Consider the following 288,358-nt stretch of genomic DNA (forward strand, 5'->3'; position numbering starts at 1 on the left):
TCACCAACGCAACTAGTTAGCTGTAACTAATTACCTCGCTTGGTGAAAACGAATTACATTTGTACGGAAAATAATCTCTTGCAAATAAACACATAGTGAAAAGGCGTTATCTTACCACGAGATGAACTCCTTTCCCGCGATTTTTGTCGTTAAAATTGACTTCGATTCTGTTTCGCAGAAGACTAATGGGCGAGATTGGCAAATGGTCTTCGGCTTACAAGCAAACGAACGTGATCACCACCTGTCACGCGCCCCTGCATTTGTTGTGAAAGAGTTTTCTCCACGTAAAACGGATGACAGCAACAACAATGATTATGATTGGTTAGTTTTGTAACATCTATCCTGCTTCTTAATCTCTCGACCAATCAAACGCACGTTTTGTAAACAACAATGCCGAAAGGAAAAGCACGGGGCCTGTTTTTCAAATTATCGGCCTATAATTCGAGATATGTTTTTGAAATGTATAAATTGTTGTAGAAATATTAAATAATGTCCTAGGTATCGCGCAATAGATCTGTACTTTTAAATTTATTTTATAGAGTGAATTCGAGGCAGAGTAACAGGGGATGAGGCGAGCCTTGAATGAATTCGTAAAATCAGATTTCATCATGTGAGGAAACCAACCATACAAACGAAGTTGCACGAAATTACTAGAATTCTATAACTGAAAAATATCTTTACTGACAAAATAATGATCATTTTAATTACATTATAAATATTTTAATTATAAAGATTATGTGAATGAAGTCTTAGATCACCAGTTAAATTTGGGAACATAAATTAGTTTTCATTTGTCTCTAAGATTTTGGATTTGTTTCTCTCTCTCTCTTTTCTTTCTTTTTCCCTTCTTCTTCTTCTTCTTCTTTTTCTTCTTCTTCTTCTTCTTCTTCTTCTTCTTCTTCTTCTTCTTCTTCTTTTTACTATAGTTTGCAGTTATATATCTTGTAGATGAAAACTAATATATGGTAAATATGTCAGAGACATTTATTGAAGAGATCTACCATATGTGTAAAACCAAAAGGCCTGGAAGCATTTGCTCCATTTTTGCACTACAACACCAGAATATCATCCATCCTTGCACAAAGGTATGAGTGTATGGAAATGCTCTTGCACAACATTTGCCACACATTGATCTGGTACACACTGAGAACCACTATGTTATACTGCACTTTAAAGAGGGTCTGATTTCATTCCAAAATGACCAGCTCTTTTTGAGAGGTTATTAGAAAAATGAAGACACACAACACTAAACCAAACAAGAAATAAAAACGCATGCACACATGCACACACACACACACGGACACACACGCAAACATGCACACACACTACACAATACAGAAAAAAAAATACACAATACATATTACAATCTCAAGGTTCCCCATGCATTGTATCAGACAGGATAAAATTGTGGCTTGCATGTTTTAGCCAGCCACTCCAAACTGTAATGTAATGCAGACATTCCATTCTCACACTGTGTCAAAAATTAACTGACACCTGGATTTTATCATCCTGTATATCTTTTGGGGAGGGGGGGGGGTGGGGGGGCAAGAGGAAGGAAGACTAGCATAAAATCCAGACCACTTCAAGCTGATCAGTACCTCAAAGCGTTTGTCTAAATTCTGACCATCTTTGAAAACCAGACATAAGTTGTTAAGCTGACAACGAGCTTTATCGTGAGACTTTGAAGCTTATCTGCCTCTTAATCAAGCTTTAAATCACATCATGACATTTTAATATTCAGAGTTATGAGCCATAAACTCTGCTGCCAGCAGGACTGATTATTTTAAGGTTATTCAATTGTGTACTGTGTGGAATTTTTCAGTGCTTTGAAATGTCTATAAATTTTCAGAGAATCCTGTTTACTTTTTTTGAGTAAAGCTGGGTCAATCACTGAAAATTTGTGGCCTAATCATTTACACACAAGGCTTAAAGCCAGTTATCGCAATCTTTAATTCACAACACTCATGTCTCTGTCCTCAGATCTTATTTATCTGCAGTCAACGATGGAAAATTGATGGTGTAGAATTCTTTCCACTGGATACATTAATATTTGTTGGATGGTTCTCAAAATGTATCTAAAACCTTCTTCAGCTGTGACTGGTTTTGGTTTGTTGCGTATTGCAGAAGAAGCAAATTAAAAATAGACTACTGAATGGTAGACAGATCAAAAACAGAAGTTAAAAACGCCAAGACTGAGTCAACAGGGGGCGCTGTAACTATGGCTTTGGCAAGTGTTAATGCAGCTGTGTCTGCAAGCTGTGGAATTGTAAATTGTTCTTGGCTTGAGTGCAGTTGTGTAGTGGAATGTGTAGTGTCTTATGACACCTGGAAGAGAAGGCTTTCTGCTCCACAGACTGGAGACTGCTGCAGGCTGTGCTGGAACAAGCCAAACTGGGAATTGCATGCAAAGAACCTGTCATGGCTAAAGGTTAAATACAGAATGTTCATTTCACTCCTCTTAGCATCACACTTCAAAGATGTATCACATCTAAAAGAAGGTCATGTTTGGAAAGTTTTAAGAAGAAAAAAGAAACACATAGCTTTCACACTGGTCTAGATATGGCTCATTTTGCTCAGTGCCAGTCATTGTCAGTAGAGTCTTCAAGTATGACATTGGAACAGTCTACAAAACAGACACTTTTCCCATCACAGATAAATAAAATACCTTATTGCACATGGGACAAAAGTCGTGTTATGTTAGACCATCTGTCAGCCAGCTGGACAAACCCATTAAAACTGATCTCTTGCAGACGAAGCAACACGTTCACAACATCAAAAGAAAAAAACGACACATGTTGATCTGCACATGTATCAGATTGAGCAAATCATTTGGATGTGCAGACATTTGTTTTCCAGTGTAACATGAGGTCTAGATCATTGAGTACCCAATAATGTCATATATATCATATTTTAGACAAAGACAGGGATAGAGAGAAATTTCAGCAGCTCAGGCGTTGTTACATCATTCAGCATCATAACTTTTATTGTTTGTCAGTTTCTGCAGATCCCTTGACACCAGAGTTTGTTTACATTATCACTGTACAATAAAAAAAATTAAAAAATCATGCCTGAGGTTTGGAATGCCTGAGGTTAATATATTTTATACATATTAGTGCGTAAATAAACGTGAAATGATGAGAGGATGTGATATAAAATGATGTGTTTTGTATCCTTAATGGTGGAACAAGTCTCTTCTCTCTGTCAGATGCTTAGACACATTCCAAAAGTGCCTCAAAATTCATTTCTTTGAAATCTTTCTGTCCTCTTAACCACTTACTTCATTTTACTCGTCAATATTTAAGGTGTAAGAAGTAAAAATAATTAAATAAATAAACTATAAACTCAATAAAGCACTAAAACCATACAAGGTCTTTTGAGTGATTCTTGCCATCAACTCTGTGTACTGTGACATGTTGTTTTTAGCCTATTTGCAATGCTCTTTTGTAAGTCTCTTTGGACAAAATCATCTGCCAAATGACTAAAAGTAAATGTAAAAAGATATGTTTAATGGCCTGTTTGTCTTACAGTATCCACTGGCTTACATAAACCATGAATAAATAATAGTGCTACAAAACAACAACAACAACAACTACTACTACTACTACTACTGCTACCACTACTACTACTACTAATGATAATAATAATAATAATGATAACAACAACAGCAACAAAACCAACAACAACAACATATGTTTTGAGATCCTTAAAGTGAACTTCTGTAAGGGTTAGTGGGGCGGGGATGAGAGAGCCCTGACTGAGCTGTGTGTGATGCCAGTTCACTCTCCTCGATGCAAGTTTCATTCTGCTGTGTGTTCTCACTTACGGAGCTGGAATAGAAATATGCCCATGCACTGGCTGTACAAGATAAAGAGTCTTTGTTAAAAACTAAGCCTTAGGCTCATCTGAATTTAATAAGCCTCAGTTTTATATATGCATGCACACACACAGACACACACATGAACACACACACAGGTATATATACATACATCTTTACAACAGTGTCTGAGTTTCAAAACACAAATGAAATCATTATCTATTATTGATAGCATCAAAACTCTGCTGCAGTTTAATTAAACTTTTATTTTTTATCCTGCAGTGATAAACATGGTTAAACATGAGCACACATAACTGACACATATGACAAATGATTCGGTCACACTCTTTGGTAGGCCAGCTGATTGTGGCATACACCAGCTAACCAGGTCAAGGGCGTTAAAATCCTGACTGTCAAGCTGTCTGTGCCCTCAGGAGAGCTGTAAAAGTCTCCTTTGACCCCTAAGTGCCCTTTTACAGAGGGTTTGTCATGGCACATTTGTTTGGGGGAGGTCACAGAAGAAGACAGACATGCAGGAAAAATCCAGAACATCTGGGCCCTAGATTGTATTCAGACTCAAATCAACAGCTTCTAATACAACACCTTATGTTCTCCAGCATCCAGAGTAAATAAATGTGTGTATAGCATAAAAAACATTATAGTATATTATTATGGTCACCATTTGTTTTCAGTTCCAATAATTAGAAATTTACTGAAACTATAAAGCTTATCTCTTTTTCAGTGATGTTTTTGTATTAAAGTGTAATTATTGTCTAATCTAAATGACACTTCCAGTTACTGTACAATCTTGTATTCCTTCATCAACCTTTTTTTTTTTTTTTTTGGATAAACCTTTTGCTGTTTTGCCTCTTTGCTTTCTGGGCACATGCTGTACCATAGCTCCCTGAATGACCTTAAGGCAGACAAACTGAATCTCAGACAGCAGAGGGTTCAAAGAGCTTTGCAATGTGGGGAAACATCACTAAATTTTCTGCTTCTCATATAAACTGTGGCTATCCTATGAATTGATCTGTTGTCTCCCTTCTGACTGGTAAAACACACACACACACACACACACACACACACACACACACATATAGACACGATATGTTCTGGCGAGAGCTTGGTTTGGAATGCGGTGAGGGAGAGAAATGTGTGTTGCCTTGTAAAGCTATCTGGGTTTCTATGATTAATAGATCCAGAGATGCTGTCTGCTCTTCTGCATCCAGGAAAATCCTAAAGCCTTGGAGAAGCAGAGCTGAGGTGAAACAAGGTCACATTGTACTGGAAAAACAGTTTCCTTATTAAAAACAATGTGTGCATCAGTCTGGGTTAAACTCATAAAAGGTCACAAGCTAACAAAAGACTGCCATGAGAATGTCCCAGTTCAGATTAAAGTGATGGAACTTCATATGTTACTGTTGTTGACATTGTTTTTATACTGCTACATGAGAGAGTTCCAGAACAGCTTTTAAACTTTTTTTTTAACTTTATACCAATACCAAGTTCCTTATACAAGGGAAGATGCAAATCTTTAACCTGTCTTAGGGGGGCGTTGTTGGACAACAACGATAGAGAGAGACAAATGCAGAATTAATGGTACTGTCACGTCAACAACGCTCCAGTCCTGGACCTTTAAATCGGGCCACTTTATGGACATAAACATGTCATGACTTTTGGCTAAATGATGCGTGACGGATTGTATTTGTTCCCTGTGAAAATGCCATTGTGCAGCCTGGCACTGTGATTGGTGAGTCATTCTCTGAGAGGCCATACAACCTGATGATATTTGGTCTGGTTGACCTTAATGAGTCACCGCCACAGCTAATCACATCCTCTGGCAAAAACAACTGGACAACCTGGACAAGATGTTTATCAAATAACTAGAACAAGTGATTTCTTGTTCTAGTTAATTTCTTTCCAGTAATTTTGATCAACCACACACATACTGACCAAAAACAAGTGTAAACATAGTACATGCATGGATCAGTATTCTACATCAGATGTCACTGGATCAGAATGCACTGAAAACACATCAGATAATTTGTGTTCTGGCATGTTATTGCACAAAGGCACACACCCACATCCTCAAAACCCTTTGGTACTGTCTAACACAAGCAAACAGTACCCTTGAAGCCAACAAGCTAAACTGCTGACATGGCATTTGTTGACAAAGCACACTGCTAAGGTATTGCAGACAACCTCAGATCAAATGCCACTGTTATAGAATCAGCTCTTAATTGTTAATACTAACTGGTAATCACGTTACCTCCATCCTTTGATATTTTCACAACAGCTGAAGAACATGACAATACTTGCTGTGAAAAATGGGAGAGATATATTCATATTCATTTGTTCTCAGTTTGTGAAACTGACCCAGAAATCTTAAACAGCTTAATGCACTATTTAAGGCTTTGCTCAATGGAGGATATTCACATTTTTGTTGTTCATCAACCCTCAGTTACATTCTAATAATATGCTGCATGTATACTGAATGTGCACCAGAGTCCGTAGTGAAGCAAATCAGATGTTTAGCTGTTGGTCTAAACTTGATTTGTCAAAGCTATAGGGAGCGGGTTCAAAATCTAGAGCTCGGTCAAACCTGTCAGGCACGTAGCTTTTACTTTACCAAGACTGTAAGTCAAGCCACAGCTGTTTCGCAGAGAGAGTTTGTGCTACTCTGAGGGTTGTTGTTGGGTTTGTACTACACTGAAGGTTTTCTTTGAGTTTTGTGCTACACTGAAGGCTGTCTTTGGGTTTTGTGTGACACTGAAGGCTGTCTTTGAGTGTTGTGTGTGACACTGAAGGCTGTCTTTGGGTTTTGTGTGACACTGAAGGCTGTCTTTGAGTGTTGTTTGCTACACTGAAGGCTGTCTTTGGGTTTTGTACTACACTGAAGGCTGTCTTTGAGTGGACAAAGCTGTGTCCTCACTGTAGAAATGCAGATGATGGCCCTTTTTCATACAGTCACTGATTTGACCTGCAGCATAACACACTTTCACAAACCAACACAATTCTTTAGTAAGGCCACTCAGGTAATGTATTAAGTACTTTAATGCAGAACTTCGCACACTAAGGGATGAGTCTTGTGCGGTCCCATCAGATCTTCAAAGGAGAGCTGAAAGCCTGGCATATCACCTAGAGCTAATTCTGCGGTTGGGTGAAATCCTAAATACCAGCTTAAATACAGTCAGAGGCTTGCTTTTTAACGACATCTCTCTTCACAGACCAGTAGCAGAACTGTAGGAGGAAAAAAGAAATCTGTGAAAACCAGATGCCTCTCTGTGTCCGAACAGCTACATTTTAAACATACCGTTATACAAATTGTCTCAGAGAACTTTCCAGTGGCTAAGTATTCATGGGTATTAAAATTCAAATGTGTCTTACTTTTAAAAAGGTGTTTATCTGATAATGAAATGAGAGTATTAAAAACAAAAGTGAGAATGAATATCATGGCAATGAAGTAAGCTGAGTATTCAATGTGGATATGATTACATCACCAAACCGACCCAACACACATTACACTGGTCTCAGGCAAACATGAACTTTTCCTCAGAGCAAATGTAAGCAGTCACCTGTGTTTAAGTGCAATGATTTTAACAAACCCACATTCCTTCCGTCAGGGAGTGTAACATTGAACTGATGGAATGTCATTTGAAGACTCCTCAGAGTACAAGACCAAGTTACCTGTGTTTGAAGGGCTGTAACTCCTTGAAACCATACTGTTTGTCTGCAGTGTCAGATCTCTATTAAACAATGAAAAGAATCAGCACTAGTCCAGAGTTCACAGTCTGTGTTGTTTTTTTCGTTTTTGCTTTTGTTATTTGTTTTTTTTTTCCTGAATGAACACGCTGAACACTGAAGGTTTCCGGTAAAGGTTGAATTTGCGAAACAAAACACAAATTTGTTCCAACACTCACTAGCTGTGCTGAAATGGTGTGGAATTCTGCTGAAAGAGCAGCCTTCCAGAACTTTTTCCCACCGGTTAGGTGAGTCACTGACTCTAAAACGGCACACTGTACGTGACCTCCTAGCATGTGAGGTAATGTGTTAATTACACTCGTAACAATAGACTTTCCTACAATTAACAGCTTTCTCATTTACTAGTGTGCAAATCTGGCTACATCAAATAACATGCATTGATGTTTCCATGTGTTCTACTGAAACAGGAAGACATCATGTCATATGTGAAAATATGTGAAGAAAAATTACCCAGAGTCACTATGGGACAGTGAAGGCACATATGTACTAGTACTAGGCACACATGCACATGTACTAGTCCTCAGTGTAGTACACATAGGAGTTAGACCAGGAGAATAGTTTGTAACTGGTAGAACAGTTGAAAGACTGTATGGGTGCTTACACTGCAGCCCATCACAAAGGTCTTGAGTTTGAATCACAGCGTTCCTACAAACCAGCACAGGCATCGCTAGGAACGCAATTAGGCATATTCTGAAAGTCGGAGAAAAAAAAAATAAAACTCAAAAACTCCAGGAGTTTGTACTACAACATCTTTACTGCTGCCCAGTGTACAAGTTATTATTTGAGCTCTGTGCGTTTACTTCTGCTTCTCTTGTGTCCCTTTGTTTTCAACATGTTCGAGCAAGGCATGAATATAACTAAGAAACTGGAGAGAGCAGGTGTGTGTGCGCAATTACATACCCTACAGCCAACAGTGGCAAAGTAACAGATATACCACAATATTCATGTAAGAGACAATTGCCTTTTTTAAAGGGATCACTCAAAATGTCTTTAACCATGAACTCAAAGGCATACAAAGCACAGTATCTGTTTCCTGCTGCCTAAAAAAAGTTTTTTAAATACATTTTTTCCATTTCAATTTTGTCTGTTAATGCTCTTTGATTATCCTCTTTCCCACTGACAGTAACAATAAGCATCACATTTATACATGTATTTATATTTGTGTACCCAGCTATGGTTTGGTTCACTAAAACCTGTATCTGTAGGCATAGAGAAGATTTATTATACACAATCATAATGTACCCTGGAGTGTGTGTTCTGTATTTGTTAAAACGAGCACTTTATAAGCTTAGACACATTGAGATAGGATCATGTTACACAGATGATTTCCACAGAGAGGTTTTTATTTATTTATTTTTTAATACACTTACCTGCCTGTCAGAGGAATTTAGGGACACCTTGAGCTGATATTTTGAGGTGTATGAGCCAGCGAGGTCGTGGCAGTGAAAATATGGGCTGAGGCCAAGGTAAACGTGCACTCCCACTGTAAGTGCCAACATTTGCTCTGACACCTGAGCGTGTTGCAGCAGCCGTGCCCCATGGCCCTGCTTGTGTAAGTTCCATTATGCACTTGGCATCCACACACAGATACACACACACACACACACACCCACACCCAAACACACACGCTTTAAGCACCAGTTACTGTAAGTCAAAGCATGCCAACACAGATGGAGGAACTACATAAGTTTCCTCAGGCATTACTTGATCAGGGGTTTTTTTCACTCAAAGGGCTCAGACACTGTGCTGAGGGTGGGTGTCAGTAGTTACACATTCAAAAGTAATTCAGTGACTGTCTTCAGCAGTGCTCTGATTCATTTATATAACACAGCTTCAAATTATTTTCAAAATAGGGTTCCCTACCACAAGACTGTTGAGATAATTAAGTTTTCACCAGCTGAAAAATGAACAGATGTAAGATCTTTAATAACTGATCAGTGGTATCACGGTATTACCACATACATCTGTGCCTTGTCATTCCATCGCTATGTTTTTATTGTGAACCTAAAAGGGGAAAGTCCACAATACCGGCTATTGACATATGTTTGAAGCTCATTTCTCTACCCACTCTCTAACACATTCTGCACTGCATAAACTTTATAGATTAGGTTCATTAACATTTCACAAAACCATAACAAAAAAATTAAGATTTTAGTAATCTGTTTATTTTCTTGCACGATTTATTCATAAGATATAAGCTACTGAAAGATTCAGGTCACTGTAAATCCAGTAAACTGCTGACTGCATGATTATGTTATTATAACACAGATGTTAAAGAATTTAAAAGTAATCAGTGGGGAGGGGAACAAGTGAAATTAAAGGAAAACACCCTGTCATCATCTGGTTTTCCAGTCAGGCAGCGTTTCAGGCAGTGTCTCCATCCAACCTGTGTGGTATGAACAGTCCCGGCAATAGAAATCCTCAGCTGTGACAGGACCGTCTGGTTTCTGCCAGCTGGGCCCCGCTGCCCATGTGACATGTCTACGTTGATCAAGGGTGAGCCAAGATAACTCTTTCGTGAAAGCTGAGCGTGGACCTGTGATTGTTTGTAAAGACTGACGGAAAGCTCTTAAGGCTGGGACGATTTTAGTCCTTCCAGATAAGTCATTTGGGACCAGATGCAAGTGTTTTGTTTGCAGGCAGCTAGACTGGCTGGCTCAGAAACACTTGGTAGTGGAAAACTGGCCATTAGCTGTACTGGGATCCCCATCTACGTGGCTCTCTGCTCCCAGAGCCCTGCATAACAGTCAGCGAGGGAAGAACCTAGGCCACGCAGAGGGAGGAGTTTGGGAGTAAGACTTTAAAAAGAGGTTTACAAGCACTGAAGTGGATGTGTAATCCCATAAGCAGCACAGTATCTCTCTGACATATCTCATGTCAATTTGGTAAATACGTCAACCAAAAGCTAATGATAGAGTTAATATTATAATTGGAGATATATAGTTGTAGATACTGTTTTTAAGATTATCATTTGGATGTATTTGCTTTGATCTTCCTGTCCTATGGGAATATTATACTATGTTACAAGTATTTATGGTTCCAGTAAGATTTGCTCTGAAAGTCACTTTAGGATCAGTTCGTTACATAACGCAATAACTGTAGTTCACTTCGGCACATTGTATCAGTGAAGCAGTGTCTCCTTCCTGCATTTGTCATTGTCCTGATTGCACAACGGCAGGGGACAGGCATTTCAGAGGAACAAACAAGAACTCTAGACAGAATTTCTCAGCCTGCCTGCTTTGTCCTGTGTAAACCCATGGTTTATGCACAAGCAGAAGTTTATGAAACGTCCCTGTGTAAACAGTGTTCTCAGCAGGAGTCCAGTGAAGTGAAAATGAAGAATGTCCTGCCACTCAGCAGTGCTGGACTCCACTTACATCTACATCAATGTCAGTGACCTGACGTCCTCTCAACAAGCCCTGTGAAATCACAGCCCAAAGGCACTCCGGGCCATTCTCGCTTAATGCCTTAAACATATGCATTAGTGTATGGCTTGTGCAATACGAACAACATGACAAGTAACTGGCTGATGTAGTTGTGTTGTTGCAATAAATCAGTAAACATGTTATATATGCTGAAAGATCTAAATACTTTTACATGTGCTTACAGGATTCTGAAAACAAACCACCAGATTCCAATTGCGAGCGTTGTGTTTCCTGGAAAAAAAGTGCTGGATTAAACACATCCACATGTAACTTTCATCTACATCACTCTTTAAACATTCAACATATTGTCCTCCAGCATCTTCCTCATCACCCATGTTACCAACCATGCAGGAAAAACTAAGCCCTCTTTGCACATACAGAGACAAGACTGATATGTGTCTGTGCTTGTCTCTCTGTTAGAGACTCCAGAAAAGAGCAGATTAGGCAAGATCACTGGGTGACACTGCATACAGAATATTTTTGGTAGTACTGTGGTTGTCAAGGAGATTGACAGAATAATATTTATATGGTGTCCTTTGGTGTATAGAGTTTAGGTCATGGTTTCTGACTTGGAAAAAAAATGTTACGTTTGAGGGATGACCTGTCTACGAAATAAAAGAATACTTCAAAAATAGAACACACACCCTATTTTAATGTGTGAACATGACCTGAACTATATTTTCACAAAGCGTGTAAATCATAAATGACAAAATACCCGTTTAAGAACTTAATTTAATTCTCTTTCTGATGTTATTCAGAACATGGCTTATTAAATTTAAGATTGTGTAAACGTTCAAATGCAAAAATAACAAAACACAGCCATTGAAAATTACAAGAGGCCTCGTGAACGTTCTTATTCTGGGATCTGTGTTTCAGCTAATGGACTCCAAATTGGCTGCAGTCTCATAAGTTCATCCAAACACATGCTGTAAGATGTGAACGTGCCAGTGGCCCTTCCGTAATTAACTCCCCAAAGTTCATTTCGACTTGGGCACTTCTGTGCATGTGAAATATATTTGCCTTTTAAGCAGGAGCACACTGACTGGTCTGAGATGTTTTTCCTTCAGTGAATGAAAGGAATTCTATTGTTGCAGTGTGTTTTTTAGACAGTTTCTGTGTGCAGGTTTTTTTTGTTTTTATTTTTTACCTGCACTAGATTATTTTTATGGGACAAAAGCTGAAGATTGCAGATTAACAGAAATCCAGGAGGAGTTTTGTTGCTTCTGGGAGGCACCGGCATGTGGGCTAATGTGTGAAAAAAGTAAAGATAGAGAAAGACTGGGGGAGGGCCGTTGCAGTGTTAGCTGCTTTGTTTTACTCACCTTGTCAGTTTGAAGGACATTAAAAGCATTCCTTAGTGGACACTCAAAGGCTCCTCATTCATACCGCTTGACCTTTCTCCTTAATGGAGGCCCCACATGACCCCACGGCTTAAACAATATAAATATCTTTAGGAGATAAAGGATTTAAACTTGTAAGTGACACTGTAAACAGCACTATCTAAATATTTGCATCTCACCCCTTAATGCTTACTGTTTACAGGACGTTATTGCTTTATGCAGAGCAAGTTACGCAATCTAATCTGGACATCTGCTACCATTCTGTCCTGAGTGTGAACGATCAGATGGTCTGCTGTTGATTTACACGACAGTTTCAGACTTTTCACTTTGAAAAACAAGAAGATGGGTGCTGAAAATCTCCTAATACAGCTGATAGAGAAATGGTGATGAAATAACTGTTTAAACTGAGCTTAAAAAAATGATACATTGAAAATGTGTCAGGATGTTTCATTTAAAAGAATTCCCATAAAAAGTAACACACTCTACAGTGTCAGTTTTGAGCTCGATAATAAAAAGAGAGAATGACATCATCGTGGAAAACTTAGACTCCAGACCCGACCCTACGTGCCAGCCCATCCCGGCCCGGCCGGAGTGGGGAGCAGGTGTGGCTCCAGCCCAGGGGCAGGAGTATTTGTCATTCTGAAACCAGATGGACAGAAAGATTTAAGACAGCCTGGTGCATTTCAGGCCTCACAACATCACCTTTTACACACCTGAAAACAGCCTGAAGCAGAACAGCTACAGATCTCTGCTAATAAAAATATAAAGTCCTGAGCAAAACTGATGTTAGTGATGTTAAACACATGCTCTGAATAAACTCCAGAAAAGGCTCGCTGTGATCTTTCATTAAAAGCTTTTTGACTGATGGATTTTTGTCACAGTTTGATGAAATTCAGTGACTCTAGTATTAACACATAATAATAGAGATAATAATCTTTATTATCTTTGGTGTCTGTAACACATGACTACAGCTGTGCAGTTTTTCCTTGTTGTGTATTGTAGAAATGCTAGTAGCTGGACTGATGTCATTGGTCTGTGTGCAGGTGATCCAAGCACATCTGTAAGCTCAGTCTGATTCGACATGTCATGTAAAACTAAGATTTTTAATTACTAATTATTTTAATATGATTTTTTTTATTCTTACTGTATTTGTGTGCAGCAAACCATCTGGTCTCACCATTCCTTGCTTGTCTAGTCGCTCTTTACTTTCACTCTACACTATAAAAGATGCCTATGAAATTAACAGTGAAGTGCTGTAAAATCATGAAAGCAAAAAACTGTAAATAGAAAAACAGTGTTTAATTTACAGTGTACTACAGTAAAATACTGAACCAAACACAGCTGTTAATTTTAAAGTAAGAATATGTTAAAAGAATCATATTTATTTGTAGAATTTACAGATTACTGTAGTTTAAACAAAGAAAAACTGCAATACAAAAAATCGTACAATACAGTTACAATTACAACGTGACAGTGTTAAAATAATGTATTTTGTCAGGTTTTTTATACAGAAAGAAACCGTATCACATTTTACAAATTTATATGTTACACTTTACAGATAAGAGTATGTACAAATAGGCCCAGAGTAACATTATGAAGGGTTTAAATAATCAGGTGATGTGTCTGTTTAGGACTGAGTAGGCCTATATTTAACAATATATCAGTAGGCTAAAACTATAAGAGTAGTAGTTTAACCTGCATTGTGTAGGCAAACACAGTCCAACACCGGACTCAAACTCACTCCCCGACACCTGATGAAACATGCTAGTGACAGGAGCTTGCACCCATGGGTTTTAGCCTCCTTGCTAGCATGCCTGCCTCCCATGTCTTAAGTTGTGAGTTTGAGTCTGGTGCGGGACAGTGCTCAGGACTGACACACCTGATTCCACTGATCAATTAATCATCATCTGTGACAATAAAGAGTTAAAACAAAGAGGTGCAGGACAGGGGCCTTCAGAACTGAAGCTGAGAAGCACTGGTCTACACAATGCAGGGTACACCTGCACTTTCCTATTTAAAGGCTGTTGGATTTAACAGTTTAAACTGTAATTTTTAAACAAATTTTAACAGTTTTAAACTGTAAAATTTACAGGTTGTTCTGTAAAGTTGTTTACATTTTTACTGTATTTTTTACAGAATTATTCTGGCAACCACAACTGCCATTCTTTTCCGTAAAAACAACAGATTTTTTAACAGTGTAGTATTCAGACAGACACACAGACTAGGTGAAGAAGAGATCTGCTTTGTTCAGCTCATGTTAGTCCATGGTGGTGTTTCTATCACTTTCAGAAAATGTTAACTGCCCAGGTTAACCTATTCTGCAACACTCAGAAGCTCAAATAGCTGACCACAGAAGCTGTGTTACAGTAATTTAATGTGCCGGAAGATGCTGCACAATACTGTTTGAGTAAAAATTGTGATGAATTGTTTTTAATTGAATTAAACCTTGTCATATTTCAACAGTCCTCGTTGTAACCCCCATTTAATGTGCATCTCATCTGTCATTCCCTGCACACATACCTCTCGCCATGCAGATTTCAATCATTTCAGTACAGTTTCTTTTGTAATCGCATCTCTCTCTTCATTCCTGAAATGAACGAAGAGATCTTGTATAACTCAGGTGTAAGTTTTTTGTTCATTAAACTGTTTCCTTGGGCACACTTCCCACGGTGAAAACACAGACCCAGTGATTTACAACCAATAAAGGTCAAATGATATGGCTTTGGGAGATATGTTTTGCAGAGAAATGGTGTTCAGGTGTCTGATGGCCTGTAGTGAGATGAATGCACTGGTGCCCTCAGCTGTCGCTTGACAGACCTGATAATATCTCTACGTTCTTTGCCATATCTTTATCCTCTCACAGGGAGAAAATTACAGAATGGACCACAGTGCTTGCTGTTTGAAATGGATCTGTCCTGTTTGAATTCTTAAGAGTATTTCTCAAACAATAGTCATATTCATTTAGCAAATGTGGTAACAAATGTCAAATCCTAGACATAGAACACACAGAGCTCCAGGTTGCAGATTCCAAAGCGGCTCTGAGAGGACCAGTACATTTCTGTGTGGTGTGCACTTTACCCTCTCGCTGCTGTTCTGGTTCACACGCCACACATGGTCCTGTGGCTCTCAGTGGACTAAATGCTGAACGAACTGATGACCTACAAATGTGTGTGTGTGCGTGTGTGTGTGTGTGTGTGTTGGGGGGAGGGGAGGGGGGGTGTCTCACTGTCACAATGAGTAATGAAGAGGAAGAGAACTGATGTTCCTCTCTGGTAAAATCAGATGGACTATAACAGATACATTACATGTCCCAGTACAAAACAAGTATTCATTTTATCAGTAACGTTTCTTACAAAAAAACAATTAGTCACGACCAATGTTCAAACTCATGTGAGGCCAAAACAATTGAGCTCATGTTCTGTTTTTTGTATCACGTCATCACCACACATCGGAAGCTCTGTCACTAAAACCAGACAATATCTTTTTGTTCTCTACTGTGTCATGAGGGAACATCTCAAGTGGGATTAAAGTTCTCCAAAATTAATTGAAACGTGATATAGAAAACAAACACAAACAAAAAGATTTTGGAATCTTTCAATACATTTAAGCGAACTTTTTTGGTGTATACACACTGTGCGTTAAACTGACTTGTACTTCCCCCTCTAATGTGGCCCTGCTCTCTGCAGTCTGTCTGATGGTATGTTTGTTTAAGAGTCTGTTTCATGCGGTTAAGATGAGGAGAATTGCCACCAGCTGGATCTACAAGCTACAAAGGAAAATATTTTGTTTGATAAAACAACAAAAGCATAGTTTGATTTATTGTTGCTGTAGTTGCTGTCTGTATTTTAATTGAGGCGTTTTTCAGGTAAAAACTGATATAATTCATTAAGTGCAAGCATAAAGTTTAGTGCAAATGTAGTGGACTGGAAATCAATTGGAGTTAAGTTCATAGACAGCAAGATTAAAAAACAGACACCCCTCTATTTTTAGTTCATTTTTAATTTTGTTTTTCAAACTGTCTCTAAAATAGAGTAATATCCATCTCTATGAGTTTCAAGCTTATTATATGCTATTTAACATCAAGCCTGTAGATGGCGCAGTGCCAGCAGTGATAGGGAAGCCTTGGTACTGGCAAAGGTCAAAAGGCACGGCAATTAAAGCAAACGCCAGAACGATTTACATATTAATTTGTGTCCGATTTTCCGTCACTCTACCAGGTGGGTAAAACTGTTAAAATCTCATAAAACATATAACAAAATACATATTGGGTAACTCTTAACTTTGAGGAGTACGTAGAGACTGTTTTAGGAAAGTATTACGTGTGGTAAAATCATTATTTTTGGGGTTTTGGTTAAAGCTGATTTGCCGACGTTGCAAGCTAATGAGTCTGTAGATGAAGCTAACTCGTGTACATTTCGAAGCTACTACAGTAACATGGAAGTGCAACTAATGTGTTTTGTAAGTAAAAGGAGTTTATGTGAATGTCAAAGGTGTATTTAATGTTCTGGTTATGTACATAGTGTAAATCGATTAACTACACGGAGGGTGCGTTATTGTTCTCAGATGGGCGCCTCCATGACGTACAATATGCTGAATACAGACCATTGAAATGGTGGTCGTTGTTGTAGTTGTGTAGCGTTGAAACAGTCTTTGGTAGATGAGTTATACCTTTCTACTTGAATGTTAGCATTTACTATTCGTTAAGCCCTAATTTGTTGTCAGTTATTAGTGTAATGTTATATAACTGGTGATGAATAATCAAATTTAATGTTATTTTTGGTGATTGGAAGTAAACTTAGTGAACTTAAAAGGCCATTAATCCAGTGGATACTGGTTGTTAGTCATGGAAATTGTCGTTTATTATTTTCTTTATGCAGTAGGCATTTAACTGAAAATCTGTAAAAGAAATTATTTTGTTTAATTGAAAATGAATATATTTACCTGTACCTGTAAAGAAGGCAACTCAGATAGCAAGGCAACATTGAAAAAATATTGATTTTTCATCTGAATCTTCATTATGGTTGAAATTGAAATCTCAATGCTAAATTAATGTTGGATCACCATTACAATACCGATGAAACCCGACAGTATAGTAATGTTTATGACAGTGACGTTGGAATAACATTGATTTATAGTTATCATGATTATGAATGATTGAGCATCAATTTGTAGTTGACTAGGTAACAACAATGTTGAAAAGTCATCGATGTATAGTTGACCAATATGATCGAGAAGTCATCGAATTATAGTTGACAGGGAGACCATCTTGTGGAAGACCAGCGGCACTTCACACATCTCATTTGTGAATCCATATCAGGTAAGCATGCATTTATTTAACTAATGTTTGAATGAGCTGTACCAAATTGAATATTCGTAAACGTTTATAGCTTATTTACATTGTCTAACACTATATGCTGTCATACATTCGTGTATGTCACAACAGTCATTATTATAATTTAGACACCTTTAAATGTCATTGAAACGTTAGCATCTGTAGTCAGATTTAGACTCTACAGTTCACCCTACAGCTTCACAAACACCTACACTAAGCTAATTTAGTCCGTTAGCTAAACTTAGCTTACTGTAGGGTTTTTTTTTTATATATATTCGTGGTGGCTATAAATTACATTAAATATTTTAGATGTTTTACTGTCAAAATGTCAAGACTGAGAGATGCAGATATGTTAAATTAGCTCGCTAATGCAACTCATAACTTTTAAGTTAGCATTAGATGACGATAACGTTAGCTAGGAAGAGGGAGAGAGAGGCATGCATATATTTCGTAGACAACCTGAAATATGCAATAAGATAAAATACATGCTGTTTTCATGAATTACACTCCTCAATGCAGGATTATTTCTTCTGACGACAAAGTTAGCATTCTGCTCTTATGATAGTGAAATTATCCCATTAAGGTTACTGAGGGAGCTCGGATATTGTGTATACCAGTATAAAATGGTATCCAACACTTATATTATCAACACTATTGACTTATTTTGGTTATCGCACATTTTGTACAGTAACTGAAATTGATAACTTTATTTTTTTGTTTCTCTGTTTTAGACACCCTGACTCCAGACTGGGTGGGTGGGGCTGGACGCCAGACAGTGCAGAAGGGAATTCGCAAAGACTGAAATTAAAATAAACTTGTTTTTTTAACTGATGTAAAGATGTCTGTTGTCATTTACATACAGATGAAACCTATTGTTTAATAATACAGGCATAGTTTATTTTAATGAATGAAAAAGAGAGTAGCAGTAGATGTCTTTCTTATATGCACTTATTCTTATCTGTGAACAAATGAACAAAATGATTCACTGCACCCTTTACTGTCCATCTGGTTCAGCACAAATCATCTAACCAAAAAGAACACAGACAGACTTCCCAAGGCACTTTTTTCACTGTTCCATGTACTCAACTGTATACTCCTGGCACATATGAACCACTTCTCATCCTCCTCTGGATTTCCAAATAAGAATAAATAAATCAAGTTTATTTAGTCAAATCCATCTTATAGTCTAATGTAGTCTCTAAAACATTTGAACTGCCTTATGAGAATGGATTGTGAACTTTAGGAAACAGTGATATTTATAGTTATTCCAAAGCTTTGTTTACTAGAGTGGGCCTAACAGCTGAAACTGAGACCAGAGAGAGCAGTGAGGAGTGTAAGTGGTTGGTGTGGATTCAGCTTTCATTAGCTCAATGCAAACTCGCCCTGCTGTGTCAGGGCCTCCTCAGGGTTTCCCTCACTGCTGGCGCTTTCCACACATGAATGACCATGACAGTAAATCCAGTGTGCAGTAAAGATCCTGGAACACGGCGAATTCCAGTATACCAATTCTTGTCTGTGTGCAGAATATAAAACTAAAAATTCCCTATTATGCAAATAATAACTGCTTGACTTGCATTGACTGTCAGGTTCGAATGGAGAACTGGACCCAAAAGCAGATTTAGTTCAATTATTTAATGAATAATAATAATAATATAAGTTAATTTAGAGCCAAGTATCACTATTTATAGTCTCAAAGGGCTTTACATTTTTATAACAAAGTCAAATCAAAATGATATTATCCATTAGTTTAAAAAAATAAATGTGTCTTTAGTCTGGTTTTAAAGGTATGGAGAGAGTTTGCCTCTGTAGGTAAACCATTCCAGAGGAAGAGAGAGTGGTAGGAAAAGGCTCAGTTACCAGCGGACTTCTTTTTAACTCTTGGAACAACTAGTAGTCCAGAATCTTAATAGAATAGTCCAGAGCACGTGAGAGATATCTAGTCAGCGAGCTAGAATGAGATCTAAAGTGTTGCCACTGAAATGAGTTGGTTCATGGACATATTGGTTAAAGCCAAAAATGTCTATGATAGCTGTAAAAGCTTAATTAAGAAAATCAGAACTGTTATTGATGTGGATATTAAAGTCCCCCAGTATCAGGAAAAGATCTCACCCCACAAGGAACACAAAAATCTCCCGTCTTGCTGAGGAAAAGCAAAAACAGCAAAAAACAGCGCTCTAAATAGCTGTAGACCAAAAAACAAGGGAAAAATGCAAAAAATTACAAACCCGAAAACAGTCCAAAAGAAATCCAGGAGCAGGCAAACTATCTAAAATAACAGGCAGAAAATCACAATCCAATAACTGGCAGGGTTCAAACAGGCAAACAGGCAGAATACAAAAGCAGGTTAACAGTCTAGATGGACACAGTCAAGAGTCTGGGACAATCTGACAAACAGGGACCAGCAGAGGAAGACATAAATAGGCTGAATGATGCAAACAAAATGAGAGACAGGTGAATTCAGAAGGCGCGAAACAAACAATGGCAGGAAGTAGAACACAAGTGAGGGGCGGGATCAGAAGCACAAGGAAAACCAAAACGAGCAAAAGCACATAGTAAAACAAAACACAGAATGACCAGCAGGAGTCCACTGAGTGACTGAGTCCAAGCAGAGGTACTGACAGTACCACCCCCTCAACGGATGCCTCCAGGCGTCAAAGCAGGGTGATGATGATGCAGATGGTGGAAGTTGCGAATGAGAGTCTTGTCCAGGATGTGGGGGGGAACACAGGTTCGTTCCTCTGGCCCATACCCCTCCCAATCAACCAGAAACAGTGAAGGCAGGAGCCCCATTAATAAGACGGGGGAGGGGGGACACAGTGGGAGGAGAGAGAGGAATGCGGCAAACTGGCTTGATCCGGGAAATGTAGAAGGTGGGATGGACCCGCCGACGAGAGAGGGGCAGCTGCAGACAGACTACAGATGGGCTGAGGACCCGCTCAATGACACAGGGTCCAATGAAGCAAGGAGCCAGTTTACGGGAGTCCACTCTGGGGGCATCCTTAGTTGAGAGCCAAACCCTCTGTCCTCTCCTGTAGTGGGGCGCCTTGATCTTTCGTTGGTCTGCCAACCGCTTGACCTGGGCACCAGAACGCAACAGGGAGCTTCAATAATCAATACAAGGTCTCATCCTTCTTACGACCCATCCTTCTTACCCACAAAAAAGAATTCTGCGCCCGGCGGAGATGAAGAGGGATGGACTAGCCATGGGTGGCTGAGAACAATGGGAATGTGAGGAGAGTCAATAACTTAAAGTGCAGTCTCCTCTTTGTGATTGCCAGAACGCATCAAACTCACCGGAACTGTAAGATGCGTCACATTGGCAAAACAGCTCCCATTCAGAGTGGAGGCAGAGGAGTCTGCAGGGTGGAAATTGGAACTTCCCACTTGGTGGCCAGGGATGCGTCACTTAAAACTCTCCTCAGCACCAGAGTCAGTTGGAACAGATGTAGTGTGCTGACAGCCTCTCCACATCACAGTGGCTCTCAGAACAGTTCGGAGGGATGCGGAGACCTTTGAAGGAATTGCGCTCACCAGGACTACCGGTTTCACTGGTGAGCATTGTCTTTTGCTGGACAGGTTGAAACAAAGTAAACTTGATGACCACAGTAGAGACAAGCATGGGAATCCAACTTCCTCTCTCTCTCAGCTGGTGAAAGGCGGGTCCGATCGATCTGCATCGGCTTAGGTTGGGCTGGGGGCTGGCTTTAATCCCATGTTTGGAGTGAGGGGTAAAGGAATGGTCCCACGAGGTTGATCAGATCGCTGGGAATTGAATGAAATCTTCAATCTGCATAGCTGACTCAGCCAGGTGGCCACATCCACCAAGTCATCAAACGAATTGGGCAGTTCACGGGATATGAGCTCATCTTTTATGTCCTCAGAAAAGCCATTACAAAATGTCATGAAGAGCATCTAGATTCCAGCCTGTTGACGAGGCAAGGGTGCGGAATTCTATTGCAAAGTCAGAGACTGACCTGTGCCCTTGATGGAGGTACAGGATCTCACATGCAGCTTCTCTACCCTGCTTTGAGTAATTGAATAACTTTTTCATTTCGAAGGAAAATTGCAAAAAGTTGTCCTGAATCGTAACATTATTGGTCCACATGGCTGTTCCCCAGTCTTGAGCCCAGGGGGCGGCAGCAGACGAGGCTCCTGGCCAGGCAGAATGGGAGGTGCTGAAGACAATGAAGCACTCTGAGAAGGAGTCAGCTGGAATTGTTGCACCTTAGCAGTGAGGTCTGTCAAGTGGGCAGCAATCCCCTCCACACTCTTGGAGACAGTGTTGAGCTGTGTCTGGTGTCTTCCCGACATTGCTCCATGCACATCAAGGATACTCTTTAATTGATTAAAATCAGTTGGGTCCGTGATGGTCAGATTGTAATGTCAAGTTTGAATGGAGAACTGGAGCCAAAAGCAGATTTGGTTCAGTTATTTAATGAAGAAAAGATCTTACTCCACAAGTAACACAAAAATCTCCTGTCTTGCTGGGAAAAAGAAAAACGAAAAAAAAAAAACAGCACTCTAAATAGCTGTAGACCAAAAAACAAGGGAAAACAGCAGAGGTTTTGTAACAGTCCAAAAGAAATCCAGGAGCAGGCGAAGGCAAAGGCAAACTATCCAAGACAACAGGCAGAAAATCACAATCCAAAAACTGGCAGGGTTCAAACAGGCAGAATACAAAAGCAGGTTAACAGTCTAGATGGACACAGTCAAGAGGCTGGGACAATGACAAACAGGGGCTAGCAGAGTAAGACATAAATAGGCTGAGCGATTCAAACAAAATGAGAGACAGGTGAATTCAGAGGGCGCGAAACAAACAATGGCAGGAAGTAGTACACAAGAGAGGGGCGGGATCAGAAGCACAAGGAAAATCAAAATAAACAAAAGCACATGGTAAAACAAAACACAGAATGACCAGCAGGAGGCCGCAGAGTGACTGAGTCCAAGCAGAGGTACTGACATTGACAACACAGAATATGGATGCTTCTTCCATTTCTCCTCACAATCCCTGAAATAAACTTTTAAATTGAACATCACAGAAATTCATCTGTCATATAGCATCTGGGAAAATAATGTGCTATTCTACTGGCCACTCTTGTATGGATCCCCCGCATCTCCTTCGTCCCAGCTGTGTGTGCTCCTCCTGCCTGGGGGCTTAATGTCTGTGAAATCTGCTCCATTTCTTAGGAAGCCTCAATCATTCAAAAGAAAAAAAAATAGGATCTCTGCAGGAGGACAGGAAATCTTGCGCTGTCCAGCAGGAGAGATCTGTAACACCACTGAGGAGAGATCTGTAACGCCATGCAGGGAGAGGTAGTGTGGAACAGTTACCCACAATACATTGAAAGCCCATGAGCAAAACAATTCTGAGCTCAAAAGACTTCACATATATGGGGTGGTATAGTCCATGAACTATATTCCTTGCATGTTGATAGTTTTAGAGGTTTTGGAAGAAACTGTACTTTTATGTTAGGTTTAATGAATATTTTCAGTTAGTAACAGGTCACAAATCTACATAATGTTTATATCTTTTCTTCCATGTTTAACTTTTGACAATTTTTCAGATATTAGGTCATAATAGAAACATTCCTGGAATTCATGTGGTCTTGTATTGCTAGCATCAATTTTCCTCTCTGTTATGTTTAAGCAATTTTTTTCGTCAAAAATGTATAAAATAAAAGCCACATGATATGAGTCCACAGCAGGGTGAAATCAAGCACCCCTATATTCATAGGAATTTCACTCTGAGTATTCCCAGTCTCCGTTACTCAGTGTCAGAACTTTATGTAGTATGCCTGGTTTTCGGTAAAACCTCCAAGCTCTCCAACTTATAAAACTGACTGAGGAATAATAAAAGTTATCATTGTCTGGCTCTCTCACTGTGTGGAAAAATCAGATTCACTCTAAAGATAGACCACAACATTATTAGAGTTGAAGAGAAATCATATTTGTAATGCTACAGTAAATTCTGTAGCATTTACATGAAACTATTCTGCTGGACAAATTTTGCTGGACAAAATAAATTCTGTTACTTTATGCTCTCCTGTGTCCCACATTCGACGATTACTATACAACTTTGGACCAGACCCAAGATCAGCATTTAGGGGCAGTATGTTTACTGTTTGGTGGACTCATTTGTCTCTGTCATCCTGGGCTGAACGAGGAGCTGGAGGGAAGCTCAAATGTACAGGGCTCTTTATGTGGTTAATTTTTTTTACTGAAGTTCACCTACATTAACAGGTTGATTGGCTTTCAAGCTTTGGCTATGATTAACGAAGACTTGACAATTAGTCTCTGAAGTCAAGCAAGATCATAATAAGTGTGAGAATTTTTAAGAGTTGAAAATATTTGTTTAAAAAGTTCTGCCTGAACAAAAGTAGGTTAAGTACAGTAGATGCTATGTTCAGCATGAGTCAGTAATGCTTGTAAAATGCAAGGGTTTAGTAGCAACAGGTTGGAACCCAGTGAGGATGGCCTATTTAGTTACAGATTTATGACAGTAAAATATGTTATCCTCAGTTCACACTGGCAAATCAAAACGCTGTACACATCCAGTCATGCCCAATAGCAGTGCTGATATAACCTGAGAGGGAAAATCAATGACTTCGTTATTGACAATATGACAGGTTCACAACAGCAGCCTTACCTAATGTGAACTTAAAACATGAATATAGCATGAAATAGCTTGACAGCTCTGTTAGAAGCCCAGAGGATATCTACTAAATTCCTCCACCAATGCACCAGTGCAAATTACGCCTGTGCTGAGTTGTCTGTCTAAATGCAGAAGCATACTTTGGTAGGTATGCACAAAATGAATTGGTATTTATAGTATAAGCAAAATAAAATTTTATTTATTTATGGCAAAAAGTAGAAACAACTTTTAACTATGGTCTCAGTAACCAGTGATGTGTTGTGTCATGACTGAAATTTAACACAGTTAAGAGGAAGTTTGATGCAGTTTCACATTTGTCCTACTGAACATTCAGCTATAAGGAAGATTAATATTGCCTGCAAAAGTTCTCATTTATATATTCCATGAGACGCATAGAGGTTCTGTAAAATTATATGCAGAAACAATAGATCTCTCTGATAACACAGATTATACTGACCAGTGAAGAGGCCTCCAAATGTCCTGTGACCTTAGTATGGTGGAGGGAAAAATTACGCATTTGTTCCACAGTCTTTTAGTGACATGCCTGTCATGTGGAGAAACCATCTCTTTTAAAGCATGGAGGACATGTGTTTTTTAGAAAAACCATGTGTGGAGCTGTGCTCCGTAAGCCAGCTAAGTCCTATATTTCCTTTGTCAAAGTCACAGACTCTACAAAGCTCAAGTTATCGTGTGAAGAAAGATGCATTCTGTGATGTGAAATCTGAAGAAACTTGAAGGAATCAGCTATGACTGCAAAAGTGAATGCAGTAGTACAGAGAACATGGCAATATGTCATTTGTACTGTATCATTAATTGCAGTGGAGTGAAGAGAAACTCTCTAAGATCTAATATGTCAAATAATGGCAATCCACATATCCAGCTATATTAACATCAAAGATAGTTATCATTAGCATGAAAAATGATATGGAAGACAAGGCTTCTTCAAACTTTTTTCCCACCACCATTTTATATGTAAATGTCAAAAACTTTTAGCTGCATGTTTCAAGTTTTCTCTGTTCTTTGGTGAACAAATGACTACAACAGCACAATTCATAGGAAGAAAGTCATTGTTTTCTCAAACAGAATCAGATGGGGCTGTAATTCCTCAGAACAGATGCTTTCGAAATGATTGAACTTTATACTCATTCCTCAGTGCTCCATATTTAGATCATCTGGTGATCTGAGTTTTGCTCTGCAGACAAGCTGAAACTGTAACAGGATCAGCGAGCGGCCATCTGTTTACTCGCCTGAACAATAGCCACTGGTCTCTGCAATTACACAGAAGAAAAAAAATCAGAGTTCTCTGGAAAAGCAGGTTTGAAAACAACAATGCTCCACAGAAAAGTCTCATAGGATTTGTTCCTTCACTGACTCTGCAAGTTTCACACACTAAAACATCCATCCTCTGAAAAGACGTGAGAGCTCAAGGCTGTCTCAACAACTCTTCAAACCAATGGCTAAGGACTGCTGAGTATGACATAACATAGCATTAGTTATGTCCAGTGTTGGAAGTAAGACATTACAAAGTAACTCGTTACTGTAATTCCACTACTTTTGGCGGTAACGAGTAATGTAACTAATTACCTTTTCAAATTAAATAACACAGTTACAATTACTGAGATTTAAATAGGCTTGCTACTTGTTACTTTTGTCTTGTGTGAAAATATTAATGGACAATGGAAGACTATAACAGACAAATGCAACCTATTCCCCCAATTCCTGTTTATGATCTAACGTCATCCGATTTTAGGTGGTGCAATGAATGAGTGAATCAATCAATCAGCATTAGCCCACACAATAGCCAAAAGTTTGGGCAATGTGAGTTTGCTGTCCTGGAAGTATGGACATTATTTTTCCCTCCTTGAGATCAAGAACAAAAATATACTGGTGAGTTGTAGTCTATGTGTGAGAACTTTTATCCACATCAAAGCCATTAGTAATTCTAAACTTCTGAAGCACCTGGTAAAACAACAGGCTTCTACAAAGCTAATCGCAAAAGACCCCAGTGCTAGCGCCGCTGACAAGGAGCCACTCCATCCAAACAGCCAAGGCTTGATTTGCTTGGTATGAATTAATAACAGAATTGAAGCAAACATTTAGAAGCAACATTACCTACATTAACGTTACTTAACATCACATTACTTAAGTTACTTTCCCTAGTAACTAATTACTTTTATATGCAGTAATTGGTAAAGTAATTCAATTACTTTTGAAAGAAGTAACTAGTAACTGTAACTAATTACTCATTTTCAGTAACTTGCACAATACTTTTTATGTTTTAATTGTGATCTTTGGCACCATTCTCTCACACAGGTGTTGCTGGCATGTGATGTCCCTTTCAAAAACACCCATTAAAAACATTACAGTGCTCATTGCTTTTATTTGTTGTTTTGTCGAGCAAATGCCCTCATAACATACTACTCACGTTACTTTGTAAAATTATGAGCTTTGGTAACCTAGGTAACAGAGTTTTAGATGACAGCAAGAAAGCTATGAAACATATTTATGATGACTGAGAACACGGATTGAAAATAATTTCAAAGCAAATTCATTAGCAAGCGACACCTCTTTACCAAACGCTTGCTCAAAATGAACTACATTACTGCATGTTTTCTTTATGACAGTTGTACTTTTTCAAGAAAACCTGAGCCTGTGGAATAAGCAACATTTTACTGGTTACATTGGTAGACCCAGGTAATGACTTTTTTTTCTTACCTCCTCCACAGCTGTTTTATTTTGTTTTGTTATGTTTTGTTTTGATACTTTGTTAAAGGGTTTAGCATAATATAACCATACATATTCATGAACACTGCTCAGGTGCTGATACTGAAAACAAAAAAACCCCCAAAATAAAAACATGAGAACTTAATTAAGTCTTTTTTCACTGGGAAATCTTCAGCGCAGAAGTATCTTAAAAATATTTTAAAAGTAAATTACTGTTTATTCATTTCTGATCAGATTCTGATAGAGACTTTAAAGGCTTTTCATTACCAAGATCACAAGGCACTTGAGATTCTTCCTGAATGCTTCATGTACAGTTTTTTGATGTGATGCTAGCAGACAGACATTACGTAATAAGCAGGGAGACAGGGAGTTGGAAAAGCATCCCAGTCCTTTGTGGACTGTAATGAAAGAAGCATATCAGTCTTTTCATTTTACATGAGAGCTAGCCTAGATGAGCAAGTCTGAATTTTTCATGTATATCGCAATTTTTGTTCTGAATTTTCCTCTGATTTCCCACTGTGGAAAAGGGCCTTGCCAAAAGTTCAGACATTCTATTGTCTCTTCTTATGAACATGTCCTTGACAAAAAAAAAAAAAATTACTACACCTTGTTTGTCATCAATAATTCCACCACATGGGATTCTTTTTTTTTTTTTAACAATTATCTCTTTCTTTTAAGTAGCTCTGCCAACTTGAAGAAGGTGTCCGAATATAGTTGGAATTCCACTGTCTATTTGCGATTATTTACCTCAGCTAAGCAACAAGAAGTGATGAAAAGATTCCAAATATTCAGACATTAAAACAAGAGGAATAGACTGGGACAGAAACTACACAAGTGACTGTGAGCACAACCACTAACAGCACAGCCTCCTGTTTCAGAGGAGACAGACGGACTCCAGACTTTTAGGGCCTTAATTAAAATGGACATCAGCATAGATGTCATCCGTCATAAACCTTCTCTGTCCTCGGAAAGAAAATTTCCGAAAGAAGATTAAAAAAGATTTTAGTCATTTTTTTTTTACACAGTAACTTCATCTGAGCCTTAGAGAAATGGTAGAATAAATTAAACCTGCTCTAGCACATCATTCCCCATGCTCTCTCTGTGTCAATTCAAAAAGTAAAAAAAAAATGGAGAAAAAAAGCTTGACGTGACATGTGACTAAATACATATTTCATACTTATCTGTACAATATGTGATTATGTGAGTGTGGGTGTTTCTTATTCATGAGTACTGTATGTGAAATGTGTGCATGTGTGTGTGTGTGTGTGTGTGTGTGTGCGCATGAGTGTGCATGTGCGTGTGTGTGTGTGTGTGTGTGTGTGTGTGTGCATGCATGTGGTGTGTGTGTGTGCTTGTGAAAAAGCACCACTCTGACCTTGCCCTCCTGCCAGCCCTTCCCATGCTTGCTTGCCTGTCACAATGCGTGTCCCCCCCACCCCACAAACACACACACACCCTCCCCCCTACCAAATGACAACTACCTGCCCCTTGTTCCCATAAGAATATTCCAGTAATTAGTTCAGTCTACGAGCAGGCTGATGAGTCACATACAATTATATCATTCCAAAATCACTGTAGAGCTGCAGTTATGCACAGGAAACCTGGTGTCAGACTGCAGGTTATGTGGCTGTTACAGTGTTTAAAACATATCACTCTGCCTTTTCATGGACAATTACAGAGGTAGCACCTTTTTTAATTTCACAGAGAATGAGGTATGACCTGGTATGTAAATTTACTGTTCAAGTGACATGCTTTAAGGAGACTGTGTCTTGTTGAGGCATAGCTATTCAAGAACTGAGGTGTGATTTCTATAAATCAAACCATATGCACAGACTGTAATACTACCAATGGCTAATTGCTACCATGAACAATGGTTACTGGGAAACAAACAGCACATTGTATATACCATGTACAAAAAATAAAATTGAACAGATTTTTACTACAGTACACAACAAACAGAAAACAGATGAAAAAAGAAAACGATGATGTAGTCATACCCTGCAGTGGTTGCTTCGCAGTGTTAATTTTTTTATGTGGATAGACTCATACATTTCTGCAGCTATTAGGCTTGTCAGTATGTGTTTAACTGAAGATGCAGCCAGAACAATCAAACTTGAAAACCATGTCAATGGCTTACCATAAAGATTTATCTGTGGTGTATTACTCCTCACAAACAGTCAATCTATCCTCACACACACTGAAATGAGAATGATCTGTTGTGCTGGGTGGTACTTATTATAGAGATATAAGAAGAGAAAGACGAAGTCTGGGGAGAAACAGTCTATGCTCTGTACTTGTATTGGCTCAGAGGTGCTTAAGCAATGGCCATACTTTTGATTTTTCAGCCAATAATAGAAATTACTTTAAAAACTGTCTGAAAATCTGAGACTGCCTTTGCTCCTCATCAGACTAAAGTTGGTGACCATTTGCACTAAAACATCCTTTACACAGAGAATGAGGTAGAAACATAAGGCCAACACAGACACGCTGCCCCTTCACCCTCAGGCCAACACAGACACGCTGCCCCTTCATCCTCAGGCTAAGACAGACACACTGACCTTTCACCCTCAGGCCAACACAGACACGCTGCCCTTTCACTCTCAGTCTCAGACTCTGTTGTTTTCTGATATCTAGTTCATTATTATTTGTTTGTGTGTGCAGATTTGGAGTATGACATAATTGTCAGAGGAAAAAAAAAGACTGTGAGATATGTTTTATGTTAAGATGAAGACACAGGGATGAAGACAACACAGCATCAAAAGCCGACACACAAACAGACAGGAACACACAGGCTGTGGGAATAAACTGCACTAATGGTGGATATGGCGCCAAAGTCTGAATTTCACCAGGCACATTTGAGGGAAGGGCTTTAAGGAGATAATTGTGGTTATTTTCGAAAATGCAAACATATGTATATGTAAGTTTACTAGACTGTAAACAAACATGTTTTGTCTATCATAAATGAATTCCAGCTGCATAATAGCATAGATGACAAACCTTGACTTTATTTTATAGATTTTTTTGTGTGCCAACTCTGGCAGGTAACACAACTCACTATTGTTCAATGCGTTATGTATCTTCCTCACAGCATACCACACGGGAACAGTGTTTGCTCACAGTCAGTTGTATGACTTACAGTAGTCCTTGACTTCTCTGGTACTGTCCTTTAAAATTTATACTTGTCTTTATTAATTCATATATACATTTTGAATATTCAGAAAAAAAACATTCAGAAATGGATGTAAGAAAATGTGATATCTTGTTTCCACGTTGATGAAACCCAAACCACAGTTCTTTCCACTGTCGTAGAGGATACACCGAACCACAAAACAAAGAATGATTGCTGAGAGAGAGGATTTCACCATTAAGTGAGGGGTAATGACATGACAGTGAAAAACAGCCATTAGAGCTAACTGGAGTAATAAAACAGATAATGACAAAATGCCTGTGGGCACAGAAAGATGCCAGGACCGACATCCAAAACAGTTTCCATTTCTTTGAGAGACAAATAAAGTAAAGGAAGTGTTGCATCATGTTAACTCCTTAATTTAAAGACTGACTCGACGGACAGTCAGGAACTCCTCTACGAGACACGTTAAATCTGACGACGTTACTGATGCTAATTTTTGGTTTCTGCAGGCTCTTTGTGGTGCATTAGTTCAGGCTGGTTTCACAGTTATCCAGAGACAACTGTGACTTTTGGTGAGTTTGGCAGACGCTCTTTGGTTGGTGTCCATTGTCATCTAGACTCTGCTTGCCTGGTAAAATGGGTGAAGGCTTTTGACAAGTCCAAATTTGTCTGTAAAATGGCTTCATTTTAAGTACCTAACCCCCCTCTCCAGCCTCCTCCTGGCAGACAAACCATGCGTTATGACTTTTTTTAACTCCACCTGTAGGACATGCTGAGGACAGTGACTTGTCTGAGCTGGTGCAGTTCAGAAAGGCAAACTGAGGACTCAGAGTAGAGACCACCCACTGGGAACAGGCTCAGTACTGCTGTTTGGGCAAAAACAGGCTAAAGAAACAACAGACATGCACTCGTCTAGACTAATGTCTGTCAGAAAACAGGATGGTGGATATACAGTCAAATATCTTTGTTGAAATAACAGATTAAGTATCGACGCTGTTGAAGTTTTTGATTCAGTGATATTTACCAATGCTTACTCAGCATCATTATGACTGAAATTAAATTACCATGTGCAGATATCTGAGAACATTAGAAATGCGTTTCGGTTTGCTGATTGTAGCAGCAGTTATTTAAAAGCGTTGAAAAGACTCAATATCTGAAGTGTTAAAAGATATATTTCTGTCATTACATATTCATTATTCCTTTTAGAGCACTTACATGTGTCTTCATCTCCCTTTTCATTTTTCAATCTCAGCTATGTGTTACTTTTCACAGATTGGTATATAAGGTGACACAATAAGGACAATGGGCCTCATTCACCAACCGTTCTTAATAAGAAACTGGTTCTTAAGGCCCACTTACACAGTTTTCTGACATTCACCAATGTTACTTATTTAGGATTTGTTCTTAGTTAAGAACATAATCTATGCACACTCAAGAGCACACTTACACACATTTGAGTGCTGGCATGTTTGTGCAAAATAATTGTTCATTGCATTTTCTTCAATTCTGCAGTTGTATAATATTATAGAATTTAAATTACAATGATATTTCTATCATAAGATTTTTTAATAGTTATTTTCATTATTTTACGAAGCATTATGGTCTTTTAAAATAAATAAACACTACACTACACTAACACTTCATGTCACGCTCCAGAATGTAGTGCATATTTGTTCATACTTTTGTACAATGAACAAAAAGAGCAATATGAGAATTTAACAGTTTATGGGATAAGTGAGCAGTAGTTTTACATACACTGTTTATTGGTTATTCCATCTGAAACCAGACATGTTATAAAGCAGGTGTGAGAGAATCAGTCAGTTTTCCTTTTGCATATAATAACTATTAAAATACCTGGACAGAGCAGACGCAGCCATTGTAGCCATCGCTCCTGTCTGCTACTGTACACGCGTTGCATTGAACCATTAGTGGGAGCAGAAGTGATGGCTCAAGCTACTTGCTGGTTGTTAGAAAAGAACACAGAGGTACAAGAAATAAAGTCAGAACTGTGAGGGGGAATTGTGAGAAAAAAGGTCGGAATTCCAAGAATTAAAGTCGCAATTAAGCAAACTTTTTTTTTAATGTGGCTTAAACGGGTTTGCATAGATTTCCGTGTGAGCACACGACCCTGCAGTCTTATGCTCTTTTATGGGGATTGGCGGGGCGTTTACCAATGCTAATTATGAACAACTGGCACACGCTTTCAATTTACAAAGACAGTGGGATTCATTATTTTAAGAACAAAGATGCGAACAATTCTGCAGTTTAAGAACATGTCATGAATCTGACGTAGACTTTTTCTTAGGACCTTTCTCAAGAGCAAACTTAAGAAAAAACTTAGGAAGATATTGGTGAATGAGGCCCATTAATTTTACTAATGGTTTGTACATGACAAACAGCACTTTGCTTATATAGCAGTTTTCTCTTCTGTCTTTGTGTACAGTAACAAATCAGTCAGGAATCCATTTACCAAGTGTCAGTCAGTTTGTATTAAAAACCTCTTCTATTGGTTGGGGGAAAATAACCCAGATGCAGTTACAGGAATTCTCATGAATGTAGCAACTGCCAGGAACCTAATGTCTCTGAGTCTGTTCTCATGAAGCTTCCTTCAGATGTGTGCGAGTGATGGGATCAGTCCAACAGATTCACAAAAATAACATTATATAATCCTCTACAGAGCAAACAGTGATGGAGACGCTAACCATGCTTATCGGCTTTCTACTGATTTAAAACTCATGGCGGTTTTGAACATGGATCTGAGAAAAAAGATAGCAGACTAACGTCAAACTGGAATTTATGTCATGTAATACTTGCTGTCTAAAATGACATATTGCCATGGCAATTGGAATACCAGTGAGCATCATCAAAATGATAAAAAAAAAACCTCATCATCATGCCAAACTCATCCAAACTGTTTCTCTGCAAATAGGGTCTGTTGGTCTGAATCCAGGGCACAGCAGTGACTTTTAGATGACAGCCATTACTAACAGTTTAAAGAGCTGAAGTAAACAACACAAACCATTGGACAGAACCCAGGGTTTGTTCTGTGTGCCGGGATTTGTGATGTTCTTCAGTGGAGTTGACAGCTTTTTACTCTTTACTTCACTATTTTGCCTGAAAACACTTTTCTCTCTGTAGGACCTTGAAATGTCCAATCATTTGCATTTGTATTATATGTATTTTACCAAGATAATGAAGGTAATGGGTGTGTCTGTGAAACTTAGAGAAATAGAACATTATGTTCCATGCTTGGGCATAAAATCTGCTGTAATTACATGTTAGTGTGTTTTAGAAACATGCTCTGAACAAACAATCTAAGTGGTTCCTCAAAATTGTGGAAAAGCTATGCAAAGAACGTAATTAAAAGAAGAAAAGAAAAGAAAATACTCACACATGCAAAAACAAAACAAAATAAAAAAAAAAACAAAAACAAGCTGTCACTGGTGTGTGCAATCACAAGGGAAAAAAGAAAGAAAGAAAGAAAGAAAGAAAGAAAGAAAGAAAGAAAGAAAGAGGGGTTATTAAATCAAAACTACAGAACTACAAAATCCACGATGGGTCCCTGTTCTGCTGTTTTGGCTTTGCCTCAGTCAGCAGCTTTGTATTAAAATCTGGAATCCACTGAACTCAGACACAGCTGTAGCACACAGTATTAGATCTGTGATCATATGAATATCAGGTGCCAGTTCATTTTACATTCTATTCGCCATGCTCTCATCTCACTCAGCATTCAGACAGTACAAACACAAACACAGCAGCTTTTGGCACAGCAGCACCACATTATCATAAGTATCAGAACTTTGAACATTTTGTGCAAGAAACTGTCTATTCTGAAGAAAGAACTACATGGACTTGGAGGAAATTGCCACAAAAATAAAGTTGTAATTTTACGAGAAAAAAGTCATAATATTACAAGAATAAAGTCGTAATTTTTGGCTACGTGTTCTTTTAGAGGGGAAATATCAGAAGAGCAGCCTGCTGCCTGCGTTAAAATGAGGAACATGGAGCAGCTCGTGAAGTTATATTTTAGTATAAGTTTCACGAATAATGAAATACAGCAGCAGGCTGCTCCTCTGATCCTCTTCTACTCTTCTGAAAGTATGACTTTATTCTTGTAATATTACGACTTTACTCTCATAATATCACGACCTTTTTCTCGAAATCTCAGAATTTTTTTCCCCTCAATGTGGCCCTAATACCAACGTGGCCCCCCTAATGGTAATGAAGAACACTAGCTATTTGACATGTTTTTATTTCTTCTTCCCAAAAACAAATAATTTTTAAAATATTTGTACGAAATAAATATTTGTAAAAACCCACTATTTATGCTTTGCCAAATACAGTATTCGGATTCGGCTCCACCCTTAATATATATAAAGATAGACAGATATTTATGTATATATTCAGAGAAGGCTCGTCCATTGAGGGAAGGGAGGACTGTCCCCGATGACAAACTTCCCTTTGGGCAGGTCTAGCCAGAGGCTCTGGATTTAGCGCCTAACATCAGTGAACAGCGGAGCTGACTGTGCTGGTGAATACCCAATCAGAGTTTTGAGGGAGGGAGTTATCAATGATATCATGCAAGAACCTTGTCTTGTGTCATTAGTCATACAGCAAGGATAACAATTGTTGTGTAGTTGAGAAGTCTTCTCTGTTGGAAGCTAGCTTTGTTGGTCGCTAATAAAGCCACAATGGCAACAGAGGACATTGTCCATGTTTTATTAAATACACCATTTCACTCGTTGGACTACAGTGAGAAGGTTAGGGTAAAAGCAACAGGGGGACCAGTTCCAAAAAGCAAGATTACCAATCCAAATGGTGAGGTCGCTGTGTTCAACACCACATGGTTTGATAAATACCCATGGCTCACTGGTAGCCTAAAGAACACGTGTCTGTATTGCTGGCCTTACCTGCTAATGGGGAAATCGCAAACATGGTTTGTTCAAGGATTTACTGATATCAAGAATTTGGAGAGGGCAACGAAACCCCACAATAAATGTAAAGACAACATTGGAGCTGCAGTTAGATTGAAATTGCTGGGTAGGAAATTGGTCAAGGTGTGGATGAGGGTGTATGGTTGCAAACTGTGCAGCACAGTGCAAAAGTGTGTCGTAATAGAGATAATCAGTATACCAATCTGTTTTCAAATTCTAGCAATTTGGCTTTAAAACAACAGCATGCAGCAATTTACCACATTTTAGGTATATTTTTATTGGCAGCTAGTGTTGCTGTCATCTTCAAATTCATTTTTATAGTATATGGTCATGTTAATGACAGAACACAACTGACATTCCCACTAGCCGCCCGGGCTATGCACTATGTAGTTCTGTGGTCAGACCACCTCTTGAAAATGTAAGAACAGCTTTCATAGCACAACATTGCCCACTATATCCCAAAAAGACACCAGTTAGAATGCTAGCAAGCTTTTATCAGTGCTTATTGTGCTGTTGTTGTTTTTTGCATGTCTTTTAAGTAGTTAGCTCACTAGTTTTAGATCAAAACTCCTTACTGCTGCTTTAAATGAAGCTGGGTTTTACATTCCCGCATATGCCCTCACCAACACCCCACCACCACCACCACCAGACTTCACCAAGTGCACCTCCCTTCCTCCAGTACTTTTACAACCGCCAGCCACCACTGATATAGATATAGATAGATATATGTATGTGTGTGTGTGTGTGTGTGTGTGTGTGTGCCATAATAAAGGAAAGTTCTACGTAAATGCCTCCACACAGGTGTGTGTCTGAACTTACTGAAAAAGTTAACATCACATACTGCTGACGGTATAAAAACCCTGGGCTGGCCTAGTCATCCATGATTTGACTACAGTGACTAGGGGAGGAGATCTGCGTGATTCTGAAGAAGGGGTGATTGTTGGGGCATGTTTGGGATGTGTTTGACAGCAACTTCAGTGACAAAGACTAATGAACTTACAGACATTGAATGAGGAACAGAGGTTAACATGACATGACATTTTTAGAGAAAGACATCGTCAGCCTTGGTCAGAACAAACACATAGTCAGCTGCATTGTCTGCGCACAGTTTAAAACTCGAGGCAAAACAGAGAGGACATCAGATGATTCCACAGCTTAAAACTCGAGGCAAAACAGAGAAGGCATTAGACAATGAGAAGAATCAGAGAAATCAGATAATCACCCCAGAGCACTGAAGAGCAATTTTATCAGCAACATTCTGTCAAGAACATTAAAGGATGGTACTGTCTGGTCAGGTGACCCATAGTAAAGGGTAGCTCACTGGAGTAGCTCACTGGAGTGGTGTGTGTTTTGCTGGCATGGTTTAGGCCCACTCAACTCTTAAGAGGGCACAGATAAATAGAAATCTAAATCTAAAATCTGATAAAAACACCCTCATTCAGTCCTGTCCTCATGTGAGTGATCTCCCCCAGTATGACACTGGGCTTTCCAGGCTAAATGACACATGTACACACTGCCCAGCTGATCGTAAAACTGGTGTGAGAATAGTTTAAGAAATATTTTGGTAAATATTAATAAGATAATAAGATTGTTGCTTTTGGAATTTGTGTTTTATGATCAAGTGTAAATTGTGAAGGTGTTCTATCAAAATTTTAAATCAGAATTTGGGTGTTGACCAGTGGGACATGAACATTTACATAACAACACCTTCATATTATTCCATCAGGAGAAAGCTCCTGACCATTTGAGGAAATGAAACACACCTTGAGTTTTGTGGAAAAAAACTTCCTAATAAACAAAGACATTAGTGACATTATTTTTCCACAAGGATGGTGGATTAATTTAGGGGGAGGAGATCAAAGTGACTTAAAAAAAATCTGGTAGGTGGCAAGTAACGAAGTAAATCAATGTGCAATGATGAGTTGAATGGCCTGAAGATTTATTGAGAATTTCAGAAGGAAACACTAAAGGTGTGAAGAAAAAATCTAACAATGAGGAACAGTCAAATCAAGTTAAAGAAAGTTTATATATATATATATATATATATATATATATATATATATATATATATATATATATATATATAAAAATATTTGATTTTTTTAAAAGTAAAGTGAAAGAAATATGAAAGAGAAAGTCAAGAAGAAATTAGGCAGAGTTCATGTTTCTTATCAAAATGTTGCAAATAGATTTAATTTTTTTTTAAACTGAAAAAGCATATTCTCTCTGAACATGAGCACCAATAAATCTGATCCATGCAGAGGTAAGTCTTAACCCTTGAAACACTGCTATATAATTGCTGAACAAGGCAATGCATGGATCCACTTTTCAGAGGGGATGGGTAACACTCTTAGCTAGCATACTCATCCACAATCCATACAAATGTTTACAATATTTACATAAATGACTCACATTCTCTTTATCCACTTAATCAAATCAGTTAAAACAAATTATAATCATCAAGCAAAGCAACGAATTTTAATTGCAATTTTTTTTTAACCCATGTGGTTTTGATTGGATCCACAGCTGGTCCACAGCCCCATGATGACGAGTGGTTTTTTTCCTGAAGACGTGACAGCCTTGTGTCTGTAGTGCCACGTTTTGCTCGTTTAGCTCATTCTATCTTTTCATGCTGAATTTCCATGGTTCTGTTAGACAATTCACTGTCTTCTCCTGTATCCAGCTGTAAATGAAAACCAAAGGAGGAGTTTTCACATTATACATCATTTCAAGCTGTTGTGGCCTGTGTTTCAACAGCTCCATCAATACAGAATTTTATCATTAGTCAGTAAAGACAGATCTCATGACCCTGGCAAAAGAAAACAACAACAACAACAAAAAAAACCCCTTGTGCTTGTGTATACATGTTACTTTCCTGTGCTTGAAATGTAGTAAAAACAACTGTGTCCCTAACCCCAACCCAAATTCAAACTTTAACCATTAGTTTTTCCACTCATATAAGTATATTTGTTGCATTTTGAAAAACAAATTGTATCCAAGACCTTTTGCTGAAAATGAAAATTAAATAGGAGAAATGACAGCCTGCACTGAACATTCTGGAGCAGAAACGTACTTGTGTAAATTATTGGCAAATTCCCATAAAATTAATCAAAAAACTGCTTTTTCACCATGTCAGGATTTGATGACTGAGATATACCAAGACGAGGCTGAGATAAAGTTTAGGACCCTGATAATATCACATTTTTGTCCATGTCAGAGCAAAAAAAAAAAAAGACAGGAACAACAACAACAAAACAGGAATGTTTTTTTCTACCTGGGATTCTTCTGCCAGGTACTCGTCTTCCTCCTGTACACAAACAACAACATTAGTAAACAAAATATCAATCTTTAAGTCACTACCACATTGTAAAACTGTTTTCAGTGATGCTTAATCTTTAGCTGACCTTGAATCATTTTGGTAATTCTTTCAGAGTCTGAGTCAATAAACTGGGTGTTCCCCTCGATGGTGGAGATCTCTGAGTACTCTGGGCCTGAGAAAGAAAGGGAAAAAAGAAGATGTTTTAAGTCATGCGTCAGTACTGTGTGAAACTCATAAAATACAAAAAGGGGGAGTATTTCATGACACGCCTTGTGTGGCCAGCCAAAAAAGCAGAGATTAAGTCATAACATTGTTACCTAAGTCCACAGTGGAGGAGCCACTGCTAACTGAATACTGTGGACCTGTAAAGAGAAATAAATATAAAAAATAATCAACATAGTTACAAGTTACATTTAAAATTCCACTGAAACAATAAAATTAAATTAAAACAATATTAAAATAACAATTTGCTAATTACTAAAATTACTACTTAATGTACAATATTTCTGCATGAATCATTCTTAATATCTAAACATGTCTAAATATCTATTTTTATTACTGTGTTCATTATGTGTAGGGTGGGAAGTCATTATTGATACAGATAATTAATTTAAGACATGTCTGTATAGACTATTAATACAAGAATAAGAATCTGAGATTGTGAGAAACAGGCATTAGATATACCTGAGATTACTCTTGTGATTTTCGTGACCTGGGGGTCAGTTTCAATAACTCTGGTAACCTTTGTGATTTCCGGATCACCCTCAATAACCCTTGTGACCTTTGTGAATTTGGGTTGTCCTTGGATGACTCGAGTGATTTTGGTAACATCAGGGGCTATCAAAAATATACATGCACAGTAATACCGCTACAGACTGTAACAAATAGCAAGGTAAAAACTACATTTCGATGAATATTCATGAAACATTAAAAATAAGTAGCTTTGTTCATTATGAATAATTCATGATGTCATGCTGTTCTCTGTGTATTTTAACATTCTATATTCTAGGGTGTTTAAGTAGATGCACTTTAAAAACTTGTCTTTTTAAAATCTTGTCTAAATCTTGCAATGTGTATTTCAAAAAGGAGCACAGTGTTTTATCCAGTGTTGTGCAAGTTCACACTTCACAGGAGCTAGCTCAAGGTTCAGTTCACACAGATTAAATTTCAGATTAGTTCACAATTTTGAATTTTGAACAAGTTCACAGTCCCAGTTCATTTGTTCCATGAGCTGCTCTGAGCTTATCTTTTTCAGTAGAACCTCCTCCTACACATCCATCCCCAGCCTCCAATCATTGCCACTTCCCACTGGTTGTGCATACTTGTACGTTCATAAGTTGCACGTTCATTGTACTAGTGGAAGTGAAAAAGCAAATAAAGTAATAAATTCCTTTGTTTTCTCATGTGCATGCATATGTACACCAATGTGCTCAGTACTCACTACTCACCTACCAAAAACCATGCATAATACCCTTCAAACAAAAGCAACAACTAATTACACATATCCTGCCCACCTTGTAGGAACCTAAAAATTTGATGACGATGTGGCTGATGCTTAGACTTGTTTTTTCACACCCAGCAGGCACAATTTGCATAAAAATGTGTGATTTTTCCATCGGAATCTGTGCTGGCTTGTTCATAAAACTTCAAATAATCATATGAACTGGCTTCAGCAGTACTGCTAGCTGCGTTGTCTGAACTGCCACTTGCATTCGCCATTTTGCAAAAAAATGGTTAAGCTAGCCAGTGTTGTTTACAGTGCACCATGTGTGCATGCACTGTGATTTACAACACCCAAGGATTCAGAATCTTGCGCGAACCTGAATGACGCTCAAGTTCACCTTCTTAAGTTGCAAACAGATATGTTCACATTCACCGTTCACTGAAAAAATGAACACGTTCAATTAATGCGCTGTTTTAGTAGCTCATGCAGAACACTGGTTTTGTCTTGGTCAAAGTCTTGTAACCAAAAACATGAGAATGACCAGAGGGGTAATAAATATAGGTGTGGTGTTGTGGTGCTTATGTTGGAGACTGTGAGAAATTATTATCCATTTTAGGAAATGGACATGAGATAGTCATACCTTCTTCAATCACACGAGTAATGATCCGCTCTGAGAACAGAGAACAAAAAAATTACACACAAGTAAGATGACGACCAATAAAACCACATCTTTTTTTTTGTTTTCATTTTTCTCTTTTTCCTCTGATCTTCAATGACCAAGTTCTTCACTTGGCTAACAGTCACCTCAGGCTACTATACAGTCTCTCTGATACATTTGAGGCCAACCTCTCATTTTCCTACACTGTAATTCTATAGACCTCTATCCACAGGGTCTACCACAGAGCAGTGAGAAGAGAGAGGGAGTGACCCTGGATTATGGCCAATAATGGAGAAGTATGGCATAATTAAATCCCAAATGTAACATCATTTCTACAATGTACAACAGCAAAAAATTGTATATATAAAGGGGTAAGCACATTTAGAAGTCCATGAACATAGTTTACTCAGACAAACTTACTCATGAATGTTAGAGGGATTTCTTCATATCTGTATCCCGCCACATACTGTGAAAAGAATCCCAAAATCAGTGTAAATATACAGAGCGGAACCGCTGTTGCCTATACTCAGTGCAAGTTTTTTTTGGCGCTATGTTCTTAACTGGCTGATGTGCCTTCATGTTTTATCTTGCATGATCACACTCTAATTATAACTAAAGCCTTTGAAAGCGGCTTCCAAATGAATATCATCTGAATGTTGGCACCATTAGGTGTTGAAGAAAAAGTGTCTAAACATGATCAGCAGCCCCACTGTGGACAGGGGCCAGCTGCTGTGGTTAATGTGGCTTTGCTCGGGCATGTCCTGGGATGGTACCTTGATTTGAATGGATCTGATGAGCCTTCTAAGCACCGCCAGCAGATCCTGGCTTCCAACAGGCAGCTCTATACAAACAAACACAGCACTTCGTAAGCATTCAAAATTTGATAGTGAGTATTGGATTTTTGTATTGGAGTGAGTATTGGAGTATTGAAAATCCCATTGGGCAGCAAACCTTACCCTCAGGGTAGAGAAGCGTTCTGACAAAATGGATCACTCCATTAGAGGCCATGATGTCAGACTCAGGAACCTTAACAGTGTTGACCTGCATGCTCTGGTTAACCTGCACAGAAATGAGAAGAACAACGTATATATTCACCGTAGAGGGAGTGACGGAGGCACAGCTATTTCAGGTTCTCTCCTCCATGTAGGTAGAGGCATTAAGCTGAAATCATATCTCATGTGGCACCTAAGGCATTGAGAAGACAAATGGTCCTGGAGCAGTATGTTATTGGTCATAGTGAGGGCACCACAATTACTGTAAGGTTTTGGATTTATAATATAATATATTATACATAATATCCTGCTTCAGCCACAACCCCTGTCAAAGAAAACCACTATGTCTGGGTTATCACTGTACAGGTTTAACCTATCTGTGTATTCCATTTAAGAATTACCTGACAACTCAAGTCCCCGGAAGCACTGCTCTGAGAATACATGAATCATTTTTTCCCCCATCATGCTCCTCTGTCAATAAATATCTACCATCAGGTCTTACACTAAGTGATTTAATTCATGTTTGCCATCCTGCACTGTCAGAAGTCAGTATCTATCTTCTGATATTTCTTGTTTTGGAGCCAGTTATGCAGCTGCATCCTCCTTATTGAGTTTAAACTGACATTCACATGGTGGGTCTTAAAATGTGTTATGACATTTTCAATTTTGAAACATTAGAAAGATTCTGCACACTCAGATGTAAAACCTTCAGTTGGTCTTCTTTTGATATGTTGCTGTCGGTTCCCTCAACAACAAATTTACACGTGAATCATTTTCTGCAGTTTTTGAGTAAAAATTCCTTGAGCGTGAACACGTTCCTTGAACATGTCATGTTTGAGTGAAATGCACTGAAAGACTTGGTCTTTTATTCATTCATTCATATGTTACATTGAACACATGACATCAGTTGAAGATTCATGGATTCCCAAATGCTGGAGAGTATTTTTTTTTACCTCACATTACTTAAAGGCATTTGGTTTCCTCAGGCATTTCATTTAAAATGCCACTAATAATTTTTTACTGTCAAAACTTGGTTCTCAGGGAATTGGTTCTTCAGCTCTCCTGATAAAGTCCATGCTTACTTACGTATAGAACTCTGAGATTATTGCCCTGGAGAGTCTTCAGAAGGTTGGTGACTCCCGTTTCCAAGCCACCACCAATGAACACACCATTACTGAAGTGGTACAGGAGGATGGCACGGAGAGCATTAATGTCACCTGGTCAGAAAACACAGACAACCTGAGACCTGAGAAATCACGCATATTTCACAACATACTATTGAAGAGTTGATATAAATAAATGAAATCCTTGATGCCTCCGCATTCATTTTCCATAAAAGAGATGCATGAATATGTTGAAACAGTGTGAGCGGGTGAGGTTAGAATGTAGTGAGAGGACAGTATCTGAGACTCACTCTTCAGCAATGAAAGGTCTCTCTCACTGAGGCCTGCAAATGCGTCATTGGTGGGCGCGAAAAGGGTGAAGTCTCCTTCCTGTTTCAGTAGGTCAGTCAACCCTGCTGCCTCCATCAGTGACAAAAATATCCTGCATGCCACAGACGTATGGTGTCAGCTTTCCGTCATGACGCTCAACATCATGTTGATAACTCTTGACCAGGTTCCATTTGTATGGAATGGCATTATGCACATTTTGCATTGTCTAAATGGCACCATGATATGCGGCAATACATTAAACATGTTGGAGAGTCTCATAAGATCAGTCTAAATGCACAACAGCTGAATGTATTTTAAGCAAAACCATGTGACAGTTAAAATCAGGTAAGCGTGCCACAAAAGAGACATCAGTGTAGGAGAAACTTGTCTCACTCTACAGACACTTCTGCATTACTGTTCCTCTCTGGGTTTTTACCTGAAATTTCCATTTTCTGTGAGTAACTGGAACATGGTGGAATCTGCTGGTTTGATCAGCATTTTCAGAAGATGAAGGGCACCATTGCTGCCCTCCTTACTGCCTCTGACCAGACAGGCATTCTCAATGCAAACAGCCTGTAAACACAAAAGACCATTCATTTGGAAGAACTCTAACATGTCAGTACAGACCAGACAATTACATTGGGCATCCTTCTTTCTCTAGATTTCTCACAACAAAAACTTTTTAGGTTTTAATGACAGCGTATAACACACTTAAACATTTCAGTTACCTTATGGAATCAGGAATTAATTGACTTTATATGGACATGTTTCATACTGCCATTATGTGCAAAACAGAGTGGCATAGCTTTAATGTGACACTTTCAACTTTTGACCCCATACCAAGTGAGAACAACCATGTCATGGTCTAAGCTAGTGTTCCTCAGTTTTAGGTGATCTGTCCATCAGTCACATTTTTAGTCAGCTAACCTCTGGGCCTTAATGAGCTGGACTGGACGCTGGACTCACATGGGTCAGTACTCCACGACAGAGCAAATAAAACAGGAGTGAAGCATGCATGAAGAATGAGAGGAGTTCATGGCCAGCTGAAGGTTCAGAGGACTCACCGTGCGATAGATGAAAACCCTGAGGAGCTTTCCTCCAATAGTCTCCAGACGCTGGCCGTTGTACAGCTGACTCAGCACGATCTTCTCCTTCAGAATGTGGTTCTCCAAGATGAGTCTGAGGATGCTCTGGTCCATGGACATCACTTCCTCTGTCGTTCACACAAAGGCAAATAAATCATCTCTCCCCAGACACCTCACCTGCTAATAGCCCAATCAATATGCATAATCTATATGACGGTCTCCATTCTACTATGAGTCATATTCACACAGGCTCCTAAAGATACAGGGAATCATAACTGTTAATGATGTTATCGGTGTCATGTGGTGTCTTAACAATGCATTTTACATGGCAAGCACTGTAGTAACAGGCTGGGTTTAAACTTAATCCTTACAAGGTCTCCAAGATTTATTGAGAATATAGCTACCGACAAATAACTCATGCAATGCTGATATAATTCTCATTTTAGAATTCAGAAAGCAGGATGCTGAATTAAACTCAAAGTACAAAGTAAATTTAATTAAGATCAGCCCACTTGACTGACGAGAGCAATGTATAGCTAAAACATGTTGAAACTTGGCAGGTTTTTTGAAGAGAAAAGTTTGTGGAATGTCCGTTCCAGACAGAACCTTTAGTTATTGCAGCCTTGGGCACTGTACTTTTTCCTGCAATCCCAGTAAAAAAGGATGATTTATCCCATAAAACTGAGCTGATTAATGTGTTCCAGCTTCATTTGTCACAAATACACTACAAACACATGATAAGGCATTAACTTGTGGCAGCAACCTGTGCGGTCTGAAATGTGCACAGAGGGAGATATGACAGACACCCGGAGCTTTTACAGGACAAAATAAAAGCACTTTTCTCCCAAACTCTCAGTTCATCTACATTACATCTGTATATATCCCGCTAGTCAGTTACTCAGGCAGCTCGCAAATAAAACAGAACTATTTTCCATGGCCTAGCAGCAACTGAATCATATATTTCCACATTTACTGGACTGCACCAGTTTGGAGCTCTGGAATCTTGCCAAGTCAAAGGCTGTAGAGGGACAGAGTAAGTGAGCACAAATATATGAGCAAAACAGAGAGAGGGAGAGATAGGCAGAGAAATAAACACAGAATCAGAAAGAGGTAGAGAGAGAGTGTGAGAGACAAAGAAAGAGGAGACTAGTGAAAGGGAGTGGAAACAGAGTGAATAAGGCAGAGTTTTTTGCAGACTTTTGGGATGAAGATTTACTGACCAGTGAAAACTACATCATTAGGGGCAAGAAGTGTGTACTCCACACCAGCGCTCATTGCCTCAGCCAGGCCCAGTTCGGACACCATGTCTTTGAATGTAGCCTGGGATGGCCCAATCAGTTCCATCACCTGCTTAGCTGAGAGACAAAACACCACTCTCAGTATCTACAGAATCCATACTAAGGTACAATTCATCATCCAAATGACCAGAGTTACAACATACAGGAGTATTTGACAATATGGAATAACTAAAATAATTGTAAGCCTGGGGACATCAGTCAGTTTCACTTGGTTCTTTTTCTCTTCTTTTCAAACTACATTTCTTTGCTGTGGCATCTTGGTTTTTGTCTGTTTGTTTGTGTGTTTGTTTGTTTTGCGGAAAAGCTAGCATACCAGAGTCAGGCAGAAGCACTTGGTCAATGAGGTGGATGACACCGTTGGTGGTCACGATGTCTTTCCTCAACACCATCTTAATGCCATTCACAGTCAGGCTGTCTCCATCGCAGCCAATCTCGATGTTGTGGCCTTCTAGTGTTTCGTAGGATGCTCCGGACATGATGGCCTCAGAGCACTGCACAGAGTCCAGCAGGTGGTACTTCAGCAGGGCTAGAGGGACAAAAACACTATCAGTTCACTATAGAACATTTTAGTGTCCTGTCAGTCATTAGGTTTTTCATGCATGATGACATGATAATCTTATTTGGACCTGTTTGAGTGCCATATCCCACTTTTATTCATCATTGGTATTTCTGTTCTTGTTCCTATTCATTTCAGTCATAACTGGGTTACTGAGAAAGGGGCAGTGATAGTGGACCCTCAATGTTGTTTTTTTTCTTAGGCCTTGGTGATCCTGCTAAAATATACCAATGACCTGGAGAAATAAACCTTGGCCCAGCTGCAGCTAAATGAGTGTTCTTATGGTATCAGTTTTTTTTATTATGTTACCAAAAGGTACACTGAAGACACGGAACCAGGAGATCCACTGGATCCCAAGGACCATCCTATGAGTCTGCCATTGGATGTCACAAATGGCAAATATAAGATTGATATAGGATTATTAGAAGGGCTGTGACTGCACTCCTGCCAATTCTGATTGGACAGCAAACCATATGTCTGTTTCCTATCCCACTGCAGTTTGTATGGCAAGGGATACTCCAGCTGCTGGACTGCTTCAAAACTTTATGGATTTATGCAGGTGTGTTGGAGAGAGCATATTCAGGTTTAGCCAGCTGTGGCCTGGATTTACTTGAGGAAAAGACGTTGTATTTCGATGCTACTTTCCACAGTAATTAATTCAATGATATATTGGTTTTATCCACTAGCAACCAAAAGCAATGGAATCAAAACAAACAGGAGGACATTTGCCTTCTAAAATGGTTTGTGAATATTAGCAGGATCTAGCCAGTTTTAAAAATATGTTTAAAGTTACTTTTTTCTTAGTTTCAGTCATGCTAAGATAATGTTGAAGTGAATCATCACCAACTACTTGTATATTTCAAATATATGTAACATTTAGAAAGGAAGGTTATTTTAAACATGTTTTAATGTGAACCCTTGAGGATACAGGAGTCTACATGAGCTGAGAAGTAATGTGGATTATTAAGGAAACATGTGAAGTACAAGAGCATTTATCCAGTAATAAACTGCTGAGCTGTGGAAAATGATCAAATTTCCTTTCTCGTAGCTTCTAATGAAACTATATTTCAGTCTCGGTCTTCTGTCGACCCTTACTCCTGGTTTGTAGTTTCTGTACTTTTGCCAAAGTGCCAAAGAGTTCCAGATCTACATCTCAAACTATAGTAAGTCCATCTGTTTTGTATTGGTAAAGAGGCTCCTCTCTAGCTGTTCTCTATATAAGGCCAAGTTCGATTGACTCAAAAGAGCAAATATGGCATTGGGCAAGTTTTGTGCCCCCCCCCCCCCCTCCACCCACCCATTACAGATGAAAAAATTTCTCACTTTCTGTCTGGTCTGCCATCAATACAAGGTCTCAGTATCTCCCTTTGGCCCCATAACAGACTCTCATGCCAGCTTTACTTTCCCACTGTTTGGGAAAGGTGTACCATGAAGAGGTGATGGAGCTCCCAGCCTGACTTTTGGGTTTACCTTGGAGGACTGCCTTGTCATTCATAATTCTTTCCAGAACATCCCTGTCCAGCTTCTCAAAGGCTCTGTTGGTGGGGGCAAACAGAGTGTAGTGGCCTGGCTGCCCAAGCTTCTCCATTAGACCAGAGGCCAGAACAGCAGTCTGGAGCCACAACAGAGGAAAACATTAAGGCCAAAGGTAACGGGAGTAACGAAATACATAATTCTGTGTGGACATGTGTAGAGCTGAATATAGCAGAGGAAAGGAGAAGAGGAGAAGAGAGATGAGATGAACGAATAAAAGTACAGGTAAAATTGCAAAAGAGTAGAACCACATTCAAAAGACTGGTAAGATCCATTCCACACCAGTAATAAACTAAAAAAAAAAAAAGTAGTGGATGAGGAAGACTGATATTCAGCATACTTACACTGAGAGAGCTGAGCTCATCCTCGACTTCAATCACATCCTGAATGGTGTTGCCCACAGCAGTGATGACCCGGTCGATAACGTGCACAACACCATTGGTGGCTACCTGGTTACCGTGTATGATCCTGGCACAGTTGACTGTGACAATCTGTGTTAAAGCAGAGCAAAGCAAACTTAGCCAAAACAGCCCTGTCAAACTGGTTCATCTAATCACAAAATTCTGAGCCAAAAACTCTGGTGACATGTGGTTTTCCTTAACCCTATCTTGAGGGATTCTTGTAATGCTAAAAACTTTCTGCTCTTACCCCATTGGAGTAATGGTTGATGAGTAGCTCCAAATCATTGTACATTGATTTGATGGTCACTCCGTTCTTCAGGTCTTTGGTTAGGAGACGTCTGTTGGCCATATGGTAGTGCAGAGCATTGTACAACTCAATGTTAACATTGCTCACCAGTGCATTCCTCACCTCCTGTAAGCAGGAATCAGTAAAAACAACAAATTACCACTACATGAAAACAAACAAACAAACAAATACAATGCAAGGCCATTTCTTTGAATTGAGAGGGAGGAGACATGCAGTACCGGATCCAGGAGATCCCAGGCATCATTACTAGGGGCAAAAAAGGTATAAGATCCGGATCCTTCTATCTCTTCTCTCAGCTTCGACAAGGCAGAGTATTCCTGTGTTACCGTCGCCATGACCAGTCCAAGAGTACCATATACGTGGTCAATGGGAGCAACTAAATGAGAGACCACGCAGATGTTACCATGGTGACCCGCTTTGGTAAGCACTTGAATAACCTGTAGTAACCTTTTTGCCACCTAACGTATATTTGTATGCTGTGAGCATTGTAGCCGATTTATATTTATGTTAATGTTCATTTTAAACCTTACGTGGATCTGAGAAGTTATGTATTTGACCATTCATTCTGACAGATAACTCTCACTTTTATCTATTTTGAAATTTAAATAATAGTGACAAAGTCCCGACAATTGCTTGACAATAATTTTAGGCTTCTGTTGCTGGATGACATTATCCTTCAAACATTTTGTAAATGACAGAAAAGCTCCATTTTAAAGGCAACCACATGTGCTCTGTTGTTGTTGTTGTTGTTGTTGTTGTTGTTTTCTTTTCTTTTTTTTTACTGCGAGGTGCTAACCTGCAGGGCACCCACGCATGCCCTCCATCTTCATGTATCCAGGGCAACACTCATACAGGACAGTCCTGCATAGGAAGTACACAAACAAATGCAGCTTGAGTTAACTTGAAAGACTTACATTCACAAGATAACAAATAAACCACTGCTGTGGTGTAACAAAGCACATACATATCTGTACTGATCAACAGTCTGTAATAGTTCCAATCTAAAGCATCCTCACAGACACCATTGAAAGAAGCTCACTCAAGCATGCAACATATGGGATTCATTAACCATCAGACCAGTGCAAAGATTCCTTGTGGTCGAGAGGTTGAACCAAAGGCTTTTCCCCATGCACTTTGTTACCATGTTATTAGCACATTAAAAGTTGATCTTTGAAGCTAAACAATTACACCATGCCTGAGGTTTGGTTGGGTTCAGGAACACTGGGTTTTGGCTTTGACATAGTGCATTAAAAACAAATTTCCACCCAGTGAGAGATCCCGGTTAGGATGGGGAAATGCTCAACAGTACTGCCAGGAAACGCTGAGTCAGCAGTTTGCAGAAAGTGGCTGGTACTGTATTCTCTTGGTCCAAAACATCCAACTGAAATCACGACTGAATTAAAATTAATTGAAAAAGTAAATTAATGGTCAGTTAACTCAAATACTAACACACATAGTCTTTTGACAATCATATATCTATCAGGTTCATAAGGTCAAAACATAGCAGGATAAAAAAGGAAAAAAAAGGCATAATTTGACTGATACCAAAACAGTTAGCATCTGGTGAAACAGTAATATTCTTCAGCTTTAGCGCAAATACCAGTGCTATGAGAACATGAGGAAAATATTATGACCTTAAGTACCCAGAAATAATTCTTATATCCATTATGGCTGATACGTGACTGGTGCCAATAAAGTTCTCTGTCATAATATACACTTTCAGCTCAGACCACTGCAGTATAAACAATAACTCATACATTTAAATAAAACAAACCGTTTCCATTAAAAAAAAACAAAACAAAACAAAACAAAAAAAACAAGCTCATTAGCAGTAAAACTCCTGAGACTGCGCTTCATTTTAGCAAAGCTTTTTTGGAGTAAAGTTTAGATTGATCCCTCTCACCTTGACTTTACAGTTACATTTAGATTTAGAAACAAAAGAAATATAACACACACACACACACACACATGCACAACAGAAGAAGAAAGCTAATCAAATCAAATCTGATCCAAAGAGAATGGAGCCTTCCGGCAGTCTCCTGGAAGTGAATGAAAAAACAGAAACTGTAATCTGAAACAAGCCTTACAATGGACAGAGTGTGTGACTGAAGCAAATAGTAGGGGGGGCTTGGCTGAAGGCCTCTTTGGAGGTACAGGGTAGAGTGGAGTGTATGGGAAATTGGATGGAGATGGGGCTTAGTGGGCTGTAGACTTGGGAAACCACCACACCAGCAAGTGGTTCCATATGCTCCACAGCACAGTAGTTGGACCCCCGACTAGACGAGAAGGAACACAAATCAGAGCATCTGGACGGAGCCAGAGTGGCAGTGGGTTGCGTGGGAGGCAGTCTCAGCATAGGAAACTGGAGGAGGCTTCCATAACTATTAGCTTTAATACAGACAGGAGGAGCGGAACGAAGAGTTAAAAGGCTTGCTATGTTCATGCTACATCTACAGACAGACTGTACCCAATGGACCAAAACCTGGTCAGAGAGCTGTTTGGCAGGGCTATAAAGTATTGTGCAGACTGTGTGTATGTGTGTGTGTGTGTGTGTCTGTGTGTGTGCACACACGCATATTTATGCGTCTGTGTGTGTGTGTGTGTGTGTGTGTGTGTATGTGTGTAAAGTGAGGTTAGATGGTTAACCTAGGTGATGATGTCACCCCAGTCTTCAGATGCTGAGCTAGCAGGCAACATCTCAAACAATCTTTCCCACACATGGAGGAGAGCAAGGCTTTTCTGACTGACTCAGTGAGCTGATATTGTGTTGCCTGAACAAGTAGGATATAGCTCCCAGAATTTCCAATTCAACATGGTAATGGAATTTTGGGCTATTCTAGTTCATCCTCAGTAAATTGTAACACAATTCACTTCAGTTAACACCATGCTCTGTTAACCTAATTGGAACCCTTTATCCACTGCACACTGGTATGACCTTGGAAGTAACAATGGCATGTATCAGGACAGGTCTGAGACTTGACAGAGATGTCAGCTAAATAAATTTAACTTGGTCATGAAGCATAACAGCCTGTGAGAATTGGTTACAAGCACAAACAATAGAAAGTGCAGCTTTAAGTCTGTGTGCTCTCCCTCAGAGGAAAAAGGGTACATTTTTAAAGGCTATTTAATGCTTAGATCCCCCATCCCGGGCTCCACCACCACCTTGGATTATCAGCTGGGGCAAACTCTGTGCCTCCAACCTCTGGATGTTTTAGACTGCATTTCAACAAAGCTGTTTACATATCCAGTGTTAGACTTCATGTAACAACTGGGAATATCTTGTACAAAATGAGAAGCTCAAAACCACCCATAAACCACTTCTCTTTGTTTTGTCTTAAGCTTATAAGCTTAAGCAAAACTTCTATTATCCTTAGCTTTTGTTGCCTAAACTAAAGTCCAACAGACAAATTATGCACGAGGGCTGGCTAAACTCCGACTTTGGTTTTTAGATAGATTTTCATACTCCACTACCCTACAAGAAAGACTAAATCAAAAACAGACGTTTGTGAATACACGGCTCTGTAGCACAGTGGTTGGCAGGGTGCTCTCTGAGATGGGTGGCTGAGTTCACAGAATACCCCAGCACAGACTCCCCTTCAGCTTCCACGGGTTGAAAAGTGCAAGAGCAGCAGAAGTGACTAGCGCAGTACAGTCAGCGGGACCGCTGATAGGAGCATTAGGTCTGGCTTAGATCCACACTTTAAAATGAGGCGCCACTGTTAGACCAACGGTACTGAGGGATGGATCGCTCTGGTGTCCGCAGCATGCGAAACTCTCTTGAGCGATCTGCTTTGCACAAAACACACAAACTCCTCGACTGACCATAGAAAAAAGAAAATGGAAACCGAGTTGTACTCTTAAGATGAATCAAAGTTTGTGGTTCAGTATGATGGTTTCCAAAACCAAAAAAACTTTTTGGATTATTGGAGTTTTCTCTTTCCAGAAAGTCAGTAAATGTAATATGGAAGCTGAGACTGTTTCATGCTATGCTTTGTGTTTTATGGCTGCCGAAGCCTGCTCAGTATTGTCCTTGAGAAAGATTTTCCCGCCTAAACTTTTTTTTTTCCAAACTAGTTTTCTCTCCTAATAAGAAAGATGCAGTTAAAAAGTAGGCCTATAGACTGGAAGAAACCTGTCTGCAACTCAACTTAAATGCTCCAAGCCAGTTCTGCACTTTATGTTAATTGAAAATGACACAAATGATCTACTCCAATTTAGATAAGGCTCTGCACTGTACCCTACATTTTTCCTCTCAAACCACCATTGAAGAAACAGAGATATTAAGGCAATGCACGGTTTAAAAAAATAACATGCAAAGAAGGCAGCACAGTTGTCATATCCAGTGGAATATCTTTCTTTTTTTTTCCTCTCAGGTTAATGTGCCTTGAGTTGCACTGTGATCTACACGGTGCTGTAGATGCATTAATCCAAGAGGAAAAAAAAAAGTTGATGACATTCATGTTGCCATATTACTAAGCAATGGCAACTGGATGTGACATTTGCCATGCCTTTCACCTCTGACCACCCCTGAAAACATTCAGTTATCCAGATTTTTTCTAACCCCCAGGGTATTAGCTGGTCCCCAAAAAGTCATAAAAAATTTCACTTACGCTTTTTTTCCACAGATGGCGCCTTGGTACCAATTACGACAAGTGCTGAAGTATTTCTTCTTGGATCCCAAGACTTGCTGGAGAGCACACACATTAGGTCTGAGGGGGGAACAGTGTCATGAGTAAAATTGAATCAACCACAAAGGGAAAAGGCAAAGCATTCACACTCTCTGAATGTCATCGGAAAATCCTAATTGATATATATAGGGCACTAATGTGTAGTTTTTACAAACTTAATGCTTTTCTTGTTTTATTTCATTTCTGTAACTGACTTTTAAATAGCCTTTTAAACTGACATTTTTATGAATCATTCTGTATCATCATTAATTTATTACTATTTGTATTTATGCCAGTCATTAGAGAAGTGACACGATGAATGGAAATAAACAGAAATGTTGGAATGCAACACTGTTCTTAAAAACACATTTTATCTATGTATTAGCTTATGTTTTCTTTCTGGTCCTCTAAATAGACTTTTTATTCTTTTGAATTAAAAGTTACATTTTTTACATTGTAATTTACATGGGAGGGGAGGGGGGTGGAGGAACTGTCAAAAAGAAAAGCTTACAATATTTAACATTAATAGGGTTGGTAAATAGTTAACTAGTATTAGTAGAGTTAACTAGGTTTTCATCAACTGTTTAACTGTTTTAATTATTTTGGTATTAAATATGAATAAAATTGGTTGCAAATGAATTTTCCCTTACCCTTCTTTCTTTGCCCGGATTCGGCTGTGGGCCACTATTTTGTCGTAGGCAGATGCGTCTGCCCGGTCAAAAGCAGACAGCACAAACAGTGCAAAAGCAGCTGCAAACAGGAGCTTCATCCCTCTTTCCCCTTCTGCTCAGACCACAGATAGAGAAATGGGCTACGGGCGGAGGGGAGACAGCTTTTATACTACTCTCCCCATAGCAAGGAGACTGGCAAAACTGCAGCCAGATGTCTGGATCAGCCTGCCTTTGCCCAGACGAGTCTGCACACATAACCCAAGCTTTTTACACCCAAACATGTAATGGACCTTTGGCTGAGAGAGAGGTAACACAATATATGCCTTATATAGTATATTAGTATTAGTATTAGCACAATCGTGCTGATTATCTTTCACATGTTGTAGATATTGTAATCCCCAAACAAGTTCAAGTTCTGGGGTTTTGACTGATTACATCACTGTGTTGTTCAAATGATATCATTTTCTTTTCCAAAGAAAAGCCAAAGTCATGATTAACAGTTACTGTAAAGGAAAGTTTTTTAAGTTAAACCCCCCCCCTCCTTTTTTTTTGTTTTGTAACAGTGCTGCTGCTTTCCAGATATCCACACCGACACAAACACAAATCAACTGGGACTGGATGGATGGAAAGTCATCCAGATGCGAAAGTGTAGTTTGATGGATGGAAAGTCCTGCAGATGCTAAGGCATAACTGGCTGAATTTCATAGCCACGCAGGAGCACCTCTCCATGTGCACATACTATGACAGTCACACAGCTGTGAGAGAAGAGCTAGAATGGAACGCTGCTCCATCTTGTGGTGAAATTATGTTAGAGACTATGGACAGCTCTTCATATAGGTGTTGGATCTCCTCAACACAAATATACTCGACACACCACAAAACAATCCTGAATGACAAGCTAGTGGTGTGTGATTGAGACTGTAAACAAAAATAACCCTCCTTTACATGGGCTGGTAAATCAAATAAATCAGTAGCATGCACTGAAATATTGCGTGGACAGGAAATACATTTTAAAAAGATGTTATATGTAGTGATTTCGGCAGTGCCGATGACATTTTGAGTTATGTTTGTATGAGTTACAGAATAAAACTCAGTGTTATTGGTTGTCAGTTTCATGAAATGCCTACAGAGGCTGACCACTCTGTTTTTGTCTTGTGTTGGCATAATCCAAATTTCTGGGAACACATCACAGATCTGTAGATGGGGTGTCCTTAGCTACAGAACTACAGAGCGGCCTTCTTTACACCTGTTTCTTAATCCCTCAAAGCCATTTGGACTTGCAGTTCTTACTGTAAAAAAAAAGATGTTTTATAAAGCAGGGTTTTTCACGGTCAGTGTTTTATAAAGCAGGTGTTTTTTTAAGACAGCAGAACAAGCTTTTGGATCTTTTGCTGAGACATGTTGAATTTTTCAGCACTTTAACAATGCTTGAATGTCCACATGTTAGGTGTTCAAATATAAAACCTCAAATTCTTGTGAATGAAACACTATTTCTCAGTGAAGAATTAATGGGAATGGATTTGCACAAAGCATCATTAAAAAACAAACAAACAATAAATCTAAATCTAGAGAGGACATGACTTTTACAATGCCTTAAATTAGATGTGTTTTTTTCAATATCTTGATTTTAATGTTAATATTTGCATCCTACATCAAAAGTCTGATCACGGCCTCTTTTTAAAGACCACGTTAAACAATCATCTGACTGTTCATCATGGCCTCTTTTTAAACACCACATTAAACACTTATCTGACTGTACGTATCTAACCAAACTGTTTCATTTCAGCAACCCCTGTGGTGAGAGTTTAACTGCATCAGGTGCTTACAGGAAGTGTGTGACTCATTAAATGAGTGGCTTGAGAGCCTATGGACACACACACACACACACACACACGTATCTTTCCAGAGAAATGTCTGTGTACATAATTTGAGTAGGACTGGCAGTAACAAACACACATATGTGTGCACCTCTGCAGGGCTGGCTTGCCGCTGCTCTCTTTATGGCAGTAGAGCAGGAATGCAGAGTCATGGCTCCAATCTTATGGGCTGTGTTTGGGATGGAGGAGGAACAAGAAGACACTGCTAATAAATATAAATAGGAGATGAGTATTTCTTGCGTTCAAGCTGTGAAAGAAAAGAAAAACCTCTGTGTTGAGGGGGTTGTAGTAAGTAAATTAAAATTGTAAAGAAGACAATGTTTGTTTTCAGACTTGGGGGGAAATGGTATTTGAAGTGTGGATTGACCTTTTTTGAATATTCTCTGAAAACTAATATTTTATTTATCTCTCTGCTGTACTGATCAGAAATCTGACTGGATGAGTGCAAAAGTAAGTGTGATGTTAAGGGTCCCCTATGACATTAAGTTTACATGTCACTGACAGTAAAGCATGACGATTGGGAGATCATATGAACTGGCAGGGAATCATATGAACTGAACTTGACAATCTTTTAAGTCAATCTTTAAAGTACCTGAAACACACAGCTCAAATACAATCTCTCTGGTTCATGAAATCACACTAAGGTGTGGCCATGGATTAGATGACACAAAGAGGTAACATTCAGGCAGATGGCAGAAATTTGATCCCACTAATGCAGAAAGCTGAAAAACAGCCTGGAGAAAACACATGAACAGTGCAAATCCAACAGTGAATATTTTCCTTTTTGCATTACGGACTACATTTTGTATTCCACCTCTGAAAGTCAGATGGAAAAAAAAAAACTTGCTTAAAACTTAGTGATATGATTTGCAAAATGAACAAAGCATTCCATTTCTGTTCCTGAAGCACGAAGGCATCAATTCTCAATACGTCTCCTGATGACTGCAGTGGACTCGATGGTAAGTGACCTAGAGGTGAGTTTCATGTCAGATGCTGAATGTGGAATGTTGCTGGATACTGATAATTTCAGAAAATACTGAGGACATAAAGCAGAAGACTCCATTTAGACCATAACTAAATTCCATAACTTCAGTCTGAACCTGTGATTACATGTTATATGACTTTTTCAGTCCTGCCCACAGTTATAAGACACTTTCACATACATCATATGTAGTTGTTTTATGACACTGATAATGTCAAATGAGCTGGAAATGTGAATATGAGAGCAGAGAGGCCGGGGAGAAAAGAACTGAGAGGAAATACTGGACTGGCAGATCTGTCAGTGAGTTAAACACAGGAAACCATACACTTATCAAAATGGCCCACATGTGGACAGAGTCCAGCAGTCTGGATGCAGATGACCGCAAACGGCTCATAGCTCTGCACAGATGCCTGGCAGAATCATTCTACAGAAACTCACAAACCAGCTCCCAGCAGGGTCTATCTTGGGTTATAAGAGCCGCTGTTTGATCAGATGAATGTCCACCAAAATGCAAAATAACAAAAAGAGATTTCATACCCATGTAATCAGCATCTACATGTGAAATTTAACATGTATTATGAATGTAATTGTTTAATTAAGAATTTGTCATATCTGTCAGTATTAGCAGTTCATCTCTGTGTAGAGGTTTAATGAGTCTCTGTGAAACTGCCAAGGTGCGATGGTAAAGGACAGGATATAACAAGCATTACTCATATAACAAGCATGTTATATGAGTAAGCTCAAATTTCACATTTTACAAAGACCAACTTATGTAGGGAAAAAGTAATATATGAATGGTTTGAACCAATGGTTTAATCAGTGAGCCTCCCAGATGTGGACGCAACATCATTTAAGGGAAAAAAGTGGAACTTCTGTAGAGTCCTCTTCAGGGTGACATGAGGCAACCAAGGCATCATATGTGAACTACATATGATACCACATCACTACATAAATACAGAAACAGCAGCTTTGTATTCTATATTGATCCAATACCACTGGAAGGCAAGTATTGGCAGTTTGAACAGATAACTACATTCCTGTGAACCCAGCAATTAATTATGGGACAAGAACTTGCCACTCAGCGTTGCTATGGAGATAGAGGGAATAATTAAATCTCACCAGTGTTTGCAAGTAATGCTGGTTTGTGATCAGTTTTAGTTCACTCTCTTATGATTGATTGGTTTTTCATTGACATTAATAATCAGCTAAACAACGAATAAAGTCAATCAAACCAAACCAAACTATGTCAATCAATCAATCAATCAATCAATCAAGTACTTCAAAGTCAAGCCAAGTTTCCAAACTTTTGGATTAACTTATCAAGACATTTGCTTGTTTATTGGCCTCAGTTGTATTCAAACTGGGGGTGAATGCTTCAAACTGGCCAAAATCCTCTGTATTTTCATAAGGTAAATTGGTTCAAGAGACTAGTGCACACATCTTGCACAATAACACACAGCAGTGTCACTCAGAAAAAGCTGCTACTAAACTAAAGTTCGAGGCGAATTTCTACAGCCTAAGCTAAAATTTCACATACTTGCAAATGGCACTCGCTCTAAGGGAGACAGCAACATGGTCGTGACAACACCAACACACTGTGAGATTAGATCAGAAAATCAAATGTGAGGTAAAACAAACAAACAAAAAAAAGAACATACCTGAGATGATGGTCATTTACTCTCATAACACATGTAAGATTCAAATGACTATCCTGTTTCAGTGATTTATTGCTAAGTGCACTACAGTTAAATAATGCCCTATAACTGGAGGGGTCTCTACATACCATTTAATAAACAAACTCAAAATGGCATATAATATTCTTTACACAAACCAGCCTTTTTAGAGTGTCAGAAATATTTTTATTAATATCGTGTCATCCAGTCAAGCTTAAATACCACATCATAATCTCTCTCAAATGCATTCTTTCACTGGCCAACAATTTCAGAGTAGGCAAAGTGTGTTTATTTATTAATGTTTTTGTTCAAGTGCATTAACAGTAAAATACTGTATGTCACATGTGAACTAAGAGTGAGTTAAAATGAAACATGCTCTAAAACACCCTCTTAAATAAAAAAATAGTCACATAAATGCATAACTACATGATGTCCTGAGCCATGCAACATGCCAAAAAAAGTTCATATTATGGATGAAATGTAGAAAGCATTTTACAACGACTTGAGGTGACTTCAGTTTATTTTTGAAAAGACATTCAAATGTTTTGCATAGTTGACGTTTTGTAAAAACAAATGCAATTATCACCCAGTTTTTTTTTTTTTTTTTGCATCCAATAAACATCAGAACATCAGTATCGCAGAACATTCAACAGAATTCAGTCTTTTTTTCCAGGCTTGAGTAAATGTCTGAGAGAACAAACTGGAGCTCATTCTGATTCAAAACTTTTCAGTGGAGCAAAGAAAGATATTGAAATACAGTAGCTGAAAGCGGGAAATGCACAGACAGCTGTAGTATGAATAACACATTCAGTCACACTGCATGTGGGACACCATCCATATGAGATTTTCATACCTTTCCATTGTCTTTAGTGAAATAAGAATTTATGCAGTATGTTGAAGTGAAAAATATGTTATATTTCTTTAAACAAGAGCTATCAAAATCCAGTCCTGGACAGCTTAGGTATTTTCACCTCTTAATTACCTTGTAATTTGTACTTGGAAAATAGGTGTATGTGCTCCTAATCCAATCATAGCTGGTTGACAAGAAAAGCAGTGGGACCTTGGCTACCCAGGACTGGATTTTGACACCCCTGCTCTGAATTATAAATGTATTAAGAAACACTGAAAAAAATATATCAGAAGTACTTGGCACTGAAAAGGAAAATTTTCTGCATATGGGTCTCACAGGGAGTTCTGTGGAAGATTACACTGGAATTTAGGGAGATTCAGGGAGGATGGAGCAAGAGAAAAGCAATACCAGCTAAACCATCTGACCTTTCCCTGATGGCAGGCAACCCACAATGTTCAAAGTCATACCAAAGATCCAGAGATTCAGCACATCCCTAACCAAATCTCTGTGTGGAATTAGACTGTTCCAGGGTGCTTACGGGAATAGCAGCCATCTGCCTGACTCAGTTTCCTACTGTATCTAATAAGCTACGTGTCCATTTCTGAATGAGGACTACTTAGGGGAGATCGGCTCCCAGAGGGCTGCCCCTGTGGGGACAGCTCCATCTCCTCTTCCTTCTCATTCTCCAAAATTTCCTCTTCATTCTCCAGCTCAGCTCCTGTAGCATCTACGGTTAATGGCTGCTTCTCTGCCTCCTCCTGTGTTCCACAGTCTAAGTGGTGAACATCTGACTCACCCACCTCCTCTGTGACAGAGTAGATTTTGTTTGGGTTAGAACAGTGGTTTGTTCTTTTGTGGGTCTTTTGGAACAAACTGAAATCAGTGATATCTTTGGGGAAGTCTTTCCTTGTTTTCTCTTTGGAGGAGCATTCAGGTAAAGCACTGACAGATCCATTGGCCAGAGCACTTTCAGCACAGTGGTGCTGAAGAATAGTTGTGACATCATAAAGGTTGAGTTTGCTCTTTTGTTGGCCAGTGCTGAGGACTGTGGAGTATAGAGCCGAATGATCTGGATAAGTCGTATTTGAGGCTGTTGTGTTGAGTTTGGGTACAGGAACACAGGTCCTATTGCCCTTCATCAATCCCATAACTTCATAGCGGAAACTAGAGATGTCCTGCTTCAGCTCCTAGAGAAGTCAACAGAGATAGGACTGTTTCTACCTTTGAAGAGACTGAAAAGATGTTAGAGATAGACTGAAAAGATGTTAACATGAAAAAAGTGTAAGAATGTTTGTCATACAGCCCAGCACTTGATAAACACGCTGTAAAATGTGCATAGAGGTTGTACAGCAACAAAGTTGATGATAAAAATGTGTGTACTGTAATGTAAAACTTCTACTTGTAAAGTAATGGGGTGACTGTAAAATATATGGGCTAACTGTAAAGCAAAGAAATGGTCTGTACAACACGTGGACCAGCTGGAAAGTAACGGGGCTCACTGTAAAGTGTGTTGAATAATAGTGTACTAGGGTTGATAACTCTTGCCTTAAAGTTTTCTTCAGTGAGACCTTCCTCTGTTTTTGCATCTCTGATCATGGCAGCCACATATCTTTTGACCAGGTTTCTTAAGACCTCCTGCACATGAGCACACAAATTCAAAACACTCAGAAACAATGTGATATGCTATGGACAAAGTAATAATGTTTTATAGCTGGATATGCTATGATCAAATATGAATCAGGCACAGGGTGGAAACATATTCTGTAGTCTCTCTACATACCTGATACTGGTGGCTTAGTCGCACTTTTTCAGCAGCCCTTCTCTGAACAAGATTATTCACATAAAAAGACAAAATCATGAGTGCTTAATCAATTACAGACAAAGAACTAATATTCTCCTATGACTCTTAACCACAAATATAACTGACTCACTTACACTGAACTGTCATTGTGTAAGAAGTTCTTAGAAGATGGGTTGTGGAAAACTTTGGACAATTTATAGCAAATTCGGAGAATCAGGAGGGTACAGGGAAAAGTTCCATTTTCTATGACAAATGAAATGTCCTCAGACACACTAATCCAGTAATAGTGTAATCTAATTACTGAGGCTGTGATATTAGCAGCTGTAAAAAAAAAAAAGAGATCATTATTTGATACAACCTACCCCTAGTGTTCCAAATGTTTCAGTCCTCTTTGTTTTCTCCTTAAAAATGTTCTTCCTTATCCACTGAATTAGATAGCAGAAGGATTTGGGGCTTGGGATAATGTTGAATGGTGGCGGTAGTGTGCCTCCCTCTTCGAAATAACTCATCCACAGTTTGGTTCTCGCAAATTTCCATTCAATGTCTGCATGATCCTGTGGATGAAGAAAACAATCAAGAGGAAGTTGATTTCCTGTTTCCCTGACAAGCTGTAGGCAGGTATTGATATGAAGCAAAGGTTCTGACACTGCACACTCACGGCAATGACACTCACGGCAATGTGCTGGTAGGAGTTGTTCATCATGGCAATCAGCATGTTTAGGAGGACAACAAGAGAGATGATATTGTAGGTACCAAACATCGTGGCTCCAACAAACTCAGTGAACTTATGATCAGGCCCAACGTTGGTCACATAGAGACTTATCAGGCCAAATATGGACCAGAATAAAGACTGCAGAGTTTCAAACAGCCTAAAGACAGAAATACATTCAGGGGTTAAAAATAATGTCCTTATTACCTATTGTCACAATCCCAAAGCACAAGAGATGAAAAACCAACACAGAGTAATAACAAATAAGTAATAATTAAATTAATGTTATTTGATTTGATAAATATAACACCCTAGGAGACTGGCATGACATGTTGTTAATTTGAGGCTTGAGACAAAATAAAAATAGCAAGACAAACGTTCAACCACAGTAGCTGGATTCTTGAGTGTCACCCTTAAATGGTTTCTAACTGAATGATCACACAGCTGCTGGTTAGAGACAGAACATAGTTTTTCATTTGAAATGTGATAGAATGTTGAACCATCTCATGTCATTCAATAGACCATGAAGTTACATTAGTTTAGTATTGGCAAAGACATGAATAATTCCCAGCAGGGTCAAGCATGTCCTGGTAAGTGAAACACTTCCTGTGACTTCCTGTAATGCGAACAACTGTGTTTGTACTATTAAAACTAATTTTAAGTATTTTAAAGCCACGGAAATGATTGCCAGTGGAAGAACATTTTGGAACATGGTCGGTTTTAGTCAGGGTTTGAGTTAATACAAGTGAATTAGTAAATTAATCATGTCCAAGTTGTATGACCAATTCGGATTAGAAAACTAATTAAGCATATAGAACTGAATCGGACCTGGAATGGCAGGAAGTTGAATATAACCCAATGGTATTATATGTTTCCAATGTATAGGAGTAAGCAGAAACTATGAACAAAGTCTGGCTATTTTGGATTTTCAAGTGTAAATTAATGAAAGTGCTGTTTACATAGATATTGAAATACAGTTTCCAGAAAGCGACTCAGTTCACTACTTTGTGTTTTCAGTGGTATGGAATAGTGACATGTAAATGTGCTTTGTGATGTTTATTCTGGAGTCTATCTTTGTGGTGAAATTTAATGAAATTTCATCAAAGTTCCGTTTCCTGTAACTCTAATTCAGTCCCAGGTCTAATTCAGCTCACTACTGTCATTTTCAACTCCAATTCAAATTTAATTCAAAGAATTGAATTAACTTTCAGTTTTAAATTCAGTTCCAAGAAAAAACCTCAACCCAGGTCTTGGCAAGCTGCTAATACACAATATAATACATAAACTGCTGTGAGACCAAGGCAAAATAAAGCCTCATTACCTCCTCACACAATCTAAAGGTTGAATTCAATCATTCTTACATAAATTCATTTTCGCTCTTATCCACAAGCCCGCTATTCATTTGTACTGATTGTTATTGAGACGGAAAATAATCAGCCGACCATCCACAGCTGTCCTTACTAATAATACTGGGTGACTGTTATTATCATAAGACACTATGCTTTTGTAGTAGATTATTTCTTTAACTACACATTGCATAACTTAAAGATTCAAGCTGGACTCTCCTGAATCCCTCACTGGCTGCAGTGGTGAAGAACAGCAGAATCATCTGCTGTGAGGGTCTGATAGGACAAAAGACTAAATATTGGGGGAAAATAAGGGTAAAATATCATTCATCCCTAGTGGGCAAGTGACATTTACACCCACCCACACACCACTTTAGCAAAGCCAGCAAGAGATTTGATGTCATCGCAATGGCATATCTAGCAAATTTGATATTGCCACACACAAAACATTTTGTAGCATGAGAATCCACCACTCACTCAACAATGTTTAGACCATCTTAAAGGTCAACCTTTGTAAACAGCCAGTGACTAAGAGCTAAAACAGACAAGCAGAGTGGACTGAGAGAATGTTTGTTAAAACACCTGTGGAGGTGTGCTCTTTTGCACTGTTTTGCTAACACATAATAATTAAGACTTAAGACTGAGTAGAACTGGCAGTGATTTTGGACTAACGTTGAAAATGCGTTATTTTGATGCTCGCAGCGTATGCCCTTGCAGGTAATGTTACTGCTGCTCCCTTGGGTCTCATAGTAGAAGTAAAGCTGGTTGAGGCCGTTAGCGAAGGCTAGCAACACCAGGCAGTAGATGAAGAGGAACTTGAGGATGTCCAGAAGCATGCGGCCCAGTGAGATCTGCAGTGGACCCAGGTGGGAGTTGGCCGTGAAGAGAGAGATGAGTCTCAGCGAGCTAAAAATGTTAGCTATGGCAAAGACAGCCTCGGCTACTAATGTAGGATGCCACATTTCCCAGCTCGCCCTGGGTCTACAGCCACTGTACTGTAAAGAAAAGAGAAGATCCCATGGTTTACTAAACAACTTCAAAGTTCCACCCTGAAAGCGTGTCCAACAGCGCTGTTCTTTCACTATGTTGACATATTTTGGCAGCATAACATATCTACACATTTTCATACCAAAACATAAATAGCGCAAGGTTCTTCAATTTTAAATCACAAAATGACTGAACTCTTCTTATTAAGATAAAATGTAATCCTAAATGTTTGAATGATGAAAGACAAAAATCTATATTTGTGACAAAAAACAGCATGGGTGTTTTTTTGCAAAGCACCTTGACATATGCAACAATCTTCAGTGATATGGTTGCCAGATATAAAGAGTTCATGACAAAATCCATTAGGTTCCACCAATCATGAATGTAGTCCTGAAATCCTCCATCCCACATCTGCTTAATCTCCGTCCATATGAAACCTGCCAAGGAACCAAGAGTCAGATTTGCTATGTCAAAAATGTGTGTATTTCTGCCTCTGGTGATCAAAGGTAGACTGATTTATTCATGAGTTTTTAAAGCAGACACATCTTGCTCACAGGTAGTGCAATTACATGTGAGTATAGTTGGAAGCACATTTTGGCAGTTGGGCCACCTTAAAAAACTGTAGAGGTGCTGCAAAAAATTGTTGCCTTTACTGTTGTATCTTAACTAACTCAAGAAGTCACAAGTCTAGAATATGCCTTTGACTTTTTTTGAACACACTAGCATAGCAGATGGATTTGTGATTAAAGTTGTTCTGAGTTTGATGATTATTTGGCTAAAACGGCAAATCACCAGGTGTTAGAAAGCTGGAGGCTCAATACTACAAACTTTTCAACGAAATTCTTTGCCACACACATTTAAAAACACAACTTATTTACTGTTATTGCCATGCCCTGGATGTGAACTGCTTTGCTTTCCAAGGCTATGCATTTCTTACATCTGGAATATATTTCCACCACAATGAAGGGGTGTAAAGGTGTTGGGGCACCCCATCAAGGAAACACGGTTATGAAAGGAACAAATGGATGATTTTGGGCCATCTAACAATGTTAGAACTGAACCAGGTGTGGGATGAAGAGGGCTTTGAGAGATTGAAGTAAACGAGTATTTACTGACTGCTCTAAGCTGTAAAAAAGTAAATGACATTAGACTGGGGCTGACAGATGAGAGTGCCTAAACCTGACAAGAGACCAACTTGTTCAAAAGACAGTGTAAGCCAAGCACAACACCCGAGGAACCATTTCACCTCCTTTACTGTTTGTCACTTTTTTAACAACTGACTGCAGCAGCTTGTGACATGAGGACTTCTGTGTGTCAAAATCCTACTCAGTGCCAGGGTTGAATTATGCAGCAAACTGAAGAGGGGAGGGGGGCAAGCCTTTGTTTTTATGCCAGACCATTATTCATATCTATTCAATGACTTGTTAGTACAACCATATTATACTGCAGTCTAATAACTAAATCCCAACTGTTGGATTCCTCCTTAGAGTAGTGACATGCCATTAGCCTGCATGCTGTACCTATGACCCATGGCAGGATCATCCACTCCACCGTGGTGGGCAGAGGGCCCTGGCGATTGGGGTCATTGGAAACGATGTGCTGGGAGGCCAGGAGCAGAAGGAACAGGAAGGTCAAGTACGAAGCAGTGTGGCAGATGAACTTGATGAAGGGCTTGCGGATGAAGAGGCCATAGCGACTCTTGGGTGCCACCAGGTAGCAGATGGAAAAGACAGGGAACAGGAGGCCAATGAAGACGCAGGTGACAAACTTTACTGCCCAGTGGCGCCTCCTCCAGCCTGGAAGCTCATCGTACCAGCGTGATGCCAACAGCTGCTGGCAGTTTGGCTGCGCAACAAACTGGACAAGAACAAAGAGAATAAAGGAAACAAAATGAAAACAGAAACAAAATTAAATTTTTTTGTCATGAACAAATGATTTAGTTAAAGTTTAGGCAACTGACTAAATTTCTCCCTTTTTTCCTCTCCTGCTCAGAGTTCCAGCTTGTTTAACAAAAAATGTTCAGCTCAGGGCTATGTGGTCCAGCAAACCTTTTTGCTTGTATTTCAAAGCAATGCAAGCAACTAAATGAATGAAATGTATGTGCAGATAAAAAAAAAATAACTCCATAAAATCTTGTGACATTTCTTGTGTCTCATCAGAGGAGATCCGATCATCTTCACAGACAGAGCAAAAGCTTACAACGTACCTTACAAAGTGAGCAAGTGGAATTCATGGAAAAAGACAGCTAGTTTATTGAGCTGTATGTATTTTCAACCAATATTTCTAGAGTACCATTAAAATAAGAACTAACTACTCTTTACTTAAGTAGACAATTCAGTCTTAAGCATCCTGTGTGCATAGGCTCTAAGCAACTACTGTACTCAGCTGTCTGATACTGTCATTTTTTTATTTTTGCTCCTTTCCCCTGAAACCTCAGAGAATGCAGCAGGCCACCACACACTCTTACTCCACCCCTCCTCTCCAATCAGTGTAAAATTTCAGTTCAAACGGATATCACAACTACCAAATATGATCTGTAGATGTCTAAGGGTCACAAGGCACATGGGTGGAGACATATGCAGTGAGTCTCCAGTCTATTCTTTTATTTCTCCACGAGATTTGTCTTTGGCAATTAAAAGTGCATCAGCAGATAACAGCGGAAGTCTATCTGAGCCTAACTAAATTACACCCAAATGCATCCTTATGACTTCATACTTGTTCTTTGGCAGTGGGGCAAGGAGGTCAAACTAGAGAGGTCTTTGAGTGTTCCTCATCAGTCCTGATTAGCATGCCACAATCTGTTCACCCACGGAGAGCAGGGTTCTTTGGCCCAGAGTCACAGTGGGAATGATTCGGCAGGGAGAATGTTAAGAGCTGGAACACTAATCAGACAAATAGGGGTTGTTATCAGCGCTAGGCTGCGGGTGGAAAAGCTACGGCAAATGGCCATTTAAAGTGCCATTTAAAGGACATTCACTTCTGGTAAATGCATCATAAGAGTTTGACTTTTTTCTCTATGTTCCTCACAGCCTACAGGTCTCTTCAAAAGTCAAAATCAATTGCTTTTCCTTAAGTTTCTCAGAACAGTAGAAAACTCTAGAGCTTGATTATTACATACTTAAAAGTAGCAAAATGTTCAAAGATTCAAGCAAATTTTTTTCTTTAACTCTGAAAGTAGCACTGCAGGAAACAGTATTGAGTACTGACCACCTTCACAGATATGGAAAGAAACACAGCACATGTTCCTCTTAGGATACCCATCGGACCTCTCGCAAGCAGTACTGAACAGGTTTAACCAGTGACTAACACAGGGACAGACTGTGGGTAAAGACAACTGACCATCGCTTTATCTGTATATATTTATATTTTTATTTAATATCCTTTTACTGTCATACATTATACTAAATACTCCAATGCTCACCTGGGTCTCATTAAACGTAAACTTAAAACTGCAGTGTTACTGTGCTGTTAATGGTGGTGGGTGTTAGGAGCTGTACAACCAAATAAATGTTTTGAAAGATTTATTAAATGTCCTCTGGGTTTGAGAACAAAGGCTTATTTGTGACCATGTGGAGCTGGATTGTGAGACAGGATGTCAAGCTGTTTTTCAAGCTTGGTCAGCCCTCAAAAGCTGGAAAATAACAACAGAAAAAAAAAAAATTTGGAAATGCCAATAAAGTGGTTTAACCAGTATTTTTTTATATTTATATTTACATTTCTTATAGAGAAATTGATGAATTGAGAATCATTCATTCTCATGGGTAGCTGTCATGATGTTGCTTTAACTGACCAAACAAATGAATGAGGATTATTGGGCAAATTCTGTGTGGGTTTTTTAATTACTTTAAAAACATCATTTAATTTCTGAACCCCAGGTTTGAGTTTCAGTTCCTGCCTTTATTATATAAAATGTGATTAGTCTCTGACATTAAGAAATGTACTACTGGACATAAGATCAAGCTAGTGCGCCCTTAGCACAAGAATGACTGACTGGTAAAGAGGGAATTAAAAGTGAATAAGTGAATATGAACTAAAAGTGAGTATGCAATGACCTTGTCAGAATGACTCTGCTCACCCTGCCCTTCTCACAGTTCAGCCTTTTTTATTGAACACATCACAGTAATCGTCTCAGTCCTTTTTCAATGAACACATCACAGTAATCAGCCCTCAGTCCTGTTTTATTGAACACATCACAGTAATCATTCCTCAGTCCTGTTTTACTGAACACATCACAGTAATCATCCCTTAGTCCTGTTTTATTGAACACATCACAGTAATCATTCTTCAGTCCTGTTTTACTGAACACATCACAGTAATCATTCCTCAGTCCTGTTTTACTGAACACATCACAGTAATCACCCCTCAGTCCTGTTTTTATTGAACACATCACAGTAATCATTCCTCAGTCCTGTTTTACTGACCATATCACAGTAATTACTCCTCAGTGCTTTTTCAGTTAATCACAGTCAGCCTTCATTCTCAAGTGACTACTGGGAGAGAAGCTACGGCAATATGGATATGATGACAGCTAATTTCTTCAGTAATGATATTTACAATAAACGCACTGTAAGAAGAGTTGATTTGCCTTCCTTCTAGGGCTGGGCGGTATGGCCTAAAATTCATATAACGATATAATTTGAAGGAAGGATGGTAAAAGTATATATCTATATTCGTCTATTTTGGTATATTTATTCCTCTTACAATTTCAATATAAATGCTTCTGAAGGGGTAAAGCACTGGTATCGCAACTGCATGGCAGCTATTATTGTACTCCAGTGTTAACTTCGCCGATGAAAACTGTGACGAAAAATGTTCATCAACGAACTTTTTTCCACAACGTAAATGAGATGATAACTAAATAAAAATGCACCTTTGAAAATAAAAACTGTGATGAAATATATTGCCATTTTCGTCGACGAATACTAATGAAACGATAATGTCAGAGTCAGACGAATGGACAACCAATTATAGCCTCCCTCCTCTGGAAATTGAACGTTAAACATTTTAACTAACCTTAACTTGGCAACCAGCCTTGCCAGATATACAATTATTATCAAATTTGTACAATAATTTTGCCCTAAAAATGATCAAAAAATCGTACATTATGAGACTTTCGACATGATTGATCGTACATCATACAGAGCTCTGTATGATGTACAGAGACCAGTCATGACAAATGTCTCATAATGTACGATTTTTGATCATTTTGTGACACTTAGCCTATCCCCAGACTGATTACAACTAATAATGCTATCTCATTTTAATTAATTTCCCTTCACAATCAGGATAGAAAAATATGGAGCCCACGTCTGTTTTTACACATCTGATCTCACACTCTTTCAAGCCAATCATTCTTGTTGTGATGATGAACTCACCAGCATGAATATCTTTAACTTATCCATTAATCAGATCTTCTTTACAAATCAGAGGTTTGGGGTATTTTAAACTGACTGTAGTAACTTACGGGCCAGTACTATATTTACCCAGTGCAATGCTGTTATCATTATAATATTACTAGTTAAATGAGCTAGTCAAATGAGCACCTGCTCATATGAAGAGATTTTGCACTAGATATACCTTGCTGCTGCATCCTCGTGAAAATCGCAAAAAAAAATAAAATAAAATAAAAAAGTGCTGAACAGGAAGGTGAGGACAGGAAAGAGGAAAAGTTTGTCTTTAAACAATGTGGCTTGCAGACCGTGTCAAAAAGTCGTTCATTACCCGTCTGGCAATGCTGTTGGCAACTCATATCATGGTTACTCTCTGAAGAACAGATTTGTGACACATTTAAGCTACAATAAAACTGAAAATAAAACGCACTGGAAACAATGTAGGTGCAAAATCGATGGGAAAAATGCCTCAAACGTCAAGAGGCATTTGAAGACACGCCACCAAGAAGTATGTAATAAAAAAAGTTAGACTTTTATCAAAATCAACTTAAAGGCTTGACTGTGTTAGCTAGAAGCAGATGGCTATGTTTTCTTGTTTGCTTGACTTGGTAATGTTAATTGTGCATACTAATAGCAAGCCTAAGAATATCTGTGTGCTTCGTGAAGTCACGGTTATTTAATTTAAAAAAATGCAAACTGACGAAAACATGGCAAATACATTTGACTAAAATTTGACTAAAACTTGTCTAGTCTTCTTTGACTAAAATGAGACTAAAACTAATAATGATCAAATGACTAAAATATGACAAAAACGAATAAAGACTAAAACTAAGACTAAATCAAAATTAACAGCCAAAATTAACACTTTTGTATTCTTAACTGTACTCTTATGTTTTCCCTCAAGTCATGTTTCAACTACAGCTCTTAAGCTCTCCTTAACAACCCCGCTGTCAGTAAATGATTTTTTATGTTGACCCAAAATCCAGGCAATTTTAAGGGAACATTCGTTAGCACGTTGTTGGGCAGTGAATGAATGTGTTTGGATTCTGGTGGATTGATCATATTGGGCTCTTAGATAAGTTTAGTTTATTTTCTGTGCCCTCAGTTTGGATTTGAGTGGGTATGTTTGCTCAAAAGATTTGTGCCTTGTCTGGTAGTGGTGCTTCACACTGCCACTTAATCACCACAGTCTCGGAACAAATGAGACATATTGGTTTTGGGAACTGCGAACACTGGTTCGTGGGAAGAATGAACATGTAAGAGTCTGACCATTCTTGATTAAAATATTTGTTTTCACTGTCTACTTTTCTCTTTTTAGAGCATGCCATGTGAAATTACTTCTCCCTGACTCACTTATTTCTCCAGCTATTGTCTCTCGTCTCATCTCTCTCCCCTGTGTGTATGTATCTCACTCACTAGCTGTTTCTCAACATGCATTCTTCTCTGTACTTGCATTCTCATGCACTTGTGAAACGTCATAAGTCATGGCCAAAGTACTGTTCCAACCAGCAGTTCGCATCTAGCCAAGTACAGATCAAATACCCGGATGTGTCCTAGATTCGTGGGTTTTTATCAAGGATGCATCAGGAGGTGACTTTTGTGGACTTGGGTGGTCAAGTTTCCCAGAATGCATTTCACACAAAGTCTGGACTCTTGAGCTGAACCAAGAAAAGGAGTTTGTACTTGACATACTCCAGCTACTGACTCGAGTCGCAATGCTTATTGGACTGGCTGAGATCAAATCTGTGCAGATTTGCCTGGCTGAGATCAAATCTGTGAGATGATTTACAATGCATACAATTGGTCTGTGAGTTTCCCGGGCCGCTGAACCAGTGTTGTAAATGCTAGAAATCTGTGCCAGTCAAAATAGAAATGCTTCATCAAGATTTAATAACCGTTAATAATTTATCGGTTATAGGTCCGGTATGGCGGTATATGAAAAATTAATACCGTATGGAAAATTAAAACCGGTATACCAGATGAACCGGTATACCGCCCAGTCAATTTAATATAAGGGTTTCCTTTCACTGACTGTTAAGCCCCGATTTACATATTTACACTATCTTTCATTCCCAAGGTCAAATTTCAAGTCCTTCAAAGAACTGACCAATAAGACAAAGAATCAGATGCATTTGCCTCATTAGTCTCCCCAATGGGATGGGGGATGTTTGGAGAACTGAGCTGAAAGTGCATGTGTGCAACTCCAAGTGCATGTGTTTGCTTTTAAATACATTCCAGTAAGAGAGGCCTGACTGCCAGAGAAGGCAGCAGCGCTGAGAACACATGTTTACTTTAGGACAAACACTGACATTTGGAAAGAAGACAAATGTCACAGGATGATATGTATACAACCAAATTCAACGACATACTAACTGTTCATGGACTGGCTCACGTTACAGAACTGTTTGGTCAGGACCAACCACTCAAATATTTCAGCTATGGTTTTGGTTTTGACATGGTCTAAGCTTTAAGATGTTTCCTGATTAAACCATAAACTTACAGTAACCTCATCATGAGAGGATGCTGAACACAGCCAGTTCTCCCCACAATATCCTCACCTCTTTCTGCCGGTACTTGATGGCAAGTTTGAGACGGGCCAGGTCGTTGTTCCCTTCATCCTGCAGCAGACTCATGTCATCGCGGAAGTTCAGGATGAGCTCTAACTCACGTGAGCTGCGCGTCTGGTCCAGCAGGTCCTTGGCAAAGCGTTTGCACTGATGGGACAGCTCTTCGTACTCGGTTTTGAATTCGTTTTCCACCTTACTGAGCTCCTGCAGTTCCCAGCTGAGCTGAAAAGCCGTCAGGAAGGGGTCCTCGCTGGATAGGGCGATGAGGGAGGGGCTGGCCAGGGCCTTGTAGATGTTGAGACGCGAGCGGGAGTGCCGCAGGCTGTCTACGTCTGAGCTGGAGACACACTCCACGCAGTTACAGCGCACCTCATGTGGCTGTGGCACAGACACACCCTTCTGCACCAGCATTTTAATGATCTCATAGTTGTTGGTGTGTGCGGCCAGGATGATGGGTGTTATATCGGGGGTGAAGTCAGAGAACTGCTTATCCAGCAGAGGAGGTGGCACCTGGGTAGGCAAAGTGAAGAAGCTGTTGGTCAACCTCCTACGAGACATTTAACGGTATTTATACCACAATTCATGGAGCAGCTGATGCCGTAACTGTTGCCACTGTTCTTTTCTTAATCAGTGATTTATCTTTGTGCAGCAAAATTGTAAGTGTGTGTTTTGCTTTTTTTTGTTTGTTTGGTTCTTTTTGGCAATTGTTGAGGTTGATCCAACAACACCCATGTGGAGCCATGAATAGACCACTCCATTTGAAATATGTTCATACTTTTCCAAAACTGTAGAGATCTTTTAACTCTTAGTATTGCATAATGAAGGTTATATTTTATGCTCTTAAAGCCAACATCAACTTTTCTTCATTCCAGTCTCAGGAATCCCCTACACAGCTTATTCTGATATGAGGCACCATTAAAATGTCGCATTCAGATCATTCCTGTGATTAACAGACTGCCTGAATGAGCTGTGTTAATGCTGGAGTGGAACAGAAATGTGTCTGAAATACACCGATCTGGTTTTGACAGTGATGGAAATGCCTACATCTGCACTGCACAGACTTGAAGATGAACTCCTCTGAAAAATGTCATCTGTAAGTCACTTTTTAGAGAAAGTTTTCCTTCTGAAGGGGGTGGGGGGGCATGTAGAGGTGAAATTAGGAGGTGCACAGATGTTCAATCGTAAGTGCTCTGTAATCCATCTGTATGTTTGTATGCTGCTGAAATCAGGAGGAAACACCTCACCCCCTTCAAAATCCAGATTCCTGTTGAGCATTAAGAGCATCACAGTGGGAGGTAAATGCTCTGCTGGAGTGCTTCTGCTGTAGGGTCATTTAGCCGTATATCTACTACTTACTGTTAAAACACATCAGTTCAACTGGTCACTATAAATCACATATTTCTGGAAAGTACACACATATACACACACAGAGACACACACACACACTCACATGCGCAGATACAAGCAGACAGACAGAAAGACAGACATACACACACACACACACACACACACAGTGAACAGGGGTATGATGACCTCATTTCCTCATGTTATAACAGTGCCCTGAAGGAGAATTTTCCCACATTATTTTGCATATTTTCTTCACTTTGATTCGCTGTTTGTTCTTCTGATAACAGCACAAACACAAGCATACTGTGAAATATCAGATCAGAAATGTTACCTCTAAGATAATCTTCTGTATTTTGAATTTATCTCATGTACTGCTCTCAAAGATTTATATCAGCACTATCAGTACTATAGCCATGATAAGATCTCTGCAGACATGGTTATTTAAAATAAGAAAAGCAATGCACTGCTCCAAAGAGGCTGGTTTTACCATAACACACAAACAGATGGGTTAAAGAACACTTAAAACTAACCTTCCGTTTCCCTCTAACTGTTTACTATGTTTTCTCCTTCAGAGGGAGAACTTTCTCTAAATAGTAAGCATTCTGCAAAGACAGTGTAAACCTGTTTTTATGGTACACTCAACGAGGATGACATTTTTTGTGTGGGGTTCATATTACAGTCCATGCAGTTCAAATGTAGGCATAACTATGCACACAGTTAATATAAAAAAGCCAAAGTCTCTCAGTCGCTTGAGCTGGAGCGTCTGAGCAGCTAACAAACAAAAACACCAGTAACAACAAAAACAACAACAACAACAACAACAATCTCCAGACATATGCAGCTGGGAAAAGAGAGCAGCAGCTATAATATGGGTAGGAAGTTTGAGGAAAGAGAAGGAAGATAAGGAATAAAAAGAGAGTGGGGGGGGAAAGAAAAAAGGAATGTGCGTGTTTGTGTATCTCATGGAGAGAGGAGGAGGAGAAAGGGGTGATGATTGGGGGTTTGCGGGTGATTAATCCTGTAAGCTTGTGTGCTATCGGGATCGTTTTCAGTGGAAGCTTTGAGGAGCGCAGCTAGAGGAAAACACAGGTTTCTGTTTGGAGAAAATAATGAAGACGACGGTGAAAGGTTCAGGCCTTAACTAGCCGACACACTGAAGAGCAGCCTCAGCACGAAACTCTTTGTCAACATGTGTCCGGCAAAGCACTGAGGTAAATACATTAGAGCTACCACAGCGGGCCTCATATAGTGAACCAGACTATGTTTGACAGGCTTATCAATTTAACAGTAGTTTGTTTCAGCTGAGCGGAGAAGCATTGTTTGCACTTTTGATCAATAACACAACTAAAAGAGTCAGAAGCTAAAGTAATGGCAGGTGATTAAATGCCACTTTTTTCCTCAGAGAAAAGCACTTTTTCCTTACAGCACTGTAAACTGACACCAAAAGAAGCTCTCAAACAATTAATTAATGAGTAGGCCTACATCACTGTTTTTAGCATATGCATTTGTTAAACATTTAAATGTATTTGAGATACACAGAAAATCCAGAAAAAAGTCACAAAGGCTAATGAAGTGTAGGTTCTGGAAGCATGATCCAGACGACATGCAAGCCTGTGAGCACTGACCTGGAAATATGGTGTTGACAATTTACAGTGACAGTACTGAGTGTTTGGAAAACACACGAGCATATGGAAAAGTTGGTTTAGCAACCTGTCATATGGTGAAAAAAAAGATCAATTGGACCTACGCATAATGGTTCTCACTCAGATCACATACATGTCACCGGGACTGGAAACAAATATGGCCCAAATTTGAAACTGAAAAAATGTGATACCATGTTTTTGTTTTGTTTTTATTGTTTGTTCCTCTGTTTTCCACTACTCACCCTGCTCTAGAAACATCCTATTTGTGTCCCTTATGAGTGAAGTAATTAGAAGTGAGTCATTTTTCAACAAAACAAAAGCCATGTCAGCGTCTCTTATGACTGGCTGGTAAACTTGATAGAACATTCTAGAGAGATTTCTATCTGTTTTTGCTAATTTACACATCAAAGGCAATTGTAGGTTGGAGGTCAGTTTACACCTGTGCTGGATATGATAGAAATAGACGTTCAAAGAGAGATCAGATCTGAACAACAAAATGGAATTCCTCTCAGTCTCTCAGTGTGACGATAAGAACACACACACACACACACACACACACACACACAACTCCATACTCTAGTAGTGATATGAAGAGACTACTGGAATATATATATATATATATATATATATATATACACACACACACACACACACACATATAGATAGATAGATAGATAGATAGATAGATAGATAGATAGATAGATAGATAGATAGATAGATAGATAGATAGATAGATAGATTCCCTTCAGATCATCAGGTTACCACATGATGGGGTTATTTCAGATCATTTGCATCTCTGCTCTGTTGAAAATCAAAGCAAGTAACCTGCAAGTAACATGTGAGTTTTCTTATTTGCATATCAAACATAAGGAATAAAGAGGATGTAAACACAGAGAACAAAGAGAGGCTGGACCGGCCCAGCCATGACAATCGCATTTGCAACAGTCCTAATCTCTCACCAGCTCTGCTCGCTTCACCCCCTCCACCAAAAAAAGGTAAAACCCTCCATAATGATTTCCCAGAAACAAGCTCTTTCCCAGCATATTCCTATGTAAAGAAACCAAATTATATTTGAATGATAACAAATGCAGCACAGAAAAGTTAAAAAATGCCTTGAAACCAAGAAACCAAGCACCATGTAGGTGACTCCGCACGACTCCAAATCACATTATTTTAGATAGCCACCCTGAATTCAGAATAAATCATATAATAGGTGCTCTGAATTCGTGATAAATCACAAAAAATTAAGATAGCTGCTCTGAATTCAGGCGGAGAGTCGATGCAGGCTGTTATCTGATCAGGAAGTTATTTGGATGAGACAAGTTATGTCCATATAAAGCTGTTTATGTTTGAGCAGATCTGAGGATCTTTGGGAGGGGAAGTTACAGTCCTGTGGGACTGTAATTTAATGTCTGAAGTGAAAAAGAATGTCTACAGATTTAGTAAGAGCAGATCAGCGTTCCTGTGTGAAAGCAGCACTCTGGTTCACAAACCTTGGAAAATTTGGATTTGACTGTGCTATTGAATTCATACACACTGCATCTAGAGCTCAATAAAAGCTTCACACACAGGTTGTGTATTATACAATATCAGTTCTCTGATGGAAACAAATGTCACGGGTGAATACACTATAGCGACTATGCTTAACATGCTGAGGAATGACATAGCAGACAAGGTTTAGCTTTTCAGTTTGTGTACACTATAACACAGACTCGTTTATGCTAGTCACTAGGGTTTTATTTTTTAACAATGGCTGGTGCTTTTTACAGCTTGTCATCCACTGACATAGTGGAAGACATAACAGAGCAGAAAAAGGAAAGAGAGACAGAGAAAGAGAGAGAAAGAAAGAGAAAGAGAAAAGGAAAGAACAAAGCAAGCAGGGTTCTTAAAAACTGAGGAGAAAAATGAGTTTATAGAGACAGAAACGGATAAACAGGAACAGGCATCAGAAAAAGCAATGTATATATACAGTATGTATGTATGTGTGTGTGTCTATGTGTGTATGTATGTGTGTATATATATATATATATACACACACACACACACACACACACATATGTATATATATATATATATATATATATATATATATATATATATAAACTCCACATCCTCTCCTACCTGTTTCTCTCCACTTGGTTTCTTGTGATTGAGCAGTAGTTCCACAGCACCAACCACCTCTTTGCGGATGGCATGAAGCAGAGCATCTCCCACATACACATTATAGCTGAGCAAAAGTTCAATGATCTCCAGGTTTTCATTCTCTATGGCAATGAGCAACGCTGTACGCCCTAGAGGATCAACACAGTTAATGTTAATCTTGAAGTAGATCTCAGCCTCCTCCAGCGCCTGTTTGACACTGGCATAGTCACCTTTCTCCACTGCACTCAGGTACAGCTTCTCCTGGGCAGAGAACTCCGACTCAGCACGAACGATACGCAGCGGGATGCGATCCCTGTAGGAGGAATTGTCAGTCCTGCGGTAATACAGCTGTGCCATGACTGTTAGTCCATCTCTCGCAGCTGAAACATAGAGGAGTCAGTATCACCAAACAGTCACAAATGACTCTGAATGACAAAACAGCCTTACACAGCTTGAAACAGTGAGATCCACCCATTGGATGGATGGCTGTGTAATGAAATTAGGAGTAATTTGCAAAATGCTGCATCAGGATTCGAACACACAATGTTTCAGCATTACTTGCACTGGGGATTAGAGTCTACTTATCAAAAATAACGTTACCAATCTCAGTCATCAATTTCTGATTTCATACTGATTTTGCTGTCAAGTTAAGCATTTCCAAGGATGCAAACATCTGACAGTTCAATCAACGCTGGTGAAAAAAAAAAAGTTTTGAGATTTGCATTTGTATGATTTAAATTACGCCCAGGAACCGATGTCATGTAGTTAATTATTGAACATATTTTAAACCGTACCTTTAAACTATAACGGTACATCAGTAAATTAACCCATATCTGTCTAAACTGCAAACAACAGTCCTAATACTTGAGGCAGTTTTAGACGTCAACTCTCTCCTTATACAGACAAATTAGCGAATGATGTTTAACTATGAAGAATCTTACATGTAACGACTCTTTATTCCTTTCGTTCCTTATTTACATCAAACTTAATTAACCCCAAAGGTAGATTTTCTAACTAACAATCGTATATCCTACCTGTTGTGATTCGCATTAGAAAAGAAAAAGCGGGTGTTTGTGGCTTAACATCGCAGCCAAATTTCTCTGCATGACGTGACAGGAATTCCAAATGCTAAGACTGAAACATAATACGTTCTCAAGAGGCATAAATTAATCAGTCGTTGTGATTTTCTATCAATTTGATCAACGAATCTTCCAGGTGTTTCATCTCGTCCATGAATATAGAGCTGTTCCGAATGAGCGAGCGCAACTTTAGAGACAGCTTAAAGCTTTGCAGAAATGCCAAATTTAGCATCCTTTAATTACCTGGATATTACAATAAGCGAAATGTATAATTAAATAAAGTTGGAGATACTATTTCCCTATTTACAATATCGCGTCTGCAGTTTCTCCATAACCTAATCGCACTTAGCGTCATGTAGCGCGCTCGAACTGTTGTAATCGGACGCTAGATGCGCAAGCAAGCATGTGAAGAAAAGCGCTTTTTTTCCCAGTGAGGGCTCACTTCATAATTCACCCAGATATAGCACAACCGGACGAGCAACTGAACCTTAAAGCGCAAAATAAACCAACAAAGGCATCCCCTCGAAGTAGTTCATATACGAATATTAAGAAATCTGATTAGGTTAAATAAGATCAAAATGTAGTTGTATTAAGCAGTTAGATTTGCTTTAAAAATATGGTAACGTTTTTCAGACCTGCAGTTATGACGTTTAGTCGTAACACACAGTGAAAACCTTGTAGTGAATGGCGTGTTAAGAATTTGCTGATAGTGTGAAAATGCTATACTCCAGGGCATGAGGGATAGTCTTTAATCTGTATCAGTTTTGATAAATTTCATAGATCTATAACTGTTAACTGTTTTGAATGTAAGAAACAGACAATACAGGAAATGTTCTGAGTCTGAACCAAAGCGTCTCCACACGTCTGCCTGAGCATGACTGAGAAATGATGTAAGCAGGGAAGTGTAAAGGTGCAGGTGTCATAGTCGTCCATTAACACGGACTTGAGTCATGCTACAGATATGTGAAGGGAGATGATGCTCTGCCGACACTTTAGATAAGAAGTTATTTGTGAAGCAGTGAAAACGCTGAATTAATTAGAACATCTTGGGTGGGGGGTGGGGTTGTTGGGGGATTTTTTCGATTTCTTCCGTTGCCTAGACTACAACTCCCACAAGAAATGCAGCAACCTGCTTCTTGTCATGCCAAACAATATATTGGCATGTCCATTAACATGTGTGAGGGTACGAAAACAGTTGGTGGCAGATGCTCTGTGTCTGATGATTTCTTAACAGGAACTTATTTTTTAGCCATGTTCACTTGCCAAACACAGTGGATAGGCCAGTGCAATCTCTTACTGCACAGCGCTTCTGCAGTGCCTCTGACTCTGTGTTTCAGGAGCAGATTCGGGTAAATCGTTATCAATCTTATCTGTCAAAACCATTATGGCAGTCATTAAAGCCTTTTGCACAGTGTCATACCTGCAGAAATGAGTCAAGCAATGGTGTTATTCAACTGGGCATTGTGAGTCTTTAATAACTGCATCGGTAAAAGCTACATGTAGGGGTTAAATAGTACTATATGCTGCAATTCAATTCAGTTCAGTTCAGTTCAAGTCATGTTGTATGGTATATTCTTTTCAAAAACCAAATCATGTTAATGTCCAAACGCAAGAGGAAAATGATTGTTCCATTTACAGAGCTATCTCACTGACCACAACTTTTCTCAGTCTAACAGTTAGTTCATCACATTTCCTCTTTGATGGAGATATCAGAGTCTTATATGATAAGCTTGCGCACAGAGAACACAGATGATACTGAGATCCCAGTAGTACTTTAGACTTCTACTTAATCTTATGTAAAGAGAGTGCAGCAAAATCACTCTCAATAAAAAAAGAACAAGAAAGAAAGAAACTCAAGTTGAATAATCTGACACTTTCCTTAGAATGTATCCACTGGGAGCCTGGTTAACATATTCTACTATCCCCTAACAGAAGCTCTATTACACACGCACAAATACTACACTAAAATATTAAACATACTTGTCATAATTCCTTGGAAGTAAGCTGAAGGGTGTTATTGTGTACAGAGTTGCACTTCAGTGGTGACTGAGCACAAACATTCTCACAGCTATTGTTTATATTTAGTAGGCACTTAAAAATATCAGTGCTGTATTTGAGGTATTTCAACAATTCCAGGGTTAGCACGATGGTTAAGAACTTTGAGATGTCCCCAGTACATCTGAAACGAGCACCTATAATTCGATTTCCTTTTAAAAGGAAATTAGATTTGCACACATGAAGAATGCTACCAGGTTCACATAATATCTCCAAGTTTGTCAGCAAAAAACAGATTCTTTTTAATGCCTTTCTTTTGCAAGGGCCACATAAGTTCATAGCCACGGACTAAGGCTAAACATTATTCTAATGTTACCGGGAGCTTTGAATAGCCTGGAGAAAGGCGTCTGATATTATTTTAATCGATTTGAAACACTTCAGTATTTCTTGATTGGAAGGATCTGCAAAATACAGCAAGGCTACTGAAAAAAACCATGCATTTTAAAAGCCATCATGGGTGATTCTGCCAGTGATCTGTCAGGCGTTAACTCAGACCAGCAGAGAAGCCATAGAGGGGGGATATGCTATAAGTCCTGCTATACCAGCAGTGGAACATAACAGACAACTGAGAACATGAGGCAGGAAAAAAAAAGCAGGAAGAGTATGCTTCATTCTCTCACCAAGAGTGAGAATCTATTTCGGCTTCAGGATTTTTAGTGGCATTTGGTACAATAGTATAATGCATGCCACAGACCCTGAGCTTTAAACATGTATTCCCAGATATCCTGTTTCCTTTAAAAACTATAGTGATGAAGAGTTTGACGTCATCAGATGAAGGAACAATATGAACAGTCAGGGAGCAGTTTTTGTCCACAACGTGACCCTCATCGCTGTGTAATTTCATTTGGCCCCTTTCACAAAAGGCTCATGCCTCATCATCTGAGCCCAATTTGTCTGTGCATGTGTTTTGCCACAAAATCAATGTAAAAGTAATTTAATATAGCAAAAGAACACATGCACTCATGACTGAAACAGTGCTAAAAGGCCATCAAAATGTTGTAGAATTCTGCTTCTCATGTTAGATGTCAAAGCATATTATATTGAGTTATGATCAGTTGGGGAAGCATTTGAAAATGTAAACAAATGTAGTTTGTATTGTCAGTGAAATATCAGATGTGGATACTCTAAGCTGTTACCAAATACCAAATACCACCTTTCTCACCAAAATAGCCCTAAACCTTTCATTCTCCTTATTGTCTTTCAATTTTCCTACTTTTGAACTGTTTTTTTGTTTTGTTTTTTTTTTACAGAGCTTTTCTTTTTTGTATCCAAAGCAGGGTTTGAATATTCTTGTTTTTAATGCAATTACTTAAGTTTGATAAATATTCGCATTTTTAATGTTTGAGAAAATGTTTGCCCTATACTGTTTCACGAAGAATGACAAAAAAAAAAAATTCAAGTCAATATTCTGTATGTATACACTAAACAAAATACAACTGTCTCCCCTCTTCTACAGACACTTTCATTAGCACACATGCAGTATAGTGAATCAACTGAAAAATTCATTAACATTTCACCTTTAGTCCCAAAACCACTAAGAGTAGAACCATCTCTTCTCATGTTGAAATCTTTATTTGTAGCCAGCTGAATCATACAGTTAGAAAAGGAGTGAGTGGAAACCTTACAGGGTTACACTGTCATGCGGTGATGGAGACATTGCGATACTGAATGAGTGTGTATTAGGCAGTTGTGGTCCTCTGGAATGATGGTGTGCATGTGTCCTGTGGTGTGCTGTTTACAGAACTCCATAAATAATGTGTTTCATGTGTCATTTCTACAAAACGTCAGAACGAGATGACGTCCTGTCAGTGGACACGCCTAAATGTTCTCAGTCGGTAAAACAAATGCAGAGTACATTTCAGAGTACGTTCTGTACCTAAACAAAACCCATCTATCCTATGAAACATTTAGACAATGCTGCACTGATTTCAGTACAAGAGTACAGTAGTCTGTATGTATTCTATAAAACAGTTATACTGCCCAGAATTTTGCCACTAACTCTTTGAATCAAACAAATCTTGAAAGTAAGATTATCACAGCTCAGAGTGCTGAAATATTGAAAATGTCACATATGGGTAAACAGCATAGTATCTCAGTACAAAATGACATCACAGTGCAACCACAGAACCCTTTCCTCTTCTCTCTCTTGCTCTCTGATTACTGTGGCTGCATAAACATTACCCAGCTCACAGTTTATATCAGGCATTACCAGTGTGTCATTTGGCTTACAAAACTCAAGCCACAGTTTGCTCTTACTCATGGCCTCATATTTGTCATTCTGGATCAGAACAAATCCAAAACTGTTGCTACAACTGTACTGTGTCTTGCCTGTGTACATAGAAACAGTTAGTATTTTAGTTAAAGTCCTAATTATTAAACATGTGCTTGGACAACATGATTGTAAAATTGCTGTTCCTAAAACTTGTAGGTTTGGTACAGAAATCACCACATAGATAACTGACTCTGTCCATCCAGATGTAACAAGTCTTTGCATTTGTTTTAGCGACTGAGAACATTTAGGCGTGTCCACTGACAGGACGTCATCTCGTTCTGACATTTTGTAGAAATGACACATGAAACACATTATTTATGGAGTTCTGTAAACAGCACACCACAGGACACGTGCACACCTTCATTCCAGAGGACCACAACTGCCTAACACACACTCATTCAGCATTGCAACATGTCCGTCACTACGTGACAGTGTAACCCTGTCAGGTTTCCGCTCACTGCTTCTCTAACTGTATGACTCAGCTGGCTACAAACAAAAACTTCAATATGAGAAGAGATGGTTTTACTATTTGTGGTTTAGAGATTAAAAATAAGGTGTTAATGTAGAAATTCAAACTACGTGCGCATTTACATTAGTATTACCGTTGATTCTCTGAATTGCATGTTTGCCAATGAAGCTGAAGCCAGTGCCACAGGGGATGGCTTTATTTTGTTTGGCATGTAGGTATGAGAAAGTCCTTTTAATGAAGCATCAGGTAAATGCTTCCTTTTCTATAGCATGAGATTGTTTTGGTATGTGATACAAGCACAGGAAGAAGTAGACATCAGCATGTTTAGAAGTCATATTGTCTTGTCATATTGATTGCAGCTGTTGCTATGCAGATGAGTTTGACAGAGATTAATTGATGCTGCTGTCCACCACAGAATTGCATATTTCTGTGTGTGACAGGCCTGTTACTTTGTCAGCACAGATGGGATTGGAAGGATCTCAGGTCTGAGAGAGGAGTAGAGGACTAGTATCATCCCCAAGTGTCTGATGGCATCTCTGAATAGTGTCATAAAACAGGTTGGCAAGAGACTCTGTTTATGTCTCTAATAGATTAAAGCAGTCAAACAAAGAAATCTCATCCCTCCATTTTAACGCATGGGAAAAGTTCCTTCTCATGCTGGCTCCTGATGTGGTTGACGTTCTTTTCTTCATGAATTTCTCTCAGGCTCCAATATTTACTCATGCAATACTCCACCAGCCCCCAACCAGAGCTACAATGTCTATAATCTTCTAAGTTTTGTAATGTGATCATTTGTTTCAACAATCACAAGTGTAGAGTTTTCTATGTTAAAGACAAAGTACAGAGGCCTGCAGTGTTTACAGAGGGGCATTTGCTTTCTCTCCAGTTTTACTGGTCAGCCATGAGAATTGTCGCATTCTGTGCTGTATGTTTTGGTAAGATGTGATTGTCTTCATGAGAATAATCTATAAATTGCAATGATAACACTGCACTGCCAAGCACTGACTATAAGTTGGTCAACACAAACACAAACGTTTGGACATATTTGGACATGTTTGGCTTGGTTGACAGTGTAAACTCTACTGTGGCGTTAATACATTTCTGTCTGTGTACAGGGATTAGAATGGTGCGTTAGCTGTGCTGAGAACTGTCTCTCTAGCACACACCTCAGCCCTTCATCACTCCCACAGATGGGCTCCGCTCTGCAACAGTTCAAACCGTTTAGTGTGTTTGCATTTTTATGGAGGAATTGAAAAGTCATGCATCATTGACGTGAGTGAAATCTTCCTGTTGGACGCCCCCTGTGTCTCAGTCTCTGTCTCTTAGTCTTTCTCTGTCCCCAGTCATTTGAAATAACTCACATAATTTAAAAACATTAAAAACATTGAACAGAACTATTCATCCATTGAGTTCAGAGCTGTCACCTGGAGCTAATGACATTAACGTCAAAAGCATAGATAGCTATGCTGCCGAAGACTTGGGTGGAATGGAACTATCTAGGGAGAACGAGACAATTTCCCCCTTATGTAACATTACCAAATGACAGACAATTACCCCCTTACGTCACATAACCAAATGAAATAAAATGAACCCCCTATTTCACATAACCAAATGACAGACAATGTATTGTTGTCACATTATTTTCACCGTATAATAAACTCACTCTAACTGCTGCTGTCACAGCCTGCACCTCCATTTTGGACTTTTAGTTTGATATGTCTTTGTGCTCTTGTTCTGTGTCTGTCTCCGCCCCTCACCTGTTCCTGTTTGTCTCATTTATTAACCTTGTTAATTTCTACCAATCATGCTTTGCCCTGTTTAGTTCTCCCTTGTATTTAAGCCCTAGTGTTTGCCTTGTCCTTTGTATATCGTTGTTTGTGTTTAGAGCACACTGTTATGCTGCACCTTTTTGTTATCGGTTTTTGTTCCAGTTTGTATTTGTATTTTGATCTTCATTTTAAGTAAAGTCCTCCGTTTTGTCAACTTCATCATTGTGTCTTTGCACTTGGGTCCTGCACCACACCACCAGCGTGACAGCTGCTATGAAGGAAAGATTGAGTTGGCTTAAAAGGAAGAAAAAAGAAAACACTTGAGTTGTGTTTCTTGGCTAGAGTCTAGCAGCAAAAATGTTCTACAATCTTTTAGGTTTCACTAGAAATACAGGAGAGGTCTAATGTGCAGTTTGAGATCATCTGTTAAAGCATATTTCCAAAGTCATTCTGGTTCTCATTTAACAAAGGTCAAAAATGACAAGTGTTTCACACTGTTTTCAACAAGAGGACAAGGGAAAAGCTAGAGACATACAACCTGTCATTTGAGGCAGCCCTGAGATTTTTCCTGTTTATGAATATTGTACATATAATCCTGTGACAATTAAGCATTGCACTTGTCCCACAAGCCAGATCTCTTAAGCCTCAATGATACATTTATGATGCAAAAACATTACGGTTTACAGTATACCTGCTGCTTACATTATTAGCAGTAATGGCATACAGAAACATATTTAGAAATATCATTTACGGTTATTAAGTGGCTGGGTGTTTCAGCATATGCTGCGAGAGCTCTGTGTCTTTGCTTTTAATTAAGCTAGAGACTGCAGTGGATATGAAGTCCTCTGATGGTGTTTGGGGAGCACAGACTTGTGTTGCAGTGCAGTGCGGAGAGCTTGGGCCTGGTACTGCAGACTTTGAGTGTGCCCCCTGAGTGGCCTGTCAGCTGTAATTGGGAAGCTGAGAGTTCAGACATTTCCTGTCCCATGACTGCATCGATAAAATGAGGATGGAATAAGGGGGATCCTCTGAGGCGAGGAGATGAAACTGAAACTCTGCTTAACAATTAAAGTAGGCATAACAATGTTTATTTTTGTGTGTTATATATATGTGTGTGTGTGTGTGTGTGTGTGTGTGTGTGTGTGTGTGTAGCCTCTCTCTGTCTCTCTCTCTCTCTCTCTCTCTCTCTATATATATATATATATATATACATACACAAATATACAAATACAAATGTCATGATATTTATTATTTACAATATAATACCAGTCCATTTGTGCCCATAAAAATATTTTTATTAATTGCTCCCAGTTCAACAGCTGAATCATTTAAAAAAAAAAAAATCATCGTTCAAATATTGTTTAGTTTGACAGAAATATCAATTTCATCTCTTTCATTTACTGATTTGATGTGTGAGATGAAATTCGCACCAAAAGTCGAATAAGCAGAAAGTGAGCTTGCACACAAGAGTGTCAGTGTTTCTGACTGAACAGTCAGCATATCAAATACATGTCTCTGTGGAGTTTTTCCATCTTCAAACATTAACATTGGAACTACATAACCTGCAAGATCTAAATTAGGAAATAGGTGGTGCTTTCTTCCAAATCTGGTTATTTTCTACATCCAGTAGATAGCTGCATCCATAGATATTACAGTATATAAGCAGAGGTGTTACAGCATGTCAGAATTGATGTTGCAGTATGCCAGTTGACATGTGACAGCATGTCAGAATTGATGTTGCAGTATGTCAGTTGACATGTGACAGCATGTCAGAATTGATGTTGCAGTATGTCAGTTAACATGTGACAGCATGTAAGAATTGATGTTGCAGTATGTCAGTTGACATGTGACAGCATGTCAGAATTGATGTTGCAGTATGTCAGGAGTTTGTGTGTGTGCGTGTGTGTGTGTTTGTGTGTGTTTTGATGCTGTAGATAGTGTGTGTTTTTTTGTGATGAAGGGAGTGAGAGAGGGTGTGTATTTTGGCTGTGCAGGTAGTGTGAGTGCAGTGTGAGTGAGTGAGAAGGAAGGTGTGTGTTTTGACTCTGTTTTGGCTGTATAGTTAGTGTGTGTGTGATATTTAACAGGTGTCTAATTATGCTAGTGATTTTGAAACGTGCATCATTTGAAGAAGAAGAGGAAGAAGTAGAAGAAGAAGAAGAAGAAGAAGAAGAAGAAGAAGAAGAAGAAGAAGAAGACAGAGAAGAAATGAAGATCTTGTCAGAGTTGTGTAGTTTGCTGCTTTGGTATGTAAATTAAATATATAAGTTTTCCCCTATTGGCTGACAGTCCTGGAGGCTGATGAGTACATCACTAGTATCTATTGTTACGATTTGTCATCTCCTATATTCTGATATTTATTTGAGTGAATAAATGTAATTTACATTTCCTCTCTGAGTAAGGTAAGAGCTTGGTCCACTGACTAATCTGACCTTTTCCTCTTAGCGGACTAAGATGTACCATGTTTAACAGAACTGACTCCTATGTCTCAGGTCACTCTTCACTGCCCCTTACAGACAGCACGGCCTGGGTCTAGTTGTGTTTGATCGTAAATCTTGGGAGCAGACATAATTGAAATATTCTGACCATAAACAATGTTTTCCCTCTAAATATTGGGCCACTCAGCATTCTGGATCAGAACCGAGCAGATTTCAGACAGCTGGGCGGGAATACACTCAGTCTGTACAAACATGCTTTGAATTTAGGTTAACTAACTTAGCGTTAAAATCACTGTAGTTTTCTATTAAAGATATCTGTCTACATTTGTAATAAATAATTATTGATAAACACTTACACACTACAGACTATTAAAAAGTTAACAACCATGACTTAGTAGATGGTAACACATGACTGTAAAAACTGCTCAAGAAACAGACACAGCCCCGGTCTAGAGACCACTCTACATCTGTCTGCATATGCGCCAAAGATTAGCACAACCACACAACTGTCATCAACTAGCACTCTCCACATTCTCAGTCCTGAGCATAAATATTATAAATCTATTATAAATGCTATAACTACATTATAAATATTATTATAAATATTAGAGTGATTACAGATTCCCCAGCCACAGAGTCTCAAAGAGTTTCAAAGTTTGAATCTGAGGAACTCAAGATTGAACATTTGTAATGTGACATTTACTTTTGCACCTAGCGGTCAAAGAAAGAGAGAGAACATTCTGTACAGTTTAGTCTAATGACTTGCATTAGATGAGGATCCACCCCTTCTCATGAGGAATTTGCCATGCCTGTCAGCAAATAAAACCTTGCTGGCAGATGTCCGTATCACCCAGGTGCATTTAGAGACATAGATTTTGCTCTTTGCTCCTGCATTAAAATGAATCTTCCCCCTTGCAGTTTCTTGAAACACTTTATAATTTGTATGATGTTGACCGCAAATGATTCCTGAACGTTAGTGTCTGATTTTAGAAACAAAATGTACTTTTCTAATAAAGGCAGTAGGCTCATCACCTGATCAGCAAAGGGTTATGGATGAATATGGCACTTGTTGACAAATCAATGAGGTTTTTGCTTTCAGATGGATGAGGTCTTTGTTTTCAGACACATGTGGTGTTTGTAGATTAATTTGGCCCTAATTTGCAGATGAATAAGGTGTTTGTTTCTAGGTGCATGTGGCGTTTGTTTGCAGACGAATATGGTGTTTTTTTGCAGATCAGTGAGTATTTTACAGATGAATGGTGTTTGTTTGCAGACAAATGTGATGTTTGTTTGCAGATGCTCGAGGAGTATCCACAGTGCTACCCTTGGGGCAGGCCTACCTCCAGGGAGCATCTAAGGGTAAAAAAGGAATACCCACTCTTGGCTACCCTTTATCTTTGCCCCGAATGTCTTCATGTGATCTGTTCTGACAACAATAATTTAGAAAAAACACAGAGTATCTTTAATTGTTTTATCTAATTTCCTCTTCCATCAGACACTCATTAGTTTTATTACATGTTGCACAACATCTGGAGTCTTATCATTACATGTGGCTTGTGCCTCGGTTTTACACTGAAAAAAGGAAAGATGTTTGTGAAAGACACTGACAAGACACTTAGGCTAACACGACTGAAAAGAGAGTGGGATCTCGGGACAGAACTCCTTGTGTTAGCTGTAAGTCTGGTAGAGCTGAGTGAGCAGCTAATAGAGTAGAAGCACTAACAGATCAGGAGCATTCAGCTCTGTGCTCTGGTCTGCCTCCTGATCTCAGCCTGCCTTTGTCTGGGGTGACACTGTTATGGAACTGCAAACCCTCTAATGTGCTTCAGCAGGGTTCAAGGGATGATACATACATGTGGGTGTAGGTGAAATATACTCCACAGGATTGAAAAGGTCACTTCAAATGGAACACAGTGACTGGAAGTCTAACTCTGAATTCATGCAGAGGGCAATGACCCATTTAACTTTGGAAATATAATAACACACCTCTAATGTCCAATTACCTAAACAAACATTCACAATGTACACACCACAAATGGTATGTGTGTGCCTGTTTGCGTGTGTGTGTGCGAGAGAGGGAGAGAGAGAGAGAGAGAGAAAGAGAGAGAGAGAGAGAGAGAGAGAGAGAGAGAGAGAGAGAGAGAGATTTATCTGCGTATTTCACTTTATACTCATATACTCATATTCTACATTTGTACATGAAAATCCAGAGTACTCTTTGTCTGCTTTATGCAAACAGTAAGATATTTTACATAAACAGCATCAAACAGCACTCTTCTGAAGCACCAGTCAATATTAAATGTCATCATTTCAAATGTCACCCTCCATATGATTGCTGCAATTAAAACTGAGTTAATTCAGGATAGACGCTTGGCTGTACCTTATGTCTCCTCTATAAACTCGAATAAGAATAGTCAAATGAATAAAGAGAACATTCTGTACAATTTGGTTTAATGACTGCGAAAGAATTCACTCATTCTCATAGGCATGTCTCCACATCTCAGGGTAAATGTCAGGATCGGTGGAGCCCAGGTGCTTCTAGAGGTGTGGTTTTGATCCCTGTGCCTGGATTCTACTGAGGTTTTCCCTGAAGCGGCCTGGATATGCCTACGTTAATCTCTAATGATTCCCAAATCATCAGTTCATAGCCTTGGAGACAAGATGTTCTTGTCAAAAGATTACTATTTATCGAAACACTGTGCCCTTTCAATGGAAGAAACACACATACTTCTAAAGGAACCATTTCATGTCTCTCTTATAAACCCTCCGTATTGTTACAAAGGCCACAAATTACAATAGATAAGATGTTAAAAACCACTCCATAATGTCAAAAAAAATCTGTTTATTACTGATTAGTATTCTTTTTTAGCCACCTCATGAGTTGAGCAGGGTTTTCAATTTTCAATCAGTGTCTCCCACTTCTGCAGGAACCTGTTAGTCAAAGGTGATTCACCCCACTTCTATTTGGAGCAGCAAAGCAGTTCCTTTGAAGGATCTAGGATCTTTCGACAGGACAGTGTAGAAAGAACTGTATGCTTGTCCTTTAAAATCTGACTCACTTTCCTCTGAATACATTTAGATGTAAGATTTACACCATAATTTAGACAAATCAGTCTTATGAATAAACTTATTTAACTGATTTAATTTGTCGGAAATACATCAGTTGAAGGTAACTGACGTAATTGGTTGGAAATACGTGACTTGCAGGCTACTTATTCAGTTTTCATGGTCAGAATTCAAAACAGCAGTGAAAGTTGGAGATCACTCTTACAAATATTGACCAATTAAGCCTGAGAGGATTCTGAAATTAGACAAGACACCAACAATTACAGAAAAGTGCTTTCAGTGTAAACCAACTCTGAATCAAGCATATCTACAGCAATACAGCACCATCTTCTGATGGTTTAAATGAACTACACTGTCATGCCCCCCCCCCTTTTTTTAATAAACTGCTTTACATGCAACATTAGGATAATATGTTACAGAAGTGACGCTTCTTTGTGACAGAGATCAGTCATTTGGTAAGTGAATTGTAAGTGCATTGGAAACCATATTGAAATTTAAAGGTTATTTCTCTTACAGAATGGCATATCTGATTCATTCTCAGCATTAATCACTCCATCATCATCTCTTGACACCACCCTCCCCCCACCACCATCACCACAACCTGTAAATGGCAGCAGGTAATGACAGGGAAGGCAGATCATATCGAGGTGATGAGACATGTGCAACTGGTTCAGTCGTGCTATACGTGCTATACGACTTTCTCACCTCTCGCTCTCTCTCTCTCTCACTCTCTCCCTCTCTCTTTCTCTCCCTCTCTGCCACATTACCGGCAGGAACTAAAATGCAGAGGAACAGAGGACTTGCTATCAGTGTGTGTGAGTGTGTGTGTGTGTGTGTGTGAGTGTGTACCAGAGAGTGAGTGAAGTGTGTTCACAGGAACATTTTCCATTTGCCATGGACATAAAGATTAGAGTTTATGGCAGGTATATTCATACTTTGTAAAGGTGGTAGGAAAGAAAAAATCAAACAGTGTCATTTGGCATGAGTTCAGTTCACAACTCTGAATCAAAAGTTCTTTGGAAACTATTTGCAAAGATGCAGTTTGTGGGTTCATAAGTGGTATCCCACTCCAACCAGTTAGTCTAGCGGAAACTGACTGGTCTAGTGGAAACAAACTGGTCTATGGAAACAGTTGAACTTCAGGAACATGGGCAAGTCACTGAAAGATTAATGTTACAGTCAATTAAAGCTTAGCAGCAGATGACGAAAATATTTAGTCTTTCCCAAAACACTGGGCAAATAGCCACCCACTGTGATTCTAGTTAAGTCTGGCAAAGTCATTTATGGAAGTCACTCTCTTTGTTCTGCTGTAGCCAGGCTCTCTTTCTCTCGTGATGAAATATTTAAACATTTAGCTTTATACATTTCACATTGATGAATTAAAAGGTGTCACACATCACTGCAGTGTTGTGATGTCTGAGGCAGATTCCTCTGTGACTGAGGTTACATGCTTGTCTGGTTTGGTAAAACCATATTTCTGTACCATCTGCTCAGTGGAACAGATAAAGGTGCAAAGTAATTATTTTTACCCTGCTCCTCAGTATATATACATACGTAATGTATGGTGTGGCAATGTTGTGTGAGTTTTGAATTTGTGATCTTCTAAGATCTGAGGGATTCACTCTCAAACAAAGGGTAGAGAGAAATCCATACAGTTCAGTTATCTCTATAATAATTAAGAAGGTCCAGCAACTAATGACTCTTTTATGGAGACAACAGAGAATTTGCATTTGAATGCAAACAATACTCTTATCTGTCTTATTTTAGTGTCTTAATTTCTTTACCTCTGTGTTTCTGTCCATCTCCTTCAAATTAAATCACACAAATGAATAGGCTCAAAGTCTAAAGGACATAAGCCATCCAAAGCTCTAACAAGGCTCACATTGAAAAGGTATTTCAGAGATAAGAAAGACTTTATGAAGACAGGCTGATGATCCTGTATTTATGAACTCTGAGAGTGCTCTGAGTGAGCTGAGGTATGAATCACTCTTTCCCTGATTTAAAACGTACACAGTAGAGCTATGCAAGATCGAAGAGAACATCGTATGAAGTAATTGTCCCCATAAAATATATTTATTTTAGCATGCAGAAACTCATATCGATCTCAGCCTCAAACTCACACGTCTGAATCCCACACACATAAACACACACACGCACATGCACACGCACTCGCACACGCACACGCACGCACACGCGCACGCGCACACACACACACACACACACACACACACACACACACACACACACACACACACACACACACACACACACACAAACCTTTACTCCAGAGCTTTTACAAGAAATCAGAGAGGCAGAGCTGCACAGACAGGTGGACAGCACTAACTGCTGATTGGCCAATAGTTTCTCCTCATACACTTGCCTGGATTATCACACGTTTTCTTTCATTTTCACTGTGCCATATATTAAATACAAGGAAGGACCAGTTCATACAAAATGATAGGATTATTCTACTGTCAAGAGAACTTTGATAGACAGAGAGCTGACTGTGAGAAATAAAATAAATTGGTGTTTTTTCACTCTAAAATGCATACTGCAACAGGAAGTGAGCACAGAGTGGGGCCCCAAAAGTATAAGTTCGAGGAAAGATCCCAAAACGACCCAAGAACAATGTGACAGAAGGTTTAAAACCTACCAAGCAGTGACAATTTTTAAATATATGGCATGTCAGCATGATATCATTACCCTTTACTTGATTACACTGTTGAGGAACCTTAATATTCTCCTCTATTACGTATGCATAATTGTTCACACCCCTATGCATACACCTCACACCCGCATATATAACTGCTGTTGCACTGTTGCTATAGAGACGAGTTGTAGGGAGAAATGAAGAGGAGAGCCCCCCCCCCCCCCCCCCCCCCCCCTTAAAAAAAGTTTGCTTTCATGAACCTTTCGGGGGACAGGGGTGGGGGTGGGGGGGTAACCATTAGACAAACGCAAACTAATGATGTTAAACGTTCATGTTTTCTAGAGATACCGTAGGTGACTGGAGCTTTGTTCCCATTTCAGATGTTGGTGGTTATACTGTTTACACACACAGAAGTCTATCTTTTTCACCCTGGCCTTAGTTGTGTTCACTGTTGTGTTGTGTTAGGTTCATTAGTGTTGAGTTGTGCAATAGGGCCCACAGGGTTCACAGCTCCTGTGCATAGACATGTCCTGCAGAGACATCTGTGCAGAGCGAGCTACCACAGGATGACAAGAGCTGACCTTACACCTCTGAGTGACCAGCTTGGGGCCCAGGGCCATTTTAATACTTACGTAAAAACGGTAGAGGGTTGTAGTCTCCCTGTAAGGCTTGTTAGGAGAGAAAGTGGTAGGATTGTGCATGGCTTCCATATTTTATGTTTATGACTAGGCACTTTCATTAAGAGTTTTGTTGAGGAGTGGATGTGGTGGTCAATAGAGCCGTGTGGATCTCTGTATGCAGAGCCAACAGCCGTTTGTCGTGTGCTTTTAAAGTTTTGACTGATAGGACTTCAGCACAACTGACACCTGGCATTCCCTTAGCTCTTGTCCAAGATAAAACAACTTTTTGTTGTCATTTTTTCTTTTTTTTTTTGTTAGTTTCAAGCATGTTATCAACAGTAGGGATATAAATTGTTTTATTGATTATTCAGTAGAATCAATCATATTTACAGATACATCAAATTATAAATTCATTCCAAAACACTAACTGTTACAATAAGAGGCAACAAATGTTCCTTAGAGGTGCAGTTTACCAAGCTTTCTCACATATATATAAACCTAATGTTTAATTATTCTAACACATACACACACACACACACACGCATACATAAACATATACATCTTTCAAATCATTGATTTGAACTTCCTGACCTAAGGTATGTTGTATATTGTCCTGTATTTGTTTGAACTGGAGTCATAGGACACTGATACAACTTTGACACTTTTTTTTGCTGACTGGCCATCTCATGTGCTGTGAGGGGCTTGAGTGAAGGGTGAACAGGATTAAAGAGGAGTCTCAGTGTATGAGGTAATTAACTATAAGTATCATTACCATTTTCACCATTAAGAATGGGGGGTAAAAATAGACTCAGTAAGCTTTGTGGCAGTTGTTACAATGGAAACACAGCATGCCAACTGCAGCGCTGGCACCACAGCAGGTTACAGCCAAGACAAAGATACCAGGACCGGCAGAGAATGACACTGATTCATTCAGCCACAATTCAACAAGTATCTGCCAAAGGTCAATAAGTTCTGGTGGAACAGTAGCAATAGGTGCAGTAGTGAGTACTGCTCTTTAAAACAATAAATAGTGCACAAAAGTGCACTGAAAAAAAAAGTTACATCTACTTAATTTAATTGTGGAAAGTTTTTCCATGAAAATAAACCATGTTCCTTCAAAGTTAAGTTATTTTGCTGATCTAACAAAATTAAGACAGATGAAATTAATGTAATTTACTGTGGTAATTTCAATTTAATGAACTTGATTTATTTGAGTAGGTAGTTACTACAGCTGTCAGTGATCCAGTTTGAATATATGGATTTAACAAATAAATCTAATCTAGCATTAACTCATCAGTGCTAAAACTGAAGACTTAACTGATACAATTTACAGCCTGCTTGGTCATGACAATCAGTGTTTGCAGCATTCATTCATTTTCAGATCCACTTGTCCTAGTTAGTGTAGTGGAGGGTACTGGAGCTGACCAGGAATTGAACCCAGGACCTTCTAGCTGCGAGGCAGCAGCACCACCCACTGCACCACCATGCAGCTGGCAGAAAGCTTGTGTTTTCAAAAATCGCAGAGTAAATGGACACATCCTTGAAAACTTTCCACGCAGCAGAATGAGGTACATCACACACATAAGTGGCACTAGTGCACAGTGGCATAAGGCATAAGTAACTCATTCAATAAACATGTAAGTATAAACCTAATGACAGATTCTTTGTCATTTAAATGGAAAACCACCTGAAAAATCACAACAAACCTGCCGTTATTGGATATGCACTAACAATTGAAAACCAATCCCATGAAACTTGGATAAACATAATTCATACTAGTGCATTTTACATGACTGGTTTTAGTTGGCTGAACTATAGGCTTATTTATGCTCTTTCAACTATAACATTTCAAGTAATACATGGAAATTCATGACTACAAGTTATTTCAACTTGATTTATTTGCTTTAGATATACAAATCACAAATACAAATTAGTTTTCATTTTTTTGATTGTATAGGTTGAGAAGGGCTGGATTGAGCACTGGCTGGAAGTTAAAGCTGATGTTACAATTTCTCTTTTTTTGGCAAGAGGAGGATGGGCTCCCCCGGTTGAGTGTTGGTTCCTCCCAATGTTTCTTCTTCCACTGGAGGTTTAAGCACTGATCACTGTATAGCTGATAATTTCTGATTGTAAAAAGTGCTATACAAATAAACTTGAACTTGAACCTGAACTGTTAGGTATCCAGACACAGAGGGTGGAATGTGAGTGTCAAGGAGAAGTCAGTTTTAATATCCACGTTTTTTTTGTTTTGTTTTGTTTTTTATAAAAGAACTCACCTTTGATAAAGTTGTTTGTTTATGATATTCACATAGAGAGAAACCTCAAACAATGTTTCTTCATGATCTCCTATAATAGGCACCAGTCACTTAGATCAAATGAATGAAGATAGATTGACCTTTGACCCAGATTAACCGAAAGACATGTCCATTGTGCTGAATTATTTATGTAAATTCATTAACAGTGATAAAAAATAAAAACTTCTCAGGAACTACTCCCCTCTCTCTGCATCATGTCTGTTCCTATCATTAATCTGATAAGGGTGAATTAACAAAGCAACACAATTTAGCTGTTCTGTCAAACAGTCAGATATTTATCACGTTGCTGTAACCCACTCGAAGGCGGATTCCTGTGAAAACACTGAGAATTCCTGGATAAAACAATTCTAAAATATTGTGGTTTTGTAAATAAAGGTTTGATTTTGGTGCAGAAGAAAGACAGGAAGAAAGACAAACAGTGAGAGAGAAGGAAGTTTGTATTCAGCATGCCTCTCTATTCTAAATTATGTCTCTTTCCATCCGATTAATATTTTACTTTAATGCATGCTGCCGACATGAAACGAGGAAACCTGTTATTACTGTAGTTCCCTCTAATATATAAGTACCTACTCATCAGTTAATATGTGAATGTGTTTGTCAGACTCCTAAGTACCACTGAGCTCCATCTGGTTTCATTCCCTTTCCAGAGCCTGTCCCTCAGGTACTTTCCACTAATGATAGTGCTCTGTACAGTTTTTTTATTCACGATGAAGACAAATTTTGCCACTGCTGAACGAAGGATATTATTAATGCTGTCCCTCGATGTGTGAAGTCATTCATCTAAAGTGCTCAGACCTGATCCATGAGGAGACTGTGATTCTGTGAGTATAATATTTGGCTTGTAATTACACATGCCTGCCATTTTTTAACAACTATTCAGACACAGACAGGCAGATTTGAACATCTGATACAATCTCCTCAACTCTTTCCCAGCAAAACAAACTAGTCTGGATTCAAGTTTTTTTTCTCTGTAATCATTATTTTTTCATGTGTTTATTAAGACAATGTAAAGCAAAAAGATAAATACTCTGCCTACTCGGAATTTCTAAAGACATACATATGAATGAACACGATCATTTCCTCTGTGCTGGTTAAGTCAGATAGATGGATACGGTCACAGGTTTGTGTTAGGCTTGTTTATCTTCTCTTTACTTTTTTTTTTTTTTTTTCCAAAAATGCTCTGACTTTCTGAATAAGCACATGCAAGTAATTATAAAATAATACGTTCAGTCATGTGGCAGCACCAAAAATTTCGCTACTGAAGATGACAAAATGTCTGAACAGACAGCTTCTCGCGACTTCATGAACTTCGACAAGGGAGTAGCGAACTATTTCTTAATTCACCACTAGAGGGAGCTACTGGGAGCTACAAGGTTACTGTGACATACAACGTTCTATATTTCCTCCAAATCTCAATCTTTAACAAAAGGAATTAAAATTATATCTTATTCGTTGATTAAACAGTTTATTCATTGCACAATGGCTTGCCAGACTGTGACCCACAGGTGTAACTTCAGGTCTAACGAATTATGGACTTGGAATAATAACTTTTGTTCACTGAATGTTTAAACATTAATGTTCTTAAAACTGTGAGTTATATGAGTTACATTTTATTTCTGCTCTCAAAGGTTTCATGTCGTTGTCGCCAGTATGCCAGAGTGACATTATTAATGTCCATTTATAATTTGACATAAGCATTCCACTGTGAATACCACCCAATCGCATAAGGCGAGGGCGTGCTCTCCTCACTTCGCTTCTACAGGCATGAAGTTTATTCCTGAGTGCAGCAGCTTTGAGAGAATGGTGCACCTTAACATGGATGTGTGTGGGAGATTTTCCAAGACCGCGGTTGCATTCTTTTAACTCACCATCTTTGATATTTCGTTTTCGATTTTATGTGCAGATTTCAAAACGTCCTCGACGAGGCTTCTTTTTCAGATGGCTTGGAATATTTTTCCGCGGCGGCACAAGATTGCCGTAGCTCCTGTTTTTATGGAAGTGTCTCTACTTGTAATGACTCTGATGGATTATACTTCTGCACAGGTGTTTGACAGTCTCGGACTTTCATATGGTTTACGATCAGAACTCTCCGAAGATGCTATTCTGGTTGCCAATAATGGAATACGTGTTCCATTCGGTAGATCTGTCTTTATTGATCCAATCAACGATCTGGTTATCCAAGTTCGACCAGGAGAAAAGTGCAGCATAACAGTGCTGGATAATGATCCTTTGTCACAAAGACCCGGGCAGTTATCACCAAAAAAGTTTCCATGCGAATTTGGTCCGAACGACGTGAAGTATTCTCATTTTGGCTCCAGAAGCCCTTCGAAGGACAGGGTGAGATTACAGCTTCGCTATGACACACAGACTGATACCGTTATCATACCTTTTATGATGGAGGTTGAGGTCATCTTCACTCAGTTAGAAATTCTAACGAAAAATATGCCGCTTATTGTTGAGAAACTGCTTGGAATAAGTAATCCTATTGATAAAAAGATTTTGGAGTTCACTTTCGACAGAAGGGCATACCAGTGTAAAGTGACATCCCTCGCTAGTGGAAGTGCGTTGCCAAGATATGGCAAGATTATTGATGAGAGTAAACTAAGAAAAATGGTTGATTGTGATGACTTTCTCAGACTGAACATACATTACCAACACACATTTGCCCATCGCTCACCAAACAGAGATTACATCCCAATGTACGTGGAGTTACAAGATAACGAGGGCAATATACTTAAACAAGAGTTTTTCCAGATTCTGGTACGCGTAAAAGAGGGTGAAGAAAACACACCTCCCAAACCTAGCTTTGTGGCGATGATGATGATGGAAGTTGACCAGTTTGTGATGACTGCTATAACCCCTGATATGCTTGCTGCAGAGGACATTGAGTCCAATCCCGATGATTTAATCTTCAATATCACCTCACCTCTGTCCTTTGAGGAAGGCTATATTGTGAGCACAGATGATAGAAATCTGCCAATCACTTCTTTTTATCAAGGAGATCTCAAAGATCTAAAGATAGCTTACAAGCCACCCTCTGTGGACTCTGACACTGAGAGAATTTTCCAAATTGAGTTTGAGGTTGTGGACACAGAGGGTGCGGTGTCTGACCCTTTTGCATTCATGATTGTCGTTAAACCCATGAATACCTTGGCCCCTGTAGTGACCCAAAACACTGGACAGCTGCTGTACGAGGGTCAGTCAAGGCCCCTGTCCAGCTCATACAACTTAGAGATCAGTGATGAGGACAATTTAGCAGATGTCAGGATCTCGGTTATTGATGGACTGCAACATGGAGAGCTGACGGTGTTCGGCTCTGGGAGGAAATTCTTCACAGCAGCTGCCCTTGACGCTGGCACTGTTGTCTATCAGCATGACGGGAGTGATACCTACAGTGACAACATCATTTTCAGAATGACAGACGGCAAACATGAAGTGGAGTTCCTGTTTCCGATCACAGTCGTGCCAATGGATGATGAGCCACCTATAATAAATGCCAACACAGGGCTGGTGTTGTTTAAAAACCAAATGATGCCCATTTCACCTTTAATGCTCAGTGCTGCAGATATTGACTCAGAGGATTCCACAATTAAATTTGTAATACAGCCTCCCTTTTCCACTATTGGCGAGGTGCTGTTGCGCCAGTCTGAGGCTCCAGAGGACCCGTCATCCTGGACGTTCAACGCTGAGAATGAGGTGTATGAGAAAGTAATGACAGAGTGGCTGCAGCAAGATATCACAGACGGAAAGCTGTTTTACAGGCACACTGGCCCACACAACGCCGACACCATCATGGACCAGTTTGTCTTCCGAGTTCAAGATGACAATGATCCCCCAAATCAGTCAGGGGAGAGCTCTTTCATTATTAAGATTCTCCCTATCGATGACATTCCACCCGAACTTTACCCTGGCACTACATTGCAGGTGACTGTACATGAATATCAACTGACCTACTTTCGCAAAAAGTTTTTGCGGTACACTGACTTAGATTCAGAAGACAGAGATCTGAAATACACAATTACTCAGCCACCAACAGACACAGACGAAAACAGCCCTGAAATACTCGGATCTATTGTTTTGACAGAGAGTCCTAACACAGAGGTCACAGAGTTCACACAGGCCCAGATAAATCACCACAAGATAGCTTACAGGCCCCCTGATCTTGAGCTGGGAATAACACCACATGTGGTACAGTTTCATTATACTGTTGAAGACACTTCTGGAAATAGTATCAATGGCATTTTCACCATTTTTCTGCAGCCTGTCGACAACAAGCCCCCACAGATAACAAACTCAGGCTTCTCTGTGCTGGAAGGTGGAACGCATGTAATAACAAGTGCTGAGCTTCACACTACAGACGCTGACACAGATAGTTCTCAGATATCATTTACACTTACCCAACCTCCACTTCACGGTCAGGTACAGTATTCATTCACTGACCTAACAAAGGGGCACAGCTTCAATCTGGATGACATCGCTAATGGCCGAATCTCATACATTCACAACGGAGATGAATCACTAAATGATTTCTTTCAGTTAGATGTGAGTGATGGAGTCCATGTTGTTACCATCACTGTCAGGATAACTGTGAAACCTGTTGACGATGAGGCTCCAACCATCAGTCTACCAGAGGGCACTATTGGTTCCTATATCGATGTTCTGGAGAACGGGGCAACTGAGATCACCTCCAATGTTATTCAGGGTCGAGATGAGGACACGGATGATCTCCGTCTGACCTTTATTGTGGAGGATCCCCCAGCGTTAGGTGAAATTCTGGTGAACGGAGTACCTTCCAAAAGCTTTACTCAAGCAGACATCATTACAGGAATCGTAGTTTACACACATACTAGTGGAGAGATTGGCCTGACGACGAGGGAAGACTTCTTTAATCTGACTCTCACTGACATGTCTGATGAATGGACTGTGGGGGGCAATAAAATCAAGGGAGTTCGAGTGCAAGTCACAATCTTGCCCTTAGACAGCCAAGCCCCTGAGATCTTTGTAGGACCTCTGTTCAGAGTTGTGGAGGGTGAGAAGAATGTGATTGGAATCCTACATATTAGTGCTGATGATGTGGACACGCTCAACGATGATCTTCTCTGCACAATCATTGTTCAGCCCACATCTGGTTATGTAGAGAACATTTCTCCAGCTCCAGGCTCTGAAAAGTCCAGGTCAGGGACAGCCATCAGTGCGTTCACCATCAAAGACATCAGACAAAACCATATTTATTATGTGCAAAGTATTCACAAAGGAGTGGAGCCAGTGGAAGACAGATTCACGTTCAGGTGCTCAGATGGAATAAATTTCTCAGAGAGGTATTTTTTCCCTATAGAGATAATACCTGCGAATGATGAGAAGCCAGAAATTCACATGAGGGAGTTTGTGGTAATGGAGGGAATGAACATTGTGATTGATACCCCCATTTTAAATGGTGGCGATGCAGATGTTCCCACCGACGAGCTGACATTTATTATCACAAAACTCCCTAAACATGGATTTATTCTCAATCAGTTATCCACTGGTACTGTGCCTGTGACCAATTTCACTTTAGAGCAGATAAGGGAAGCTTCTAGTATTGTCTATGAGCATGACGATTCAGAAACCTCTCAGGATAATTTTGATGTTATTCTCACAGATGGCAAGTTTAGTGTGGAGAAAACTGTCATCGTCATGGTAATCCCGGTAGATGACGAAACACCGCGGATGGCGATCAATGACGGGCTTGACATTGAGATAGGGGAGGTCAAAATAATCAATAACAAAGTGTTAAAAGCCACAGACTTAGATTCAGAAGATAGCACACTAACCTACATAATCCGCTACGGACCAAACCAGGGATTTTTACAAAAGAGAACACCTCTCGGGTCATTTGTGAACATTACCATTGGGATGAATTTCACACAGTATGAGGTTGACCAGGATTTAATCATGTATATCCATAATGGACAGGAGGGAGTACGGGACCTCATTAAATTTGATGTGACGGATGGCATCAACCCTCTGATTGACAGGTACTTTTATGTCACTGTTGGTGGCATAGACATGGTGTTCCCAGATGTTGTCAGCAAAGGTGTCTCCTTGAAAGAGGGAGGTAGAGTGACCTTAACCACAGACCTACTTAGCACCAGTGATCACAACAGCCCAGATGAACACCTGATGTTTAGCATCACCAGAGCTCCGATGAGAGGACACCTGGAGTGCACTGACACACCAGGAATGCCAGTCAGCTCCTTCACTCAACTCCAACTTGCAGGCAACAAAATCTACTATATACACACAGCTGATGACGAGGTGAAGATGGACAGCTTCGAGTTTGAGGTGACAGATGGCTACAATCCTGTGTTTCGCACATTCCGTATTTCCATCACTGACGTGGACAACAAAAAGCCTGTGGTTACCATTCATGGACTGGTGGTAAATGAGGGCGAAAACAAGCTGATTACTCCTTTTGAGTTAACTGTGGAGGACCGAGACACAGCAGATCGACTTCTCAAGTTCACGGTCACTCAGCTGCCAGTCCATGGCCGACTGCTGTTTAACAACACCCACCCCATCACCTCCTTCACCAAACAGGACCTGAACGAGAACATGATCAGCTACAAGCATGATGGGACTGAGTCTGCCTCAGACAGCTTCTCTTTTACTGTCACAGATGGAACTCACACTGACTTCTACGTCTTCCCCGACACAGTGTTTGAAACTCGAAAGCCTCAGATGATGAAGATCAAAATCATCTCTGTTGATAACGGTGTTCCACAGATTGTGGTGAACAAAGGGGCTCCCACACTGAGGAGCCTGTCCACAGGTCATCTGGGATTCATGATCACCAGCAAGGTTTTGAAGGCGCAAGACAAAGACAGTCCCCAAGGCACTGTTACCTTTACGATTACAGTGGGTCCAGAGCATGGCTACCTCATTGACCTGGGAAAAGGCAATGCTAGCATCACCACTTTCACCCAAGGTAAGACAGCGACCCTGATCAGGGGTATGTAGTCTTCACACCAGACTGGGCTTCTCATTGGGAAATGGGCCCAGTGGCAAATGCTGTATTTCTCAGTTTAGTGCCATATCACATTTTTAACTATGTCTCAATTATGTAAGGGAGGTGACAGGGTTACTGTGTTAAAATATAGAAGAGCTTTAATTATACTTCTCATAACTTCAGTTGGAGAACAGTTTGACGTGTCCCAATGCTTATTACCGCTAGATTATTTTAAAGGGAGTGTAATGTACTTCTCAAAGATTTCACAAGATGTGACTTAATTATATACTATATTACTAAATAATTATATATATTTTTGGTTCACTTCAATTTAACTTCATCTATCTATCCATCTATCTATGTATCTCTCTCTCTCCATAAATAGATAGATTCGTCTATAAATACACACACACACACACACACACACACACACACACACACACACACACACACATATATGTGTATATATTTATATATACATACATACATACGTATGTCTTTCTGTCTATCTAGTTAATTAATCAATTAACTGATTAGTTGATGATGCTTGTAGTATAACACACAGGACTGGTTTACTGCAGGCCTGACCATGGATACCTGGGAATATGGCTAAACCTGTACAGAGAGCAGGTCTATATATGTTCCAGCGTTGAAAAAAACTGAAAATAATTAATAGACTTGCAACAAACAAGAGCATCAGCTCAACCTGCTGGCAAAGAACCTGATCGATTCACCCCTTTGTAGTCTCAAAAACTTTCCCTGGCAGGAAGCCTTTTTTAAGTATTTCAGTGGTAGCGTGAGTGGGGAAATCCAGCAGTACTTAAAGCTGCTACTCCCTCATGGATATTTAAAAAATTGAGGGTTTTCATTTTTATGAGCAGGGCTCTTTGATGAGAAGTGTTTTGACATCAAATATTGAAGATAGCCTAGGCTGTAAACTTAGCACCCTCCCTGAAATCCTAGGCTCCAAAGAATTGTCTCCCAAATCCCAATTCAGAAGGATGAAGACAGATGTTCAATTACGTGCCAGCTGGAATTATACTGTTCTTTATAAACCGGCTCATGCGTGAGCCTGTGTATATGCCCAAATTTTACTGCCTTGTATTGTTTTACACCTGGAACATCCCAGTAAACTCTATCCAAATGATGAAGCTTAGGTATAATCTTTTTTTGGCAGTTAGCAGATTGTCAAACTCTAATAGTGAGCCAAAAATGCTCGGCTTAAATAATAATTTGTCCTGTCATTGCCAAGTTTGGAGAAAGTTCTCTTCTTCTGTGATAAATGAAAAGATTCCATGTTGGTAATAGCTGGTAATTCCAATACCTGCATTCCCATATGAGATGAAGAAAGTTTTGGGTTATTTATAGAGCATTTACTTGTTTTATTGTTTATAACTATGTGGTGAAGAGGGTATTTTTTTTTTAATCATCTCAATCACATAGTCTAAATGTGTAGAATTTTTTTTTGACTATGTATATTGATTTGACTTCATGTTTTCCTCAGCTGACATCAATGACATGCATGTTTGTTACATACTGCGAGATGGAGACAATGCCACCACTGACATTTTCCATTTCTCCATTGAAGACAGTGGTAAGTTATTTTGCCATTTTTATGCGTAGTCTCTGTCTCTGGTGATGATCCCTGGATGTTTTAGTTGGTATTCAAAGTCTCTGCTGTCACATTGTAACACTGAAAGTTTTATGTTCTTGTCAGTGCAGAAATTTAGAGGTCTGATTTTCTAACAATTGTCTGGTACATCAGTTAATTATTAATTTAATGCTGAGGATAATATAGCTGTCACAAAATGGAATCAGTGCCAAAATAATGAAAGGTAATGCAAGTAAACCGAAACAAGGGTGAGGGTAACTGTATTTGCTTGAAGATAACATTTTGTGCCTAGGAGAGGGAACTACGTCGTAGACAGGTTCATAAAGAGGACTAATACAAACTCCTCTGTTTGGGAGGAATTGAGGAGTTGCCTAAACCTGCTCTGACATGTTTCTATAATTTTGCTTAGTAAATCAAAGTGCTACAGAATGTTACTTCTACATACTTCTGTGCTGCGGGATCTGAGGTGAAGGTGATGAGTGAGTGTGTAGTCTAACAAGTACAGGAAGCAATTATGCCACCTTCAGAAAATATTGTGTTTGTGTGTGTGTTTGTCTGTCTGTATGTGTGAGTGTGTGTGTGTGAGAGAGAGAGAGAGGGGAATTGCTATACCAGATACATATTGTCTCCTTGCTACCAGACATCTCATTAGTTTTTAATCAGGGCCTGGGGGAGAAAAAAAAAGAAATAGACAATATTAACTGAGAGAGTTTTTTGATTCTCCTGGCATCTTGTGTTTTGCCAAAACCCCTTGATTGACAGGTCAGCAGAGCGAGAAGGAATACTTGTCGATATGGTGCTCATGCAAAAGCGGTTTTAATGGTTTTTACCTTCCTGATGTTAGTAATTCATCCCATTCTCTGTCAAACAGATGAATGGAATGGATGTTCAATTCTCAAATCTGTGATGTCTGTTTAACCTGTGTGCTGGGTTGTCCAGGAAGTGCATTTGTATGTGAGCGTTGTTTTAGGGCATAGTTAAAAAGAGAGAGAGAGAGATCTAAAGAGACAAGAAATCAAAGAAACACCACTTGAATGCCATGAACCCAGACATAGTCCGTTTGATGTCTGTGAGGTCTACTGTCATGAGACTGATTTGACACTACAGGTAATATAATGTTACTGTTTATGGCATTACATGAGCAATATTACTGTTTACGACATAACATGAGCTGGTTTCATTCCTGCTATCTTCATGCTCGACAGTAGTCTGTACCAGAGTGCATCTCAGGAGAGCAATTACATATCCACGCATTAGAGATGCATTTTATTCTCCTAATTCTATGCAACACACTCTTTTTAGCTCTCTTTAATGGCATTTTGATGCTTGTTTTTTTGTTTTCATACACAGCTCACATGAAAACATTAAAAGCCTAACACACTTAGTTAGGCGAGTGCTGGCAGTTTCACCTGGATGAGTCTCTGTGATTTCTCTGATGGCAACATGTTTGAGGGTCTTTTTGACAGTGTCTTCATTCTTCTCCTCTGCCACGGCAGTGAAGAAACACAAAGCTCTCTTCCATCTCGGCTCTGTGTTTTTCTAGAGTGCTGTACCTCAGTACACTGAGGCTTAAGGCAACATAGGCCATCATGGGATAGAAGCTAACAGATGTGCTATTGTACTATGACAGCAGGATGTCTTAATGTAATGAAAACAACAGTAAATACTTTGTGTAAGTCACAAAGCCTAGTTGGTCCTCGGTAGCGTTTGGTTGTCTTGTTGGTTCGTTTCCCTCAACAAGGGGCAGGGGAGATGCTATTTTTTTTTTTGTCACTTTGGTGTTTTCTCCCTGTGTCTGAGTGGCATGCTAATGAGGTTACCGTGTGTCCATTCATATTGGCTCAGACCACTGCTTGGCACAGGGGGTCTGGTGTCTTGTAGAAACTTGGCACAAGGTGTATATGAGTAGTCCAGTTCAGTAACTGGATTATGTTATTGTGTAGAATGCTGTCAACAGTTAGGATTATTCCAGAGCTGCTTCTGAAAACCCTGCTGGGTACCGACAGTCTACAGGCAATTACAAGCTTTTGTAGCACTCCAAGATGTTTCATTTGTGAACGCGTTAGTACAGTTTTACCATCTGAATTTTGCCAGTGCAGCAGAATTTAAAGCTTTTCTTTCTTTTGCATTGACATAGAAATCTGAAATAAATATGCAAAAGAGATAGGATCAGAGCACAGGAAATACCTGAATGTAATTAATGCATGTGTCAGTGATGACAACAACTCATTACTGTATAGCGCTACAATCATCAAAATTACTGCAACCACAAATACCACTGCTACTGCTGCCATACCCAATATTACTGCTAGAACCACAGTCATTACTACAGTTACAGTTATAAACAGTTAGAAAGAATCTTAACAGCAGAGTCTATTGAGCCTAAAGGAAGTTTTCTGGAGGTCTCTCTGAAATGGGCATGATTTTTCCACACTCCCTGGCCTAAATGTTAGGAGTAAACCTTGGTAGGAAAAGGAGATTATTGTATAGCATTCTCAAAGAGTGCTCGCTCGGTGAAAGCATTGCTCAACAAGACACAGGCACGAAAGTGTGTGCTTTACTTCTGGATCAGCGATTAGCACGTCCTCCTCCTCCTTTAACACCCATTACTTCACCTATCTGAAATAACAGAATTCACCTGCATCAGCTGTGCATGAGTGGGAAGCCTGGTAAAGAGCTTTACACATGGAAACTGCACTGGAGCCGACTCTGCTTGTGACATAACCCTCATCAGTTTGAATTTATTTTGATAAGCGTAGCAGTTGAAAACATTGATCTCAGATCTGAGGTTAAGGGGAGAACGTAGTGAGTGTGAGTAGGCATAAGAAGCTGGCCTGTAGGAGAGGCATTGTTACGGAAGAGTGCTAGTTTAACGGTGCAACTGTCTTCTGTCCTGTCCTTAGAGGCCAGGAGGCACTTGACTCCGTGCTGGTAGTGCTCTCTCCATCTGTACTTTGCTATCAGCCTTATCAGCCACAGTACTTCAGACATGTTTACTGACAGTTTTAAAAGAGTTTGAAGCATAGTTTTAGACATTTGAGTACAAATCATGTGTGAGACATTGGTGTCATTCATGATACACTCCTCAGCTCTGTAGCTAAGACTTATTACTACATTACAACAAATTAAAGATCTGTGAATTCTATATATCTCTCAATGCAGAGATACAGTATTTTTACAATCATCTATTTGGCATTTAGAGACAAGTGTGTTCATTTTATCACATCAAAACATGTCCTCACTCAGAGTGTTGTGAATCAGCTACTCACATATCAAGATGACAGCGTGCCAGATCAGTTCCAAATGTAGAGATGAATCTGGCCCAGATCTGTAAACAGATCTGCCCCGGTGTCTTTTTGCACAGTGGGACCATACTTTGATTATCTGTCATAAGCAGGGACCAGAATCACCCCAATTCCACTTTGGATATCATACAATCTGGCCTAGATCGATAAATCTGTACCCAGCTGCCCCAAACATGGTGTAAACTCATTTTTGTCCAGGAGGACATTGGCCCAGCTCTACCCCAGCCTCCACCATAGACACCATTGCCATAGGCTTCTTCACAGTGCATTTAAGTCTGTCTCAGTCTTATACATGTCTCCTTTGACTTATGTGGAGGCATCCACCCCTTCATCAGGAATCCCTGACACGTGCAGAGGTCCAGCTATGCTCTTCAGACCTGTCCATTACAAATCTGCTCCAAACCAGTAAAAGTGACATAATGCCAACCGCACTCACAAACATCACCAGTTGTGTTTGTGTGGATGCCCAGCCAAGACAGAAGGGCCACAGAAGCCTGCGTTGAAACCCAGACCCCTGGGGTTGGTGGGCTACCATCTCTTCTACTACACCACCCAAGCGCCTTTACCCTTACCTACACTCTAAGAAATTGTCCTGTTAAATTACAGTGAAGTACTGGCAGCTGTGGTTGCCAGTATTGTCCTGTCTTTTTACAGTGCCATTACCATAATTTATGTCAAAAGTAAAATGCTGTTTTAGTTATTACAGCACTGTACAGTAGAATTTGAGGTTTACAGTAAAACACTGGCAGCTGTGGTCGCCAGTTTTTTACTGTAGAAATAAATTACGGTAGTGATAATGTAAAACTGTCTATGGTATCACTACCATAATTTATTTCTGTAGTTAATTACTGTAAAAGTTATTACGGTTCTGTGCTGTAGAGTGTGAGGTTTACAGTAAAATTCTGGCAGCTGTGGTCGCCAGTACTTCACTGTGTTTTTACAGTGTCACTACCGTGATTTATTTCCACTGTCCATTACTTCATTTATTTTCTAAGTCGCTTGTCCTAACTAGGGTCGAGTGGGGTGCCGGAGTCTATCTCAGCGCTCAACCAAAGGCAAGGAAACACCCTGGACAGGTCGCTAGTCCATTGCAGGGGAGACACACAGACAAACACATTTGCAAGTGAGGACAATTTAGTGTCTCCAGTTCACCTGACTTACATGTCTTTGGACTGTGGGAGGAAACTGGAGCTCCCAAAGGAATTGAACCAAGGACCCTCTTGCAGTGAGGCAACAACACTGCAGTGCAACTTACGTTGAATGCAATAAATGTTTACATAAACTTTAGATATAGTATATATAGATATATAGTTCGATTCCTTTTAGTGAACCGATCCTTTCAAACAGTTCGTGAAACTGAACTGAGTTTTTCTGGGTTTTTTAGGTTTGATTACTTTGCACTTCGGTACGTTTCTTCACTGGCACTCGCTGAAGCTTTACGCTGAGTGCAAAAGGCCGTGTACAAATCTAATGTTAATAAAATAATTACTCAAACTTTGCATAATTTCAGCAAAGCTATTTATTTGTTCTTTGCCAAAGTGCCTTTTATACTTAAATTCATGTAAATTTACATACTCACACATATTTATTCAACATGTCAGTTTAACGTGCATGTCCTTAAAGCTCTTTTTATTTCTTTCTTTTGAACAAACAGTAATATCGTTTAATTGTTGAAAAAAAGTTTCTAACATCAAATTATTAATCAGGTAACATAAACCAATACGTCGCATTTATTAGCAACACAAAAGTTTCTATTTTGTCACACAAAAGCGAGCCTGCGAATACTCTAAAAAATTATGTCCTATGTCCTTTACTAACCACTTTTCCTAACCACAAGATGGGAAGGAGAATTCATAGAGACTTAGGAAAAGTCAACCGCGGTGGTAAGAGAATCCGACTGCACTTACACTAGACTACGTAATTACATGACGATGGATGTTATTGGCGTGGGTCTGCCGTGGTAAAACTTCAGTGTTCCGAAGATGGACTACTAAAAGCGCATCTAGACACTTCACTCTGTGCGCTCTTACCATGTTGTTTCATGCAGGCTATATAAACGTGGACAACCTGGTTAAAAATATTACTCCATTACCAAGGTTGGAATTGAAATAAAAAAAAAGGAATGGGCTATAGGCTACCGGTCCACTCATATTTATTGACATGAATCCCCACAACATGTTAGGCCTACAAATCTACAAATGTGCATATCATCATTCTTAAGTTTCAAACATGTTGAATTAAAAACATCATCTGGTTATAAACATCTCATATCCCTTGTAGGCCATGTTGATCTGATCTGTTTTTTAGAAAATAGAATTTAATTTGTTTTGCAATCACTAATGCTTGTACCTCACAGGACTAAGACTTACTTTTAATCAGAAATAGTTGGAAAATTGTTAGTAAATTATTTAAGTTCATACAGTGAATTTTAACTGTTTTCTGTTAAGAATTTAAGAAATGCATGAGCCCTTTTATAGTCAGAAATTGTTATCTTTTGGAGAGCATATATGTCTTTTGACCGATACCATGACTCTGTCATGTTACTTTTATTTTTTGATTTTACTTGTATGGGATCAGCAAATCATTCAATGAAAAACCTTCGGCCAGATAATCTTTGTGTCGTGTCAGGGATATGCTTGACACTGTCCAACAGTTAGCGTTACATTCACGTAATCGTTTGTTTACATGAATGGCCGAATGGTGTGTCACTTTAAACGTTGCTGCTGCAAAGAACTGAGGGGCAAAATTATCTCTTTTCCTTTTGTAAAGGGTGGTCCAGTGTACCTTGTGCTAAGGAGATAGGAAAGGAAGCACTGAAGCAACTTTCCTTAGCATTTAGAGAATTCAACCAGCTCTTATCATGGCTGCCACTTGGATACTTCTGGGTCATTTCACTCAATTAGGAACCATCCCAATCAAATAAGACTATTCGGATGCACCCTGTGTGTCTTTCAGCTTCTTACTTCCTAATTTCCAAACTATCAAAGAAGTAGCTGCTAGCTTGGCCTTATGGGATACTGGAATGATGTATCCACTGAATAGACAGAACGTCCCAGAACGTGAGTTAAGTCTTTGGATAGAATCATCTGCTCTGCTTCATGAACCATCGAACGGGAGCTGAGCCACGAGTTCGGGTAGACTTGTCTACTGCATGAACTGTCAAACTTGTGCTTCTGAACTTGAGCCGTCCAAGTTTGAACTCGTGATATCAAACTCGAGCTGTCTGACTTTGAACTCGAGCTTTCAAAGTCGGGTTTTCGAACTTGAGCTTTCAGTCGGATTTTCAAACTCGAGCAGACCAAGTTCGAACTCATGCTTTTGAACTCGAGCTTCCTGGCTATGGAGCTGCAGAATGCTGATGGTCTAGACAATTCAGATCCTTTTATTTGTAATACAAAGATTAAAAATAATTACTTCACTGGGGTAAATGTAAACACTTTAGTCAATTTAGTAAGATAATTAGTTTATTTTCTTAAGAGGCAGACCTTACTGCAACCTTTTTTTGGGCACATTAGCCCACACTTTCTAGCTGTTTGTTGATTGTTATTAGCCCATTGGTGTGCGCAATGCGTAGTGATACCAGAGGTTTCCGACCAATTGCATACAATTGACTTGGAGCAGCTGAATTAGAAAAAAAGAACGACTCAGTTGCGCTGGTGAACTGGTACAAACGACTCACTAAAAGGAGTCATTCAAAAAGAACATCTCACAAAATTTGTGAACTGCACACCACTGCTCTGCTCAGAACACATCTGTCAGCTCACGCTGCGAATCGGATGCCGAGCTAAGCCTCGTTTTAGTTAGCATAAATTATAGGACTATCTCACAAATTGGGAAACCAGATTCACAAATGGAATGTTAATTTCTCAGTATGATGTTACAGATCTTTTTGTTGGTTTCTAGAAAGGAGGGTGGATGATGATCGAAAGTCAATTGTTGCATGTGGCTCACTGCCCTACTACTGCAAAAAAATAAATAAATAAATACTGCATTGTACCATCAGACTTTACCCTAGCCTGCTGTTAGCAGTCTATCTTGTTTCTGGCTTCAAGAAAGCATCAGACTTTACAGTATTTCATGGTATTTTGGAAAAACAGTACCTCACTTTTGGAATTTGGCTTTATTTTTACAGCAGTTTCTTAGAGTGTATGCTCATACACCACAAAACAACTCACAACGTGAGTACATGTAGCGACAGATCCGGAACGCCCTCGTTCCATAAACCACATGAGCGCAGTGCATGGAGCTAACAGGCATTCATTTCAGAATTAGCTAGTCCTGATGTGGAACGCTGTGACTCCACATAGTGAACAGTATTGGTCATGTCATTAGGGTTCTGTGCACCAGTACAGATGCATAAGGCGGTTGCGACTGTCACCTTGATCTGAAGAGACATAAATGGAACCCGGCACAGAGTCAGTGGGTAGTTTGTGTAGTGATAAATCTATATGAAGGTGGGCAATTGTTTTTTTTTTATTTTTTCCTGGAAAGAGTCATGCTTTTATAAATACACAGGTGAAATGCTTTTGGATGCCAAAGCGAGCAAAGCATGGGAAAAAATAACAACCATAACATGCAGTGAAAAACAAGAATTGTTTTCATATGCAAACTGAATTCTCAAAATATATCCAGCATTTAAGCCAAAAATGATCACAGTCTGAATGTTCTTTAATACAGTATTAAAATGGAACATTGCAACATTTACTTGTTATCAACAGTTAATACATATGTGTATTAATTGTAAATGTAACATTTGTTCAATATGTAGCTTTTATTCTGGCATTTAATACATCTCTGAAATAAGTTCAACAGTTTCAGCATTTTGTGTGTTTCTAGACAATTGTTTGAAACATTTATAACATGAAATAAATGACTGAAAATGTTGCACATAAAATAAAAGTTTATTTAATAAAAAACGCCACCCACATACAAGCACACACAGTCTTTGGTGTGACATTTGACACTCTGGATGCTTGGGTAGGTTTTAATTTCCATCATCATGCAGAGATCATCATCAGAAATACTACAGTGCAGGAGAGAGCTGAATGCCCAAAGGCTTCTCTTATGGTGAGATTAATGGCATCTCTGTTGTAGTGGTTTATGGGTAGCCCAGTAAAATTGGCTTCTAATAGGATTACCTATTTTGCAAACCTTGTGACAAATATGGCTTGGGAAAGTACTCTGGAACATGCAGTCGCCCAAATGATTTTGGCTGTTCTACCTCTGGCTAAGCTAGCTTTTCTTTATATGTCACAGTCCACAACAGAGTCTGGCCATGGAGCCAGTAAAGGAGCAAAGAACATTTTCTGTTAGACTTGTCACTCAAAAATAATCTATCGCTTCTCTCAACCCCTTTTTGGGAAGGACAAACCATCTTCCTGAAAGAAATTCATCTGTTTATATTTTTTGTGGTGGAGTGGTTTTAAAAAGAATGGGAAGATGTTCCTGTTGTCAAGTCATGCTTTTCACAGACCATGCTCTATAGATGTTTGTGGGAAAAAACACTCAGTATGCCTGAGTGAACGGTGTTAAGGTGAGGATTAGTCAACAATAGGAGTTGACAGAGGTCATTATCTGAGAGATGGGTGTGTGCTATTTGTTTAGGTTGTCGGAGTATTGAGTTCAGATTCAGAGGGCTTGTGGTTTTCTTTTGTTAAATCAGGGGAACTGTCTCACCTGCTTTCAGAATACTCCTTCTTATCTCTGCCTTAGTCATACTCTGAGAGAGAGAGAAAGAGAGAGAGAGAGTTTTTGTAGAGTGGTTTTGTAAAGTGGATGATCGGCACAGGTGATAGGTTCTCTCTTAATATGTTTAAATGTGGCCCTATGGTCAGTTCACATCCTTCCCTTCCCCCCTCCTCTCAGTTTTTAGCTCTGCTTCACAGCCAGACGGGCTTACCTGAGTATACACAAGTCCTGTTTTTTCCCCATGTGCTGTTTGTGAAGCAGAGCTGGCTATGTGCTGCCTTTCAGCTCCCTAATCCACTGAAGTCAGACAGTCAGAGATACGTTCTCCCCCAACATATCTTACCTACACTGTTCTCTGTTTTTCATTCTAGACTAACATTTTTTTCTCTCTGTTTCTTCTCTGTTTGTACCTTTGGGATGCAATGGACAGGATGGGAAACTCATTCTCTGTTCACTCTATCCATCCACTTCTTCAAACTATCCACATTTAAGTGTTTGTTAATCATCATTCAATCACACTTGTAATTGTAAACAAAGTCACTTTGACAATTAGATTCTGCTGAATGTTCAAATGTTATATCAGTCAAGCACTGAGTTAAATCAATTTAAAGTTTTTGTTTTTTTCTTAGGGCAAAAGTCGATGAGAACAGGGAAGAGAAATGAAAAAAATATGACAAAAGTGAAGCAGTCACCGGTTTGATGTTTCTTCAGATTTATTCAATTGAACTGAGTACTGAGAACTTGTCTCACTCCATTTCAAGATGAGTTTCAAGGCATTAAAATCATTGATGCAATTTTAGAGAGTGTCGTTCTGCGATGAAAGCTTTGTCTACTTCAGGAAAAAAGGAGAGAGAAATAGAACTTGGTGATAATTGTGGACAGTGTTGCTGTGGTGTGCTAGCTTCTTAAACTCTCGCCCTTTCCAGTTATCAGTGTGTGTTTGTGACCACCTCGTGTCTGAGACCTGAAACCAGACACATGGAGTTCACCAGTGTTAGTTACCATTCCAGACTCATGGCAAGGACAGTGCCAAAAGCTGTGTGATTGCTCTGTGCAGATTCTGCCTGCGATCGTCTGTAATCACCAGACAGTACACATGCATTTGTCAGCTCATCTCCAGTGTAGACCCATGACTAATCTCTGGTTATGGAGGATTGTGTTTCTCTGGGTGACATGCAGTGAAAAATAGAGAAAAGCAAGTGCTCACACGCACGAGCCAGGTCAAATGAGTCTGTTAGATAGACAGACAGCATCTTTATTCTCTCTCTCCCTGGTAAAGAATGTGTTTGGTGCAGAACTCTACTGTCTGAGAAACTCATGCATGCATCCTTTGTGTGAATAGCAAAGAAACAAAGGACTACCCGTGTTCATTTTGCTCCTCTCTTTCCTTTTTTTAATGCTGTTTCCTATTGTGTGGTCTTCATGAATTGTCCATGTATTTTCCCTGCAAGCCAGCGCATGCACACACAAACACACACTCACACACTCACACACAAACACACACAAACACACACACACTGTGGGCAAGTATTCTTTTTTTTTTATAATTCAGCATTTTTCTCATCTGTTTCTCTCCCATAATTACTCAAAGTGTCATATAATAAGCATTACATCAGTGTCTTATACACCAGACTTTACAGGAAATCATTCCCTGTGCTGGCCTCAGAACAAAAAGCTGTTAGGCTTCATTATAATTATGAAGTTGAGGTTTCACTGAGGTTTCGCTGATGTGCATTTGAGCAGTGAAGAGGCTGTACTCTACACTGGTATGCTTCCATCTGCGCTTCCCCTAATAAAAAAGTGGTAGGTAGTGATTTTGACTGTATGGAAGAACCTGCTTTAGCTGGATAGGACTTGATTATAGATTCTGGGAAGATAACAGCTGCTTTACCCTGGGATTTAATTCGTTTACACTCAGTGTCCAGGAGGAAAATGTGGTGTAGGGAACCATGTTTAGCATTCTTATGTTTTGTCTGCTTTTGATCTTTCTTTTCTTTTTTTCTTTACTTTTGTGTATTACACTATAAATCATAAAGATGAAGAGCTAATCCCAGTAAAACACTGGCACCTGAAGCCGGATGAGTGCGTAAAATCATATTAAACTCTCTTATTCATGAATCAAAACTTGTCATAACGGTTGCCATTTGTTTGGGTTAAGATTTGAAGTTTGGCTCTGGTGTATAGCATTTCGAAGTAGGATGTGAAGTTCTCTTAAGCATGCTTCGGTAGGTTGGGCTTTGGCAAGGCCATATGGTTTTGGTCTTTGCTTTTGTTTGAAACTCCAACAGTTGCTCCATGTTAAATCATATATGATAGGCAGTGAGAGTCCCTCTCATGGTCTGAACTGGGTCTTTTGTTATCCTAATGCACTGTCTGAAGCTCTGTGTCTAAGTGTGGAGGAATCACTCTGAACTGACAGAATTCACAATGCTATTCCTTAACGATGTCTGGCCCATTGACTCACAACCACGATGGTCTCTTTTCACAGTGGGTGGTTGTATGTAAGTACAACTTTACCATTTCAGCCTATGCCAAATTCCTCTTAAGGAATGGAAATCATCATAAGACTATTATAATCATATTTGTTGTGGTTTGACTCTGAAGTTCATATAGAATTGCTATTGTTATATGGTTGAGCATATTAGCTACTAACAATATTAAAAATCATTAACAGTATTAACAATCAGGGTCAATCCCAGCATGGATTCCATTATCCAGAGTCAATCACACTATGGATTACAGTATCCAGAGTCAATCACACTATGGATTGCAGTATCCAGAGTCAGATCTCAGTGTGGATTCCAGTATCCAGAGTCAGACGAGTGACGTGGACTGCGTACTGATCTTAAAGTATTAGGTTCACAGGAGTAACAGACCTTAATAGACCGGATGAGACACACTCCAGTGTTGATGCTTGCTCATTTGAGTGACTTTGCTTTCTACTTCTTTCATTTCATAAACATTTGTGGCTTTAACCATTTAGAACGTAAACACAGGCCAAGCAGGAAGACTGATTGCTTGTCTGGGTACAAAGAGGACGTCCCCTGGCTGACCTCAGCAGGCTGGCACCCCAGCGTCTGGCACAGGGATGAATGATTTGAGAGCATATACAAAGCTAGTGCCATCAGCTCCCTCTTTTTTTCAGGCAACCTTTTCTTTTTTCCCTAATGTTTGTGTGGCAGCTGACTCTGGTATGTAGGGAGGATGGTGAGTTGAAATCACTTGGAGAGGTAGTATATAATGTAATCACTTGGAGAGGTAGTGTATAATGTAACCAGTGCACTGTTTTGTAATGTAACCACTGTACTGTCTCATAATGTAGCCACTCATAATTTAACTGCTGCACTATAATGAGTCATGATTCACTGTGTCATAATGTAACCACACTGATAAAAAAAATGTTACATCTACTTAATTTAACTGTGGAAAGTTTTTCCATGAAAATAAATCATGTTCCTTCAAAGTTAAGTAATTTTGTTGATCTAACAAAGTTAAGACAGATGAAATGAATGTAATTTACTGTGGTATCTACAATTTAATGTGATCAAGTTAGATGAACGTGATTTATTTGAGTAGGTAGTTATTACAGCTGTCAGTGATCCAGTTTGAATATGTGGATATAACAAATAAATCTAATCTAGCATTAACTCATAAATGTAGACTTGCAGATGAAGACTTAATTGAAACCATCTACAGCCTTCTTGGTGTAACTTGGTCATGACAACCAGTGTTTGCAGCTTTCATTGATTTCCTAAGCCGCTTGTCATAGTTAGGGTAGTGGGGGATGCTGGAGCTTATCCCAGTATTCATTGGGCAAAACACCCTGGACACATTTACTCCTAGGGTATAATTTAGTGTGTCCAATTTGCCTGACCTGCACATCTTTGGACCACACATACAGGGAGAGCATGCAAAGTCCCCCATGTCGCCTGACCGGGAATCAAACCCGGGACCTTCTTGCTGTGAGGTGGCAGAGTGTCCACACAGCAGAATGAGGTACATCACACACATAAGTCGCACAAGTGCACAGTGGCATAAGGCATAAGTGGCTAAATTAATAAACACGTAAATATAAGCCTAATGACAGATTCTTTGTCATTTAAATGGAAAACCACCTGAAAAACCACAACAAACCTGCGGTTATAGGCATGCACTAACAAATGAAAAGTCTCAGCTGCATCAACTGTAAGCTGCCTTACTGGAATGAACTCTTAACGTTTCTTTCCATCCAGTGTTTTTCGCACGGTTGCTGCAGCTGCAATCTCCCAATGGTAGGGACATCTGTGAGACTTGGAGAAACATAATTAATTCTAGTGCATTTTACATGACTGGTTTAAGTTGTTTGAACTATTGGCTTATTTATGCTCTTTCAACTGTAACTTTTCAAGTAATACATGGAAATTCATGAATTCAAATTATTTCAACTTGATTTATTTGCTTTAAATATACAAACATCATTTTCAGTTTTCAGTTTTTTTTTAGTTACAGTGCTGTGTCAGGAAATTTCGACAGTTTGTATGAAATGACCATGCAAATTTATAGAAAATACCATGACTAATCATTGACCATGTTACACATTTCTGTCTCTGCACTATACTGCTCCAACGACTGCAGCCATGTTCAGTGTGTCCTGCTGAATGGTCATATTTGTCTTGTTCGTTTGAACCGTGGGTGGCCTTTGATTTACATGACAGAAGGCCTTCAGTTGACCTAGTGAAGGCCCCTGACTACTTCCAACCAGGGAGTCCACTCTTAATCTCTGTGAGGTTCGGGGATAACCTGCTCGTCATGCCTTTCGCCCAGCTTTTATGCTGTCGTCGCATTCCCAGGGGCCCCTCAGCTCGCATGCCGAGCGGGAAGAGATTCTCCAGATGGGGGGAGAGACCAGGTCCGGGCATGTTCCTGCTGGATCGCTCGGTGTATCGTCATCTTTCTTTCCCTCAGGATGTTAGTCTTGCTGAACAGAGGCTGTGCCGACACATTCAGGGCAGTGCTGGCCTGCCAGTGCATTCCATTCTATCAAAGATTAAGAAGTCAGGCAGCCATTAAGGGGCAAGTCTTCCCGTGCCACAGGCTGCTCCTAACAGATCTTATTTGGGATTTCTGTTCTGGAAATGAATAACCCCAAGAGCTTTATAACATGCTTATTCTGCTGACAGAGTGATGTGATGTTATCATCCAAATTATTATATTAGCATTTATAACCTTTTAACAGGTGTTTATATCTGTGTTACCAGTGTCAGATTGTGTGGCTGTCAAATAATAGTGCATATGTATAGTTTGACTATAAATAATAAAAGATGTTAATGTATTGCTTATGAGGACCTCATTCACTGATGTCATAAGACCTGAAAACTTTGAAAAACCACCCACTGTTGCCAAAAGACAAATGTCCAGTGGTAATGTTAGTTCAGAAGGCAGAGAGTGACTGCTTCTCTTAGGCTCTGCTCAGATGGGTTGCATTGTTCCAAACATGGCAGTGTGGGCTAGTATAATCAATCTCTTGTGATACTTTTTGGCTCACGGTACATACCGCCCTGTTTTTCTTCCTTCCTGTCCTCTGAGAGAGCTGCTGACAGCCAGGGCCCAGGCAGTAGCCCCTCAGCCGTCTCCCGCAGGCCTCTGAGTGTGTCGTGACTGGGAACTGACAGGAGACCAGCCCCCCTCTCTCTCTTTTTTCTTCCTCCCTCACTTCCCTCTTCTTTCCCACGCACAAACAGATAGAGCTGAAAGCAATCCTCCAGGCTTACACACCCAGCCTTTCCAGAACAGAATGAAGAAAGCCAGCAACTCCACAGGAGAGAAGTCCAATGACTGCATTTTCATTTGTTCTGTTTTCCTCTCATTTTCACAGCAGAAGTTAGGGCTTTGACAAATTAGTTTACAGTTAAACTATGAGAGTGCTACAACTAAATGCCCCTGTCGACATCTCAGTGTTGAATCGCACGCCACCTGCTTTGTGATAGTGCAGTCACTCTAGGAGGGTCTTTCTCTTCCCCCAGTGCCTGTTGCTGCAAGATGTGGGGATCCGCTTGGCTGTGAAATGAAAGAGAGACATTCTATGAAAGGAGAGAAACAAGGGAGCAGATGAAAGATGAAAGGTGTGGTCCCAGTCTCTCACAGAGACAGACGGCAGTGTTGCTAAGCCTAGAGCAATGTCATACTGATGAGCTCTAACACCTCAAACTCTATTTTCGGGATAGAGATCTATTCTCTTCTCTGGATAGAGATCTGTTCTCTTCTCTGGATAGAGATCTATTCTCTTCTCTGGATAGAGATCTATTCTCTTTTCTTGATAGAGATCTATTCTCTTCTCACTCTGTTTCCTCCAGTTCATGCTATAAGTTCATTTTTCAGTGAGACAATTTCCAAAACTGGCTTCATTTGGAATGATTTTAAAGGAGTATTAAATCAGCTTATAGAAAAAAGTATGAATTAATTATCTCATTCAGTTATTCACTCATTCATTCAGTCAGCCATTTGCTAAATTATTCATTTCTTCATTTCCTTGATTAGTTCCTTTCATTTCTGAAATTTGATTTTTCCATTATTCTATCACCTATTTATGCATTCATGGGAATCACTATCTTTCTAACCAAATAAGTCATTGAGTCAAAGACTACATGCTTTAGTTCTGAAGTCTGGATGATTGTCAGACCTCCGTTTGCTGCTCACATGTTCCAGACTCCAGAAAGAGCTATGATCAAGTGAAGTACACTCTGGGCCAGTGAAAGCTAATCCAGTGTGCCTGTAAATGTAGCCATTACCCTGTAAATCAATGACATGCCTCACAGAGCCATTTTAAACAGCCCAGATGACACAAATGTAAACCTTTGACAGTATGTGTGCATATCTGACTGTGTATTAGCAAGTCCTCATTCACACATTAACACAGACCTCCATGTAAATCACATTTCATATTCAGAAAGAGAGACTGATAAGCACAAACTGTTGACATGCATAAAATGTCTGACAGTCAAAATGTCACCTGTAGTCATTGATGAATACTGTTTATATGGGTAATAGTGTAAAAAAATGCTCAAACCAAACTTTTAACAGCCTGTCCCCATGTAACTTCTGAACTACACAGTATGAACTACACATAGAACAATGCAAACATGAAAAAAGAGTTCTTTTCAGTTAGTGGTTTAATTTAGTTAACACTGTGTCTTAAGAAAAAAAATAGTTTCAACATACTTTCTCTGTATCACAGGTAGTGTGGCACTGTTATTGTCTTGGTTTGACATGAACTAGACCTATGCCAATGTGTCACTGTGGTGTTTTTGCTCAGGACGGAGCCTTTGAGCAGTGGAGCTCTTTTTTAAAGATGAGCCGGGTAAATGTCACAGACAGAGAGTCTATGCTTGCAGCTCTCTCTCTCTTCTGTTATATCTGACCTTTAACGTTAGATGTATGAATGGAAAATTGTATTGGGTATAATGAGCTCACATCACACTGAAATCTGAATGCTGTAAAGCATGGGAACATACTTTGAGCAGAACATAAATGAAATTAAATGCTCATCACAGAAATGAGGATGTAATTCAAATGGAAAACACATGGTTCAACACATGTTGTTCCTGTTGTTACACATGTTGTTCCTGTTGTAACACAGGAAGTGCTCCATCACGCTGCAGAGACATGACATTTTCATATGAGTCATCGATTTCTCCTGTTTGCAATAAGCAAGCCAGTGGACAAGTGGACAGCTACAGATGAAACCTACAGACCTTAGTGATTCTTACAGTGAAGCAGTTCTGGTGGTTCTGTTATGATGTGTGTTTTTTTTTTCTCGGCATGGTTTAGATCCACTCTACTCCTTAGACTATAAGGTAAAGCTAATGTCACAGAGTAACCTGTGAAAAAGGGTGGAACAGGTTAAGGAGAGTAAAACAGTAACATTTACCATAGATAGACTTTATTTACAAAGTGCTCTGACAGAACAGGCTCACCCTATTCAGCAAACCAAACTTGAAATCACCAGCGCACGAAATAGTTTCCTTTGTGCTATAAAGACATGGGTGCAGGTGGATCAGGGCTATGGGAGGGAGAGGAGGAGAGAAGCTGTAGTGCTCCAAAGACCCTGTACTCATTGTACAAATTTTTATTTAATCTTTTACATTCATTTATGTGTTTTGTTATTTGTCTGTGATTAGTACATTTTAATAACAAGGCGTAAAAGTTTTCTGGGATTTCAAATGCTTGTAGATGATTTCTGTCAGTTGTATTTATTTGTGATGTTCTTATTTCAAGATAAAGAAAAACAAAGATTTACAATTTGCATAGTAATGCAGAGCATAGTAGTAGCATCCGTTTAGGCTGAGAAAAATAGAGATGATGTGTGAACTGGCTTTAAACTAGATTTGAAAAAGCTTTTCTGCCACAGGATCAGTCCTGAATGTGCTGTCTCACTGATTTTACCACAGTTGTGTAGTCTTTTTTTACCACAGTATATGGTAGTCTTCATTTCATTGAGGAGTTAGTTTTCTCATTAACTTTTCCTCATCCTGGGAATCAAGTGTCCAATAAAACTGTGAGAACATAAGTGCATTTAGACTGAGGAACTCATGGGGCATTTTTACCAAGCCAGTTTGAGAGAGCTGACCACCCGGTGTGCTGTGTGTTGTTGGCAGGAGGCAGAGACTGGTGAACCGGCAGATTAATGGTTTAAGGGGTCCTGGGGTGAACTGGGAGCAGCCTCGATCCACAAATGTGAATGATGTCCAGAGGAAAAAAAAAAACAAAAAAGGATGTGTCCCGAGGCCTTTGTGTTCGTAGAGCAAACATAGCCCAAGACTGCTACTGTTAAGTCTATAAAAAGCCTCTTATCATTCCCTGGAGTCCAGCTAAAAGAGATGCCGGATGGTTTGATGGGCAGGTGGATTCTTTGAGAGCGTGGGCTTTTCTCTACTGATATTAGATTATTCCCTTTTGGCTCGAACAAACTTATCAGACTCTTGACAGGTAAAATAAAGTAAAAGCCTTGTTTTTAATCAATCCCTGTCCACTGTAGCAGTGAGGCTATGACTTGTTGGCATTCAATCAAGATACTGGTCAAGACCAGACTCATCTGTCATATAATACTATTGACTGAACAGAGATGACTGAGTGTGCAATGCCTCTCTTTCCCCATTGCTATGAATCATGTGCAGTGTATCCTACAAGCCGACGTGTCAGTAGGACTTACTTTTGTACTTATGTTTAAGACTTACTTACGGGACACTGAAAGAGCAACAGTCTATACACTGGCCAATGTGTCCCCTTATTGTGTTCATCAGTGGCCCTGCACATGCTTTGGATTATGTTGAATACTGCCTCATTATCCATTCCTGAGGTCACGGAGTGGACTGTGACCCCAGTTCCACACGCTCCATATATCCAGTGTACTTTGAGTCCAGCACGTCGCAAAGCCCCAGGCTGAAACAGGTGTGGGCACATGGAAAGTATTTTTATCATGCTGACCTGAATGTGAAAAATTTCATATGTCTAAGCCAGCTTGAGGTAAGATGGCAGAAATGTTTGTGTCTTGAGCCTTGTGTCTGTCGTGTTTCTAACTGAATTTTCTTTTGACAATATGTCAAATTGTCAAAGTTTACTTGTCAGTTTTGAGCTTTGTAGCTCCTAGTCTGGATGATGTTAGAAAACAGAATCCCTCTTTTCAGGGGGGAAGATTTGTGGGGCAGCTTACATAAAAAAGGGAGTAATGCCATTCAAATATTCCCCTCCATGGCAGACAACTGGAGGGTTAAAAGGCTCCATAAACAATCCCAAACTCTTTGCATGGAGCCCGCGAGTCACTGGGGCCAGATTTCTTTTCTTTTTTTTGTCCCTCAGCGTCCGCATTCAGCGAAACAGGCCGTCATTATTCTGCCTGACGAGTGAGCAAACACTGGGCATTGAGGGGGTCAAGAAAAAGCACAGCCCCCATGGGTCATTGTTACATCCCTCCGTCCCATGTCGTTATACGGCTTTGTTTTACACTCCCCCCAGTTCTCGCACTCATCCTTGTAAATCAACTCTCCCTATCCTCCCTGCTCATTCTCTGGAGGTTCCTTGCCTGACTAACGGCGAGAAGATGCGCAAACACATCTTTCAGAGTAGTTTTGTGCACTCCATATGTCTGCACATTGTGACTGAAATAGCACACAGAACAGTCCAGCAGGCAAAAAGTTCTGATTGGCTTTCCCTCAGTCTTGTAGGGCTGAGCAGTGCCCCATCAAACAGGAGCTTGTCATTTGTTTCACTGTATAGACAATTTGATCAACAAGACTTAAGTCTTAATAGTTTGACCAGACAAAAGGCAGGATTCAGACCCAGCAGGACATGTATTTAAGAAGAGAGAGTCTTAAACTAAAGTTTGTCAAGACTTTTTGCTTTTTTCAAGGTATGTAATTGTGCTTAAGTGGTACATCAGCAGGAGTGTCAAACAGATCTTTTGTGAGATTTCATTCCTCTGAAATCTTTTTGCTTTCATTGGTTAATGTAACTTCAGTCATGTGTAACGGTCCAATAATCAGCAGGGGGCTGTCAGTATTTAATCTTACAAAGACCTGTATCTGTGAGGGCTGACTGTCCAACCTTACAGCTGATAAACCAAGAACTTCTCACTGTTTTTCTAGTTCTACAGAGAATTACAGCTTTTACAGAGTGACAAAGCATACGACAGACTGCTCATTAAGATACACAGTAGGAGGAATTTCCTCAAGGTTAGGTCATCACACAAGAGTAAAAGCAAAGAATGTGACCTCGGTGGCCATAAACAGACAAACCTGAGACATATCTAACCACTGTATTAAAACAGTAAATACAGTGCTTTAGATTACTAGTTTGTTTTTCATAGGTACTGATGAATTTGGCCATGAATTTCAGTGTTTTAACAGTCTTGCCAATTTAGTTTGGTTAGATTTTCATGTTTGCCCAGTGTCTGACCTATTGACTTTCAGAACTTCATTAGTGTCAACAGTGACAGGTACCTAAGAGCCAAAATACATGTCTGAACTGATCTTCTGAATTTCGACTGGAGAGGCCATTAAACCTGGAGAAGAATTACTCTCACTGTTGTACAACTGGACAAAAATGGAAAGCCAGAAAATAGAAACATTGTCAAATAACTTGCACTCATCCAAGAAAGAATAACCTTGGGTATTTGATCTAACACATTGCCTCTCCTCTGCTCACAGACAGCCACACACCAGCAGTCACGTCCCCATTGGGTTTGGCCTGCAGAGAGTGGTAGGCTAATCTGAAAGTTGCTCCCAAAGAGCTGGCATAAATTAATGTGTTCTACCCAAAATAATAGGATTAACCCTAAAAAGTGCAGGATTTTGTTGCAGCTGTTCCCTCAGCACACTGGAACACTGACCCCTGTGAAATCACCTTTGCTTGTGGGATAAAGCGATTATGTTCTCCTGTTTTGCTGTAAGAAATAGTGTTGACTTGGTAAATTGCTAGCTGGCTGGATGCATTGGTTCCACAAAGCACTGGATAGTGGTAGGAATTAGTATAAATAGTTCAAACCAAAACAAAGCAAATTTATGGAGAAGTATTGCATATCTAGTCACCAGTCACACTCTAGAGTGTAGTCTTGCTAAAGGTTTTAATACCTTTGTGACTGTTACTGAGTAATGTTTCAGGGCCCCTAAACCCTGGCAAGGTTTTCTCTTTTCTGTCTTTTTTAAATGACTGAAGTTTCACCTGTCCACACACTACAATTAAGTGAAATTAGTGGTGGAGTAAGGAAAGCGAGAGAGGTGACATTTTTCCAGTCATGAGCCCTTGTGGAGTATTATGGGGTGGAAACGACCACGAGGCTGTTCTCTCCTCTCCTGTCTTCCCAGTATTTAGGAAAAGTGACTCCACTTCAGTGTGAATGGAATTTAGCATGGAACTTATTGCATTTCAATTACCTCTCAAGTGCAGTGTAAATAATACAGTAAAAAAAAAAATTCACTTTTTGCACTCTTTTACACTTTACACAAAAGTTCATATATATATATATATATATATAGAGAGAGAGAGAGAGAGAGAGAGAGAGAGAGAGAGAGAGAGAGAGAACGAGAGAGAGAGAGAGAGAGAGAGAGAGAGAGAGAGAGACGCAGTATATATATATAAAAACCAAAAGACTTGTGTTGTTGTGAATGAGGTTTTAGCCGGTGTGAGAAACATGGTGTGATTGGTGATTGTAAGTGCAGCCAATGGAGCGTGGGCAAACTTCCAGGACACTAGTGACCTTTAACTACAAACACACTGTATTTTCTCCTCCCCATTTCCTTGGCAAGCCGCACATAAAAGGGCCCTGCTGAAATAAGAGCCTGGAGAATTCCAGACCGCTTCTGTCCACAAGTGTGAGGCTCCAGCTTTTGTGATCCAGGAAGTGAGTCCTGAAATGGTTTCCACAACAACCTTGTAGGACAATCTGGAATTAAACAGAGAGAGAGAGCAAGAGAGAGAGAGAGAGAGAGCTTTCTTGTGTTCAAGGTTTGAAAACATATTATTTAAGTGATATCTGTAGATAGGGTAGCTTTCTTTACGGGGCCTTTGATGAATGTTTTATTCTTAACGTTTTATTCTTCGTGTTTCCGAATTGATTTTACATGCAAGAACTTTTGCTTAGCTTTGGTTCCGTTTATTCTACTCATGTGGACCTAAGAGCCTCAACAGGAATAAAACAGATCTCAGTTTTGCCACATCAGATTGCGAGAGGAATACGAGTAGATATTAAAAATATTTTACAAATGAATAATCAATGAGGGCTTTTTGTGCACCAAATGTAATGATCTTCATTGTATATCAGCATCTGAATTTACTGGCAGCTATAAAACAAAATATATAAAAAGCAGAGACGACTAGATAGCTTGATGTTCTTTGATTGTTGTGACGTAGAATAAGACTGGTGCAAATCTGTCTGCCTTAACCCCAACTCTCAGCCAGGATTATGAGACCGGTTCTCGCAGGTTCAGACTGTCACCTGGTGGTGTGGTGTGTGAGTGTGTGGATGTGTGGGTGATGGGTTGGCATCCGGGCCCCTTGCTTTCCCAGCTGACCAAATATATCAAGTGTGCTGCCTAGGTGAAAGTCCACAGAGGAGGACTCTTCTTGACCCCTACATGAGGAGGTGACTGTCCATTACCTGGTCTTCACAGCCAAGAATCTCCTCAAACTCTACCTGTGACTGCTGAGTGTGAAAACAGAGTTTGGCTAAGGGATGGTATATGCCAATCAGATATCAGCCAAAACGTTTTCAAAGAGAAAAGAGAAACAAACTTTGGCTGCTGGTATCATTAAGTCGCTTATTTGTGCCGAGCATAACTGATGTTTTTTTTATTTGTTTATCGCTTGGTTTAATGCAGTAGTTTTATCTGGTCTAACGTATTATAAAATTTGAACTTTCTGCACTATTTTTGCACTTCTTTACTTTCTTCAACAGTGTTTGATGTTCTTATTCTGAGAGAAAGACTATTTAAAGAGTGATATAATTAAGATTAGATAAAACTCAAGTTCTAAGACTTGCAAGAAAAAGCAACTCTTCTTTCTTTCTTTCTTTCTTTCTTTCTTTCTTTCTTTCTTTCTTTCTTTCTTTCTTTCTTTCTTTCTTTCTGTGTGTAAAGACAAAGTATAGCATTGCCAGCAAGACAAAATCCAGTTGTGTGCTCTATGATCTGATATCACCAAGGAAAATGGAAGCTGTATGAACTAGTGAATGGCACTGGCAATAAGCAAACCCAGCCTGTGTGTAACTTAAAGAGCGGTTAAGGATTAACTTTGGTGTTTGGTTAAGTCTCTTTGAAGTGGACCAATACCAGCCCCTTGCTTATCAGACCCTGAAAACAAGACCAGTCAAAGTAGCATTGGTTTAATTCCAATATTATATTGCATTTAAGCTTTCACCCTAGATTAGTAGTAGTGCTCCCTTTAAAATTAATCTACATTCTTTGTATGTCGACCTTGTGAAGTTCTTGTAAAGTTCAGGTCAAAAGGGCAGTGTCTTATTGTGTTCCTCACAAAAACCCCTGACACAACCCAGCACTCATAAATAACAAATGAATGAGAAAGGCTCAAGTCAGAATATTACCAGATACTTGGCTTTAAAAATGCCCATAGACAAATGAACACATTCCAGAACATTCACTTAATTAAGCCACAATTCTCTCAACAGTTCAGGATAGTTTTTTAATCCTCTGGAAACATTTTAGTTAAAAATTAAATATTAAAAAATGGCCTTACATGACCATGGAGCTGTGTGTTCAGTAGTCTAAAGATGAAAGCCAATGCCACGTTTTCAGCCCTGGTATAATGCTTATTTATGTCTGTAATGTAAATTACCCACTTTCTACTATCAAATGTTTACAGCTTATGTGTTTCTGAGCAAGAACCTACATCTATAAATGGCTTTGGAATGTACCCAGTCAAATATTTGATTGCAGAGATTTATTTTAGTTCTGAGATAAAATAAATATGTGAAATGTCCCGTCCCTCTGTCCCTGGTGTTTTATACAAAACGAGGAACATTGATGTAGGATTTAAGATTATTTTGGCTGACATAGTGAATACATTTGTGTGCTCTTATTTCTGGCAGTTAGTTATTTTCTGTGTGAGGACATAAAGGACTGAACTGACCTCAGATCTTTAGATTATCATTAATTGTACAGGCACATAGTTTGTCTACAGATGTGACCAACCTTCATGACACACGGATCATAAACACACACACACACACACACACACACACACACACGTGCACACACACACATACACATGTATGTGTTTATGAAAGACATAAACACTCACTCAGACACACACACACACACACACACAAACACACGTGCACGCACTACCTCATTAAAGTTTATTGTGTTCTCAGCTGTGTGTTGCTAATTTTCTTCCAGAGAAAATCTTCCTTCTGATGTCTGAGGGAAGAGAGGTTCAGTTTTCAAATGGTTGTTTGTCGTTTTCTTGGTCAACATCTGTATCAGTTATCAATTATCAGACAGCATGCCTGTCTAGTGCTCACAAGAGTGACGCAGTGTTGGTGAGTAACGTTATGACAGTGTTAGTAAAGTTATGACAGTGTTAGTAATGTTATGACAGTGTTAGTTAAATTATGACAGTGTTAGTAACGTTATGACAGTGTTAGTAAAGTTATGACAGTGTTTGTAACCCCCAATGCCCACTGCTCCTGTGTGTGGTGTGTGTGTCCACTACTGACGTGTTGGATGGGTTAAATGCAGAGGACAAATTCACTGCTCACTGTTCACAGTGTGTGTGTGTGCTATCACAGAGATTTACATTATGTAAGGTTAAGACAGTGTTCGTAAGGTTATGACAGTGTTGGTGAGTTCCAAGTTGTAGTCACTGACATAAAAAGGTTTTGTTTTTTTTTTCTGTGACAAAATTAAAATCTGGTTATTTCTCTGATGAAAACTACATGTATTCCAAACTGTACCAATTAGAATAGTGTGCTCCATGGGAATTCATACAGTCAAGAATTTCTGTGTTGGAATTTAGCGGTTTTATGCAGTTTTGCCAGTAGTGAGTGGGTAAAAAAGACAACAATTAAATCGCCAGGTGTAAAGTCTTTTGTCAGGGTGAATGGGGTAAAACAGTGGTAACCTGAGTTTACAGGAAATCTGCCTGGCTGTAATGAGAGTGAGCCCCATCTCTTGGCTACAGGCAAGATGAGAAATTACAGTGTATGTGATGTCTGCAGCCCCCTGCGGCACTCTGAAAACCCTCCATGTTCCTGGAACCTGGCTTCTGAAATTCCTTTTATCAAAACTCTGCTGACATAGCCAATTATGATGCAAAATATCTGGCTTTGAAGACAAACCTAGTACCTGCTTCACTTCACATTTGGATCATTATTTTTGTTCAGGGATTTTCTTTTTATCTTTGCTTGTCCTTTAAAGGACGTGAGTAATCACTAAATCTTGTTTTGAAAGTTTATTTTCTTAGACTTGCTGCAGTTTCTGTGTAGATAAAATAAAATGTATGTCTTTTATCATTTAACATAGAGCGCAGACATTTGAAAAATGTCTCTGTTTATTTCTTCCACTTTAAACTATTACATTTATTTAATGACCCAGATGTTGATAGCCTCTCTCTGCAGAACATTTTGGTTTTTTTTAAAGATGGAAAGATTAATAAACATACACTGATACAACACTAAGTAACACTGAACAGGTGTCACAGGACCATAGACATGCGCGCGCACACACACACACACACACACACAAATTTACAGGGAAATAGGCATTGTGGGGCAGTTGAACTGGACATGACAGATTTACAGAGTGTGACAACTGGGCAAGAGAGTGGGGAGGAGAGGGGGGGCCTGGGAGGTTTTTGCCGTCTGTTGTGTTGCCAAAGGGAAACAAACACAGCTCCTCTTGCCAATGGCAGCCAGAGGTTTGTCCTTCTTTTCCTCCCCTGTCTATTTCTCTGTCTGCCTATCCCGTATCTGCCAAATGATTAATTAGTCAGTCACTTGTGTCTGTCCACCCACTAAGTTTATCGATAATGAGAGTGCTGTGTGTTTATGTGTGTGTGTGCGTGTGTGCGTGTGTGCGTGTGTCTTTTCAAGCTAGTGACTCCCAGTCTAGCCTGTTCTGGCATTTCAATTTGAAATGACCATTGCTTAGCACTTCCACTTTTTGGTGTGTGTGTGTGTGTGTGTGTGTGTGTGTTTGATGTCTGTGTGTGGCTCAGATTGTGACTGGCAGTGATGCCCTGCAGGAGCCAGGCCCAAGCTTTGAATTCTACTTCAAACGGAGAGTGCTAAAAAGGAGTGAAGCAGATAGGAAGCAGATGTACTTTCTCACTGTAATTAAAGAGAGGACAATTAGACCTGAGTTTCAACTCCCTGCAGCATCACACCGTTTGACTGATGCTGCTCTTTTTGCACAAGAATTAAATCCATCCTCAAAGATACCCAGATATCCACATTAATCAGAGGACTAGGTGGTCTTAGTTTGGAAATAGTTGTTTTTTAAAAAAATATGTTTTAGAGAGATATGAGTGTTCTTCTAGAATAAGTAATTGGTTGGTCTTTTTGTATGCAGGAGGCAATAAGCTGAAGAACCAGCAGTTTCGTCTGAACTGGGCCTGGATTTCTCTGGAAAAAGAGTACTATGTGGTGGATGAGGAAGCGAAGTTCCTGGAGGTGATCCTTAAACGGAGGGGCTATCTCGGAGAGACATCTTTTGTCGGTAAGTGAACAATCAATTACCATGTAACTCTGAATGACAGTGTTCCAAGAGAGACCAGGGTGAAATGCACAGTGATTTTGTGTAGCCCACAGAACAGTTGTCATGAAGATGTAGTCTGTAATAGACCAGAACCCTGTTTTGGTTTTACTTGGTGACCTAATGACCATACCACTGACAGTTCCATAGTCTGGCCAGTCGCCAGTCTGGCTGAAATGCTCTGTGAGTCAGCATTAGTAACACACCTGAGAGTGACCCTGTCAGATGAGTAAGAGGAGAGCTTTCCATGTCCTCCTTGGTGATTGCATATCTTTCAACTCTTTGCTGATATAATCATGTTCTATACAAGAGGACCTAGTGTGGGACCATCCACCTCTGCTCACAGATTCTCTTGTCTAACCAGTTTTCCCCAGGGACAATATTTTTATTCCCTGGTATCTTAGGGGCAGCATTGTGCCCTGGGAACTGAATTCTCTCATGGGAAAGATCAGAGTTCAGTCTCTGGCCATTTGCACTATCCATTTCCTTACCTCAGTTCTTTAAACTGAAAAGGTAGAGCAGGAATGGAGAGAGAGAGAGTGAGAGAAAGAGAGAGATCGCTCCAGTTTTATTTGACTGCAGTGATATGATTTTAAACAAACTCTCTTACAGTAATCCCCATCAGCTGCTCAGGTACTTGTGTTTTATGACGATGTGTCATTTCACCCATCATCAGTCAGTGAAACTAGAAACAAGTTTCTAGATTCTTACTAGACCAGCTTTTAGAAAACAAAAAAACTTCTCCTAACCATTTCCATCTCTGTTATGAAAGCTTAAAACTGAAGTTTGATTCCACTGTCTTTTTGGGTTTGCTCAGCATGACCCACAATGTCACCAAGTGCTTTATGAAAAGCGTGAGTGATTTTGATCTGTCACAGAGGAAATTATTAAAAAGAAAAGTTTTGGAGGTTAAATCTCAAAGAGTCATTTGAGCTATCTCTCAGGTCCTCTGTGGCTTTCAGGCAGTTTATAATGAGAGCTGCTGATATAGAGGCATGGCACTGACAGGTCTGCTGAAGGGAACAAAGAAAGACCTGCCCAGTCACTGAAGTTCAGACACAACCACTGTAGTTAAAAAGTGCAAGAGAGCAGCCATCACTTGGCTCTGATGTTAAGTCCGTCTCACTGCACCTGAGGACTGTCAGTCAGTTTCATTACCATTGTACAATACTAATTATATTTATTCATTTCATTAAAAAAAAAAATATATATATATATATATATATATAGAGAGAGAGAGAGAGAGAGAGAGAGATTCAGTTCATTTATACTTTCATTGCTGGGGCTTGTTCAAGATGTGAATAGGTGTTTTTAGACACTTTGTTTTAAAGGTTTGAGGTTGAGGTTAAGCCCAGGAATATGCTCTGCTCTGAGAAGTGTTTAAACAGCTGGTGTGTCAGCAGTCAAATCCCCTGTCAGCAGATCATCTGTAGACCAGGAGGTTCATGGCTCAGATAAAGTCCTCTAAAATGAGTTGACAGCAAACATTTGAATCAGCATTTCCCTGAAAGAAAGTAAGGAGTCATTTTATTTCACTAAAGGAAAATGAAGTAACTTTTCATTTTGACTAAAGGAAACTGAGAAGTGCTGTTTGTCCTGAATTTGAGGATGTTGGGACTTGTCTGTGGGAATGTTTGCTGTCTTAACAATGAGTTCTGACCTTTGAAGTGAGGGGGCTGATATGGTTGGAGGATGGGTCAGACTTCCCATTAATTTCTTACTTGGGCGGCCATGTGGAGATCTCTCCCAGAATGTACACAGCAGAAACAGAAGGAAGAAAGCAGAAAGAGAAGAAGAAAGAGAATTTCCTTTGTAACCACGTACGGCGAAGCCTCTGAAAGACCAGAATTAGCCATCCGTACCAATCGAAACATCTGAAGAAACCTCTGGACATTCCACTCTCCTGAGGTTCATAAGACTTTCAGAACCGTCCCAAAGCCTGACTGACCTCAGATCAGATAATGATATTAAAGATTCTGGGACGCCACATGCTCCTGCTTGCACAGTGGACCTACTACTGTGCTGAAACACCACCTTTCCTTGCAGCATTGGAAAGAAGAGAAAATTGGTGTATCTCCCATTGTGAGAGAGAGAGTTGTCAAGAGCTAACATTCGGCTCCTCCTGCTCAGTTCCTCTTTGAAGATGGTTATTTTCAGGCTCCATTGAGTTAATTTGGTTTTATTGCAGCACACATACAGGCAGACAGAGGCAAGGCCCTCTTTCTTCTATGCCTTTATGTCAAAACATACCTCTCTCCATTTTCATCACAGATCAGAATGGTTTTTTTCCCCTCCCTCTGCATAAAATCACATTTCTGTTTCTGGACCTCCTACTGTACGTCAGTGGAGTTCCCAGATATCCATGTCGCCATGGGTACCACTATCATTACTCCCCCCTGCTCGTCACAAACTCTTTGCTAGAGGCACAAAATGCTCCCTGTTTTGTCATTTATTAGCTTCTATTTTTTGAATGACCTGAGAGAAGAACCGGAGGGTAGCTGGAGATGTTTTATTTACTCTGGACCACCCACTGGGCACCGCTCAGCTGGCGAGTAGCAACACCCTAAAGCAACCACTTTTAAGAATTAATCACTTTCTCTTAATATAAAAAAATACAAATGTGATGTAAGGCTTTTGAAAATTGAAACCAAAGAGTTTTGGAGGAGGTTTTGAATTGTGGTGTGCCAGGTACTTTGACTATCACAAATAAATGAATATACTGAAATTGTCCAGGGCACTGTGTTTCAGGAATTAAATTAACTTCTCAGTAATGAATCGCTGAGCAGCCATAATCCATGAAGAGATCAATCAAAATGTCCTGATTTCCCAGAATTTCAGAAAAAAATGAAGAAAAGAGAAAATGAAGGATTGATCACTCCAAAAACATTCTTTACATTCAGTGACTATATTTAATCTTCACAGTTATCCAAAGTGGGCCGGCACGGTGGCGCAGGGGGTAGCATTGTCGCCTCACAGCAAGAAGGTCCCGGGCAGCGAGGGGCCTTTCTGTGTGGAGTTTGCATGCTCTCCCCGTGTCTGTGTGGGTTTCCTCTAGGAGCTCCGGTTTTCTCGCACAGTCCACATGCAGGTTAGGTGAATTGGAGATGCTAAATTGCCCCTGGTATGAATGTGTGTGTGAGTGTGTTTGTCTGTGTGTCTGCCTTGCGATGGACTGATGACTTGTCCAGGGTCTTTCCCTGCCTTTTGCCCTATGAGCGCTAGGATAGGCTCCAGTACCAAAAACAGAAAAACAATCGTCCCATAGCAGAAAGAGATTTTCTGTTGCTGAAAGGTTTTGCATTAATGGAAATGAGCATTAATGAAATAAAATCACTAAAACCTAGAGCTTATTTATATTTTGTAGGACCACAGCTTGATGTTTTCCTTCAGTTCTTTTATTCTTTTGTCTCATAGTACTCTGATCGCACATTAACCATTTCAAAGAAAACTTTTCCTTGTCGGTGTTATATCAAGCTCTGTATGCCAATATCAATATGATTTTGCCATAAGCAAAAAAAAAAGAAAGAAAGAAACCAAATAACACAATTATGGAACACTGCTACACTGATACCAACCCTTTGACATTTTACATCAAGGTTTTCTTGCATATTGTGTCCCCCCATGACAATTTTACAGTTTGAATGTGCCCCACAGGAAACAGCCTCTTGGAATGAACAGAATTCATGGCGAACTGTTTTAACACTTCCAACATGGCAAACTGTTTTAGCACAGTGCAGACATAGTGATAAACTGCCCTGTGAACTGCCCTTCCCTCTTTTATTTGAATAAGAACCTTATTATCTACATATGCAATTCATAGTCCAGAACTACAACTTTGGTTATTTATGTGCAGTTTGCTCTCAAGGAATTTCATGAAACTGAAGAGAGACATGGTCTTACCCGACTGTCATATTCCTGTCTTTCCTTTACATGTTCTCTTCTCCCATGCCCCCAGTGCTATCAAGAGCTTCATATACTCCATGTGTCTTGGTGCGAGTGAGTTATCCAGTACACAAGAAATATGCCTCGTGAACATATATCAGATATCAAAATCTGACATCAAAGTTTAAAAACTTGATATCAAAATTTAAAAAAAAAGAAAGGACATCATCTGATATCATGTAAAATGATTTTGAATGTTAATACCATTAGCTGGATCCAATGACAACACTGGAGTTTCTGCAGAGGAAGACAAACATAGGTGGTTATGAGGAGAGATAGTTTTTCCAAGTGTACAGCCATGGTCAGGTGGTCAGTGTCAGAGGGGTCTGGCCAGGTTGTTAATTTTAGAGGGGCATGGTGAGACAGTCATTGACATTAACAGAAGGGTGTAGTCAGGTTGTTAGTTACAGAAGGGTATGGTCAGGCACTCAGTGTCAGAGGGCTATGGTCAGTGTCAGAGCGTCAGATGGGTGTGGTCATTTGGTCAGTGATGGATGTGGTCATTTGGTCAGAGTTAGAGTGTCAGGTGGGCGTGGTCCTTTGGTCAGTTACGGAGGGACACGGTCACGTAGTCAGTGTTAGCCATTGAATTGTCCTGTGTGGTTATCCTCCTATCATTGTGCTGAGCCATTCTGTTTGAAGGCACAATGGCCTCATTGCAGTACTGTTGCATCACGTATGGATGCCCCCCCCCCCAACCCCCCTGCCACTCTTCACACTGTCCTTTGCCTCTCTGTCATTCCACGCAATGATGTAGCTCATATTGCATGTTTGGGCATTTCAGTGTTTCTATTTTCTTCCAAGTTCTCGTCAGTTGAAAACATAAACAAGGCTGACTTTGATGGACAGTTTGACAAAGCTTGGAGCTCTGACAAAGTTTAAGATGTTTAAATGAGAAATTCATAATGAGACTAATGTAGAGACATAGGCACTGGCAGGTTATCAGTTATTAATATAGACACTGTCATCGATATGTTTAATGGCACGGTGTTGCAGACTTAAGAGTGTTGTTGAGTCTTGAAGAGTCTCTTGCTTCATGTCTAAGGATCTGTATTCACACCACGGCTGTGTATTAATGATCATAGTTTCCTAATTGACTCTGCATCCACACTCTGTATTAACACACAGAGAGAGTCTGTTGTTGATTGTTTGCACTCTGGCTGTTGTCTAACTCAGGCATTGGGACCAAAGATGGCACTGCACAGAAGGACAAAGACTTCCGTGGAAAATCCCAGAAACAGGTCCAGTTTAATCCAGGCCAAACAACAGCCACCTGGAAGGTGCGGATCCTTTCTGACATCACCTTTGAGCAGTCGGAGACATTCCAGATTGTTCTGTCAGAGCCTGTTATGGCGGCGCTGGAGTTCCCAGACGTGGCCACAGTGGAGATTGTTGACCCTGGAGATGGTGAGTGTTAATCTTATTTCTTCACCAACTCTCCACTATTTGTCTCTCAGTAAAAATGTTTTCTGTTCATTTAATCAAGTCAATGTGGACCACCAATCTTTTAAAGACTGCCTGTCTTTGGTCCTGATCCAGTGTGTTGTTCTGGTCCTTGGTTCAGTCTGATGTGGTAGACCCTCATGCAGCTTTAACATAGAGTAAGAGTTTGTTGTGTTATGGTATAATCCAAAACATGCACTTGTCTGTTTTTACACCCTGTGTAGAAAAGCTTTTTAAATAATTTCAGCTCAGTGTGGTAAAATGAATGTTATCATTTCTGGCCATTTCTACAGCTTTTTACTCCAGAAGCCTTAAAATACAAAGCAGAGCTGAAGTCAAAATCTGTAATAAACATCAGTGTTTTAGTTCCAGATAGAAACGCTGTCTTGGCCTATACGTTTCCAGTCTCTCTTTAGCCCATGATGCAGTGGAATGGTTCTCAGAGGGCTCTGCTCTATGGGGTCAGTCAGTAACATTCCAAACATCTGCCCCAGGCACTGATCACCTGATCCTGCTAACAAAGCTTCTGCTCTGTCTGTCTGTGGCACTGTCTGCTCCACCATAGGCTCCACAGTATTGTATATTCTAATAAAAGCCTGAGATGTTAATCAGATGGACAAACAGGCTCTTTATCAGAGAGCCTCTTTAGTCTGGCCCAGGATAAAAAAGAACAGTTACTGCGTGTGTTGGATGTTACGTAACCTGTAACTGTTCCTTTTTAAAACTAAATTTCATGGCTAGCAGTAGCATTGCCTCCCACTCCCGAGATGGTGAGGAAAACATGGGGCTTCACTGCCGCCAACACACTGTGCTTCCCAATGTTATCTCACTCGCATCCGGACAACTTTTTTATATGGCAAGCTAGGATTTTGATAGCTTTTTTCATGTCTCCACGACACCCCGTTCTAGAGATGAAAAGTAAGGGCCCTGCACTCTCCCACTCACTCCAATCTGTAGAGTGAGGAAGTGGGGTGGGGGGGCATATGGAAGACACTGGTAGAAAAAGACAAAGCTTTTTTTGAAGTTCTGTGCTGGTAGAATGGGAAAAAAGAGCAAAAGTGTTCTATTTTTATGTAGACTGGGTTTTATATTCGTCTGTTGCTGTGTACAGCAAAACAGGGACTGAAGAAGCATGCTTATTCTACGCTGTCGTGTGATGACCATGCTGGACTGTGGAGTGGAGATGTGCCACAATTCATTTTGGAAAAGTGATTTTGGAAATATACAATCTCTCTTAAGCTATATGTCACATCTGTTCATTGTAAGAACAAGTAATCAATAATTCTGCTCAGAAAACCTTTGGATGCACATTTCATGGCATATGTTCTGTAAAAACTTGTTGAAAACTGTCCACACAGACCTGACTCTGAGCTCTTCAAGTAATCTTGACTGTGCATTTTGATCAGTGGTCAGTGATAGGAGTCCAGTGAACTCCTTTGGTAGCTTCAGGGGATTGAGGTTACAAAGAAAGATCAATGCATTTGAATTCTACCATTTCCATACATCTCCATTTGTTTTTGTGTCATTTCCAAATTCATGATAGTATTATGTCTCCTCACAGTTTGTTGTAAATGTTTTTACTATAGGGCTGATGTTTTTTTTCTATATCTCTACAGAGTCCACAGTATTCATTCCCTCAGCTGTCTATTCCATAGAGGAGGATGTTGGGGAGTTACTGATCCCTGTCAGGAGAACAGGGGATGTCAGTCAAGAGCTCATGGTCATCTGCTTTACCCAGCAAGGTAGGGTAGACCTCCCAACACCACTGATTTACTAGAGCTGTCCTGTTCTACTGCACTGGGCTGACCTCTGTTCTACAGTCACTGCTACCACTAACATCTACACTAGTCTACTCTTCTCTAAGGTCATCTGTTTTAATCCCCCCCCTCCTTGTCTCCATAGTTACTGCTACAGTCAAACTCTGCACCAAAATATTCCTCTCTAAAATGTCTATTTTAACTCGCCTGTCGTTTCCATAGCTACTGCCACAGGTACCATCCCCACCACGGTGCTGTCCTACTCAGACTACATCTCCAGGCCAGAGGAGCACAGCAGTGTGCTGCGCTTTGACAGGGATGAGACAGAGAAGTCGTGCCGCGTCGTTATCATTGATGACTCGCTTTACGAGGCCGAGGAGAGTTTCAACGTCACCCTCGGCATGCCCATGGGTGGACGACTGGGCCCAGAATTCCCAACCACTCGGGTCATGATCCTGCCCGACATGGACGACGGTAAGGAATCTCAGTCTAATTCCGTGGATAATACTGATTCATAATGTTTAATTCATAATTATGTAATTATGAACTTAGTTACTGAGTTATTGATGCGTGCTTGATTAAGCTTGTTTTCCGTTTTGTATGCATATTGTCAATTGTGCTACTTTGACTGTTATTAGGTAAATGATCAGTAATTTTCTCACTCGGCTATCTTGTAAGACAGCACACAGTAGGCGTATGTTTTTACTCATAATCAAGGTCTTGCAATCTGCTCCAGAACAAAAGTATAATGAATATACAGAGCACAGCACTTACATAAAGTAAAATAAGTAGACATTACAGAAATGTTTTCCATACATATGATGTGAGACTCTCGCCCTATCTTTTACAGTGTTTCCAAAAGTCTTTCACAATTCCTCTTGAAATGTCTTAAAATGTGTTAACTGTCATTGTTTTAGAAAGATTCTTGCACTCTGGGAATAGGAAGCAAGATCACACTGTATGTTTGCATTCATGAAATATATCAAACTTACAAACTACATTTTTTATTTTTGTCACATATCTGTGAAGCATAAAAGTGAAGGAAAGGGTAATATCATGCAGGCTAAAACAGATGGATCCTTTGACAGTAGAAAAACATTTATTATGCTGATTGTGAGAAAACAATGTACCAAGACCATTTGGCGTTGTTATTGCTGTTGTTGTTGTTGTTGTTGTTGGTTTAAAAGCGCTTCTGAAATACCAAATACGTAGAAGTTCTCCACGCCCAAACAGTGCTGTTCACAAACACTGTTATGTCAAATATAAAGCAACTCAAACAGTATCAACAATTGTGTCCTATGGGATATGAGGAGATATACCAGTCCTGTCTGGAACCTGAGACAGATTGTGTTGTGTCATTAGGGAGACGGCTTTTACCTTCTAGTTGTCAGATTCAGTGGAGAGGAATCTTACATGAGGGAAGTAACACATTAAGTCTCCCATGGCTGGTCATGGGAATTCACAGGACGACCAAGAGAAGCACAAATAAATGGTGACATACTGTAGGGGTTAATAGAGAGAGAGAGAGAGAGAGAGAGCAAGAGAAAGAAAGAAAGAAAGAAAGAAAGAAAGAAAGAAAGAAAGAGAGAAAGAAAGAGAAGACAGCTGTGTGTGTGCCTGTATACGTGTGTATGCGTGTCTGTGTGTGTGTGTGTGTGTGACTGTGTGTGTGCATGTGTGTCCACGTGCACAGACACACACACGTGTGTGTGTGTATGTGTGTGTGTGTGTGTGTGTGTGTGTGAGTATGGACAGATAAATAAGTAAATAAGTGTGTGTGTCTGTGTGTGTGTGTGTGTGACTGTGTGCATGCTTGTCCACTTGCACAGACACACAAATATTTGTGTGTGTGTGTGTGTGGATAGATACATAAGTCTGTGTGTGTGTGTCTGTGACTCTGTCTGTGCTTGCCTGTGTGTCCGTACACACACACACAGGTAGCGTTTTTGTGTGTTTTGTGTGTTTTGTGTTCCTAAGCGGAAGCCCTTATTGTTGATCTCCAGGCATGGTCAGAGGTGTGGCTCTCTCCTCTATATGGCTGGCGGTGCCTCTTTGTTCAACTGCACCTCAGGGCCTGTCCTCCCAGGCTATCTATTCCAGCAATCTCCACAACACAGCCCACACATCCTGGGCAGGCAAGACTGCAGCTCAAAGACCCGATAGAAAAATAATCACTGAATCACCGTTTTTCATCAGATCAAACCCTCCTTTGAAGGGAGATAATTAGGTTGATGCAATCTCAATTTCTTCCAACATCCTTACAGTGTGAATAATTCTGTCATGTACGAGTGTAAAAATGGATAATAGTTTTCCGTTGGTTGGAGAAATTTGAAAAATCTAGACCTTTCCGCACAGTGATCACAGATTTCTCAGTGATGTGTTTCTATGCGAGATCAACTCTCCAGACAGTGATTTTCAGACACTCCAGAATGTGTACCCCCTCTCATAGTTCACAGCTGCCCTATCTCTCACACAGCTCAACTGCAGTGAATGCAAAATTAGCTTCACACTGCACTCCCTACCCAAAAGACTCAAAATCCACCATCATCTTATTTTAGTTACACACTCCCCTCCTTACTCCGAGAGCCCTTACAACCCACAGTAGCTAACAGTGTGCACTACCAGAATGTCTTTCTCTCAACGACTACCTTTTCCCTCCTGTTCATAGCTTCTTTTTATCATTTTTATCAATGTCTGTGTTTAGTTCAGTATCTGTGTGCATTAAGGAAAAGTCTTTAGTTCATTGTCTGTGTGCACTAAAGGAAAGTCTTTTGTTCAGTGTCTGTGTGCATTAAGGAAAGTCTTTTGTTCAGTGTCTGTGTGCATTAGGGAGTTTTCAATTAACGCCGGTAAAGTTAAGTGATTAAAGTAAATAAATGCCTCGGCATTTATTGGAAGTTTTACGTTATTTACACAATTTAACAGTGCAATTAAAACGTATAAATATAGTACAAGAATGTGCTGACAAAATGTATTTTGCAGTTCACCCTTTTTGATAGCCTAAATTTAGCGAAACAAAAGGAAAAAAATAAAAAACAGAATATCTGAATCCCAAAATTGAAAACCATATACTTACGAATATCTGAATAGTCTGAGTCTTTAGCTCAATGTCTGTGTGCACTAAGGAAAAGTCTTTAGTTTAGTATCTGTGTGCATAAGGAAAGTCTTTAGTTTTGTGTCTGGGTGCATTAAGAAAAAGTCTTTAGTTAATTGTCTGTGTGCATTAAGGAAAACCCATGTTAATGTCCTGCCCCTGCAGATGGAGGAGGAATGGTTTCATTACATGGTTTCATGACATCTCTCCAACCTCTGCCGGACCATTCATCCCCAGGAACAGGGACAGATGCTCCGGCAAGGAGTGTACATGGTGTGAACCTGCATTAAGAAGGACTGCATGTCTGACATAGTTCCTGACTCATGTTCTCTTTGGCTGTAAACTGATCCATGACAACCTGACAAATGCCCACCTCTGAACTCCTGGGTATTTTCTTAGAGTGTCAGGACAACTGCAGGTCCGTGGAGTTTAGAGGGCTTCACAGAATTTTGCTGACCAGTAATCCCACTGTGATTGTCACCTTCTGGCCCCAAAATGAAGAAAATCTTGACTGGAAACAGTTAACTTTACAAATGAAAACTGAGTATTCCTCCAAATGTCCACTCTGAAGGTTTTGTTCCAATGTTATTAGAATTATTAGATCATGAAAGTTTTCAAATTGTTTCCAGACTAGTTTTCCCAAGGTTTTTTTAATTTGTTGTTGTTGATGTTACTTATTGTTTTCTTCAGACTGAGCAGTGAAACAGCTGCATGATTGTCACTTGAACAGTGTTGTGAGAAAGCCACGATTATGGTGTCATTTTAAAATACGCCTGACCATAAACTCTGAACAAGTGATAAAAAAGTCTCTCAGCAGGCAAGCTGTGATCATTCAGGGAGCCTGTTTAAAAGACCAAAGTCATAAAGGTCAAGAGTTCAGTATCTGCAGTCTCGGATCTGAAACCTCTCTACAACTGCCCTTCTCTCTTCTCAACAGGGGGTAACTCCGAAAAAAACCCCACAAAACCAGTTCTGTTTTTTTCTGTCTCTGTCTCTTTCTCTCTCTCTGTCTCTATCTGTGTGTGCATGTGTGTGCGCGCGTGTGCTGTCTTCTTTAGCATCCAAATGCAAATGTGAAAGGCAGACCCAGCTTAGCCTATCACATGGCCTTCATGATGAAGAAACTCCTGTGCTTGCTCTGTTAAGTGTTAGGAGATGAGAGAAGACAGAATTTGTCTCTCTACTCTCCTCTGTCTATGCTCTATGTTAAAAGAGAACACACTGGGAGAGACTATACCATTTCTCTACAGAGAATCACTCCCACTTGCTTCCTGTCCTTTAAGCACCACCCTGTTCACACACTTTTCCATGGTTTTCAAGTTGCAGAGGTAGCCATCATACAAAAACTTTGGTTGATTTGATTTTTTTTTTTTTTTATTTCTAGGAATCTTTTGGGGTTCCAGTAATTCTGACGCTTAAACTATATGCTTGAACAAAAACAGATGTTACTTGTAAAAAAAATGTTACTTGTAAATCTTTGTCTAGGACCAAATTGTGTAATTTTAAAATCTTTTTAGACAATTATGGAGGTATAATTCTCTTTACTGTCTTTATTGAGAGCGCTAACAGTTTCATAGGCAACTGCAACAATTTTATTTAGCCTCTGTTCTTTTCCAGAGGTTGGAAGTCCCTGCACTCAAAGCTTTATATGAAGTGTATGTAAAGTATGAGATTCATGAGTACTACATTAGATTTACATCACATTTATAGTTATTCATGTTAAGACTCTTTTATCCAAAGCGACTTTCAAAACAGACAGAGAACAAAACCAAGTAAATAGTCATTGAGGAGCCGATTGTTGCACAAGTGCCATCACTAAGTATAGTAGAGTTACAAGTGGGTCAGAGAGCCCCCCCGACGTAAACTGCCGCATAAAAAGAGTAAGTGCTCATAGGTCAGTATGGGCAGAAGTATTGTGAAGTACACATCATGGAATGATAAGTAGTGCATTAGGGGATAGAGTTTTCAGGGTAGTAGGAAGAGGTCGAGTAAAGAAGGAGTGATAAGTGGTGTATTAGGGGATAGAGTTGTCAGGGTAGTAGGTAGAGGTCGAGTATAGATGGATGATTTAATTAATGGCTTGTTAAGATGAGGGTTTCACGGAAAAGTCTTCCACAGACATCAGCTTTTAATTCTTTAATGTACACCAGTCCTGGGGTGAATTATGAGTGGACATAAACCACTGCATATTTTCAGTTTGCAGTATCCACATGTTAATAAACCAATGTCCAGTTCAATCAGCTGTGCTATTTGATGTTTTATTAGTGTTTAGAGAGCTAAATGACTGTCTGAAGATTTGTATGTGTCTTACTCAGTGTCTGTTCCATAAAGGGTCTTTGTCTGAAATGAAGGTTCAGGATGAGGATCAGTGTGACCTTGCTGGAGTCTTTCTTTGTGTACATTTTTCCAACTGTCTTTTTAAATCTCTGTCCTGGCTGGTGTCAAGAATTTCAAATAGCTGGAAGAGGAGGGAAAAAAAGAAAACATTGCCTGAAGCTACCGTCTGATGGCAGCACTTCAATTCCCCTGACAACTGTGAGACATGATTGACTGTTTAGCAACAACTCCAAGATTATTTTAGTCTTTTTTAGGACACACTCTTCCATGTGCAGTCTGAATGAGTTCTATTGATAGTGCCATCAGGATGGGAAAAAATGAAGAAGTTGTGACTGTTTCAGCAGTAGGACATGTTGCAGAATGAAAGAATTATCATTATGGAGAAACTTTAGTGAAATTCCATCTGAAAGGCCAATGGTAAAGTCATAAATGTCCTTCTGGACATGGTAGGACCGCAGGCCTGGTTCTGCTCTACTCTGCTCTGTATGGGTCTCAGAACTGAAACACACCAGGTTCATGAAAAGTGAATTTTTCACAGGTCTACAAGTGGCACAGAGAGATGGTGTGAGGCAGTTCACATCTGTCTCACAACTGTCTTTGTCACTGACTGCTTTCTGCCAGTGTCCTGACAGGGTGGACCTGAGTTACAGCTGCTGAATTTCAGCCCTGTTCTGTCGCTTTCTGCTGTCTTGGGGTCATGCTCTTTGATCCACACTGCCATGTCAGGGCTCACCATTCGCATAAACTGCTCCAAGATGATGACCTGCTGGACTGTGTGTTTCTCTAGTCGGACCCATTTGGCGAAAAGCTCCTTGAGCCGCACATACAGCTCACAAGGTGTCTCATCTGGCCGGATCTCGGTCTCAGCATTGATCTCATATTTTTTCAAGGTGGCCTCCTTGACCTTGCTGTAATCGTCTGTGTCCTCATTGTCCATGGCCACATAGGCACTTCGGGCTTTTCCCTCAAGGAGGGGTACCAATCTAATAGCCCACATCACCTCTGGCCATCTGCAGGCTGCTGCCATCCTTTCGAAAGTAGTCAGAGAGTGCTCAATGTCCTCATCCTGTGTTAGTGGGTGAAGCTTGGGCTCTCCAAAGCCTACCCGTGGTTCTCCCTCGGTTGGTGTCTGGCGGCTACCTGACCTGGACTCTTCACTGCATTCTCGGTCACCACTTCCCCCGTATGTTGGCCACCTGGCCCTGGAGCTGCTGAAACTGGTGTTGCATGCTCCACCAGCGCTGGTCTTGCCGGATCATCACTTGCTCCATTCTTTCGTCCCATGTAGCCTGTGACTACAGAAGCACCCTGGTGCCACTGCTGTGCGGGTATCTCTGCTTCTTGAGACCATGCCAGCTCCCTGTGCCTCTGTCGAACTCAATGCACCATCTTGGTCTGGCTCCAGCTCCAGGCCTAGCTCTCCTCCCTTGTCCTGCCAGATCTTGGGTGGCATCTCTAGCACCATCCTCCTTTGATGTGGATCCCACTTCTAACACCAATTGTGAAGGATGACCTTGCGTCACAGAATAAGAGGCAGGACAGATGCTGTGCAAAGAGTGTAGGAGTGTATTTTTTCCACATGGTGATTCTTCAAGTGATGAGCATCCCAAATCAGCCAGCAGCACTATAGTCAGGTCTTACAAGTGACAACCAATGGCCGCATCTACACCGTAAGTATTTGTCCAGAATACATTATTGCTGTGTGAAGGTGTGCAATGATAGAATCCGAATAAACTTCCTAACCATCTAGTTGGCCACCCTAAACATCAGAAAATGATTATTTTAGTTATGTTTTCTGGTGTAGATGCTGCCATTGCAATCCCTGTTTGCTACTGTTTTTCGGTAAGCTGCTAGTGTGCACAAATAAACGTCTTTTCCTTGTTTACACCAAGTATTTCGTCTATTCCTTTTAAGTTGGAACAGGCTGTAGCTCCGTTGCACGTATGCACACACAAATGCACATGCTTACACATTAGCCAACAGACCCATACTGGGTGTAAAATCTCAGGAGTACTGGGATAGATTGTTGGGATGCCACCAGTGCCTAGCATCCTCATTGAGTCTCAGCTTGCGGCCCCATTAATGTTGGGATGGAGAGTGTTCAGCTGTGTCCTTTTAAAGTAATTCTGATTATCTGCACGGTTTAAGGCATCTCAGACAGAGAGCCTGGCAGAGTCCCATGGCCCCTCACCTTGTCAATCATCTCTCCATCCACTCACAGAGCAGCACTCACACACAGCTGTCTCCTAATCAACTCCTGTTGTTCCATAGGGAGCCGTCAGCATGAACACTCCCTCTGTGTATTCGCACAGCTCATGCGCTAGTGATGAGACTGAAATGACATGTACGCTCATGCAAGTGTAATTACTGTTTAATACAGACTCAATCGTCTTTGCGGGCATCCGGGAGGAGCAGGGTGTGAAAGCTGTAAAACATGAGGACACTTGTACCTCCACATGAGACCTGTAGGAATAAACGGTCTGATGCTCCCTTTGCCTGTAAATTTTTTTTTAAAGGCTATGATTAAGAGGCCGTTGGGAAAAGGAGATGGGCATCGGGGGTATATATCTGGGGGTAAGAACCTGTCATTAAGACTCCTTGGCTGGAATTGAGGTCAGTGTTGATGGAGAGACAACAGATGTTGAAATGTAGAAGGTGTCTTTTGCCGCCTCAGATACCTGTCAGGCGACCGTCCTCCTCCGCCTATAGCTGTTGCACATAACCATTGCCCCACAGACATCAAATTAGTTTGCAGATTTTCAAAGCATTCTGGTTCCACAAAATGACCTGTTCCCATCAACTACTTATTTTATCCAAAATAAGCACAGCTGAAAAATGAAGAAGAGCTTGAAGTTTTCCCTCTGCTGTCTTACTTGAAATATTTTTTTTGTTGTTGTTGTCACTGTTGTTGAAATAGACTCATCTATATGGTTTATTGAAGACTATAGAGTGTGGATTTCAGGATTTCAAATTCTGTCAAAGACGTCTGAAGAGTAGTTTGATTTTGAGACAAGTCAATCTTTTCTGATGGCAGCGTGGCAGAAACACACAGGCTTTACTGCTGTTGCCAGAGCAGAGTGCTTTTCAAAGCGTCTTCTGTTGTTTTGCTCAGCTTTGTGGATTCATCGCAGCATGTGTCATTGAGAAACGTGTTTGTAAAGGAGGTTGATGGGTCAGATATGACAGATCCACAGTAACATCAAACTAATTCAGCCATGTTTACTGCAATTCTTGCTATTTTTTCCTCCCTTAACTGCAGTTTTATGAAAACACTCATGTATTGTAAAAAAAAAAAAAAAAGAAGTCTTTTGTTTGAAATGTGTTAATGCTCAGTGAACCTGGGGATATAAAAAGCAAGCAAACAAACAAACACACAAACATGGTAAACTGTTGAAATTTTTTTCAGAAACAGCTGAAAGTGAAGAAAAAAAAACCCTTTGTAGTTTGCCCTGAAAATGTCTTTATCTCTTCCCAGATTTTGGTCTTACAGCCTCCATAACGTGAACAGAGGTCCTCACCGACTGTCGTGGAGTGACGTGATTCGTGGGTGGTTTGAACTAAAAAAATGACTGGCTCCGCCGCAATAGCACTTCAGTGCAATGGTGTTTTATTTACAGTGTTTCCCCAAACAGCCCAACAACGCAAAATTCCGTGAAAAAAAAAAAAAAAATTCCAAAAAGTGCAAAATACGTTTTTAAATTTCAGAAAACAAAAGACAAAGCAAAAACAAAAGGAATCCAAATTTACAGGTGTATATACAAACGCGATTTAATGTACTCAACTCTCAATGGTCCTACCATGACCGAGTTCTCCCAACTACTCTTCCCTTTCTAGGTACCCCGGGGCTCTTCTTCTATCCTAAGCCCCGCCCCTAGCTCATACCATATTGGAGGCTTGATCACCAAATACATTTTTCCTCCTTTTTTTCCCCCTGTTATAATTTGAGGCATTTCTAAAAATCACATTCAATTTACACATCCCACGGTGATGATAAAAAGGTCATAATATTTAAAATAACCATTTCCACAAGCCATTTCTTTAATATGTTTTATGTTCTAATACTCGGGCATGGTTTGCCCCACCAGCTCGTGGCGCGAAAGAGCTACCCACCAAGCTTTTCCCGTCCGGGAAATCGTGACTTAGTTTGGCCTTTTGCAGCATCCATAGCCATAGCCAACACGGAAGACAGTGGACAAACATAACGCGCATTTACAAACAACGACAAACGAAGATCTTCAAAAACGACGAACAGATAAGACAATAAACAAGGCTTTAAATGGATTTTTGTGTCTGTGTAGATTTGTGTTATGTAGGACCGGGATGAATTATGTTGTGGTTGTGATTGCGTGTATGCAAATGGAACATATTTAGCCGCTAATTCTGTGCGTGCACTCACAGAAGCGTCTAACTACAAACGGGGAGGGGAATGTAATGCGTTTGGGTGTCAATCAAAAGTGCCGCCGTGGTTACCGACAGAGCCCTCCGTCACACCGACATTCAGACAGTGAAATTTAATGAGCAGTCACTCAGTAAACATTTCATTCTCCTCAAGACATTCTCCGAATGACTAATTTGCATGAAGTCTGCAAAGCTAAAGGTCTGTGGCAGAATGGGGCCTTTCTGCCATTAAAGCTATCTGTGTGTTTAATGAAGTGGACTCTTAAACAGTCCACTGCTGCTGAAGTCCCATCCTGTTTACAGGAGAGATCCACTGTGGATCCTGCTAAGCTCAAACTTGTGCATTTTACAGAGGCCCAGTTAGAATGTTCTGATTTTACTGATTTGTCCAGTTTGAGTGTTCTGATTTTACTTATTTGTCCAGTTTGAGTGTTCTGATTTTACTTATTTGTCCAGTTTGAGTGTTCTGATTTTACTTATTTGTCCAGTTTGAGTGTTCTGATTTTACTTATTTGTCCAGTTTGAGTGTTCTGATTTTACTTATTTGTCCAGTTTGAGTGTTCTGATTTTACTGATTTATCCAGTTTGAATGTTCTGATGTTGCTGATTTATCCAGTTTGACTGCTCTGATTGCTTTAAGATGTAAAAAACTTTCCTGTGAGTGATGCTGGCCAGGTACTTCTTACAGCACATTCTCCCAAGTGAACAGACATCTCATAAGCTAATTATACAGTTTGTGGGCAATTAATTTATTGCATTTTGTGGGTAATTAATTTATTCACTTTACCAACATGCAACCTAATTATTTAACTGTACTATGTCACACTTAATGTAAGGAGAGATCACACACAGTTATTCACTGGTGAAAAAGTGCAACTGAGAGCTGTTTCAATGCACTCTGAAACAAAAAACTCAGCACAGAGTCAAACACTTATTAATGTCAGTTGAGTGGATGAGTGAATGTTGTCTTTGAATATGAGGTCCTTTTCTATATTTTCTCTTTCACTGAAATTTTTTCATATGCCTCTTCATTCTAGAATTTTTCATATCTGTGCATCGAAATGCATTGTGAGTTCCTGAGAAAATGTCTTAAAAAAAGAAAGTGCAAACTTTGTGATCCACAGAAGAATGTCATGCTAACTCAGTCATGGTTTTCTTCCCTAGAGTGATATAATGTAACGTAGCAGAGCCTCTCTACAGATTACCCTTCGTAAAAAAAAAAAAAAAAAAGAAAAACTACCACATTGGAGGAAGGATATGAAAAGTTCAAGTGCACTTTCTTGGAGCATGTGATTGTATGTGTGTGTTTATGTATGTGTGTTTGTGTGTGTGTGTGTGTGTGTGTGTGCGCGTGTGTGTGCGCGTGCGCATGTGTGTGTGTTTGTGTGTGTGTGTGTGTGTGTGTGTGTGTGTGTGTGTGTGAGTGCATGTGCATGCATGTGCATGTGTGTATTTGTGTGCTAGGGTGATCATATGTCCTCTTTTACCTGGACATGTCCTCTTTTTTTGGACGTGTCCGGCCGGGATTTCTAAATAGCCAAAACCAAATTCGCGGGTTTTGGCCACAGTCGCCGTTCATTGCGTGTGCATTTGCATTTCTTTGACCTTTTTCTTTAGGGCCCACCCTCTCGCACACCACCAATGGATGGTCATATACATCTCATTCATTACCGTTAATACCACAGCAACTGCCAAGAGACCGTAGGAAAGCCATAACGCCACCAAAACTTGAATGGAAAGAAATAAGGTCATCTTGCCACTGTTATTATGCTAGCAGTTATTTGTCTTATTAAAGACTAGCCAGCTATGTATTGCAGCAGTTAAACACAGATGCAGTTTCACATTGCACTGTCAACCATCAGCTTTACATGCACAATGACAGGAACCAAAAGTGACATATACTTAAAATTCCCCATAGGTTGGGAGGGGAATGCATCAAAAACTGACAGAAGGGGGGGAAAACAAGAGAAGACAGTGAAAACAGGACCCAGACCCAACACTAGAGGGAGAACAAATGAAAAAAAAAGGTGACACTGGAGACAGAGGGACCAGGGCGTGACAATCATGTGCATAAACTGTGTCTAATGCCAAGGGTTTGAACTGTGGCACAGGAGTTAGGCAATGCTTGTATCACAGTTTGTCTCAACTCAGCTCTGTCAGTGTTTTAGAGTGTAGTGCCAGAGCTGTGAGGGTTTGAGGGAGAGTTTTTGCCTGGTGTAAAGAGGAAAACTACACTGAGTGAGACTGTTTGGCTTTGCCTGTCTGTGGCTGTGGAGCGGCATACAATGAATTGAACCCTCAGCAAGGACTATAACGATATTGAATTATTTAAGGTAAAATTTTCTTGTAAAAAATGATTGAACGCACAGTTTAAATTGTGAAGCTTAAAAATTAATTAGCTAGTGGGATCTTATTTTCTCTTCTGACATGAACTTATTCATGTTCTTAGTTTCTCTTCTGACATTAGCTCATTCATGTTCTTGTTTTCTTAGCAATAAAAAAGGACGTGTGATGGAGAAGAACTGATTTCAAACCTCACATATTTATTATATGCAAACACATTTTATTCACACATAATGAGGAAGAACGGCATCAGAAGAACAATTAATGAAACAAATGAACCTTTCTTCTCCTCTAGTACACCCATGCGCTGTTTCTGACACCGTGGCCTTGAGCTAAAACAGACATTTGATTAAGATTCCTGAGAAGCAAATCTCATTAAGATTTGACAGCCTTTGTTTTCACTGGTATAGAATGATACACCTCACACCGTTAACAAAGAGTAACGTGTTGTTGTAATACAGTGTGACGGTGTTAATGTGAAAATTACTGTGGTGTAATTTTGAGAGCTCAGGTGAAGTTTGAGCTCTGGCAGACATGACTGCTTGTCATGCAGGTAACTGAATAGGGGCTGTGTGTGTGTGTGTGTGTGTGTGTGTGTGCGTGTGTGTGTGTGAATGTCTGTGTATGTGTGGGTGGGTGGGGGCAGGGGGAGGTGATGCTTTGTCTCTCAGTTAATGGGCCATGCCACTGTGATGCCTGCTGGTTGTCTGCCATACAAATGAACCATCTTTGGTTACTGGAGCATCATGGTACATCTATGCAAAGTGCTTCCGAGCCAAAAGAACTCTGTCTGGTCCCCAAGACCACCCGTCACTCAAAAGCTCACCATGTCTAGCATGTCTGTGTGAACAGATGATGGATGTCACCATACACTCAGCGCAGTTTCACAAAAGTGTCTGCCTGACAGAAAAGTAAGAAAAGTGCTTTTGTGAACATTTTGTAATATAATTGTAGCCACAAGGAGAATTTCACTCCTTTTTTTCTTTTGCCTCATTAATCAAACCCTTAGGGCAATGCCCAGAGCACAGTTTGCCTGAGGATAAGATTTCACCAAATATGCAAAAAAAAAAAAAAAAAAAAGTCAGAAATGTGTAAAGTATTAGAATTTTTTTGCAACATAAGGTCGTCCAACATAGCTTACAAAATATTAACTGCTTTGAGTGGACTGTTTAATGATTCTGTACACTTTTTGTACACTTACAAATGTAAATTAATTCATGTAATTGAATGCATACCTGATTTTCTCCATTTTTTTAAGGAGAAACTAACTTTTTTAGGAAATGAGTCTTCGACCGTGACAGAAAGATTAAGCTGTGATTCTAAATTTGGATGGGGATCCATACAAACACTTCAATGGTCATCATGCCAGGAGACTGACTGACATACGCTGTGAACTGTTCATTACCATGACAACAACAACAACAAAAAAACACTGTCCATCAACGATGGACCCTGAGAGCCATAATGTATTCCTTCCTGATAGGACAATAGTCTGAGTTATCTAAGGGAAATGAAGCCACTGTTTTTTGTTACATCTGTGTTCACTTGACTGGGAAAGAGCTCAAATCTCTTGACAAATAATGGAAATTGTACATGTTACCCTGTTTATTTTCTCTGGGTTTAGTCACCTTTCCTCTAGTTGGTGTGTAAGAGGCTACATTCTATGATCACCTTCAAGACAGCAAAAACACTTTTGGAAACCAAGGGTTAAACCTGTCTCTGTTTTTTTAAACATGGTGGGGACGTAGAAATCTCTGAGTAAGAAGAGTGTGGAGGGGGGTAAATTCCATGGCACAGAAGCGGTAATTGCGTTCAGACAGGTCTAGACTCGTGCCAGGATTCTAACGTCCCATAATCCGTGCTGTCACATGAGGGCATGTCTATACCAAGGCCAAAAATGGGAAGTGTATTCTAAAGCTTGGTCTTGCGTTAATAGAGCCCCCAAGGATCCTGAGGCCCAGGCATGCTCTGTAATTACAATGACAATGTTTACCTGATTAAATACATGCTGCAAATGCATTAAAATGCTGAAATGTCACATTGTTGTACTGTACTCACAATGTTCATAGCACAACGCTAAATATGGAAACTCACATAATTAAGTCATCTTTAAGATAGCAGTTTATCCCTCTATGAAAAGTGCTGTACCTCACGTGTTTGTTTCTATAATGTGAGTATGTGTGTGTGTGTCTGTCTTTCTATAATGTGCATGTGTGTGTATCTATGTTTCTATAATGTAAGTTTGTTTGCATCTGTGTTTCTATAATGTGCTTGTGTGTGTATATGTGTTTCTGTGATGTTAGTTTGTATGTATCTGTGTTTCTATGATGTGTGTATGTATCTGTGTTTCTATAATGTGAGTGTGTATGTATCAGTGTTTCTATAATGCGAGTGTGATAATCAAAATGCCTTGTGTTTTTCCCCAGCACCTGTCTTCTACTTTGGGGAAATGGAGTACCGTGTAGATGAGAGTGATGGCTACGTTGAGGTGAAAGTATGGAGAACCGGCACTGACCTTACCAAAACGGCCACCGTCACAGTCCGATCGAAAAAAACAGACCCTGTTTCAGCAGAATGTATGTGATTACACAGTTTGATAGGAATCCTGATAGCACATGGACATACATACATATATACTGACTGCACATGGCATGGACATACATACATATATACTGACAGCACATGGACATACATACATATATACTAACAGCACATGGCATGGACATACATACATATATACTGACAGCACATGGACATATATACATATATACTGACAGCACTTGGATATACATATATATATATACTGGTACCAATCAACAATTTATCAACATATCCCACAGCAGTTACATAAGACCAATCCATGCTATTTAATGATGGTGATTTTTAAATAGTAATACAATTTTAAATAGTCAACTCTTGTTGGCTCAAATGTTTTAGTGTTTGCATTTTAAGGTCCTCTTATTAACATATAAAATTTTACATGGGCTTGCGCCTTCCCACCTGTCTGACTTAATAACACCCTATAACCCACCTCGCACCGTGCGGTCTCAAGATTCTGGACTATTAGTCATTCCGAGAGTTAAAAAGAAGTCCGCTGGCAACCGAGCCTTTTCCTACCGCTCTCCCTTCCTCTGGAATGGTTTACCTACAGAAGTTAGAGAGGCAAACTCTCTCAATACCTTTAAAACGAGACTAAAGACTTATCTATTTTCTCGAACTTATGCATAATATAATTTTGATTTGACTTTGTTATAGACATGTAAAGCCCTTTGAGACTATAAATAGTGATATTGGGCTCTAAATAAACGTATTATTATTATTATTATTATTATTATTATTATTATTCAAAGCTTTCATTTAGCTTAGAGTATTTAGATTAGAGTGTGTTCAAAAGTGAGCTTGTTTAAACCGATTTAAAAGCATGTAGTATTTTAAAGACCTCAAGACTGATCTGTTACTCACACAGAAAGAAAGACAGAAAAAAAGATGTATAAATGTTGCATGAGTGCTATATAAAATATACATGTTGAATAAACCCGGGGCATAGAAACACAATGAGAGATGCACCACTTGGATTTTTGTGTGCAGAGGTCAAATGCTACAGGTCTCTGGCTCCAGATCTGACAGATCTGACAGTTCGCTCAGAAAACGCAGTGTGTTTGGAATGCAGAGCGCAACTCTCACCCTTACACACACATTCTTGCTCCCTGGAGTGTTTGAGAGAGAAGTTTTTGGGCACGTCTGGCAACTGTCGTCTTAACCCCTCTTCCCTCTGGCCTATCTGAGCTAGCCTGTGTTCCTCAGCTCCCCACACTTTGCCTCATTCTTCATAAAAGTAAATATTGTGGTTGTGAAATCTTATCTTCATGTCAAAATGCAGAAACACATTGACAAACATAGTATGGTTACCTCAGTGAGATGGGAAATAAATTGAAAAGAAAAGGTGGGTGGTCAGATTGGTGCTCTCCAAGTGCCAAGTGAGTGAACAGCCGAGTTTGTTTGTCTGGAGATAGCAGGTGACATGAACTCTGCTGTCACAGTGTAATCATGAGACCAAACATTATCTAATGCAAGGAAGAAAACGAAGCCATTTCAACACATCTTATGTGTTCCTTCAAGTTTCACGTCACTTAGCATTCTGGAATGCTCTCAGCCTTTAAGCTCTCAGCAACCTCACAGCCACAGACTTACAACTCTACCACGCTAGAAAAAACAGCTATGAATTTAAGAAGAGACTGGTGTGTTTACAGGCGAGCTGTCGTTACACTGACAGAAAAGATAGGGAAGCAAAAGAGCTTTCATCTCAAAAGGGGCTTTCAAGTTGACATGGAAATCAAATATTCATTTGGAATAAACTCCCCTTGATTTCCTATTCAGCTGTTTTTCAGCTGATATACTGAAATACATCCTGCACTATGGTACAGTATCTGCTTTTTGATCAGGCCTCCCTCTGTCCCACTGTCTTGACTGCAGCTGGCATAGACTACGTTGGTATCAGCAAAAACTTGGACTTTGCCCCAGGGGTAACCATGCAGATCTTCCGTGTGACAATCCTGGATGACCTGGGCCAGCCTGTGCTGGAAGGGCCAGAAAAATTTGAGCTGGTCCTCCGTATGCCCATGAATGGCATTCTGGGAGAGCCAAGCAAGACCACCATCTTCATCAACGACTCTGTCTCCGACTGTGAGTATATCTCAAGGAAAAAAGATACAGAAAATCTTTGGTTTTAATTTAGTCCTCCAATTGTGAAATCCGGTAAAACACTTCATTAACGTGCATTACATTTCAACATAAGGCAGAAACACTTCATTAATGTGCATGACATGTCAACACAAGGCAGAAACACTTCATTAATGTGCATGACATTTCAACACAAGGCAGAAACACTTCATTAATGTGCATGACATTTCAACACAAGGCAGAAACACTTCATTAATGTGCATGACATTTCAACATAAGGCAAAAACACTTCATTAACATGCATTACATCTCTACATAAGGCAAAAAGACAACACTCAGTGTGTTTTTGTCAAGAAGCACATGCTATGTAGTGTGTTGTTCACATGCTATGTAGTGTGGTGATCACATTATGTAGTGTGGTGTTCATAGGCATGAAAATCCCCGTTCTTCCATCTGATAAAACACAGGGGTTGCATCCTTTGACCCTTAAATCTGACATCTTGAGGTAGAAGTACACCAGAGGCCATCTATTAAACAACTTTTCACATAACAGTAGAGACCAGGACTTGGTCAATATGATTCCTTTTCTCATTTATTTTCTTACTGACTTAACGTAGTCTTAATCAGTGACTCTGTCATTGATAACTGTTCCTGATCAATAACTGCATTACTAATGCATATTCACTTTCCTTTTGAAGTGCCAAAGGTGCAATTCAGAGATGCCATGTATATGGGCAATGAGAATGACAGGCAGATCTCTGCCATCCTGTACCGCAGCGGAGACCTCAGCTACAAATCCACGGTGCGCTGCTACAGCCGTCAAGGCTCTGCCCAAGTCATGATGGACTTCAATGAGCGTCCGAACACAGATGCATCCGTCATCACCTTCTTACCAGGTCCATCTTTACAAATGGCAAAGAACTGTATTCATTCACCTGGACCAACCTCTGAATCAGTGTCCTGAAGAACATGTTCAGTGTATTTGTAATGTCCATGAAACCTTTCTCTTTTACAAACATGATTACCTCAATGTTAGCACTTTGGTCATTTTACATTCGATGCTACTGTCTCTTTGTTATTTTACCTCAGAAATGTCCTGGTCAAGTGTACATTTGTGGAGATCCCTCAGAAACCACAGAACCGTGTCTTTCTCTCTTTTTTTTAATTATAGAAATGTAAATCATGAAAAAGAAAATTCAAGTAGCAGGTGATCTGACCAGGCAGGATTGTCCCCAGAGGCAGTCAGGAGTGATAGGGTTGGTGTGGGCTGGTTAACGTCAGCTGGGCATTTGTGTTCTGTGTGCAGGGGAGGTAGAGAAGCCCTGTGTACTCACTCTGGTTGATGACACTGACTATGAGGAGGATGAGGAGCTGAGACTGGTACTGGGGAGCCCTAAAAGCAACTCTCCATTTGGGGCGGCCATAGGAGTACAGAATGAAACACTCATTAAGATAAAGGATGATGCTGACAGTAAGATACTACCCAGACACCAGCTCCTCTCCTGACATCTCATTCACATACCGCTCATCTCCTGACATCTCATTCACATACTGCTCATCTCCTGACATCTCACTCACATACTACTCATCTCTGACATTTCCCGACATCTCATTCACTCACAGCTCATCTACTGACATCTCACTCACATACTGCTCATCTCCTGACATCTCATTCGCATACTGCTCAACCGGAAGAACCGGTTATAGTCTCTGTATTGAGTAGGAAAACCATAACACAGCTTGAAATGCACAGTGGGCTAGAACATATTAGGTAAACATTACTAGCTCGTGTGAATGTGGTTGATGAAAAGTAGTTAGATTTGAACACAGGACGTTTAGTGACGATGGGCTTGTTCTCACAGAGGCCATAATCAGGTTCGGAGAGACCAAGTTCAGCGTGAGTGAACCCAAAGAGCTGGGCCACGTCTCCGTGGTGATGGTTCCTGTGGTGAGGGTTGGGGACACATCCAAGGTTTCAGTGGTGCGTGTGCACACTAAGGACGGCTCAGCTTCATCTGGAGAGGACTACCACCCCATCTCACAGGGTGAGAAAACTCAACAAATACACCGTTTTTACATGTTCGGAAGCTTTTTGATGTTTTGAATCAGTTTCTCTGTTTAGTCACTTAAAATCGAAGACTTAAGAAAAAGAAATAGGAAAACAAGTATGCAGGTGAAAGAAGAAGACCAAAGTGTTGAAGGAGTAATAGCAAGCCTAAAACTAACCTCTGTCTTACTTTACATCAATCTCTCTCTGATTCACCAGACATTGAGTTCAAAGAAGGAGACACTCAGCACTTTGTAGAGGTGGAGATCATTTACGACAACATCCGGGAGATGAGAGAGGCCTTCACCATTCATCTGAAACCTGATGAGAACATGGTTGCAGAGACCCAGGTATGAGCCAGAGAGTCAGAAAATTACATACGAGCAGCTGTACACCAGCCTCCCACATCCACAGAGTCAGCACAGGAGCAGAGAGCTTGTGTGAATCAAAGAGCCGATATTTAACGCTCTGGTGTCAAACCCTGTACCATCAGACCAACGTGATTAACGTGACTAAAAAGTAATTTGCAACCAGTGTATGAGTTTTTGAAGGATCTGAGAGGAACAAACGTTTGATCTGTCTTTCATGTATAATATGGCAGGCAGTATACATATATTTGAACTATATTCTTTGTTTATGTTTTTTTGTCAGTGCAGGACCTATTAACAGAAGTTGTTTTAACCATTGTAATTTTCCTGCCACTGTGATAAAGTGTAATTCTGTGTCTGAAGACCAGGGAGATGTATTATCCAGAGTGGCACAAGAAAATTGCAGAGCCCTCTATCGAATCCATTGCTTTTTGTTAAAAAAAAAAGGTTAAATAAAAAAGACGAAAAATAAAAGGCCTCAGAAATTATTTGAGCCACGATGTTGTTCATAGTGCTTCTTCTCTCTGCTGACAGATGAGCAAGGCCATCATCTACATTGAGGAGACAAACAGCATGGCAGATGTAACTTTCCCTTCCGTGCCCATGGTTGTGTCTCTGTTGCAGTATGATGACATTAGCAGGAACAGTCTCCCAGCTGCAGGATATCCTGTCGTCTGTGTTACCGTATGTGTACTTTAAAAAAAAAAGATCTGTTCAAGTCAATTTATTTAGTGCTACAACCCTTTAACAAGTTTATTCACTGCAATCTCTCCAACATTTTGTTTGACTTTACATAATCCCACAGCCTCATGCTTTGAAAAACACTATTACTGTCTCTTAAAAGCAATACAAGGACTGAAACTTTTTCAAAGGATTTCATTATATACCCTTTCCTCTGTGTCAGGATTTCTTTTGACTTTTATTAGTGTGTGCTCTCATCAGAGACCAATCTTTTTCTTTTTCTTCTTTCTCCATCCCTCTCTCCATCTCTCCCTCTCAGGCATGCAACCCCAAACATCCCGACTTTGACAAGACAGGCTCAATCTGCGTTAGCGAGAACATTAACGACACTCTGACACGCTACCGCTGGCTCGTCAGCGCGCCAACCGGCACTGACGGGGTGACCAGCCCTATGCGAGAAGTGGACTTCAACACCTTCTTTACCTCCTCCAAGTTCATCACCCTGGACTCCATCTATTTTCAGGCAGGGTCGAGGGTGCAGTGCGCGGCCCGCGCAGTCAACTCTAATGGAGATGAAGGTCTGGAAGTAAGCAGCACCATCGTGTCCATTAGTATGGAGGAGGGTGAGTGAAAAACTGTCAACCCCATCATTCAGACACTGGAACGTCCAGTCAAGTTTTTTGCGTAACAGAACGCATTTCATAAATGAATCTAATTTACAGGAGGCTAATACTGGTGCTGGAGTAGAGATAAGGCTTGCATTCTTCCAGGTCTGATCTGTAAATTAACCGGTTCAGCATTGTCTGTTCAAGGTATGTGTCAGCCCCGTGTCTTGGGCACAGTGGGAGCAGAACCCTTCTCCGCCAAACTGCGCTACACAGGAGCCGATGATCCAGATCACCCCAACCTCATCAAACTGACTGTCACAATGCCCCACATCGATGGTGAGGACACCTGGATCCCACGCATTTTCACCTTTTATTTCTGCTAATAATTCCTTATTTTGTCACGCTTTGGATAATGTATTTCTTCAGATTTAATGCTATTGAAGTAGTGTCTGTAAGAGAATCACTTGGAGAAAAAGATTAAAATCTAATCCACACATATGCAGGAATTTCAAATGAAAAATATTTTCTATGTTAGAGTGGGCCAGCTAACAGTTGGCCTGTGAGCTCACAAACATGGGTTCTTCTCCTGTTCTGTTTTATAGAGCCCTGCTGCAAAAGCAGCCGAAGCAATAACAGAGAAAAGTAGCTTCAAATGGCCTCTAGTGAAAATAAACTTCAAACTGACTCTTCTAGCACTGACTAGGACTCACAACATTTACAGATCTTTTTATATGTGTTCATAACCAGTTCTGCAAAAAAATTGTAACGAGTGCAGTTCTTTGTGCATCACTATTTGAAATATTTCCCTTCTTCCTCCCATCTCTCTCTCCCATTTCTCTCTCCCCCTCTCTCTCTCCATCTCTTTCTCTCTCTCAAGGTATGCTTCCGGTTGTCTCCACCCGTCCGCTTTCTAACTTTGAGCTGACGCTGAGTCCTGATGGGACGCGGGTTGGTAACCACCGCTGCTCCAACCTGCTGGACTACACCGAGGTCAGAACCCGCCATGGCTTCCTCACTGACGCCACAAAGAACCCCGAGGTAATCGGAGAGACTTCTCCATACCAGTACAGTGCCCCCCTCAGAGGGCAGAGCACACTGCGCTTCTACCGTAACCTGAACCTGGAGGCCTGCCTGTGGGAGTTCACCAGTTACTACGACATGTCTGAGCTGCTCAGCGACTGTGGAGGAACCATAGGGACAGATGGACAGGTGAGCCCGAAAAGGCTGGGAACTGGCCCTCTTTGACTCACTAGTCCAAGAATGTCACGGATGTAATGGGTGTCAGTGCAGTTGGAACAAATATAGCAATATAGGTCACATGGAATGTTCTAGATGCATTGTGTGGCTGATTTAAATGGAGTTTTCGCACAATACCAGCATAGCTTACTCAAAAGCCCCTTAAATCATGGGGTGTTTACAAATACAGTGCATACCTTTACGAAGCTGTACATCTCTGTTTTTAATATCAGGTATTCTGGGTGGGCCCCCACTGCTTGTGTGGTCTGTTCATATTTATGGTTTTCATGGTGACAGGGGAATGTTAGAGACAGGTGTTAGAGACAGTCAAGTGTGCAGTTTGTGCCCAAAGACACTAAATTTCACTGGTCCCTGAGTTTTGAATGATCATTTGTCTTTCACACAGTAGATTGAATCAAACGGCTACTTTGGCATTAACAGAATTCAAAAGGTCATCCTATTCCCTCACACATATCTTATATGAGGTTGAATGGGACAGGATCAAATTTGGAGAGGTCATTTATGCCTTGGAGTGCTGAACTCCTGTTTGGTTGTGAATCAAATATATCTTTTTAAATCATTATCCATATTGTTTATTGCTAGTTTGCCTTTTCATCGTGTTGTTTCCAGATTCCATTTCAGCCTCTTTCAGATTCAGTCCCCAGTTTTTATCAATATGTGTCCTTTGTCCAGAAGAAACAATAAAGTGAGAGCGTTCTCTCTTTCATGGAAAAAACAGTGTTAGCCAATTATGCAGAGACTATCAGCGCTGTAGACCAGAGTTGACTACACATGCTTTATGGACATGTCTCCTCCTGGGGCTTTCTATTTCTCTCTCTCCCTTTCTCTCTCTCTCTCTCTCTCTCCCTCTCCAGTGGCACGTAAAAATGCACTAGAGGATCATAAAAACAAATTAATGTCCCATTCTTTGTGTTATTTATTTTTGGTTTTGTTATGGCTGTTTTGTCATGGGGGGCTCCCCTTAAAGCCCTTCTCCTGTCTGCCAATCATTTGCATTCACCATGGTAACGGGTCCTGTGAGTTCACCCTGCAGTTAATTGAGACTAGCGTCATAAAGAGGACAGGTCATGCTAACATGGGCCTCTTCTCTCTAGTGCTAGCTGAGGGGGGAGGGGGTGCCTCATACCTGCTATGTATATATCTAGACTGACCTCTGGTTAAAGATTCACAGATATCACCACAGACTAGATGTTTTTGAGAGTTTCTATGAGCTGGGAAAAATGCTGGTGATATTTACCTTTGGTTGTTTGTTACTGGACCACTAATTCTGTGGTGTCACAGTTTATGGATTGGTTAAAATGAGATTTGTAGGGTATACAATCTTTTTGTGTGAAATATTGTTATGGAATGGACACAGGTTAATGTGGACATCTGCTGGTGAGATATGCACATCACACATCTGTCCAAGCGACAGTAATGACAATGAAGCACTCTTAGAAACTTAGAAACCTCTTCCTTGTCTTTGCTTTGGGTTTGTAAAATAATACTCTCTTAGATGGAAAAGTATATTTGTGGGGGTATTACAAACTGAGATCAATGAAAATTAATTTGTGATTTGGTATGATGATGTGGTATATTTGTGATGTACTGCTTTCTTACCTTAAATTTTGTCCTTTGAAACATTTAGAAATACCTGTTATTAGTTAGATTAGTTCATTTCACAGGCAGAGCTGTAACTCAATGTGTGTATCAGACATAAGACAACAGACAGCACCCCCTGACTAAATCTCTGTTTACATTGTGAGGTTCTGTGGCATGAACTCTCCCATCCTCCCCTGCTAATGCTAAGCAGTATGTCATTAAAATGACGTTATGCAGCCCAATGGCCCAACACTCTGGTTCTGTTTGGGTATTGAGCTGACCCAAAGCACATTGGAAAGAACACATTCATTGGGAAAAAGCATACTGTAATAGATCAAATGGACTGTTAAATCGTTATGAGGTGCCCATTCACATTCATGTTCATACGCACTCCGAGTCAGTGTTGCAAAAGTGGTCTGATTATCTGAAAGATTTGGATGAATGGCTGGTTTTGTTCCCAGCTTGGCTTGGCACAAAGCTTTGGAAATGTTTCAGTTCTCACAGTTTTACAGCTTTAGAGTGTCCTGTTGCATTTACAGAGGAGAAAGAATTTTCTGTTGATTTGTCATTTTGATGTATGTGTATCATTGTGGGCCTACACTGAGGTGTTCCAGGAGTTTGTGCATGGAAGCCTGAGCAGAGCTGACGTTGTTATCGTAATTCTGTTTGCACGTGTCAAAGGTCTTACTGAAGCTGTTTATCTGCACCCTGCTACCTTCTCCTGGGGCATAAGCACATCCTCACACGAATGTTGCTCGGTTTAAAGAGAGGCGTCTCTTTACACAAGGACGTCCCTTTACAGAGGAAACACGTCTTTGGAGCAGATACAGTGAATAAGTCTTTTGCTTGACTATCATAACCAACCACAGCTCCAGTTAGTGTGTGTGTGTGTGTGTGTGTGTGTGTGTCTATATATATGTATATATACAGTATATATACAGTATATATATATATATATATATAGAGAGAGAGACTTTACCATGTCGAATTAAATTGGTATTACCTATACATCATATCACATATTTAAGCTAAAAAGAGTTTGGGTTTGTAGACCTGTTAAGATGCCATATTCAGGAGAAACTTTCCACTGAATGACTAAAACAAAGCTTACATGTGCAGCAGCTGATCTTTGTCTCGTCTTGTGTGTTCGTGTAGGTGTTAAACCTGGTCCAGTCCTATGTGACCCTGCGTGTTCCACTGCACGTCTCCTACGTGTTCCACTCTCCTGTGGGTGCAGGGGGCTGGCAGCACTTCGACCTGCACTCTGAGCTCAGACTGACTTTTGTGTATGACACTGCCATCTTGTGGAGAGATGGCATCGGCAGCCCACCGGAGGCAGAGTTACAAGGCATGACTGTGAAAATCACACAGTCTCAGCTGCACTGTTTCTGTATTTCTGAAGGGCTATAACACAATTAAAATAAAACTATAGATGAACATTGCAATATGTGCTTTTGAAGCTCCATGGTTCCTGGGTTTGGCTAATAACCAGGTGATAGCTTTGGAAGTGCTTAATTTCAGTCTGCATGTAGTTCTGGATACACCTCTCCCTCTCTCTCTCTCTCTCTCTCTCTCTCTCTCTCTATATATATATATATATATACACAAGTACATTGACATTTGCATATAGCTTCTTTCTTGTCCCCTTTTTTCTCTTTAATGTGATTGCTTTTCACTGGAAAAGTGGCAAGGAAATTAAAGTGATGTGTGTAACTGTGCTCTGTGTGTGTGCGTGTGTGTGTGTGTTTTACAGGGGCACTTTATCCTACAAGCATGCGTATCAATGAACATGGTCGTCTTGTCGTCAACTTCCGCACTGAGGCGCGTTTCAGAGGACTGTTTGTCACTTCACACTCTGGTCAGATTAACACCCTTCTCTCCTCTACTCCTACACCCAACCCTTTCTCTCATACTCTTCACTTTCTGCTATACTGTAGTCTTGCTCGTGTATTTCTATATCCAATCCTTTCTCTTACAGTGTACCTCTTCATTTATTTATACTCCATTTTTAGCAATGCTAAATACCAACAAGTTACTATTCAGAACTTGTTAACCATGTATGGAAACAGGAACTGATTACTGAGTTTAAATGACGGGGAAGTGGGTTTTTTTTCTGATGTTAAGGATTAAATTTAAGTGTAAAGAATTTTGAAGTTGCTGAAGTGGAAGTTCTCTTTTTAATTTGAATGCCGTTTGTCTGTCTCTGTATCTCTGTGACCTCTCTGTGTGTCCACATATTTCCCTTCAACCCTCACTCCAACATGTTTCATTCCAGCATATTTCCCCTCATGCCCTTTATTTGCTCTGATGTGGCACTGATGTGGGAGTGTGGTAAACATGACCTTTTATGACCTTTTGTAATCCTTGTTGAACAGCTTCCTCTATGACCTCTATGATCATCTGTGTGGACCATCCCGGTTTGACCTTTAACCTGAGTTTAGTGAGGAGTGAGCCCACATACAATCAGCCCATGCAGCAGTGGAGTTTCATCTCTGACTTTGCTGTGAGTCGGTCTTCCTCTTTTCCTTCTTCTTCCCTCTGGAAGAGGTTTTTTTTCACTGCACACAAAACAAATACATCACATGTTTTTAGTTGTATGTCAAAAGCGCAGTGTTACCAGAAGAAGGATTGTTTTTTTTTTCATTGTGTTTAAGGACAGGACATGTATTCAGAGTTCATTGATCTTGAACCATTGTCCATAAATTGTTACTGTTGTGTTATTGTGGTCATAGGTTCGAGACTACTCAGGCACCTACACAGTCAAACTTTTACCATGTACTGCCCACAGTCTGGAGTACAGCTACCCTCCTGTGTGCAACCCTAGAGAACCGGTGACCTTTGACCTGGACATCCGCTTCCAGCAGGTTCCCTCGCAGACCCTATCTCTTTATATACAGGGTTTCATACATCTGTGAAACAGAGGAACTAGTTTATCTTAGTATTTATTTCTCCATGGTTTCGTTTGTGTTTTTTTCTTTAAGGTGCTAACGTGCCAGTATGAATGCTGTGATTTGAGTAATTCTAGTAAAATGATCTAATGCTGATCAGGTCTTTGTTTTAATCAGTATCTGCTGACACACTGAATATTGTTAGTATTGTTTGTGGCTATGTAGCTGTATCACTGCTGTTTGTTTTTAATGAATACCAAATGCTATGTTTTTTTTCTTCTTAAGAGAGACAGTTCTAATTCTCAAATTCTCTAACTCTCCACATAAAGCTATTTTTGGTGTGCTGTAGGAGTGCATATGACTGTGTGTGTGGTTTTGTGTGTCTCTCCACAGGTGAGTGACCCTGTGGCTGCAGAGTTTAGTCTAAACACACAGATGTTTCTGTTGTCTAAGAGGAGCCTGTGGCTATCTGACGGCTCTATGGGATTTGGACAGGAGAGTGACACAGCTTTCTCTGAGGGTACGCTGACAGACACAGCCTAAAGAATTCATCAACTCATCCTGTTTTTTTTTTAAACAGTAAAATGTAGAAACAAAATAGATCATCCCCTTTGGCGTTATTTAGTTCATTTTTGTGATTGAATTTGTTTTAATTACAGTGTATAAATATTTGAACAGGATTAAAGGTCAGATAGAAAGGAGGACAGATTATGACAGATGAGTGATTGGTAGGCTCTGGTTGACATCATTCATCAATATGAGCGCTGTTCATCAGGTGATACCATCTATGGCCGTGTAATGGTGGATCCTGTCCAGAACCTGGGCAACTCCTTCAGCTGCAACATTGAAAAAGTTTTCCTTTGCACCGGAGCTGACGGATATGTCCCCAAATACAACCCTGACAACTTTGAGTTTGGATGCTTGGCCGACTCTCCATCCCTCCTCTACCGATTCAAAATCATTGTGCGTAATGTCATACTGTGTCATGACTACAGGATTTTTTTTTTTTCCCCCCAAACATTGTGTCTTTGACTGAGGCCACATGTCATTTGGAGATATCTGTGTGTTAATGTGATTGCGTACAGGACAAAGCCCAGCCGGAGACACAGACTTCAGCATTTGGGAGTATAAACTTCAACGCTCTCCTTGCAGTCGATGACCCCCAGGCCTTGTCCCTTGTGCGACAGCCCGGTTCTGACGGCTTCAGGCTAGAGTCCACTGCTCTGTTTCAGGTCAGTAAAGAATCCTCATCAGCCCACATACGGTGCATCTTGTTCCGAAATATCTGAAATTGAACTCTCTCATCATCTTAGTCTGATGAAAAAAATTTACAGTGTTTCAGTTCATATGTATGTCAAGTTTAAGTTCAAAGGATTATCCGTCACATGCCAAGGTACAATGTACAGTGGTACTGAAATGACAGTCGGCAGCAGGGCAGACTGTGCAAAACTCACAATAGAAAAAAAAATATTTTAAAGAATATAACTAAGAAAGATAGTGTCAGGACTGCAGTGGAGCTGGACCCAAACGCACGACACGGTTGAATGATTAACAAAAAGGAGGACTTTACTTACAAAAAGGGCAAATAAACAGGTGCAAAACAGGAGCCAAGACCAGCGACAACCAGTGCAGCCAAACAGAGTGTATCCAAACACAAACAACATTAGACAAAGACAGGTTAAACACAAGGGCTTAAATACTCAAGGAGAACCAATCAGGGGAAACATGATCGGTTAAACTGAACAGGGTAAAACAAGGCTATTAAATAAGATGAACAGAATCAGGTGAGGGGCGGAGACAGAGACACAAGGAACAGGAGCACAAGACATGTCAAAACAAAAGTCCAAAACAAGGTGCAGACTGTGACAGATATACTACAAAGAGAAGAAAGAAGCTAGATAGGAGTAAAAGCTTCATAGACAGCTAGGTCAGAATTATACCACACCGCAGGATAAATGACTGAGATACCAGTTAGAATACAGGTTGATGGTTGTAGCATATATGGTGATTATGTTAGATATACATAGCTTATATATATATATAAGAGAGGTGGGCGGGAGGCTGCCCACACTAACCACCTGTGGTCTACCAGTCAGGAAACTTAGGATTCATTTGCACAGAGAGCTATGCAGTCCAAGGTCCAGAAGCTTACTGACCAGTAAGGGGGGATTGTAGTTTTAAAAGCTGAACTGTAGTCAATGAACAGCATTCTAACATTGTTCCCTCTGCTGACGTCGAGGTGGGACAAGGCGGTGTGCCATACGTGAGTGACTGCATCATCAGTGGAGCAGTTGGGATGGTAGGCAAACTGAAGGGGGTCCAGAGTGCATGGCAGAGAGGAGTAGATGTAGTCCTTCATAATCCTCTCAAGCACTTCATTATTTCTGATGTGAGGGCTACAGGGTCGTAGTCATTTAAATTGGTTGGGGAGGGCTTTTTGGGCACAGAAACAACCACAGATCTTTTGAAACATGTGGTTACCATGGACTTGGCCAGGGAGAGGTTGAAGATGGTCATTAACGCAAGCAGTTAGCTGATCTGCACAAGTTTTTAGGATGCATGCCGGAATGCCGGCAGGACCCGCTGCCTCATTAGTGTTTATTCATCTCAGAGTTCTCCTGATGTCATGCTCTGATACAGTAAGTGCGTGCTCTCCCCCTTCAGCAGGGCTCAATTCCCAGGCACTAGTCTCTATGCTAACATTAATATCATTAGCATCAAACTGCACAAAGAAAGAGTTAAGGTTGTTTGCGAGAAAAGCGTCAGCGCTCACCATAGAGGAAATGCTGCCTTTAAAGTCAGATATTGTCCGTAGTCCTTGCCACATGCGTCAGGTGTCAGTATAGCAGCAGATCAGTGAAAACTAAGCCAAGGATAAGAGGGCAAGTGTTCTTTGAGCACGGGGCATGGGCTAATGTGTGCTCAGTTTTATCATACTAAAGTATTTACGTTCAGGGGCTAAAGTTTGCTCCCCTTTCCTTTTCCCAGGTGTCTACAGGGAGGGAATGGTACATCCATACGATCTACACTGTTCGGTCCAGAGACAATGCCAACCGTGGGATTGGCAAGAGGAGCCTGGAATACCATTCGCTGGTATCACACCACAAAACAGCTCAAACAGTTCACTCTCGATCCAGGAGGTCCGCCAACGGTGTTCCGGACCTTGCCGAGGAAATTGGGGTGGACAAAAATCGAGGAACCAACATCCTGCATATAGCGCTGGACCGGCACAGCCAGCAACTAAACGGCAACGGCAGGGAGACTGACACACAAGGCATCATTCCTAAAGAGGTCAGCCTTAGACAGTCAGGAGACGACCATCTGATTCTGATCATAGGGATCCTGGTGGGTCTTCTGCTGACTGTCCTCCTCCTCATTATCGTTGTTTTGTTGGTGCGTTCCAAGCAGGAGAAAAAAGTTAAGGAGCCTCCCAAAGTTTCAAGCAGCAAAGAGCCTATGATGACACAGGATTTGGACAGTGGAGACAGTTCTGAGGTTTGATGGACATTTGGAAGGGGTTTTGGGGGCGGGGGGGGGGGGGGGGGTTTCTTTTTTTTTTCCAACAAGGGATTTTTTTTAAAGAAGGGATTTTTTTCATTTCACTGCTTCTTTTCTTTTGCAAGTGCCTCTTAATTACTGTGGGGGATTATTGGGATAGGGAAGAAACAGGAAGGAGTGGATTAAGAGCTATACTTTCATCCCCCTGTGGATGACATGAGTTACTCCAAAAACAGAGAACTTGAAGATCGAAAGCACTTCTGTTCTTACCACTTAACGAATGGCCTTGGCTTCCAAACCTCTGTGTAGCTGTGTTTTCTGAATGGAATAAAAAAACTTCTGTGTAGCCATGTTTTCTGAGTAAAAAAAACTCTGTGTAGCTTCTTTTTTTTTCTGAGTGAAATGAGGGGCCCACTCTACATCATTACATTGATAAATGTGGTGGTGTTGTTTTTTTTCACCCAAATAAGAACAGACTTTTTTATCCAAAGGTGCTATCAGTTTCCTATCCAGCTGGATAGGGCAACCCTGCATAAAGTGTTTGTTTTTATTAATACACAGTTCTTTATCTTCTTGTTCTGTTAAGTTATATTGTTGTACTGTATTTAGAACATGTGACTGCAGTAATCTGTATCAAATGCCATGATTGTCTTTTTGTTTTTATTCATTACAGCACATTTGCATGCATATGGTTTCTCCTTTATCGTAATTCATTTGTAATGTATTGTGTGTACAGCCAATGCAGTAAGAGAACTGAAGAGAGAGGTTGAGTTTGACGCTAACTGAAGTTTTTTTTTTGTTTGGCTTGGGTGATTAAACACAGGTCAGTTTGGCCAGTCACTTAGTTCCAGGTTTTGTTGCAGTTATCATTGTTCCCTAGTATTGATCATAACCTTTATTTAATGTTTTGACCAATCAAATCTTGAGATTTTAGTGAGTTGATAATGGAGTCAGCTGAACTGCATTACCATGGTTGTAGGGTTGTAGGCAAACTGGCCATGTAGTGTATTGTCTAGAACATTATTAATGCATTACAGACATGAAATGTTTTCAGAACATTGTTTTGCCTAGTGAACAAGGACAAACTGCCAGTCAAAACCTCTCATTTCAGGGCTATAGCTTTAGACATATACCTGATTGTTGCTCCCCAAAGCTTTTGTTTTGGTTTTTTGTTGTTGTTGTTATTCTGATAACATAATGCTTTGTTTGTACTGTGTTGCTGATTTGACTTGTTCTGATTTTTCTTACTGAGAAGACACTGGCTGAAGTTTGTGAGAAACTGTTTAAGGGAATGCCAATAAGAAAAAGAAACCACACCTATGCCTTCTTTCATCAATGTTTGCACAATCCTTATATGTTACATTTGTATAAACACTGGCCCCATCGCTGTAAACGGGTCATTATACTTTCTACCATCTTTATTTATTGTATGAAAGCTTTCGCCCCACTGTAATCGTAAAGAGATAGATTATACTTATTAGACCAGGGTTTAGCAGCCCCAGAATTGTCCAAACATGGTTTGTCTGCTTATTAGTCCATTTTCCAGTGTTGGAACCATAGGCCACAACAGAGGTTCATGTATAAAATCAGTATCAAAACACAGAAATTTAATCATTAAGTCCGTCATTCTTTCTGCACAGCGCGTCTTCTCCCAGCTCTACCTGAGGACTTTAGGTCTGTGGGGGGTTTGTTTGTTTGTTTGTTTTAGAAAGACTTGTCATTAGTTTGTCAGTGTAACAGAACATATTTGTTTGTTTGCTTGTTTGTAAACAAAAATGCTATGCAAGTGTCAGTAGAACATTACATAGCACTGCATCCTGTGTTTGTTTTCTCTGTTCGGTGTCTGCCTGAGCTCTAAGCACAGTAAACAAAGTTCATACATCACTTTTTATGTCCAAGATTGTTGAGAATGCATGTGTTTACCTGCGTAACTTTGTACCAATATGTGTGTGTATGTAAGTATACACATGTGCATTTACATAATCCTATGGTTTGGATGGTTTATGGGGAATGGTCAGTGTTAATAAAGGCTTATGTACTGTATAAATTTGTAACATGTTCATATACATCACTCCAGCGCATTGTCAGATAAAAATAAACTTGGTTTCTCCAAACTTGGATGGCGCCTCTTCAACAGTGTCCACTTACTCAAAACAGTGGAAAAGATCCTCTGATTACCTGTTGCTTCTCTCTAAACATCACTGTAATGAACACTTTAAAATTGTGAGTAATTCTAATGGTAAAAGGAGAGTTTACTATGAGGAGTTCTTGGTGAAATGGGAGACCTGAGGAAAGTTAACATAATGAGGCATGTAGTTCACATATTCCATGCTGATCTGTGGAAAGCTAACTCACCCTTCACATGGTAGTACAGCAAAGTGTAGTGTAATGGGCAGTCTGTGATACAGTCCTGTACAGTGTAGTCTAATGGACAGTGCTGTCATATAGCACAGTACAGCGTAGTGTAATAGACAGTACTGTCATATAGCACAGTACAGAGGGGTGAAATAGACAGTACTGTCATATAATACAGTATAGTGTAGTGTAATGGAAAGTACTGTCATATAGTATAGTACAGTGTAGTGTAATGGATAATACTGCCATATAGTACAACACAGTGTAGCTGAAAACAGAATGAATATGTACAGCAGTTTTCTGTAGTAGGAATGACACTTCTCAGATCAAGAGAGATGACTCTACTTCTCTGTCTATCTCTCTATCTCTATCTCTCGTTCGCTCTCTCTCTCTCCCTCTTTCTTTCTCTAATATTTGGCAAGAGCAAAGTCAGTGTTCTGAGAAATCATGTGACCTTTTTTTTTTAACACAGCTATATAAAGAGAAAAAATAGGACAAGCCTCATTTGGATGGCTTTGGGGGCCCCAAACACACACAACTGTATTATTTGTTTTGAATGCTGACACTTGCCTTTTATGGGACTATGCAAAACAAAGATAGCAGGAGAACGATGGCTTTATTTCCAATTCTCCTGTCTTCAGTACTTCTTGCAGTGGTTGCACAGAATCCTCTGTAAGTAAATTATCCTAATTATATGTCTAATTCATATTTTCACACAATTGTTGTGTTTGTTGATCATTCTTTGTGATTTATCTTAAATTTGCCTGTTACGTAATAGAAAACTTACTCATGCTGAGTAATAGAACAGATGTTCTCCTTGTTATTCAATGCCATTGTGTGTGTATGTGTGTGTGTGTGTGTGTGTGTGTGTGTACCAGCTGTTTCATTACAGCCCCAGCCACCATTCACGTTGGAGTCGAGGAGACAGTGACGGCACAGGTTCTTGGTGCAACTCGACCGTTTAAGATAGCACTGTTTTTCAGTCTGTTGGAAGGGATTAGAGAAGTATCAGAGAGGAAAGAGATCACACTCACTGAACAAAATGACTATCAAGCCCTAGTCAAACTTAAGGCATGTAATCAAATAATGATGAAAATGTTGAGTTTTAAGTTTTTTTCCTCTTAAACATGCTTTTTAATTTGACAAACACCACTGTTTTACTTTTTTTTTTTCCTGCGTGCCGATTGTTTAGGTTGATCCAACTCGCTATCCAGATAGCGTGAATAAAAAAAAAAACATCCATCCTGACTTTGTTCAGCTGGTAGCAGAGAGCAAGGATGTGTTTCAACAAACTCAAAGAGCCAAAATAAGGCTGTCATCTAAAAAAGGGTACATATTTATCCAGACTGACAAACCAATCTACAATCCAGGAGAAAACGGTAAAATGGCACAAAATATTTTTATCTCGTGTTCAAAAGATGAAAATATCTTAGATTAGAAAGCAATTAATTGTGTTTTATAACAACATGGGTCTCTTTTTCAGTTAATTTTAGAGTCTTCACTTTAGACAACTACTTGCTTCCAACTGATGAGGTTATCAGCATTCAGATTTTCGTAAGTACGAATGTTTTGTGTAAAATGGGACAGATCAAAATCCCCACAGGAGGTGAAAAGAAATCAACACATGAATTCTTCCCACAGAATTCCAGAAATGTGAGGGTGTACAGCCAAGACGTGCAGTCTGCTCAAATCCTTCAGAAGAATATCCATATTCCTGATGTTGAACCGTGAGTTTTCTGTGGAATTATTTTCCACACATCCTTTCCCTAGACCCATAACTAAGTGTAAATACCATCAAACATGCAGCTGGCAGGACTGAAGACTGGGACTGGTGGTGAAGTTTTATCAAAATTACAGAAACATTACATACATAGAAAGAGACCTGTTGCTATTTACAAGAAACAAATTTTTATTTGTGTTTTACTTGTAAGGTGCACCATCTGAGTTGGACTGAAATGAATAACCTCTCATGTGGCTTCTGTATTTTATATATATATATATATATATATATATATATATATATATGTATGTATGTATGTATGTATGTATGTATATGCGTGTGTGTGTGTGTGTGTGTGTATACACACACACACACACACACACACACACACACACACATATATATATATATATATATATATATATATATATATATATATATATATATATATATATATATATATATACACATACACACACACACACACACACACACACACATATATATTGTATCGGAATGTCTTGAGCCCGATACTGATGCTTGGTCTATCATGATCATGTTTCCCTCTGCATGAGTACTGGACTTACTTTCCTCTGCAGGGGTCGTTAGCTTATTGTCTTGGTGCATGATCCATTTGCAGTGTCCCACCATGATATTTGTGTTTACTTGTAGGACTTGTTGTCTTTTCACTGTACTGGTCTCATTGTGTGTACCAGCACCAATTTAACAGACAGCCAAACTCCATCCATTAAATGCAGAAGAGTCAGGATTCATCTTAGTTTTCAACTTTAATAAGATGCCGGGATGCATTCATGAATTAGGAGTGACCTGTATTTAATGCAATAGAAATGAATGAGAAATCAGATTCTGAATATTGTACATCACAATGTTGTACTGAGGAAATATAACAAAATGTAAATAACTATTCAAATGTAAATAGTTCTTTTGAATGTATGAACTCTAAATGTATGAACTCTAAATGTATGCATTTTACGAATAGCCAAATACAACAAAGCACATAAATAGATGGGCAGAATACTCCCCGCCTGGCATCTGAAAGATGTCATATCTAATGTTCGTCTTGGCCTTCTTTAGACAGAAGAAGGATTACCTCATTCACAGGCCTAAGGTACTTCTTACTTAATCCCACTTTCGTGACCTTTACTTCAATTTTGCGTATCTTTCCATCTGTACTAGGAAAGACCTTGGAGACAAGCGGCATGGGCCATTCGTTCTGAGGTGTCTGAACTTCTTTCAGTAGTACAAAGTCTCCTTCTTGGATGTCAGGCTGAGTTGCGTTCCACTTGCGATGGGTCTGCAGAGTCGGAAGGTATTCGCGTCTCCAGCAATACCAAAAATTGTCAGCAAGACTCTGCACCTGCTTCCACTGTTGTCTAAACAGGTTTCTCTCTGGGAAGTTTCCTGGAGTAGGAGGGGCTCCAACCTTTTGGGTGAGCAACATAGCTGGGGTAAGTATGAGGGGAGAGTCCGGATCTGTAGAGATTGGGACAAGGGGCCTTGCATTAATTATTGCAGAGATCTCAGCCATTAAAGTGCAGAGGACCTCATGGGAGAGGGGACGAGATCCGTGCTGCATCAATATGGAGTCCAGTATCCTTCTCACTACGCTGATCATCCGCTCCCAAGCTCCCTCCATGTGGGATGCGTGGGGCGGATTGAATTCCCAAGTACAGGAATTGTCGTTAAGGTATTTCTACACCTCAGGCTCCTTTGTTACGTTGAGAAATCCCAATTCCTTGCTTGCTCCTATGAAGTTTGTTCCGCAGTCTGAGCGCAGCTGCTTAGCGGGACCACGGATGACGAAAAACCTTCGCAGGGCATTTATGTAGCTTGATGTATCCATCGATTCAATAATTTCGATGTGCACTGCTCAGGTGCTCATACAAGTGAAGAGCACAGCCCAACATTTGTTCTGGGCGTGTCCTCCCCTAGTGCGTCGAGCTGAGACTCAGAAAGGGCCAAACACATCGAGGCCAACATATGTGAATGGCAGGGATGTGCCGAGACGTTCTTCTGGAAGATCAGCCATTTTCTGGCTTTCTGCAGTCCCCCACAGCCTTTTGCGTGTGATGCATCTGTGTAAGACACTGCTGATGCGTCTCTTACCACCAGCCAGCCAGAGTCCAGAGGTTCGCAGAGCTTCCTCTGTGAAGAGGCGACCCTGGTGTTTCACTTGGTTGTGGCAGTGTCGTATCAGTAAGGTAGAGATGTGTTGGCTGCCAGGTAAGATGATGGGATTTCTTTCTTCACTGTTTAACTGCATGCGTGCCAGACGGCCACTGACTCTGATTAGTCCATCCTTATCCAAGACAGGGTTCAACTTAGCTAGAGAGCTATTCTTGAGGATGTTTCCTTCTCTCATGAGAGCGCTGTACTCCTCAGAGAATGCTGACCTCTGGACTGAAAGGATGTTGAGTCTTTTTGCTTGGGACAATTCATCCGGGTGGCAGGGTTGTTGACATTTGTGCCAGCCAGCAGATTTGCTTGTCTGTATGCCAGAAGTGGACTGGAAGGAACAAGCCACATGGATAAGGCAAGTTACTGCCCTCAGCAGAGAGTCCCATGAGGAAAAATGCTAAAAGCATTCTGGGGTAACTCACTTGTGGTTGAGGACAAATTTCAATGTCTGACTCTGGACATATAAATTCAAAGGTGACTTGTGTTGCTGGATGACTTTCAGGAGGTTTGTAGAGGAAGTCCGATCCTGTCAATCACATGGTGTTTGGAAGAAGGGAGGCAAGAACAGACCTTGAGGCATGGTTGGCAGGGTTATGTTCTGTTGGCACATAATGCCACTGTTCGGGCTTTGTAAACTGCCTGATTCTTTGGACTCGATTGTGAAGATACACGTAAAAGTGTTTGCTTTCATTGCATATATACCCTAATACAACTTTACTGTCGCAATAGAACTTGACAGCATCTGGCTTTATATCAGTTTCATCCAGGATGAGCTCTGACATCTTTACGGCTAACACAGCTGCACAAAGTTCTGGGTTTGGTATGGTGGGTTCATCTGGGGCAGTCAGCTTTGCTTTCCCCAGAGCAAAGCCAACGTCACATTGTCTATCCTCACAGATGGCCCTGAGGTAAGCTACTGCCCCAATAGCCTTAGTAGAGGCATCTGAGGAAACACACAGTTCAGTGCATTTTGCTTTCAAAGGTGACTTTAAGCTGTATGTTCTGGGAATGTGAAGTGTTTGTAGCTCCTGCAGTGAGTCTCTCCACAATTCCCTGCACTTTTCTTCCGGAAGTGGCGAATCCCAGTTGTCAATTTCCTTGGAGAGCTCTCTGAGCAGGAACCTGCCTGACGGGAGCTACAAGGCCAAGGGGATCATACAAACTGTTTACCGTCGAGAGGATGCCACGCCGAGTGAATGGTTTGCTGACATCTGATACTTGAAAGGTAAATGTATCTGGCTATGGCTATTTCCCAGCTCAGGCTGAGACTGTGCTGAATGAGCATGGCTTCGACCCCCGGATTGAGATCTTTCACACCTTTGGCACAATCTTCCAATGGAAATGCTGCCAACACTGAAGGGCTGTTGGATGTGATTTTGTGGAGACTTAGGTTTGATTCTGCCAGCGATGCCTGTGTTCTTCGGAGTAGATCAACAGCCTCTGAAGCAGTAAGGAATGATCTAAGGCCTCATCCACATAAAAGTCTCACTCCACAAAGTGGCAAGTGTCAGTTCCATATTCGAGCTCACCTTCCCTTGCGGCTCGCCAGAGTCCATAGATGGCGACTGCTGGTGACGGGCTGTTTCCAAAAACATGGACCTTCATGTGGTATTCGATGATATCCTCGTCAAGGTCGTTATTGCGGAACCACAGGAACCTTAAATAGTCCCTGTGGTCCTCTCTCATTGTGAAATAGTGAAACATTTGCTGTATATCCACAGTTACAGCCACAGGCTTCTTTCAGAAGTGAAGCAACACACCCAGCAAACTGTTTAAATCAGGTCCAGTTAAGAGGACGTTACTGAGACAGAGATCCTGGTATTGAGCGCTGGAGTGGAAGACTGCTCTAATTTGGACAGGCTTTTTTGGGTGACAGACTCCAAAGGATGGCAGATACTAGCATTCCTGGCCGTCGCTTAGAGAAGGAGCAATGTCTGCGTGATCCTTGTCAAATATTTTCTGAATGAAATCAATTAACTGCCGTTTCATTTCAGGTTTCTTCAGCAAAGTGCGTCGAGGAGAGGAGAAGCGAGTAAATGTGGGCTCTTTGTTATTGGGGAGTCGAGGCCTCGGGCACCTGAAGGGGAGCGGGGCAACCCAGCTGTTGATTTCATCCCTGTAGAACTCTTTGTCCATGATCTCCAGGAAGACCTCATCCTCAACAGAGAGAGCAAGCTTATTGTGATTCCTTGTACACTTGAACACTGAACAGCCAAGGTAATTGCCTACTCTGCCTGTTAAACTGCTTTCGAGGGTGCAAGGGATGTGTTGTTTTTCATCTTTGACGCTTAGTTTCTCTTTCAGGCAAATGTGGCTTTGACATGGAGTAAAGAATGAAGGCCTGTCATTTTCAAGCACATTTGTCTTGCAGCTCTGCATACTTGGTTTGTGTGAATTCCCCAAACACACATTGCACACCAGGACCCATCCTAGGTCCAGCTTGAGAGTGAATGGGGAATCTTGGGGCCCGTTTATCTGACGTCTCTCCTTATGGGTCCTCAGGATGTCACAGCCCAGCAGCATTTGGGTCCAGTTCTGGGATCTCAGAGGCCATAGAATTCAGGTGAGGATATTTCTGAACCACCTCTGGCGTAAGTATCTCATTCCTGTTATCCGGTATTTCATTGCATTCAAGCATAGTTGGGAATGTCAGACTAATGCTGCCGTTTACAGGCTCTATCTTGAAGCCATCAGCTGTCCTCCCATAAGTTTCGGTAACACCGGCAGAAGTTTTCAGTAAGTATGGAGATGCGTGGCTATTTATGTTAAAGTGCTCAAAAAACTCTGACATTGCTAATGACCTATTGCTCTGGTCGTCAAGCATTGCATATATCTTCACAGCGACCTTTGGTTTACCCTTTGGATACACTTGGACCAAGCATATTTTTGAGCATGATCTGGCTGGAAGACCTTCGGCACAGATTTCAGTGCATGCACTATTTACTGAGGGTGCTGAGGATGTGGGGTCTTCCTCCCCGCCATGCTCTGAAGAGGGGCTGGGGCCCTTTGAAGCCCAGGGCGGGCGGACCTGGGTGGAGAGCAGCACTGTGGTCTTTGCTGTCACATTCTGTGCAGTTTACTGGAGTTTTGCAATTGCGTGCAAGGTGAGAGGAGGATGCACAGCACCGGAAGCAAATGCCATGGTCCTTCAGGTAAGTTTTGCGCTCCTCTAACATTTTCATCCTGAAGCCACAACACTTCCTCAATGTATGAGGTTTACTGTGGATTGGGCAGTTTTTACTAAGATCATCCTCGCTGATGGTTGAATCTGTGCTGGGGGAGGCCTTGGGGGTTACCTCCATTTTGTGGAGAGAGATGGGCATTCTCTGATGGCTGTGTTTGGATGTGGGTTTCGCACCCTTTGGATTCTTGTTGCTGGGAATGGCAAGGCTTGGGTCGTTTCTGGCCTTTGCCTCATAACAGATGAAACTAGTGAAATACCAGAATGGAGGGAAGGAAGCATTGTTTTCTTCTTTGTATTTCATTCAACGAGAGATCCACTTTTCACCGCCAGAGGTTGATACCAGAGGTCCAGACATGCTAGGCCGGGTAAGTAGCCATCCTCTTTCACAGCCTGGAATTCCATTAGGAGATCTCCCAGTTCTCTTAACCTGGCAGAGTCTTTATTAAGGATTTTGGTGAAGCTTTCTAGTTTTTTTAAAAAGAGCGTTCTCAATAATCTCAGGGGCACCATAACACTCAACTAACCTTTTCCAGGCCATGTCTAGTGTTGCACTGGGGTCACTAACATGAACCAACCGCAATCTTTTTATACGGTCTGAAGATTCTTTGCCTAGCCACTTGGTGAGTAGGTTGAGCTCTTCACTAGCTTTAAGGTCCAACCCCTGAATGGCACCAACAAAGGCTCACCTCCATGCTCTAAAGGTCTCAGGCTGGTCATCGAACTGCACAAGACTTGTATTTACAAGTTCGCGGCATGCCAGATATTTGGCAAAGTCCAGCATACCTGGAGCTCCTGGATGCTGAAGCGGTGTCGAATGTAGACTCGCCTGGGGGTGCCTTCTCTGCCAAGAGTGAGACAAATGAGGACTGGATGCTTCTAGCTTTCTTCAACCTTGCTGTGTCGAATCACGTGGCTGGGATGATTTATCAGAGGAAGTACACCGTTTGCAATCAGCTATGATGGGACCATCAGCTGCATGGTGAGGGTTCGAGACTGAGAGAGATGTCTCATTGTTATTTGCGTCCTCCAAGTCTATTGTCAGCTGTTCGTTAAAGTCCTCCTTGTCTAGTGCCCTAACATAGTCTCTTGTGCGCTCAGCCTTACTCTGTGGTGACACTGGTCGGCTTGCCGCTCTGGAAATATCCTCCTCAATCCCTGCCACTGCCGCCCCTAACACTTTCGCCTGCACTAGAGCAGCAGCTGCTTTTCACGATGTAGCACCTCTAGATCTGCCTCCAGTTTGGCTTTGTCTAGCTGATGGGTTATCTCTAATCTTATGTTGTCTAACTTAATTACATTCTCTTTTTTTGTGAACAATGCACGCGCTTGTGCAGCTTCAGCTTGTGCACGTGCTGTGGCTGCTGCTATGCTGGCTGATGATGCAGACCTGGATGAAAATCGTGATGAACTGGAATGTCTTGAGCCCGATACTGATGCTTGGTCTATCATGATCATGTTTCCCTCATATGAGTACTGGACTTACTTTCCTCTGCAGGGGTCGTTAGCTTATCGCCTTGGTGCATGATGTCACACAATCCATTTGCAGTCTCCCACCATGAAATTTGTGTTTACTTGTAGGACTTGTTGTCTTTTCACTGTACTGGTCTCATTGTGTATACCAACACCAATTTAACAGACAGCCAAACTCCATCCATTGAATGCAGAAGAGTCAGGATTCATCTTAGTTTTCAACTTTAATGAGATGCCGGGATGCCTTCATGAATTAGGAGTGAAACTGTAAATAATGCAATAGAAATGAATGAGAAATCAGATACTGAATGCTGTACATCACAATGTTGTACTGAGGAAATATAACAAAATGTAAATAACTATTCAAATGTAAACAGTTCTTTTGAACATATTGAATGAACTCTAAAAGTATGCATTTTACGAATAAAGTATGATTTGTTTTACAGCTAAGCAATTATGAAATAAGAAACAAAGTACTTTCTCTTTTACAAACATCCAAATGGCACTAGCTAACTGCCATATAGCAAAGGAATAGGATAATTAGCAAACTGGGCTAACATGCTAATAATTACAACATTCCTAAACATTAAAGCTCTTTACAAAGTTATAAATGCATCATCATCACATGTATTCCCTGGTGTATGTTATTTCAACAGTACACACAGATAAAAACTTACAGACGATGCTTTCACACGCACGAAACAAATTATGGCAGCAGATTAAAGGAGAACAGGTCTGCTACAAGAGAAATATGGTCAATACTGAGAACTCACTTCCTTCTTCTACAGTTTAAGTAGTCATAGCTATAGTGCTTCCTGCTGTGGAGCCAAATACAACAAAGCTCATAAATAGATAGGCAGAATACTTAAACATATATATATATATATATAACACTTATATATATATATAATACATAAATATAATACTTAAACATATATATATATATATATATAACACTTATATATATATATAATACATAAATATAATACTTAAACATATATATATAATACTTAAACATATATATATATATATATATATAACCACCTCAACTGGCTCCTCTCAATGCGGAGGAGCAGCAGCTCTACTCCGAGCTCCTCCCGGCTGTCCGAGCTCCTCACCCTATCCCTAAGGGTGCGCCCAGCCACCCTGCGGAGGAAGCTCATTTCCACCGCTTGTATCCACAATCTCATTCTTTCGGTCACTACCCAGAGCTCGTGACCATAGGTGAGGGTTGCAAAAAAGATCGACCGGTAAATTGAGAGCCTTACCTTCTGACTCAGCTCCTTCTTCACCACAATGGTCCGGAACAATGACCACATGACTGCCGCCGCCCCGATCCGCCAAGCCCGGAAGACCTCCTTCTTCAGCCTGACAGCTTCCCTCACTGGTGGCGTCCACCACCGGGTCCTTGGGTTGCCGCCACAACAGGCACCGACGACCAGACAGGGTCCTCAGCCAGCTGTTCCCAGTTCACCCTCACTATGCGCTTGGGTTTACCAGGACTGTCCGGCAGCTTCTCCTGCCATCTGATTCAACTCACCACCAAGTGGTGATCAGTTGACAGCTCTGCCCCTCTCTTCACTCGACTGTCCAGCACATACGGCCGCAGGTCTGATGAGACGACTACAAAGTCAATCATCGACCCTTGGCCTAAGGAGCTCTGGTACCAGGTACACTTATGAGCCACCTTATGCTCAAACATGGTGTTTGTTATGGACAATCCATGACTCGCACAGAAGTCCAACAACAAAGCACCACTTGGGTTCAGATTGTGTAGGCCGTTCCATCCATTCACTCCCCTCCAAGTCTCTCCATCATTGCCAACATGAGCATTGAAGTCTCCCAGTAGAACTACAGAGTCCCCAGATGGTGTCTTCACTAGGACACTTTCCAGTGTCTCTAGGAAGGCTGGGTGCTCTGAGCTGCCGTTTGGCACGTACGCCGTCACGACAGTCAGAGATTTCCCCCCTGCAACCCAAAGGCGCAGTGAGGCGACCCTTTCGTTCACCAGGACAAACTCCAACACAGCGGCGCTCAGTCGGGGGCTAACAAGTAACCCCACACCTGCTCGTGTGTAGAAGTGAGCCCAACTATATCTAATTGGTATCACTCCACCTCCCGCACAAGTTCCGGCTTCTTCCCCCCCAGAGAGGTGACATCCCACGTGCCAAAAGCCAGTTTCTGTACCGTAAAGTCCAGCCCGCCGGGGCCCTCGCCCCAACTCTCCACCCGTGTGGCATCACACCCGGCCTCTATTTCTCCCTTTGCAGGTGGTGGGCCCACGAGAGGGCGGCCCCACGTGGCTCATTCAGGCTGAACCTGGCCGGACCCCGCGGCAGGTCCAGCCACCAGGCACTCGCCTATGAACACCCCTCCCAGGCCTGGCTCCAGGAGGGGGCCCCGGTCTCCCTACTCAGGGCGAGGTGCCTGTTTCTATGTGGGTGCTGATCATAAGGGGTTTCAGATCGTTTTTTGTCTGGCCCCTCACCTGGGACCTCTCTGCCTTGGGTGACCCTACCAGGAGCTACATGCTCCAGGCAGCACAGCTCCCAGGATCACAGGGGCTCACAAACCCCTCCACCACGATAAGGTTGCGATTCCAGGAGGATATATATGTGTATATATATATACACACACACACACACACACACACACACATACATACATACATACCGACGTACATACATACGTACATACTGTATATATGTCAAATATGACAAAGTATTTCATATTTTCAGGGCTGGACTCTGGAAAATAGTCGCCTCATTTTTGAAGAGTCCTTTGTCTGCTTCTTCAGTGGAGTTTGATGTCAGGGACTATGGTGAGTTTTAAGGGCGTTAAATTGTAGCAGGACAAACACATTTAAAAAGAGCAATTTTAAAGGCCATCCATACACAATGTACAAAATACAGGCATCACTGAATCACCATGAGTCTTCTCCATATTCTTAGGATCTTCTTCCTACAGTTTTCTCATAATGTATGGTAATACAGAGCAATAGCATGAACATGGTCAAATGTTGTTGTTTTTTTTGGTTTTTTTTGCGTTAACTGAATAACTCTGTTTTCCCAGTTCTTCCTTCCTTTGAAGTGAAAATAGAGGCACCAAAACCTTACCTCACTTTGAGAGAGGAGTCTTTTTCTTTCACTGTCTCTGCAAGGTAGAGATATTTTACTTTATTTTATTTTAATTCTTTTTTTAACCCTCTATACAATTCAGATCTGCAGCATGCATGAGGTTTTTGTAATTAATGTGTGTCTGTCCTGTACACGTGGTATCTTAAGGTATACTTATGGAAAGGGCATTAGTGGCATAGCCTATGTGCGGTTTGGACTGAATAATGAGGACGGAGACAGGCTGTATCTCATTGGAACTGAAAAACAGACAAAAGTGAGTAAGACCAGTAAGACCAGTCACTCCACACTTATCTCTCAGTAATGTGTTAGGATACCACCTCTTTCCCAACAAGCATCTGGATTCTCTTGAAAATTGTATAGTTTCCCAAGTTTCACAGTGTTTCTACGTGGATCCCATATTCCATGTCTAACATATTTTCACATGGGTTTTAGATTGAGAACGGCATGGCAGATGTCTCTGTCCTTACTGCTGATCTGCAGAGAGCAGCAGAAAACCAGAATGTCTCAGACATAGTGGGAAATTACCTTTACATAGCTGTGACTGCACTGGAGAAAGCAAGTGAGTTAAAGTCATTACCAAACATAAGCCAATATTACCCTGTGTAATTAATCAGTGGTTTTCATGCTTAATCCTTTAGGTAATTTACACTACTCTACAGTGTTATTTAATCATTGAGTAACGTCAGATAAATGTTATTTTGTTTCATGTGTCACCATACCATGATAACAAAACACTCCCCGGACTGAGAGACATCCTTTCTTGCTCATAATGCATTCCAAGTTAAAAGTTAACACAAATTTAAAAATATCTATGGTGACATTCTACCTCAGTGGAAGTTACTCTCTGTGTTATGGTGTACATCATTGCTCTGTGACTCTGTGTTTTTGCTGTAGGTGATCGCTCTGTGACTTTGTGTGTTTTTGCTGTAGATGATTGTTCTGTGATTTTCTGTGTTTCTGCTGTAGGTGACTGTCCTGTGAATCTGTGAGGTGATTGTTGTAGGCTGTAGGTGATTGTTTTCTGATTCTATAAGTTTTTGCTGTGATTTTTCACTTATTCTGTGAGTTTTCGCTGTAGGTGGCCAGTTAGAGGACACAGAGAGCACATTTGTGAAGATCGTGGACTCTCCTTATGTCATTGACTTGTCAAAGACCAAACAGTACTTCTCACCCCAGAGCTTGTTCTCCATCCTGGTATGGAAAGTTTGAAATTTAAAAAAATAAGCCATAACCACTGACACATGAAGTGTTTCAGAGCCAAAAACGAGATTTTTTTTAATGTGTTTTCTTCCATTATAATATGAATTTTTCCTTCCATACGTGCTTACTTCGTTTAAACTTAACATATAATTTATTATTTTCTTTAAAAGAGCTTTTTCCTGTCAGGGAGTGAGATGTTTCCCTATGAGGTCAGTTTACCTCAGTCACTGACTGTTGCCATGTGAACCCATCCAATCATATGTTTCCTGTCAGGCGTCCGTGTCCTACCCTGACGGCACCCCTGTCCCTAACCTTAGAATGAGAGCCAACATCACAGTGAAGCCGGTTGAAGAGACTTGGACCTTGAAGGGTTTTGGAAACACTCTGGGGGAAGTGATGCTCTCCTTTCAAGTCCCAGCATTGGCCAGGTCTATGGACATACAGGTGACAGTTAGACATCTGAGGGAAAAATCCCCAACTGATTTAGAAATAGATCAACCCCCCCCCACCACCACATGTATATGATTCTGCGCTTTATACTAATAATGGCATTTTGCAAAACACTCATGAGGGCCTTTGAAAGCCAGAATATATCATCATTTTCAGATTGTGTTTATGCTGTCCTGTATTTTTGTAGGTGTTTGCAGAAGGTGATGACAATAAAGCTGTCTTTGGTGATGTCAAAATGAGCGCCAACGCAGTCCGGGCAACGCACAAAACTTACCTCACTATTGAACTAGACCGTCACTTCCTGGCTCCAGACCAATCCCTGACTATTACATTCAGAGACATCACTCCACAAGGCACTGCCAGACCCACTCACATCTATTACATGGTAAACATCAGTGTGAAGTCATTTAATATAGTGTATAAAAGGTGTAACCTGCAGTGTATACTGCATTAACAGTCTGCTCTGCAGTGTATAGTGTATAAACCATCCAATCTGCTGTGCACACTACATAAACTGTCTAATCTGCAATGTGTAGTGTATTAACCATGTACTCTGCAGTGTACACTGCATAAACCGTTGGATATGCAGTGTATGACCCGTCTAATCTTCAGTCTACACTATATAGACCATCTAATCTGCTGTCTATAGTTAATGCTGTTAAGAACTTTTAATCTGCAATGATTACTGTATACTTTATAAAACTCATCTCATCTAAGAGTGCAGTGAAATGTATTTGAACTTCATCAAAATCAGCAAGACTTATCTAACTTAAACTGTCTATATGTGTAACTCCTGTTGAGTTTTAAATGTGGGCTCTGTGCAGATTCTGAATAAAGGCAGAGTACTGCATCTTCAAAGAGTCCAGAGAACTGAGGTGACCTCTGTCAGTGTGGACTTCAGCGTTGACCTGGTTCCCTCCTTCCGCATTGTGGCCTATTTCTTCACCATTCAGCCAGAGGGCACCACAGTGGTGTCAGATTCTGTATTGGTGGATGTAAAGGACGTCTGCGACGGGCAGGTGATAAAAAAAAAAAAAATACATCCTATAGTGAGGTATCAAGAAATGTATTAAAGAATTTACTTAGGCTGATTAATGTTTAGTGAGCAGAATGTGTTTGTGTTTCTCTGTTTTCTGATCACTCGATAGAGAGCATGTGTTAGTAAAGACATTAACAGTGAACTTCTTCAACGATAAAAGGATAAAACCAGCAGAAGTAGCAAAGTGCAGTTTTAGTTATATTCCAAAGAATTTGAGCTAAAACTCAAATTCAGAAACTAGCATTAACAACATTCTTGTCCGTCAGTCTCACCATTCTTGGAGTGTGAATGATGTTTGGAGAGAGGCTTTAAATTTGTGGTGCCATCTCTGACTTTCATAGATCGAGATTGCTCCGTTCAGCATGCATAAACCTGCACAGTCAGTGGATGTGGTGGTTAAAACAGACATGGTCAGTAAAGTCGCGCTCGCGGCGGTGGACACAGCCGTTTATATCCTCAACAAACAACACAAACTGACCCCTCACAAGGTAAATCTTCCATGCCTGTCTTATAACATGTTTATATTTGGAAATGAAGGGTCATGTGTGTTTATCATTTTTACTAGAATAAGAGAAAGGAGACAGAAAAGATTTGTGCCAGATTGTGAAAGATTTGTGATGTCATTGAAGTGTAATTACTTCATAATGCTGTCAAAACATTTAATTATGTCTCATTTTCAGACTATGACACCAGTCATCAAAAACCCCAAGACGTATCATCACGTAATGAATGACAAACAAATAAATATCCAAACAACAGAGTTTTCCTCCACTGCATGTTTATATTAAGAGCAGCGAATACAGGGGATAGTAGTCAAATGCTTAGTTTCATTGTGTACAGCAGTAGACAGGGTGTTTGTGTCAAAAAAATCTACTTGTGTAAGGAAATCTATCTGACTGTATTTGTCCATGTGAATAAACAGATGTTTGCATACATGAACTCGTATGACCTGGGCTGCTCTGTCGGTGGAGGAAAAGACCACAAGTCCGTTCTACAAGACGCTGGGTTGACGTTCATATGCAACTGTAACATGAAGAATGACGGTCCTTACAGTAGTGAGCACACTGTTACTCAGACTGGGCATAATTTTACTTGTGCTATACTGGGTTGATTAACTAGGTTATACTGGGGTAAATGAGTGATTATACTAGGGTGAATTACTGATTATACGAAGTTGATTACATTAGGTTGGGTTACATTAAGATAAAAGTTAAACGGCTGAAATAGTTGAAGTTGTAAATTGGATTCTGTATTTTAATCTGTCTGGTGTATTGTAAAGCTGGTGAATGATATAACAGATGCTAATGTAGTTTCTTTTTTTTTTTTCTCAGATCATAAATGTAACAGTAAACAGAAACGACAGAAGCGATCACTGGACAAAGCCTTTTCTAAAATCGGTAAATGATAAGTGTAAAAGTCAGAAAGTATTTGGATGTAAATGTATTCTTTACTATTATGACTTGTTTAACTCATGCTAAAACATCAGTGCAAACTGACATATATGTAAATCTCATGAAAAGTTGAAGAAACCTGTGAAAACAAACGTGAAAGTCAAATATGTGTTTGCAGTAGATGAACGATTCCTCTTGTCTCAATTCTCTTCAGATTAGTCTTTGTCTGGATAAGGCTGGCCACATCATAAAGTTTCCTCACAGAATTCCTCTGTTGCTTGTTCATTTCTGTACTTATCTTCATTTCTGTAGTTAACTTACTGGAAAATGTACATGTGCCCACAGTGAACAGATATAAACATCCAGAAAGAAAGTGCTGCGGAGATGCGATCAAACCGGACAGACTGAAACGGTCGTGTGAGGAGCGTGTGAAGAAGACTACACAAGCATCAAAAACCTGCAGAGATGTATTCTACAAATGCTGCAAGGATGCCGAAGTGGCCCGCAGGGAAAATTATCTAAACAGGATAAAAAACACGTATGGAAGAGGTACTGTTGTCATACTTCCAACAAATCTCTTTGATGCATACATCATATCACTTCACTGTTCTATAACAATCTAAAGGTTTGAGAGTTTCCAAGCATCAAATTACACTCTGACACACAAGCTTCCTGGGGCATTCATTTCTTAGCTTTAAAACCTCCACAGCAAATGCAGATGGCCTTTATATTAGGTACATCCTCCAAAAAAGCTAATACCTTTGAATTTGATATCATAAATCTATGGTCAAAATAAGGTGAGCTGAATATTGAGGTTTTTTGCTCAAAACTCAAAACTCAAATCTAATGAATGCAGAGGTGGGCAGAAATTCAGTGAGTTGGGGGATCAAGGCTAATATTCTGTTGTACAGAAACGTGTGCAGGGGATGTAGAAAAAACCCTGCAGTTAAACAGCCATTTCTGTTTCAACTGGTTGAAACATTTATTAATAAATTGAATCGAACAGTGACCATATAAAGAACATTGCAGTTACTGTGAATCCATGGGAAAGGGTATTCTGAAACCTTTCATGTGTTGACAAGGGGTAACATAAACATTAGCTAGCCAACATGTTAACAAATCTCAGACTTTTTTTTCTAAACTGCTTGAGTTACCTGTCCTACCCTATATCCTTATATGGCCTGATATACCAAAACACCATTAAGTTAATAATTCATAAAGAGCTCAAGAAGCTTCCGAGTCCTCTCCATTTTACTGCTTGTCGCTGAGAACATGCTGAAATTTAAGTGAGATATTCTGACTCCTGCTCTGCTTCCATAGCTTTAAGCAACGAGGTTGAGAACGCTCTGGAGGAAGGCAACCTTCACATACGAAGTTTCTTCCCTCAGTCCTGGTTGTGGTTGATCTTAGACACAGATGAGTCTGGTCTCCTCAAGTAAGGTGTCCAATACACGCTCACAAACCAGTTTGACAGACATCTGAAACATTCCTATGTATCTCAGATTTTAAGAAACAGACTGAACCAGTCATCTGACAATAAGGCTGATGATTATCCAATCAGAATATGTCAAGATGCACCTAGTTAGCTAGATCTGGGCATAGAGATTCCTGGCAAACAGAAGTGTTTCTGTCAGTGTCTAATTTGATGGTTCTGTCAGAAAATGACAGCTTTTCTCTACCTTATTGCCTGTAAGATGTGAAATACTCTATTGTACATTTGTCACTTTCATAGGGAAGTAACTATCCTGGTGGCTCAGTTTTACTCACATCTCTTTCCTAACACTGATTTCCAGGCACTCAGTGATTACCCCTGATTCCATAACAACCTGGGAGATTCAAGCTGTCCGCATGTCTCCCACAAAAGGTAGGCCTAATTCACCTTTCCTTTAAAATTACTGTGAAATTTGTGTCTCTCTATTCTTTGTTCACAGGACACAGATCCTTTGTTGTTTTTTTTTTTTTTTTGATTGGGTTTATTGCAGGGTTTTGTGTAGCTGAGCCAAAGCCATTGAAGGTAGAACAAGACTTTTTTGTGTCGGTGAAACTACCATACTCTGTGAAGAGAAATGAGCAGCTGGAGGTCAAAGCTGTTGTTTATAATTACCTCAAAGAAACTCTAGAGGTAATCACAACACTCCATCCGAACAGAGCGTCCCTTTCCACCTCACAAAGAGAGCAGACATGAGAACTTCATGGTTACTCACAACTTGACACCAGAGAATAAATTATTTACTGTTTTTTTTTTTCAGTGATCTCCCTTTTCTCCCCAGTTTGTTATGTCAAGTTACCCACAATTTTGTAGGTTACCTCCTCCACTTGTGTATCCTCCCAGGGGAGGTGAATGAGACTTGTATATTCCTCTCTTGACAGGTGTGAAGCCAACCATTGCCTTCTTTAAAACACAGTCTGTTGTTTTGTGTTGTCAAATAGCACAGTCCTGTGTGGAGGAGAGCTCTTTTTCTTTTCCTCTATGCACAGCTAAAAAGCTTCCTAAGGGACACTGGCTGCTGAGTACTGAGAGGCAGAATGACACTGAGCAGAATAACACTGGGCAGAGTGACACTGAGCAGAATAACACTGAAGAGAATGACACTGAGCAGAATGACACTGAAGAGAATGACACTGAGCAGAATGACACTGGGCAGACTGACACTGACCAGAGTGACACTGAAGAGAATGACACTGAGAAGAGTGACTCTGATTAAAGATTAAATCTCCATACACACACACTGTGAGCAGTGAATTTGACCTCTGCATTTAACCCATCCTTACACACCAGAAGTGGGCACACACAACCACTAGGTAACACTGAGAATGGCACTGATGAGAATGACAGCACCCAGCACAGAGACCAATCTTTGCCCTTGGTCACACAGCTAGCCAGCTAGCCACAGCTAGCGACTAGGTAACAGCAGGCTTTTTCAAATGTATTTTATTTTTTAAGAAGTCAGTCACTTCCACCCCTCTGTGGTATACCCACCATTTTCAGAATGAAGACACTGTTTTGGATAAATGCAGTAAAATCACCTCATTTTACTCAGCAAACAGGTGAAACTAACACCCATTTATAGCCAGTGTCATTGTCTAAACAGGTCTTGGTAAAGATGGAGAAGGTGGAGGGATTATGCACAGCTGGAGAAGACGGGGTGGAGCAGAACGTCACGGTTCAGGGGAGCTCAGCTGTGGCTGTGTACTTCTCTGTGGTTCCTCTCATCACAGGAAACATCCCCATCACTGTGTTGGCCTACTCCTCCACCATCAGGGACAAAATACAAAAACAACTCAAAGTCGTGGTACAGCGCTGTGACAAATTTCAATGTGACAGAGTTATTTGAAGAGAGTTGTGAAACCATTTTAAGCTGCGCTTCTTATATGAAGATTATGATCTAAACGATTTAAAAGCATTTTCTTTTCTTTAATGCTAGATAATATATTTAATTATGATCATTTAAACACAGATCTTTTAACTAAAACACATGGTTTCTCATGAATTTCAAATAGGGTGAGGGTGAGCTGATTTCGCTACACAGTGAATACAGTCTAAATGCAAATGGTAATCTCTCACACACAGTCAATGCATTTTCACAGTGAATACATTCTCACATTTTCATTTTCATTTTCTCACATACATTTTCATAATAGATAAGGTCTAAATGCAAATGGTAATCTTTCACACACTGTCAATACATTTTCATGTCGACTGAGGGTCTTCTAAGAGGGGATCCTTTATACTCTTCTCTGTCTTTCAAAGGTGACAATTTTCTGGAAGTTAAAATTGAGAGTCCCCCTGACACAATCCCTGGGGAAGAAATAACTTCTATCAGTATCAAAGGTGAGGAGGATTAGAGACTGTTTCTACATGAGCAGTATCACAGGGATGATCAGACCCCATCAGCATCATTAATAAAAGTTGTTTACACTGAGACTCTAAACTAAACCGCTTATCCTACAACTTTACAATCCATATATGATGGTATTGTATCACATATCATGTTATACCTACGACACGTCAGTTGTAACACTTAAGTTTGGAGGGGGTTACCTCTGTGCAGTGGTGTTGATAGCCTGTTTGCTGGTAATCCTGATATTAGTGTTGGAAAGGGTAGTCTCTCTCTCTCTCTCTCTCCCTCTCTCTCTCTCTCTCCACCTCTCCTCATCTCCAGGGGGGATCATGGGGGAGTCTGTGGAAAACAGTCTGAATCTGGAGGGTGTAGATAAACTGATCGCACTGCCCACGGGCTGTGCAGAGCAGGCCATGGTGAAGATGTCCCCGGCCATCCATTCCATCCGATACCTGGACACCGCTGGGCTTTGGCCATCCTTAAAGGCAGGACGCAGGAACGAGGCAATATCACTCATCCAAGACGGTGGGTCTGACAGCTCCCTCGCTCACGTTTAACCCAATGACCAAGTTTTCTTTAAATCATAGTCAAGCTTTTCTTTACTCTGCAAAGCAAAAGCCAAAAGTGTCCTCATTGCAGGCACAGAAGCTTTTAATCCATCAGGTTAGGAGTGAGTAGTCTTGAATGTGTGACTGATAGTGTGTTTGTCTAACTCTGCATCGTCAGGTTATCACAGAGTCCTCTCATACAAGAAAGTTGACGGTTCTTATGGGGCATTCCTGTCTACCCCTAGCAGTGTTTGGTAAAGCGTTTTCAGTTTGTTTCTTTATACATTTTTTTAATCTAGACAAAAAAAGAAAACAAAACAGAACAGATTAGTGCCAGAGGCTTAATCAAATGTATGAGAATTTTTCTTTGTTCCCTCACTGTGTCTGATGCATTTCTCCCCCTGACAACACCTGTGGTGTACTGACTGTCGTCTGTCCTTCTCTCTGGAGGCTTACTGCTTTCATTGCCAAGGAGTTAGCACAGTCAAAAGAGCTTATCTCTGTGGAGGATTCATACATTCAGGAGGCCATGACCTATGTGATATCCAAACAGACGGAAAGTGGCACATTCACTGATCCCAATCCTGTTCTGGACAGGACCATGAAGGTGAGTTTTAAAAGAGTTCAACAGAGGCTGCAAAGTCTAGTCCTGACTGACGCAGGGAGTGAAAGCTCGAGTTCTGTCTGGATTAAAGGGTCCTTACAGACGATCATCTATGAGCTCCAATGTTAGAGTTTAAAGATGTCACGTGTCACATCCTTAGGGTGGAATTGGAAACACGGAGGGGGATGCAGCAATGACCGCCTTCATACTGATAGCGATGCAGCATGCTTCAAAGGCCTACGACACAGAAACAGACCAACCTTTGGTAAAGTAACTGCAATGGCATTTTCACAGCACACACTGCAAGCATATTATCAGAGATCTGCTTTAACATGTCCTCTGGTTTGTGAGAGTCTTTTATTTATATTCATTTGAATGTCTTGCAGAGGAAGGCAATGGAGAAAGCAAGGTCATACTTAGAGGAGGAGTTAGATGACTTAAACAGTCCATATGATTTGGCTATCACAGCATACGCCCTGTCTCTGACCAGTCCCACAAGCAAAGCCACCATACAAGCCCTGGACAAACTGATGGAAATGGCTATCTGTGATGAAGGTTAGGTTTACTCTTCTCACACCGTCAATCCATACCTCAGCTTTTCAGAGATAAGACAAGACAAGTTTATCTGGGGTTTGTATAGAAATGGAAATTTCACCAGCAGTGAGTGGGTAGAGAAGGACAGTGCTCACAGGGTTAATAAGGCCGACTGTGGTTTGCCCATTGTGGTTGGCTCTTCCTCTCTAACAATCTCAAAACAAAACCACAATTATAATTGCATCGTGACGGTTGCAGGAACGATTACTTGTCAGATTGTTAAATAAGTTATTTGAGAGTCTTTTCTGTCAGATAACATTCTTCTGCATCCATTCTACATTTAACATGGGGAAGTCATTCAGAGGGTGTATGTCAAGCTCATACTGTTGCATGTTAAATCTCACAGCATAAGTGGTGTTCCAGCCAAGGATCTCTGATGTAAATAAAACACCATTGCTGTGAGAGGGATGTTATGGGAATGATTTGTATCTGCCTGTTCTGTAGTGAAGGAGACCTGTCACTGGGATACAGGTAGGAGCGGAGACAGTTTGGATGGCAGCCAGGCTAATTCTGCATCTGTGGAAACCACAGCATATGCCCTTCTCTACATCATTTCCCAGGGCAACAATGACACGGCTACAAGCATCGCCAAATGGCTGACGGAGCAGCGCAAGTATGGGGGTGGATTCCGCTCCACACAGGTGGGGCAAACCCTCTGTGGTTTACACAGTGCATTCACCCTTACAGCTACATCACACAAGCCCTGTTTGTTGTCAACTATATCACACAAACCCTGTTTATGTAAAATCTCTGTCATCGCACACACACACTGTGAACAGTGAGCAGTGAATTTGTCCTCTGCATTTAACCCATCCAACACACCAGTAGTGAATACATACACACCAGACGTAGGAGCAGTGGGCAGCATTCCTTGCTCCTGGGGGGCATTGGAGTTAAGGGCCTTGCCCAAGGCCGCGGATGTCGGTTCTGGGAATTGAACTAGCAACCCTTTGGTCACAAGCTGCCTTATCATCATCTTTGTCACACAAACCCCTTTTTATCATTAACTATATCACACAAACCCTGTTTATCATCAACTATATCATGCAAACACTGTTTATCATCATCTATATCACTCCTTGGAGGTTTCTAGAAGGCAGTTTCTGGTGTTTCTGTGTCACCCTTCATTTCTTAGGACACAGTTGTAGCCCTGGAGGCCTTGGCCAAACTCAGCATGCAGGACAAGGAGATGGAGCAGCTGGACCTTACAGTACAGATGAGGCTTCAGAACGGCCGCAAAGAAAAAGTCCATCTGAACAAACACAATGCCCTGACTCAACCGTCTATTGAGGTGATAGCTCATTTTCCTGTTCATGGATAATTCCTTGGCATGTTATGATATGACTCATAAATAATGATCACGTTATTCTGAAAAGACTGCTTGAGATTGTAGTTACACTTTCTCAGTTACTGAAAGCCATTTTGTTCCCACACAGATAGAAAATGGAGGCGGCATGTCAGTCAGAGTAAAAGGAAGAGGAAGTGGAACATTATCGGTGAGATTCTCTTTTTTTATATGTACATATAAAGCTGGTTTTCTGAACAAATATTAAGCCTAATCTGGGACAAAGGGCATTTTTAATGGCGAATACACATAACAGTATCATTTATTTCAAAGGGTTTAGCTATATCTGGAAAACCAGGGGCTGTTTGCTTTAATGGTTCTGGATAATGATTTGTTTTTTGATCACTTCATCTCATAGCTTTTTCACCCTCTGCAGATCATGCACTCATACAGATCTCTGAAAATGCCAGAGTCGTTCTGTGATCATTTTCATCTTGAAGTCTCTCTGACAGGCGAGGTGCAGTATAGTGGTAAGAAACTGACAGCTTGCACTGCATAGTAGAGGTTCTCTGGACCAAAAAATGTACCTTCTTATGTATTTCACCTATGAAACTTTTCTCCAGTTCTTAAGTTTTCATAATTACTTGTGTCAGAATAAGTTTGCTGAAGTGCAGTTCTGCTAAATGAATGCAACTGAAGAGTCCAGACCAGCAGTGTGACTGTGAAAATGCATGTCACGTCCAAACACCAAAGAGATGCTGTTTTCTAGCAGAGGAGTATGAGCCTATTCCTGCTGACTACTACAGTTATGACAGTGATGAAGATCTACTCCAAAGAGAAGAGTCAGTGGACAAACTGGGGTGGTTTGACCTGCGAATGCGCAGAAAGAGACAAGCCCCAGAGGATCCAGAGAAGGAGACATCCCTGGTCTATAAAGTGTGTTTAGGGTAAGTGTGGCACCATGCCAGCTCCTAAATCCTTAGCCCGAGTCCTTCATGTAGTTCTGAAGGAATGGGATAAAGAAAGAGTGCAGTATACACTCCACTGAACAAAAGGATACAGTCAAACTGGTATCTCTGATAACACACGGGTACCAGCAGTCAGTCTGTATGTATTCATTATATAAGTCATTTTGAACAAAAGCGTCTGCCTAACGGCAGACTGTAAAAGCGCTGTTGTAATTGGAACTGGGAAACATGCTGACATTGAGTCTGGCGTCACAAAGGACGCAACAGTCTGTGTTTTGGGATGCTGGGTCGTCTCCATAGCATCATGCCGCAGTGATTAATGTGCATCAGTAGAACGTCTACACAAGGGAAATCTGTGGGTAATGGCACAAACTACTCTGCCATAGAGATGCCTGTGTAATGGACAGGTGAAAAGTAGTCTTTATCCTGCCCACCCACATTTATGCAGGAGATGTGACATCACAGGAGATTAGTCATTGCAAAGGAATTGTGGAAAGAGTTAAAAAAAAAAGCAAAAAAAAAAAACAAGGTGCACATGTGTACAAGTGGAATTATGTATATGGTGGCACACCAATGAAATGCAACCACAGACAAATATTGCAGCTAAGAAGATTAGCCTCTGTTTCTTTGTCTGGGAAATCCTCTAAAAACTCTTTTGAAACCTGCTGGTTCACCAAGCTGAGAAGATGCTGCATTGGTTAAACTTATCCGGTCATTTAAAGCCTGTGGCTTCATTTAAGCTTTATAGCATATCGTTAAGGGAATGAGCTAATGGGAGATTTGGTTCATTTTCTATTGATTTAACATGGTGTTCATTATCTGTTACAGGAAGAAGACCAGTGAACCCACTGGGATGGTCATAGTGGATATTTCACTGTTGAGTGGACTGAAACCAAACATACAGGATCTTGAGAATGTACACACAAATTCATATAACCTGCATTGTTTTCTAACACATACAGCAATAACTCAAAGCCATGACTTGGCTTTTCTAAATTCTTCATTTAGATTGTGAGAGGCCATCACTTGGTTCTTTCTGAGTTTTCCATTTAAATTATGAAAGGCCATGACTTGGGTTTTCTGGGTTTTTTCCTTTAGATTGCAAAAGGAACCGAGAAGTACATTGACCATTATGAAATCCACCAAAACAAAGTTTATCTTTACTTCAATAAGGTAAGACAAAAACCTGTTAGAAATAATGCAAATGGTTGACATTGAATACAATTTTGACTACAACACTGATTACAATTGTAAGGATTTGACCTTAATATTTTGATTATTGAGTTGAGTCAGAGGGCAAGGCTCTCAATTTACCAGTTGAACTTTGTTCCAACCCTCACCTATGGTCACGAGCTCTGGGTAGTGACCGAAAGAATGAGGTCGTGGATACAAGCGGCGGAAATGAGCTTCTTCCGCAGGGTGGCTGGACGCACCCTTAGGGATAGGGTGAGGAGCTCAGACACCCGGGAGGAGCTCAGAGTAGAGCTGCTGCTCCTCCGCATTGAAAGGAGCCAGTTGAGGTGGTTCGGGCATCTAGTCAGGATGCCTCCTGGGCGCCTCCCTGTGGAGGTGTTCTGGGCACGACCAGCTGGGAGGAGACCTCGGGGCAGACCCAGGGCACGTTGGGAGAATTATATTTCTCGGCTGGCCTGGGAACGCCTTGGGATCCCCCAGGAGGAGCTGGTGGATGTAGCCGGGGAAAGGGATGTCTGGGCTACCCTCCTCAGCCTGCTGCCACCGTGACCCGCTCCTGGATAAGCGGCAGAAAATGGATGGATGGATTTTGATTATTATGAGCACTAACATTAATAAATGAGATTGCTTGGACTAAAGTTTGGTGTGTGTTACAGGAACAAAGCACCAAAACAGCACATCTTTTTAGCAAAACCCAATCATTGTCACAACGATCACCCACAGAGCTCTGTCGGAGAAATAGACTTAACTCTACCAAGAAACCCATGGCCTTTTTCTCCAGAACGACTGTAGCCTCCTACAATACATGTTTTACATGTCGAGTGCAGTGAGTGAAGTTGAGCACTTATTAACCATGTTAGTGGCTCAGAACATACTGAAACATTTTAGCAGTGTGTAAGTCCTCCTTAATGAGCGAACCTGATGGTTTACAGGTCACTGAGGGAAAAGACTGTCTTCTGTTTGGAGTTGAACAGATTGTTCCCATTGGGCTGGTACAGCCAGCCGCAGCTGTGATCTATGACTACTACAATCCAGGTGATCACTTCCTCTCCAACTCCACTTTATTCCAATTCAAATGTATAGTCCCATTCAAAACCTGTTTAGAGGAATACATTGGAGCTTCCAGCTGGACAGTGTGGTGATACACAGGGGTCAAACACTGAACAAAAACAACCCAGGAAAGTAAATCATTCTAAACTAAAACAAGTTAATGTGTTTTACATTTCATCTCGATGCTAATTAGCAATATGTCTCTGTTAGAGAAGTTACAGGGAAAATCATAAAATCAACACTTTCTATGTGAGTTTCAAAAGAAATGGTAGATATCTAGCACAGTTTTAAAAAGGTCCAAATGTTGCTGCTCAAAGTTCAGGTCTACATAACTGAATGTGTCGGAAGGAAAGAGAAAAGCCTCAGTATTGATACCCACGCATGCCGAACATGAAAATACTGCATCAGACACGAGGAACAGAGGTGATAGGCCAAAGCTTACTGTTAGATTCCAATTGATACTTAATTTACCGCAGAATTAAACCCAAGCAAAGTGCCTCGCTCTCAACAAAAGCTGTACCATCAGGGCCTCTTAGCTGGTGTTTGTGGCAGGGTTATCACTGAGAAATGGATTGTATCAGTGTAAATGGCTGAGAGCAGACTGGACTGTCAAGAGGTGAACCAAGGTCATGAAAGTGGAAGCACTGAATTCTAACTACGAGACCACTAGAAATGCCAAGCCCAGAGTAGACCCAGTTGGAGATACCACGTGTCAGAAGTTGGGAAAACAACAAAAGCTTTACTAATTCTTGATGAAGACACTGGCAGAAGATTTGGCCAAAAAAAAAATCAGACAAAGGTCCAAAGTTAAGGTAAAAAAGTGAAAACACATTCAAGTTATAGGAAAATGGAAACTCAACTCAAACTAATTGTGTAATTGTGCTCACCACTCTGTTGCTATTAGTTCCACTTTTTAACAGAAATAGACCTACTATACCAATGGTGTTCTCACATGGATTGTAGTTGGACCATGTGTGTGAATGGCCCATTATTAGTATTCAGGGATATCACTGCTAAAATTCCCTCCTTCCAATTTCCTAAGCGTTATTTCATTATATCTATGAGTGATTTCACATAGTCACAGAAAAAAATGTCTGATTATGGCTTAGGTACGTTAGGGACATGTCGGTCGGTGAGCTGGAAACAGGAACAAATTTCACCTTTAAACATGTCAGATGTACCTTTGCCTAGAAGTAGCAGAACGGTATATCTGACATGCTTTTTCTCAATAATTAAACGTTTGTTACCATGATATGGTATGTTATTTTTTGAGAATTTGTGGACCAATACATTACTATGTATTATCGAAGCTTGATCGCTTTGTGTGACTTTTTTCCATAAGGTATTTGGTACATATTACCATGTTGTTTTCTAATTGCCTGCTGTTATTATCAGCACCATATCATTATAATCTGACACAATACAGTACAGTATAGGCTATATTCGAGTAGTAGGTATGCCCGTAAATCCTTATAGGGTAAATCAGAAACTAAACATTACTACAATATTACTAAATATACTACTAAAAATGAAAAATCAGAAATAATGGCCTGTCCCTAATAAAAGTCCCGGCCATTATTTGAGAATTTATGGTACACGTCCTCTGGATGCCTCTACTGACCAACAGAGGAACTGACATAATTCCCCACACTTGAAGCCAGAAAACCACTCAAGGAGCAAGTGTTTTCTCCCAAATACCCTTAGACTCTTCTAAAGAGCTTGAAATGAGCGTTCATGAACACTAGCCTGAAGTCAAAGATCCTCCATGGATTTGAAGACTGCTCCAATATCCCAAATTCAAAACTCTTTTTAACAGTTCACTCAAAGAGCTCAACACATTACAAGTTCAAATGCTTTCCATTAATGTAGTCTATCCTCTGTATCTATGCCCCATGCATAGCGGATATGTAATGGCTTTCGTCAGTGCAAACATTGACATAAAATGATGCCAGGGCTGTCTGCTATCACACTGATGACGTGCCACTGTTTTCATTTCTAACTTCTAGAGAGGAGATGTGGTGTGTTTTATAACGCACCTCAGAAAAATGTCATGCTCTCCAAACTGTGTGACGGGGCCGTGTGCATATGTGCAGAGGGTAAACCTAACGCTCTCATTCACTTTTCTGCTAACAGAGCTTTTCCATTTTAAGCTCTTCACAGAGCTCATACTCCACTCCAGTATGAAACAAAATATGTCTCAGAAAATGTAAATGCCTTGTCTACACCTGTATATGACTTGTATATAGTATGTTATATAAACACAATTTGACATGTTTTCATGTACTTGTGTTTACAACACCCCTTTTTTGTTTGTTTCAGGTGATTGCCCAAAGCTGCAAGAGACATTCAAGATCACAGAGCAAAGCGCTCGGAGTTCATTTGCCTGCTACTCTGCCAGAGTAGATTATGGTAAAATAACTTGTATACAAATCTGATATATAATAAACAGCTGCCTAATTACTGGGAAAAGTCTGCTGTCTTGCTCAGCTGTGAATCTGTAACTTGGCTTATGTCTCTTCACAGTTTATGTCGTTCAGATCTTCAGCATGACAGAAGATGATGTTTTCATTCATTACAACTCTACAGTTACCAAAGTCCTTCAGTTGGGTGAGTTTTCCACTGCTGGAGAGAGGATAGACAATTCTTTTTTTTTGTTCACTATGAAACGCTTCATATTAGCACATATCCAGATGAATGTGTAAACAACACATATCTTTGCTCTCATTTCCCAGTCTATTGTGCTGTGGAATTGTAAGGGAGCTACGACACGTTCCAACTTAAAAGCAATAAATGACATAATACTTGGTGTAAACAAACAAAAAACGTTTATTATTCATGCACACTCGCAGCTTACCGACAAATGGTAGCAAACAGGAATTGCAATGGCGGCATCTACACCTGAAAACATATTCGCTTTTCTAACGTTTAGGGTGGCCAACCAGACGGTTAGGAAGTTTTATTCGAATTCTATCGCTGCACACCTTCACCGAGCAATAATATATTCTGGTCAAGTACTTACAGTGAAGATGCCACTGCGTGTCACCTGAAAGACCCTACTGCAGGGTCTTACTTGCTAAGATATTTGTATTTTTAGAGATATGATGTCATTCCCGCGGACTGTCTCAGTTATGGAAAAGATGGGGGGGGGGATTTTAAAGTTGTAGAAGAAATCATTGAACTAGGCATTTCAAAATATCAATGTGTAAATTCCTAATTGAATACTATTTGGTTTTGGTTATTAATTTAAATTAGTATAATTTTAAATGATTGTAAAGGGTTGTGTCTGTATGTTTCTTTTTCTTTCTCTCTTTTTGCGTGTGTCCGAAGTTAATTTTTGTTCAATTAGACATGGTTTCTCCCAGCTTAAAAACCCCAGGTCAGTTAACGCAGGGGGGTGAGAGGAGACTGAGACTGAGACTGAGACTGAGAACGAGAACCTAGTAATTGGAAAGTTTTGGAAATCTGTAAATAGTGGAGACTTTGTTTCTTTTTGTATTGATTATTATTATTATTATTATTATTTTCATTTTTGAGGGAAACAGTCCTGCCTCTTACTCTGTGACGCAAGGTCATCCTTCACAGGAATAAAGCTCATTCCCAGTTAGAGCCAAAGCAGAAAAAGCCCATGCTTTGCTGTAGGTCACTGGAAGTATTGGGCGTGATAGGTTTCTGAACTAACAGACATACTAGCTGGGAATAATTTCATCTGTGTAACACAAACTGCTGATTAACCACGTTTCCCCTCACACACTAGCCTGGATGATCACAGTCAATATTCCACTTTTTTTAATTGACTATGAATAGAATTAGAACAACACTGGCAGTGGCTAACTGAAATAATTTGGTTTGTAAAATATCAGCAGCAAGCCATGAATAAAGACAAACACTTTATCTCTGATAGCAATAGTGATAAAGACATGACAACATCAGAGCTTCTAGATCATTTCTAAAAGAACCCACATTGCTGGCTGAAATGTAAAGTAGCCATGTAGTCATTAATTTATAGATTTATTCTCTACCAAATGAAGCTGTGTGTCAGTTTTTCTCCATACACAAGTCAGCTACATGGGGCCCTTGCTCTAGGAACATGAGGGGAAAAAAAGGACTTCTGTTAGCTCAGTACAATGATAATAATAATAATGATAATAATAATAATAATAGCAATAGTAGTCATAAATAAATAAATAAATAAGACACTTCTGGACAATAAATGCCATGAGCATATTTGTTCTTGTATCATCATTTGATCTTCTTTTTCTTTCTTTTTTTTGGGGGGGGGGGGAAGGTGGGGACGATGAAATCCAGAGGAATGCAGTTCGTGAGATGATACATCGCAAAGCCTGTGGGTTTAAAATGAAGAGGGGAAGTCAGTATTTGATCATGGGAACTGACGACCAGCTTACGCGCAATACAAGAGAGTACGTGTTTGGTTTGGAGATCCTTAGTGTACAAAATGTCTTTGCCAAGCGATTTAACGAGAAGAGGCAGTACCTCTCACACAGAAAAGAAGACTGCCTGTTCTCTGAATGCCACTCAGTCTGTCTGAGAATCTGTCCATCAGCAGAAAGCATGTTTTTACTCACTGTACAAACTGTCTGAAGTATGTTCAGGAGTAATGTGTTTTAGTGTGAGTGTGTGTGTGTGTGTGTGTGTGTGTGTGTGTGTGTGTGTGTGTGGGGGGGGGGGGGGGGGGGGGGGGTCTTTTTATGTGTAGTGGAGTAATGTGTTTGTAGTGTGTGGTGGTGTAATGTGTTTTTACTGTGTGGAGGAGTAATGTGTTATTAGTGTGGGAAGGAGTAATATGTTTTTAGTGTGGGGGAGTAATGTGTTTTAGTGTGTGGAGGAGTAATATGTTTTTACTGTGTGGAGGAGTACAGTGTTTATAGTGTGGGGAGGAGTAATGTGTTTGTAGTGTGTGGTGGAGTAATGTGTTTTTACTGTGTGGAGGAGTAATGTGTTTTAGTGTGTGGAGGAGTAATATGTTTTTAGAGTGTGGAGGAGTAGTGTGTTTGTAGTGTGTGGTGGAGTAATGTGTTATTAGTGTGGGGAGGAGTACTGTGAAGTAATATGTTTTTAGAGTGTGGGGGAGTACAGTGTTTATAGTGTGGGGAGGAGTAATGTGTTTGTAGTGTGTGGTGGAGTAATGTGTTTTTACTGTGTGGAGGAGTAATGTGTTATTAGTGTGGGGAGGAGTAATGTGTTTGCAGTGTGTAGAGGAGTACTGTGGAGTAATGTGTTTTTGGTGTGTGGAGGAGTAATGTGTTTGCGTGCTCCTCAGGGTTAGGTACATACTGGACAGAAAAATGTGGATTGAGGAGATCCCAGAGGAGGCGAAATGTGCAGTGACCAGAAGGCACCTGTCCTGTAAGCTACTCCAGGACTTCATGCAAAACCACCTGCTTAACAAGTGCTCTGTTTAGAGCAACTTCTTCCCAAAGAGTGAAAACCAAGCAGAACTGTAGGAGTGAGTATGTAATGGAAGACTCCATTCATTCGGTCATGTATGTGCCTTTATTGTCAATGTCTATTGACTGAGACGTGTTTAATATTCTTACATTCAGAACAGGTCAAATCAGGGAACAGGCCAGATAATCATGTTCTTATTACAGTCTCTGTATCCAGTGTCGGCTGACAAAGTACATTATGAGTATCTTTACCTTGTTCTTTGCTGTACGAAAAATCGGAAAACATTTTGAAATGTTTTATACCACATATGTATTAAATACTATGGCTTAACATTGGCTTCCCTTTCATAATAACGAGATTACTTCCTTTATGATTTTTTAATCTACATCATTAAACAACATATTGGATCAAGCACACTGTCTCTGCTGTTATTTATGATTACAGTGCAGTTCTGTGTAATACTAACATCCAATGAGCCTAAGGCTGAGTCAGGTGAACTCTTACCTGAAATGACCTCAAATGACCTGATATAACCTCAGATGACCTGATATGACCTGACATGACCTCAGATGTCAACTCTTTGATGATAAGGAGCATGTTGGATTACAGTGGTGATCACACTCTTATGAGAGAACAAGCCAAACTGGTGATATGGAAGCTTCTTTATATTAATAATGGTATTCTGTACATCCATTTAGAACAATGTCCTGGCAGGCAGGTGCAGTCTCAAACCTCGTGCCTTTCCAAAAGCCTTTTTTTTTCATTCCTGTTTTGGCAGTATATCCACATTATCAGGTCCATGTTCTTAGACTGCCTTTCAGAGCACATCATGCAGTGTCACCTCTTCTTTACAGGAGAAAAGAAAATACGCAAAGTCAAATACAAAAATTAAATAAATTAATTTCTCTTTTGTATATCTTAAAACAAACAGACCAAAAGAGAGAGAAGGTGAAAGAGAGAGAGAGAGAGAGAGAGAGAGAGAGAGAGAGAGAATACTTTTTTGTGTTATTCACATGGGAGAATACTGTATTTTCAGGCAGAGATTGTGCAGAGTATTTAAATGCTAAAGCCACAGTGAGATTATAAGCTTGCTCCAACGCTGCTGTGGTGTCAGTCATAAAGCCAGGCTGGTCTACTCTAAAGACTGAAACACTACTGTACTAAGCTTTCCATTCATCTAAAGGACTACTGACTCTTATAACAGGACAACCTGCTGAGGTCTTTCATAAATGTATGCACATTACTTTACACAAATGCATCCACGTATATATGTATGTAGTGATCCAGGACACGCATGGTGTGAGTTGGAATGAAATGGCCTACTTCACAAGGTCAGCCACTTAGCATCAACTAATCCATGGAAAACTTGGACAGCAAACTGTTAGTACTAATCTATCGAAGAGCAAATGACAGCAGTCCAGGAGCAGTCTATATGAAGACTCATTTCATGATCCATTATCGTCTCCTTGACGTCCTGATGTCCAGAGTCGTTTTTCATGATGAAGCAGGAAGCATGTGATTCCTACCCTCACACAGCATTCTGTGCTGGTGTCCTATGTGTCTGATGGGAAATTCCAAGAAAAGGGAAAGCAGTGTTCACATGACCTGTGTACAGAACCCTGACAAGCAACTGCTCATTAATGGCCCTGTGGATCACTGTCGATCTCTGTGCATCTCTGTGGCACAGGACACAAATATGAAGCAATAATCCACTCAGCATTCAAGAACGCCTGTGTGCTGTTTGTGTTATTAGTGCTCTGTAGAATTTTTTTGTTTAATGTAGAAATATCCTCAGTCTTCATGTTCTTTGTTAAAATGAAGTCAGATACTGAACACAGTTTGAAATAATCCGGAGACAGAGATTTTTTTCCCATGGATTTAAATTGAAAAGCTAAAGAATAGCTGCCTTCATAATTACTGATAATTACTGAGTCATAATCAATGTTCAATTGATTTTTGTACAGATTTCTTCAGAGAGCTGTTGAAGATGTTTTTTTTTGTTGTTTTTTTAAATTGGGAATGATATCAATACCAAATACATATGGATGCAGAAGAGCTCTTCAATTTTCCCAGCCCTTCAGACTAATAGGAAGGATATTGGCAGTTGGTAACTGAAGATCTTTACTTGCAGAAACGTATGTGTAAATGGAAAAGACAAAAAGCAGAGAATCAGAGTGCCTGCACGGTAGATGAGTTCTGGACTCTTTCCCGCCTGGCTCTGGTGCCTCAGTCACGGCCAGTGGGAGTGTCCCAGTGTGGTCCTCCGATTGGTACTGTGTGGGCTCTCCGGTTGGTACTGTGTGGACTCTACTGCAGGTAGCGGTAAACTTTGAAGCAGTGGTTCCCAGAGTCCGCCACCACCACGTGGCCATCTGAGGTCAGGGCCAGGCCCTGGGGCCCATACAAAGGGTCCGCTGTAGTGTTGATATAAGACAGGAAGGAACCGGAACTATCAAACACCTGTACAAAAATAAAAAACACAAAGCATGAACTTCAACTATAGATATACACACACACACACAAATAAACATACAAATACACAGAGAACACATACACAAACAAATACTAAATTCAAAATAAATCTCCATTTGTTTAAGTTCTTACAGTGTTCAGGGTATGAGGCATAACCAACAACTTCTTTCTTGTGGCTTAAAAGCTGATGTTATTTATATTCATTATTTATTGTTTATATTGAATAAATAAGTTGCTTTTAGTTGCTTTGTTTAACAAAGTTTTGCCTCTCATAAAGCTAACCAAAATATCTGTTACTGACAAACCATTTCTGCTGGAGTATATAAATTATAGAAAACAAAAATTTTAATTTCAGTATAGAAACACAGCCAGTGTTAGACAAATGTAGATACTGGGTAATTATAATGTCTTTTATCCTGAGATGAAAGTAATGGGCAAAAACTAAAATACCACAGAGCCAATAGATCTGACTGACAGGCTGACACAAACCGAGATGATTTTCTTTTGTCACATATTAATTGATATTAATGCAGTTATGAAGCCTTTAGACTGGTTCTCCCAAACATCTCAAAGACAAACCCTTTCAAAACCAAAAATGCATCACCATTCTTTCACCTGGATTCAAAGACAAACCCTTAAAAAACCCAAAATGCACCACCGTTCTCTCACCTGGATCCGACTGTTACCCCAGTCAGCCACAATGATATTTCCATTGGTGTCCACTGCCACCCCAGTGGGGGCATTAAACTGCCCGTTTCCCTCACCATGTGATCCGAATTTAAACAGGAACTCCCCATCAGCATTATACACCTACACACACATAGACAAAGCACAAGTCTTTTCTGATCTGCCAGACAGAGGATGTACATGCTTTCATCGTCTCTCAAAAGGAAACAGTAAGCAGAGACATATAGTACAAAAACAGGTAAATATATCCTTAAAAACATTCTGTATAGAAAAAATGAAAGGAATTAAAACAGAAAGAAGGGCTAATTCATCATACCTTGACAGAATGATTATGAAAATCTGTCACGATGATTTCATTCTTACTGTTCACAGTCACGAAATGAGGGCCTTCAGTGTGTGTGTGTGGGGTGGGGGGGGAAGAGAGGAAGATGAATCATGTCATAACACAGGATGTATGGAAGTGGAACTATTTTTTATTTCCTGTCCCTTCACCACAATATAGTCTGTAAACAACTAGAATTTTCAGTGCTGCATAAAAAATTTTGTTTCATTCCATTCAATTCAAATGAAGACAAAACTTACTTTTTTTGCCACAGGTATTTAGTCAAGGATTCTATGCCTCAAATAATTAAAATAAATAACTAACTAAATGAATAAAATTTGTAGAAATTTCTTATAACAGTGTGAATCAGACTATGCCAAACTGTCAATGCTTACTGAACACAAGACCATTAGACAGAGCATACACTTACTGAACACAGAACCATTAGACAGAGCATGCATTTACTGAACACAGGACTGTTAGACAGAGCGTACACTTACTGAACACAGGACCGTTAGACAGAGCATACACTTACTGAAAACAGAACCATTAGACAGAGCATGCATTTACTGAACACAGGACTGTTAGACAGAGCGTACACTTACTGAACACAGGACCGTTAGACAGAGCATACACTTACTGAAAACAGAACCATTAGACAGAGCATGCATTTACTGAACACAGGACCGTTAGACAGAGCATACACTTACTGAACACAGAACCATTAGACAGAGCATGCATTTACTGAACACAGGACTGTTAGACAGAGCATACACATACTGAACACAGGACCGTTAGACAGAGCATACACTTACTGAACACGGGACCCATAGACAGAGCATACATTTACCGAACACAGGGCCGTTAGACAGAGCATACACTTACTGAACACAGGACTGTTAGACAGAACATGCACTTACTGAACACGGGACCGATAGACAGAGCATACATTTACCGAACACAGGACCGTTAGACAGAGCATACACTTACTAAAGGCAGGACCAGATCTGCTAAACTTCTGCTCCAGTGGACTATTTGCCCCACATTTCTCTGGAAGAAGAGAGGGGACTGAAGTCAAACGTGATGCGAATACATTCATTAGTAAAGAGGACACCTTGCTCCGCCAAGACTCTTACAGTACATTACTGTTAATAACTCGCTTGGAATATGTGATGATACTTTAGCCCAATTTATACTTCTGCGTTCAATCTACGCCGTAGGTATGGTGTAGGCTCTGCGTAGCCACGTACCCTGCGCCACAACAACTGTGATTGGTCCGCTTGGTAGGATCACCCTCCTTCTGCTCAATAGGTTCAATTTTATTCAACATTACTCCATCGTTTGTAATGCACGAGGAAATCAACACAGTGGCATAGAAATCCCACCGCAAACTAGCGTTTTGAAGGTTTCATTACAGAGCGACGCAGACACCCCAACGCAGAAGTATAAATGCTCACAACAGCATAGGCCACTCGCATATGCTACGGCGTAGGCTCCGCGTAGAGCCTACACAGAAGTATAAATCAGCCTGCAGCCTACGCTCCGTTGTGAGCATTTATACTTCTGATTTCTATGCCACTGTGTTGATTTCCTTGTGCATTACAAACGATGGAGTAATGTTGAAAAAAAAGTTGGAATTCAGTCCTTGCACAGCAATATTTGTAAAACAAGTTTTGTGTTTAAAAGAAGGACTAGTTTCTAAACTTTGGGGGACAAACAAACGGAGCTCTCAAAATAACGAGCATTCAGTTCGCCATTTTGCTAAAAATTTTCAATCGTGACTGAAACTGAGTAAATCATGTTGGAGTTGGAGCTAATAAATGCTGAACCATATTTACTTTTACTGAAATGACTGTTGGCACGGTGGCACAGTGGGTAGCGCTGTTGCCTCTCGGGTTCGATTCCCGGCCGGGCTGTGTGGAGTTTGCATGTTCTCCCCTGCGTGGGTTAGGTGAATTGGAGACTCTAAATTGCCCCTAGGTATGAATGTGTGTTGTGAGTGTGTTTGTCTGTGTGTCTGCCCTGCGATGGACTGGCAACCTGTCCAGGGTGTTTCCCTGCCTTTCGCCCTGGGATAGGCTCCAGCACCCCCTGCGACCCTAATCAGGATAAGCGGCTTAGATAATGAGTGAGTGAGTGAAATGACTGCAACACAGAAAAGAGAGAAGACATCGGAGCAGATGATGTGTACGACCATTGAATCAATTGAGCAGAAGGAGGGTGATCCTACCAAGCGGACCAATCACAGTTGTTGTGGTCTGCTTTGACGTGCATCGCAGCGACGTGTAGTTACATTTCTAGAGAGGTGTGCGTCAGGCTATGCCGTAGGCTACCACATAGGGTACACGGCTACGCAGAGCCTACGGCGTAGATTCGACACAGAAGTATAAATTGGGCGTAGAGTCTAGAAAAGGATTGCGGTGAACTTACTCTTACATCAGAAACTATCATAACTGCATCCCATCCAAGAGGACAGACAGGTAAAATATGATACAGCAAACGTGTGATACAAGTAATGTATGATACAGGTCATGTGTGGTACAGGTAACATGTGATATAGGTACAGGATGATACAGATAATGTATTATACAAGTAATATATGAGACAGGTGACATATGATATGGGTAACGTATGATACAGGTGACTGGCTTAACATATCGGCTTAGAAAATGCATGCAGCGAACATAAAAACAGAACTGGAAAAAGAGACACTGCATTTCCACTGGATCTAACTTTGTGTAAATCTGGCCTGAGAATACTTCTCTCATTGTGGTCATTTTTATATTAGGAACATGAGCTCAAACACAATAATCCTCTTTTTGTTTGTTTTGGTTTTTTTTCCTCATGATTTGAGACCGTCCCAGAACAGTGTAAGTTCCCATAAGTAATATAAAAACAACAAATGAAGATCTCAGGCAGAGAGAGAAGAATATAGACGAGAGCATCCACATAAAGACCAATAACAGTTGAGAGTAATCTAAGCATTCATGTGTGTTTTATAACAATGAACCTTAAAGAAGATGAGTCCAAGGCAGCTGTGTTATCAGTGTAGTAGTTCAAACTCAGCATAATGTGACAGAAGCTGATGAATAGATTTTGGCAGGGAAGCCTAAAGACTGCCAGTTTTATAGTCCTATCAGAGACAAACGTGCAGAGTAGTGTGGTAAAACAGGGTGTTTTATTGTGTATAAATGAACTGCAGGTGCAAGTTCAGCCTGGCCAGTTGATATGGTCCCTGTTTTCCCTTGAATCATAGTTTCCATGGTGTTTTAATAAAAGATTTGGTCTTTCTGTATCACAGACCTTCACAGAAACCCACTCAAATCTCATTGGCTCTTACTTCCTTACAGAGCGTATACAAGGCTTTGGAAACAGAGCTTGGATTTCAAAATTATAAGAGGTAAAAAACATGTTTTTATTTCTTTTTTTTAATAGCTAAGAAGATGAAGAATGCCAAAAGCAAAGTTACACAAAGCCAGTGAGGATGAGGAATGGCACAAACAAATTTAAACAAAACCAACGAGGATGAGGAATGGCACAAACAAATTTAAACAAAGCCAGTGAAGCTTTACTGGTTTACTGGACTCTGTAGGATTAAAACCGCGTATTTAATGGATTTTTGCCTTCAAAGTAGCAAGTTACTAGCTGTTTTTTCACAGCACACATGCTTCAGTTACCACTCCCTTCCTGTCTGTACACCATCAAACAACCCAAACAGTGGATCCTGTCAATCTGTGACTGGGAATAAACTAAAAATCCCAGAACTGTAATGCGGATGTAAGCTCCCACCAGGATTAATACGTCTGTAAACAGGGCTCTGTACCTGTGAACTGCCTCTCCGATGTTCCTCGGGCCCCAAACTTGGTGACTAGTTTGCCATTGGACTGGAAGATGAAGACACAGCAGGCCTTGTTGTCGGCAGTGATGATGTGTCCGTTACGGTCCACAGCTACCCCTTTGGGTCCCATCAGTCTCCCTGCCCCGATTTTATTCTTCAACACAACCAGCAAACACACATTTACCACACACACATCACAGAGAGATCTCAAGTCAGTTACTTTCAATAACAACAGCAAAAAAAAAAACTCCTTCCAACCATAAATCCTATCAGAAACTTTGAATCCTATGAAGAGACCACTAGATTCTCTAGCTTTGCTAAAGATTACACAATGTCCTTATCATCCTGCTATTGTCTGCGCTGGACCTGACAGGACTTATATTTTCCAAGGAACATTCCAAGGCTAAATTTGAGAAAAATCTTTCTCCTCTGAAAAAATATGAGGTCATTTTCAACCCAGGAGCAGATTTATGTGTTAATGTGTCTCTAAGGATAGTGTAAGACAGGCCCATATAACTGGTGGCACAGGGGCCAAATCCAGCCCCCCTCAATAAACCTCCAGTGTCCAAGAGTCAGTTTGGCAGCCAAATTCAAATTATACAACAGTTAGTTCCGGTCAAATAATTTGATTGGACAAAAGCTTGTCTATGAGTAGTGATATATACAGTTCAACAGCTGTGGGACTTGTTACCATATACATCACTCCACCATACAGCACCATAAACTTCCTGCTAGCCACACAATGTTGATTAAATAAATGTAAATATGTAAATCAAATTAGGCTGCCTTAAATTTCTGGCCCATGATAAGGCTTTAAAATCTGTCCCATTTGAGTTTGTGATTGGACAGTCCTGGTGTAGGGGTCACATACCTTAAACTTCCCATCGGCAGAGAAGATGCTGAGCCACCTGTTGTCGTAGTCAGCTACGATGATGTCCCCGTTCGGGTCCACTGTCACCCCCGTGGGCCGCTGGAGCTGCCCTGGGGAACGGCCCCGAACCCCGAACTTCAGTTTGAACTGCCCATCATTGGAAAACACCTGGAGAAAACAAAAACACTAACGTTCACAGCACTAAAGTTAGTCCTCCTGGGGCTCATGGTACTAAAGTCAGTGCTCCTGACACTCACGGTACTAAAGGTAGTCTTCCTGACACTCACAGCACTAAAGTTAGTCTTCCTAAAACTTACAGCACTAAAGTTAGTCTTCCTGACACTCACAGCACTAAAGGTAGTCTTCCTAAAACTCACAGCACTAAAGTTAGTCTTCCTAAAATTTACAGCACTAAAGTTAGTCTTCCTGACACTCACAGCACTAAAGTTAGTCTTCCTGACACTCACAGCACTAAAGTCAGTGCTCCTGACACTCACGGTACTAAAGGTAGTCTTCCTGACACTCACAGCACTAAAGTTAGTCTTCCTGACACTCACAGCACTAAAGTCAGTGCTCCTGACACTCACGGTACTAAAGGTAGTCTTCCTGACACTCACAGCACTAAAGTTAGTCTACCTAACACTCATGGTACTAAAGTTAGTCTTCCTAAAACTCACAGCACTAAAGTTAGTCTTCCTGACCCTCACAGCACTAAAGTCAGTGCTCCTGATGTTCACGGTACTAAAGTTAGTCTTCCTAACACTTATGGTACTGAAGTTAGTCTTCCTAAAACTCACAGCACTAAAGCTGATTTTTCTGACACTCACAGCACTAAAGTTAGTCTTCCTCAGCAGGTAGCCAATGACATTCTAAGCCTGTGGTGTCAGATTTATCTCTGTATTTTCTCTTTACAGATTTGTCTTTCACTACCACCTCTGAGAAGGCGAGGCACCTTATTTCACCTGTATACACTGGTTGTTGCCTTGTCTCACCTGTATACACTGGTTGTTACTGTCAGACACCACGATTCGCCCATTGCTAGAGGCAGAAATGCCCTGTAAATTGGAAAACTCTCCCCTCTCTCGTCCTCGGGTTCCTGTGTAAAAAGGAAAGAGCAAAGTGAGAAGACATGTACACAAGCTGTGGATATTTTAATATGATACACAAACACTGATGAACACTGAGTGTAAGCCCAATGTGATGTAACAGATCTGTCATTTTCCAGCCATCTGCGACAGGTGGGAATTATTGAAGTGAATCAGAATAAACCACAGATTAGAGTCTGTGAATCTGGTGTTTTATTAAGTCTTCGTGGATGTTTGATTGTTATCCTGCTATATTTTTTTGTCACCTAATGGAAACAGATACTTTAAATCCATTTCACCTATCCCATGGACCAAATCAAACAGAGCATTTAACACTGCATAAAAAGAGATCTTTGAAACAGACATGATTTTGTGTCATAAAATTTAAGGCTGGAATAGAAACAGACACAAAAATTTGTGACACTATGATATACTGAACTAGCTTTAGTTCACTGATCTACCTTTAAGTGTTGTGATATCACTGCAATTTGTAAAAATCTTTGCATAATTTAGAAAGAGTCTGTAGCACTGACCAACTCTGTAGATGAGCTCGTCTTCAATGGGATTCTCTTTCTTCTTAGTGCTGCTGTACATGCTGGATGGCCTACGCACGGCCTTCTGACGGATGTGCCCCCCTCCCCCACTGGGCGACTTCACGCGCCGCTTTACATCGTCGGGCGACTGTGGAACATCGGAGGGCTTGACGGCTCGCAGGCGGAAGGGGCTGCCCCTAACTGGTTGCCCATAGAGCTGGAGCGAGAACGAAAACTCGCCCTCGGAGCGCATGACGTAACCCACCTCGTACGTGCCATTCTTGTTGTCCACCACTTCGGCCTCTGTCACTGTTCCGTCTGCAGCCACGATCTGCGCAGACAGCGCGGCGTTCCCCGTCTTCACCAGCTCCCCACTCTTGTCCTGGTCAACACAATATTTGCAAATGCACAATTGACATGTCATCATTTTAGCAATTCATATTTCATTTTTTGACATGTATTCCTGTACTTTTAACCACACTAGCAACATTTACTGAAAAATGTAAGTGTCATAAGACTAAAGACAAGCACAATGCTACTCACCTTGGTTGTCACAGTAACAGTGGTGTGTTGTCCCACCGCAGCATGTCGAAGCCCCTCCCCTGTGGCTACGCTGGTGTGACCCACCGCACTGGTGGTCAGGAGAACTCCCAGGTTCTGGATGGAGCGCCGAAGCCCCTCAGTCTCCACCTGACATTCCAGGTGTCCGTTTTCGTGGGGCTGTTCAGGAAACGCATGTCTGGCCAGTGTGCTAACACGCTCTCCCATCTGTTTCTGAACCAGCAGGATCTCTGTGGCACTGCCGTGACTCAGGGCCTGCTCAGTGAACGTGCAGCTACTCAGGATGTTCTCCTTACCCTGCTGCAGTGCAGCCAGCTGTGTCCGCAAGACCTGCAACAACGAGGAACAAGGCAATTAGAACATTGAAACGCAAAAAACTCCCACAAAGAACAGGGACGGAAGCACAAAACAAGACAAGTCCAAGAATTAAGAAAATAACATGGCGAACATAACATGATGTCCAAAGACTATAGCAAGAGCATAAAAAAGTTTGAGGAATGTAAACAAAACTCAGAGTCGTACATAATGCTGCAAAACAAAGTGAAGACAATGCTCCAGAGCAAGGCTCCTCACTTCAGTGGATGAGTCGGGGAACAGGGTGCTATAGGGGATGAGTGAGGGGTGTAGGGGAGGGGTGAGAGGTGTAGAGGATGAGTGAAGGGTGTAGGGGAGGAGTGAGGGAGCAGGGTGTTATAGGGGATGAGTAAGGGATGTAGGGGATGGGCGAGGGGATGAGTGAGTGGTTTAGAGGATGAGTGAAGGACGTTGGGGGTGAGTGAGTGGTATAGGGGTTGAGTGAGGGATGTAGGGGATGAGTGAGTGGTATAGGGGATGAGTGAGGGATGTAGGGGATGAGTGAGAGGTGTGCAGGATGAGTGAGTGGTTTAGAGGATGAGTGAGGGATGTTGGAAGTGAGTGAGAGGTGTAGGGGATGAGTGAGGATGTAGGGGATGAGTGAGTGGTGTAGGGCATGAGTGAGGGATGTAGGGGATGAGTGAGTGGTGTAGAGGATGAGTGAGGGATGTTGGAAGTGAGTGAGAGGTGTAGGGGATGAGTGAGGGATGTAGGGGATGAGTGAGTGGTGTAGGGGATGAGTGAGGGATGTAGGGGATGAGTGAGTGGTGTAGGGGATGAGTGAGGGATGTAGGGGATGAGTGAGTGGTTTAGAGGATGAGTGAGGGATGTAGGGGATGAGTGAGTGGTGTAGGGGATGAGTGAGGGGATGTAGGGGATGAGTGAGTGGTGTAGGGGATGAGTGAGGGATGTAGGGGATGAGTGAGTGGTGTAGGGGATGAGTGAGGGATGTAGGGGATGAGTGAGTGGTTTAGAGGATGAGTGAGGAATGAAGGGGATGAGTGAGTGGTTTAGAGGATGAGTGAGGGATGTAGGGGATGAGTGAGTGGTTTAGAGGATGAGTGAGGAATGTTGGGGATGAATGAGTGGTTTAGAAGATGAGTGAGAGATGTAGGGGATGAGTGAGTGGTTTAGAGGATGAGTGAGGGATGTAGGGGATGAATGAGTGGTTTAGAGGATGAGTGAGGGATGTTGGGGGTGAGTGAGAGGTGTGCAGGATGAGTGAGGGATGTAGGGGATGAGTGAGTGGTTTAGAGGATGAGTGAGGGATGTTGGGGGTGAGTGAGAGGTGTGCAGGATGAGTGAGGGATGTAGGGGATGAGTGAGTGGTGTAGGGGATGAGTGAGGGACATTGGCAGTGAGTGAAGGGGTGTACGGGATGAGTAATGTAACAGGGTGCAAACCTTCTGTTTGCCTGAGCAGATATTCTCCAGGTCGGTAATGAGAGCTGTCTTTCGCTGATGGAGTGCGCGCTCCAGTTCTTCAAAAGTGCTGTTGATCTGAGTCACGGCCTCTGTCTTCCTCTCAATCAACTGTTTGGAGATCTCTTCCACCTGAGTAATGGCTGTAGTCAGCTGGGGAAGCCTGACAAAGCACAGTCTCACTCAGCCAAACCTCTGATTTCTTATAGCAGTGAATCAGCTACAAGGGCTTTCTACTCAGTGCAAAAAGAACACTATTGTATTTAATGTAGGACAAATCTAAAGTGGGTTTTAGAAATTACAGGTAGGTAAATCTTAAAGAAAGAGAGAAGCCAACCTTCTGGATTGCACTGTGTTTGTGCACACAACCGAAGAAACAATTTCAATTTAAATGAGTCACGGTAAGAGTGAGAAAGGAAAAATCTGTTTAAATAAAAAATGTAGAGGGTTGCTGCCATAACAGCAGATCTTTGTTGAATTATAAAGTACCATAGTCCCATTACTCCAGAGACTGTTTAAACTAATTCCCTCTGAACACAGACCAGTAACTTACACTAAGACCTCTCAGCTCTGAGGTGGATCTATAAGTTTGCAGTCATGCAGTTCTTCTGACCTGTTACGAATAGTGTCGAGCTGATTTTTCAGTGCTGCCTTGTGCTGCTCCAGAACATCCCGAAGTGGAACGGTCACATGCTCTCTGTGCTCTCCCTCAGTGCACTCCAGGCACATTGCAGTCTCACATGACTCGCAGTAGAACTCCATCACCTGCAGGGGGAGCAGGAGAGTAAGGATGAGTGGCCTGCTCTGATGACTGTGAGAAAATCACACCACGGAAAAAAAAAAAAAAAAAAAACACTCACCATTTATGTTTCCTTCATTTAGATTCTTTCATCATTAAATTGCATTTTATTTATTCCGACTGACTTCATTTTTAATCTATCCACCAAAAACCAAAACTAAGGCAGAAACTAACCACTCACCCATAAATCTGCTGTCAGTCATTATCCCCTAACATAATGCAGATTATTCCATAAATCATTTGCCCCTTTTGACATTTAGGAACTCACTCAATTAAATGAACAGTCTGTTTTTTTTCCTTTCTCGTTTTGTTTCCTAGACTAACTATTAATGCTGTACCACGTCCTCAGTGAGGAGGAATTTGCTTGTGTGTGTGATGTGTGTGTGTGTGTGTGGCATGTGTGTGTGTGTGTGAGTGTATGTGTGTATGTGTACCTTTCCTTCGTGGTTAGGGCAGGATAAGGGCTGCCCTGATGCTGCAGCACTGACTGACTCCAGGACACTACAGGACTCCGGCTGTGTACATTCAGGCTCCCGCTGCAGCACCTCCATGAGGTTAGTGATAAAGAAGTTATTCTGTAAGGCAGCCACGCCCTTCTCGGGCAGGATGGAGGTCTGTCTGCACACTGGGCATGACAGGGTCAGGGACTGGGGAGGGATGTAATTCTGTAGACATCTGCACAGACAAGCTCAGGTCAGGTCATAATTAGGAAAAGCCTTTCTGCAACACTTCATTCTTATCTGTCCTGTGACAGGCCTGTGAGGAATGAGGTGAAATGAAGCTTTCTTGGATGAATATCAAAGACATACTGATATTTTGGAGCTGAGGTGACAGCGGTTGCGATAGATGTTCCAGGACTATGAGGAAAATGGATTTTAAGACACTTAAGAGCTGGTACAGATGCCAGCGGTGCTGTTAAATTGCCACCGTTTTTTTCTACACCCACTCCTTCGCCCACTACGTCATGGTACAGTAATGCTCCTGACAAACCATAGACAAACATACTACTCCTACCATTACTGTCACTCCCTAAACGATGTGTCTTCTCTTCAAAATCAGCAGGGAAACCTAAAGTATATTTACACAGTGCAAGTGGCATGATGTCTCTCACACACACACACACACACACACACACACACACACACACACACACAGTTTCTCTCATTGCAGATTCATGTATGATTACTGTACGTTTAAGGTAACACTGAGTATTAATAAGAGAAATGTTTTGCTGAAATAAGAGAGTAAATGTTAGAGAGGACAGAGTATCTGATCTAACTGCTCTAAATTAAGTTTACTTTATGGAATCATTCATGTACATAACAGCATTTACTGTTTAATATACAGTTTACTTCTCATATCAAAATATCTTATCTCAGCAGTTTATATCCGTACATGCGCAAAATTCTTCAAATGGCATAAAAAAGCATTAGTCAGCCCGTTTGCTAGTGTCTTATCTAAGTCACTCCAAAAACAAATGTGAAACAGTGACTGCTAGACTGTCTAAACACATTACTGATTTCATCAACAGTAATGCCTGTGAAACAGTATCAACACAAGCTATAAGTGCTTCAGAAATGAACTTAATAGAGCAAAAAGTGAGACACCTCATGTCTAAACTGCACAAACACTTGTTATCTAAATATTATATGAGAAAGAAAACTCCCTGACATACTAAAAAGGTTTAAACCACTGCCATTGGATATGTCTTCAACTGAAAACAGCCACAATCATAACCAACCATGAAAACAAATACCATAAACATGGAAAACACATATCATTCATGCTTCATCTATGCCCCTTCCCAGGCCTTTTTCCATCTCAAGATAAATGAACAGTGTTCTGTAATGAACAGAACTGTGAGCAGGTGCTGTTCACATGGGCTGCAGCAAAGCACAGACAGGAGAGCACCTCCACAGACAAGAGGCACGTACCTCTCACAGAAGGTGTGCAGACAGGGCAGGACTTTGGGGTTATGGTAACGCTCCAGGCAGATACTGCAGACCAGAAACTGTTTGTCTATCTGTCGAACCACTGGGCTGGTGCTGTCACTTTCCCTTTTTGCCATGCTCACCGACATTCACAGAGAGAGGAGGAAAGCACTCACACACCGCTACTCAACCTACAGGATGAGAGAGAGAGAGAGAGAGAGAGAGAGAGAGAGGCAGGGAGGGAGGGAGGGAGGTAGAGTCAGTACATTAAGAATAACACAAAAACTAAAGTCTTATCTACTGCCAAACCGGCAGAGAAAAAGCCCTCGTAAGCCTGCTGTCAGCAGGTCATGATGGTACAGTCTTCCATCATGACCACAGCGTCATGTCAAAGTCTAAAAAAGGTACCAAGAATACTGATCTGTTTCGAAGGGAATTCACTTACAACAGTTCACTACAACATTTACAGTATTTAAATGTTTAATAAATAAAATACAGAGAGGGATTTGCCATAGGAGACACCACTGACAGTCCTGTCTGTGTTAGAACAATGCTGGCAGACTGCACCTGAGATTAATTGATAGAAAAATAGTTGTTAGTGGCAGCCCTAGCGGCAATAACGCAGTCATAATTAAGAAAAACATTTGTTATAATGAACTGAAGTGTTTTAGAGATCAAAAAGGTAAATTCATAAAAATAAAACAATGATGCGTTGGTTTAAACTATTGATGTGGATGCATTTTCAGCATCAACGTCATTGACTACATTGAGTAATCACGGTAGCCCTGCTGTCTAGGCTTCCACACAGGGAAACACCTCGCGAATTTCACCCTACCGCTTTTTGCTCTGGGGGTGTGGTCGCCAAGACAGCAAGCTTTTTGGCTATCCTGTCAGCAGCAATTTAGATCAAGTCCTTAAATGAAGGTCTACAGTGGTCTATTTGACCCGACCAGAGCTGTTGAGCCGATTTTTTTTTTAGAGGACATCACTTACCAAACACATCACACGCTGAACTGTTCTTGCGTGGTTCTCATTTGCATAAAGTTGGGGATTCGCCATCTCAATTTCGCTTGATTCGCTCGACTTTCGCCCCCATAAAGCCTGAACAAGAGTGAAGCGAAATTCGCTGCAATGGAAGCCTACCGAGGGCTCTAACGATCAGCCCGGTGTAGTCAAAATCCATACCGTAGGGCAAACCGGTGTACTTTCTATACCATTTATACCATCCATCCCTACTGTCTGCCTACAATAATGAAACAGGAATGAACTTCACACACACACACACACACGCACACACACACACACACACACACGCGCACACATACACGCACACACACAAAACACTTTTAAGAGGTAAGTGAAATGTTTTTGTCCTGCAAAAGCATTTAATTCATGTTTGAAATCCATTTTCCAAACCTATATGTTTTTAAATATAAAGCCACAGATCGAAACAATGTGTTATGCAGTAAATGTAGAGGTCGAATGAATTCGCACACACAGCAGAATGATCTGGAAGTAAAACAGAAACTTGTCTATAACTATAGCTTTAACAGGGTACATGTTTGACAAAATTAGCCTAACACAAAGTCAAAGCCTTTTTCACCACTCTTTTCAGTCCCAGAATCACATTCAGAACACTGCACCCACAAATCCTACAAAAGAACCTCAATTTTATTATTTTAAACACTCAGTTATATTGATTTGGACTTTTCACATCAGATGCTCTCCCAGTTCATTAGCTCTGTACAAATATAACAAATTTTTCAAATCTAATGTCAAGAGTAATGTAAAAAATATACCCTGAAAAATGTCTCTTAAATGAAGACAACAGGCTGGGAGAGGTCACATGACCCAGATCGGTGTCAGTGGGTTAAGAAAAGCTTTAGTGTTTTATAATACCGACGTTCCTCTCTATCCATCTGAACATCTGTCAGTCTGTCAATGAAAGCACAGCCTCCCACTCCTGTTTATATCACCAAATACACATCTGTTCTTTTTATAATAATAATAATAATAATAATAATACTTTATTTGTATAGCACTTTTCATACAAGAATGTAGCTCAAAGTGCTTTTACATATCAGTACAAAGAAAAATAAAAGTAATAATGATAACAATAAAAAGCAATGAAATAAATAAAATAAATAATATGGTAGAAAATAGACCAAACAATAAAAAAGCAAGGATAAACCACATAATTCAAGAGACATAAAACAGTAGAAATTGTCAAGATAAATAATACAGTTTAGAGTAAAATAATTAAAAGAATAGATTAAATGAGATTTAAAAAAGATTTTAAAAAATGAGGAATCGATAAAATGAATAAAAACCATTAAAACAAAAAAAGAGAAAAACAAAAGAGAAAATTGCTAATAGTACGCTAGACTAAAGAGGTATGTTTTTAGTTGCCGTTTAAAACTGTCCACTGAGCCTGCCTCTCTAATACTTCTTGGTAGGGTGTTCCACAGTTTAGGTGCATAGTGGATAAAAGCAGCTTCCCCAATTTTATTTTTGGGGACTTCTGGAATGTTTAAAAGACCTGCTATAGAGGACCTAAGGGCTCGTGAAGGAACATAAAACGACAGAGAATCAGTAATGTAAGAGGGCGCTAAACCATTAAGAGCTTTGTACACAAGCAGAAGGACTTTAAAATCAATTCTAAAAGATACAGGGAGCCAGTGCAGTGCAGCTAAAACAGGAGTAATATGCTCTCTCTTCTTTGTTTTTGTTAAAAGTCTAGCAGCAGAGTTCTGAATTAGCTGAAGATTCTCAACTGACTTCTTTGGAAGACCAATAAAAAGAGCATTACAGTAGTCCAGTCTACTTGAAATAAAAGCGTGAATGAGCTTCTCAGCATCCTGTTGAGTTAGAAATGGGTGTACTCTGGCAATATTTCTCAGGTGGAAGAAGGCTGTTTTGGTTACCTTGCTTATGTGGGGTTTAAAACTTAAATCTGAGTCTAAAATTACACCCAGGCTTGTGACTTCCAGTTTGTTTTGATGGCCTAGGTGTCACAGTCTGGTAGAAAGTGCGTCTCTTCTGGGTTTGGAGCCAACTAATAGCATTTCAGTCTTATTTTCATTTAACTTTAAAAAATTATTACTCATCCATTGAGTGATTGCTGACAGGCAAGTGGTCAAGGAGTATAATGCATTTATGTCATTTGGCTCAACGGAAATGTATAGTTGTGTATCATCAGCATAGCTATGGAAGTTAACATTGTGTTCTCTGATGATCTTACCTAGTGGTAACATATATAATGAAAAAAGAAGGGGACCAAGACAGCTTCCTTGTGCAAAACCAGAAGATATGTTATGTTTCTTTGATACACAATCTCCAAGACTAACATAAAATTGTCTCCCTGTAATGTATGTTCGGAACCAGTTAAGAGCACATTCAGAGAGACCAACCCAGTTTTCTAGACGATTGATTAAAATGCTGTGGTCAATCGTATCAAATGCAGCACTCAAATCTAATAGAACAAGCACTGAGACCTTGTTTGCAGCAACACCGATTCTAAGATCATTGACTATTTTTGTTAGAGCAGTCTCTGTACTGTGATTGGATCTAAAACCTGACTGGAACTTCTCTAAAATATTGTTTTTATTTAAAAAGTGGTTTAGCTGATTAAAAACTACTTTTTCAAGTATTTTGCTCATGAAGGGTAGGTTGGAAATAGGCCTGTGATTATTTAGTACACTGTAGTCTAGGTTTGGTTTCTTCAATAATGGTTTCACAACAGCAGTTTTAAATGCACTGGGGAATATACCAGTCTCAAGAGATGTGTTAATTATTTTTAGAACAGTTGTGGAGACACTATTAAAGACATTTTTTAAGAATTTAGTGGGGACGGGGTCAAGACAGCAAGTTGACGGTTTACTCTGTCTTACAATCTTACAGAGTTCTGCTTCAGTGATGCTGCTAAAGTTCCTGATACCTGCCAGCTTATTACAGGGTAGATCATGAGGGTTACTGGAGTTCCTGACAATACCAGCTCTTATAGTTTTTATTTTGTTGTTAAAGAATTGTGCAAATTCTTCACATTTTGATGAAGAGGCTAAGCTAAGAATGTCAGAAGCTGGAGCGGGATTTACCAATTTATCGATAGTTTTGAAGAGTACCTTAGAGTTGCCGTGATTCTCTGCAATGATCTTTGAAAAGTAAGTTTTTCTCTCAGTACGGATGGCATTGTTATATGAGGAAATGCGGTCTTTCAGGATGTTATGATGGATCTCTAATTTCGTTTTTCTCCATGCCCGTTCTGCTGTTCTACACAGTCTTTTAAGCTCACGGACAGTGTTATTTATCCATGGCGATATTTTGTTACGTGATCTCTTTTTTCTTTTAACTGGTGCAACGCTGTCCAGTGCGTGTCTTAGGTTGCTATTCACTGCATCAACCATTTCATTTAACGAACAGTGTGCATTACATAGATCAAAAGAGCTTGCAAATTCAGAAAAATGTCGTTCTGTGGTGGCATCTAAGCACCGCTTTAGAATTATGAATTCTTTTTTGGTCTGAGACATATTTAACAGAGCGTCAAAGAGTACACAGTAGTGATCAGAGAGAGCAACGTCAGACACTAAAACATTACTGATGCTTATTCCATGTGATATTACCAAGTCAAGAATATTTCCCTGTCGATGGGTAGCTTCGGTAACATGTTGTGTTAGTCCTAGGCTATCTAAGAGACTCATAAATTCCACAGCCTTTGAGTCAGAACTGTTATTAATGTGAATATTCATATCTCCAATGAGGATTAGTTGGTCATAACTAGTAAGAGCGATGGACATAAGTTCAAAGAATTCGGGAAGAAATACTGAGGAATGCTTAGGTGGTCTGTATAATGTTAAAATAATCATATTTGATTCAGGTTTGAGAACAACGGCCAGATATTCAAAAGATGAAAATTTACCTAAATCAATTTCAGTGCAACTGAACTGAATTGAGAAAATAACAGCTAAACCACCCCCTCTTTTGTCCTGCCTTACTGACTGAAAGAACTTATAGTTAGGAGGACAAGTTTCAACAAGAGTTGCAGCGCCATCATTCTTTAGCCAGGTTTCCATAAGAAACATAAAATGTAGATTCCTCTCAGAGATAAAATCATTGATTAAAAAACTCTTATTTGTGAGTGATCTTACATTCAAAAGTGCCATGTTGATATTCAAGTCCAACTTCGTATGGATCAAGGGTTTTACTACTACATTAGTTAGGTTACCGTGATTGGAACCAGCATTAAGCCTAAACCTACGTTTTCTATGCACAGTAGTAATAGATGGAATGAGAGATAAAGGCAAGGTATCTGTGCAGAGAGGTATAGGTATGGCAGAGTTAATAGGGAATATGTGCTTTGAGACAGTAGGAACAGTGTTCGCCCGAGCCAAGAGCAAGGTGCTAAATGCTGTATTAGAATTGGTAGCATTGAAATAATGTGTTGCATGTGATATGAGTTCACAGCTGATTGGCATCGGACTCACCAGGTGTCAGTTGTTCACAGCTTTGTGTGATTGAAGCGCAAGTTCGATACTTATACTACCAAAAACACACAATGTCCAGTTTACATCATCACATACCCATCCAATCCATCATCCATCACCAGACCCATATCCGTCTTGTTTATATCATCAGTGCTGTGACACAGATATGGACACACACTCATCTCCATCAATTTAACAGTATAGTGCAGAAATGTGCCCTGAAACTGCACAGTGCTTGTGAAAGCATTAATACAGGACTTTACAAAAGCATCTGTGTAAAGTGTTTCACTGAAAAACATAGTCTCACAAAGCCAGGTATCAGATAGGTGAGTGTGGTGTCAGCACCGGTTGCAGGGGCCCTTGTCTTTGTGAATTCTGGTTCTAGAGAGACACAGCATGGCTCCTGCTCGGGGCACATCTCTGGGTCTAAGGCCACGTGCCGACAGCTGCAGTAAAGGGCTTATTTTAGATGCTGAACACAGTGCTGCAGCATACCAGGCACATCACCATTAGCTGCCTGCCTCAGGCTGTGTGCTGTGTTTGCTTCATTCTATAAAGCTTTCATCTTCACCACCATCGAATATTATCAGGGACATTTTATTTTAGTGACTTCATCTGACAGTGGCCACTTAACAATACTACATTGTTCCTCCCTGCATTAAACAGTGGCATCTTATCAAAATAATTTATTAACATATTCTGTTTATTAACATAACTCTATTCAAAGTCCACATTACCTAATTTAGCTGAAAACACCGTCCAAAGTGAGTCTTTTCAACAAGAATTCAGCCTGGGAGGTAGTCCCTCCAGAACAGCACCTGTTCTCACAGTTTCATTTCTCATACTCACACTCACAGTACACAGTCAACCCCGTTACTTACAGCACACAGCCAACCCTGTTTCTCACAACACACAGTTAGCCCCATCGCTCTCAGTACACAGACAATGCCATCACTAACAGTATACATTCAACCCCATTACTCACAGTACACAGTCAAGCCTGTCGCTCACAATGCACAGTCAACCCCATCACTCACGGTGCAGACTGTGAGGTTGTCTATAGTCAGAGGTCTGACAGAAGTGCTAGACGGTGGCCTTCTGTCATCTCATCTCCACTGGCAGATCTTTCCAAATGGTCTGCCAGCTTTGTTTGAACTGGAATTGACCAGTTTAGTTGATTCAAGCCTTAAACATCTGAATAAGTTTCTCATTTGTGAGATGCTTATCGACGACAAATACAGAGCCCAGGCTGGTGTGATGTTGCTTATACACACATTTAGAGATGGACACATGTCATGTGTGATGGCATGAACAGTTACGAAGAGATTATACATGCTCGGTTCCTATTGGAATATGTATGATGAGATCATTAAATGACACAGACCCAACAGAATTAATCTGGATTAAGTCACTCATGGCTTCACATAGTCTGGGTGGCTTTGTGTGGAACATACCTTCAAAGCCTTTTCATTGCCTGTTTCTGACACAGGCGCGCGCGCACACACACACACGCACTCACACACACGCACACACACATACACGCACGCACAAAAGCGTGCATACACACACACGCGTGCACACACACGTATGCATACGCACACCTGTGCACACACGCACGCACAAAAACACACACACGCACACACATTCAGACATTTTTTCTGCCTCCTTGAACTTGCTCGTTTCTGGTTTTAGAACAATCAGTGTGCTGGAAGGAAAGAAAACTGAAAGACCTACCATTGCTACTACTATTACTTCTACCACTACATGTTTACATCTAAATTTAAATTTACATAGTCTATGATTTGTTGGTTAGTATCAATAACAAGTGTTATTAGAGGATAATCAGATATTAGTGATAATTAAATTAGGAACTGATTAATATTTGTTAAGATTTTGTACCACATTCAATGGTGCTACAAACAAAACATTTCGGGAAACAAAACAATCAAACAAAAAGGCATCATGATTTGTTTTTATTCCAAGAATCTGTGGACCCTCTGATGAAAATCAGTTGCCCAGTTTAAACTCATCAAAGAGTTTGAGGGAAACAGATGAGGTCGAAACACTGCAATGTGCATACACTCATTATCCATGACTTTCATAGCACTGGTAATGTTCTCCATATAACAAATGTAACAAAATGTGGGTAGGGGTCAAGATCTGGAGGGGCTCTGTCTTCAGGCTAAACACAAAGGCAGCAGAGAGCAGAAACAGGATGGGAATGTGGACTCACCCCACACGCTCTGACCAGTGGAACTTCCCCATAAACCCCAGTTACTCATGACTGATCATTAGACTAAGCATCTGTTTTTCTTGTTTGCTCTTGAGATGTTGCTACAGGGAAAGTGGATCTGTCTTTCACTGCTTTTCGGTAGAGTAAAATGGTATGCCCGCGAGCCTGAGGTCAACTCACGCGGTACCAGAGCAGGGGTCTATCAGTGTATTTCCTCAGCTCCTCCTCTCTCTCTCAAACACACAGACACACGCAGTCATTCCTTCCCTCTCAGACACTCTACATATCTGACCTGAAGTTATATCCATCCCCGAGTATTGACTCTGCAGGAGTGGTTTGCTTTGAATAGTAGACAGAAAAAAAGAGAGAAAAACAGAGAAAAGAGGAAGCCTTAAGTAAGAAAAAAAAAAAAAAATCCTCCCAGTTCCTTCCTCTGACGTCCAGCTGGACTGGAGAAGGACTGAGGAAGAGCACCACCTGTCTGTTTAAATGCCAGCAGGGATGAACAGAGAAAGAGAGAGAGAGACAGAGAGAGAGAGGGTGCGGTGAATCTGCTCCAGTGCCTCTATGGCAGCTGTCTCAGAGGGCCTTCAAAGAATGGCATTCTTTTTCTTAGCAAAGCAGGGCTCTCTCGCTCTCTATCCCTTTCTCTTTCTGTCGGCTCTCTCTCTCTCTCTCAAACACACAAACACACACTCAAGACATTCTGCGTGGCTCTGTAACTAAGGAATACTGAATGCTGTTGGCTCTTTCACTATCCCACCAGCATCCTTTGTCATCCCCCCCGCCATGGGTCCCCTCCCCTCAGCCCCTCTCCACCAAACACTCTGAATGACTCTTTGAACAAGAGCAGCTGAACAGTGACATCAGACACTAACCTAAGCCACAGCCTGGAAACCCCACCCTCTGACACACCAGCTCTATCTGTTTCTCTCTTTCTGTTTCTTTCTCTCTCACACACACATACACAAACCTTCACTGTCTCCATCTGTCTTTCTCACTATGCTTTATGCATGGACTCTCAAAATTCAATTAAATTCAATTCAATGTTGTTTGTATAGTGCTTTTTACAATCAAAATTCTCAACACAGCTTTATAGCGATCAGTGCCTTAACCCCCAGCGAGCAAGCCCAAGGCGACAGTGGCAAGGAAAAACTCCCTAATGATGCATGAAAAATCACATCTTGATTATTTGTGTTGACCATGTCAGATTAGCCATCAAAATGTTGGGCTCATTCACAGGCTCCTGTCAGAGCAATCAGCAGTAAAAGCTATGAGTCAGACCCAACAACACATGACTCACAACACATGACTGGTTTTACATGTTGCTGTCTGAGGCCTGCTCAGGTTAAATACAGACACACAGAAACTCTTCTCTGTGACTGTGTAGGTGGGACAGATACATGCTAATGGCTTTTCACAATGACCATGAGTATTGTGCTCCTCAGCTTGACACTGAATCGTTAACAAAATTGTTTGCAGATGCTCAAAAAAGCATTAGTAACTGTATATAGCTGAATATATTTTTTTCCATTTATTACATGTGTACATGTACTCATCTTTAAATACTTTTAAAGTTTACGAGACATTTTCTAATATAATTTATACAACGAAACCTAACTTGTTTTCTAAGTGTGTAAATATTCAATGTGACTTTTCTCATGTGTTCAAACTGCTTGTACACCCAACACTCATTCCACAACCATAAAATGTGAATCTGTTAATGATTTTAACAAGCCCCAGTGATGTCAGACTCTCTTGTTATCTGAATGATTATCTCCATCTTATGCAAAAGAACAAATGAAACATGTATTTCACAGCGAATAAATAAGTCTAAATCTGAGTGAGGACAGATGATCAATCCAAGGGGGGGCAGTATTAGAAGACACGGCAGAGAATTCTTCTCTCAGTGAAATGTTAATATTATATTACTACATGTCCACAGCAAAAGTCAGTACAAACCTAATATAGCCAAGGCCACCCTACCACAGTCCAAATCAGGTATGTTTAACAGACAAACTGAAGTTCATCACTGACAAGAGAAATGGTAAAGAATGACAGAGAAAATAGTTTAAAACTCACTAGGAAAGTGCAGGGAATCTGTATTTTTCCCGGCTCGTAGAGATGAAAGAGAAACCTTTAGAGAAGAGCTCTTTGTTATGTTGGTACTAATCATTCTGATTCAAAAGGCTGTCGTCATCTCTGCAGAGTGTCTCTGTCTTTTCATCAATGACGTCACACACTGTCACTACAAAAGCAGTGGGTCTTCTCTTCTTAACATTACAGACAAGTGTTTGTCATTCCTCAGGAAAGGGATACAGTATCGATGTTTTATAGCCCTTCAGTGCCATAGTGCACAGAAACATTTTCTGACAGGTAAGCTGACAGGGAAACAGAGCTGAGAGAAGACAGACAACAGAAACAACTCAGAATGTGAAATGGCTTGTTTATAGGCACAGACTCAAACAGTGCACTCAATACAATACTAATGGGTACAACGCTAACATAGTACCATGCCGTGTACCTGTCTGAAACCCTTAGATTAGAAAGGTATTTGTGTTTAATTTTTACATTAGAAAGATGCTTTAGTCATTATATGTGGAAACTGCCAATTTACAAGCCTTATAACAGTTAAAATATTTTTACAAGATATTTTCTGTGAGGGCGTAAGAAGATATTAAACCAGCTTCATGCAGAATTAGTAAACATGCACACTTAGCAGCAACCCTGTCTGAATCCTTAACATCTATTCTCTTTACTATTACAAAATATAGAATGTGTCTGAAGTACCATACTTTACAGGTTTCAGGATTATGTTAATCACAGAACCCATTCAAAGTCAAGACAATAAGAGACAGAAAACTCTTGCTAAATGAAACAGGCGAACAGAACATGTGACACCATGCTACACTTTAATTTGCAAATTAGGGCTAACATAAATGACCCAGCACAAAAAGTAAATTAACTTAAATGAAGATTAAGATTAAAATTAAATCCCTGTGATCTCACACACACTGTGACCAGTGAGCAATGAATTTGACCTCTGCATTTAACCCATCCATACACACCAGTAGTGACCACACACAACCACTAGGCGCAGGAGCACAAGCAGTCACAAGTGCATTTCTCTAACCATTAGGCCACAGGCTTTAAATGAACACTGAGGTTGTTAACACTGAGAGTGTTACATTCACACTGAGAGTGTATTTATGAGTAGTCACATTAAGACTCTTAATGTTAATTTAACGCTGGTGAATTAGCTGTGTAAGGTTAGACCTAGACATCAGCTATACTGTCTCTCAGTGCACTGTCTGTGTGAGGGAATGAATGTGAGAGAAAGCAGGGTTCACACACACACACACACACACACACCCCTACCCCGCAATTCTAAATCAAATTGGCTTCTTCAAACTGTACAGTCATTCGGACATGTGTTAGTAACCCAGGTACTCCAACTTTTTTCTTGTTGCAGCCATTGCCCTAACAATAGATGGTGCCCATTCACCTAGTTCAGTAAAGCTGTGATAAGTCACACAGATGAGTGAACAACGGACTTGCTTTGCATCTCAAAGGCAAACAGAACCAAAGCTGTCTAAATCAGCACAGAACTATTTCTGCTTAAAGGACTATTTATGCTGTGCTAAGATAGACAAGAGACACAATACTACAACCAACGGCATAAACGAAATAACAAAGACATCGGACACTCCCTGCCAGCCAAAGATCTCAAACAAAGTTTTCCAGCAGTGAAGCTGTATGGCACAAGGGGGACTGTTAGCACAGTTTAGCTGTTAGCTGACAATCTCTAAATGTTATTCTGCTCACCATTAGGACTGACTCCCTATGGAACACTACTATCTCACCCCATTCACCCATTAGCACTCGCTGTGGAACAGAACTGTTTTACCCCGTTCACCCATTAGCACTGACTCGCTGTGGAACAGAACTGTTTTACCCTGTTCACCCATTAGCACAGACTCGCTGTAGAACAGAACTCTCTCATTCCACTCAGAGAGAGTTCCAATTAAGACTAACTCAGTGTAGAAGAGAACTGTGTCAGTGAAGTGTCCCTCTCTGCAGGCCCTGCCCTGAGAGCTGACTGGATCTCTACTGGTCATTTAGACAATTACTATATCAATCAGACAAACATCAAACATCATACTATTCCACTACGCACTATTAAAACTGTATAATCTCAACAGGGTCTTTCAATATGAAGAACAAGAAAAACAGGAAAATACCCCGCTCGACCCTTTAGACCAAAAAAGAGTCACAAAAATAATATGACAACATCATATTTGTCAATGACTGATGCAAGCTTACGCTTCAGTTATGCCGACATTTGAGCATTTCTTCCTCCGACATATCCTACACTGACAATGACAGCTGTCACTTCACATTTAGATAGGCTGCTCTAAGGCAGTCACTACTCTGATAACCTGGGGAAGAGGAGGGACAGGAAGGAACACTCATGTTAAATAAAGACACGGTTGCCGTAGCAACTCCCTGCATTCTTCAGCTCCTTCACTCATATTAATGATTGGTTAATTACTTTACAGTCCACATCAGCTCTCACTGTTACTCTACAGAAACCTTTCTCTATATGTAAGACCACTTCTCACATCTGTCCAACCCAGTCACTCTAAATCATGTAGTAAAAGAAAAAAGGGTTTCGTCCGACATGGCATAGCTCTCTGAACTCGCAGTCAGGCTGATGAGTTTGTAAAGGAATCACTTTGAGAACTTTGCCAAAAGCTCCCTATGTCCAAGTCAAATCTGTAAAAATCTACAATCTTATAAAACAGTAAAATCTCTCACTGTCCAGAATAACTTGAGAAACACACACACACACAACTATTTTTAGAGAGAAAAATTTCAATCTAAAATGCAAAATGTTCTGTTGAAATATATTCTGTTCATTTTCTGAACAGTCTATTACAGGACTTTTGAGAGTCCTCTAGTGTACACAATGTGTGGAGAGTGTTGTATTACACACTGTGCATTGTACATTGTGTACAGGTATGGTTCTTAAAGATTTGTCATACACGCAGACTGCAGTGTACAACTGACCCACACTGCAACTACCGCAATATCCAAGCAACCACCAAAAGATACAGACAGACAGAGAGAGAGACAGAGAGGGAAATACAGAGATATGGAGAAAGAGTCTCTCCATACTGGTCAGCATGTTTGCAGTCAATAAGGAATCAAGGCTTCAAGCATGTATGGTGAATCTGCACTGTCCATGCACAAATGGCTGGGTATTACTGCATGGTCAAAATATGCTGCATAATGGGACACTGCCCAGATCCTTTCAACACCAAGGAGAGCACGCCACTCAGGCTGCTGTCACTCCCACAAAAGCATGATATGTGTTTAATGACTCACCTGGACCTGATACACCTGCCAAAGGCTGACAGGACATGACCACTCCTGCTTACGCACAGACACACTAACAGGTCAGAGAACCCAGGAGGCACTACCTCTTCACCAGTCCACATTAGCTGACACAACACGGATAGTGAGATGCTATTTCGACTGCAGTTATACTTCTTCTTCTTTTTTTTTTATTTTGAACAGAAAGTGGTCAATCCAAGTTCCTGTGGAAACCAAAGATTAAATTCCTCCATACTCTTACTGAAAGAACCATTGAACAAGAACGAGAACAAAAAAAAAAAAAAATCACACATTCCTTGATGACATTCCTTGTTTTGCTTGAAGCCAGCTCACAGTTCTTTTTTTGGTGCTTTTGATCATAAAGCTGAGCAGTAAAAGTTCAAGGCAGTATTGGCAGACAATAACACAGAACTGAATTTTACACAGAGAGACAATACAGGACTGAATTTTACACAGAGAGACAATACAGAACTTTATTTTACACAGAGACACAGTACAGAACTGTATTTTACATAGAGAGACAGTGCAGAACTGTATTTTACACAGTGAGACAATACAGAACTGTATTTTACAAGAGAGACAGCACAGAAAGTAAAAACTGTGCAGAAACTGTCAAAAAGAACCAAGGGAAATCCAGAAAAGTTAGAGAACAGTGACACTGAAAAACAAGGCAAACAGGAGAACTGACAATAGACTCAGTGTCCACTGTGACATTACTGACCAGGGTGTCGTTCTGGAACACAGATGAGGACAGCAAACACAGGTCAGAAGCAGGGATAAAGAGAGAAAAGTTTTAACCTTCTTTTTTTCTCTCTCCTTTCAGTAACACAATAAGCACATGCCATGCACTCATGACCAAAAGATTTCCCTGAGCATGTCCAACACTGTTCTTCATTCTGGGTTTGGTAAAAATGAACACCAGTACAACAAAGCTTTCCATCTCCTCACGTCAACATCACAATGCCTCTGACAGGGTGACCGACTCACTAAACTATATAACTATGCAATTTCTTATGCAACAATCACTAAACCTGTTTTCAGGTTTTCATGTGCAAACACCTGAACAGGGGACAAAGAGGTCAGATAGAGGTCTGACTGTAACTAATTTCATTCATTTGTGTACAAGGATGTTACATCACAAACAACCATGATTTAAAAAGAATTTAACATTTCTGTATAAAATATACAGGTTAAAAAATTATCTAACAACATTATACATGGGCAGACACACAGGTCTGGTATGACTTAGGAGTCCAAAATGTCTTCTGTCTGTGGCCTTGACATCTTCACAGATAACTTTTTGCTGTTTGTTCTTCCCCCAATGTCTTCATTGGTATAAAAATGAAAATGAAAATGAATGCTTTTTGTTTTTAACAGAATACATGTGGTGTTGCTGGACACCTCATTCCCTTCCACTACCTGCAGCTTCAAGTTTTTCAATGTGACAATTTATGGATCCATACACAGAAAAGTCCCTGTGCCTTCATATACTGATTCAATCCCTCTCCTGCCGGTCTCAGAACAGCGATCATAGCAAATGAATCATATTAATCCTTTCCATTTCTCTCAGTCAAATTCAATAACCACCATCATCACCAACAAAGCCGGCTTGATATAAAACTCTTCTAACCTGTTTATAAACGTGTGCTCAGCTGTACCACGGGGGTGTTTTCACTGCTATTGCACTGTGAAAAGTTTGTTAACTCACTCGGATTTTCATTTTGGCAGGAGAAGTGAGGAGTTTACATCCATGTATTTGCAGACTGCTGAGTCCTGTCACAGATAAGCAGCTGACATAAGGTCAAGGCTGAAATCAGAAGCACAGGTTTAATTAAGCTGAAATTCTATTGATTTAATACTGCGATGCCCTGTGCTCTTTACAGAGATAAAACTTGTGATTTTCACCCAAATTCCCTGTGTATCTTAGCTCATGGTTATCTCGATTGTTCTAAGGGAAGTCATTTGACCATTAACATTAATGACAGTATCTTAAGGATTCTGTCAACCAACCACTCAGCCTGTGAAATCTGTTGACAAAACTGTTCATTGTTCCAGCTTTAATTTCTTTCTCGAACATGACGTCACTGATTCACCTTACACCTTTTTAAGCCCACAAAACGAACGAAAAAAAGAAAGGAAAAAACCCCACGTGGATTCAATATACATGGCATTCTTGATGTCAATTCCCTGTTGTCAGATTGAAAACTGTGAGACAACACAATCAAGATAAGAACATAATGAAGGGGGGCGCCCCCCCGATCTGCTGATTCTGTACCGAAGATGACAAAAACTGAAGGAGAAATAATTTGGTCCGGGAACTGGAATCTGACACTGTGGGAGCCTGTCTTAGACTGTCAGAGTTTACCAAATTTACAGATGAGACTAATAAGCTTCAGTACTCTGATGTGCCTACTGTAAAAAATGTTACCCCTTAACCTCTCCTCCCCGTGGGAATGCGGTGCACTGCGAAGAGCTGCGGTGAGCTTCACATGTAGTACCGCAGAAGCCAAGGATGTAGACAAAGCGAGACGTAAACACTTGTCCATCTCCATGAATCTCAGTAAAAACTCATAATACAAAGGTGACAACTCCATGTTTAACATATAAAAACGCCCCGCCCTGCGCGCACGGCAGTACGAGTGAAGCCCTTACAGTCTTAAACCTATTGGACAGGGGCTCATTCAGGTACACAGCGAGTATTCCAGTAAATGCAATATAAGAACTATGATTTAAATACCAGCACAAACTAGCGATACATTTTGGTCGGGGAAGAAAGGGTGGAGTCATCGTAAACCGCTCTTGATATTGTCCGATACTGGGTAGAGTAACGCATGAGAAAAGAGAATGAACGACAGCAGTGACTGTGGATATAAATCGTGAGACAAAGCATTAAATGGATGTATGAGCAAAGGAGATGATGTAAGTGTTTCCACATAATGTCATCCAATCTATATTTTAGGAATGGACAGTTCATAACCCTGCAGAATTATCTCATCCCAGGATCACGGAGTTCTCTACGACAAGGGTGACATCTGGCGCATTCAGATGTTTCTGAATCCTACGATACAATTGCTATGGGTTACTAGTCCGTATCCGAGCGTCGTTTCAGACCAAAAAGTGCACATGTGACCTTTGGGCAATAAAAGGTTTACGCACGAACCCATTTAATAGTATAGTAGTGTGACAACCGAGAGAACTGCTGCCCGTAGATCTGCACGCTAAAACGATGGCCTTCTTCTATCAGACTGAGGCACAGATGTCGTACGAGGCAGACTCTATAAATAATTTATCACTGCTCTCAACTGAATACTCCCTGAATTACTAAAATGGCTCAGTAAATCAAACTTGCTGAGGGCCAGCGATGCAGCGAAAAAAAGAACATCGTTTTACTTACGTTAATTCAGACGAACACCACTAAACGGTCAGTGTTATACACTGCACCCAAGGTTGTCCATTGTCATAACCAAACTGAATCCATACGATAGCGGTTTTGGGGAAAACACAAAATAATCCTTTCAGTGTGTGGGTGAGCCACAGGGAGGGGAAAGTGAGCCGAGATTGAGGGAGGAACAAAAGGCGGGTGGATAAACCTATAACGCGAGACTATTGGTTAAAACGGTGATGGGAGGAGTTATGAAGACCAATGGCATGAGACGGTCTTGAAATTTGTAAATAACTGTAGAGTCATGACTGTACTAAAGCACGTCCCTTACACACAACGCCACATCCCATATAAGGCCACAAATGACGCCCCGTGAACGCCCATATTGCTATCGTACCGTAATTTCAATAGTGCGATCAGGCAGTGTTGGTAAAAGCGACAGGTTCGGTATTTGCGTCCATCATTTGACCTTTACAATATCTCAGTCACTAATTCAGTGTCCTGTATCAATATCCGTACAAAAACCCAGCTGAATCAAATTTCACCCAGTGCAGTCATAAATGCAAATGTTTTGTAAAGACCACACCATTCAAACGAGTAATCCCCATTGTAATCAGTCAGTGGGATATGGTAGACACTGCTTTGCAGATTGTTTATCTTGGGACACTAACACACAGAGAGTCTAAAATCTCATTTCCACCCATAGGTGCTAGACAACCACAAAGGCAGTGACAAAGGATTAATTAGGGACAGTTGTGTAAAAACAAAAGTGGGTGGGTCTTGGGTATAACTTACGGAGAGAGGAGAGGGAATAAAATATCTGGGAGAACAAAAGGTTTGCTACTGGTCTATCTTTGTAATCTATACATACCGGAAACAGTGGCCATCAAACAGTGGCCTGTTGCCTGGGAGTACAATGAACAGAGAAGGAAGATGGTCTTAAAGGCACAGAGGGACTGCCTGCTTATGACTGTCAGAGGGGACAATGTGGGGCTAAGGCATTGTTTACAGTGGAGTGGGGGAGGCAAAGACAGGCATCTAAGGCTTTCATTGTGGGAGGAGAAGGTTGCCATGGAGACTGCATCCAGCATAATGCAGGCAGATGGCAGGGTAGACTGTCTTTTAAAGCACAGCCAGCAGAAAGTACATTAGCCCAAAGAGACTTGACTCAGTAACATGCTCAGAGACTTACTGGTGTCTCCTCTGACCATAATGGGGAAACAAGTTACTCAACAATACCTATAACAGTTATTTTACTATTAAATAGCATTAGGATCTTTTAGACACAGTTCTTATTCTGGCTTTGATTTATATATACATAGAATGCAAGAGACTGTGGAGCACAGGACAAATAAAATTCTTAAAAGCCATATTGCTGAAATACAAACAAACAAAAAACAGATGTTCTCCAAGTGTGCAAATGAAAATATAGCAAGCTAAACTGTAAAAAAAAAAAAAAAGTTGCTGGAATACAAATTCCATCCGTGGACTTTGGACATATGTTTATCGGAGGTTACATAACTGACCCGAAACAAGATCAAATCAATTCAAATACGAACAAAGGTACAAACCTCCCCAAGTCTTTCCACTGCCTTTGAAAGTACACTGTACACAGTCAAAACTCTCTTTACAATCAACATACAGACTGTTATCCTAAAGGGTTGTTAGGATTATCTTTAATCTGACAGCAGTAGGTGGTGATACACTCACTGTGTGAGATTTAATCACCATAAGACACTCAAACTGGAACACCCTTGAACAGTGACAGACAGAAAGGGAGGGTGGGCCTGCAGCTGTCACAGGCATGGTTATATCCCAGTATCAGGAAACTCCAGGTGCTGATTATCAGTCTTCGCTTAAGCATTCAGAGTCTTTATGGGGGATTAGCTCCACCCAGAGTCTAGCGAGAGGGAGCTGCCCATGCTGAAAGCACAGGGTGGTCCGCTGCCTCACTGCCCCAGTTATGAGTAGTTTGATTTATTCAGCATTGCTAATCTAGAAGACAAAATGCTTCATTACATATATATGTGTATGTGTGTGTGTGTGTGTGGGGGGGGGGGTCATAAAGAATTATTGTAATTACTACAGGGTTGATGATGATAAGTGGCCTGTGTGATAATACACAGAATAATATTATCAACAGTCCAAGCTGTGCACCTGGAAAAATTACATTCCTTTTAAGAATACAGGCCTGGAGAATTTTGGTCAAACACTGCCCCCTACTGGAAACATAGTTATACTGCAGACAGATGGCAGCATAAATCTTGCAAAACAATCCACTGCAAGATTTCAAAGACTGCATTTTACATTTTGTTTCATAGTCTGAGAGTGATTTCCAGTTGTGTGTGAGTTATTCAAGTGAAAATTTTTCAGAGATTTGTCACAATTTTTCATTAGTAAACCTTTCCAACAATAATATTAACAACAAAACCTTTCTAAAAATAATATTTAGTTGTTAAATAACCCTCAACATGCTCCTTTATTAAACTACTATTTAACACATTTATGATTAATGAATTTCATGAAAAGGAGATTATTAATTCATTTAATTTAATGATACAGTCTCAGGATAATAACAATAAAAATGAAAGTTACCAGAATGATATATTTGTCTTATTGTTCTTAATTTTAATCAGTAGTATTTTTGTGTTGCTGAACTAACAGATTTCCTCTTCAGGTTTACCTGTTTCCACTCATCGGACTGATGTATCATTAAGCTAGTTAAGCTAGGTAACATAATTTAACTAGCTGGAAAACATGACTTTTTAATCTGTCCTTGAATAAACTGAATTAGAGGGCAAAGCAGTGGTGTGAACTGTATGGCCAAGGCTGAGGATGCAGCTTGTGTCATCTGTCTCCATGTGCGAATGGTCCTTATGTCTCTGCTGTTTATGTTGATAATAATTCACTCCACTAGGAGGCACTAATCCTTGGATAAAGGCAGGGAGTATGAGCATGACTACAATGATCAAGGCAGACAGATCAACTGGAGTCAGTGCTGGGTTTGGCATCCTGGGTCTCTTTGGAGTTTTCTGTCTAAGGTCAGGTCAGGGTTAAGGTCAGGTCAGATGGAGACAGTATGAAGTAGTTTTGTTGTGGCAGTGCGAAGGGGGTGATGGAGATGGGGCTTGAACATAAAAGTCAGACATATCCATGGAACAGAGTGACATCATACAATATACATATGAAATGTATTCTACTGCTGTAAGACACAATGAGCTCTACTGTTTACAAGGTCCACACACCTTTGTTCTCTGGAATATACATTCCTGTGGACACTGGCGTCTTGGGGGGCAGCACGACAAACAAAAGATAAGAACAGTTGAACTACTGTCATGGTAAACTCAGTATTTATATTGTAACATATAAAGTGAACAAATTAACGAGCATTGTTACACTACTGCGTTTTTTCATAAAGTCCAGATAAACCTTTGGATGTGAACTAAAGATAACTGTAACAGTAGCTAGCCAACATTTCACTAGCTCAAACCCCTTTTTTAAACTGTCTGGCTGTGCCATCCTCTACACCTGACTTCCCAGGCCAGTAGAAAGTTTTGTTATACTTCATGGGCTAAGGTAGTGAGGTACATTGGCACAGTTCTTGTACACATATAAATATTTGTCTATCAGTGCTCTAGTACCTATTTAAACGTTAGAAAGCTTGTTTGTTTGTGTTTGTTTAGCCATAATTCTGGACCACATAATTTAGCTGTACCTGTCAGCCAGGTATCTATTAATATGTCCTATAATGAGGAATCAAATCATAAAACTGGTCAAGAAGTATGTTTCCTGTTTGCATCAGACAAGGTAATAAATATAAAAAATAAGTCTGTCAAGGGTCAACACTGCTAGCGTCACTTTCTTTCTCATGTGGCTTGTACTTCTCTTTGCGTTTGAAGAAAGACATGAAACCAGAACTTTCTCTGGAGCTACTGGCTGTGATAGTCTGAATGTTACGCCGTTGAAAGATATTTCCACGCCACATGTTGAAGAAAGAATCCACCATCTTTTCCTCAGTTTCCACCTTGCTTGGCTGTGCTGCAGAGACCTGGTTCCATGTTCCTGACTCTGTGGAAGGCGTGTAGCCATCCTCGGACTTCATCTTCCCAATGGCCCCCAAAGACGGGGCAGGATCTCTTTCAAAGTGTGCGGGAATCCATGAGTCTTCCTCGTTGTCGTCTGCATGTTGCGTGGGCGTAGCGAAGGCAACGGTGTGGCGGCGGTTGATGGGGTTGTTGGTAGTCTTGAGTAGAGCATGTGGGCTGGGTATCGGTTCAGTAGCTTTCTCAGGCTCAATCAGTAAAGTCTGCCTGTCCTCCCGAAAAGCCTTCTGCTGAGGTGATGTCAGGGGTGTGGAAGATTCTCCAGACGAGACGCTGGACCGACTCTGAAAACGCAAGACTCTGCGGGAAACCTCTCTCATTTTCTGCACCTCTTCCTCAGTCTGTTTGTCCTCTTCCTCACCCTCTTTGGCTGAAGGCTGTCTGCCTGAACTAGGGGTACTGCTGGCCCTCTTCACAGCCATCAAATCCCTGCTGGCATTTTTTTGGGACGTCTGAACGTCAGTTGCCGTGTTGATGTTCTCTGCCACGTTCTCTTTGCCCAGAGACGAGCGGGAACCACTGTCAGTCCAGCCGTTTCTCTGTGTGTCGGGGACCTTGTCTGGACTGGTCTGAGTGGGACAGTTTTCTCTGTAGGTGATCTCGGAGAGGCTGCCCCCTGTTGGTGAGGGGGTGCCGGCTCGTCGGCGTGAGCCGGAGCTGCTGAGGAACTTCTGTAAGACGGACTCAAGTGCCACGCCCTCCATGTCTTTATCTCGTGAGGAGCAGGTGGCAGTGGATCGGCGTTTGGCAGCACAGTGTAGCCTCTCCCGCTGACGTCTCCTGACCTCTGCCACTTCCCGTTCATGGTTCTCCTAAAGACAGGAGAGAATTCAGCATGTGATAACTATAGAGTGAATCAACCCTTCCTCCTGATTCTTGATAGTGATTCATTTTAAATACTACTTCAAAGCTCACTAAAAAATCCATTGGAGACCATCATTTGCAATATTTTGATGCTAAAAATAAAATACTCTTAATGATTTATAAAAAAACCCCCTGCTAATAGAAACCATGCAGATGACATGTGAGCATCATATAACTCCTACCCTATAATAAACACACATACAGCAGCATACAGAATACCAGAGGGCCAGAACAGAGAGTCTGGTTTCGGTGAGGTGAATGGACTAGGCATACCTGAATGGCACGTTTGAACTTCTCACAGACAGAGTGGAAAATGGAACAGCACTCCTCCAGTCTGAACTGGCCGGGCTCCTCACAGAAGTACTCAGCCACCTCCTGGATGAGGGAGTCAAGCGTGTGGAAGGAGGCCTGAGTCTGGGCCAGCCTGGATTCGGCATGCTGAAACAGCACAGACTTGTTAGTACTGCACACGCTGATGAATGGAGACACGCCCAAGATAGCCAACGTTATGTCACGTTAATAGCTATGGCAAGAGCTGTATGTTTTTCCAACGCATTCACATCTGCTCTGTAAAACAATCTGAAATAAACAGAGTGATCTGGTGTGTTGGGGAGAGCTGCATGGTTCAGCTGCATGGTTCAGCTGCATGGTTAAACTGCATGGTCACCTGCATGGGAAAGCTAACATGGTTAAGCTCATATACTTTTGTGCCTCCACATAGACTCAGAGTTCCTGTTTGTTCCTCGCTGTGAAGACTGGTTTACCTGAAGAAAATCTTCCATCTGATGAGCAAGGTCAGCTTCTTTCTCTGTGTTGGCTTTCACTTCCTCAACCTGCTTTACTTTCCTCTGAAATTCAGCTTCAATTTCCTGTTTGTGGATTCTGTGAGGGGACAAAAATTAAAATAAAAAAATTAATGCATTTTTGATCAGGTGCTGTAGTAACCTTTTATTCAATGTGTCCTTTCCATTCTATAACTGGCAACAATATTTGTTTGCATTATGTCACACAAATAAATAAGGGCAACAATAATTATAGCTGAATATTTTATTTATACCGGCAAGTAAAGAGCTAATAAGTATGTGTGTCTTGGGAGGAGGGGTGTGAGAGAAAGTTCTGAATTAAATACACTGTGAATTAGTGAACACAACGAGCATTGTGACACAGTGAACATAATTAACAGTGTGAATTAAATTGTAGATTCCAAACTCAATCAAGTTCATTCACTTTTTTTTTTAAATTTACCAGTGACATTTTGGTAAACTACTACACACAAATCCTACCTCAAAACTCAAATGATGCTAATAAAGACTTTAAATTGAGAACCCCTTTCTGTCTGGAGGCAAATAAAATATTGCTTTAATGACTGTAAATTATTGACATGTGAGTTCATGTTGCCTGTACCTTGCAGCATCACTAATGTGTCTCAGTTGTTCTGGAAACTTCAGCAGTTCTGTGTCTGTCCTCTGAGCTTCCTATCATTATGATTAAAACACAGAGTTAAGTGTGAAGTTACAGGGCAGAATACACCAAAGCTTTAGGTGACATTAAATATGAATTTTACCATCACTACATAGTGCATGAGGTTCATTCCTGGTTTGTTAGCCTTGGTGTCTGCCAGTTTCAGCAGAGAGGATATCCGAAAGCCAACTGCCCCGCCTGCGTAACCACCCTGTTGGACAAGAGATAAAGCATTAAAAACGCACAACTGTATGTCAATTACTGATGTAGCCACAACACTGTCTGTGTGTGTGTGTGTGTGTGTGTGTATGTGTGTGCACGCGCACGTGTGTGTGTCTGTCTGTCTATCTCTGTCTGTCTGTGCTTCATTATTTTGTGTGTGTGTCTGTTTAGTTATGTGTGTGGGAGACAGCTACACACACTGTTTTCCTCAGTATTCATAAACATAATATGAGGGCGATATGCCTCACAACCTAGACGTTATTACACATGACTAAAAAGCTTCTCCAACACATGAATGCAACAGATTTCCAATTTTCTAATTTTGGTCTTTATGTCTTTATGCCAATGATAGCAAGGAACAAGTTATTATGGTAAGGCTCATCAAACTTTAAAAACATACATGATGCTTGAGCTGACCATATCAGCACACCTGTTTACTATACACTAGGATCTTTGACTATAGCCATCAGCCTCCTTATGTGAATTCGGACAAAGTTTGGACTTTTGGTTGGACTTTGAGCGCAAGTTGCTTTTGACTCCATAGTCCATATATAACAAATGGGGTCAGTGTGTGGTTATAAGTGATAGAAAACGTTGCCATCTGTGTAGTCTTGTTTACTGCTTCATGTTCATATATGACTTAGGGCCATTCCAGTGGAGAGAAGAAATAACCATAATCCAACAAAACTGGATGTTCCAGTCGTCTGGCTCTACTCACAGCATTCATGTAGTTTCCTGTTTTCAGAACCAACCGGATGACGGAGTGAAGATCCACGCACTCCAATAGCTCTGGAGGAAAAGAATAAATGTACAGTGGGAAAGCAAAAGGAATATACCAAATAACTGGTCTGTCATATATCTTGCAAAAAACCTGACTCATGCTATTACACTATATAGCCATTTGTAGCACTCATACTCAGGACAAAGAGAGCTGTTATGGATCAAACAAACAAATCACACCTCCTTAATACAACAGCCCCATAAGCAGTCACCAGTACACCTGTGATAATGTTCTAAAAGCTAGTGATAGCTCAATTAATCAAATTTAAGCCAAGTGCAAACCCTGTTTTTAGTGACAGAACACACCTAAGCTTGGCTGTACTGCTAAACCTGAACCAGACAAAGACCTGTGAGCATTCTGCCTGTCTGTGAGTGTTCCGTCTGTCTGTGAGTGTTCCGTCTTTCTGTAAGTGTTCTGTCTGTCTGTGAGTGTTCTGTCTGTCTGTGAGTGTTCTGTCTCTCTGTAAGTGTTCTGCCTGTCTATGAGTGCTCTGTCTGTCTGTGAGTGTTCTGTCATTGCTTACATTTTATGTGGTATACCTGGAATTTAAAATCAAAACAATTTACAATTTGATCAAAGTCTGTCCCAGGAGGTTTACAAACAACATTTAACAAAATGTTGCCTTTTTATGCAGCCCAAAGCCTGTTTTTACATAAGATGCACAAACTCAAGGCCAAATGATTGATGACTGACAGGCCATACAATGTTGCTTATGAAGAAAAATAGGAATCATGACATGAAGAAAAATAGGAATCATGTAACAATACCCCTGCCTGCGGCAGTCATAGTGGCTATGCAGTTATCTACATCATCCATGCAATGGGAGAATTCCTCCTTCAGAACCAAACTGCGCAGCCGTTCCTCATAGCTACACAGGAAATATAACCATTATTACATACAAAAACTGCTCATTTAATAGAAGGTTAAAGAATATTTCATCAAGACATCTTGTTTGTACAGCACAACGAGAGAAAAGAAAGTGTGAGAGAGAGAGAGATAAAGACAGAGAGAGAGAAGCAGAGAGGCAGAGAGAGAGAGAGAGAGAGAGAGAGACAGACAGAGAGGGTGTATTGGACTAGAGAACTAACCTTGGGACCCTCACAAGTTGCACCATGAACAGATCTGCATCTGACAGAGTCGTGTGGTCTCCGTTGAAAGCAAGCAATGCTCTCACCTAAACACATACATACACACACAAACACATACACACATGCACACACGCATGTACTCACGTATGCACGCATGCGCATACACACACACACACACACACACAAAGAGTACCGGTCAGCATTTTAAGCTTGCAGTTTGTTGTTCTCATTTTCAGAGAAAACAATTTATCTATTCAATACCTTTCAGTTCTGTCCACACATCAAGCGTTTGAGTGACAAGAGGAGAGGTTATATGTTTGAGGGACAAGAGGAGAGTTTGTGTGTTTGAGAGACAAGCGGAGAGGTTGTGTGTTTGAGGGAGTAGATGAGAGGTTGTGTGTTTGAATGAGAAGAGGAGAGGTTATGTGTTTGAGTGAGAAGAGGAGAGGTTGTGTGTTTGAGTGAGAAGAGGAGAGGTTGTGTGTTTGAGTGAGAAGAGGAGAGTTTGTGTGTTTGAGTGAGAAGAGAAGAGTTTGTGTGTTTGAGTGAGAAGAGGAGAGGTTGTGTGTTTGAGGGATAAGAGGAGAGGTTATGTGTTTGAATGAGAAGAGGAGAGTTTGTGTATTTGAGTGAGAGGAGGAGAGGTTGTGTGCTTGAGGGAGAAGAGGATAGACTGTGCATTTGAGTGAGAAGAGGAGAGGTTGTATGTTTGAAGGAGAAGAGGAGACAACGTGTGTTTGAATGACAGTGTGTGTTTGAGGGAGTTTGTGTGTTTGAGTGAGAAAAGAAGAGGTTGTGTGTTTGAGGGAGAAGAGGAGAGGTGGTGTGTTTGAATGACGTTGTGTGTTTCAGTGAGAAGAGGAGAGGTTGTGTGTTCGAGTGAGGTTGTGTTTTTCAGATACCATTTATTCCCTGGTTCAGACATAATACACCACTTGAACCAAAGACAGCAGAGCTGAAGCACAGGAAAGCATTTGTGAATTCTACTCATCATATGTGATAAGTGTCATACCCCTCCCTCCTCTGGCAGCAGTTTACACAGCTCTTTCAGCTTCCCTGACCCAAATGCTTCCCCCTTACCACAGCTTATGTCCTCCACCATTCCACTCACTGACCTGCGGGGAGCAACAGACACAATGACCAATGACCAGCCGTCCTGGCCGTTTCACAAAGAGACTCATCAGGATAAAAAATACATTGCACAAATCTGACTGTGACACTGTTATTATCGTGAATATGTGGAGGATCAAACCTTTTTTTTTTTTTTTACTTTAAGTCCAATTCCTGTAGAGTACTGACTTCAGACACGAAGTTGAACGTGTGGTTAAACGCATAGCGACATGTGTGACAGTGTGGTTGTGAAATTTTGTAAATTTTGCTCAAAGCTCTACATTCTTAGACAAGCCTGTGTTACAGGCTGGGCTATGACTTGAATGAAAGCTATTGCAGTGTCATAACCAGGACCAAATGATGAACCCTCTTAAATCCACCCTCTCATGTTAGTCATAAGTCAGTTCTAAGCTCTGACTATACCTCAGACACATCACCACAGACAAACAAGCCCTGGCCTGCTGTGGTTAAAGAAAAGAGAGAGAGAGGGAGAGAGAGGGGGAGAGAGAGAGAGAGAGAGAGAGAGAGGGGGAGAGAGAGCGGGGGAGAGAGAGCAAGAGCGAGAGGGAAGAACAAAACACTTCCAACTGATATGTCAAGACACATGCTGCTAGTCAAACTTTGATTCAGTCATGTGTTGACTTCTGAGAGTGAACTGTCACTCTTGCCTGGCCTGTGACAGCTCTGCTACCCTGGCATATTTGGATGTAAAGGTATAGCCTGATTAAGGGCAGTGGAGAGGGGCTGATGTAATGGGCGGCTAGCTGCCTTATCTCTCGAACAGAGCACTTTCTGATAGTGTTAGTAAGAGTCCATTTGACCTGCAGAGACTTGCTGAGGCTAAAAGGCATGCGTTTTGGGGGGAGAGGGAAGGTGGAGAAAGCTTTGTGTGAAGATAACTTGTCTACCAGATGCTTCCATGGTAAAGCCTGGGGCAGGCATGTGTTGTCACTGCTGTACTCACCGCTTAAACTGCTTGAGGAAAATGCCAATGTTCATGTTTTTCTTCGAGTTGAGGATGGACACCTAGGAATTATAGCCAGAGGAATTATAGGAGAACCAATCAATCAATCTTTCATTGATTCAGGGTGAGATAACAGTAATGACTACTGCTGATCAATGAGGCAGTTACATGCCGATGTGATTTCAGAGAGTATTCAGGCCTTATAGCTCTGACACTGTGTTTTCACTGCAATCTTTGCATGGGCCAAAGACTCCAGTATACAGGGAACATATACCTGGTCCATGTGACAGTGGTGCATGTTGGTTTCTGATAAGTGATGTTACAGATGCAGAAATGTCACTAGAGAGACTTTCTGACAAATCTATAACAGAATTTTTCCAATGCTCAGGTGCATTTGATGTGTACACATTACAGAAAAGTGTGTGGTGAGGTAAAAGAGGATTACGTCATTGTATTTATGGAGTGTAAGTCACACTAAAGAGGAGGGAAAGGACCAGGTACACCCTGAGCAAACAGAAACTCTGAAATAACACCACAACAGTAGGGTGGATTTCACATCACTCCGAGAGGAAAGTGAGTGAGTTTGGAATGCTCACACAGAATATTGTTAAACTGCACCAAAAAAAGAAAAGAAAAGAATAAGAACCCCCCCACACACAAAGCAGCAATGATGCTATCAAAGAAACAAACTATCATCCAGACAACCCAAAACAAACAAAGCAACAACTGACCAACTGAGCTATCAAACAAACAAACAAACAAGTTCAACCAAGAAAACACTCAACCACACAACCAAACAAACAAACAAACAATCAGAGAGGGTCCTGACATGCGAATTCATGCACACTGAAATCACTCTTTCACTCTGTGGTGAGATGGCGGTTTCTTTCCTTAACAGAATTGAATTAGTTCACATGGTCAAACAGGGACTTTAAAGATGAAAGACTTGGCAAATACACCATTAGATGGGACATTACAGCACATGCTAGGATGGTTCAGACATTCACTAAAGCATTGAAGGAGTAGCTCCATTCGGTTGGGTATGCCCAGATAGAAAAATTAAAACGTTTTTGCTCTTGGCTAATGTTTGTTCTAGCACTATAGAGGAAGCATGCAAGATGACTTTAAAGAATATCACAGCCCTTTCTTCACTTTGGAAAGTTATTCTACTTTTATGCAAATATGTAGTGATGACATCTAACTGACACTTGGGAGCCATTCGTTTTTGGGTCCTTTTTCCACGTGGCTTTCTTCAAAACGTCAGAGGTAATGGGATTAGAATTCATGGATTTACAGAAGGCATGTTAGGATATGCACCAACATTACTAAAGAAAATAAATGCCATGCCTGAACACAAAGAATATATCATCTTGTGATGAGGGATATTGGTTATTGAAACCCGGGGCTTTTTACACTAACATCTTTTTACAATGTTCTTATGGTACCTCTGATGTATGACTAACCAAACGCCTACTAAAACCTGAATGCAATGTATGAATCATGCATGCTCTTGGATGGTGCGTACACACCCACACACGCTTATGATAAGAAGTGTAATTAAATTAGATACTTTTGCATATTCGTCTCAAACTAAACACTCCAATTATTCCTTAAAAGGTCAGGTGAGCATACTGTACACACAGTAACAAAAAGAGGATGTGAAAATACATGATGACAAAATGCCAAAAAAGGAATCAGATCCCTATGATATAATGTATACAGTTTAGATAAAGTATAATTCATATAAATATTGTCTGATATAAAGAAAGAGTGCATATCTACCGATAATGATATATCGGCCTATATTCTTTTTCCCCCCACCCCCAGAAACCCATAACATAAACAAACATTTACCCTAACATTTGTTATGTGTAGTTATTTAAGAGTCCTCACCAAAATAATGAGACTTAATGCAGTTTAAAAATAAACTTGTTTTGTTGCCATAAAGAGGCCTAGTACTTTGAACAAAGGTACAACAAAATATATTACAGTTCTGATAAATAAAAGTAAAATGTTGAAAGCATCTACTACTGTTGAATGCATCTACTACTACAACACTGTCTGCAGCGAGGACCTGGGACGTCTGGATTTCACGCTACACCTTTGAAAGAGAAGCTAATTAACTTTGTTTGGCTACCAAGTCATGTTAGATATTTGTTCAGCTTACTTTTATTTACGTGTCCCCTCTGGGTTAACAATTTCCAATGCACCAACAGACATACGAGTCGCAGATATATTTACTATTGCTTCATTTAGGCAGAATAAGAGAAACGTTATAGTTAAACCGCGCATTAATGTTACCGATTTTCCATTGATAAAGATGGCATTAGCTAGCTTTGTGGGTAACCTCATTTAGCAATGGATAGCGTTATAACTTGCTGTAAGCGACGTTGCCAGAAAATTTTTAGAACGGAGGAAGGGAGAAATGATAGGACCATTGTTTGTTTACTTGCTATAACTGCTGCACTGTTTAGTAAATAAATATACAGTAAAGTTTGTCAACAGCTTAGCCTAAACCAATCAAATACCCTAACATTTAACGTAATTTTGATGTTTGACTGACGGTATGGGCTTTCACATTACTGCAGAAAAACCAGGCATAGCTGACATGAATGTTGTCAAGCTTATTTGGGCTAAGAGGAGAACTGGGGGGGGGGGGTGTTCCAAAAAGCGGGTTTAGAGAAAACCCTGAGTTATTTAACTCAGAACAAGTAGTAAACCTCCTAATAGAAGAGCCATATGGCTTTGTTTTGCTAGGAGAATGAAGCCATAGGACTCTCCTATTGGGAGGTTTACTACTTACTCTGAGTTAACTAACTCAGAGTTTTCACTAAACCCGCTTTCTGGAATACCCCCCTGATGGAGGATGTTTATTATTATATGAGTAATGTATTTCACGTGACAATTATCAACTTACCATGAACACAGATGATCTCTGACGTGGGCTACTCTGCTTGGGTCAGCCGATTGTTGTCATTTGTTGTTTTCACATGTGTGTTGACAACAATGGAGTTGTAGTGTGCCCTCTAGAGGACAAACTACACAACGAGTACATTCATAACATCCGTCACTTTGTTTCTTTTTTAATTGCCATTGATCGGTCGTTATAAACGCTGGTACCGATGAATCCGCAAGTAGCTCATATCGGCCGATAATATCGGCATGTCCATATATCGGTCGGACTCTAATATATATACAAACGCACACACACACACACACACACACACACACACACACACAGAATATCAATACTTCTTTGAACAGAAATAAAATGTAAAAATGATCTAACTCCAATTTCCAACCATTTAGTTACAATTTCAGTGCCATACTCCAAAGGAAAACAGTCATTTTGTTGTGTTGTTTGTGTTCTTTCTCTCCTGAAGCCCAAGTTGTTTGGACCAGAATCAACTTAGCAGCTTGTCTTTCTTTTCAGCATGTCTTGTTCTCCTAATTATGTTTAAGCATCTCCACAGAAAGGTACGGTGTGTTTAAAATTCCCACAGAAAGGTAATGTGTTGTTTAAAACCCTCACTGTTTCACTTGTTTCATCCACTGTGGAGGTGCCCCAATAATGCTAAGAGATACTAGACACATGGGTGGGGCCCATAGCCTTGTCCGGTGCCACCCCCTCCCCCCTCCCCCTAATAACGTCTAACCCACACGTAACAACATCTGACCCAGCCCATGGCAAACCTGGGATTTGAACTGAGAATCCTTGCATTGGGATGTAGTGTAATTTATGTCAGCAACATACATTTAAAATGTAGCTGGTGAAAGTTGGGCAGTTACAGTTGTAGTCCAGTAAAATTATAGTATGCAAAGCTATATGGACATGCTCCCAACTGATAATGCAAATACGTCTCTCTCACAGTAATGAATGAAATGAACACAGGTGCCTGTGTTTCATGCACGGTTAATGCGGTCCATTTAATCTGCTGAAATAGTACACTATTATCTGTAGCTTTTCAGGTTGGCAACTTTAAACAAATCCTGGATGAGTGCATGGTATTACAAACAAAATGTTGTTTCAATTCGTACAAGATTTGGTTTCTGACACAAAAAAACAAATATTAAAAAAATCTGCAGTTCAGTAAACGCTTGGCAACCCGGATTAGCACAACAGGTAATTATTAATAATCAAAACATAGCTAATCTGTGGAATGCAGTCAGTGCATAGTAAAGAAGCAGATGTCTATAAGTGAACAGCAAACCACCGACTAACATTACAAATCAGTGTTTTTAAAGTGTCCACTATACCAAGAAGATCACCATTACAGTATAACAGTCTGGAGTATTCCAAACCATCAAAACCAGGACACAACACAACTATCTGATACAGATCTTCATGTCACTGCCATCACTGAATCTGCTCCTCATTCTCACAGAATTTTAACACTTCTTTAAAGAATTTTAATGCCTTATTTTTTGTCAAATCAGCCTAAGCTACAAAGCCTGTACTCAGCACCAGTGTTACAGATTTTCTAACCTGTGACAGTGTTTCTCAGCATCATATCAGAACAGTAAATGACTGAACAAAGAAATGAAAATTCAATACTCTGATGCTTGACACACAGCCTGTTAGTCTAGCCTAGTACAGAGGAACCTTTGTTAACAGACAGACTGATCTTAATTTTTTTTTTTCCTTTCAGCAGACCACACATATTCGATCTAAATCAGCACAGTTTTATATATCAAATGGGTACGGAAAAAAAAGAACAAACAAAAAAATCGGTTTCCAGAGTGCTCAATAATTATATTACATTCTCATTGTTTCTCATAGGAAGCCAGAGAAGGCCATTTCTTTAGGACCATCTTTAGGTCTTTAGGATGTGAGGTAAAAGGAGTTTTTCCCAATCTGAAAAATGGTATACACTGGTTTACCTCAGGAATTCATCCGAAAAGTCACAAAGACAATGTTATATTAAGGAAGCAGTGGTCCAAAGGGCTCATAAGTCAACATGTGTTTTTCCTGAGTGCAACACATCTCCTGACCTCTCTTATCTCCACATTCCACACAAACCAGTCAGCATATTACATTTCCAGCTTAGCTGTGCAATGTTTTTTTTTTTTTTTCATGTAAGAAGCTCATTTTAATCGCAGGCTTTTGCTATAACTGACTGAACAAAGCATTCAAAAGCAAGCCTCAAACCCACCGAATCTATTATATGAGCAATGTATATTCATGGATGTTTTATAGTCAAATCAATGTCTGTAGGTTTAACATATGATGCACGCTGTCTCTCTTGACTGGCTGTTACCTCTTTGGATGGTCCCACACCTTGCTAAAATCCAGTTGCAGCTCTGAGGACAGGTTTGAGTCAGACATGTATTTGAACATGTATTTCTCCCAGTACATAGCTTTCCTCTTTACCTCTGTCCTTTTTAAACCACATTCAGATGTGAGAAGCAAGTTTCAAGATAAGGACATTATACAGCTTCATAGTGATTATACACATTACCTCTTATACAATCCTATTGGAACTACAGAACAAAATGGAATATTAGGAAACATCAAAAATGTATTTGGCTCAAGTCTGCTATCAGTACATAACAATGGTGGAAAGATACCTGGAGGACAGATAAATCTCTGGCACTAGTACCTCAGGTAGTAAACTCACCACTTCCGGCACTTGGGAGTTGGCTGGTGTGCCTTGCAGGCTCCTGCGTAAGGAGAGCTGTTTCTGCGGCAGCTTGCCTTGGTCACTGCGACTGAACAACTCTTCCATATATTTGGTGTCCAACTCATAGTCTCGCTTCTTCTCTGCTGTCCATATGTTGCGTTTGCCAAGCACAGTGTGGTGGGGTATAGCTTCCCAGTTGAAGTTGCGTAGCTTAGACATACGCCGAGCCACTTTCGAAATCTGCCCTCCACCAAGGAGGGGGCCAGGTGGAGGGGGTGGAGGAGGCATAGGTGGAGGGGGTGGAGGTGGTGGAGGTGTCATTGGTGCAGTGGCATTTGAGGTAGCCACAGAAGAAGAAGAGGCTATGGATGGTTCTCCATCAATATCCATATGGGACAGATTACACAGCTTTAAGCCAGTAATGTTAGTTTTTATCCTTAGGGAAAGAAAAAAAAGAAAAGAAAAACAGAAAAAATGTAAAAACTTGCGCTTCTTTAAAAATGAAACAACCTGTCGTAACTGAAAAATATGAAAGCACGTTGACAATGGGTTCCGTAATTTTTTACGAATTCACTCGCAAAAGAAAGAGGTTAAATAAGATGTTAATATGGCAATAACTATATGACAGCATTACTTATTATAACTTTATTTTAAGAGCAAATGTATAGATTATACAAACTGATGATTTTACTACAATTAGGTGACAAATACATCCACACTGAATCGTTGATAAAGAGTGATCTCACATTGGTAAATGAATTCTGTACAAAAATCGCTCACTTACCCCTTCGCTACCAGATAAAATAACTAAAGGAACTGGAAGAGCCTGATGTACGAATAGATGGAAGTATACTCTAGTTTAAGACTTTTCGTCCTTCTAGAGGCTATAATCGTGAGTTTGACATTACAGTACACTTCTCTGGGAGGCGTTTCAACATGCTGACAGACTATCTGTGAAAATTATGTTGCAACATCCCTCTTACCTGTTAGTGCGCGCCCTGTTAACCCCCTCGCTCCCAATTCGCAGGGCACACATACCGTATACAAATACAACTCGATTCGCAAGTTGTGCTTTGGCCATGGGCTGCAGTCACCGCACAAGTCTGTACTGAAAGCGGGTATTCCGCAGTCCCTGTATGTACCAAATGCTTCAGCTTCTAAAGCAACACGCCATTTTATCATTCAAAGAGTTATATTTAAGTAATAAACTAGGCCAGTACACAGTGGTTGTTCAGAAGTTCAGGCCAGCTTTTTCAATACACTTTCCCAAATTTACTGATGAAAAAATACTGTCACATCTCCCTCATGCGATCAACAGCAGTATTACACCAATCAAAGCTCATTTAACAGATTTTTTTTAACAAAGCTCATTAAACAAAATTACTAAGTTGTTTTGAGTGCACGTAAATTTTTGGAGTATTTTAAGTGTTTGCAATAAAATTCTAGTTTGTTCCACTTACTCGTTTTCTTTAAGTTGACTTTATATCATTACAAAAAATGTAAGCCCCACTGATGGGACGCTAATGCTGAGCGCCTTAGGATTTTTCAATTTTTGTTTTTATTTCAGTTTATAAATCATCACATTGTACTGAAAAATGCATTGTTCATAAGCAAAATGCAGTGTACATATTGTATTGTAAAATGCATTGCTTTTGGAATAAAGAACTCCAAAAACCACAGCAATATGAAATGCAATTGATTGAACTTTCATTTTAATTTTTAATCATAATAATTCAAACTGAATTGTGGATTGCATTGCCACTTTACATATTGCACTGCCAACTGAAAAATGCATTTTTAAATTATATGACCAAATTGCACACTGAATTGCCAGTTGCAAACTGTATTGCCATTTGAGTAAAGAGGCCAAAAAAACATGGCAATATGAAATGCTATTGATTAAATTTTCATTCAAATTTTTAATCAGAATAATTCAAACTGAATTATTCAAACTCCTGCTGGGCTGCCAACCACCAGCACACCCGGAATGTATAAGATGTGGGCGTGTCAATGATTAGCAGCGTGCCAGCAAGGGCTAATGTGATCAAACTTCTTCGTTCTGGTCAGAATTCGAGCAGCAGCATTCTGGACCAGCTGAAGACTATTGGTACTAGAGGCAGGCAGGCCAGAGTAAAGAACATTGCAGTAATCGAGGCGAGACGTGACGAATGCATGAACAATGGTTTCTGCATCAGCCATACTTAGAAAGGGCCTAATTTTAGCAATGTTACAGAGGTGATAAAAGGCAGTTTTGGTTGTGTTCTTGATATGAGTGACTAGCGAGAGACTAGAGTCAAAAATCACACCAAGGTTTTTAGCTGAAGAGTTTTGAGAGATTATGCAGTTATCCAGTTTCACCATACTGTCTCACCAGGTGAGTGGTAAGATTTGTTGTGCTACCACTGTACTTAATTGCTGTTCTACAGACCTTAAAATACTTGGGATTCCCTGGTCTTTTATGAAATGTACCCATTTGAAAGTGAGCAATGCTACTTTTATAGAATTGGCTTATTTTAATTTATAATGGAAAATCAATGTCTACATTAAACAAATGTTAAGAACTGTGTCAGACTGCGTAGTATCAAATCGAATCGCACCAAATCATTCCGTATTAAAATGTATTGTCCCTGAATTGTATCATAGCCCATGTATCTACATAGGTGTCGGATCGTCTTGTAAGGGAGAGATGCACACCCCTACAAATTATGTGCGGTTTATTGGACATTTGCTAACCTGCCAGTTAAGTATTCAGCCCTCCATTCTACTCAAATGGCCCTTTTGTGCACTTCAAATGATGTACGACAGTTTGGATATGCAAAAGTTTTTGCGCATCTCTCAACGTAAAAACTCTTGAAGAAGTGGTTGTCTAAATTGAAACATTTGGTGACTGTCTCAAGGGCACAGTCTACTCTGTTGTGGCTGATAACCTTTCCTGCCCATGGGCTAGCTGGTTTCAGTGAGAGTTTCAAGTTTTCATATTTCGGATTTTGCCTTGCCATTCAGAGAGAAGTGCCAAAATCAGCTGCAGTCACTGGTAGTTTTGAAATGAGAACCAAAGATCAGCATGCTAACCTTGTTCAAGAAATACAGACCAATGACAGTGAAGAGAATTATGGTTTAAAACACAGTTGTTTTCTCTCTGACCATCTCTCTTGTTTCCATCCTATCACAGGATTCCCACCTGACATCCTGCACAACCTGTTTGAAGGTGTGGTTCCTGTGGAGCTGGTGCATTGTTTGAAAGGTTTGACTGCAAAGAAATATTTCACTTTGGAAGAGCTGAATAGGGCAATACTGTCTTTTCCTTTCCAACATTCTGATAAGATTGACCACCCTCACCCAATTCCTCAAAATTTTGCCAGTCAAGGGGCAGTTGGTGGGAATGGGCATGAGAACCACACTGCTTAGACTGCTACCTGTTCTCATTGGCTCCAGAGTCCCAGAGGGGGACACATTTTGGGAGGTACTAATGGACTTAAAATACATAGTTTAACTTGCCGTGTCTCATACTTTCATAGATGATACCATTCAGTACATGGCACATAAGATTTCAGCAGCTGCTTCAAGAAGTCTTACCCAGCTTACGATTCCGACCAAAGTATCATTACATTGAACATTATCCTCATCTTATTAAGTGCTTTGGTCCTCTGGTGCATCTCTGGACACTGAGGTTTGAGGGGAAGCACAAAGTTTTCAAGAAAATTGTCATTGACACTCATAACTACAAAAATGTGTTGAAAACTTTAGCAGAGAGACACCAAAACATGATGGCATTCTACTTGTCATCACCCAGATTTTTCAAACCACCAGTACAGGCTTCAAAAGTGGAGTCTGTCTTTGCTGAGTCATTGCCTACTGATGCACATGCGTTAATACTGAGCATCACAGACAGCAGCAATGTATATGGCACCATTCAATTCCACTCAAGGTACAACTTTGGTGGTTGGCATGTTTGTTTGCATTCGGGCGCATGCTGCCTTGCCTGAATTTAAAGAGATCTGAAACATATTACTTATCGGAAATGACATCCTCCTTCTGCTGAAAGACTATGAAACCTGGTATGTTGAGCATTTGCGGTCATATGAGCTCATGAAACTAAGAGCCATATGGTGAAATCTGTGTGTCAGCTAACTGACCAAATGCCACAGTTTGCCTACAAAGTATCAAGCAAGCTAATTCTCACAACTAAACATTTAATTCCAGTGTCTGAGTAAAAGAGCAGCACCACACCAAGCAGCCATCTTCAGCCTTTTTATACATGTATATAACGGAAATGCTAGACATACTTCTCTCTCGCTCTCTCTCTCTCTCTCTCTCTCTCTCTCTCTCTCTCTCTCTCTCTTTTTACCTGAATGTGCTCAGACTTTGGCGTAAGGTATAGGTGTAAAAATAAGGGAGCATTTGATATACAGGTATGTGTGGGTGATCTAGGCAGCTCTAAGTTCAACCAGCACAGATGACACAGTGTTACTCTCAGATAATACAGATTCACCAGAGCATCTCAGCCGATGGCCCGAGGTCTTCATTGTTCCAGTGTTCTCATATGAGGTGGAATATGCTCTGATAGAGGGCAACTGTACATTTGAAAAAGAGGGGGGAAATCTGAGGTTGTCCAGGGACCAAAAACACAATATACTGGATGTAATGGCTGCTGAAATACATGTATATAAACATAAAGCTTAGCATCATACAAAACAAATAGGCAAGCCTGCAGAGGCTCTTGTGAGCAAACACACGTGTCTGAAAGAGAGAGATTCCAAGACAAGGTATATTGGTTGACAGAACAGTCTGCGCTTCAAGATGGGCAACTACAGGACCAAACTGAGGGCTGGCATAAAGGATGTGGCTGTGAATGCATGAAAGCATAGCAGGACCAATCCAGAGGCAGCAGCATCCAGGGCCAAGATCAAAAGACCCAGAAGAGAGGAAGTCAACTAATTTCCCAATTATCCCCATGGAGAAACACTAAGGACACACAGGAGACCCAGAGGCTTGAGATGGTGGAGCAGTTCAAGAGGACATCAATAGAAAGTGACATGATTCTCATCCATCAACATATGCACTGCACTCAGGCATGAAGAAATTGCGCATTCAGGTCCTCCCACTGCTGAACTAAAAGACAGATGGCCTGCACTCTTTTGTGAAGCCCGAGTGAGTAAAAACTTAAAAAGGGCACAGTTTACAAGACACACATATTGTCAAAGTCATCATTGTAGGAGTGCTTGATCTGCATAGAACAGATGCTTAGAACTGAGCAGTTTAATCTTGTATGTCTATTTGTCTGAAAATGTCTGAAAAATCCAGTTTTACAATCTTACATTGCTTTTGTTCTCCATGCAGCTCTACAGTGAATTCCACAGGATCACCAATCAAAATCTACCATTTTCCTTCTTTGCTGCACTTAAAAAATATACAGCTCAGCTGCTAAAGCTCTACAAAAAGAGGGAGACTGGACGTTTTGGTGAGAAGATGGAAGAAGTTTTGATGGCATATGAGGAACAGGTAAAAATATTTTCATTGCATTATATTGATGCTGAATGTGAACAGCGGACCCTAACATCCCCCATGCATACCTTGTCTTTGTTTGGGCAACAGGACAAGAACAACATCTGTGCAGCTAGAACAGCAGCCTTGGCTGGCCTACCACTGTACTTAAAGGAGGATTCATCAGAGGTCTTCAAAACTTGCAAGGTATTTTTGTGTTCTCCTTTTCCCATATCCATAGCTCAATACTTTTATCAATACTCTTTATCTCATCTATTTTGCAAAGAGAAATCACTGAATATAAAACTTGCCTTCTACCTTCTACTGTGTGCCCTGTCGGCTGCCTTTAGAGCAGTTCTCTACATTACTTCATTTTTGCTGTGTAGTGGACCTCACATTATCTAGCATTTAAAATGCTGTGTTCCCCTTTGCTTAACTGAATGTTCACTGTTGAATGTTCTAATGTTGTTGCAATAATTGCAAGACTGGTGTGAAGATGGTGCTCGTCTTTATTCTGGGGTAGTCTTAAGTAAACAATAAGACTGAGATGGGACAAAGGAATGAATTAAATAGTTGGAGGTTTATTGTGATTTAGCCCTGTAGTTATATTGTGAGTTTGTTTTCATTAAGGCTGGCTGCTGTTGTTCATCAGAACTATAATTTACAGTCAGGCAAAGGTATACTGCTTCGACATGCATGTAAAAATCTTGAAGCAATGGTGTAATGATGTTTTCTTACTCTTCATTAGCCTTTTTATAAACTTGATGATTTGTACAGTTACACTTACATACACTGAACATGTATTCCCTTTTCAGAATGAGTTGGAGGCAACCCAGAAGGGAGCAGTGACTCTGGTAGCAGTGGTCAGTGAAGAGGAGGTACCTGCAGGAGTTCCCTTTGAAATTCACTACGTGTCAAGCGTCCTCAAGGATCAGGTTGTTTTGTCTCACAGATCTTGGACAGATTCACTACTGATTTTGTTTGGACTGACCTATGCTCTCCATTTGAACTACCCTGAGAAGCTAAGTGGCTTCTTTGAGTTCATCCAGGTTGTCCTCTTAAATCTTGATGATGGGAGAAAGCAGCTGAAACCAAAGTTACAGGCCTTGAGAGATGAGCTTGAGTAAAGTTCCCAACAGGTTTTGTTGTTGAAGATCAGCATTGTCTTAATAATAATCGTTTGGCTTGCATGCCAAAGATTATTTTAAGTTCTGATTTTTGTGTGTTTAAACAGGTACTGTGCAAATCACAGAGTTCTAGTTTGATTTAGTTTTTACTACAATGTGTGCTTGCATTGTTTCTCTGATGTCTGCTGAAGTTTTGGAAACTTTTAAGTTTCAACTTTAAAGGGGTGTTTTTTTTTCTGAAAACAATAGGTTAAAGCAAAACAAAAGTGAATGGACAGGAGTACACTACACTCAAAAAATGAAAACTGATGTTTGTATATTTAAAGCAAATTTATCAAGCTGAAACAACTTGAATTCATGAATTTCCATGTATTACTTGAAATGTTACAGTTAAAAGAGCTTAAATAAGCCAACAGTTCAACCAACTTAAACCAGTCATGTAAAATGCACTAGAATTAATTATGTTTCTCCAAGTCTCACAGATGTCCTTACCATTGGGAGATTGCAGCTGCAGCAACTGTGCGAAAAACACTGGATGGAAAGAAACGTTAAGAGTTCATTCCAGTAAGGTAGCTTACAGTTGATGCAGCTGAGACTTGCTTTTCAAATGTTAGTGCATGCCTGTAACACTAGGTTTGTTGTGGTTTTTCAGGTGGTTTTCCATTAAAATGACAAAGAATCTGTCATTAGGTTTATATTTACATGTTTATTGAATGAGCCATTTATGCCTTATGCCACTGTGCACTAGTGCCACTTATGTGTGTGATGTACCTCATTCTGCCATGTGGACACTTTTCAAATGTGTGTCCATTTATTCTGTGATTTTTGAAAATACAAGCAACCTGCTGGCTGTGTGGTGGTGCAGTAGGTAGCACTGCCTCCTTACAGCAAGAAGGTCCCAGGTTCAATTCCCAGTCAGGCGACTCTGCATGCTCTCCCTGTGTTTGTGGTCCAAAGATGCGCAGGCCAGGCAAATTGGACACACTAAATTATACCCTAGGAGTGAATGTGTCTAGGGTGTTTTGCCCAATGAATACTGGGATAAGCTCCAGCATCCCCTGCTACCCTAACTATGACAAGTGGCTTAGGAAATCAATGAAAGCTGCAAACACTGGTTGTCATGACCAAGTTACACCAAATAGGCTGTAGATGGTTTTAGTTAAGGCTTTAGCATTTATGAGTTAATGCTAGATTAGATTTATTTGTTAAATCCACATATTGACCACATCTCTGTTCATGGTATGTACACACTCAATTATATATTTTGAAATATGTGGACTGGAGTGCTGTCGTTCTCTGCTGCAATAATATGCATAGGCGAACTCCAGATAACAGCAACAGTAGTGAGTAACATAGCCTACCGATGGCAGAGGGTTACTGCACCCTTGATTGCCCTAGTAAAGACAACCCTTGTGGGTATAAAGCCTAGTTCATACCCTGCCCTTCTACACGGCGGCCGAAAATGACGTCATGTGCCAAAAATGACGTCAAGGCAGTGCACATTGGTGTTGTTTCGGCTGGTCACGTACCTCCCAATTTTTGTAACCTGGCGTGCGCTGCACAGCTGGCTCATATCCAAAATGGACAAGCTGGAGGCAAGACTGTGTGAGCAGGTTTGTTTGTATGATCCATCTATGCGGGAGCATAGGGATTCCCAGATGGCGCAGAGCTCATGGAGGGAGATCGCTGCAACAATCGGGAAAAATGACACTTTTTGCAAGAAACTGTGGAAAAACCTCCACGATCGCTTCGTGAAGGCCAAGAGGCGGGCACAAGCCTGAAGTGGCACCCCAGGAGGAGCCAAATCGATGCCAATTTTAACTGAGATGGGGTGGCTATCAAAGTTCATCAAACATCGGGAGACAGACAAATATGGAAATAAATATGGAAAGAGAGGTAATCTAAACTGTATTTGCTATTTTACTTCTCTTTAGGTAGTAAAAACTATGAGCTGGGCTGGTGTGCTGACAAGCTAGCCAGCTAGCTTAATGAATGCTTGTGTTGCTAGTTTGTATGGTAGCCAGTGTGTGTTGTAACAGCTATTGTTCTGAATCTGTGTTTTTTCTTTCCCCCGTTGTTTACAGATTTGTTTTGATAGTGTATGAAATTGTTCCTTTGTTTAATGTAGTTGTTGAACGATGTTGGCAAGCTAGGTTTTGTAGTTTATAGCTAACGTTACTGGTTTTCGTTCTCAAACACATCTGATGTGAAGTGGAACTTGGAAGTTGCTCCTTTGTTCATATTTTTTACATATCTGCATTTGACCTGAACCCATCGAAGTGTTAACCTTTCTTTGTTTTTGTTTTCACATCAAGGACACAGCAACAAAACAATTTAGTGTTGCAGCTGCTGTTGAGTTGTTAGACCCCGGCTCCACAGAATCATCATCACCCTTTCGTGCCACCTCACCACCTCTCATCATCCCTTCGGAAGCTATCAGTTCTCCGAATATCCAAACCCAGGGCATGCAACCATCTCCCTCTCCCAAACCATCCCTGTCTTTGCCAATAACCTCATCATGTCTCTCTGCACCCTCACCTTCCCCTAGTTCATGTGGACAAAAAGGAAGTGGGGCACAGATGTGGCCCTAACCAGGAGGTTGGAGCAGTTGCATGAGGAAAGGATGAGTTTCATGCAGCAGTTCAGCAGCAACAGGACACACCACAGGCACAGTTTGGCCGGATCATTGTGGACACGTTATGCAATGTTGAACAGGCATAACAGCAAGAGGCCATGCACAAACTGTATCAAGTGATGTTTGATTACACTCTGAATCACCAGCGGCCGCCATCATGATGCCATACTTGTTGTTTCTTGATTCACTTGTTTTTTTACTTGGTTTTATTGTTATTTATAATAAAACCATTGCTTGCCCACCTTATGTAAGGAATTGACTTATAAGTTAACCCACCACATGCAGAGTAAAGGAATAAAAGACAAAGGTACCACAATAAGTTAAACATTATTTTATTACATTTATTACATTTACTACATGTAAGATGTCCAGCAGGCTCAGATTAGAGGTAGATGCACTAAAATACGTTATGCTTACAGACATGCTCACCTGTCTCGATTAAAGTTTAATGGCTAATTCATGAAATTCTGATGGGGTTTTTTTTAATGAAGGCTGAATGATGAAGGTTAATGTAATCATATATCTGTCATACTTCCAAGTAAGTTCATAGTAGACACTGATGCAAGTTTTAAATGATAACCTCTGAATTGTATTTCTTTAGGTTTGCATTCCATGACCTCGACGTGTGCTTCTGGGCCTTATTGGAGCCCTCGCTGCCGTCTATGATCAGTGTGACACAAGCACAGAGAGGCACTTCACAGAGTCGAGTTCCACTGCAGTAAGTACTCTTTATATTATTATTATTATTATTATTATTATTATTATTATTAATAATAATAATATTAATACTACTACTAATAATAATAATTTCCATGGTCCATACAATACAACTCAGCAAAGATCAGGGCTGATGGAATTAAAATAAGTTGAGAGAAATATAATGCAACTTTTCATTTGTTTTGAACAGGCTCATTCCCTGCAGCCAATAGATGAGATGTTCATGTTTCTCAACTATCTTGCCCTGGGCTCAAAACAGCGTGACCTTGCTGACCGGTATGGAGTCCACCAGTCCACAGTCAGTCGGATTATCACTACGCGGAGCGACTTTTTGTACACTGTCCTAGGGTCAGTGAGGATCTGGATACCAGAGGAGAACATAAGGGAACATCTGCCAGAAGAGTTCAAGGACTATGCAGACACTACAGTCATCCTGGACTGCATGGAGCTGAGGTGCCAGTGCCCATCCTCACCTCTTCTCCAAAGTGAAGTGTTCTCTGCATACAAGTCCCACTGTACTCTCAAAGGGCTGATTGGAATTGCTCCTCATGGGCCAGTCACATTCATCTCTCCACTGTATGACGGATCTATCAGTGACAAACAGATCATGCGAGAGTCTGGAATTCTCTCCCTTTTGAGACCTGGGTTATGGCCATCATGGTCGACCGAGGTTTTCTTGTTGATGACTTTGTGCCGTGTAAGATATATAGGCCGACATTTCTCTCTGGCAGATCCCAGATGTCTGCCTGTGAGGTCAGGGAGACCCAAGCCATTGCACGCCTCAGGGTGCATGTGGAACGCCTCATACGCAGAGTGAAGGAACACAAGTTCTTTGACACTAAGATTCCACTCCGGCTTTTTGGCAACATTAATCAACTGTATACCGTTGCATTTCTCCAGACAATCTATGAAAATGGGCCTCTTGTAAAAGCTTGGGCGAAGAAGCTTCAGTAGCACTTGTGCATTGATGTATATTGTCTTGAGGATAAAATGTAAATCTTGTAAATAGCAATTATCTATATATTCATTCATTCATTTTCAGAGCCACTTATCCTAGTTAAGGTCGCAGGGGTGCTGGAGCCTGTCTTAGCTGTCGCCTCGCAGCAAGAAGTTCCTCGGTTCGATTCCCGGCAGAGCGGCCAGGGTCCTCTCTGTCTGGAGTTTGCATGTTCTCCCCATGTCTGCATGGGTCTCCTCCGAAAGCACTGGTTTCCTCCCACAGTCCAAAGACATGCAGGTCTGGATGAATTGGAGACACTAAATTGATCCTTAGGTGTGAATGTGTGTGTGAATGTGTTTGTGTATCTGCCCTGCGATGGACTGGCGACGTGTCCAGGGTGTTTCCCCGCCTGTCACCCAATGAACGCTGGGATATAATCCAGCACCCCCTGCTACCCTAATTAGGGTAAGCGGCTTCAAAAATGAACGAATGAATGTTTTATATTGTTCAAGTTACTGAATATTGGTTTACTGAAATACATTCACTTTGTCCAATTTAACTAGTAGTCAGATTTTTTTGGTCACCCACCTGTCAGTTCTGCTCACCTACCTTTCTATAACATTCACTGTAGTTCACACAAGACACCAAAACACTCCAATGCTAATCATTTATCTTTATTACACTGTTAGTCATTTACTATATAAGATTGGTATATATATGTATGTATATACACACATTACATTAGTATAATATTTTTATGTTTCATGTATGACTACAATAGTAATAATAATGATCATAATAATGTTAATTATATATATGTGTGTATGTATATATATATATATATATATATATATATATATATATATATATATATATATATACACGGCATTAGTATAGTATATTCTTCCATGAAATATAATAATAATAACAATAATAATGATGTATATACATATATACATACATACACATACATATGACATTAGTATAATACAGTGATTCTTAACTCCAGTCCTGGGGGCCCGCTGTCCTGCACGTCCTTGTTTTAACTCAGGACTGACACACCGGATTCCACTGATCAGTTAATCATCAGGCCCTTGATTAGCTCAGTTAACTGTGGTAATGAAGAGTTAAAACAAAGACGTGCAGGACAGTGGGCCCCCAGGACTAGAGTTGAGGATCACTGGTATAATATATTCATACATGAAATAATAATAATTATAATAATAATGATGATGATAACAACAATAATGATAACAACAACAACAACAATAATAATAATAAAAAAATCATGTTTAAGTTGTATACCACGAACTACTACTATTTACAATAATCAATAATTTAAATGTTATCTTTTATAAGTAATTAAGCTTTTCACACATTTACAACTCAGCCCTATCTCAGTCTAATTATCTAGGGAAGCGTAGAGATAAAAATAAAAAAAGAAATAGTCAATTTTTTCTTTCATTGTTTTTGTGATTTCCTTGTCTCGGGGGATCCTCTGAATGTCTTCCTGTGTATAGACAACAAAGTTATACCACTCAAGTCCAGAAATCAACATCTGGCCCTGGATCTGCCAAAAGTAAGGATGGGATTTCCTCAGTGTATGTGTGCCTTCATTGATCTTAATATATGGACAGTCCATATAGCTTGCTACATTCGGGCATTTAATTTCAACGAGGCCAAACACTGGCTGCTCCTTTGGGTCGTACACAATCCCATCAGGTGATGACCCTGTCCATGGTGCGTCAGGGTGGATAAGGAACCTACAAGGATAGTGGTTAAGCTCCCTTGCTCTGCAGTACTCCTCTACTGCTACAGGTTCCATGTCAAGCCCCTTCCTCATGTCTGCGGTCTGATGGCTAGGTCTCAGAAGCCTTTTTGCCAGATTTTCAGCAGAGCTCTGTCCCCTGGTGTGACAGACCTCTCTGAATTTGGAGGAGGTGACGTGGGACCGCCTTAGTTGGTGCCACTCAACGCAGGAACTCTGCTCTCTTGTGCTTTTTTCAATTTTCTGTGCTGTCCCTAAGGATGTTTCCAGAGACATCATGTGGAGCTGCTGATGTTCAGTGCAGACAAAAGAACACGTAGGGGGTCCCAGCCTGTGATCACAAAGTGGCAGCTGTGGGGGAGAAGGTGCATCTGTATGTGGACAGGTTTCGGCACTCTCTTTGTTGGCATGTGATATGATAACACGCTTCCTTCTTGCACTTTTCCAAACACAGAGTCAACCAAAGGTACATCATTGGCTATAGCCATAGTTGTTATCAATGGAGCCATATCACTGGGAAGGTCATGGTAGACTTCATTCACTCTGAGTGTGGAAAGTTCAGGCAGAGTTGAACAGGTTCCCTTATACAAGTTGCTCCTATTAAAAAGACAGGAAAAGAAAAACAAAAAAGGAGCATAGTGTTTGCATAAATGTAGCACATGATTACTTTATCTGATATCTTACTGATATGACTACTACAGAAAGTTACTTAAATAATAATAATAATAATAATAATAATAACCTGATGCCTTCTACCAGTCTTCTTTCCCTAGGTCTGGCTTAAAGAATCACCATATCATTTACCAGACAAGGTTTAACACCCTGCATTTAAACAAAAGGTTTTTCAGTAAACATAAACACATATCCATAAATAAAATCAGTGCACCATGCTAAAAAAGTGAGTTACCATGGTTATTGGTTTATGCCACTTCTGTTCAGTCTCTGTGCAGCTGTGTATTGGGGGAACAGAGGCGATCTTCAGCTGAGAATAGTGTGCGGTTTGGTACAGAAGTGCTGCCAAATGGTTGCACAAAGCTGTACCTGCCACACAGGTACACTGGCAACTTTGTAGCTGCACAGGATGGGAATCCCTAAGCACAATCTGTGAACATACACAAATCTGTTACAATACATACGGTAAGCGCTGCAAGTACAGTTAAACATTAAAGCGCTCTTTCTATAAACAATAAATTGGTGAACTTTCGTTGTAAAAGAGAATACATGAGTACACAGAACATGTGTAAAAGATGTGTCAGAACTCAATGTAGTTTCTGTGAATCCCATTACTTTTACAGATTTTTACACACTAGTGTGATTCATGGGACATGACATGAAATACATATTTAAAGTAGCCTTTAGCAGTAGGCTATTAGATTCATAGCACTGATATGATTCACAGAAACTTGATTTGACGAACAGGTTCCTGTCTCATGAACCAGCCTGCACTGAACCTGCAGGATAACTTTCCCTTACGCTCAAACTGTGAGGCTTTTGGCTTTTCCTCATTGATCTGTAGCACTCAGCCCTAATGGTTACCTCTCCTGTACTTGAATCCTTGTTTGAAACTGAGATTGACAGTGAAGTTAGGAAAATTTTAACAGTGATTGAAACATAGACACATAACGTTAGCAGTATCACCACGCTAGCATTAGCTAGTACACAAACATGTTAAGGGCTAACATTACGTGCTCGGATCTTACCTTCATAATTGTGGATGTAGCTTGAAACATATGGTTTGAAGCCCTTCTCCTTTTCAGCTGTAGATGTGTGGGATGAGGCTTGAATAATGCGACTAACATTGTTTACAGTAAGTCCTGATAAGTCTTAAAGCGACCGAGTGAAAAACGCCAAAGCTAGTCCGTTGATATGAGTGCCAGAAGTGAGACAGCTGGCTGACTCGGAATGTGGAAGAGAGTGTGCATATCGGCAATTGTAGCGAAACCGGTGCCACATTGAGCTTTGTGACAGACGCCAAGGACGGAGGGCTTATGTTGCTAGTTATTGGACTTAATTTGCACCGTGGTTGCCTTGTGTGAGTGAGAGACTAGCTACATCCTTTGAGGGGAACGGTTGGAGTCTATGGTATCCCGTGATAACCGGAGTCTAGGGCACTTTTGCCGTCGCCCTCTTGCCCTGCCATCCACGGACATCTACCTCTCTAGAAAGTCATTGAGACGTTCCTGGTACTGGGTTCCATTTTTTTTTTTAATGTACTGCACGCACACACGGAGGTAACAGAAGATCCCCAACGGCCCGCCTTATTTACCTACACTCCCTTACACTCTCAAGTGCACAGAGCCTTGGAATTCACACATTACACACACGGTCATGCACACAAGCAACTTGCCTTTCCTTGGATCTTATCCCAGGACTGGCAGGAAATATCCACAGCTGAGGTCCCCTAGATCAAAGCACCTAACCCCCCTGGATGCAGGTTTGCTGCTCAGTGCTCCTGTGCTTGGTGTGTGTGTGTGTGTGTGTGTGTGTTCACTTCTGGTGTGTAAGGATGGGTTAAACGCAGAGGATAACTTCACTCTTCACAGTGTATGTGTGCAATCACAGGATTCTATTCACAAGATACCACTTCTCAGAAAACATATTAATTGATTAATTAATGGGGGACCCCTGCTCTGCACGTTTTCCATCTTTCCCTGTTCTGCTTACCTGGCTGAACTCATCAGTGGCACTTTTGATTGGCTGAGCTCACCTGATTTAATCAAGAGCATGTTAATCACACTAATCAGGGGTGTTTGAAGCAAGGATAGATAGAACATATGCAGAGCAGGAGTCCCCCAGGAGCAGGGTTGAAAAAATAAAAGCAGTGGCAAAACGTGCATTCTATGTGCACTGCAATGCACATTGCCTGAACTTAGTTCTAATTGATACTGTCAAGTCAGTACCTGAGACGGCATGTTTCTTTTCTTTATTAGAGAAGGTGTACATCTTCATGTGGAGCTCATACATTCATCACAAATGGCTAGAAGTGCAGTGAGAAATGTATGGAGGTCAGCCAAGAGAGCTTCAGAAGCTCAGCGACACAAGATAGGTGTGCAGGCATTTAGCCTGCCGTAATATGATGCACAGGCTACATCCAGTGCTCTGTGTCCTTGAAGATATTGCTAATGAGAGAAGTGGGGACAGGTCTGTGGAGGCACAGGGCCTACTTGCCCAAATTGACTTACCTTTCATTGGGCATCTAACAACATTCTGCAAAGTGCTGGATAACACCAAGCTTCTATCCGATATGCTTCAGTCACCGTCACTAGACCTAGCAAGACCTGTTCAGCTTATTGACGCACTTTGACGCACTTCAGGACACGTCAGAATTACAGAGAGTAATCCTTTTTTGATGAGCTATGGAGAGCACAGCTCAAAACTGCAATATCTGCTTTGAAAGGGTGAAAAAAAAGGCAACGGAGGACCAGCTCTAGACTAGGGGGATCTGTAGTGACATCCACTGTTGGCGAGCATAAGAGTGACCAAGATGACAAGGATGGTTTTAGAAAGAACATCTTCAATCGAGTCCTTGACTCTGTGATTGGGGAGTTACAGAAACACTTCTCCAAGCCTAACTGCAACATAATGAGAGGCGTTCAAGCACTCCATCCCAACAGCAACAGCTTTTTAGAAGAGCCACCACGTTTTTCATTCACAGAGATCTACATGTCAAACTTAGATGATCTGAGGCATGAGCTGCGACAAACCAAAAGGATTTTGGAGAGGAAAAGGAAAGGGGAATGCAAAGCCTGAATAACATATTAGAGTTCACTGTATTTCTGGAAGAGGTGTTCCATGAACTTTTCCGGTTGGAAAGTAAGGGAAGCTGAGATGTGGTCATACTTCCTTGTTTTGGTCAGGATTCTGGCAGCAGCAGTCTGGACCAGCTGAACACTTGGTGCTAGAGGTAGGCAGACCAGAGAACAGAACATTGCAGTAATCGAGGCGAAATGTGACAAATGCGTGAACAATGGTTTCTGCATCAGCCATACTTAGACAGGGCCTAATTTTAGCAATATCACAGAGGTGACAAAAGGCACTTTTGGTTGTTTTTGATATGAGTGACTAGCAAGAGACTATAGTCAAAAATCACACCAAGGTTTTTAGCTGAAGAGTTCTGAGAGATGATGCAATAGTCAAAATTTAGGGTAAGATCGCTAAAAAGATGCTTATATGTAGGGGGACCAGTGACAAGCATTTCAGTCTTGCCTGCGTTAAGCACCAGGAAATTTGAAGACACCAAGCCCTTAATAGCACAAAGACACGCTTCAAGGTTAGCCAATTTAGAGCGATCATTGTGGTTGATAGGTAAGAAAATCTGAGTATTGTCATGGAATTTAATGTTGTAACTATGAATAATGTCACCCAAAGAGAGCATGTAACTAGAGAATAGGAGAGAGCCGAGGACCGATCCCTGAGTAACACCATAGTTGAACTCACGGTAATCAGAGGTCACATTATTATAGTGGACACACTGCTTTCTCTCAGAGAGATAAGATTCAAACCAAGAGAGCACCGAGCCACGAATGGCAATTTGATATTCCAGGTGCTTTAGCAATATAGTATGATCAACTGTGTCAGATGCTGCACTCAGATCAAGTAGAATAAGAATAGAGGTAGCACCAGCATCCATGACTAATAAAAGATCATAAGTTACTCTAGTAAGTGTGGTTTCAGTAGAGTGAAAACACCTGAGGCCTGACTAAAACATTTCAAACAGACTGTTAGAGGACATATGGGCTATAAGCTGAGCAGCTACAATTTTTTTTAGTATTTTTGAAAGAAATTTGAGATTAGAGATCGGCCTATAATTATTTAAGTCTTCAGGGTTTAGGTTTGGTATTTTAAAGGCCTAATCATGGCTGTTTTAAAAGCAGTGGGTAAAACGGCAGATTTAAGTGACATATTTAAAAGGTTGAGCAACGTTGGGCCAAGGACCGAGAAAAGCTCTACGTAAAGTAATGCAGGTAGGGGGTCAAGTAGAGAGGAGGATGGTTAGAAGAGTGCACCAATTTGGACAGCGCATCTAGAGAGATAGGGTTCATTTTAGTTAAAGGGTGCACATCCTGATTAATCTCAGACGTAGTGACGGAGAGCATGCAGGCAGGCTGATTTGGTGGACTAATTTGAATATCACCACAAATTAAGTCTTTTTTTGCAAGAAAAATTAAACAAAATCACTTGAAGTAAAAGAGCTAGATTGAGGGGAGTGATTCTAAGTTTAGATACGATATCAAAAAGGAACCTGCAGCTGGTTGCACCAGCAGAGCGTACATTCGATCTTTGCCTAGTTTGAATGTAAATTGGCACTACATTCGAGTTTACGAACAACTAAAAGTTATACCGTTGCACCAAATCACATACGTTCAACATAGACTTAAGTTATATTTAAACTTACACCTAACACTAAGTAGGTGCAACATCCGCCGTGATAAAAAAAAAAAAATTACAGATTTTGCAGATTGCTTACACACTGGAAGTGAATGCCTAGACAAAAGCACCAAAACCTTAACTTTCGTAACCATGCCTTAAACAAAGGCACCAAAACTACAAACACATTTTCTGTTTTGCACTTTGTTTGCAATTCTGCAACACGCTGTTTACAAAATACTACACGTTGTTGCTTACATTAGACACATTGTTCATGAATGAAACCTCTTGTAATCATTGGGAAAAAACTTCTATTAGAAATGCAGAACATACCTGAAACTGGCAACACCCAAACACACATATGAAAACACTTATACAGTAATAGAACACCAATCAGTCTGAGCCTTAGCACTACAAATACACCTCTGGTAAGCTTTTGGTGGGGTGGGGGTGGGGTGTCTGTGCGGGCTCCTGCAAGGTGCCACCCTGGGTGGCTACAACACAGCACACATAATCACATTTCTGGATGCACTACATACTTGTACTGGACAGCCCAGAGCAGCCCAGGTTTGTTGTGATCTGAGATAATGTTAGTTTCCACCAGGCTGCTCTGGTCCGAGACAGGTTCACCAACCACAATAACTTCACAGTTGCATACTTGTTGTCTTACTCCCCATTTCTCAGTCCCACTGAGGAATTCTTTTCGGCTTAGCGTTGGAAAGTGTATGACTACCAACAATATGCCCGCCTGCCTCTTCTGCAAGCAATGGAAGAGGCATGTGGAGACATTGAGGTGAGGTCAGTCCAGGGTTGGATATGGCACACAAGGCGATATTTTCCCTGTTGCCCAGCCAGGGATGACATTGCTTGTGATGTGAACGAGGTGATGTGGCCAGGCCCTAACAGAAGGCGGGATCCATAAACCATCCACCTCATCCCTTACAACTCTTTACGATACTAATTTTTGTTTACCATTGCACTGTAATTTTACTGTAATTATTTTTGAGTTTAGCTCAACATACTGTATTGATTACTGTACTGCAATTCTATTTTTCTTTGTGTTTACTTGTTGTAAAAACCTACAATGGCGAAAAAAAATAAGCTGTATATATTTTTCTTCTGAAGCCTTTCTTTTTTGTGTGTTTATAGAAATGAGAGTAGATCTACTGTACTAGAACAATCTTTCACAGGACCCTGTATAAGAAAATCAAAAAGGTATACGAAATACTAAAGACAGCAGTGTTTGGTATAAAGTACATCAGTGTGTTGTTGCTGCTTTCAAAGAGTAATTCAAATGGTGCATGTGTGTATTTGTTGCAGAAATGCCATTTTGAAAAAGGATTGTTAGGTTTTGATTGCAGACTTTCATTTTGACATGGAAGTGAGATGTTTATCTCTGAATGTTGTGTCTTATTTGGCTTGTGTGCAGAGTTTTGACACAATGAGCAAAATTCTGCAACAAGTGTGTAAGCAATCATAAAAAAAACCTGTAAAAGCACAGGGTTATACAATTGTTACTGAGCTTTAGTGTCTGACAGTTCAAACACCGATGTTATAAGATTTTGTTGGTTGTGTGAAGTTTCTTAATCTAAATGTTAAATTTATATGTCACGCTGGTGGTGTGGTGCAGGACCCAAGTGCAAGACACGATGATGGAGGTGACAAAACGGAGGACTTTACTAACAAACTGAAGATCAAAATACAAGTGCAGACTGGAACAAAACCGATAACAAAAAGGTGCAGCATAACAGTGTGCTCTAAAACACAGACAACCGACAGGGGAAACACAAGGGCTTAAATACAAGAGGAAAACTAAACGGGGCAAACATGATTGGATAAAATTAACAAGGGGGGAACGAGGTTAATAATGAGACAAACAGGAACAGGTGAGGGGCAGAGACAGACACATGTCAACTAAAGACATGTCAAACTAAAAGTCCAAAATGGAGGTGCAGGCTGTGACATTATAATAATCTAAGATATAATCTAAATCTGTTTTACTTACTTAGACTTAGACTACAGTTCAAATAAATAGCAACATTTTTTTGTGCAAAACATTTTATTGCATCTTTAGCTAAAATGGGTTGCTGTCAAGTATGCAAGGACTGTAGCAGCCTCAGCAGGTAGGTTGTTCTCCATGCCTAAGGAAATGTCCAAATCATCTCCATCCTCAGTGTGATCTTCTTCCACCAGAGGCACATTCCACACCATTGCCATGTTAGGTAGCACAACACAGGCACCAGCTACAACTGTGGCTCTGTCTGATTCCATTATTATGCCTGTCAGTGACCAAATACATGTATCAAAAGACACATTCTTTAGATCCTACTTGAAATAACAACAAAAACAACAACAGCAACAACAACAACAATAATAATAATAATAATAATAATAATATAATAACAACAATAGTAATTTCATATTAGCATTTGATATTTAAAAATTGCAGTTGGCTAGGAACATTGAAACTGTCCCTGTTAGCATCTGAACATCTAGTTTCAAGTTTATTTAGAGCCCAATATCACTGTTTACAGTCTCAAAGGCCTTTACATGCTCCAACAATCAAAATCAAAACAGAACGGCACCCCCTGACTTAATCCTCATGGCGGGCAAGAAAAAACTCCCCAAAAACCCAAAAGGGAAATGGGAAAATGGGAGAAATCTTGAGAAGTACCACAGAGAGAGGAGACCCCTTGGCCAGACAGGTGTGCAATAGGTGCCGACCCAGCAGGCAATTATAATTGCAAGTAAATACAGAGCACAAACAAAGGGGATGGTGATGCTGACCGGAGGCTGACAGGGGGATGAAAGATGAGAACACCAAGATGGATCTGTCCAGAGGGCAGGAAGAGTCAGGATCACTGGTATCTCAGGAGTAGCATGTGTGGCGAGAGAGAGAGAGAGAGAGAGAAAGAGAGACATTGTTAGATATGTTCATTTCCACATAATGGTTAAGGGACAATGTACATCGTGTGCCGAGTGCAGGCAGGGACTCCAGCAAGGCTAGCTATTACAGCATAGCTAAAAGGGAGAGCTAGAAGGTAATACAGACATGAGGGCACTCTGTGACACAAGGTGGCCACCCACTCCACCGTCAACAAACCTGAGTGAATGTGTTAGAGTGGGGGCGACAGCATCCAAACATCCCAGTTCACCAAACACTCTATGTCCGAGAACCCTCCAGATCTGCTCCTTTACCTAGTAAAGAGCTGTTAGCAAAGGGCTTGGCTAAACAGATAAGTTTTCAGCCTTGACTTAAACATAGAGACTGTGTCTGAGTCTCGAACATTAATTGGGAGGCTGTTCCATAAATGTGGGGCTCTGTAAGAGAAGGCTCTGCCTCCTGCTGTAGCCGTCACAATTCGAGGTATCAACAAATGGCCTGCACCTTTTGATCTAAGTAGGTGTGGTGGATCATAAAAGGCCAGGAGTTCGCTCAGGTAATTCACACATGCACCATTTGAATTACTCTTTGAAAGCAGCAACAACACACTGATGTACTTTATACCAAACACTGCTGTCTTTAGTATTTCGTATACCTTTTTGATTTTCTTATACAGGGTCCTGTGAAAGATTGTTCTAGTACAGTAGATCTACTCTCATTTCTATAAACACACAAAAAAGAAAGGCTTCAGAAGAAAAATATATACAGCTTATTTTTTTTCGCCATTGTAGGTTTTTACAACAAGTAAACACAAAGAAAAATAGAATTGCAGTACAGTAATCAATACAGTATGTTGAGCTAAACTCAAAAATAATTACAGTAAAATTACAGTGCAATGGTAAACAAAAATTAGTATCGTAAAGAGTTGTAAGGGATGAGGTGGATGGTTTATGGATCCCGCCTTCTGTTAGGGCCTGGCCACATCACCTCGTTCACATCACAAGCAATGTCATCCCTGGCTGGGCAACAGGGAAAATATCGCCTTGTGTGCCATATCCAACCCTGGACTGACCTCACCTCAATGTCCCCACATGCCTCTTCCATTGCTTGCAGAAGAGGCAGGCGGGCATATTGTTGGTAGTCATACACTTTCCAACGCTAAGCCGAAAAGAATTCCTCAGTGGGACTGAGAAATGGGGAGTAAGACAACAAGTATGCAACTGTGAAATTATTGTGGTTGGTGAACCTGTCTTGGACCAGAGCAGCCTGGTGGAAACTAACATTATCTCAGATCACAACAAACCTGGGCTGCTCTGGGCTGTCCAGTACAAGTATGTAGTGCATCCAGAAATGTGATTATGTGTGCTGTGTTGTAGCCACCCAGGGTGGCATGGTGATGGAGAACACCTTGTAGACTCCTTGCAAGAGCCCCCAGTGACACTCCACCCCCACCAAAAGCTTACCGGATGTCTATTTATGTAAACACTTATGTAAACTGTAAAATTACAGTTTTGTCATGAGTTAAATTCTTTCTTGGTCTACGTTCACTAGACATGGTCAAGCCTGAAATATATAACAGCATGGTCCATTATACACTAAACCAAAAGTGAAGCATACTGTTGGAGAAATGGAAGAAGGCCTCTGAATGTTGAAGCCAACGGAGGGGGGCTTCGGTATACCAAAAAAGGGAAAATGCAAGGTCAGCAAAATATGAAGGCAATAAGAAAATGGTAAAATCTAGGTCACAGTGACAGGGAAGCAGAAGTAATGGCCAGGATGTAGTTGCTTCAGTATCTGCCCTGCATGGACTAGCCCCATCGCTTGAAAGATAACACCTGCATTAAGTGTAGAGTGACCGAGGTAAGATGAGGACATGGTCGAACATTATTTTTTATTGAATCAAAAAAGGAAATAGTGGTGTATAGAACAATGAATTCTGGGAAAATCCGCGGAAAATTCTGGAAGTGAGGGGGTTTTACCATGAAAAAACGGATGATGTAGGGGGTGTTACCGTACAGCTGTGTTATGTGCTTATTGGATACATAGATTTAGCATATTGATAAAGTTTTAGATATAAGTAAATGATTTTCTGTATTAGATTCAGTCACTCCCTGGGACCGGCTCCGTTTGTTGTATGCTTTGAATACATGCAATAAACGTATACTGCATCAGACTCATCGAGACTTTGGCTGTTCTTGAGACTTAGAATTTTACTGAAGATGCAACATTGGAGCCTGCTCTTCGACAGTGGCCACATAACAAAGGTAAGCAGAGCCTTTTTAACAGAAATCTGCAGTTTTGTTGTCGAAATCAAAGGCAGTGGGTCCGCCTGGGCCGAGGCATGAACTAGCCCCTCCTCTAAAGAACCTAAATTGGAAAAAAGAGTCTGGTGCAGTAAAATGTGTGGATGAGTATGAGTGTGTGAGACTAACAAAGACATTTTTGTCTGCTGATAATAATAACACAGCACTGTGAATACTGCTTTTGGTTTGTTAATTATACTTAATAGAACACATATATATAAGAGTATACTTATTACAATATAAGTCTAGATTTGCTAAGGGGCCCGTGAGGGACGGCAGTATAGCTGCTGCTAAGGGGCCTACGGGACGGCAGCATTTGCGTGTTTGTTTGTCAAGTCTAGATTTGCTAAGTGGCCCGTGAGGGACGGCAATCTAGCTGCTGCTAAGGGGCCTACGGGACGGCAGCATTTGTGTGTTTGTCTGTCAAGTCTAGACTTGCTAAGGGGCCCGCGAGGGACGGCAGTCTAGCTGCTGCTAAGGGGCCTACGGGACGGCAGCATTTGTGTGTTTGTCTGTCAAGTCTAGACTTGCTAAGGGGCCCGCGAGGGACGGCAGTCTAGCTGCTGCTAAGGGGCCTACGGGACGGCAGCATTTGTGTGTTTGTTTGTCAAGCCTAGACTTGCTAAGTGGCCCGTGAGGGACGGCAATCTAGCTGCTGCTAAGGGGCCTACGGGATGGCAGCATTTGTGTGTTTGTTTGTCAAGTCTAGACTTGCCAAGGGGCCTGTGAGGGACGGCAGTCTAGCTGCTGCTAAGGGGCCTACGGGACGGCAGCATTTGTGTGTTTGTTTGTCAAGCCTAGACTTGCTAAGAGGCCCGTGAGGGACGGCAATCTAGCTGCTGCTAAGGGGCCTACGGGACGGCAGCATTTGTGTGTTTGTCTGTCAAGTCTAGACTTGCTAAGGGGCCCGCGAGGGACGGCAGTCTAGCTGCTGCTAAGGGGCCTACGGGACGGCAGCATTTGTGTGTTTGTTTGTCAAGCCTAGACTTGCTAAGTGGCCCGTGAGGGACGGCAGTCTAGCTGCTGCTAAGGGGCCTACGGGACGGCAGCATTTGTGTGTTTGTTTGTCAAGCCTAGACTTGCTAAGAGGCCCGTGAGGGACGGCAATCTAGCTGCTGCTAAGGGGCCTACGGGACGGCAGCATTTGTGTGTTTGTTTGTCAAGCCTAGACTTGCTAAGGGGCCCGTGAGGGACGGCAGTCTAGCTGCAGCTAAGGGGCCTACAGGACAGCAGCATTTGTGTGTTTGTCTGTCAAGTCTAGACTTGATAAGGGGCCCATGAGGAATGGCAGTCTAGTTGTCACCAAGGGGCCTACAGGACGGTGACATTGTGAGAGTGTATGAGTGTGAGTGTGCCGGCAATTGTATGATTGAATGGAAAAAACCCAAGGGTCGGCTCATTTCAGGAGCATTACATTTAAAACCCAAGCCGTTTCCCACAGTTGGCTGCAGGCGAAAGACGTCGTGTTCCTCAAACCAACAGGAGCTGCTGCTGCTGAAAATGTAAAAAAAAGAGCAAATGGACTACCATCTCCTGTAAGTACGAATCCTGTTTTTCATGATATAAATGTTGAAATGTTCCACTATGCAGGGAAAAAATGATGTAGACTCATAAGCAAATTCTGAGACTGGTGCTATTTGTAAAACAATGAAAAATTAGCCTAGTTGAAGTGAGAATGATGTACGATTGTGAGAAAATGGACTTTGTCTTTTTCTAATTAATCATGGCAAGAGATTACAGCCGAAAAGGTTTTACAAAGCACCTGCTATATGTTTTATGTCATAATATTATATGTTATATTACATGTCAGTATGATTGGAATGATTGGAAGCTGTCACACAAACTAGAGAGGATCTTAAAGAAAATATTTATTCAAAACATCCCAGTCACACTTTCACACACATAAATACTATACTAAATACTAGGCTTACAACTGCTATAAAACTACTTCTATATAAGTACTATACTATAACTACTAAGTACTGCTACAAACTACAACTATATAACTACAATAAATAATATGCTAAGACACTACAACTACACAACAGTACTACTTGCACTATTACTACACTACTACCTCCAACTACTATTTAAACTCTACAACTAAACAACAACAACAACTACTACTACTAAGCGCAACTGCTACTACTACTAAGAGCTACTACTACTACTACTACTACTAAGTCCTACTAACAATAACATTTATTGATGAATATAATTTAGATTATACTTTCTAATGATTATTTTCTTTTGTGTTGCAGGTCTGAGAAGAGATCTAAAAATGCTTGAGGGTATGATACTCTTGAAAACAGGGGAACACACACAATGGTGTGTTGCAGGGAACACACATGTACTTTGTCAGCCTCCTCTGCTGTGGACGTCTGGTGGTATTCTGACACACTTTGCACCACCGCCTCGTTCTACTGCCTTGTCGTTCAGTGGTCATCACTGGTGTGGGGAAGTGACGGGCAGTGAGGCGGAGGGGATTGTCCAACGAAGGCCGTCCACCAGATGATGACCGCCGAGGAGTGTGGAATTCTTCCAACAGCTGGTGGATCATGTTCACTCGGAATTGGTGATAGGTGAGCACCTGTCCTGTGAGCCTGCGATGGAGTACATAACTATTGAAAGTAGCCACATCCACAAGATGGAAAAAAAAGTTTTCTGTACCATTTCAGGGTTTTCCTTGTGCACTCCACAAAGCTGTTCTGTTTGTCAAAATTGTCAACAGAGCCTATCTTTTGATTATACTCAATTACACATGCTGGTTTTGACACTCTGTTTCCTGTGGCATGATCTACTTTGCCTGTGACCTGCATTTCAGCTTTGTGCACTGTGGACAACACATGGACATCTCTCTTATCATGCCACTTTGTTGCCAGCATGGTGCCGTTGTTATAAAAAGCCACCTCACCCCTGCCCATTTTTTTTTTCAAATTGTGGCATCCCCTTTCTTGTGGGCCTTACGGTGCCACAGGCCCCAGTTTGGTTGTCCAGTAGGCATTGGAAGAGGGCAGGACTTGAGTACCAGTTGTCCATGAAGATGATATGCCCTTTGTTTAGATAGGGCTGCAAAAGGGTGAGGACAACCGCTCCAGACATCCCAACACCATCAAATGGAAGAATATCTGTGGAGCTCCCAGTATATACTATTAAGTCTTGGACATAACCGGTCAGGACATCACACAGCACAAACAGCTTCACCCCAAATCTGTGCCGCTTTGAGGGGATATACTGTTTAAAAGACAGTCGTCCTTTCCATTTCAAGATGGATTCGTCGATGCAGAGGTCCTTGTGGGGGTAGAAAACGTGGGAGAATGACTTTAAAATTGAATTCAGAATATTTCTAATTTTGTGAAGGGGGTCTGAGGAGGGGCTGGAGTCACTGAAGTGGAGTGCGCGGAGGAGGAGGAAGAAACGGTCCTGGGAAAAGACTATAGGGAAAAAAGGGGTGGACAGCATGGGGTCTGCAGTCCAGTAGTCCCTCATATTATTCTTCTTGACAAGACCCATAATCATTACTGTGGCGAGGAAGGTGTAGATCTCAGCCACTGAGGTGTCCACTCATCTCCCAATCTTTCCCACACCCCCTGACTTCTCTCTCAGGATCTCTGCATATTTATTTGTTTCATTAGCAATGACACCCACCATGGATGTATTTAGGAACAATTTAAAACACTCTCCTTCCCTGACCTCATGTGGATGGGTCCTCACTCCAGACTGGGAACCATCAAATGTCACTGGACTGGGTGTGAACTGTCCTGTCCTCCAGGATCCATCCTCACTGTCCTCTGACGCCACCTCAAAATATTCAGGGTCATCCAAGGCAGTCAGATTCTCAGATGATTCTTCCTCAGAAGAATCACTCTCCTCAGCTCTCAGAACATTTTCTGCATCAGAGTCCTCCTGAAAGATCTGTCTGATCTGATCATCTGTGTGTTTTACTCTGCTTTTTGATGTTCTAAGTTTCTCCATTTTTTAAAAAAAATAAAGATGTTATTCACCCAAATGTGTGCTTCTCAGTAGGACGACGTTAGCCCCGATGCTAGTGTCACTCGTTTGACTTTGACTTTGACTCGTGACTCGTGACTCGTTTGACAGGATGATAACAATTGTTGTACAACTGCACGAGCTATGGTAGGTATGGTTACAGTGCCATAGTAGTTATGAATGAATAATAAGGGAGAAGATAAATACTCGATGAAGATGGTTTACAAATGTGTGTAACGAAAACAACAGCATGGCAATGTAAAGAGCACTGGCTTGATTAATCAAAACAATACACATACACAATATTATGGGTGCGTTTATTGTGATGAAATCAGAGTTGTTTACACTTTTTGACCGTCATTTGCCGGTATTGCTTTGACGCACATCAAGTATGCCCGATAGTTGCACAACATGACAACATGTGTTTATACAGCGTTGCACGACAAACAGCTAGTATGCACTTCTTCGTTGCATCAGTAATGCTCTCGAGTGTACTGCATAGCCTTCGCTACGTCCGTTATGTGTGTGATTTTGTGTGATTTAGTTATCGACTCGTAAAAGTATATAAGTATAAAGTAGCATAAAGTAAAAGTATAAAGTATACGTACATATGAAGTACAAGTATAAAAGTGTACAGATGATGGCATATCGACTGTAATCTTGAATCGCCATTAACTTGAATTGTTGCGTCACGAGTTAGAATACATTACAATGTTCATTGTTTATTATTCCAAATCACACCGGTTTGACAACACGCTTCCAATACAAAGTAGTCAGCGGCACACCTGTGCGACGCTACGCACAGCAGGGTTAAAGAGACGGCGTGTCCGCGTTAAGGGGCTATACATTATCACACTTATGCATGGTGCACTTGCTGGGGAAATAAGAGAGTAATTGGTAAAGCTGGTACAATATATGACGGAGTGGGAGGAAAGTGAGTCATTTGTGATAAGAAAGTGGAGACAGTGGATGATTGAGGAGATTGGGAGAGGCAGGTCGGAGCTGAATTTGTAGATTCAGACTTGTGCATATTGGTGACTGAAGAGCAGAGTTATAGGGTAGGAAAACTAACGTTTACTTTAATGAAAGCTGTGGTTAGAGGCTTTGTACCAGCATCACGACATGTGGGTATAGGATTAAGATGGAGAAATGAGTGGGTAGCAATAGTAAAAGTATGTATAGGAGATTTATTTATTTGGAGTACGTTGGGAACGGCAGCGGAAAAGGAATTGATAGCCCTATATAATTATTATCCAAGGCGGTTTGTGTTAGATCCATTTTTTCAGGTGCCGCATAACGATATCCACAGGGCAGATAAGAGCGTAAGATGTTCTGTTGCAAGAAGCATGCAGTGAGTTTTTGGCATCCCAGGGCACGAAAGTGTAAAAAGTGTTTTAGAAATCGTTTCCGAGCCGACACGTGCTCATGTGCATGCATTAAAGAGTAAACTGATGGGTGGACAAAGAAAAATACTAAGCTTTGTTGCCTCCCTTGCCACATATGTATAATGTATATGATGAAGAATTAATAAAAATAAAGCAACAAACGCATAAAGGCACTAGGGTATTTCTGTCTTTGTTTGTGATTGCCTCCATGCTGCTGTGGTTTGCTGCACTTATTTGGATAATTGAATATAAATGGAAAATGGTATGAAGACGCAGGGGATAAAAACTCATTTTTTGGACTGGAGTGTGTAATATGGAGATTCAGCTGGTGTTGAACACAGGCAGGATGAACGGCTTTTCAGTCTAAAGTTGTGTTTATCTGTGTAAAGTGGGTAAATTTACGACAGGAGCAGGCAGAGTTCCCAGACATTTAATGCTGGACTTTGTGGAGGCTGCGGAAGGTAAGCGCTTTGCAGCTGATGGTGGAGAGGCTTTGTTAAAAACCCAGAAAGCACTGTAACCCTACCGCTGAATCCATTTTTTGGGGGTACCAGAAAATTTTTCTGATTGATTGATTGATCCCAGATTGTGGATAACTAGCAATCCATGTAGTCGGGTGGGAAAACAGGTAAATGGTCAAATACATATACATATATAACATATATAATTGTTAGAAAGATTGTTGCGTTGATCAGAATTGGAGAAGAGAGATACCTAGAGATTCGTAAAGTGGGTGTTGAGGGTATCTGAGCGTTGTAAAAAAAATAAATAAATAAATAAATAAATAAAATAAATATAAATAAAAAAGAGAGAGGGAGAGGAAAAAAATGTTGGGTGCAAAAGAAGTAATTCTGCCAAAAGAAATTATAATTAAGAAACATCCACACCACAAGAATCAGATTTTAAAATGTATGAAAAAGTGGAATAAAAGAACAAGTGGTAAACTGCAGTGGCCGATTGAGGGCACATTTGATTTGTCAAAATGTTTAGAAGTAGAGGTAAATATAAAGCATCACAAAGCTCAAGACACTAGTGATAAGAGAGTTGGCAAAAGACACAAAGAGAGGGAGGTGCTGACGTGGTGTATGCGGGAAGGAATGAAGATGCGTACTAAAAATGGTAAAGGGGTTGAAGGAACACAAGACACTGTCAAAGAGGTTCTAAATATGGAAGAAAAGGTTGTAGCAGAGATTCAGTCAGGGCCCACTGTGCTGACATGGTCGATAACTCCCCCACCTTATCCCGATGGAAAAAAAACCTTTCTCCTAGGAATGTATCCAATATTGCCCAAGCAGACGCAGGAAGAGGGGAAGCTTGAGGGAGAGATAGAGATAGGTCCTATAACAGGAACAGTTAGATTTAAGGGGCATCAAGCTTACATACTCACACCTGGGAATGTGCGCAAACACACACACACACAAATGCACCCACACAGCCTCAGACATGTCCTCAGAGCAGACCAAAACACACACAGGCCCCCGCATGCGCAGACCTACTCATCCAGTGGAGCAGTGGAGAAGAGGAGGAAGCCAGTCAATGGGAAGAAATAACGCCTCTCACTGGCGAATATGGGAAGGAGCAGCCAGAAAGGAAAGACACAGAGGGGCCTGAAGTAAGGTCACCAATACTGGGTAATGAGAATATTGAGTTGTGCCGCCACCACAAATACAACTGCCACCACAAATACAAATGCCACTACAAATACAACAGCCGCTGCTGCCGCAAACCGATCAAACGACGGCCCCATTGACAACCATACCCGCTGCTCCGGTGCAGGTATTTGTGTCAGGATATGGACAAAGGCCTAACAGAGGTCGGGGAAGACGACGAACGCCTCCACAGAAGATGGCAGCGGCAGGAGGCGGACCGTAACAGGCGCCAGGCGGTGTTGCCTCACAAAATAATGGATATTATCAGCAAAATCAAGAACAAGGGCAACAGCAAGCTCAGGCCTGGCAAACACAACAATGGCCGCCACAAGTAGCGCAATGGCAACCATCTGGTTCAGGCCAACAAAATAGCGAAGTCTGCTGGGGGTGTAATGAAGCAGGACATAGACGTAGGGAATGTCCAACCAATCTATGGACAGGACCTGCTGCTGAATGGTCATATTAGGGGGGCCCAGGGAAGCCTGCGGGGGAGCCGATGCTACCTGCCATCTCAAAGCATCCTACGGAACAACCCACCTTATCTGTAATCATTGGTCAACAGGAACACACATTTATGGTGGATACAGGTGCGAAACATTCATGTATTGGTAAAGAAGGCTCATATCTCCCCCTCTCCAAGACATCAGTAAAAACAGTCGGCTTCTCTGGGAAACCACAAGTAATACCATTAGCTGAGCCTGTTCCAATGATGATTAATGGAAAAGTAAGAATTGCACCATTGCTTTATTCAGCCAGCACACCTGCCAACCTTATGGGAAGGGACATCTTGTGCTCATTGAAGGCTAAAATATTGTGCACGCAAGATGGAGTCTATGTAGATTTTCCAGAGGAATTTGTAAGCTCCATGATGTCTCTGTCCAGTACAGAAGAACAACGAATGGATCATCCAGTGGCATATTGGTTACGAGTAATGCCTCAAGATTCAGCATTACGGCAACAATGGAGGCTGTGGAGACCATGGGTGCAAGCCCAATTGGAAAAGGCAAATGATCCAAGAATACCGCTTCTTTGTACAATGAAGTTTGATGGGGAACAAACAGATAGAGAATATGAAGAGTGCTGGAATGAGAATGTCAACAGACTGCGACCTTACATTACAGGCGAAGACATTTATGTAGGACCTCAAGGAGCAGCAGCGGCCGTGACGCTGCCAGCACAGTTCCAACAATGGTTCCAAGTTCAGGATTCTGTGCCCCACATGACGCTGATGATTGCCGCGGGACACGAATCACATGAACTGGGACCAATGATTAAAAAAGCACTACAAGTGCAGGAGTGGCTTCCGACTGCTAATCCACTAATTCACATCTCACCAGACAAGCAGTACATTAGAATATCAAGCAAGACACATGATCAGAGTATAGCTGAAAGGGTATTGCTAGAAAAGAGAATAATAACACAGATGTCACTCACAGTAGAACAGGAGACATTGTTACAGTGGGTACCAGATGGCCTATGGACAAAGCACAAAACTCACGTAGGCCTGGTTAAGTCTGCAAAGCCAGTAAAAATAAAGCTAAAACCAGGGATAAATTTACCATATAAAAGACAATATCCACTTACACCACAGGCTATAGAAGGCATTAGGCCTATCATTGAGGGCCTAGTACAGACAGGAGTCCTGGTCAAAACTAAAAGTGTATGTAACACAACAATCTTTCCTATTAAGAAACCGCACTCGAATGATTATAGATTAGTACATGATCTAAGGGCGATTAATGCCATTGTGGACGCAGAGACCCCCATTGTACCAGACCTTCACACATGGTTGTCAAACATTCCACCAGGTACTCAGTGGTACACAGTGATTGATTTATGTTCAGCATTTTTTAGCGTACCACTGCATTCAGAGTCACAATATCTTTTTGCATTTACTTATCAGGGTCAGCAGTATACATATACTAGGATGCCACAGGACTTCTGTGATAGTCCAACTGTTTTTAACAGAGTGCTTTCTGAAAATTTGCAGCATGTAAACATTGACAGTACTCTAATTCAATATGTAGATGACTTGTTAATTTGTAGTTTTACAAAAGAGCAATGTGAAAAAGACACAGTGGCAGTGTTGCAGGCATTAGCTAAGGGGGGTCATAAGGTAAGTAAGGATAAACTGCAACTATGTCAACAAGAAGTGGAGTATTTGGGAAGAAAATTGTGTGGGGATAAGGGGTGTATTGCCCCCTCACAAATAGAAGCTATCACCAAAGCACCCCAACCGCAGACGGTGGGGCAAACGCTCTCCTTTTTGGGCATGGCTGGATACAGCAGGCAGTGGATTTGTGATTATGCTCTTAAAGTGGCTCTATTACGGGCTTTGATTAAAGCAGCGGGCCAAGTAAATAATGCTGCCCCATTACAGTGGACAGCTGAAGCCGAAGCTGCCTTTCAATTCATAAAGGGGGAGCTGCAAACAGCTCCAGCCCTGGGTACCCCAGATTATAGCAAACCATTTCATTTGTATGTGGCTGAGAAAAGGGGATATGCCAGTGCTGTATTAATGCAGACCACACCCACAGGTAAACAGCCAATAGCCTGCTATAGCATTAAGTTAGATGCTGTAGAGCAAGGTTTGCCACCCGCGGCGTTTGCATACCAGAAAGCCTCCACTATAACGATGGGACATCCTGTAACATTGTATACATCTCATCAAATGCATGCTCTATTAACCAGTCCACGTTTTGTATTAAATCATGCAAGGAAAACTGGCTATGAAGTAATATTGTCAGCACCTGAATTGAATATACAACGTTGTACTAGTATTAATCCAGCATCTAGAATGGTGTCACCAGATGAAGGGACACCACATGATTGTGTGCAGGTCACGGAGGCCTTTCTTAAGGCCTGAGAAAACTTGTTTAATCAGCCCATAGACGCTGACCTTAATTTATTTGTTGATGGATCACGCTTTAGAAGTACCGAAGGAAATCACGCTGGTTATGGCATTGCTGAACTAAAGGCTGATGGCTCTTTGTCTCAGTTACAGGTACAGAAGCTTGATCAGCCGTGTTCTGCCCAACTGGTTGAAATTAAGGCGTTAACATTTGCATGCGAATTCGCAGCAGTTAAACGTGTCAACATTTATACTGATTCAGCATACGCATACAGGCTGTGCCATATCTACAGTAATATTTGGAAGCAGAGGGGCTTCCTAAGAGCAGATGATACACCAGTTGTGCATAGTGAGGCAATGCAATGCACTTACCCAAAGCATTAGCTATTATTAAGTGCCCAGCTCATCAAAAAACAGATACTCTAGTGCAGGGGTGTCCAAACTTTTTTCACCAAGGGCCACATATGGAAAAATACACAAACAGCCGGGCCACTCACTCGAGGTGAGGTACATATTGCCTCACCTGGTTTATTAAAGTAAATCAGCCTACAACACTGCTTTTCATGAATGGGATTTCTATTATTTTTAGAACAAAAAAGGTTGGCAGTTCATTCTCAAAACAGCTGCCTCTGATTGCTTCTGGATGGTGGTCGTCCTTGACATACCTGTATGAGGAGGTGGTGGGGATAAAAAATAAATTATATATTATATATTTCAAGCTTGTTATGCAAATAAGTTTGGCTTGTTACCAGATCAACTAATATTTGTTTTAAAAATGCTATCAACATAAAATGATTACATTTATTAAGTAACAGGGCTTAATAACACATGGAATGTGTAAAATATGTTGAACTCACGGGAACACGGTTGCGCTCAGTGGGAACAATGAAGTTGCGCTTTGGCCTGCAGGATGGCTGGCAAGTCGGGAGTGAGTTTGGTGGTTGAGATGCGAAGGACGTCACAGAGATGGTCGTTGGTCATTTTGGTTCTCAATCTGCTTTTGTTCAGTGTCATCAGAGAAAATGTTTGTTCACATGTTTGTTTGTTCACAACTGTATGTTGAGCCGAACAGACTCATCATTCTTTTTGCGTGGCGTCTCATAAGAGGAAACTTGGCTTCTTCCAAGCTCCGGTAGAAGTCAGGTAAGGAGAGAAGCTGATGTTGAATCATCACACTGCATTTCTACAAGTTCTAATTGTAGACTCTCTTCCACTTCTTCTGCATTTATCAGGAAGGGAGTCGCGAACAGCTTAATTTTGTTCTCAATGGCTGAAAAATCTTGGAAGCGCTGAGAAAATTCTGTCATGAGAGATGTGATCACATACACATATTTCCCCTTTTTTATCAGAGAGATCGGCCTTTGGTAACGCAGGTATGATTTCGGACAGTGTGGGGAAGTGCGTGACATTGAAGGTGCGTAGCTGTGCCTCAAAGAGTTGGAGCTTCACACAGAATGCTTTCATGTGCGCGTAAAGCTGCGGTATGAGTTGGTCTTTGCCTTGTAGGTTCTTGTTGAGTGTGTTGAGGTGATCAGTGAAATCAACTAAAGACGCCAGGTCTGCCAACCATAGAGGGTCATTCAGCTCATGAAGAGGTCGGTCCTTTTCTTTCAAAAACTGGTCGATCTCTGATCTCAGAGAATAAAATCGCCGAAGCACGGAACCGCGACTGAGCAAGCGCACTTCTGAATGGTAGAGCAGGTCCCCGTATTCAGCATCAATGTCAGTTAAGAAAGTTTGAAATTCTCTGTGGTAGAGACCTCGTGCTCGAATTATGTTCACTGTTTTCACAACTGTGTTCATCACATCACTAAGCTGGACTGTCTTGGCACAGAGTGCTTCTTGGTGGATGATACAGTGCATTTTAACAGCCTCACCTCCACTCTCCTGCACCTTGGCGCACACCATAGAGGCCATTCCTTTGCGCTCGCCTGTCATAGCTGGAGCCCTATCCGTTGTAACTCCACACAGCTTGTCCCATTTAAGTCCCATCTTGTCAATTACATTTGACACAGCTTCAAAAATGTCTTTACCCGTTGTTGTGGTCTTTAGACTGCTGAGATCAAGCAGCTCCTCCGTAATGCTAAAGTTATTGTCAACTCCCCGCAAATAAATTAACAACTGTGCGGTATCAGTGGTGTCTGTGCTCTCATCACATGCAATGGAGAAGAAATCAAAAGCACACGTTTTGTCTGACAGTTGATGTTTTATGTTAGCTGACAAGTCTTCGATTCGCCGCACAACTGTGTTTCTTGATAGGCTAATGCTGGCGAATTCTTGACTTTTCTCTGGGCACATTATTCCTGCGACTTTAGTGAGGCACTGTTTTATGAGGTCACCATCTGAGAAAGGTTTCCCATGTTGGGCAATGAGTTGAGCTACCTCATAGCTGGCTATTGTGGCATTTTCTTGAGTTTTTTTGGCACGGGAAAAATACTGTTGTTGAGCTAGCAAGCTAGTTGTCATCTGCTTAACCTTCTGTTCTCGTTCCACACCACTGTAGGACATGTAGGTCTGATGTTTGGTTTCATAGTGTCGTCGTACATTGTACTCTTTCATCACTGCGACACTTTCATTACAAATCAAACACACACACTTCCCCTTGACTTCCATAAAGAAGTATTCATTTTCCCACCGTGTCTGGAATTTTCTGCACTCACTTGCTATCTTGCGTTTCTTTGGTTGTGACATTTTTGGTCCGCTGTGGCAAAATTTTTCTTTCCTTAATTTTGTTTTGTGGAGGGCCTGCCTTGTTTAACTCAGTAGCTCCGCCTAGAGTTAAAACCAAGAAATGCAATACCGCCAAGCCAAGTTTCATGTGTGGGCCATATTCCAGTATCTTTTTAGAATTTGCTGTGGGCCAATTAAAAATGGATCGCGGGCCGTAGTTTGGACACCCCTGATCTAGACTTATTTATGCCAGCTCAGCACTTGACATTCCAAAAGAGCTATATACCAAAATTCATTTTATTTGAATTTGTCTGGAAAAAGAAATCTCACCTAATTAGAAGAAATGCGATGATCAACAAACTGTGTCCTGGTGGATTCAATGTATTAGACTTTTATTCATTAAATTCCACATTTAAAGTTAAGTGGATCAAACTGTACCTGATTAATCCATGCTCTGTTTGGAATTTCATCACTACTTATGTTTTTGAAGCTTTGGGGGTTAAACTTTCTATTAAGACGTAACTATAAAATAGAGAAACTTCCAGTGAAATTATCAAATTTTCACAAACAGCTAATTTTATGATGGGTGTTGGTGTACAAGCATAATTTCTCTCCCCATAGATATTTTATATGGAACAATCAAGACATAATTTTCAAAAACAAATCTTTATTTTTAAAGAAATGGTTTGACAGTGACATTTTACTTGTTAGTCAGCGACTTAATGAGGAGGGTCTTTTATTTACTTATAGAAAACTTATAATATTCCTACAAACCCTAGGGAATTCTCAATTGTTTTTGACGCAGTTCCGACAGGGGCAAAATCATTACAGAAATCTACAACTAAAGGTATCATTTCTTGGCTTGCCCCAAATGACCTATACATTGGGAAAGCAGATCCCTTCTTAAGTACAAAAGCCAGTAATAAATGTATAAAAGAACATTATCCATAGTACTATTGTTAGCAAATCTGCAGCAGTGTTTTATTGGAACAGTTTGTTTCCTGGCATAGATTGGCAAAATGCATGGTTACTCCCTAGAAGGTTTTTTCTTACGAATAAGGTACGGGAAGTCTCACTGAAAATACTGCACAGATGCTATCTTGTCAATTCTAATACTGTAAAATATAACTTAAATATTGACCCTCTTTGTTACTTTTGTAGCAATATGGATGAAACCATAACTCATTTATTTTGGGATTGTGCCTTTAGTCAAATTTTTTGGAATGACCTTGGAATTTTTCTTTTAAACAACAAATTAGGTAAACAACCCGTTTTACAAATTGAATTCATATTGTTTGGTATGTGTAATGATAAGCTTTCTGCTAACAATGTCTATGTCATTATTCTTATTTTGATTCTAGCAAAGTTCCATATACACTCCAGTAAATTTGCTAAACAGAAGCCTAACTTTCCTGTTTTTATGTCCTATGTGAAATCATATCTGGATACCGTAAAGAATTGCTTAAACCCCAAGGCCATTAAGACTAGTACTCTTTGTAATGAATATAATATCTGGGTTTTTTTCCCTTTATAACCTCGAATATCTTCTTTTTCTTTCTTATGACCTATGCACAGTGTTCTATATGTTCATTGGTTAAACCTGTTGTGAATTGCATTCTGTAAATAATAATAATAAAAAAAAAAAAATTGATTGACCCCCGCTACCCGCCGTCCACCGGGTAATTAGCAATTACGTTGTTTTTAATGATATCGCATCCGGTGGTGTAGCCAGAAATTTACTTTTGGTCGGGCCTCGGCAAAAGTGAGCGGGCACCACTTTCACTCACGGTCCATCACTAGCCTACACACTCTGTTAGCTCTTTTCCACTAGGACGGTGCTGGTGCCCGTGCCGGTGCCGGTGCGGAGCCAGTGCTGCCTTGGTGCCTTTTGAGAACCGGCCCGCATTTCCACTGGTTTGGGAACCGAACGCTACATAGTGAAAGTTTGGGTAATTTCCGTGGGGAAAAAATAATGTCGGACAGAACGCATCTGCTTGCTTTTTATAAATTTACTTTTACGCTAGGCTTCCCCACAGCGAAACACGTCACGAATTTTGTCCTATAACTTTTCGCTTGGACGGCAAAATTCATGAAAATAGTAAGTCTGTCACCTAGCTCAAAAGTTAAAACGAGTGTTTAAATGAAGGTCTGCAGTGGTTTATTTGCACCAGCTAGAGCTGAGAGAGAGAATGTCTTTTTCTACCACTCTGGGTCCGACTACGTTCATGTAACATGTAAACAACAGCCCGTATTGATGTAGACACAAATTGTTGCTCATACATCTTTTAATCATATACATATTTTCATGCTACACATATCCTTTAGCCTACCGCTACTTGGTCAGACGTTTTTTGTTACTCCCGCCTCTCTAGAGAACGTCACGTACCAAACACATCAAATGCTGAACTGATTGGTTCTCGCGTGGTTTTTATTTGCATAGGCTCTGACGTCAGCGGTTCCAACTTTTGGGACCAGCAATTCTGTGGTGCCGTGCCGGTGCCAGCTTTTCGGCTCTGGCACCAGTATTTTGTCAGTGGAAAAGCGCGGCCCCGGTGCTCGATCAGGCACCGGCACCGGCACTGCGGCAGTGGAAAAGGGGTATAAATAACCTACTGCTGAACTGGGTGACAGACCAGACACCTGTATCGCAACTGGGTATCTGTAGGAATCCGACTGATGCACTGATTCTAAGTCGCTTTGGCTAAAAGTGTCTGCTAAATGCTAAATTGTAAATGTAGCATACTACCAAGCCAATCCAATCTTACGTTCTTTGTTTGCATTGAAACGGAATATGTCGCAAGTTTATTACGCTATTCATCAAGCACACTTTAACCAGAACCGTAAAACACATGCCCTGTCACAACAACGCACAACATAATGTTGTCATAACATTGGCTGGATTTCCACCCAACTATTACATGCAAATTAACGCTTAAACTTTGCATCAAACCTTTTAATTCGCATAAGAAATGTATTTGCTGGAAAGAGGTGATTAAATTATACATAGTCTAAAATGATACTGATGGAAACAGGTTTAGTTGCATCCACAGTGGCTTTGCTGCGATTTTATCACGTATTTCCGTTAAAGTTGCCAAAGACAAGTTTTAAACCCACAGCTGTTCACAACTGCTCCCGCGGTGAGGAGAGTGTACATTTTTAATCCGCATAACACAGCTGATGGAAATGCGCACAAACATTTCCTTAGCTGGGGGGGGGGGGTCATTGACTCTTGTATAAATATCAGCCTTAATTTTCACTAAATTGGTTTAATGTTTTTTTTCCTCAGATTTTTTAATGGTCGCTGATACCCTGTACCTCTGTCAGATGCCTGGTACACTTATCCAGAACCTTCTCCTCATCCAGGAGCACACGCTGTGGATGTGAGGAATCACAGGAGTCATTCCACAACCTCGGCTATGAACGTAATCTCACAAATCTGACATGTCCATTTATTTTGTTGTTCCGTCAGTGAATTTGAGGAGGTGATTACTATTGATAACTAAAGTTAAATTACATGTTAAATTACTGAACAGTCACACAGGCAGGAAACACAGTAAAGATTATAAAGAAGGACACACCTCCAGATGAGGAAGATTCTCCTCATTCTCCTGGATCCAAGCCTCAGCTTTCTGGATGGCTCTCTCCTCACGAAACACCTATCCAACACACACACACTCTCACACAGATGACATCTCTGAACCTGTAGTCTGGCATTCTCCTCCTCCTGGAGTCAAGGAGAAGAAGACTGATTACACTGAGTTGAAAAAGTTTTAGCGCTTTGTGGTAATAGAATTGCATTAACATGTATAAATTCAGATGAATAATTGTAATTTTAAGATGCTAACTGTTCTGTATGTGTGTTGACTTTTTTTGTTACCTGTATACAAATTCTCAGGTGTGTGTATGTGTGTTAACTTTGTTTATGTTACCTGTGCACAGATTCTCAGGTGCAGATTGTAAAGCAGCCGCATGAAGAGCATAAACAGAAACAAACACAAACATTCAGGTTTTGTTGTGTGTATGATGATATATGATATGATATATGATGATGTCACAGCATTATAATCTGATAAACAATGACTGCCTGTTTTCTTAC

General features: G+C 40.6%; 8 protein-coding genes across 23 annotated transcripts in view; 2 read left to right on the forward strand and 6 right to left on the reverse strand.

The window, feature by feature from the left end:
* spartb (spartin b) overlaps positions 1–203 on the reverse strand; it is a 12,205-nt gene extending 12,002 nt beyond the window's left edge. For all 4 annotated transcript variants that reach the window (XM_030777612.1, XM_030777611.1, XM_030777614.1 and 1 more), the window contains exon 1: positions 116–203. The gene's annotated coding sequence lies outside the window, so the exon portion shown is untranslated. The remainder of the gene's footprint in view (positions 1–115) is intronic.
* Positions 204–37,773: 37,570 nt separating this feature from the next.
* Positions 37,774–53,575, reverse strand: postnb (periostin, osteoblast specific factor b). Its single transcript, XM_030778152.1, has 22 exons — positions 53,457–53,575; positions 52,750–52,848; positions 48,936–49,000; positions 48,358–48,515; positions 48,080–48,244; positions 47,776–47,922; positions 47,369–47,510; positions 45,656–45,868; positions 45,265–45,399; positions 44,024–44,172; positions 43,396–43,532; positions 42,941–43,071; positions 42,613–42,743; positions 41,491–41,593; positions 41,308–41,375; positions 40,955–41,000; positions 40,517–40,546; positions 39,117–39,269; positions 38,750–38,794; positions 38,518–38,604; positions 38,388–38,420; positions 37,774–37,796 (listed from the first exon to the last, which is right to left on the reverse strand). Exons 1-22 carry the CDS (start codon positions 53,573–53,575, stop codon positions 37,774–37,776), a joined length of 2,379 nt encoding a protein of 792 aa, XP_030634012.1.
* Positions 53,576–59,446: 5,871 nt separating this feature from the next.
* On the reverse strand, positions 59,447–77,151 carry trpc4b (transient receptor potential cation channel, subfamily C, member 4b). The gene is made up of 10 exons (XM_030778153.1): positions 76,771–77,151; positions 71,651–72,169; positions 65,223–65,559; positions 64,000–64,139; positions 63,388–63,710; positions 61,334–61,529; positions 61,023–61,214; positions 60,640–60,681; positions 60,405–60,494; positions 59,447–60,046 (listed from the first exon to the last, which is right to left on the reverse strand). The coding sequence occupies exons 1-10, from the start codon at positions 77,146–77,148 to the stop codon at positions 59,447–59,449; spliced, it is 2,817 nt and encodes a 938-aa protein (XP_030634013.1). The 5' UTR covers positions 77,149–77,151.
* A 20,355-nt stretch (positions 77,152–97,506) lies between these two features.
* Positions 97,507–167,305, forward strand: frem2b (FRAS1 related extracellular matrix 2b). 4 transcript variants are annotated; one of them, XM_030776213.1, is made up of 24 exons: positions 97,507–102,488; positions 104,014–104,103; positions 130,172–130,318; positions 135,473–135,703; positions 137,356–137,481; positions 137,719–137,970; positions 152,095–152,244; positions 154,142–154,351; positions 155,047–155,244; positions 155,655–155,819; positions 156,211–156,393; positions 156,615–156,745; positions 157,298–157,447; positions 157,764–158,067; positions 158,257–158,388; positions 158,930–159,261; positions 162,046–162,280; positions 162,644–162,748; positions 163,266–163,393; positions 163,623–163,754; positions 164,172–164,298; positions 164,554–164,741; positions 164,864–165,010; positions 166,767–167,305. In XM_030776213.1, the coding sequence occupies exons 1-24, from the start codon at positions 97,517–97,519 to the stop codon at positions 167,277–167,279; spliced, it is 9,348 nt and encodes a 3,115-aa protein (XP_030632073.1). In that variant the 5' UTR covers positions 97,507–97,516; the 3' UTR covers positions 167,280–167,305. The 4 variants fall into 4 exon arrangements, with proteins under 4 accessions (XP_030632073.1, XP_030632076.1, XP_030632074.1 ...); XM_030776216.1 differs by having other exon boundaries at positions 162,046–162,243; positions 162,640–162,748; XM_030776214.1 differs by having other exon boundaries at positions 162,046–162,238; positions 162,644–162,766; positions 163,260–163,393.
* Positions 167,306–170,143: 2,838 nt separating this feature from the next.
* c4 (complement component 4) lies at positions 170,144–201,326 on the forward strand. 8 transcript variants are annotated; one of them, XR_004025381.1, is made up of 41 exons: positions 170,144–170,303; positions 170,510–170,702; positions 170,824–171,010; positions 171,115–171,185; positions 171,273–171,358; positions 180,943–181,025; positions 181,277–181,364; positions 181,489–181,594; positions 181,774–181,900; positions 182,420–182,535; positions 182,815–182,985; positions 183,179–183,376; positions 183,816–184,010; positions 184,372–184,518; positions 184,953–185,085; positions 185,362–185,427; positions 185,767–185,970; positions 186,742–186,856; positions 187,215–187,285; positions 187,404–187,543; positions 188,514–188,714; positions 188,923–188,974; positions 189,173–189,253; positions 189,585–189,788; positions 189,990–190,065; positions 190,262–190,418; positions 190,576–190,680; positions 190,802–190,970; positions 191,454–191,650; positions 192,145–192,300; positions 192,446–192,505; positions 192,731–192,824; positions 193,064–193,241; positions 194,091–194,178; positions 194,361–194,435; positions 195,389–195,491; positions 197,513–197,602; positions 197,826–197,915; positions 198,030–198,115; positions 199,795–199,924; positions 200,785–200,874. XR_004025381.1 is itself a non-coding variant. In XM_030776323.1 (41 exons), the coding sequence occupies exons 1-41, from the start codon at positions 170,188–170,190 to the stop codon at positions 200,924–200,926; spliced, it is 5,148 nt and encodes a 1,715-aa protein (XP_030632183.1). In that variant the 5' UTR covers positions 170,144–170,187; the 3' UTR covers positions 200,927–201,326. The 8 variants fall into 8 exon arrangements, 7 of the variants coding, with proteins under 7 accessions (XP_030632183.1, XP_030632184.1, XP_030632185.1 ...); XM_030776323.1 differs by having other exon boundaries at positions 198,030–198,113; positions 199,792–199,924; positions 200,785–201,326; XM_030776324.1 differs by having other exon boundaries at positions 193,067–193,241; positions 198,030–198,113; positions 199,792–199,924; positions 200,785–201,326.
* A 567-nt stretch (positions 201,327–201,893) lies between these two features.
* trim3a (tripartite motif containing 3a) lies at positions 201,894–232,375 on the reverse strand. Of its 3 annotated transcripts, XM_030776771.1 has the most exons (15): positions 232,291–232,375; positions 215,790–215,977; positions 214,290–214,530; positions 213,670–213,821; positions 213,039–213,219; positions 211,264–211,611; positions 210,986–211,102; positions 210,721–210,868; positions 210,095–210,198; positions 209,103–209,270; positions 208,217–208,385; positions 205,384–205,443; positions 204,388–204,458; positions 204,054–204,194; positions 201,894–203,372 (listed from the first exon to the last, which is right to left on the reverse strand). In XM_030776771.1, the coding sequence occupies exons 2-15, from the start codon at positions 215,933–215,935 to the stop codon at positions 203,220–203,222; spliced, it is 2,199 nt and encodes a 732-aa protein (XP_030632631.1). In that variant the 5' UTR covers positions 215,936–215,977; positions 232,291–232,375; the 3' UTR covers positions 201,894–203,219. The 3 variants fall into 3 exon arrangements, with proteins under 3 accessions (XP_030632631.1, XP_030632629.1, XP_030632630.1); XM_030776769.1 differs by having other exon boundaries at positions 210,721–211,102; XM_030776770.1 differs by lacking the exon at positions 232,291–232,375 and having other exon boundaries at positions 210,721–211,102; positions 215,790–216,051.
* A 3,735-nt stretch (positions 232,376–236,110) lies between these two features.
* On the reverse strand, positions 236,111–248,882 carry fhdc4 (FH2 domain containing 4). The gene is made up of 11 exons (XM_030778154.1): positions 248,490–248,882; positions 242,872–242,933; positions 241,810–241,912; positions 240,798–240,883; positions 240,477–240,577; positions 239,647–239,717; positions 238,810–238,917; positions 238,650–238,720; positions 238,010–238,127; positions 237,519–237,683; positions 236,111–237,193 (listed from the first exon to the last, which is right to left on the reverse strand). Exons 1-11 carry the CDS (start codon positions 248,880–248,882, stop codon positions 236,111–236,113), a joined length of 2,361 nt encoding a protein of 786 aa, XP_030634014.1.
* Positions 248,883–274,627: 25,745 nt separating this feature from the next.
* On the reverse strand, positions 274,628–275,692 carry LOC115815190 (piggyBac transposable element-derived protein 4-like). The gene is given in 1 exon segment (XM_030778155.1): positions 274,628–275,692. A coding segment is annotated over 1 exon segment (1,065 nt).
* Between the last annotated feature and the right edge of the window lie 12,666 nt (positions 275,693–288,358).

This window comes from Chanos chanos, chromosome 6 (genome assembly GCF_902362185.1).
Source record: "Chanos chanos chromosome 6, fChaCha1.1, whole genome shotgun sequence".
In the NCBI taxonomy this organism is placed as follows: Eukaryota; Metazoa; Chordata; class Actinopteri; order Gonorynchiformes; family Chanidae; genus Chanos; species Chanos chanos.

What these genes read in the sequence shown, in the direction of transcription:
- c4 (XM_030776323.1), top strand. Translation starts at nt 170,188, where the DNA reads ATGCTGACACTTGCCTTTTATGGGACTATGCAAAACAAAGATAGCAGG. An exon ending in GAACTGAAAAACAGACAAAA is followed by an intron (nt 181,595 to 181,773) that starts GTGAGTAAGACC and finishes CATGGGTTTTAG; the next exon opens with ATTGAGAACGGCATGGCAGA. An exon ending in ACAAACTGACCCCTCACAAG is followed by an intron (nt 184,519 to 184,952) that starts GTAAATCTTCCA and finishes GTGAATAAACAG; the next exon opens with ATGTTTGCATACATGAACTC.
- trim3a (XM_030776769.1), bottom strand. Translation starts at nt 215,935, where the DNA reads ATGTCGGTGAGCATGGCAAAAAGGGAAAGTGACAGCACCAGCCCAGTG. An exon ending in CTGTTACTGTGACAACCAAG is followed by an intron (nt 211,103 to 211,263) that starts GTGAGTAGCATT and finishes TGTGTTGACCAG; the next exon opens with GACAAGAGTGGGGAGCTGGT. An exon ending in GGGGTAACAGTCGGATCCAG is followed by an intron (nt 203,373 to 204,053) that starts GTGAGAGAACGG and finishes ATTTTTGTACAG; the next exon opens with GTGTTTGATAGTTCCGGTTC.
- frem2b (XM_030776213.1), top strand. Translation starts at nt 97,517, where the DNA reads ATGGAAGTGTCTCTACTTGTAATGACTCTGATGGATTATACTTCTGCA. An exon ending in CATCACCACTTTCACCCAAG is followed by an intron (nt 102,489 to 104,013) that starts GTAAGACAGCGA and finishes TGTTTTCCTCAG; the next exon opens with CTGACATCAATGACATGCAT. An exon ending in CATCTGCTTTACCCAGCAAG is followed by an intron (nt 137,482 to 137,718) that starts GTAGGGTAGACC and finishes TCGTTTCCATAG; the next exon opens with CTACTGCCACAGGTACCATC.
- trpc4b (XM_030778153.1), bottom strand. Translation starts at nt 77,148, where the DNA reads ATGGCACAGCTGTATTACCGCAGGACTGACAATTCCTCCTACAGGGAT. An exon ending in TCAAGTACCGGCAGAAAGAG is followed by an intron (nt 65,560 to 71,650) that starts GTGAGGATATTG and finishes GTTCTTGTCCAG; the next exon opens with TTTGTTGCGCAGCCAAACTG. An exon ending in GACTAAGCCACCAGTATCAG is followed by an intron (nt 60,495 to 60,639) that starts GTATGTAGAGAG and finishes GCTCATGTGCAG; the next exon opens with GAGGTCTTAAGAAACCTGGT.
- postnb (XM_030778152.1), bottom strand. Translation starts at nt 53,575, where the DNA reads ATGAAGCTCCTGTTTGCAGCTGCTTTTGCACTGTTTGTGCTGTCTGCT. An exon ending in TGACAAGGCAGTCCTCCAAG is followed by an intron (nt 45,869 to 47,368) that starts GTAAACCCAAAA and finishes TTGTCCCTCTAG; the next exon opens with CCCTGCTGAAGTACCACCTG. An exon ending in GGGTTTTCATCTATCGCACG is followed by an intron (nt 43,533 to 44,023) that starts GTGAGTCCTCTG and finishes TTGTGTTTACAG; the next exon opens with GCTGTTTGCATTGAGAATGC.
- fhdc4 (XM_030778154.1), bottom strand. Translation starts at nt 248,882, where the DNA reads ATGGATATTGATGGAGAACCATCCATAGCCTCTTCTTCTTCTGTGGCT. An exon ending in TCATGCACTATGTAGTGATG is followed by an intron (nt 238,721 to 238,809) that starts GTAAAATTCATA and finishes TCATAATGATAG; the next exon opens with GAAGCTCAGAGGACAGACAC. An exon ending in AGATGGAAGATTTTCTTCAG is followed by an intron (nt 237,684 to 238,009) that starts GTAAACCAGTCT and finishes GTGCTGTTTCAG; the next exon opens with CATGCCGAATCCAGGCTGGC.